Source organism: Rhipicephalus microplus, chromosome 6 (genome assembly GCF_043290135.1).
Source record: "Rhipicephalus microplus isolate Deutch F79 chromosome 6, USDA_Rmic, whole genome shotgun sequence".
Classification (NCBI taxonomy): Eukaryota; Metazoa; Arthropoda; class Arachnida; order Ixodida; family Ixodidae; genus Rhipicephalus; species Rhipicephalus microplus.
In genome coordinates this window covers 130,242,233-130,463,426 of record NC_134705.1, presented here as the reverse complement: position 1 = coordinate 130,463,426, position 221,194 = coordinate 130,242,233, and the positions used below count along the sequence as shown (strand labels likewise).

At 45.2% G+C, this 221,194-nt stretch overlaps 4 protein-coding genes across 13 annotated transcripts; 2 read left to right on the top strand and 2 right to left on the bottom strand.

Annotated features, from left to right (window-relative positions):
• Positions 1 to 6,157: 6,157 nt before the first annotated feature.
• Positions 6,158 to 140,426, bottom strand: LOC119167371 (kelch domain-containing protein 3-like). Of its 7 annotated transcripts, XM_075866582.1 has the most exons (12): positions 89,609 to 89,677; positions 89,382 to 89,474; positions 87,581 to 87,656; positions 71,515 to 71,704; positions 69,078 to 69,236; positions 64,475 to 64,662; positions 43,814 to 44,027; positions 33,810 to 33,896; positions 32,917 to 33,025; positions 26,688 to 26,785; positions 20,644 to 20,722; positions 6,158 to 17,775 (listed from the first exon to the last, which is right to left on the bottom strand). In XM_075866582.1, the coding sequence occupies exons 3-12, from the start codon at positions 87,629 to 87,631 to the stop codon at positions 17,712 to 17,714; spliced, it is 1,239 nt and encodes a 412-aa protein (XP_075722697.1). In that variant the 5' UTR covers positions 87,632 to 87,656; positions 89,382 to 89,474; positions 89,609 to 89,677; the 3' UTR covers positions 6,158 to 17,711. The 7 variants fall into 7 exon arrangements, with proteins under 7 accessions (XP_075722697.1, XP_075722695.1, XP_075722700.1 ...); XM_075866580.1 differs by lacking the exons at positions 87,581 to 87,656; positions 89,382 to 89,474; positions 89,609 to 89,677 and adding exons at positions 106,092 to 106,145; positions 139,867 to 140,426; XM_075866585.1 differs by lacking the exon at positions 87,581 to 87,656 and having other exon boundaries at positions 89,609 to 89,674.
• A 48,836-nt stretch (positions 140,427 to 189,262) lies between these two features.
• On the top strand, positions 189,263 to 191,303 carry LOC119167372 (ubiquitin-conjugating enzyme E2-17 kDa-like). The gene has a single exon (XM_037418845.2). It carries the CDS (start codon positions 189,572 to 189,574, stop codon positions 190,013 to 190,015), a length of 444 nt encoding a protein of 147 aa, XP_037274742.1. The 5' UTR covers positions 189,263 to 189,571; the 3' UTR covers positions 190,016 to 191,303.
• A 10,886-nt stretch (positions 191,304 to 202,189) lies between these two features.
• LOC119167373 (KIF-binding protein) lies at positions 202,190 to 204,506 on the bottom strand. Its single transcript, XM_037418846.2, has one exon. The coding sequence runs from the start codon at positions 204,349 to 204,351 to the stop codon at positions 202,552 to 202,554; it is 1,800 nt and encodes a 599-aa protein (XP_037274743.2). The 5' UTR covers positions 204,352 to 204,506; the 3' UTR covers positions 202,190 to 202,551.
• Positions 204,456 to 220,976, top strand: LOC119168465 (cytoplasmic dynein 2 light intermediate chain 1). Of its 4 annotated transcripts, XM_075866577.1 has the most exons (13): positions 204,456 to 204,585; positions 205,002 to 205,054; positions 205,196 to 205,248; positions 205,936 to 206,040; positions 207,214 to 207,302; positions 208,281 to 208,467; positions 209,935 to 210,003; positions 212,136 to 212,299; positions 213,327 to 213,397; positions 214,530 to 214,566; positions 216,508 to 216,556; positions 217,987 to 218,076; positions 219,354 to 220,976. In XM_075866577.1, exons 1-13 carry the CDS (start codon positions 204,578 to 204,580, stop codon positions 219,420 to 219,422), a joined length of 1,044 nt encoding a protein of 347 aa, XP_075722692.1. In that variant the 5' UTR covers positions 204,456 to 204,577; the 3' UTR covers positions 219,423 to 220,976. The 4 variants fall into 4 exon arrangements, with proteins under 4 accessions (XP_075722692.1, XP_075722693.1, XP_075722690.1 ...); XM_075866578.1 differs by lacking the exon at positions 205,002 to 205,054; XM_075866575.1 differs by lacking the exon at positions 204,456 to 204,585 and having other exon boundaries at positions 204,686 to 205,054.
• Positions 220,977 to 221,194: the final 218 nt, after the last annotated feature.

Genomic DNA, 221,194 nt, shown 5'->3' with positions numbered 1-221,194 from the left:
ATATGAACCACGCACCAAACGCGAAAACATCTACGTTGCCGATTTGTTTTCATCGATCTTGTAGTTAGGCCTAGGCGCGTTCGAAATGTGAAGCCATCTCAAAAACTACGCCAACTTATCCGTAATACGTGGTCATCGAAGCTAACTGGAGGCAAGCGAAGCCACTTTGAACAGTCGTTTGCAGCGGACAAGGTGAATATTTCAACAACTACGCGAAAATCACTTCGAAGCGGGCGTCCGAGAGCGCCGCCATGTTTACGTACACTAGGTACACCAACGCTACCACGGTAACGTGAAATCTGAGAAATACCGCGCGTACGGGAAGCTGTACGGGTCACGTACGTATCTGCGCATGCGCACTTCCATTCCGGTATCACGGTACACCTGGTAAGCCCGGTATACTATAGCTCTCTATTCTTTCACACGCAGTGACACAAAGTTGCCGATCAGCGACTTAACGTAGCACGCAGCTCGCCTACCGGTCTAAACCGGTCACGATAATGGGCTACGCCTTCCCCTTCCTGCGAGGGCCGCGCGAAAATTCGAAACCAGCTGAAACTGATGTTCTAAGCCCTGTAGCTTCCTTAATATATCACGTATTTGCAAAATTCTTGCGGCAGTCCGTTCCCAAAGCAAAAATGCACATATTTCTCTTAATAGCAGTTTTTTGACCTCGAGATTGTTCAGTAGCCCTTTGATCCAAGGAATGCACGAGGACACACGAACGCCGACGTGCGAGCGCCACTATGCCAGACATATATACGTCAAGAATCGGAATGGCTTCCGCATTTCTTTAGCTAAAAAAAAAGACTCTATTCTTACCCAAATAATGAGCAAAAAACTCCCGGAAGCCTCGTTTACTTGCAGAAAAATGTTTGGTATAAATAACGGGCACATGTGAGATTCGCAGTTCATTCGGAACAATAGACCTTGTTCCTAACGTTAGTCACTCCACTTTCCGTCATCGTATAGGCACCAGACAGTGGACCAGAGGACGCGACGAAGCTTTTTGGGCCGCTTCAGCATTGTTGGTACTGACCGCCAGGGCTACCAAGCAAATGAAACTCTCGCTGAACACATTGTGACGCTGAAGTGTCAATGCCCTTTTTGGTATAAGTTTTCAAAGAAGGCTTCGTGGGCGCTTACACAATCAGCCGTGACCCCCCTGCTCACAACTAAAATATAAAATAACATGCACGCGCAAGTCCTGTTTTGCTGCGTCTACTCGCTAGGATACGCATTGGAAGACATGGTTTTGCTGCGCCTACTTGCGAGGCTGTGTATTTTGGCGCTACCATCAGATCTCGTAAACTGCATTGCCGGCTGCCTATAGGCTACAAAAAGCGTTTCAACGTTGTGAGAATTGTTTGCTCACCCTGTAGGCTTCAGAGACTCACTCAGGCCAGGCGCTTATAAAGAACGCGAGAACCTGGAATGGAGAACAAATATCCCAGCAGCTAGGCAGCCTTGTTCTTGTTCACCAGTCCGTGGCGAGCCGAGGTGGCACGCGCGCCGACCTACTCTTCTTTTTCGTTGTCTGCTTGTTCCGACAACCACGAGCCCCTATTCTTTGCCGATCCCACCTTCGCCACGATTAGATGTCATGCAGACGCGAGGAGTATTTAGAAGCTGCAGTGAATGCGCCTTTCGGTGGATTGTAGTAAACTCAAGACACGCGCAGGGTGGCAAACCAGCTGCCTATAGGCTGGTTAACCTCCCTGCCGTTCTTTTCCTCCTATTTTCCTTCCCATAGAGCACATACATGAACTCTGTGGACATTCTTTTTTCTCCCTCTACACTGCCAGAAAGGCGCGGAGACGGAAAGGAAAGGGGAACCGGTCCCCGAGTCTACCGAGCTGAACGAACAATAAAGTTATTTGGTATCGAGACCCTCAGCAACACGCTTTGTCTCTGCGTCACTCACGCGTACCAACATTAAATAATATGATCTTAATTAGGCGAAAACTGAACGTACCGAGCACAATATTTGCCCCTCCTTGCTTAGTCTCCAAGCCGCAGGTAAGCTGCTAATTAATCAATAAAATCTTATACGTTCAGTGCACCAGCATACAGTTAGTTCTTCCAGCAGTAATTTTACGTCAACAACTCAGAAGGAACATTGAATGTCATAGTCCTCTTTTTTTTTTTAAGGAGTTTGCTCCTTTTTATGCGGGGTTGTCTCTCGTCGTTGCGACGGTGTGTTTGCTAGTGCTCATGGCTCCCGCTAGAGGCGCAGCTGTGCTGTTCCTAGATGAAACAAGGTAGCGTCACTCATTGTTCTCGAGCCGTCCTCCTCACTCTCTCGATTACTCCTCTTTTTTTCTGCCATCCGCGTCTGTAATTGGTGCATTATTTGCACGTGATCTTGCAAATGGCTGGTGGTGTTATTTATTATTATGCAAAAGGTTCAAAACGAGTACGCATGCGCATATGGCTCCAGCTGGATTCTCGCCGTGACCAAAGACAAAATCGTAGCCAGAACATAAACTGAAGAGGAGGAGCGTTTCGATGTGCGCTAAGTCGACCAAGATTGTTTCGCCATTCTCGTTCAATGCAACATCTGCGTTTTTCAGCAATGCTGCGTTGCCGTAAACAACAGAAAATGGTTTCGCTCACTTCAACTTACCTCGTGCTTTCCGAGATGAAGCGCACCATGAAGTGCAACTATGAACCATTTCACGCGAATGCTTTCGTGCAACTCCGTCAACGTATGTCGACGCGGATCTGCGAAGCGATTTCACTTGTCGGTTTTTATTAAAACGCCAGGCGCGCGTCTAATGCTTGTCTAGTGCATGCCAGTTGGTACAAATACATGTGGGTATGCACGTATACAGAGCAGCTGTAGGTTGTAATCAACGCACCTTCAGAAAGATTTCACTCTTGACCAGTTCCCGCTTGAGCCGAAACGCGCTGCTTCGAGACACCTCACCAGTAGAACTCTCACTTTTCAGGAAGTTCCCAGCACCGCATCAGAATCACTTGGCATCACGATTGTCCAAATGAGCACATTTAAAAAAAACGTCATCGCAGTGCTGCTGTACGAGTGTTCGTACCAGTCTGGTCGTAGTTTTTTTTCTTGCGTGTGCACAAGCCGGTTGTAATCAATCGTCACAACGTCACGCCCTGTGGCCACTTACAGGATCCAGCAAGAAGCACGTTCACTGTGTCACAGCACAAACAAAACACAATCGGAGAAGTGGACTAGTTAAAACTGGCCGAAATACCACGGCCGTGGAACTAAAATGTACTACGCGAGACGCCATGGCTAGTGGTGTAAAGTATAGAACTGCACAACGTGGCCGGTTGAGTAACGCACATCCCGCTTGCTCTTGTGTTGTGCCGTTTATGTTCATAAAGGTAACTGTTTATTCTACGTCTTATTTCGTTTCATTTTGTTTCATTTACATCTATTCACCGTAGCAACAGAACCCAAACATTCGCTTTTGGATGAAAGTTTTGAACCTTCTAGGGGGCGCTTCAGGCAAATAAGCGAGGAGGAAAAGGGAGGGTGTCGCTACCTTGGAAACTTGTTTCATCTAGGGACCTTAGTTCCTTTCAAGAGCATGCACCACCACTCAGGCGACGCTCGCTCCACTCTGGGCACGTGCGCTAGTTTGGTAAGAGACCGCTAGGCGGCCATGCCTATATATAGCGCTCGCTCTCGCTGCCCTTCCTTTCTCTTTCGCCGGACATCACACAATGCGCGTCGATGCCGCTACCCACGATCAGGTGACCCTCGTACCACTCTTATCGCGTGCCCTAGTTTGATAGAAGACCGCTCGGTGACCGCGCCTATTATAGCGCTTAGAGTACCTCGATGCAGTAAGTAACATGTCCATCACACTTGCGTGATACCGAGACATCAATGTCACAGCCGCTCGTCCAAGTTGATATTTCTTGGAAACTTTAGGAATTCCTTGGTCGCCTTCATCTGCGATGTTCGCTGTGGACGACATTCAAGAATGGAATCGACAGGTCGGCATTCATCTATTGCGCGGTGCACTAGAACGGACGCCACTGCTAAAGGCGATGGCTTCAAGACACAGCGTTTGTTTCTTCGAGCCATAACGAAGAATTTATGTTGCTGTATATTTGCGTTATTCGAAATTGCAGTTGACTTGCGACCACGATCACCAGGGTGGTGCTTCAGAATGAACTGGCACCGCTCATATGACTCAGCATTTTTATTGCGATAGCTATTGCATGGACGCTCCAGGCAAACTTTCGCTGTCGCAGTGAAGTTCTGTATGAAGTCCAGTGGTGATGACACTGGTGACCCACTGGTGATGACATAACCAGTGGGTCGTATATGTTCTATGTGCGCGCCGATCGCCTAGTGTCGCGCGAATGACCCATGGGAGTCTTGGAGGTGATCTAAGGGAGGGGGGATGCGTTGCCAAGGTCTTGTATTATATAATATTCTATTATTTTTGGTAGAACTGTCTCGCTTTGCGAATGTTTGCCTGCCTTTTTATTGTGGGTGTTGGTGCTCATTCTGCCCATTGTCTCTTGCGTATAGTAAATGGCTACTAAAGTGACAAATAGAGTCCGCTTAGATTGATAAAGGGTACTTTGAGAACTCCTGATGTCATTAATTTCACCATCGTAAGTTGATTATCTCAGAAAAAAAAAGAAGAGGCCAAGGTCAAAGTTTCTTTTTTAAATTTCGCGCTAATATTTCCGCGCGATACGTCAATCATTTCAAAGTGCACTTGTCGTGCTTTAGCGACATCTGCACTATTTTTTTTTTCTCGAAACTTCGGATATTATGTCACTGGCTCTTTCACAGGTTAATACACTTCATATTTATTGAATAGGAACTACATAGACCAGGATTTGACGTCAGAAATGCTGACGTCGACATGACATGACGATAGTTATAGCGCGAGAACAGAACAACACAGAGACAAGAAGGACATGAAGGAGTTCGTGTCCTTCTTGTCTCTGTGCCGTCTTTCTGTTCTCGCGCTCTAACTATCGTCATGTCATACCAACTAGCCCAAGCTGCTACACGTCTACATGGCGTCAGGATTTTCAGTGCGAGAGTTTCAAAGCGGCGTCGACAACTGCATTTTCTTTTTTGCACGTTTTCTCGCTTGCCAAGCGTGTTCTCGCGGCAAGCGCGACGATTTCGGAATTCTGAAACTATTTACAAACATCTAAAATGTTTTTTTAGTGTCCCTCTAAATATACGTATGCACTCCATTAAAAATGTAAATAAGTTTCATTGAACAGTTAGAATGAACTACTGTAGTGCCCATTTCAATCCATAAAAGTAGTTCCACTTTAAAGTTTACCATCGATGAAACTCGGTTCGCGGCTTCCCAACCTCACTCGGTGTAGCCAAGTGTCTCGTTTATTGTTATTTCACAAGATGTCTTATAATCCGCACCTGAAAGATGAGCCTCTTATCCATGTTATCTTGCTGAACTAATCATCATCATGCAATCAGAGTCCTTCAATGCTTTTATGCAATTAAAGTCTCTCCCTTACATTAGCCTGCTCACGCATTCATTTTTGCCAAAGACAGCAAAGGATTGAAACCACCAACCCACTTTGCTGCCATGCACCATAATAAATGTATGTGCATTTAAATCGGCTTGCAACAAATACTACTGTACATATATAATAGTCGTGAGCAATCCTTCTATACCAGCCATCTATTTTGTTTGCAGTTACCATTCTATTCTGCAATGCCTCAGGGCTACAAGGATATCAAAATAAATAAGTGAACAAATAAATGCAGTACTTGAACAGTTACACCAAGCTTGAGTGAAAGCAGCAACTACTGCAAAACAAACAGTGGCGTTCAGCTTGCAACTTGCAATCTTTGGCGGTACCAGCGAAATGGCGATGTTTGTGCACACATTGTGCTGTCAATACAAAGTTCAAGAACTTGAGAATTGCTTAATATACCACCAACAGTAAAATTATTTTCATGTAGGACAGTAGAATTTTCATGCATGCTTGAAACAGAAAAAAAGAAGAGCAAGGAAGTTCCAATCGAAGTTTGCCGACAGAAACATGATATATGCCAAATATTCTCCACAGCTTTCCCAAATGGGCAGATTCTTATGTGGAGTTGTGCCCCAGATATTTGTGTGTTGGTGAAACAAAGATTTCTAGAGCACCACGATTACACAATCAGGGAACAAAAGACTCGAAACGTTTTCATTTTATTTTTTTACTTCATTTATAGCTTCTTACATAAATTAAACGAGGAATAAAAAGGAAGCCGCAGCACTGTTACAGAGGCTACCTGGGCGCTGCAAGAGACGCATCAAAAATGATCAATCGTCGATCCAGGAAGACACCTGCGCATAGAAGAGCGCAGACAATACACTTTTCGGGCCATGTCTGCGAGTGAATCGCTCGTATACAATCAAGAGAGAACAGTCTGAAACATTGCATTGCGATTCTGTACATCCTGGAGAAGACATCCATCGCACTGAAACACTAAAGACCCGAGCGTGAAGGCACTGTCAGCGAGAGCGCAGCAGTGCGTCTGTTAAGTTCCGGCTGGTGAACCCCAGACTTTACGGGAGTATCGTATGAGCAGTCTATCAGCTGTAACACATTTCCACTTGAATACAAACAAGGTAGAAGTCCAGGAGAAGGTAGAAGCTGTAAGTGAAGAGCATCGCCAGAGCCAATCATTTCAAGAAGTGGTCTAGTGTTCTTTAATGAAGCCCTCAGTGCCAACGTTTTGACGAGCAATCTTGCCTCCTCTTAAGACAGAAAGTGATTTGAAGATAAGACTACTAGCCTTAACATTAGCAGCAGCAGCGCTCCTGTTCGAAAATTGTTCATATTTCCGGACAGTGACATTCAAGAGCTGTCATTTATCAGAGAGAAAAACACCGATGATGACAAGATGGCTGATTATTTGAAGCAAGCAAAATACTGCCCTGAATAGAAACCTGAACAATGCTTAATTGTGCCATTATATATATACATGATCACGTGCCATACATGAAATTGTTCTTTGTCAAGGAATCGCTCAGTGAAAATAACATTAAAGAAACAGACACATGAGACTAACCTTATGCTTAAACAGGCAACAGGAGATTAACCTTATGTCGCTTCAGAGAGCCCTGGCGATACACTCGTTCACACAAGCTCGCATCATGCCTTGAATTATGATTCACATACCTAAGTATACAACTTAAAATTCAAAGCACGATGATCGCGACTGCAATCTGGAATTCCGCAACAAAGGAAAACATTTAAGCTTTCCTTTTGTCTGGACAATGTACTGTGTACATAAAGAGGCATTTTGTGTTGTAGGTCTACTTCCCCAGATATGTACACACGTACATGAGCACTCTTGTGTGCAACAACAAATTTTGAAGCACGTGGATTGTTGTGGTTGAAAGGCTGTCCCGGCAACTACACGAATTCCTGGAATGTGTCATGTATGGCATTCACATTGGAAATTGGTGATTTAGATACTTATGAGAGAGTCATATTTGTGAAGTATTGCTCAAACGTTAGCACCCACTCCTCACCATATTCTATGGTTTACAAGTTTGTTGGCAGCCCGACACAAGTGCAATCAACTAATCATTGGTGCCAGACACATGAGCAGAGCTTATCAGATAACAGCGTGCAAACAGCTATGCAGCCTGTAAACATTTGGCTCTTACACAATGTACCAGACTTGGGCATTTTGTTATCTACGATGTAGATGGAAAGAAATGCAAACGTCACGACGCACTGTTTTCATCTTGCTCCGATCTTGGTGGCAATAACCAGACGCTAGAATAGTTACGGATTGTATCAAGGATGACTAGTGACCTTTTTTCCCCATCCGGGCTATAATCCCTTGAAAATAAATGTGAAAAAGCAGAGAACGTACTCTGTCCTTTTTTTATGAACGGGACACGCGAGCATGTGGCCCGAGCTTTACCTGATAATAATCAGCTGATAGATAAAGAAAATTAGCAAACAAAATAACGAGTCAAAGCCGCTGGAGAAGCAGTGTGCTCCTGTCGTGCAACAGACAGTGCCGCCAAGAGCGGGCACGCTTACTTTTACATTATCAGTCGCCTGACGGTGCTGTAGGCAGCCACAGCAAAGCGCAGGCCGCGCACTCGCACATTTGTTTTCATAAAAATGGACACCGCACCTGTTCCATCCCTACGGTATAAGTTGCGCAGTCATGTGGCCTCGCACCAAGGACTAGCACTGCTCATGCAAGCCTATGTAACAGGCGATTGGAAAAAAAAAAGCTACAACGTTCCAATCGGTCGGCTGACAGAAACATGCTATATGCCAAATATTCTCCATCCCTTTCGCAAATGGGCGAGTTCTTATGTGGAGTTGTGCCCCAGACGTTTGTGCGTTGATGAAACCAAAACCTTTATAGAACAGCACGATCACACTACCGGCGAACAAAAGACTCGAAACTTTTTTTTATTTGATTTTGTTACTTCATTTATATCTTCTTATATAAATTAAAAGAGAAAAAACAGAAGCCACAACACTTGAGACAAAACAATGTAGCTGCATGTTATTTATATATTTCAACACATAGAATTTACCTCCCCTGGCATTGCCGTTGCCAAGTTGAATAACACGACATCCTGATCCTGCTCCATCTGATCGGTTGAAAGGTTTGATACTGCCGTCGTGCAACTGAAAAATGCAGCACCAAGTACTGAGCAAAAGCAGTTGTTCTGCGACCAAAGCGGCTATTTTCAACCAGTTACTTTGCAACTGACTGCTGCATGATCGGTTCTATTTGCAAGTTTAAATGAACCTGAAGTCTTAAGTCATGCTTTTCCATGGGCATCAAGTGGTGTAATGCAGTAAAAGCACAAATCATTCTTGGACCCTTAGCATAACTGTATTCTCATGGCCGTGTACTTTTTGTGTAGGCCGCTTCACGTCTCCTAAAATGGTGTGTAGCGACACTGCCTTCTTTAGTTTGCATCAGTCTCCTCTAGGAGCTGGACACCTATGAGGCCCCAAAAAGTTAGTCATCTCGACTAAACCCTTCAATGAATTAAGCCACTAACTGTGTTTCAAGCGATTCTGCATAAGTCCCAATTTCAACCCCCTGCTCCCACAATAAGTACACAATGGCATCTGGGAAGGAAGGTGGCAACTAGAACAGTTCAATGAAATGCAACGTAGGGCCAAAGAAGAAAAAGTTTAAATGAAGTGCAAGAAGTCATGGCATTCTAAGACACTGCCACACTCGTACAGACGGTGACCCACACGCTCAATGCCAACAGACTTTACACTAGCAAAACGCCCAGAGAATACACCATCGACATAGAGGAGGCTATTAAACCAGGATGCTTACAGCATTACATATCCTGTCATCAATGCTTGACAGTCGAATACACAGGACATACTACTGAGTTGGAGCTTTCTCTCAGAAAGATGTGTATGAGAAGATGCCAACCTACAATGTATTCGAATAAAAATTGGCCTAAAATTCACCATCTGAGAGACAAAATTCACTGCACCCTTCAAGTCAATTGACTTGGGGGTGATTTGAAACTGTCGAACAGCGATGGAAAGTTTAGAAACCTCTTATATGAACACACTCGCAGTAGATAATGTCACTGGTGTAGCAATGCAATGAACCAACCGTGATGGTGGAATAGTTTATCAACCCACGATTACAAGACCATTTGACATCTTTGTTGATGTAAAAAAACTCAAATCAACCAATATTTTTGTCCACTCGACCAAACGATGATTTTAAAGAATGATTTATTTGAACACAACCCAGGCCAGCTGACTTCTCATATTGAACACCTTTTTGCACAAAAGCAAAATGTTTTTACTGAGCTCATTTGCTAAATAAAACTCAAATGTCGCATCTAATACTTGCATACATGCACTTCTGAATTATCAAAATAAAAGTTCCAGAGAATCCACTTGGCAAGAAATGAGAAACGAAATCATATTCGCTATGAGGACACGCTCATGGTGCGAATTCTTGAAATTGAGAAACAAACACTTAACGTGAATGCATCAGATGGATCAATGATCAAGTCGGGAAAAACTTCATAAGCCCCATTCTTTCTTGCTGTAGACTGCAATGAGTGTTTGTCCTTTATGTACATTAGTCCAGCACAAAGTGATAATATTCAAGAACTCTGCGTGCATAGTGAATTCCCGGACTGAACAAGGACATAAAGTGTAGACTATTCAATTCATACTCAAATTTGAGGATTCCCACCCTTAAATAAAAAATGCTTGCTCAGACAGCTCAAAGACTCAAGCAACCCTTTCCGGAAGCAGCTCCCACTCTTCTGAAAACTGCCAGCAGCAAAAGTTATCAATCATTTACATGATTACAACAATCAATGACTACGTTAGACATCAGACTCTGAGCCCTGCAGGCAAAAAATGACAAGCAGTGGCCTGCACTTCCCAAAAAACCTGCTTAGATACATGTGATTACAAGATCAATTATGTAGTGTGTATACATGTGTGTCGCATCTTCCACATTTTTATTGACTGTACATATCTCGCATTGCATGCTTTATGTCAATATACAAACACATCGACCATAAACCAAGATAGATGAGAAGAGGCTTTACACTTGTCAGTGTTAAAAAAGCGTGACTGTGGGACCCCAGTAGATACAATACAAACTCTTTCAGAAACTAAACGAGAAGGCGAAAGACAGGACAACCTTTCGCAGTAGCGTCCATTACATCAGGTTCATATCCAGAGCCCGAGCTGGCCTACAACAAAATACTTGTGTGTGCGCAGCCATACCTGCATGAAAGAGTCAACGAGGAGGGCCACAGGAGTACAATAGATATGGTACTTCATGCCATAGTAGCGCTATAGATACAGTACTCCATAGTACCGTATCCACAGTACTACATCGACATAGGATACCATATCCATAATAGTACTATGAATGCGGTACCCTATGCCACAGAAGTACCATATCAAGAAGGTGAAGTTGTCACGGGTACAATAATAAAAAGAGGGTCATGAGCAATAGCGACAGTAGCAACTGTGACAGGAGCAATAGCAATTCGACAGAGCAATAGCCGTTGGAACAGGGGCAATAGCAACAGGACTGGAGCGATATCCATTGGGACTGGAACAATAGCAATAGAGAGCAAAGCAATAACGACAGGCGTGGTACTGACAGGAGGAACAGTGAAAAGAAGTAAAGGGAACTTAATGGGCAGGATTAAAAAACCTGATTTGTTCTCGAAACCGGCAAGTCAGCTAAACACCCAAACACACTCAATTATTTCAAAATTTGCCATTAAAACATGGCCATGAACGTCGAGGAGGCACAGCCCCACCGGTAATCATGGATGCCATCTAGTATCGACTCACTGAATGCAATGAAAAAAGTAAATGATAAATATTCAGTGAAAACCATCATAAGGTAACTGAGAACAACAGTATTGGAAATGAACAATCGACACGCTACAAAATGAAGCATCATAAAACCACCTAAACTACCACAGCTACGGCCACAAGCCAGGTTCGATTAGTCTCCGTACATTTCACAGGCTGTGGGACACAAAAAAAGGCATGCGACTGTCATTTTATTTTTCTAGCATGTACCACTGCTAGATTGTGTGGTCATAGCAGCATTAAATGAGCCTAATGTATACACCCAAACACATTTAAGACCGCACTCAAGACTGTGGCAGCACGCCAAAAATAGATAAAAAAAGGCAGGCCCCTTAAACACTTACCCATCCAAAAGTCGTATGCATAGCATCCAACCAGAAAAAAAAATGAGAGAACAAGACACAAGCCATACAGACTGAACTTCACCAACCTTTCAGATTTTACCATAAACAACTTCGAGAAACCAGAGCCATGCAGACAACCATTTCGACACTCGTGTCATAGTCGCCATCAAAAGGCTCAAGACTAGCTGTTACAAGCTGCTCAGAACTACTACGCTCCATCATTTCCGTGCAGTGCTGCTAAGGCTAAGGTGTTCCTATCAGCCAATGAAACACACGAACTACTTGCAAGCATTGAAAGAGGAGCTTCATGCACTGCGAATTCTTCCACACAGATGATGTCAGCATTGTGTGAAAGGAAATTAGAGCACTACAATGGAATGTCATTTCTGCCTCTCTGTTCTTATTGGACGGAGTGACCTGAAGCTTGTGCAGCAATGCATGGATTTGTTGAAGTAAGTAGCACTTGACGACAGCTTATGATTCCTTGAAGAAATATATGGACGAAATTACAGCAACTAAATAATGAACTGCCCAAGCGAGGAGCCATATATCACAAGGACTAGGGTATCGTAGCCACATTCATTAACATATAAGCACCCATGTAACTTTTATGCACAGATAGTGTGCACATCCGTGCGCATATACTCTTAAAATTACCAGTGCTAAGATATTTGACTTCACAACACCAAAAGTTGTTTGAAGGGCCCCTTGGCCAGCTCCAATATTTTTTGTGACATTTCAAGTAAAGTTACATCAAGTTCAAAACACTCTCCCAATCAACAAAGCCAAATATGGCAGCACTAGCGCTGAGAGAGCGTCACATTAAAAATAAAGCAATACAACACTTCTCTCCGGGCAATTAGGTATCTCCAGCATTGGTCGTGATGTAACCAGGAGGATCTAGTCATTTCAGCAGCAGAAAAAAACATGTCTGCCTGCAGGTAAGCGAACTCCCTGCTTATCCTCCTCGCACAGCGCGAAACCACGAATAAGGTGCCCTGCGCTTTCCTCGGCTCAATCGTCTGCTAGTTTTGTTAGTTTATAAAACAGAAAACAAGGCCCTTGGATTATTCCACTACTTTCGTGATCACACTGTGAGGAGCAGCGTTCAATCAAAAGAAGTGACAAGACACTGAACAGAGCATAGCGAAGGTAAAGAACAAAACGAAAGAGGGCCACATTTCGATTAACTCTGAATGCATCAAACGTAGTAAAAAACTGTCACCCACAGAATCTTTAGAAAGGCAATGAAAGATCCACATTGTTCCAGCATTATCCGAGCCAAGTGGTAGAGTAAAAGTGCATTGGCATCACTTGAATGCCTCGAAAAAGGCTTATCACCTCAAACTGTACGGTAAACCCCACGTGACCAAAGTCTAAACCAATGGCGATTGAGAAATCTGACACATTAGCAAGCAAAATAGTAAAAAAAGGACTGCTTTATAGGTGAGAAAGCAACTGCACTCAATAAGGATTATGTCATTACTAGTTATAGATGACTACCCTCACTACCATTTGGATGTTGTTACTAATTACAGATGACTACAATCCCGCTTGCAAAACTGCTGTCATCCATTTGTATGCCTCTCTAACCTGCCAACATATAACATTATGCGTTATATTTTTACGTTGCTTTCCTAAAGATCCTTAACACATTCTCCACTCTGGTAACAACTCATGAAATGTAATTATGCAGTACAACCAAAAGAAGCAATCAGCCATAAGTCATCTCCCCCAAGATCCCTCCATATGTAACAAACCATAATATCTCGCTTTCAAAAAATACCATGCAAATGACAGACCACGAGGTGCTAAATCGAAGGCCAGCAAGGAATGTAAACACATTGCGATAAAAGCTTATGTTGACCAAAAGTGCAAATACATTTCTCACATTGCTTCTCAAGCAGACATATTAACACGAGTTGGCACTCAATTTATGTTCAATCGACTGAGACAAACGTACATACAGTGTCGTGCGTAAAATTTGGACGAATGAAGTAGACATTGACAAATAATGCAGTGACATTTAGGCAACATGAAAGTGACTTTAGAAACTGGACACACTTTCTGGTTGCCCACACCGCTATTGATGCCACCATTTGGCACAATCGCAATGTCACTAAAACACCACGCGATTGAGATACGTCACATTCACTTTCAAGCCTCACTTACAGTGACAAGTGACTAGGCATGGTGACAAAAGCTTTCCCACGCTACAAGTCAGATTATAACCAAGTACCACCATTAAAAGCCATGTGTGGGCCAAATCAACAAACACATTAGCCCTAAAATAAATTAAACCAAGCACACACATGCATAAAGAAATAGTGCTAGGAAACACTCATCCGCAACAATATTCATCCTTTTTTTTTCCAGCAGTACCACAGAAAGCCATGGTAACCACCACTCAGAAACAAGCATATAAAGGAATATAAAACCACAATGATGAACTAGCAATTTCTTTTAAAATTGGTTGGTTACAAGCAGAAAACGAAAGTAATGTCAGAAAACGAAAGTAATGTACAACAACCTCGGAAAAGAGCAGAGCTTCAAGATAGGTAATAGTGCACTTCAAGTTGTAAAAGACTATGTCTACTTAGGGCAAGTAATAACCGCGGAGCCGAACCACGAGATTGAAGTAACTAGAAGAATAAGAATGGGGTGGAGCACATTTGGCAAGCACTCTCAAATTATGACAGGTAGATTGCCACTACCCTTCAAGAGGAAGGTATATAGCAGCTGTATCTTGCCGGTACTTAGCTACGAAGCAGAAACCTGGAGACTTACAAAGAGGGTTCAGCTTAAATTGAGGACGACACACCGAGCAACGGAAAGAAAAATGGTAGGTGTAACAAGAAGAGAGCAGAGTGGATTAGGGAACAAACGGGGGTTAAGGCTATCATAGCTGATATCAAGAAGAAGAAATGGACATGGGCCGGGCATGTAGTGCGTAGACAGGATAACCGCTGGTCGTTAAGGGTAACTAACTGGATTCCCAGAGAAGGCAAGCGGGTTAGGGGGAGACAGAAGGTTAGGTGGGCAGATGAGATTAGGATGTTTGCGGGTATAAATTGGCAGCAGCAAGCACAGGACTGGGTTAACTGGCGGAACATGGGAGAGGCCTTTGTCCTGCAGTGGACGTAGTCGGGCTGATGATGATGATGATGATGATGGTTACAAGCAGCAGCAGCAGATACAAGTAACTAAAGCTTTTCTCTGCCAATCTTACTGAGCAACTCTAGATTTGAATGTAGTGGTTCCTGAAAGAAGAGTTCGAGTCAGACACGTCAAGCTTCGAAGAAGCCACTTTATCTGAATCTTTTTAAAGTCTTTAGTGCCACCCATAAAAATTGTAGCAAATCGTTTAGCTCATTGCCACTTCTCTCATCCCACAAGCAAAGCTCATCGCCTAAGCAAAGCCAAAAATTTAGTCTGCAGCCTGAACAAAACGTTACTTCAAAATGTACCATCAGTGTCTGGTATTGAATGCTAATGGTAGGATCCAGAGTATCGGCACGGTCTGCTAGGTTGACCGGTTGCTGGGGGTCCCAAGACCACCCATACAGCGAGTTGAAACACCCAACACTCATGGTTGTCTCAAGTGTTGACACACGTAGGACAGCGTATGTAAGTCGTCTCAACATAACCTCGTCATTTACAACAGAGAGTTTAGTTGATGACGCCCTGTCCATATGTTCATTCCCTTCTAGGTAACTGCCAGAGCAAGAACGATGCCCAGTGGCATGAAAGCAATTTGCATCCCTAAATCAGGACGATTACCATTGCTAGTTTCAACCAAGTGAACTTGCACAGCTCTAGCAGAATAAATAATGTGGCCCTTGCTTGAAAAGTTTAAAAACCAATACGTGAGTTTTGTACAATACAGGCAACAATCATATAATGATATATTTTTATAGGGATTACGAAGCTATAAACACGTGACAATAAAAGGTCAGCTCGAACCGCACACTGCATGGCCTGGTAAGAGTGGTACACAAACTGAAGGCCTGTTTGGAATTGACTTCTGGTTTGGACCTTCTGAAGTACACCTTGCACCGATTTGTTTCGCAATGCTGAGTGAAGCAGCGACCGAAAAAGAGGTCATATTTATTAAACTTTACATGTGATTAAATCGATCACATTCTTGCAAGGAAGTGATAATTCATCTCTACTACTCTGCTTTTCAACACTTGATGTACTTGAAACACCAGCCAAATGAACCGCTTCCAAACTTTACATGCTACCTTCAAACATAACGAGCTCGTTCTACAAGTATTATTCAACAAAACAAGCATAACTTAAAGTGACATGCAAACATTGAATGCATAACCCGATCTTTCTGAGAAGTTCATTTTCCACTGTATCTCATTCAATGCACGTTCAAACCTAAGCTCAAAAACGATGCTTCAACAAAAACCTCATCGTACAGCAAATAACTTAACCGTGTGTCCAGGAGATCTAGATGATATTTGGCTCTCAGTGAAAAAAGAAAAAAATTCATTCGAAAGCCTACATTTCACATAATTTCAATGCCATGCTCCGGTATTGTAGAAATTCCATTATCCGTGCGAACAGTCACGTGGCTCACTCAAACGAGCTCTTAATCTATTTACATTGATCTAACTGTACAAAGCAATTACTGATCTGCCCGCCACGAGCTTGAACATTCATCCATTTCCACATACCACATAAAGACCCAGGAATGACTTCCAAAAAGCGGTGAAGGCTCATGCATTTAAATAGTGTTGGCAAGTGCGAGACTGGCCGCGTAAATTTAACCGTGCCCCGTGAAACACATCGTTAGCAATAATCGTACGACATACTTGATGAAACGGCAAATAGTTTTGCAGAATCGCACGAGTAGGAGGAAGGGTTGTCAAATGATTATAAAGAGAAAAAAAGCTTTGGTGGATGCCAATTATCCCTTCCGTACATAGTGAGGGTTCACTCAACTCGATTTCTTTGACCTCTAAAGATCTACGAAATGGGGGAAAAGAAACCCTTCACAATGATCGATTTGCCACACTAGTACCAGCTGCACGACACTAGCTGAGGTTTACCATTCATCTAACTGTAAAATGAAAGGTAGCCTCACATACAACAAGAAATAATGCAAATACGATGTGTTGTAAACTTTTGCGAAAAGTTTTCTTTTAACCATGCCCGTTTGTTGCTTCTTAGTAAGACTTAAAGAACCTCTAGTACAGAAAAAAAAAGTAGGGGCGTCTAAATGCCCAATAGCTAAATACAATTTTTGAAAAGAACACATGTTAATAAATGTTGAGCATTCAATTTGCAGATGTAATATGAATTTAATTACATAGTTCCGTAGTCAATATTTGCACACCCCTACTATTTATTTGAATAGAAGACCTGTCACATTCAAAGCTAATGAAAAAAAGCTAACAAAAAATGGATTGCTTGATATATGAACATTCCACAACATACAAGAAAACAATGTTTAGGCTGGTTTTACAGCTCTCTGAGCATCCTTACCTCCAAGCAAAAAATTTATGTACACAACACCAAAATACCATAGTGCCTACTTTCAGTCAAGAAACAAAAACTGCTGAGCAGGAGCGGTTATGTCTTTCAGCATCAAAAGACACACAAACACACACACCATGGTGTTGCAAGATTTTGGCAACACTTCTACAAGAAACATGCATGCACACACAAACACACAAAAACTACCAGCTCGAGCGAACAACAATCGCCAGCAATCGCTGCTTTCACAACCGCACACAAAACACAAAACGCAGCCCTTTCCAAGAACTCGAGGAACGTGTTATGCACACTTTTTTTTTCCACAAGACAAGACCCTTCCGAGACTGTGAAGGACTCCGAAACGACTGTCCTCCCGACGTGCACAGTCTGGCCGACTCGTTCGCCAGGCCGTGAAGGAAGGGACCCCCCCGGTGGTTCGTCACTTTATGTACAACCTTTGCCACTTGTTGCCCAGTGGCCGGGCCAAAGGCGGAAGGGCGCCTCCGCTGCGGGGTGCTGTCGGGAGGCGACTCAACCTGCCGTCTGCGACGGGCGGGAGATGCTGTTGTTTGTAGTCATGGCACTGATCTCCCACCTGTAAATGTCATGTAAATGCCATGAGACAACACTCCATGAAAGCATGACAAAGTTAGGCAAGTTGGTTGTTGACTTGCTACCATGGTGTAAGGAACACTGTATTTACTCGCGTAATGAACCCGCTTTATTTCAGAAAAGTAGATGCCAATTTGGGTGGAGGGTTCATAAAAAAAAGTCGCGGGAGTTATAAACCAGCGAAAATTTTGCATGACGGTTTCGCTTGTTTTGGCCCGCGAACTGTGCGATGAATCTTTTTGTAGCCCGAAGCTCCTGTTTTCTCTCGTAATGAACGCGCACGAATCAACGCCGAAGTGTCGTCCCGCCGCTTGGTTCCCATACTCCCGTGCATGCTCGACCAGCTTTAAGTTTAAAACTAGCCATGTAGCTTGTGTGCCTGCTGAACACGCACTCAGCAGCATGTGTCTTCAACTAAGTTCACTACGACAAACCCGACAATTGAATAGTGCAGCATCAAATAGCGGCGCACAAACGTCGCGACGTGGCGTCGATGCGGTAGGTGCTTTGCAAAGCCTCTGAGATGGGGGGCGCGTGGTGTGTTCTCACACCAAGTGCTTGCCACCTCGGAAACCACGCATTTGTTTTTTGCGTTGTTCTAGGGCCGCTGCGCTTGTGTGGCGCTATAATCGAAGAGGTTTCTCCAGCATTCGACAGATGGCGCTCTGCCGCGAAAAGCGCAACTTTTAAATTTTCATTGACATCGTCCGTGTTTGGGCTGCTCGCAACTGTTTACCATGGTTGAGGAACTGCTTTGACTTTTATTGTGTTATTTTGTTATATGACTTGATATAAAAATACTTCGATCGTCAACGCCACTGGCTATCACACCAAAATAAAATGAACAGATACATTAAGAAAACTTTTCTTTTTTCTTTTTTCGAGCACCAAGGTGGCGGGTGGGTTCCTTATGCTAGTGGATTCATTAGCGAGTACATAAATACAATATTTTTCTCAGGTCGAAATACTTCTCAGCTAGCATGCAAGGTGCGTTTGACCAGATAAAGAAACTGGGGCACGCCTCTGTTGGCCCGGTGATGGCAGGGGGTATCTATTGGAGGGCAGATGCCACCTAGACAGAAAATGCTTTTCGCAATGTTGTTATAGCAACCGACACAGCCCGCAGCAACGGCGACGTTCACCATATGTCAATGTTTTCACTCGCAAAAAACACTGTGTGCGTTGCCAACTTGAATTGCTGGCGTGCCATAACTACATTCACCGACTGAGAAATTCATATCTCCCGCGAAGTGCCAGTTGCTAAGAGAACATGTTCTTGTCTTGAAGTTGTGCCATCTCGTCGAGTGGTACCCGCTGCAGTCAGCAGACCGACGGGTGCGAGTGGCGCTGTTACCTTATCTGACCGATTTCATCTCTCGATTGTCCTCACCTAGAGGGTATACGTACTATATCTTACAACATACTTTCTGTGTAGAAGAGGCAAAAAAAGGCAACAATGGAGAATAGATGCAGGACAATGCAGAATACAACAACAGGATGGTGCCTCGTCCCGTGTTTTTATTCTGTGTAGTCTTTTCCAACCCACTTTTATTTTATAAATGCGTCGATAATTGCGCTTATGTTTCCTTTGCAACCGTCACTGTTATACCGTGTAGCTCTCAGCATAACTGAAAAGTTTAAACTAGTTGTGTACAACCCCATGAAAAGTCGCTAAGTAGAATCTCATTAAATAGATGCAAGTAGAACCTCGTTGATACGCTTCCGCTTGATACGATTGCCCGACTCCTACACTCGAAATAGCGAAAACTAGAAATGCATCCATAGAGCTATGCGTTATTACATTCCACTTGATACGTTGCCAGAAAATACGATTATTCGGCAGCAAGGATCGACACAGCAGACATGCGATATTTTCCGCGAACAAAAAGTCTCATTCAGGTGTGAAAAAAACCGCTCTCGCGTGCTTGTGAAGACCCAAGCGGCAGACGGTCATCGCGAGGTGATCGCGGTTTTTTTGCACACACACACATGCGCAGACCCGTCTGAGCCGTTAAAGTCTTCAAACGGTTTTCGAAAAATGCCCGTTATTTCCTGCAGCACAGTGGTTTTCTTTCTCAGCTGGCAACTTTGCAAAATATTTAGGCATACTGCAGTTACTCGCTTAATCCACACCCTCTTTTTTTTTTTTTTGTGGAAAGCAGACGAAGAGTTAGGGGGGTAGAAATATGCACTCAGCAAAAAAAAAAGGGAAACGAAGTGCCCACAGATAGCAATTCTCATGCTAGCAACTAACTAAAAGACTAAATGCTTTGAGAAGCACTAATCAAGACTTACCTTAACAATAAAACCACAGGTTCAACACAAGGCAAGATTTATCTGAGGCACAAAAGAGTTCTCGAATACCGTACACGAAGCTTCAGGCGTTGCGTTAGCATACAATGTGAACCTTGGGCTGATGGCCATCTAACACAGAATCATCTACAGTTACCTTTAGTGATTTCGCATCAAAATGTGACCGCTCTCCAGACAAACTTTTGCTCCTGTCGGAGCATTTGTAAGACAAAAACACTAAGCAAATGAGGTGCACAAAAAATTAGGAAATCACTTTCGTTACAGCAGAGTCACAGTGTGTAAGTTTATTGACATCCACGTAGATGTGTATATCAAGCCTGATAAACAAGCGAGGCCCCACAGCAATAACCTTCTACACGCAATTCGGAGTTGCTCCCCAGTGAGCGACTTGACCCACCCTGCGTGAGCGCCATCTATTGCATCAAACAGAAACAGCCCAGGCAACGAACACAATCTGGACGCGGCTCCGGGCGCAGTGTCGTCACCTAAACTTATTCTTACACTATGCCCTGCGCCAACCTTATACACAACAGCTCACCTAATGTCCTGAGGCAAGTGGCTGATGTCCATGCGTGCATCTATGACAGCCAGCAGGCACAGTGTCTTCAGAGTTGGTGCTGAGAAAACACACGAAAAAATATCGCGCCAAGTCAGTGATCTTGTAATCTTCCTAATGGGATTGACAACTGGCCCTGGCCAGAATGTGTGATTAGAAACTGGTGGAAATGAAAGTACAGCAAATTTATAACTGCCAGCCCCCCCCCTCCTTCTACAACATGATGCAACACAGATTTGCACGCCCCAAAACAAAAACCTGCCGATGACCATGAATGAATTATACACACTCAGACACCGTAACAAAATTGCACCTTACATGAAAATAACTTCGTAAGATTCCAAAATTTGCAGTAAATTTTTATTTCTAACTCTATATCTATTACAAGACTATTTTTGCTTTGCTATAGGATACATTTTGTCATATCTGGTGTCTTTATATCGAGTTTTGAGTGTAGTGATAGATTTAGCATCCTTTTTTGAAATTTGAGTAGGCCAATATTTTTAATTGCACAATAAAGTCACAAAGAAAACCACACATCGAACAGGCTGGCGAAACGACCTTGACACTGCACTGTGGAGCTCTTTTGTTTGCTGTATAAAGCCAGATGTCTTCATGCACACCATGACAAGTGTTCATCAGTTACAAACGTTCATTGCCGTGAAAAATGTAGGCTCATAGGTGATTTTAATAATAAATAAATCAACAGCAAAGCTTTCAGAGAGCTTAAGCATCACCTTAAAAACTCTCCAAAATTTCTAAGCGATGCTAAGAGCCGCCCATCAGAACGCAGGCATCATGCCTTGAAACCCAGGCACAGATAACGTGCAACATTATAAGGTGTCGAGTAGCGTATTTACTCGCATAATCCTCGCACTTTTTTTTTGCCGGAAAACCGATGCAAAGTTGAGGGGTGCGAGAATTACGCGGGGAAAGCTTTCCACGAAAACGTACAGAGCGAAAAAGAAAACGAAGTGGCCGCAAATCGGGATTCTCACACCAGCAACTTACAGCAACCTTTATGAAGTACTAATTAGAACTTACCTCAACAATTAAAGCAGAGGTTCAACACAAGGCAAGATTTATTTGATACACAAAAAGTTGAAGCAAAGAGTCGAGAATTAGAATATCATACGCAAAGCTTTTGGGCGTTGTGGGCGTAGCGGTAGCGTTCGTCTCTCAACAGGAGTCCTTAAAAGGTAAGCGTAGGACGTCAGTATTGGGCTGATGGCTATTTAACAGAATAGTCCGCTGTTTTCTTCTGAAGAAATAAAGTTTACCATCAATCCCAGTTTTAGGCACGCAGCAGGCCCAACGCGTCTTGGTGGCTTTCAGCTGCCGTCACCAGTAACCAACACAAAACTCCTAGACTCCAAAGGGCCTACCGGCGGCCTTGTTGCCCTTCTTTAGTGCGTGATCTGTCACTTGTAACTTGAAGCGGCTGTGTAGCTTCAGTATCACCCCATAACGTGCCGAGATTACCGACACAACATACAAAACACGCCACAACGCTATGGTGGCTAGAATGGGGAGGTGTGAAAAGCGAGCCGTGTTTTCCTCGCCGAGCGGTGCCACGGAGCGTGAGATCTCCGCTAGGTCGTGATTTAGCACATCGATCGCAGGCGACTAGGGACTGGAATTTAAGGGGACTTCTGTATCCATCAGAGTCTCTGTAAAACCTGGTAGAGACTATGGAGGAAGGAAAAAACTTAGGAGAGGCCCTGACGTCACTCGTTGTGCAGCCGTGGTGAAGCCGGAAGTCAGCCGCACTGACTGGGCAAATTCTCCTCTCTTGTTTACATCCGAATGTAAAGCAGAAGGCGCGACTCTCTCTCCGGCTCGGAAATCACGTGGGCTGCGCAGCGCGCGTGTCGTGACGATCCGAAACTACCGTAATTACTCGAATCTAACGCGCACCTTTTTTTCGGTTAAGCGAGTTCATAAATCACAAGAGCGTTAGAATCGAGTACGAAAAGACAAATGAATACGGTCATTCTATTGCCATCGGCATTAAAAAATGGCCGCCCCCTACGTGTGAAGGCATGGCGCGACGGCCATTTCTGCCTATGTGTTTCCCATGTGCGGCACTTCGTACGTATGCTGAGAAGTTGGTCATCTTGATGTGCATTAGCATCGACGGCAAGGAAGGGCCGGCTCCAAAAACTCGACGAGTGCACCACAATGCCGCTTTTAAAAGAAATGTCATCGCGTGTGCCGAAACGGACGTAAATCGGGCTGCATCGCGGTCGTTCGGAGTTCCCGAAACGTGCGTGCGGGACTGGCGGAAACAAAAGCAGAACATCGTCGACAGCAAAGATTCACGCAAAGGCTTCATTGGACCACAGCAGGGTCGGTTTCCACAAATTGAAGAGCTGCTCGGCAAGTATGTGATTGAGCAGTGAGCGGCACAGCGGCCCGTGATGACAGAACTGCTCCAAGTGCAGGCTATGGCGTTAGCTTTAGAAAAAGGGCTAATGCGGAGCCAGTTTTGAAGCGAGCAGGTGCTGGCTAACTAACTTTATGAAGAAGAAAGGCTTTTCCCTCTGAAGGCAAACTGGCATATGCCGAAAGTTGCCAAAGGAGTACGAAGAAAAGCTTCAGTTTTCAGAGATTCGTCCTAAACTTGGCGCACAACAACGGCTCCCTATTTGGGCAAATCGGGAATGCTGATCAGACGCCTCTTTACTTCGACATGCCTGGCACCAGAACCGTCGAGAAGAAGGGGGCGAAGCAAGTTCGTATCCTGACATCGGGCCACGGTAAAACTAGAGTGACGGCAATGCTCCTATGCGCGTCAGATAGGCACAAGCTTCCCAAGTACCTCATATTTAAACGGAAGACGCTCCCGAAAGGAGTCTTTTTCCCCGAGTGGTGTGATCGTGTGGGCCGACGAGAAAAATGGGTGCGCGTTGCAATTGATGTCTTACTTCTTTTTTTTTTTCGTCATGGAAACCGTGTGCGCGTTACAATCGAGGGCGCGATAGAATCGAGTAAATACGGTAATGGAACGGGGCTCAAAACTCTGGGCCAGCGCGACACCTTCGGCGAAATCATTTCGTCCGAGTATTACCAGCGAGTAACGGCTCACCACCAACGAAGCAAGTACAAGAGAACGCGCGCTAGATGCACTGACAACGGCGAGTGTTTTCACGTCATTATTTCAGCAACTGTACAGATATCACGATCGGTCGTGCGTCTTCTACGGTTGCATTCCGACACGAGGCCGACGGGGCGCCCGGCCACTGTGCCCATTTTCCGCGTGAAACTCCCCGACGTCAGCATTCTGCGACCGTGGTGACTTTGAGCACGGTGCAAATAACACTTGAACGCGGTTGCTCTAACGCTGAGACTACAATGCTGGGGGCCAGTATAACAAGCGTAACAGAAAAGGTGTTTTATTATGCACATAGAAGTTGTTACTACATGTACTCATACCGAACACGAAACTACGTATGTGCACATAGTCTTCATTGTGTCTTGCTGGGCACAATTAACAGTTTCGTCCATTGCCACAAGCAGGAGCACTACCCAACCGCCACTGACCTGCAAGGCGTTCGTCGTTCCTCTTCGTCATGGGGCTCAACGCAATTTCGCTGAACACTTCAAATGCCACATCCGCCGCACAACACATGGATATGCGCTCGTTCTACGCACTGTTCAGGCCCCGTGGTGGACTAAAGGTTTTGTAAATACGTTGCTAAGAGCACAGTAACTGCCAGAGTAACACTGAGTAACCAATTACGCCACACAGAGCACTGATATTGTTCGCCATAGCTCAGCACGAGACCTGTGGGGGCACACATGCCGCCACCAGCCGCGGCCCCTCACTGCTAAACCAGCTACACTGCGCAACACGTAACCATAGCTACGCTCCCATTGTGCCTGCCCAGTGAATATGGCCACAATGATGTCATTTCCTCCACTCTTTTCCCGTAGCGCGCCGGCTGGGAATGCCCTCTCCGATCTTTCCGTCCTCCGTGATAAAAACCAAATTGACAAATGTGTTTAGCACAGTGCGCCTGCATTCGAATTCGGAAGACAGTCTTCTGCGATTTCTAAGCAGTTTCCAGACATTGGCTGCATTGAACATTATTTGAACAAAGAAGTGGTCAGATTATTTTGCGTGACGAGAGTTCTTTTTTTTGTTGTTGTTGTTGTTGAAGGGTCTGAACCAAGCAGAAAGCGAGAAAAAGTCAAGCGATTGAAGCCCTGTGTCACGTAAAAAAATGTCCGTTAGTGACTTACTGTAATAAATTTTGTTGCAGCCATGAAACTAAGTGTTGTCTCAGTTTCTACACATGTTTCAGAATACTGCCTCAAGTGTAATACTAATCGAGCATTGAGAAAATGGCAATGTATAACTGCACTTGGTAAATTGCACTGTCCAGGCCGATTTAGCAGCAAACAATGTCACAATCTATCGCAGATTAGCACAAGGTAATGTTGGCAAACTAACATCGTCAAACATACCACGCTTCGCTAAACAAGCTTTGTTTTTACTCTGCTAAGACTTAGCTTATTGTTATAGAAAATAAAATTGTTTTGGTTTCACCAAGCATATAAATAGTGGTGCTGTTGGAATGACCATCCGTCGAAAACTTCGCTCTAATGGAATGTTGGTTCAGCGAAGGATGCATGTATTGATAATTGGGGAAATTGCTGTTTGATATTTACTTTGACAAAACTCTTGTACTGGCGAAAAACTCGCAACAACCATCGTGGGTGCATTGCAACGGAGAAAGCTGGCAGCGCCTCCTCCGACTACAGCGCCACCGCTGCAGGCTCGTGAGCGGAAGCCACCTTGAAGTGGCCGGTTTTCACAGCTCTCAATTCTAGACTCCCTAGAACGCTCACCGGCCACTTCAGCTTGGATTGGATTGGATTGGATCTCCGTGCAATAGTACGCTTGATGCTTAAGAGATGGCACGCTATCATCATCAGTGGCTGGAACGAGCAGACGACATCATTGTGGCAGTTTTCGGGGGTGCAATAATTACTCGAGGAAAAAAAATTGTATTTTTCTTGGGCGATGTGGGGCTGCGAGAATTATGCGAGTGCGAGGATTACGCGAGTGAATACATATAATGTGCAATACATGACAGGCTGCCTTTACATCAAGTGACATTTCAATCAATAAATCAATCAATCAAAAAAACTTTATTGGTGCCATGACGAATACAGTATTGCATATAACATTTAGGCTAAATGATAATTCGGCATTTTGTACAGCTTGAATAAGCTGTGGCCACCTGTACAATAGCAGCGACAGGATGCTCTTCTAGTATAGTTCTTACATAGAAGGAAAGAAGTGCGCATTAAAGGGCTCATTTTCTTCGTTAGACACAATATTGATTAGACACATTGGAGAATCATGCGTAATTTGGGAGTTTCCAATACAGTTACCGAAACAGGTCAAGTGAGCCTTTGTTACAACCTAAGACATTTGTGGGTATTTTTTCCTGTCCTGGTGCTTGTCTTATGAAATACGCCCTGGCGATCGCCAGGGTGTATTCGAGGGGTAGCAGGGAGCAATTGAAAGGAAAATCATAGGGGTAACCATAAGAGACAAGAAAAGAGCCGAGTGGGTCAGCGAACAAACCGGAGTTAAGGACATCATAGTTGAAATCAAGAAGAAATGGGTATGGGCCGGGCAAGTAGCGCGTAGGCAGAATAACTGCTTGCTCATTAAGGGTAACTGACTGGATTCCCAGAGAAGGGAAGCGGGTTAGGGGGAGACAAAGTTAGGTGGGCAGATGAGATTAGGATGTTTGTGCGTATACAGTGGCAGCAGCAAGCACAGGACTGAGTTGACTGGCGGAACATGAGAGAGGCCTTTGTGCAGCAGAGGGCGCTGGTCAGGATGATGATGAACATGATGATTTGAGGGGTGCGTGTCTATCTTTAGCCCATCTAATGAACATCTGCTTCGTGCTGACTACAGGTCTCTTCAAGACAGCCCATGCGGGGCAATGCAAGCAATGTCGGAGCTAATGTGAGGAGAATGCACTGCAGCATCGACAACTCACCAAAGTCAAGGACGTGTAGATCCGAGTGATCCATGAGAGTCAGGTCGTTGGGGTCAAACTCCTCCATCCGCTGCCTGGCAATCTGATTCGGAGTTGGACTGCACAGAGGAGCGATAGAACGTATGAGGTTGACAACAGTGAAATGGAAATTGCCTAAACGATCTGACTGGAGAGGGTTAACACCCAGAAGCAAGTTTCTGCCACCTCAATCAGAAGTGTTTTTTCGTTACAATCATCACATCACTATGCACCTTAAACAAAGGCTCCTTGGGGACCACCATAATACTTTCTGGGCTGTAGTTAACATACATGACACCTCCCCCCCCCCCCCCGAAAATGCACTGCTGAGGCTATGGCGTCAGTTTTCATACACCAAAGCAACAGACCAAACACGAGGTGACCCTTCTCTCTGTTGAAAAGGTCTCTATTGTCGCGTTGTACTTGCTAGCGCAGAACGTCCGTTTATTGGTACACTAGGATGTCAAACCCAACCAATCAATGGGAAGAAGACTTCGCCGTCGTTTTCACATCATCCTGTTCCCCGTTTCACAGTGGCACGTGCAAGATGATCATCAACAAAACCGCACAAATAGCACAATCTCATCTCGTGCCCATGGCAATACTGTAATACATGCTTATTCCTTTATATTGAATGGGTATCACTTACAAAAAGTTACACTCAGAGCTTATTATAACAAGGTCACATCTGCCACAAAAATAGTTCATTATATCCGAAAATTCATTATAAATGATTATTTGTAATACTGTTTACCATAAACTATTGGTTACTTTCTTCGTTATAATCAATAATTCATTATATCATGGTTTGAGTTACCACCAGCTCGAGAAGACCCTGCCAAAATAACACAGAAACTTTTCAATTGTTTTAGACTACTACAGTGTAGACCACTTATAACGTAACCGCTTATAGTGCAGAACCGGGTACAGTGCGGTCTTTTTCAACCTTTGTTTACCCTCCCATAGAACCCTATGCATACGCATACCACCTATTATGCGGTGCCCCAAGATGAAACACCGGTTATAATGCGGCTGCCAGAAAATCATTGCGACAAAGGCGGTGAAGAGTGCCCGTCTGAAAGGAGGCGCGCTGGATGGACCGCTGAAAAGCAAGCGACAAGGTTGTTATAGAGGAGGAGGAACGCGGAGTGAGCGAACGAAGGGCACAGAGAACAAAAAAAAAAAAAATGCGGGCTAGCCAAGTGAGAAGGTGGTTGCTTCGGCGACGGATAAGCCTTTGCACAGGCACCGATTATGGCGTCGCTAGCGTGGCTCCAGCCGTGCGCGGCTCAACATGGCACCTCCGATCCCGTCCTTACCAACCGCGTTTAACAGTTTCCTGTCGAGAAAAGCGTCATCGCTATCGAGCTTGCTAGACATATCGTGTCTGCTACACGAGCTACTGCTTTTGCTGTCAGTGTGCTGTCATACGTAAGCTTGAAGTGTTTTCGTCGTAGATCTCCCGAACGCGACCGCAAACTTCGTAACATGCACGCTGCTCTTGGTTCAGTGCTTGATGCGATCTTTTTGACGCCGGATATTTACGTTTTGGACAAACTTCCCGCGACAACATAAGGAATGGCAGGCTAGGCCTTATCGGCGTTGGTTACTTTTTGGTAGTGGTTGCGTGCTATCTTGATGAGAATGTTCGTTGCCTGTGCTATCTTGAATGGAAGAAGTGGTGCCTGCACTTGATGGGAAGGAATACATATCGTTAAAGAAAATACTACAAGTGGCACGCGTAGCGCTCGAATGGTGGTTCACGATTCAATTGCGATGTCTTGAAATCAGGTGTGCTCCCGTGAAATCGAACGATTGGAATCTTTCAGCACGTGAAATTTGGGACATGACTCGACATAGTTTCTGTGTAATGCGCATAATGGCAGTCTGAGAAGTTAGTCAGCAAATTTTCGCGATTGTGCTTTTTTTTTGTTATCGCCCCCCTTTTGGTCATTCATTTCATTGGCAACGTGTGTCTTCCGAAGTTTTTTTTTGTTGTTGTTGTTTAACACTGAAACTTTAATGGTTGTAAGCACCACGCATCGCACGCTTCGCTTCTCGGACACACGAGGCTGCATGCTCAATACGTTTGGCGCAAGTGCAGCTCTTGAAAATGGCTGTCTTGGTTATACAGTCGAATCCCGGCACAACGAAGTCCGCTTCAACGAAATTTCCGCCACAACGAAGGTTTTTCCATTCCCCGTCGATGTCCCATAGCGTATATAATGCTTCGAAATTCCCTCCAATACGAACTACTTCACGGCAGCATTTCCACTTCAACGAAGTTTTTTGCGGGACAGGCACGAGCAAAATTATTCAAATTACAGCTTACTGAAATTCTCAAAAGTGTTTTAATGCCTTGACAAACCATGGACCTTAATAACATTTAAAAAAAAACACACACACACAAGATGTTGCTCAGAGCGTGCATACTGGGCGCGACAATGACTCGCTGCGTAATTTAAACAACACAAAGCCGCCATACATACCGCGATAGTGATGGCGATGCAATCAATGCAACGCGCTCTCATGTAGATACAGAAGAAACGTCGGCAGCGTTTTGAATCGTGTCTGTGTACAAACAACACGCATTAATTTGATTTTTATAGTATCTTTAATCATTTTTATAACGTTTGTGAGAATGGTTTCAATGTCAGGAATTTCCAATTTATGTGTACGTACGTACGTACAAAATTGGAGATGCGAGGCAAATCCCGGTAGAGTGCGACGATGCGTTCGGACGACGGCTTCCGCTTCCGGCGGCTTGACTAGGGCTAGCTTCTTCACAACGAGCGATCGCACGCTTTGGTCATTGTTTGATTGTTTCCCGAAGGTGCAGTAACGCGATCAACGATGGCGCAGCCGGCGAAAAAGCGCAAGTTTTTGTCGCTCGAAGACAAGGCTCGCATCATCGCACAGGCTGCAGCTGGAAAGAAGAAGGCACTCATCGCTGAAGAGTTCGGGATTGCGGCGAGCTCTCTGTCAACTATATTGAAGAGCAAGGACGCGATAGGCAAAGCTCTAGCTTCAGGGACGTCCGCTAACATAAGAAGGTGACCCAGCCAGTGCACGAAGCCTTAGACAAGGCTGTTTACACCTGGTTCGTGGAGACGCGGGCCAAGAAAATTGCCCTTAGCGGCGATATTGTACGGCAGAAGGCGCTGGATTTTGCCTGCATGCTCGGCATTGATGATTTCAAGGCCAGCGTAGGTTGGCTAAACAGATTTAAATCCCGCCACAGCATCATCGGCAAAGTGTTGTGTGGTGAAGCCGCTTCGGCGGATAAAGACGGCGCCGCCGCGTGGATGTCGGCCAGCCTTGGAAGCATCCTTAAGGACTACGCATCATCGGACATATACAATGCCGATGAGACCGGTCTATTCTACGAAATGTTACCGAACAAGACCCTGGATTTTAAGGGGCTGCGCTGTCAAGGAGGTAAACACAGCAAGAAAAGGATCACCGTGCTACTGTGCGCCAATATGGACGGATCAGATCAGCGACCGCTTTTGGTCATTGGCAAAAGCGCAAAACCGCGCTGCTTCAAAGGAAATTGGCGCCTTCCAGTGAAGTACGTGGCCAACAGCCGGGCGTGGATGACCCGTGCAATTTTTGGAGAGTGGGTCGAGGAATTCGACCGGGACATGGGCAGGCAAGGCCGCAAGGTTTGTCTGCTTTTAGACAATTGTTCCGCACAATCCATTGAGGACACGGAGCTCGAGAACGTGCAGCTCAAGTTTTTGCCACCAAATTGCACGTCCATCATTCAATCCCTCGACCAAGGGGTCACCCAAAGCGTCAAGTGCGCGTACCGCAAGCGCCTTATCCAAAGGCTGATTTTGAACACTCGGTTGGGTCGCTAAACGAAAATCGACTTGTTCATGGCGCTCCAAATGATCGCTGCTTCGTGGTGCGAGACGGGAAGCGCCGTAGTCGCGAACTGCTTTCGCCATGCCGGATTCGCAGTACAGTGCGCCGAGACTTCTGATTCTGCGATTGAAGCTTACGATGGCGACGCAGACCGCGATGAGGACAGGTTGCTGGACCAGGATGAAGAAATCGCAGTCGCTTGGGCAGACCTGCAGGAAAGTGATGTGCCCGCCGACGTACATATCAGCGAGTTCTTGCAAGCCGACTCTTGCTTGGTGGTGCGCGAGGAAATGACGGACGCAGACATCATAAAGAGCGTCCAGGAAGATGGTGTTTCGTCGGACGATGATGACACAATCGCGCAACGTGATCCCGCACTACCACCGACTTCACAGGTGCTGGACGCATTCGATATCATAAGGCGTTGCATCGGGTCGCAGGACGACGATGAAGCAATGCCTCTACTGGCAGCGTGCGAAAGTCGTGTTGTGCCATCGCTTGGCAAGAAGCGGAAACAGGCGAAGCTGAGCGATTTTTGGCATTAAAGCTTGTTCTTTTGCTTCAGCAAGTCCCGTGTCACGTATGTATTTCATCATATCGCGACAAAGAATTTCCGCGATAACGAAATTTTGCGCCCGCCCCGTCAATTTCGTTGTAGCGGGATTCAACTGTAATGCAATACCGCTTATAATGAGGATATTCGCGACTCCTGCGACTTATGTTATAAGCAGTCTACATTGTATTCTGATAGGATTGCATGCATGACACAAGTAGCCGAGTTTACTGTAGAGCTAACCTGACCCCAGCGATAATGCTAGACTATTCAATCATTTCATGCATAAAAGACAATGCGTTCCACTGACGATCGCATTGCCAACAACCAATGTCCGTGCTCACCATTATGACTGCACAGAGTGTGTTGTTTTATGACTGCACAGAGAGTGTTGTTTATGCTTAACATCTTTCGTTCACTGGGTACAAGATCACCCAATAATGTGTTTAACCTTTACAAGCAGCACTTCCTTTTCTTCACCATCACAAACCACATAATGAACTTCAGTATACAGATATTACTGGTGTAACGGGCCTTTTCTCTTCAGCTGTTGATTGGATTGAAAGGCATTATTATTTATTTCTTGCTATTTACCAAAGTAAACTCAAATGAAGATTTCACGAGGTTGATCGATTGATTTGATTGATTTGTGGGGTTTAACGTCCCAAAACCACCATATGATTAAGAGAGACGCCGTAGTGTAGGGCTCCAGAAATTTCGACTACCTGGGGTTCTTTAACGTGCACCCAAACCTGAGCACACAGGCCTACGACATTTCCGCCTCCATCAGAAATGCAGCCGCCGCAGCCGGGATCTGAACCCGCGACCTGCGGGTCAGCAGCCGAGTACCTTAGCCACTAGACAACCGCGGCGGGGCAAGATTTCACGAGGAAAAGAGCGGATTCGGACAAGATGTACGACCATGAAAATGCACTGTGCAGGTAAAGCTGGCAAAAATTAAAAAAAACTTTTTTCCCCTTCACCGGTGCCCTGCACGCGTGGAGTTTCAAATAGGTCGTTTGGTGTTTCACAGCCTAAAGGGACGTTTCGGCCTTTCCAGCGACGTGTCCTCATCTCTAACGCCCACACTGCAATATGGCATGTCAAGACCATTATACATTCTCTTGAATTTGTGACAGCCCTCTTGAACGTCAATGAGCACTCGTACTGTTTTATGTTGCTTCTGAAGACAGGTTTAAATATCTGCAACTATGCAAAACGTGGTGGCACATAAAGATCTTTCTGTATATGACACACACCACCCTGCAAAAATGGAGGCCAGAAACCTCCATGCAACAAACATCACAATTAAACATAACTTTTTGCTCAACGCAAGCTCCCTACGTAGCGTTTTGACTGTACAGATATTTTGGTACACTGCAAGCAGACCAACTAACACCAAAACGGACAAAACGGTATTCACTGAAAGTTCACAGTTAACAGTGGTTTGAGCAGCGGAACTTAAAATGAGAGACGAAAAGAAGATAGACAAGGATGTTGCCGTCGTCTTTGTCTGCTTGTGTCTGCTTTCCGACATCCTCATTGTCCAAGAGGATGTCCTAGGCGACATCCTAGTGGGTCTTCCTTTCATCCCTCGTTCTAAGTTCCGCTGCTCAAACCAGCGCAAGCTTGGCAGGTGAGAACTTCGTCAAGCAGATGGTCGCTTATATTTTCATCTCCTCCATCAAATTTGTATTCATGTAAATAAAAACATTATTATTAGTATTATAGTACTATACTATACAACTAACACCCATCACAGCTGCAACTATCATAGCACCTACTCACCTTGTGCCACCGAAGAGAAACAGCCGGTCACCAACCATGCAGCAGCACTGGCGCCTCCTGGCACAGGGGCCCTCCCGCTGGATCTTCACCTGGCTCCAGCACGAGGTCTCTGCTCGAAAAAATTATTTCATTTGTAAGTGAAGTTTCCCGGAGTTTGGAGGCAGCAACATTTACGAAAAATACGGCACCAGCAAGCGTACAGCAACGAGGCTTTCGAAGGACCAGCGGTCCCACACGTATATTTGTACGTGCCATTTCCAAATATTCGATGCTTCCTCGATCGTGGGCTTGACGGCAATCAACCGTTTGGGATAGAGCAATCTGACCTCTTATCGAGGTGATGTGTTATTTCATGTTGTTACATTTCCTTTTTAGCATTTTGTTGTTTCACATATGACCACCCCTGTTACCGGCTCTGCTGTATTGGAAGTCTTAAACTGCTAAGCATGTCGGTACATGTCCAATTCTCCACATGGAGGAAAGAAAAGGTTGGGAAGGCACATTGCACAATGTGGCAGAAAGAAAGACAAATAGCTGCAGGTTACACACAGACATACAAAAGCTTTGCTTGCCTTTGCTTTCCTGATAGAAGAAAGAGCTATTTGCTCAACTTGCCTGAGAGCTAGAACGACCAAGCTATAACAAATGTAGTGGATATCTGACAAGGTTTTCCATGATAGTGTCTACATACACGAAACGCATACAGGGACAAACATTTTTCACTCATAACTTGTCCCTGCCCCTACTTCCTTTTCGCACAAGGCAACCCAACATTATTTCCTTAAAAACCATTACTTACACACACTCAAATAGGTACACTGTTTCATTAAGATTAATGTGTGTATAACAAGAAATTGAATGAATAAAAAAAATAACAGGCCCGTTACACTCACCCGGGTCATACTTGTGCATGTCACCAAAATGGGTCAGCAGGAGTCCATTGTAGCCCCCAAAGATGTACAGCTCTCCATTGTACACAACTGCGTGCGAAAAGATGGAACGCGGCTGTGACAGGGCTACATATGGGTTAAAAAACAAACAAATAGGTCTCATAATAAACCACACAAAGGAAGCCTTAACAGCTGCTCACTCGAAGAAGTCCAAAATCAAGAAAAAAAGAAAGACAAGTGGCAATCATGCTAGCAACAGAATAGGCATCACACTGGCGTACAAGTCCATGCAAAGCTATGGAAGCTTTGTTGGTGCGGAAGAAAGCACACCATCCCTTGCAGCTGACCGGGTACATTCAGAGATAAATAAAACTAATGAGAACTCATCAACGTCAATCAGTGCCTCATTCGTCCTTTTGTCGTCCCTGTCTTAGCATTTGCACTGCAGTCAGTGATGCATCTCAGGCTGCTCAAATTTTCAAGTTTCCAATTAAATTTAATTACAAAATGTATTAGCTATACAAACTCATCCTCAACTGACCCTATTCAGAAGACTGGCATTCAAGCGATGACATCTCATTTCTTGCTCTTTGCAGGAAGTCGACTCGGAATGGCTGGTGAAAACATGAATATACTGTGTGCCTCTGTTGCCCGAGTTCGATGGATGTATTAAATAATGCAGTTGCAGTGACTAGCCAAAACAGTGAACGCTTAATACCCTCGTTACTACGACCTGCTGATCCGCAGTAACATATGGTGCAAAAGTAAATAGTAAGTCCTACACGTACGTAGCAGATCAGTATTAACATTTCACATGAGCAATGATGGAAGCTACATTTTGATTTTTGGAGCAGATTCTAGAGCAGAAAGAATGGAAATTTAGAGAAGCCATCAATTTTTTCAAAGCAGAATAAAATGCTAGTTTTGAGCAACTATTGATGTTTTGGGAGCAGATGGCAAAAACATTTCAAACGACTCTAGGAATTTAAAGCATTATCTAAACTTTAAATATGAACTCCATGTTATTTCAATACTTATCAAATATATTGCACATACAGTAATCACTCGTAATAGCATGAAGCAAATAATTAAGCAGATGGATGGTCACTGAATACCAAGATCAGCTAGCCATATTTGAAATGCCAATAGTTGTGGTAGATATATAAAAGCGGTAAAGCTGAGCATCAAATTACAAAAGCAGCCATTACCACATGTAACTATTGCCGAAGCAGAAGATTATGATCGGTATGAGTACTGTATGTTCATTTTTGTAGTTCATCAAAACGGCCAGCCTTGAAAAAAATTTCAAAAGCAAATTAAGCTAAATGAGCTATACACTTGAAATTCTTGACATAAATGAGCTCAAAACTTATAAAGTGGTAAATTTGGTCAGTCTCACACCAATGTCGTCACAGCAGCAGTTAGTAACCTTGTGATACTCAGCTAATATCACACACATTTCATGAAAAATAGTCTGCTTGTCAGATATATTGCAATGTTAGTACATGTAGTATTGTCAAAATGCTAGTATACAACCAGCTTTTGTTTTGGCTCGCTGGGTGGGCGCGCAACTGAAGTTCACCGCTTCAAGTTTCCCCAATGCTGTTTCAGAGCAGGTTTGGAGCAGTTACTGACAAAAATCATAATTTGGAGCAGCATGGACCAGCATTTCTCTTTTGAAGCAGTTGGGAGCAATTGGAGCAGCACTTCCATCACTGCATAAGCAGCCTTTCAAGTGTCAAAATTAGGTCGGAAAGGGTCCTTCTGTGGCTTTACATAAACCACTCCCCGGGCCAACTACGTGTGAAAAATGTTCGAGTGGAACACCACGGCAATCAGTAGTGTACTGATCCTAACACATTTTTGTCACCTTGATACTCTAATAGTGTCGAGCGTTCAGTGTTCAAGCTGTGATAAACACAGAGTACTGCTTATTAGCAGAGTTCCTTGTTCAGGATGAGCTGTCTGTACAGCATTCTCGGACCCTGCTGAAGAAGTGTTGCGGGGCCTTTTAAAGAACAGCTCATATTTCATCTTGCTTTAAACTATCTCCTGCACTGCTTGCAGTCTTAAGCACTACTATTAGGGGCCAACTGTAACAGCACAACACCGTTGCCACAGCCATCAAATGAAGCGCCACTGGAATGCACTGTGAACAGCTTCTACTGACGAGCTCTCATGAGATTGGCGGGTCATGGGAGAGGCCTTTGCCCTGCAGTGGGTGTAGCCAAGCTGATGATGATGATAAAGCTTTGCTAACTCCTTACACAGATAACTCCCTCATTTCTTTGCAAATGAATGATTCTAAACTTCATCACTAGGTGCAAACCATGCGTGGATGCAGTGGATGCTTCTCAAAGAGTTTGCGAATGCTCCAATAAAAGTGCACGCATGAAGCATGTGATGGAGTTCAATCTGATGCGACTATCAGCGATAGCATTGGAATACAAATTCACACATGAGAGCCGACATGTTACACCAACGATTAGATTATCAATTACCAACAACCGAGCCTGCCGTTATAATTGTCCTACAATTATCGTTTTGCTCGCATGTTGAGCATTCCTTTTGCTTTGAATATTCGTAATCATAGTCACACAAAAGTAAGTGCACTACCGTCAAACCTCACAAAAACAATGTTGCCTCTTAGATGACAATAAGTTTGTTATGACTGAAAACTCGTTATAAAGGTATTTTCTTAACATTGTATCTATAGCAAGACCATCCTTCATTCGCTTCGTTAACACTGATGTTCCTTCATACTGCTTCGTTACATCAAGATTTGAGTATATGCAGAACTAGGCTTTTCGAGATTCAAAATTTTCACAGAAAGGAAAATTGTACAACCACCCATTTGTAGCACAAAACCACAAGGAAATACGTATGAATTCCTCCAAAAAAAAAAAGCCTCTTACTTGTTGAGAAATTCATCCTGGTCCGGGGTAACATTTCTTTCTAATGGGTTTTCTTGTGGCTTCGTGCCACAAATGGGTGGCTGTCTAACTTCCCCTTTCTTAACCCTTGCGCCACCTTGCGGGTCTCCGAAGAAGCTATTTGCAAAATTTACACAGAAGTTCACTGCAGTTTCTTTTTAAATTGCCTGTCACGCTGAAAAGAATTGGGCCAGTGGCCAGTCAGCCCCTGCTCCATTTTCGACATTCACCAAACCGGCGCAGGAAGTCCAGCGAGCCAACAGTAGCAACTGCACGCGGCAGTGCAGAGGCAATGCCAAGCTTCACCACTGGCAGCTTCCACAGCCCTGCAGGGACGTACCCTGGACGAGACAGAGCAACGGTGCATTTACAGTACCTGTTGCACTGCGGCGCGTGCACCTCCGTCTTGCCCTTACACCACGCCATATTTTTGCTTCCCTACACTGCCTCCTCCACCTGTGTCAGGGAGACCAGAAGAGGGTCGGCTGTGCCGTAAGTTATCAGTGTGAAATATAAATTTAGTGAAGAAAAAATAAACATCTTGACAGCAAAGCCTTTGTCCCTGTGACACAATGCTTACCTTTAACAGCAAAAAATAAGAAAAAAAAGTGTTATAAAGGCCCCCAATCATGCACATCGCTGCGAACCTAGAGATCTCGTGCAATCAAGCCAAACCTTCCAGAGACTTATGAACATTACCCAATCATGAGGAAAGCAGAAGCAGCGAATAATACACAATGAAGTTATAAAACAGCTGCATCCTGCAAGTACTTACCTACGGAGCAGAAACCTGGAGGCTTACAAAGAGGGTTCAGCTTAAATTGAGGATGACGCAGGGAGCAATGGAAAGGAAAATGACAGGTGTACCGTTGAGAGACAAGAAGAGAGCAAAGTGGGTCAGGGAACAAACCGGGGTCAAGGGTATCGTAGTTGAAATCATGAAGAAGAAATGGACTTGGGCCGGTCACGTAGCGTGTAGGCAGCATAACCGCTGGTACTTAAAAGGGCCCTGAAACACTTTTTCAAGTAACCATGAAATGAATTCACTGGAAGAGCTTACAGCCTCACGAATTAAACGCTGCACAAATTTTAAGAATCTGTCCAGTACGAGTGGAGTTACAAAGATTTGTCACACGCTGCAATCACATTCTCTCTTCTCTCGTCCCGACGAAAGCGCTGGAAGCTAAGCAGGGAGGGTGGCACGGCCACAGAGAAACTTCACGCGAGCGTAGTGACCTTGAGCACTTTTCTTTCTTTTTTCCTTCAAGTGCGCGGCTTTGTTAGTGTGATCGTGCACGCACGCGTGGACAAGTAGCGGCCTCCCGCAGCGACCTCTGTAACGAGTGAGCGTGCCATCAGCCAATGGCTGATAGATGGGCTTGCTACGTCTGATTTTTGGGTATATTGCGTGACTTGTCGAGAGAAGAGAAAGCAGTTTTTGGCTGACTTTCATAATTGATTGTGAATTTCAGGCTGCGTGCCGTGCTATAATATTTGGCTCACGAGTTGTCTGGAGCCTCGACTACCGATCGGCAGCGTTTTTTGACCATGCTCAAAAAGTGTTGCAGGGCCCCTTAAGGGTAACTGACTGGATACCCAAAGAAGGCAAACACACGAAGGGAAGACAGAAAGTTAGGTGGACCGATAAGATTACACAGTTCGCAGGTATAACATGGCAGCAGAAAGCACAAGACCAGGTTGATTGGCAATTCGTGGAAGAGGCTTTTGCTTGCAGTAGGCATAGCCAAGCTGATGATGATGATAAAGTTTTGCTGACTCATTACAGAGATAACTCCCTCATTTCTTTGCAAATGAATGATTTTAAGCTTCCTCAGGAACATTATGGGCACACTACACATTATGGCAGAGGGCTCTGAACCAATTTTGATCACAGGGGTTTTTAGTGCGCTGCATGTCCTAGCTCTTAAGCGCTGCGTTACATCCCACATTCTTTGGTGTTGACCCCACATTGTCGTGAACCAGGAATATGCTGCTGCACTTCTGTGCTCAATAATCCATCGACATATTTCTGGCACTTATACACAACCATGCAAAAAGTGACGAAAAATTTCGTTGGTGCCATGGCTTTGTTTGTCAGTTATTGTTAGTTGCTCATTAATTAATATTCACATCTCACTATTTGCACTTCACAGCTGCACTGGGCATGCACTAAAGCACAGAGAACTTGACTGCGGTACAGTGAACCTCTAATAAGTACTACTTTCTTTAAATCGGTAATGACAATATGCGTCACTTCTTGGTTGCTGTATACAAATAGTACTTAGCAACTGAACTTAGTATTCAAAGCAGCATTCGTGTTGACCCACTGATAACAAACACTGGCATGCCCAACTAAATCAGCAAAAGAAGGCCACTACGACAAGACAACAGGCAATATGCAACAAAATGTAACATATTTCAAGGAAGAAAGTGAGACTGAAGGTGATAGGCGTAGGATTCTGGAAGCTGATTAAATGATTAAAAACAAGCCTTAATCAAAGCACTGAAAGCCATACAATCTACTGCCCGCTTTCATTGACACGGCTTTGGCAGGACCGATAAAAATTAGACCAAATTATACTGCGGGAGAAATTTTGTGGGAGGCAGAAAAAAAAGAACACAGTTCATTGAGCGGCGTTTGCCCCCAAATGTAAGATTTCTGAAAATTCAACATGACAGGTGTGTTTTTGCTTAGACACATAGCATAATTAAGTTAATACAGTCACTAACCTAAACAAGAATAGTATGTGCACAAATTTCTAAACTCGAAAAAGACAGCTTTTCTCCGATTATGTAAGTAATAGCACAATGAAACAAAAATTCTAGGTTCTGAGAATGAAGGTATCTGCTCACTATTCATGACCATCCCTCTAGGACAGCATTTTATTCCTATGATGGAATTATAAATTTTATTACCACAGTAGATCCACGCTGTTAGGTTCCCAAGTTATGGATTCTCCTGGCTGTTACGTCGATTTTGGCCCACACTGGCACACTCGAAAGGATCCCATGCATTGCAAACTCTACTGTTTCTTCCAAACTGCGGGACCGATCCCCCGCATTGTATAAGCGAGTGAGTGAGTGGCAAATTTTATTCATCGAAGGCGAACTGGCCTTCTGAGATGGCGCTGGCGACTATGCCGACTTTTCACGTGGCTTCGCTTGGTCCACCAGGTGGCTTGACAATTGAGTTGGTCGCCAGAAGCGGTGGTGGCAACATCGAAAATACCTTTTCCCGACCCGCAACCGAGAACACGACCTCCGAGACACGTATTTGTTATCTTAACATGACACAGATTACGTTTCTTTAGTGCTAAAATTCAGTTTTGGTGCATTTGACCGCATCCCGTAGAGCCATTACACTTCCGATGATGCCATTGTCACTCACAAAATATTGTCTGCCGACGAAAATCGGGCCTTAGTGTGTTCCGATGCGTGGGTCAGTGATAGTAAGTCGAGGTACAGTAGATACCAGAACTGCTGCTCGAGCCAATGACTTCATTGACTATAACAGCACTAGATCCGAGCGGAACGGGGCATAAAACAGGACCGAGAAAGAAAGAACACACGACACAAGTGCTGGCTCTTTCTCGGTCCTGTTTTTATGCACTGTTCCCCTCAGTATCATGTACCAACTGGCCCTTCAAAACACCCTTCAGCACTAGATCTGTCGGCGTTAAGTGGACGCAGTGGAACCACCGAAAGTCGCACGGAACTGAAGGTGCTTGAGAGACGCCTCGTACTGATCAGGCCTGACAAAATGTGGCAGGTGACACAGCACAATTCCTTCAAGCAAAAGGTCTAATATAAAACTGCATGCTTTTCTCCACTACTCCAATTATTCTTTTTTTTTTTTTCACACGTCTCAACTTTTACATTTCCCGGCTCTTACGTTCCTTTTTTGCAGACCCCGTGAAAAACGTACCCGTGTGGTTCCACTGTATGTCATCCTTTAAAGGGCCCGTAAACCGCCTCCAATATTTCTTCAAGCATCTCAAGTAAAAGCGCGCTTCGTGTGCGGAATGTCGTTGCGATCAACAATTCTGCACATGGCCGTTGGCGCGCCACAAATTCCAAGAAAAAATTACTCCTCCTTTCCGGGCCTTTCGGGCCTCCGCGTGATGCGCTGTACCCCATCTCTGGGGCACCGAGCCAAATATGCCAAATATGCTGTCGAGCAAGAGCCTAGGACTTCTGGTCAGTCTGCAAGCAGCTGTCCGCACCGCTTGTTGTTTGTTGTGTTGCTTGCGTGCGTGTAACACGTGCAGGGCATGGCGTGTCCCCATACGGACCCATCGCGTTGGCAATCCTTTGAAAGCATGCGCGCAACGCAGGTTCCATACGATTACGGCAGCCACTGTTCGCCAACAAGCACGCAACTAACGGAGTCGACGGTTGGAGTTGCGGCAACTGGGAGTAGACAGTGTTTCAAGCAGCACTATGCCACGTGAGATTGGGAGGGGCCCTCGTCGAGGGGCAAAGCAGGGTGGGAGAGGATACCAGCAGAGGGAAGAGGGCAAGAGAGAGCGAAAGGTGGGGTTGTCACAGTTTCCATAATCAAACGTGCCTAACTCCACTATCACTGCACCATTTAGAAAAATTCTCACGGCTCAGTGTTTGTCGTACACTTGTGCACAAAATCCCCACAACAACTTAATTTCAATCTCTGGGTGGTATATGGGCCCTTTAAGCAGTTAATCCATTTGATGTCCTGCAATTATTAAATAACTCAGCCATTGATGATGGGGTGGTGGCCTGTGCCAAACAAGCCACTTTGCTAGCCCATCCAGCAACGAGAGTACGAGTCTACGGAATGCAGAGAACACACGACGAAACGTTGTTGATGATTGCATGATGAAAATAGCTAATCGCTTCAACGTTCACTTGAGATCAGGCAGAAAGCAGCACCTCATTATCACACTACGAACAAAGGGCTGTGTAGCCATCCATGGTGACCACCTTGGGACACCAACGATGATGATGCTAGAAAGGCAGTCTCCAACAGTACATTGTGACAGTAGTAATTGATTTGGTTTGTATTGAAGGAACACCAAAGAGAAAAACAGTTTTTCCCACATTAGTAAACTACCCTTTCACATTAACGAAAGTGCAATGCTAGGTACTAGAAAATGTTGAATAACGAAGAAAACGTGCAATATAAGTACGCAGGTGACGACGACACCTTCAGATTCACGCACTAACCAAATGCTATGATATCACTAACTTTGAAGGCGTCTTCAAGGACTTACACATAAGCGGTAAAAATCAAGCACACTTTCTTAATAAAAGCCAAAAGACTTAATGTGCCAAGTTCAAGCAAATTTCGTTAAGCCAATGTGGCATAAATGTAAAAAGCACTTGTAAGCCTGCGACGTCATACAGATTTCAATTTCACAAGTTCTGGCCCAAATTTTAAAAATTAAAATATACTTCCTTGATATGTTAATGGACAAGGGATAGTAATATTAGCCAAAATAAATTTATCAAAGAATAATTTATTAGCCTAAGGTGCTTAATATGTACCGATGGGCCACGATTTTCGAAGAAGCCACGCACAAGAGGTCACAAATCACGCACACATTGGAGTTGTACCAGCGCTTGTATTTGAGTCCTTTAAGGTATGCGTGTTTTGCATTGTTCTGTGCACTGCTTCTTCGAAAGTTTAAATTCATTCACTGTTTAACTTTTGTGTCCTTTTGAGTGTGCTGCCCCAGCAATTTTCTCAGAAAGAAATGCTAAGATCTTCCAGGGGCAGGTGGACAGCAAGACCTTTCAGCAAGACATAATCTTCATTCATCAATTCATTCACTGTGATTCAAAATCCTTCAGGATGGAAGTTTGTGTGACTATAGCAACCGCAGTAGTCATTATGTAGGATGGGAGTGCGTGAGACGATCAGGCAAGCCTTATTTGCCTGACAGAGGCTAGCCCTGGATTTTAAAAAAAAGCTTGGTCCCACAGAAGCATATGGTTGCTAGCTAGTACGTTAGGTCAAGACTGAACCAAGATAAAATTTGTATTAACAATAGTTGAATAGATGAAAGACGATAATATATTTAGAAATCAATTTGCACTTAATAAATTGTTATACAGAAGGCCCACGAAATGAATCCTGTGTGCCATAGCAATAAGGTTTGCAGCTACAATGGTTAGAGACACAAAACAATAAGGTAATTTGGCACACCATGAAAGCAGTATGTGCAAAAAACATTTGTACAGACAGCTAAAGAATTTGATGTAGAGTCAATAATGATATGTCGTTTTGGTTGAGAAATCTGGGCACTATTTTGAGGCTCAACCTTGCTTCACAGGCTCCGACTCCAAAACATTAAAACTAGCCCAATTTCACTTATTCTGGATAGTTGGACCCTGCATAATTAACTCAAATTACATTCTGATACAACCGAAGACAGAAGTGGCTTTATCCCTACAGTCAATAGCATGGCTTGGTCATCATGATGTCACGGCCAACTGCCTTTGCACCACGCTCACAAGAGGGATCGCAAAGTGTGTCAAAGAGCTTCACAAAGCGTAACAGAGTTGAAAGTTGGGCTAGTTGGAAATGCATGGTATAACTGTGTTTTAAGCACATGAAGTCCTTTGTTCCTTTGTGTTTCTTCATGTGCTTAAAACACAGTCATACCTCAGAAAGCATGTGACAAAGCGGCTGCGTTGTAACCAACTATAGAAGCGCACAAGTTGAGGAAAAAGGAGACTTAAGACATGCAGAGTTCATGTGTCTCAAGACTCTTCTCTTTCCTCAACTTGCATGCTTTTAGTTTACATCATATTTTACCCGCCTTGATCCAACCCACAACCTCAACCTTTTTTGCAAGATTACGCCAGGTTAACCTCCTACGTGCATCATATTGCAGCACTAGTCCCTTGTAATCACAACAGCTACACTTACTCGGCCCGCTTGGCTAGATGCAACCCTAGCAGAGACAATGTGCATCTTCGCTATCCCTAAGCATCGTCACAAACTATGACATTGTCATCATCACCGTTTCATTTACAGGTCCTGCCACGCAGTCAGCCAAAGAAGGCACCCGAGAATATTGCAGCAGTACTCACAGGCCGAGTGGCTTCGGCGTCCCTCGGGGGGCACGCCCTCAACGCGCGGGTGCACCCAGCACGAGGTGGCCGTGTCCAGGTAGGCCATGCGGTTGCAGTAGACCTCGCTCTGCGAGTGGTACGGACCCTGGCTGTCACCGCGGCCACCCCAGACGTACATGCGGCCCCGAATGGCCGAGGCCGAGTGGAAATCCCGCCACTGTGGGGGCTGGCCCTGCGGAACAACACGTGCACTTTAGGTTGACTGGCCTGCTTTAGCAGCGAAGCTGCCTGACGACTGTCGTAGACCTACTCCCTACAGCCAAACCCCGCTGCAACAAACGGGGCGTGAAAAAATTTTTGTCGAAGCGAACGTTTCGTTGTAGTGAATTAAAAAAATATAGCCGACCTGAACTAGCAAAACAAAAGAACTTTTATTCCCAAAATTCAAAAAGTGTCGGATGCTTCCTTTTCTTTCCCAGGAGCATCACGACAGGATTCTCACCCACGCATAGCAACGCGATGGTGAAAAGTAGGCTGAAACAATGGCCACAACTGCCACAACGGCTTTCGTGAATGAACCTAACAGTTGCACTAATACACTAACACTAGCCGCTGTCCGCCGTCCAAGTGATTCAACAATGCCAAGACAGCCATGTCTTATGCCTCATTCTATGCTCTTGTGATCATCTACCACTCGTGGCTGGATGATTTTATTGATAACACAGATGAACAGCCGCGATGAACAGTTAGTGACCACAATCGCCAAGCACGAGAAGAACCAAAACACTGTCATCAGAAAACTATTTCATACAGCAGCTGAATGAAGGAAACTATGGACTGGGCGACTGAGCTTCAGTTTCGGATCGTCTGCGACTCAGAAACAAGCCAGAGGCAAAATCCAGGCAGTCTCACTGCAATCGCAATAGAGAAATGGTGGGGCCCCATGCTTAGTAAACAGTGGTGGTTTCTGGTGATGCCAACATATTTTTTAGACTTCGTATTTGGCTATCTTAGACGTATTTTTATGTTCTGAAAATGCATAAAAATGTTCGAGATTGTGTTGTCTGCACAGCATTAGATATTCAAGCCTGGAATCACATCATCAAATTTAATTAAAAGTGAACGACAGAAGAAAAAGTGTTTATTGTGGGGAGAATATTTGTGCATTGACTCCTATGAACTGTTGACAGGGACCTGAGAATTTTTCGTTGACGCAGCATTCGTTGTAGCGGGGTTCAACTGCGCTCCCTCAACTCACCACTATACCTACTACTGCTGCCGCCACTTCTGCCACTCCACTTCACCCACTTAATTCAACCCACCTCATGCAACCCCACTCCACGCCTTAGCATCGCTGTTGGATCAGTGTCCACCAAGCGGAGCTGGCTGCATTTTTTTTTTTAGTGGCACAAGCGCAAAGTGACACTATTGTTCCTCTGAGAAGCTTATGCGGTCATTCTGCTTTTTCTGTATACTTGAAAACATCTCCTAAAAAATGAAACAGGTTCAAAATGTGTGTTCTGGTACAAGTTTTGAACTTATACTATATACGATATAGTACCGTAGTATAAGCTTACCTACTATAAGGGCCAATGAGCAGTCGGGATGATTAATGAAAATTAAATGAATGAGTTGGACGTGCCGAAAAGATGGCACTGTCTAAGAAATGGAAAGAAAAGAAAGGTATTCTTGCAAATGAACAACAACTGTACTTTACCTAGTACTTCCTGTAACTGTTTGCATTTCATAATAAAGTGACATTTGTTCCACCCAAGCATATGGGAAAATTATAGGCTAACATAAGTACTATTTCTTGGCACCGTAGCAGGCATGCACTTCAGCTCTACAACTTCCACAGTGCTGCCAAATATAGTCATGCGTCACTCCCGCAGAGCAACAACATTTCTTTTTTTTTTTCCAGCCTTAATTATAATCACTACAGTCAATCTCGGGTATATTAAACTTGGATATATCGAATTAGCTATATCGAACATTCGAGGAACCCCCTTTATATTTCCCATGCAAAAGTATGGCACTGGTGCATATCGAACACCCGCACAGAGGGACATCTGCTATATCGAATGCTGCGCCGCGCCGAAGCTCAGAAAGTGAATTTTTTTTTGTAAACATTGATCAATTTTCGGCTGCGTTCTAACAAGTTCCATTCCTTTTGAGCGTGCAAGTGGCAGAAAGGCGGTATTATTTCATCGCGCTAATCTGGTTCATTGCCCGGCGCTTGCAAGTGCGCCAATATCTTCGATGCGAATTTGCATGTCTTAGCACGTGGGCATAGTGTTTTTCAAAAAGACTGATTGCCGAGGACAACCAAATGAGAATGCGAAGTGATTCAGCGAGCTCGTTACAATTTTCCCATTCTCTTCCTTGTTTGTTAGCGCACAATGGCCTGCGAGCCTCAAAAGCATGGCCTTTGAGATGTGCCACCAAGTGACGTATTTTTCAGGTTTCCAGTTTTAAAAGGCATGTCTCATAGGCTACGCTTTTTCTAGCTTCTCGCATCAAAGCAGCTGAAAGCAGCGGCTGTCAGCTACCAAGCTACAGATAACATCGACATCGCCAATATGTCCACGGCAGGAACTCAGCTAGAGTGTCTAACATTGCGTTGTCTTTTGCACCTTTTTGCCTCGTTTCTGATAAATCCTCGTTCGAGAGTTAACCTAACGTTCACCCGCGTATAGCGATAAAAATTGTGGCGGGCACTTGGAGCGATGTCAAGTAAAGCACCGTCGTAAACTTTCCTTGCTGGTCAGGTGACGACTTCGGGTGTGTCATGACCATGGCTGCCTCAGTGAATAGACCTCTACCGGGGTACGCCACAGCATGATGTCACCGGTGCACGTGTAAGGCGGTGGTTGGCAAAAAACTCCCGCCGGTGGCTGAGTAGGGTAGTCACTGGGTGTTTGTGGCAAGTTTTCTTTTATTTTGGAGGGCTAAATTTTCATCTAATAACAGTGGCAAAATTACCTGTGGTATGTGTCAGAGAACACCTAGGTGTGTGGTAAGGTGCGTGATGAAATATTTACCCCGCTGGTTGGCTGTTTAACTCGGAGAAGTGAAGACATGTGGCAGCCTGTGCGAGGAACAGCGGCATCATCGTCGAAAATGTGCAGTGTTGACTGTGGCATGTAGTGCGCATTGAAAGGTGTCGACAATATTGGTTTACCTTTACGGATGGTAAAACTGGGAATATTGTGTGTGGTGTGTGCAGTGTGAATAACGCGGCGCATCCTGATTGCGAAAACACTGGTATTGGTTGTGGGACGGTTGCAGTAACCAGTTGTTGATGGAACTTTATGATCTGACATTTTAGTCGAGGTAATAGTGCATTTGAAGTAATCATCAGTGAGTGGGCACATCTCAGCGTATGCGCGGAGTGCAGAAAAATAAAAGTGCATGATCTCCGGGTGATATATATACGACTACGTATGAGCTATAAGCATGTTGTAGCATTGCCGAATCTGCATATACGCTTCACCAAGGCTATAACTCGTATTATCAGATACCTGATACGTGGTAATAGAAACTGCGGAAATTTTCATAGCTTATCTAAAATTTGTACATTTACGGCTCGATCCTTATAAAGTGACAATGCGCATTAGAAGTTTGTGTATCAAGCCTAAAGGAGCAAAACACGTTATAGGTGTCAAATCCAGCAAGGTAACTGTGCCAGATAATATTGTATATTATTAAGCTGTCGGGTTTTACATCACATGATCTTTCACTGGGTTACTAAGAAATGCAGCCGCAGAATTGCACTTTAATTTTCACTATATAGGATATGTTAGCCTCAGCCTAACGCACGACAAAAAGTGTTTCTCTTTCTTTTTTTTCATTCAACTCTGATTAGACTTTTGTGCAATCAGTATCTTATCCGTGACATCGCACACAGCAGCTCAACACGATGCTGCCGACAATGCTGTATTTCGTTTAAAACTGCGTTGCACATGCCACGTTAGATATTCAATAGATTGACATTCATGCCATGCAAATATTTCTCAAAGTTCCAGTTACTGTGTACATTCAAAACGTTCGCTTTCGAAAAAGATAAGATTTTTTTACGGCTCCCATCTACGTGGGTGAAGCCCGCTTCGTGCTAGTCGCGTCTCTCTCTCCATCCATCCATTTACGACGAGCAAATTTCCATACTATAAGCAGTGACCTTTTCGTGACCCCCTTCTTTCAAAAGCTGCGACTTTAGAACATAGCAATGTAGAATTTTTTGTCGAAGGAATGCAGACACGAAGCTCTGCTATGCAGAAAAACATCGCCGGTGAAACTTTTTTGCTAACAGCACCTGCTGCGAGAGAGGGTATGGTGGGCGGGGTGCCCGCAGTGACGTCACATTGTTTACAAACAGGGAGAGGTCTATACTGCGACTTATCGGCATATATTTCTGAGCACCATTTTAGATAGTGAGCAACTTTGTCGGTGCAGATGACGACGTAGCCGTTTCTGACTGTCATTGTTGTTGCTGTAGAAGTGCACCCGTGCGGTTATGAATATGCCAACACCTTCCCTGCCGCCGCTAACCACCCTTTTGCCGCGCTACAAAGCTTGCACTGGCGTTCTACATCAATCAACGATGTTGTGAATGAAGGAGGTGAATTAGCTTACTCAAAAGCCTTCAGTTATTTTGAAGATGACTGGAACTTGATGGCGCAGAAGAAGCAAAACAAGTTTACAGAATTTTTTCATGCGAAATAAAGTGTGGTCACTGTTCACACTTAGTTCTTTATTATACCGTGAGCGAATTATTTTGTTAGCAATTGTAAAAATTTCCAAGGAATGAAATACTTATATTTAGGCCTTATTTATGCAAATTTGTATTTAAAGTTATTGACACATCGACTATTTTGCAATCTCTTTCGAGTTCGATATATATGGGATCGACTGTAATTGTGCCAACTCTTCAAGATACTTGTAGTTTTATTTGAGAGATTAGCATCGATGTAAGCACTATATAAGTTTACTTGAGTGTTCTGAAATGGTCTGAGCACTGGAGGTATAAAAAAAGAAGCAAAGAATATGAATAACCAAAAAAAAGGGGGTGGAAACAAGCAGTGCCAGAGACTCGATAGCCAAACATGGCCTTCAGAAAAAATTACAAGGAGCTCGTGACGTGCCCTATGTAAATGAAGCGGCATACCCATGTTTCTTGTCCTATGCTCTTTCTGCTGTAAATTCCGATGGCAAGGCGATCAACACAACGTCGATCACTGCCAACTACTAAGAGGAGGCACAGGAGGCTGCCATAGAATTAGGTTTATTCATCCCTCACTCGAAAACTGGCATAAGCAACTTTACTGCAGGTTGCATCTCCCGAATTTGCCTTTCAGTTGTTAATACTCTCCCACGCAATACATTGCTCTCAATGTCCAAACATGCGAGGCTGCATAGCGATAAAGCAGCTCGTGCCTGTGCTCGAGAAACGAGCCGGGGTCGGGCCATTGACAACACCTCAGACCGAGGGCACCCGCCACGGTAAGGGATGGTCTTTTCACCTTCCATGACGTGAAAATTCACTACCATTTTCACCGCAACATATTCCCCACCCCTCCTGACACAGGGCAGCCACTCGGCACCATAAGATCTTACAGAGCGAGCTACACACCCGTACGTTCCCTACCCCCTCTTCCACGTTATACACCCTGTAATGTATCGATCCCTTTAATGCATTTTCTGCCACAAGAGCTAATCTAGACCATACATGTCATGTGGGGATGTTCTGAGAACCCATCACCAAACTCTCTACACATTAAAGGGATGCTGACGCAAAACTTCGCCGTTGGGATAGCCTGCGGGGTCGATTACCGTGAACATTCGTATATCATCTGCAAAATATTGTTACGTGAAGGTACACGCGAAACTAGGCGTTGGAAGATATATTTACACAGCGCCAACGCGCAAGCTAAGATGAAGAACGAGTGCTGTGCCCTACACCAAAATCACGCCGTCTTTCTCCGCGCCTATCTAACTGCTTTTGTGGGACATTGTCTCTCAACATAACCCCCGGGTGCTGAAGCACCGTCTCGGTGCTTTCTATGATGTTGCCGAATGGTAACGCTTAAGGCGAGATACATGAAGAATGTCTGTAGACAGTGAAGGGGAGGAGGAGGAAGACTTGAGTGGGGCTATCTCGTAGGTCACATCTGTCACCTGGCGCAATACGCAGTAGGGTCCCGAGTAGCGGGAAAGCAGTTTTTCAGATAGTCCAACGCGCCTGGTCGGAGTCCACAATAGCACAAGAGAACCCGGAGTAAAGGAAACTTGGCGATGATGGGAGTTGTAACGCTGCCGCTGCTGATCTTGCGATGCTAAGAGGCACTGACGGGCAACTTCTCGTGCTTTTCGAGCTCTGGTGATAGCATCGCAGGGGTATACGGTCGTCGAGTCGGCAGCTGTCGGAAAGATGGTGTCAAACGGCAAAGTTGGATCACAGCCAAACACGAGATAGAAAGTTGAAAAACCAGCTGCATCGTGGCGTGAGGAATTATAGGCAAACGTAACGAAAGGCAATGCAACGTCCCAGTCCTGGTGGTCGGACGATACGTACATGGCGAGCATATCGGTTAAAGTCCGGTTGAATCGCTCAGTCAGTCCGTTAGTTTGCAGGTGGTAGGCTGTCAAATTTATGTTTTGTCTCGCAGGAGCGAAGCAGGTTGTCGATAACTCGGGAAAGAAAATAGCACCCACGATCTGTGAGGAGTTGGCGTGGTGCGCCATGATGAAGTATGACGTCGTGCAGGAAAAAATCGGCAACGTCCGTGGCACAGCTGGTTGGTAGAGCCCATGCAATGGCGTATCGAGTTGTGTGATCCGTCGCAACAGCTATCCACTTATTCCCAGAAGTGGACGCAGGGGAAGGGCCTGGGAGGTCAAGACCAAGTCGAAAGAACAAATCAAAGGGAACGTCAAGTGGCTGGAGGAACCCAGCATGGCTCACCGAAGGTTTTTTTTCGGCGTTGACACTGGTCGCATGAGGTGACGTAGCTGCGGACCGAGCGATAAAGACTGGGCCAGTAAAATCGACGCTGTACACGGTCGTACGTCCGAGACAGTCCGAGGTGACCGGCAGTGGAAGCGTCGTGGAGCTGGCCGATCACGCTCGCACGTAAGTGGGAAGGTACCACAAGGAGCAGTTCGTTTCCATCAGGGCGGACGTTGTAATGGCACAATGTGCCATCCTTGAGCACGAACAGTTGAGTAGACGGTTCGGGTGCCACAGAATGAACCTTCTCGATGATATTACGTAAGACAGGGTCTCAGCACTGTTCCTCACGGGTGTTGCTTAAAGCGGAAAGAGACAGGACACATGGCACTTCATCGAACGCCTCAGGTGGGTCCACTGGGTTCAGAGATAAGCAGTCAGCGTGATGGTGTAAGCGGCCAGATTTGTAGGACACCGAGTAGTTATACTCTTGGAGTCGTAATGCCCATCGACCAAGGCGCCCAGTGGGGTCCTTCAAGGACGCGAGCCAGCAAAATGCGTGGTGATCGGTTGTGACGGTGAAATGTCGACTGTGTAAATAGAGCCGAAATTTTGCGACTGCCCAAACGAGAGCAAGGCATTCCCTTTCGGTGATTGAGTAATTCCTTTCCACCTGCCAGAGGAGACGGCTGGCATAGGCGATAAGGCGGGCGCAGCCACTTTGATGCTGGACCAAAACAGCACCGATTCCGTGACCACTGACATCGGTGCGGACTTCTGTAGGGGCGGCGTAGTCAAAATGGGCCAGAACAGGTGGTTCTGTTAGCAATGCAATAAGTGTAGCGAATGCCGTAGCCTGCGCAGCACCCCATGTGAATGAGACATCTTTTCTCAGTAAGTTTGTGAGAGGACGGGCTACTTCCGCATTGTTGTTCACAAAACGTCGAAAGTACGAGCACAGACTGAGAAAGCTGCGGAGTTTCTTGGTGCAGGTCGGAATGGGGAAGTTCCGCACGGCTCGCACTTTATCGGGATTCGGGCGTACACCAGAGGAGTCGACAAGGTGGCCCAACATGATTAGTTGCTGGCGTCCGAAGTGGCACTTTGACGAGTTCAGTTGGAAACCGGCATTGCGAAAAACAGCCAGTATTGAGGATAGGCGGTCGAGGTGGGTCTTAAAGGTTGGAGAAAAACATTAACGTCGTCAAGGTAACAGACAAATTGACCATTTGAACCCCGCAAAAGAGAGTCTATCATCCGGTCGAAGGTGGCCGGAACATTGCATAACCCGAAGGGCATGACCTTAAACTGGTAAAGACCATCTGCGTGACAAAAGCAGTCTTTTCGCGGTCCATGTCGTCGACAGCAATTTGCCAGTACCCTGATCTTAGATCAATGGACGAAAAATACTTAATGCCGTGAAGACAATCCAGGGCATCGTCTATGCGCGGTAGCGGGTAGACTTCCTTTTTAGTAATCTTGTTCAGATGACGATAGTCAACACATCATCGCCAAGTGTTGTCCTTTTTGACAAGAACTACAGGGGAAGCCCATGGACTACATGATGGCTCAATTATGTCTCTGGCGAGCATTTTGTCGACTTCTGCTTGAATTATGTGACGCTCGGTTGGAGATACGCGGTATGGCCGTCGATGGACAGGGGAGGCATCCCCGGTGTCATTGCGGTGCTTTACAGAAGTGGTTTGACCTAGCGGACGATCACAAAAGTCAAGTACGTCCCAGAATGACTCAAGGACGTGAAGGGGTGCGTCAGATTGATGCGGCAAAAGGTCTGACGCGATCATTTTTTTAATTTCAGCAGACGGGCTTGCTTGCGAAGATCGAGCATACGCGTAGCTACAGTGTCCAGCATCGTTCGAAGACAGAGCTGAGATGACGCATTCGTCAGAGGGAGTCAGCATGGCGAGGGCAATTCCACGCGGGAGCACTTGTGGACACAGAGCAAAGTTGAGCACAGGAATCAAGGCGCGGTTTGCACGTAACTGAGTAACAGTGTGTGGTAAGGTAACACTGTGAGTCAAAAGAATGGATGTAATGGGTGCGAGCACATAGTCGCCATCGGATACAGGTGGTGAGGGCATTACGGTGATGCAGGTCACAGTTTGCTGTGACAAACGGACATGCTCAGCAGAGCACATACGAGCTTGGGGTGGAATGGGCGGATCAATCGGACACGCTAGGTCAAGTTGCACAGTACCAGCCGAGCAGTCGATGAAGGAGGAATGAGTGGACAAAAAGTCAAGACCGAGGATCACATCATTGGTGCAGTGAGAGAGAACAGTGAAAACTGAAGTTTGACGGCTGGCGATAGTGACGCGTGCAGTACAGACGCCAATAACAGAACCCGTACCACCATCAGCAACAGGAACACTGCATGAAGGGGCTGGCGTAAGGACTTTCTTTAAGCGGTCACGAATGTGCAAGCTCATCACAGAAATATGGGCGCCAGTGTCCGCCAAGGCTTTAACAGATAAACCGTCCACTTCAACGTCGATCAGGTTCTGATTGGTCAACAGCGTCAACAGAGGAATTGGAGGGCAAGTCGTATCAGCAGCGTCACCTCCAGGAGCTGCAGCCGTTAGTTTTCCAAAGAAAACCGCCGGGCAGAGGATGGGGACGGGGAACGGGGCGGCGGTGGAAACCGGGAAAATCTACATCGAGGTGAAGGTGAGCGACTGTACTGGGCAGTGGTCGTAGTGGTGGGGTCGTAATTAGCTGAGCCATCACGCCGTGGTAGTTCCTGGCCATAGAGATGGGCTGGTGAGTGGAGGTTGGAGAAGCTTGAGTTTGCCCAATACGGTGAGGTCCACGTGCTTCGGCAATGGCTGGGAATGTGTCCCACTCGCTCACATCGAAAGCGTATTGGCCTGTCGTCAGGCGTCCTCCACGCACTTGGGTCACGGTTACGGGGAGCAGGGCGGCGATATAATGCTGTGGGTGGCTGGAGGTAGATGAACTGACAGCGTCGGGACGGTGCACAGAACAAACCGTGTGAATACCCGCGTTGGCTAGTTCTTGGCAAACAACGGTCTGTATTAGCGAAATGGTCGGATGAGGATCACTCGATGCAAGGGTGCGGGTGATATGGCCTCGATTTCGCAGCGTACGATTCTCGTGATGTCACCGGAGTGTGAATTGAGCTGGGTCGCTATACGAAGATCCTCGCAAGTTGATGTCGCAGCAGTGTTGGGAAGGCGCGTGAGGTGGTGGGCAATGCGACGGCTTTTAGCCTCTTGAAAGCGTTGGCACTCCGAGATAACATCTTGCACGGTAAAACAGCCTCTGCACACAAAGAGGTTAAATGCATCATCTGCGATGCCCTTGAGCACGTGCGCTACCTTGTCTGCTTCAGCCATGGTTCAGTGAATTTTACGGCAAAGGGTCAGCACATCTTGTATATATGCCAGGTAGGACTCCGTGGACGTCTGAACACGTGTGCCAAGTTCTTTCCTAGTGTCCTGCTTGCAGCCGGCAGATTGACCAAACAACTCGCGTAACTTGGTCTTGCATACGTCTTAGCTCGTGATCGTGTCCACATTGTTATTAAACCATGCCTTGGCCGTTCCTTGCAAATAAAAGATGATGTTTGCCAGCATCAAGGTTGGGTACCATCTGTGGTTTTCGCTGACGAGCTCGTAGAGTTTAAGCCACTCATCCACGTCCTCGCCTTCCGTTCCCAAAAAGTTGCCGGGATCGCGGGGTGGAGCCGCCACGAGAAAAACAGGTGAGGTCGGCACCGTTGATGCATTGGGCGTGGCAGTTGATGAAGCGTTGCTGCCGGTGGACATGTCGGAAGCAGCGACTAGGCGTCCGCTGCGTAACTCCGTTGTGCGTTGTAACCCAGCACCTTCCATCAAAATGTTACATGAAGGTATGCGCGAAACTAGGCGCTTGAACACATATTTACAAAGCGCCAAAGCGCAAGCCAAGATGAAGAACGAGTGCTGTGCTCTACACCAAAATCACGTCTTTCTCCGCGCCTATCTAACCGCTTTTGTGGGACATTGTCTCATAACAATATCAACAGTGTGGGGATCTGAGACGCGCCCGCGACCATTTCACGGGCATTTCGCCACACGGCCACACCCTTTTGCTTTTTCTGCTCTGGCAATGGCGCGTGGCGATAGATGGCGCCACGTGCGGGCGCGGCACGTGTTACGTGCGCGCTGATGGAGCTCTCTCTGCTCCATGGTCCGCGGCGGGTAAGCACGTGTTTTCTTCGTCCGCGTCCCCTTTGGGATTCGCCGGACTGTAGCCTGCCTGGGGTGGCCTTTGGCATCTCGGCAGGAGTGTTTACTTGAGTGCTAGCTTCGGTACTGTACGCTAAGCCCACAGCGGTGCCTAGTGCTTGAAGTGGTCGTACCACACCGAGCCGCACTTGCCGTAAGCCTACGCGTACGAGGTTTGCCCTAACACTCACGACCAGGCCCAGTGGCCATCGTGAAAGTGCGCAGCATAGCCGCGAGGGACCTTTTCCCAACCAGTGTGTCAAAGCTCACCATTGCCAGCTGTGATGTGCTCGCGGTTTCCCCTTATTGTGAACATCCGCGTGCGGGTGCCTTTGCTCCCCGCGTCCCGGGAGGGGACGTTGTACTGTTGTTCGGGGTGCCGCCAAAGGCAATAAAGTGTTGTGTATTTTTGTATTTGAACACTGTCTGTTTTGCCGCGCCGCGCCAAACGCCTTATTAGTTGAGCGCGCGCGGATACACGCGAGTAGGTGACAAAGTCGCGGCCCTGTGGCTCGCTAAGCGTGAACCCGCGGTGATCATCCGCTACGGTGAGTAGCGGGGTCACCATACTGGCACCCAACGCGGTATCGAAGGTTCATTAAGCCTTTGATTAGTCTTAGCCGATTCAGCCCGCCCTTGCGAAACAGGCTCGCCGTGTTTACCTGCGTTATGTCTGCTCTACGTGAGTTTTGTTCGCTGATGCTTTTAGCAGATACCGCATTGCTCGAGAACAGGGCCAGTGCCCCCCTTGAGCATCACAATCGCGCACCCTCACTTGTCACAAGCCCCAGTCGGGATGACCCAAGGCGCTACGTAACAGCTCCCACTGGAGAGGTAGCGTGTTTTGGGTCCGGGGCCATAGCCCAACCAGAAATGTGCATGCGGGCGAATAGGACTGCTACTGCTCCCTTTAAAATGCATGGCAGTTCCATGTCACAGCGCTCCGAAACGGCTCTCAGTGGAGCTTCCGGGGCGCAGATCGGCACCGTGGTCTCAGCCGTTGCCGAATTTCGCCCGCTGGCTGCTCTACGCAACCTAGCAGCCAAGCTCATTTCGAGCCCGCGCCTGTACCGCTAGCCGCAAGCGGCCTAGCAATCTCACGTGAAGCTGCCCCAAGAGTCAGCTGTGGACAACAGGCGCTCCCCAATGTGGCGACAGCCGGTATCCATTTTGAAACCACGCCACTTATCGAGCTCAGAGACAGTTCCCCATCGCTCGCCCGTGCTGCTAATGCATCGAAAGTTTCCTTTGAAGCGGGCGCACAGACGCTGCTGCAAAATGCCGCTCAAATGATTCGGGCACTCACGAGGGCAGTCCAAATGCTTTCGGCTGTTCCGAAACGCCCTCATCCCGCTGTCATGCTGGCCGTTCCGATCTACAGCGGGTATGGTGATCTGCAAAGTGCAAAAAATTACCTGGAATCTTTCACACGTTATCAGAGAGCTATGGGTCTAGACGACCAAGAAGCGCTTGGACGCGTCGTCCTGGCTGCTCTGAATGACACGGAGGCCAGGTGGCATCGGCCTCCGGCCACCGAGCAGCAACCCTCGATGAGTTCCGCGCGGCCTTCCTGTGCGAATTCTTACTCGATGACTACAAGAGTAGAATGCGGCCCGAGCTCGAGCTCCGCACACAAGCTCCTGATGAGTTGCTTTAGGAGTACGTACGCGCGATGGAAGACCTTTTTTCTATCGCTGAGCCCAGAGCCTCGCACGAGGAGCGCGTCGAACGGGTGATCAGGCAGACACACCCGACCTTTTTGGCGTACCTGCGCGGCAGTCACTTCCGTGATTTGGGGGATTTGGTTGTCGAGGTAAAGAGCATTCAAGGCAACATTCTCACCGCGCGTGCCTATTGCCCGCCACCGCCAGCCAGCGAGGCCCTTGGACTGCGCTGCACGTAGGGAGGGGCCATGACCACCCCCCAGCGGCAACAGCCTGCCGGAGCTGCCTTTGCGGCTCCGCTACGGGTGGGCGCACGTGGGAGATAAGCGATCGAGTTTTAGATCCCTACACATACGGGAGGCGTGCAGCCGGTGCTGCATCGCAACTCGACGCGCACGAGCAGGGACGAAATCTGACCCGGCGCATCACCGGTGGTAACGGTCGTCAGAGCGGTTCCTTTGATCACGCGGCGAACCGACCCCTGCAGCTCAAAGCTTCTCCGTCTAGGGAAAGGGACCCCGATGGAGTGCGCTGCTTCTGCTGCCGTCAACGAGGGCACATAGCGAGGGAGTTCTTCGCGTTTGTGCCTCCTGTGAGGCAGGGAAACGGGAGCGCGGGTCGTTCGTGAAGGCACGAGCGGCCAAACCCTTGCTTCTCCCCTCTGCGTGACCTAAATAAACGGCGCGTGCGCACCAGCAAGCAGTCTTGCTGGTGCGCACGCGCCGTTTATTTAGGTCACCATCGTCGGTCGCAAATTCTCGGCGTTGCTGGACACGGGCGCAAGCGCTTCGTTGTTTGGCGAACAGGTGTTGTCCCACTTGCAGAAGCGCTCGGTGCGCTTGCGGGACAGCCGAACGACATTCACCCTCGCGAAAGGCGTGGCCCAGTCGGCGGGCGCCGCGAGGTTGACTGTCAGACGGGGAGGCCAAATGAGACGCGCGTGTTTCGTTCATCTTCCAGGGCTCAGTGTTCCTGTGATTCTCGGTCGGGACTTTCTCCTAAAAACCGGTATCATAGTGGACATTGCGAATGGAGGCTATCGCGACGGACCTTTTTCCGAGCTAAAGCCGTTCATCAGCCCACTGGCGCTTTCTGTTGCCTGTGCAGTAGAAGCGTCGAAACTGTGTCACGTGCAAACTTCGGGGGCAGGCCCATGCACTATGCACTCGTCGGCTCAAAATCCCCATCGGGATCGAGCGGCACGACACGAAGAGGCTCCGCATCCTTTGATCGCCTGTGTGACTCAATTGGATGATACACAGAAGGCTCGTCTGTCGGCATTGTTACGGGAATACGATGAGCTCTTCACTGATCAACCAGGCTGTACCGATTTGGTGAGCCATTTGATCGAAACTGGCAACACACTTCCTTTGAAGTGTAACGCCAGGCCCGTCAGCCAGGCCAAGAGGCAGGTAATTGATGGCTTGCTGGACGAGATGCTCTCAGCTGGCATTGTTCGCCGTTCGTCCAGCGCCTGGGTGTCTCCAATTGTGTTGGTGCCTAAGAAAGATGGCAGTCATCGCCTGTGCGTAGACTACCGCCGTCTGAATGGAGTGACTCGTAAGGATGCCTATCTGCTCCCCACGATTAGCTCCATCGTAGGAAACTTCGGCACTGCGCGGTATTTTACCACATTAGATGCCTCCAAAGGTTACCTACAGGTCCGGATGGATGAGCGTGACCGGTGCAAGACCGCGTTCACGTCCCACGGAGGGTTGTTTGAGTTCACTCGTATGCCCTTTGGTCTTTGCAATGCTCCTGCGACTTTTCAGAGACTCATGGAGCACGTCCTCGGGGAAGCAATGTGGTCTTACTGCATGTGCTACCTCGACGACATCGTGATTTATTCACAAACCTTCGAAGAGCACTTGGCCCACATTGCCACTGTGCTCGAGAGGGTGAGAGCCACCGGGATGACGTTAAATCCTGCAAAGGCCCAACTAGCGCAAACCAGAGTTCAGCTACTTGGCTTCATGCTGGGCGAAGGCTCCATTGAGCCAGATCGGGAGAAACTTCGAGCAATCCTTGATTTCCCCGCGCCCAAGGACGTACGCGGTTGGCCGCTTTCTCGGAATGGCCAATTTTTACCGGTCGTTCATTCCGTCCTGTGCCCGAGTGCAGGCGCCCTTGACCAAGCTCTTGGGTAAGTCAGCTGAGTGGCGACGGGGACCTGAGCAGCAAGAGGCATTTTGCCGTCTGTCTAGCACCATTGCGGAGACGGCGCAGCTCAAGCTCCCCGACCTGACCGGGCCGTTTGTTGTCCAAACTGACGCAAGCGATATGAAATTAGGAGCAGTTCTCCTACAGGAATACGATGGTGTGTTGCAGCCGTTGGCCTTTGCCAGCCGCTCGTTGATACCCGCGGAAAGGAATTATTTCGTGACCGAGAGGGAGTGTCTCGCCATCGTATTTGCGCTGCGGAAGTTTGATGTCTACCTTGATGGGACAAAATTTGTAGTGCAAACAGATCACGGCGCCCTTAGCTGGCTGATGCGGCTCCGTGAGCCTGCAGGCAGGCTAGCGCTCTGGGCTCTCCTAATACAAAATTATGACTTTTAGTGCAGTATAGGAAGGGGAGCACTAACGTGGTAGCTGACGCGCTATTTCGTGCCCAAGTGTCTACCAGGAGCCTAGTTCTCGGTGCGACAACCGCTAGCTCTGCCTTTGCGCAAGCGAGCGGCGCGGGCAAAACGGCGGCGGAGTCCCCGAGCGGAGAAAAGGGTGAGTGCACCGACGAGTAAACCCTTTCCACGGGCCAGGCAAGCAGCGCGCCGCGAAGCGGGCGAGAGGGGGAGCGAAAGGGAAGCGAACCCATGACGCCGATGCGAGCGGAGGCAATGGCTGCAGTCCTGAGTGGGAACGATACTAGGCTCCCCTTTGGGAGAATGGGAATCGCTTTCAGCAGACAAGAGTTACTGAAGGCCCAGCAAGATGATCCGTTTTGTCGTGAGTTGAGCGACGGTCTCGGGGAGACGGAGCGCTGAGACGCTGCTGGTAGTGCGGCGGCGCAGAGGGAAAGGGAAACTGGTGTGCGTCGCTGGGTCCCCCGCGGATGCATACTTGCTGGACCATGATGGACTCCTGCTGAAATACATAGCCACCGACCCGTTTAAGGTGGTTGTGCCCAAAAGTCTGAGAGGTGCACTGTTGCGAGCCTTTCACGACGAGCCCATGGCCGGTCACCTGAGTGGCTCCAAAGTTTTTGCGAAACCGAGCAAGGTTGTGACTTGGCTTGGCATGAAGCATGACATTTTTCGCTATTGCCGTTCCTGCCACGCCTGTCAAGCGGTGAAATCAAGGGGTGGCAAGCCGCCCGGCTTGATGAAACCGATTTTTAGTGAGCGTCCGTGGTAAGTAGCCACCTGCGATCTAATGGGGCCGTTCCCCAGGAGTAAGCAGGGGTTTATACATCTGATGGTAGTCGTTGATCATTTTTCTAAATGGGTGGAGTTTTTTCCGCTGCGGAAAGTGACAGCGCGAGCGGTGCTAGAGAGGCTACAGGAAGTGTTTTGTCGGTTCGGCTTTCCGAAAAGATTGATCACGGACAACGCGTCGTATTTAACCGCTCGGGTGTTTGGTGATACGTGCCGTTCCCTAGCAATAGATCACTGTACCACTTCGCCCTACCATCCCCAGTCCGATTTGACGGAGCGAACCAATCGTACGCTCAAACCGATGTTGGTGGCCTTTGCTGAAACTCAAAAGGACTGGGCAGACCATTTGAGTGAACTCGCGTTTGCAATCCGAACCTCCGAGAGTCACTCAACTAGTTTCTCTCCCGCCTTCCTTAATTTCGGCAGAGAGCTGGCAAATCCGGAGACCACTGTCATGCAATGCCAGCTCGAGACGAGGAAGAACCGGCAGACTGTTCTGCTTACGCTTCAACACTTCGGGACAGGCTTTGTCGAGCTCTCAGTAGAGCAAGGCAGAGTTTGGCATTGGCCAGGGCCGAGCAAAAGGCCCAGTACGACCAAAAACGTCGCCATCTTTCATTTAAGGTAGGTGACCTCGTCCTGAAGCGCAACCACGCTCTTAGCGACGCGAGCAAGGGTTTCTCAGCTTCGCTCGCTCCAAAGTGGCTTGGTCCGTACCGAGTGGAGAAAGCTTGAACTCCACTCGCGTACTTGCTGAAAGACCCACTTTCCGAAAAACTCAGCCTTGCCCACATCGCAGACCTGAAAGCCTTTGCCTCGAGGTCTGACGAGCCTGTGCCAGCGCCCAGTGGCTCTTCGCGCAAGCAACGGTGCACACCCGGCACGGCGGACCGCATTCGGACAACGCACCGGTATAATCTGAGGAAGCGGTCACCTGAGTGATTTCCCGCCGGACGGCGGGCTTATTTCCGCAACTGAAGGCCCTCCTTTTTACTGTCTAGTCTCAGCTACCGTAATTACTCGAATCTAACGCGCACCTTTTGTCCAGTTAAGCGAGTTCATCAATCGCATGCGCGTTAGAATCAAGTATGAAAAAAAAAATCAATACGGTCGTTCTATTGCCATCGGCATTGCGAAATGACCGCCCCCTACGTGCGTCGGCATGGCGCATCGGCCATTTCTGCCTATGTGTTTCCCATGTGCGGCACTTCGTACGTGTGTTGAGGAATTCGTCATCTTGGTGTGCGTTAGCATCGACGGCATGAAAGGGCAGACTCCAAAAACTCGACGAGTGCACCACGGTGCCGCTTTTAAAAGAAAAGTCATCGCGTGTGCCGAAACGGACGTAAGTCGGGCTGCATCGCGGTCGTTCGGAGTTCCCGAAACGTGCGTGCGGGAATGGCGGAAACAAAAGCAGAAGATTGTCGACAGCAAAGCTTCATGCAAAGGCTTCAGTGGACCACAGCAAGGTCGGTTTCCCCAAATTAAAGAGCTGCTCGGCAAGTATGTGATTGAGCAGCGAGCGGCACAGCGGCCCGTGATGACAGAACCGCTCCAAGTGCAGGCTATGGCGTTAGCTTTAGAAAAAGGGCTAATGCGGAGCCAGTTTGAAGCGAGCAGGTGCTGGCTAACTAACTTTATGAAAAGGAAAGGCTTTTCCTTCCGAAGGAACGGGCATATGCGAAAAGTCTTGCGGAGGAGTACGATGAAAAGCTTTACAGTTTTCAGAGGTTCGTCCTAAACTTGCGGCACAACAACGGCCACCTGCTTGGGCAAATCGGGAATGCCGATCAGACTCCTCTTTACTTCGACATGCCTGGCACCACAACTGTCGAGAAGAAGGGGGCGAAGCAAGTTCGCGTGCTGACATCAGTCCACGGTAAAACTACGGTGACGGCAATGCTCTGTTACACGTCAGATGGGCACAAGCTTCGCCGTACCTCATATTTAAATGGAAGACGCTCCGGAAAGGAGTCGTTTTTTCGAGTGGTGTGATCGTGTGGGCCAGCGAGAAAAATGGGTGCGCGTTGCAATCGATGTCTTACTTTTTTTTTTTTTCGTCGTGGAAATCGGGTGCGCGTTACAATCGAGGGCGCGGTAGAATCGAGTAAGTACGGTAACTTCTTTACAGCCAGTGCTTGCAGGGAAGTCGTCTCCGCCCAGTTGCTGCTGCTGATTTTCATTTGAGTGTTCTTGTTTACTTGATGTTTTTTTCGTGTTTTTTTTTTCTCCTCGCTGGAGGAGGGGATCGTAAATTGGTGCTTTAGCGTGGGGAGAGGGACAAAGAACACTCTGCACCTTCCTTTGCGGGGCGCGTTTGGGGAGACCCAACCATCGGAGGTGTGTGTGCGTGTGTATGTGTGTGTGGCGACAACAACTTAAGAAGTCATCGACCCCTACACCACCTTGGACTCTGGAGGTGTCGGAGACCTGCGGTCGTTAGGCAGCCCGGTTGTGCCCTGCTACCGGCCATCGCTGATAAGCTCTGCTGGCCTTTCTATCACGGCTCTTGCACGAGGCCAGCTGTCGCAGATGCTGTGCACGACTCAACCGACGCCACAGGACGCCTCGCAGCCAGTGGGTTTGGCGACCATGATTCCAGCAGAAGGGCCGGCTGTCGCAGCGAGGTCCATCCGAACCTTCCCCGAGGCAGCGTTCGTCGGACTCGCAGGGCTGTCGACAACATCGACGAGACGAAGGTGAGCCCGTTCCTCGCATAAGGGCCTCAACCAGAACTCTCGCCTTGCACTCTCGCATCCACGCAGTCACCCAAGTCTAACATTACATGACGCTTCCCCTCCAAGCCGTGGACGCGCTCTTGCATGAGCATCATGAATTCCTGTTACCCCTCTTCCGCGGCGCCATTGTATTTCTCAAGTGTATTCTTGTGTTCTATTTTTTTCTTCAGCAGCGGTTGCAGAGCGAGGCTGAGGCTAGCTGTTGCCCATTGCATGATGTCTTTGCATGCATGGGCGACGACCGGCTGCCTTTGCAGACCGGTATATAGGGCGAATTAAGGAGAGGAGGATATGGGGATGTGAAGCGTGCCCGCGACCATTTCGCGGCCATTCCGCCGCACGGCCACACCCTTTTGCTTTTTCTGCTCTGGCAACAGCGCGTGGCAATAAATGGCACCACATGCCATCTATCGCCACGCGCCGCAATTTTTTATGTGGACCGTGCGTAAGTGTGTCACAGTTATGTGTGCTGACGTGGTCAAGAGCTGCACACACTGGGTGCCGATAGTTGCACCCGGCAGCTTATCGTTTTCGAAACCAAAAGTGACATTGGCCGTCGGTAACAACAAGCCTGTAATTAATTATCAGCCACATCCTGCAGAAAACAATGCATCGTACTATGACTAACAGGCCCCCAGTAACACACTGCAGTGGAAAAATGAGAGGCCAAAATTTTTGCATCAGTACCCCTTTATGCAATTGTAAAGAGCACTGGGAGGCTGTCATGTGCAGCTGGGCACCCAGGGTCCAAAACCAGATCCTTCCCTGCTGGGATAAATCACATCTTCCTCCTCCACCACGTTTTACCCCACTATTGATGGAAACTGAATTTATTGACACCTCTTCCACAGGTACTCTCCAAGGTTGTAAATCAAGATGGTGTCTCATCTGTCATCACTGCCTCAGCACAGATAGTTTTTCCGCCAGAGTTAATCTTTATGGCAAGCGTGGTGTTTGCTAACATGCTGATGTAGGACTTTGACATCAGCACATAATCCTACTAAAGACACACACTCTCCAGTCACCAAGCCAGGCAGACTGGACGTCAGTGATGCAATATCCAAGAAAAGAATGGGTGGACACGTTGAAATGTTTCTACATCATCGCCCCAGCCCTCATTTCACACTCACATAATAAGCTCAGGCGATCGCAGGCTCAAGTCTGGCCAAAATTAGCTCAAAATGTTTGGTGCTCAGCCTACGTGGGTGGGGTGAGAGCTGAGCACTCTGTATTTCACTGTCAATCCTTAAGGAGCTAAGGTACACGAAAGTTTTCCAAGAAGCAATGTGGGTGTGCACGTACTTTACAAATGCCCGAATTCGCACATGCTGAAACCTAAACAAAAATTTTTACCCAAAGCTTGGACACACTGGAACCTGCTACCACAGAAGCTACAGCTGTTGAAAATACACTGCGCTTTAGGAGATTTCTGCTTAACATGAGCAATTATGGTTTACTGCGTTGTGCAGTAACTATTTCTCGTGCTGCTCTACTTCAAACGTTGTGCTTTCTCACAAAGTGCAATTTTCTTCGCTAGATTATTTTTTCTTCGAGCCCTGCTTTCACTTTACAAGCAAGTTATTCATTTGTGTTCATTAATGCATTCTGCCTCACAATGCATACCCGTCCTCTGAGCAACGTGTTAACTCCAAGGGTTAACCCTGATACTAAATATGAAGGACTGCACAACACGCTGTGCACCCTCACCCTGGTCGGCACATACTGCCACAGCATGGTGTCCAGGTCCAGGTAGTGGACGTCCTGCGAGAAACGGTCTGCTTGCTCTTCAAAGCCACCAAACACGTACATCCGGTTGCCCATGACGCATGCCGAGTGGCCGTCCCGTGCTCCCGGCACGTGGCCACACACTTTTGGGCGGCTCCAGGTCAGGGTGTCTGCGTCCAACGAGGCGAATGAGCGTGCGAGCTGACTCCAGACATCATTTCAATTAGCAGCAGCTTCGTGGATACGGACAAAGCTTTAGTCACACAGAAGACACACCTGTGTCGTGGTTAAGTTAAATCCTTTGTTCACATCCTCAGTGCTGTTACCTATTGAAATATGCAGAAACAACTAGTCAGTGTTTTGACTAACTTTTCTTCTGTCAAAGTCAAGGCCCCAAAGTCATCACTGCAGATTGGGGGACTCTAGAAATGCTTGCTTGCCTTTGCAGCCTAAGCTTTACAACGAAAGTGAGCTACTCTTACATTATACAGTTGAATCAGGTAACGAATCAAACAACCATTTGTTGGAGTTCCCCACAAAGTATTGAAGGTGTTTGTTAGGTCGAATAGTTTAGCGTATTCAGCACAGCACGCAGTTCCCTCCATCTCTTGCGTTGACTAACCTGTGAAACGAAGAATGACCTCAAGTTTGTCAAGTCATTTATTACTCGTGCGCTGTCCACAGCACACATATTGGCTTCTGTTAGCAGGCTCCATTCGTACAGCTTGGGTGCCTAACCTAAGTGGAATACGTTACCCAAGGACATTGTGAAGCATCACAGGTTCTTGAGCTCCAGCATCATGTGAAAAAACCATGGTTAATTGCAGTTTTTAAATAGGCCCTTCAGTCAGTGTCGTTAATTGTGGCTTTTCTTCTAAGGAGATTGTTTAGTTTCATTAATATAATTTAGTAAATTCAGTGAATATGTAAATGAAATGTCAGTGCTGTATATTCAAAAAGCATAAATCGAATTTGTTTTAACACTGTACACTAAGACTCTACCGCACACAACGTAAATAAGGAACCTTAGCTCTCATTTTAAACAGCAATGTGGCATTTATTAGGATGTGGTAACGGTGCTGCAGTGGTTTCTATTCTGTAACCTCAACACTGCAATCACTCTCATACTAGTTTTGCACACTCACAGCAGATCACTGCAAACCCCAAGCCAATGTTCACTCTACACAGTGGATAGTATTGCTGAGTTGAAAGTCAGTGCTAACAAAACCTGATCACATGACTGCACTGCTAACTGACACTTGGTACACAAGCCTGAATGCACATTTTCCCCCTGCCATATCTTTAACCTCAAGTTTCACAAACACCTAATTAGGCTTGTGCAAACAGTGAAATTTAGGTTCAAAGCAAATTCAAAGCAAAAAAATAGTAATTTCAATTAGATAATTTCTAATCGAAGTCAAACAGTATATATATTGCATATTATTAAAAAAATGGACATACTTGTCATGACCTAACTAATGTGCACAATATTTTTTTTACGTTAAAGAAGGCTTGTGCATATGCCAATTTTTTTTTTGTTCACAGGAAGTTGAAACAACTTTGAATAGTAGCAGGATTTTACTTTTAATAGAATGCAAGTGATAACCTGGAAAATATGTCACCTTTTGAAACGTGCTATATCTGGAGCATATAGGCTGGTATAACAAGATTTTAAACCTAACAAAATGTATTGGCGTGAGAGTGATATCCTCATTCAACTTTAAAAAGAGGCTTCCCGGCAGTGCAAATTTCGCCTGGATACATGTTTTCACGGCTTAGCACAACTTTACTGGAGTAATACGTCTTTTACCGGGACGATACATATAAAATAATGTACACCCGGACAAGTGTTTTCACGGCTCAGCGCCGCTCCACTGCAGTGAAACCTTCATTAGAGGGTGTCACACGCCCCCAAGAAATGCACTGCCAAGGCTGTGGCGTCAGCTTTCGTACTCTAGTGCAACAGCCCAGAAAGGAGGAAATCCTCCTCTCCATAAAAAAGGCACATAATATGCGTCTATTTAAGCAATAGCATTAAAGAGCTCATGTCCAAAAAATACCCGCCGCCGGCGTCGGCCCCATCGGTTGTGAGCGAAAAATCATCTTTGCGTCTGTGACCGAAAAATCAAGTTACCGAGATAGCCGTGGGAGGCCGCTACTCGTCCACGCGTGCGATCACACTGAAAAAGTTGTGCATTCGAAGGAAAAAAAAAGTGCTCCAGATCGTGAGGCGCAGTAGTTCCCTTGCCCTGCCAACCCTCCCTGCTTAGCTTCCAGCGGTTTCGTCGGGACGAGAGAAGAGATAAGGCAATTGCAGCATGCGACAAACCTTTGTAACTCCCCTCGCACTGGACGAATTCTTAAAATTTTTGCGGCATTGAATTTGTGAGGCAATAAACTATTCTAGTAAATTAATTCCATGATTACTTGAAAAACTGTTTCAGGGCCCCTGTAACGCATTTCGTTCAACAGGTGTCACGACAAAAACGAGCCCATTCAGCGATAATAGTGCGCGCTGGTCCAATCTACTGTATGCATGTTTGTGTGCGTGTGTATGTAACAAAACATATGAATAAGTATGCACTTAGGAGTTGAGGGGTGCACTAGGGGCCGGATTTCGCTATGGCGTTCAACTCCTAAAGGCGAAGCTTAAATTTCCCCCTATTTTTGGTCCAATTCGAATAATTAAAATTTTCATTGATATAAATCCAATTTGGAGCTAATTGGAATACTGCATTTTTTGTTCGAATATTCGAACGAAAAATTTCAACATTCGCACAAGCCTACACTTAGCCCTTTTTTGAGAGTGTAAGACATACCCGCCGATCATACCAAACAGCCACAAAGCTGTCAACGGTGTGCATGTACGTCGTTAGATGTACGTCTACAATGCGCGCCTTTTTCGATTATTTTTCTTGCTTGGCATGTGCCACCACGTTTCATGAATATATGGAATGTTTTTTAATCCCAATGCCTATTCGTCTTTTTTCTTTTATGCTCTACTACAGCGTTGCAACGACTAGTTTCGGCTTCGACTTTCGGCCGGTTCCCGCTTAATGCACCCACAAAACTAATGGCTCTCTGGTTTAGAATCTTTCAAAAACTGACGATTGGTTACTCATGTTTCTTGCTCCCCGGCACAAAATCACACCTGTTTCCAAGCAGACGCTGCATTTCCAGTTTTAGAGACTCGCAAAAACCACTTCCCGCTTTGTTGGTCATAAGACGAATGATTATCATAAGTTCCAGACTTGTTTTCCCTTCAAATCACTAACAACTAAGCAACTTACTTAAGTACGATTGCTTGTGCAGTTTTCTTACACTATGGAAGTGTGCGTTGGTTTCTAGAATATAAAAGCGAGTCTATCAATGATTTATCCAAATCGCCACTCGTTTTGCAAATCAGAATATGATTCAGTAATGTCACTACTGTCATATGAGGTATAACTTGCAAGTTAAGATTCAGATGTTGACCAGCGAGCGACACAACAAAAGCGTGCGTGGCGAGACGATGCCAATTCGATAAAGAGTGGCTTTTCTCCCTCCGTGTTTTCACTTGACACTGCTTCGCAGACTTATTCTTGTATTTCTATGAACTGCACACGTTCAGTGCAACTCAATTTTTGCCAGTCCTATGTTTTTTTTTGTTTTTTTTCTAGAATTTACCTTGCTGCTACTCTTTAAAAAGCCATGTGTATGTAACAACACAAAATATTTGTTTTTATCCCTTTATCGTCACTCAGATAATTTCAGACCATTTTTTTTTAATATATTCATCTGGAAAAATTAACTCGGCAATAAAAAAACACATTTTTGGGATTATCTCACGAAAAAAGTTGACCCTCAAATAATACAGCCCTAATTAACATTAGCGCACTTCAGTATAGCAGTACTTCAGAGCTAAGCAGCAGTTCCACCTCACAAGCATATGCAAACTCAAATGCCCCAACGGTCACGCACTTTAGACTGACGGCATGAGTCAGACAAATGGCAACACCACAGTCGGAAAAATATTGGCAGGAGCGTGAGCAAAACTTTCCTTAGTCACAGAGACAATGCCCTGCTGTGCTTTGGTCAACTTCTAAAAGAGACACCAAAGAGGAAACTACTATTTTTGTGCTAGTAAACTACTCTTTCAAGATACTGAAATCACTGCCCTGACCACAAGCACTTGCTTAGTAAACGAGATAAAAAAAATGCAGGTGGCGATGCCACCCTTAAATTCCCACGCCATTCGCCCTGAGGTCCCAGATTTTGACAGCATCTACTAGGGCCTACAAAGTTCCTCATAGGCACGAATGATGTAGACTACCTTCTGAGGGGTTCAGATATTTAGCATATTGAGCTTCAGGACATTTCACTGACACAATGTCATCAAAGTACACTTTTAAATTTGCGATGGCAAGGGCAGAGCTTTCAGAGCAAAATTTAAAAATGAACATTGACCTCTATTTTCTCCTTCAACATATAATGGTGAAAGTGACATAGGGTTTTCACAGTATGATTTCTCTATTTAAACCAATTCCCCATTTCTCTTTAGAGTCCTCTTAAGTTCCACTCAACCACACAACAGCCAACAACTCACTGGTGTCAAATCGGTAGAGGGTGTTGCAGGCTCCGTCGTCGTTGCGACCGCCCCACAGGTAGGCGTAGTCTCCGTACCCCATGACAGTGTGGCCATACCTCTGGAAGGGCACGTCGTCGGGTTGCGACTGGGTCTGCACCAGGACCCATCGGAGGGACACTGCACGACCAGACAAGCCAAGTCAAAACAGAGATCTTTTGATGAAGCAGCGCACAGAAGAAAACACACGCACACACATAACGGAGGCAAACACAGAGCTTGTGTATGAGCCTTTTATTTCTGTGCGTTTTTTTTTTCTCTTTCAATAAGCTGCTTCATCAAACGATCATGGCTCGCCAAATCTAGCATCGTCGAGTGTCAGTACATATTAATCAAAAACATGAGTAACACTGCCAGTTGGGCGAAGGTAATCCCACTTTTATACAATATGAGGGCGTGTTTAAATAAGCCCAGCACGATGAATAGCCAACCACAAGGATTGAGAAGGCTCCTTCGAGACTTACTCGCCTTCAAGTCATAAAATGCATTCAAAAGATGTCACTTCATGTCTACAAGAGAAAGTGAAGAGAAACGCATAAAAGCGTTCTTTTCCCTCCTTTATGTTTAAATCTACAAAAAAAAAACAACGCATCTTACATTAACCCCCACAATAAGCACAGCTACACTTCGCTGTCAGCAGACGATTTTGCCAGCAGTTTCAGAAGCCTTCTACCAGGGCATCCCTTTGCTTGAATCGACGAGGTAACCTGCAACCTTTTCAACCTCGATGTCGTGTTCACAAAGTCATCTATTTTGGCGGTCTTTGTCACAAGTAGAATGATACTAAATCTGGCTGCTGTCCACGTAGCTTCCCATTTAGCTGTCTAAGGTGAGTGCTATGATCGGGCTTATTTGAGCCACGGTTATTTCGGGCAAAGACAACTAGCCGCCACCGGCTTGCTTATGTACTAGATGGCACAGGTGATGGGACAAGCAACCTATCTCTGTCCGTATATTTCTTGAGCCATTGTCTGATGTCCTTGCAGCGCTGTGTTATTTATCAATGCCAATTTCTGTGAATATGGGGATAGGACCTTGATCAATTAGGATTGTGATGAAGCGCAATGACATTTTACTGTGCCCGACTGAGCAATAAGTAGCACCTATATATATATATAGGTGTTGAATCGGTGGATCCATCGATTTAACACCCTCGATAGAGGAATAAATGAGAATCCTGGTACACTTGCAGCAATGAAAGCATTAGAAAACAATGACGGCAATAATGAAAATAGTAACTGAGTTCACGGCACTGCAGCTGCGAAGGGCACTGGACAACTCAAAACAATTCCAAGTGTAACTACTCTTCCTAAGTGCAGCTGTCGTCTGTTTTCTGTTTTATTTTACTACCCAATTAATTGTGCCATGCATGACATGTCCAACAGCAACCCTGTGCACAGCCGGGAGGCCCCCACTACACGCGTAATCCAGAAGCGGGCAAGGAATTCGCATTGCACCCGCTTACCAGCCTCTGCCACAATACGCGTCACCCCTCTTTTTACAACGAAATGTTGACGGGGCTCCGAGTAGTTAAAGGCTTAGAACTTCCTAAAAAAGCTCTTTTTTGCCCCACACCGAACTGCCAGTGCCAGGAGGCGCTGTCTGGTCGGGAAGAATGCGTTAGTGAAAGGAAGCATACACAGACCGCTGACATCAGAAAGGTGAAGGGAAGAAAGGGGAGAGAGATGAAGGGGGAAGTGGAAGGAAGAGTGGAAGGGGGGCACCCGAGGGGAGTCCACCTTGTATTCTTTTTTTCTTTTCTTTTTCTTCTTTTTCTGTCTTTTTCCTCTTTCCTTTCCCTCTGATTTGAGATTGTATAAAGCTAAGCACCAACAAACTGTACCTTTAATCCTGATGAAGGCCAGACTCTAGGCCGAAACGTCGAAATAAACCACGTTGTGACCGCTCACGGATGATCTACTGGACTATATATATATATATATATATATAGTCCAGTTTTACAGGACCAAGTGGTACTAACAGAATTTCATTTAGTATAAAAAAAATATCTTCATAAGTGTTTCACAGAATATAAGGTTTCAAGTATATAATTATGCACAGAGGTTTTTTTAAAAGGGCTGCTTGTCGGGCAAGTTGGTATGTAGTTATAAAAAAGCCGATAGAACGTCGAAAAAAGAAAAACAGAGAGGCACAGACGGTCAACGCAGACACCCCTTTGTGCTCCCTGTCTCTGCCTCTCAGTATTTTTCCTTTTTTCGTGTTCTATTGGGTTTCTTCAAGTTCTTTCAAAACCACAAGAAAGATGACGTGTTCAGCAGTGTGAAATTTCCCCGCCGGAGACTTCCGATTTCGACAAACTCATGACACGTGGGATCCACCCTCAACCGACAAGCACAAATTCCCTAGTCAAGACAAGAGTGACCGGAGAAACTCTTGCCTGTGTTCAGGACATGAACATCAATGGGCTTGCGGGTGTTGTAGTCCTCGCCGGTGCAGTAGCCGCCAAACGAGTAGACCTTGCCGTTGATGGCCACGGCCGCGTGGTTTACGCGGCGCGGACCTCCCTCCAGACGCACCGTCCACATCCTGCCGTGGCAGCCCGCACCTTCCTGGCTGGCCGCTGCGCCCTGGGTCAATCGAAAGCACCGTTGTGTGTCGGGCACACTGGGAATGCGTTTAGGCATTGACGCCCAGCAGAGGTCATGAAACACGTGCCAAACACTTGCGCGGCAAAGCGGCACGGCCACACCGCACAGTCATAAAGAACTCCACGGAATGCCTCGGAGGTGCAGGTGCACCGTCAGTGCCAAACCGCAAGCCTCCATTTCTGTTCCTTTCATTTGCACACATTCTGAGCAACATACTGCTCATCAAGGTAGCCTGCTTCACTGGTCTTTCTACACATGTAACCAACCAATATGACGTTTTCGACACTGCGCCGTTCAAATAGTCTTTTGGTTGTCATAAACTACTTTTTCCACTCACAGTTCTCATTTGGAATAACATGGCTTGTAGCCGAGCCAGTTGGTTCATTGCTTCAGAAAAATAGGCATGGCACAAGGAGGACGGGGAGGGGGGGTGAAGTGCAGACATGAACTGGCAAGCGTAAGTGCTGTATTCGTCTGTCTGCGTTTTTTCTTCTTTTTGCCGATCAGTGCATTTCTCAGTAAATAATTAATTAATGAGTAATTATAGATCTATTATTTGTGAAGTCAGTTTTGTTTTATCCTTGTATAAGAACAAGTGACTTTCGCACTTGAAATAAGAACATAGTTTGTTATCAATTGAATTAATTCCAAACAAATACTTTTGTTTTGGTGCAGCTCCCGCTGAATAAACTTCTCAAATGTAGAGTCTTCAGCGAAGTGGTCCTCTGCAGCAACACACAGCACAGAAGTTAAACTAGGCGTGGTTGTTGCCGTGCCATCATGTGCACATCACGTCTAGAGCTCGCTGAACTTACACATGGTGCGTGACGTGGCTCCATAAGTGAATGCTTCCATATTACTAGTGAACATGTGTGATGACTACTAAGAAGCAAATGGCGTGGGACAACTGCTGGACATCGCGGGATGTTGAAGTTTCGCAGTTGTCCTGCACCTTTCTCTGGAATCTTTGAGTGCATTCGCCAGTAGTATTGAAGCATTAACCTATAGAGCCACGTCGTGGACCACATGTTTCTTCAGGTAACTCGAGCAATGATGTAGGCATAATAACAGTCCTGGCGCGTGTTGACTTGGTCAGCTAAAGGCATTGAACAGCGTCCTCACAGGTGACGTGTACAATCATACATGTCACTGCTGAAGGGAATGTTAAACCAAAAAAATTAATGCTAGTCAAAGGAGAGAGTAAGAGAAAAGAAAGATCAACCATCATCAAGACAGTTTGAAAGTATTCTTAAGGCTGTAGGGAACATCTTGATTGGCTCGTACAAACAGATCTCACTAGTTTCCATTTATTTGTGGTGACACCAGAAGTCGCCAGACAATCAACAGCCCTAAAAAATAACAAAGTAAGATGTTAAACCATTTTAAGCTATTTCACGACGATCATAAATTTATTATGGCAATGAAAGTGAAAGAGGTTTTTTTTGAAAATTTTTTGCTAATGTTCTAACTCTGGTACGTCACAACTTTAACGTTTCCAGAGTACTTTTCCATGCCTGGTCATGATGATGCAATTATGGTTTCCAAAAATTGCCATGTTATGCGTCTGGCTCCATCAGAACCTAAGAAAATTCTATTTTAATCATAAAGAATTAACTATGACCTAGGAGATGCCTTAAAAGGAACACTAAAGAAGAAAAACATTTTTCACATAATAATAAGGTACAATTTCCCAATCCCAAAAACACCACTCTTACTGCAACACAACTCTTGGCAAGCAAGAAAACGTGCGAGAAAAAATGCGTGTGGAGACACCACCTTGAGATTCCTGCACCGAACACTGTGACGTCATAGACTTTGAAAGTGTCTTCTGGTTTCTAATCGATTAAAACGAAGTACAATGAGGGGGTCAAAAGTTCTCAGGCCATGCTCCCACAGGAATACGTGGGATAGTGGCCTGAGAACTTTTGACTACCCCTGTACATTGTCACCCGTGGGGGGTGCCTAGCACCTATCATACGAAGCTTCAAAAGTTTCGTTGAACCAATGTTGCAAAAATATGACGAATACATTTTGAAATGGCATCACGCACGGAGATTTCAGCTCAAAATTTCAAAATAGAACGTTAACCTTAATTTTTGCCACTAATTATGAACTTATGATAGTGGAAAGTTGAGACATTATGGTTCTCAAACAACCCATTGGTTCTCTTCAGTGTCTCTTTAAAATACATGAGGTCATGGCATGCTGGTGCAGCAACTTCAGAGCAGGCAATGTGACCATTGTTTTTTTTTTTTTTCATTTTCCCATCTTTTCCTGCCTTCCCAAGTGTGATAAGTGAAGTGCGCGTTTCGTGAAGTGCGTGAGTGCAACCAGTGTTCGGTTTAAAATGTGCGCGAGTGCACCGGCATAGGGGAGAAGACGACGACGACCGATGGTGTGGACGCGCGCTTTCGCGATGTATTCGGTGAGGAAGACGATGGGCAGACGAAGCGCGTGAAGTTCGGACCAATGAGAGCCCCCCACGCTGGTTTGGAAGAAGCCCGAACGAAGAACGGGGCAGAGGTGGCCGGGACGCGACGGAGGCAAGCAGGCTACCAGGGCGCGGGTGTGGCGGCCGAGTTCCTGAGGCAAGGCTGCTGCGGGCTCCCACCTGGTCGGGCACCCGAGCATCATCTATCGTCTGGCGTTGGCCAGGCCGCTCGTCGTCTGGCGATGGCCAGGCTGCTCGTCGTTTGGCGTTGGCCAGGCTTCTCACCATCTGGCTTTGGCCAGGCTCGTCCCGTTTCCAGGGCTACGTCCCAGCATCGGAGGATGAACGCTGAGAGGTCACTGACCTTGGTGCGCCCGGAGCTACCTTCAACCCGAGCAACGCTTGGACCTCTGATCTACCTTGTCTGCACCCCATCGCATCAACCCTCGCCATCTACAAGAGTGCCGCGACCGAACGGTGACAGTCGCTTTTGCTATTACGGAACTTACGCATCCTTAGCATTTCGCGGTCATTAGGTTAATTTCTCCTCGAATTTGTGTGCTTTGTTTGTTTTTCCTCTTATTTCTTTCTGTTTATCTAGTTTATTGAAAATATATTTAGTTGTTTTTCTTGTGTGCATAAACAGTCTAGTGTTCTCTTTACCGGTGTGGGTTTTCTCATCGGTTTGTATGCACAAGAACCTACACGAGAGCTTGTGGGTTGACTAGCCTCGTGACAATTGGCGTCCGCTACGACAGGACAGGATTGTTTATGCAATTAAGGTTTTTACAGAAGGAGAGAAAATGACGTCTGATTTAACGGCGTTAGCGATACGCATGGGGCTAGAGGGCGATGAGTTGAAGGCATGGCTTGATGAGCGTGAGGCACGAGCTCGCGAAGAAAGGGCAGCTGAGCGATAGGCAAGAAAGGAGAGGATGGAACAGGCGGAGTTGGAACGAAAACTTGAGGCCGAATGCCAGAAGACGATTCAACTGCGTCTTCAACTTGCTCAGGTGAAAGGGGCCAGGGGATCCGCGGCGTCGTACCATGGTCGACAGGTGCGAGAACCGTGTAACGTTAACCCGCACAATTTCATACCCGGATTTAATGAAAACCGGGATGACCTTGATGCTTATCTCAAGAGATTTGAGAATGTGGCCACCGGTCAGGAATGGCCTAAGGATAAGTGGGCCACGGCACTGAGTCTGTGTCTGAGCGGAGAAGCTCTCAAAGTATTTGGTCGCTTGTCTCCAGAAGAGGCACTTGACTACGAGAAAGCCAAGTTAGCATTACTGCAGCGTTTTCGTTTCACGGCGGAGGGCTACCGGGAGAAGTTCAGGCATCGCAGACCTCAAGATGGAGAAACAGGCAAGCAGTATGCAACCAGGTTGGCAAGTTTTTTCGACAGATGGGTGGAGATGTCCAAGACAGCAAAAGAATATTCGTCTGTTCGAGATCTCATAGTAGCTGAACAGTTTATCAATCAATGCCATAACCGCGTGGCGCTTTTCCTACGTGAGAAAAAATGTCGTAAGCTAGATGAAATGGCCGAGGCTGCGGACAATTTTTTAGAGGCCCAACGACAGTCAAATTTGTTGGTTTTTCGCGACAAAACGGAGAACGGCGCCGCAGGAAAATGCGGAAGTACAGCGGAGAAGTCTCCCACTCGATGTTTTGTCTGTGATAAAACAGGTCACAGGGCAGCAGAATGTCGTGCTCGGACAAGACCATACTGTGACTACTGTGGCAAAACGGGGCATGATATTAATGTATGTACCAGAAAGCAGAACGTCACGAAGAGGACTTCTTGTATCTTGTCGCCAGAGAAAAAGGCAGAAGTAGTGAATGATATACCTGCGGACAAGCAGGAGGAGAATATGACCAGTGCGGTAAATACGCAGCCAAAGTCAGAAAAACATCCGATGCCAGTGCTGCAGGGCATTATATTCGGCCAAGCTGCTTCCGTCCTACGGGATACAGGAAGCAATACAATGGTGGTTCGGCGTTCTTTGGTGCCAGATGAAGCACTGACAGGAACCACGACGGCCTTGTTCTTAGCAGACGGGAGCCGGATCACGGTACCAGAGGCGAAGGTGGAGATTTTTTCGCCATATTTTTCAGGCACGTGTATCGTGAAATGCATGTCCTCCCCGCTATATGACATCATCGTTGGCAATGTGCCAGGATCTCGTGCTGCTGATGACCCTGACAAGAAATGGAAAGAAAAACTGGCTGAAGGGAACTTCACTCCGAACGGCGTAGCCGAGACCTTGTATAAGAAGAAAGAAGACCATCGTTTAAAGGCATCACTTGGTAGTATGAAGAGCACAAGCGTCCGGCCGGATTCAGCTGCAGTTAGCGTCAGAAGTTTGAAGATGAACAGGAGGGAGCTCGAGAGGGCCCAAGCAGAAGACAAGACCCTGGAAGCTTGCAGGGACAAAGTAGGGCAGGTTTTTTATGGCAGAGGATCGACCCAGTATTCCGTTGTCATGGAGAAGTCATTGTTGTATCGAAATTACCGACTATCCTCTGGCAAATTGATACAGCAGGTCGTAGTTCCTCTCAAGCTGCGAAGTCAAGTGTTGAAGATGGCCCATGAGAGTTTGATGTCCGGGCATCAAGGAGTAACAAGAACGATTGATCGGGTGTTAGGTTCATTCTATTGGCCAGGGGTCCAGGAAGAGATTAAAAGATACGTGCGGTCCTGTGACACGTGCGAAAGAATGTATCCAAAGCACAAAGTAGAAAAGGCTCCTCTTGGGAAAATGCCCCTGATTGACACTCCTTTTGAGCGCGTGGCCGTGGACATTATTGGACCCTTAAAGCCGGTCTCAAATAGGGGCAACAGATACATACTGACCATGGTCGATTTCGCTACGCGCTATCCTGACGCCATTGCTTTGCCGGCGATTGACTCCGCGACTGTGACAGACGGGTTGGTCGAAATGTTTTCCCGCGTTGGATTTCCCTGCCAAATCCTGTGCGATCAGGCCTCGTGCTTCACGTCGGACCTGATGAGAGAAGTAAACGATCTGTTGGCAATCAAACATCTGAGTTCAACGCCCTATCATCCCATGTGCAATGGTTTGGTAGAGCGATTTAATGGGACTTTGAAACAAATGCTGCGCAAGCTATGCCAAGAGGATCCAAAATCATGGGATCGATTGCTTGCACCACTTCTATTTGCATATCGAGAAGTTCCTCAGGCCAGCATGGGGTTCTCTCCTTTCGAACTCATTTACGGGAGATACGTCCGAGGACCACTCAACTTGTTAAAGGAGCTGTGGACTGGAGAAAAGATCGAAGAGGAGGTGAAAACGACCTATGGATATGTCCTCGATCTCCGGGATCGTCTGGAAAGAACTCTAAAATTAGCCCATGAGAACCTGATACGAGCGAAAACGACTAAAAAATATCACTATGATCGGAAGAGCAAGAGCCGTCAGCTGAAAGTTGGAGACCGAGCTCTTATTTTGCTTCCTACAACAGCGAATAAGTTGTTGATGGAATGGAAAGGGCCGTTTCCGGTCATTGAGAAAAAGGGCGACTACGACTATTGGCTGGACTTGGGGCATGACGTCGAACTTTTCCATATTAACATGTTAAAACGATATGAAGACCGGCAACCAGACACAATTCCACAAACAGCATCTTTTGTGGTTATGAAAGAGGAGGAGACAGATACCCCTCTACCAGCTTGCACAGTTAAGCCGACTGTGGGTGTAGAAGCGATTCCGATCGGCAGTAGCTTAGAAGAAGACAAACGTACAGAACTTCGGAAAATTCTAACCACCTACCAAGATGTATTCTCTGAGATACCGGGAAAGACAAATCTGTTGGAATGCCGATTTCAATTGACGACCTCTGAACCGATCAACACACCGCAGTATCCTTTGACGTTGGCCATGAAGGAAGTAGTAGAACAAGAAGTTCAGGACATGTTAAGACTGGGTGTGATTGAGCGATCCCATTCACCCTACAATTCGTCCTTGGTACTTATTAAGAAGCCGGATAACACCTATCGCACATGTGTCGACTTCCGTCGCATCAACGAGATACTGGTTTCCGACGCTGAACCCATACCTAGGACTGACCTAATGTTTACAGAGGTGGGCACAAAGAGATACTTCTCAAAGTTTGATCTCACAAAGGGGTATTGGCAAGTCCCACTTGACCGGACATCGAGGCCAGTAACGGCATTCTCAACGCAATCCGGTCATTTCCAATTTATATACATGCCGTTTGGCATAAAGACAGCTTCTGCGGTGTTTACGCGTCTAATGAGAACACTTCTACAGGGCCTTGAAAATGTAGTCCACTACATCGATGACATTCTCATAGCCACGAACACCTGGGAAGAGCACATAGACACCTTGCAACGCTTGTTGCAGAAAGTACGGGAGTCTGGCTTAACCATCAAGCCTGAGAAGTGCGAAATTGCTGTGGAGTCGATAGTCTTCTTGGGACATCGTCTAGGAGGGGGGACTATTCAACCTGTGGAAACTACGGTTTTGAAGATAGCCAGTGCACCTCTACCTGACACCAAGAAGCAACACCGATCTTTTCTGGGACTAGCTGGGTATTACCGAGATTTAATACCTCGCTATGCGGAGAAAGCACAGCCTTTAACTCAGCTAACCAGAAAAATGGAGAAAAACAAGATTTGTTGGACTCCTGAAACAGAAGGAGCATTTCAAACGCTGAAGCAAGCCCTTGCTTCTGGGCCGATCGTGAAGGCACTAGACCCAAAACGTGTGTTCACACTCCGTACAGACGCATCCGACACATGCATCGGTGCAGTCCTCATGCAAGAACACGAGGGGCTGTTGCACCCAGTGTCGTATGCCAGCCGCCAGCTGTTGCCTCGGGAGCAGAATTACTCGACTATCGAACGAGAATGCTTAGAGCAAGTACGGGCGGTAGAAAAATTTCATATTTTTTTGTACGGAGTACAGTTTATCGTACAGACAGATCGTCAACCGCTACAATACTTAGCGAAGGCAAAACACCTGAACAGTAGGTTGCTAAGGTGGAGTCTAGTACTACAAGAGTACACTTTTCATATTCAACATATCAAAGGTTCTGAAAATGCAGGTGCCGACTTCATGAGCAGGTTACGGCCATAGATACGAATTCAGGTGTTGCTAAAGATGGGAGGCAAAGCATTTCAATCAACCATCGGAATATTGTTTACCATATGTGAATTTTTTATTTTTTTTCCTGTAAGTGTGCTCCTTTAGACTTGTTGTAGTGTTACCAGTGTGCATGTGTTCATGCGAACTCCAAGAACGTATCCTGTGTGGTGAAACACGCATCCGGCAGTTTTTTCCGTTGGAAAAAACTTTTCGAAAAAGGGGCATGTTGTGATAAGTGAAGTGCGCGTTTCGTGAAGTGCGCGAGTGCAACCAGTGTTCGGTTTAAAATGTGCGCGAGTGCACCGGCATAGGAAAGAAGACGACGACGACCGATGGTGTGGACGCGCGCTTTCGCGATGTATTCGGTGAGGAAGACGATGGGCAGACGAGGCGCGTGAAGTTCGGACCAATGAGAGCCCCCCACGCTGGTTTGGAAGAAGCCCGAACGAAGAACGGGGCAGAGGTGGCCGGGACGCGACGGAGGCAACCAGGCTACCAGGGCGCGGGGGTGGCGGCCGAGTTCCTGAGGCAAGGCTGCTGCGGGCTCCCACCTGCTCGGGCACCCGAGCATCATCTATCGTCTGGCGTTGGCCAGGCTGCTCGTCGTTTGGCGTTGGCCAGGCTTCTCACCATCTGGCTTGGGCCAGGCTCGTCCCGTTTCCAGGGCTACGTCCCAGCGTCAGAGGACGAACGCTGAAAGGTGACTGACCTTGGTGCGCCCGGAGCTACCTACAACCCGAGCAACGCTTGGACCTCTGATCTACCTTGTCTGCACCCCATCGCATCAACCCTCGCCGTCTACAAGAGTGCCGCGACCGAACGGTGACAGTCGCTTTTGCTATTGCGGAACTTACGCACCCTTAGCATTTCGCGGTCATTAGGTTAATTTCTCCTCGAATTTGTGTGCTTTGTTTGTTTTTCCTCTTATTTCTTTCTGTTTATCTAGTTTATTGAAAATATATTTAGTTGTTTTTCTTGTGTGCATAAACGGTCTAGTGTTCTCTTTATTGGTGTGGGTTTTCTCATCGGTTTGTATGCACAAGAACCTACACGAGAGCTTGTGGGTTGACTAGCATCGTGACACCAAGAGTATTTGCATTGAAACAGTACTGTGGCTGATATTGCATACAGCAGAACAAAAGTTTGTAAATATGAGTGAAATGATATGAAACTGACAGAGAATGGTTTACTATTAAGAGAGAAGTTTCCCCACTGACTTCTGTATCAAAACATTCGCAGTGACGTCAAAGTAATGAGGGTTTCGAAGTCTTAGGTGGACCTTTTTCTTGCATGAAATTGTATTCTAAGCACAGCAAATGCCCTCAAAACTTGATCGCCTGGGAGAGGGGAAGGGGGGGTATACTCCAGTGGTTCCTTCTCTATGCAGATAATTATCTACACTAGTGACAGACTACAGTAGGTTGGTGTGTAAATTTCATGACGCGCTGTACCCAGTAATTAAATAATTGCACTTTTGTGAATTATGAGTTATGAAGCTTCTTCCACCTGCATGCAAGGCTGTTCCACTATTGTAAAAGCACGACTTACAAACACGGCTTATCAAACCTATGTAATGTCTCTTTGAAGCCGTCAGCAAGCCATCAGACACAGGGGAGATGTAAACTTGGAAACTAATGAAGCCAAATTTCATGCAATGTGCTTGAAGCAATTAAAGCACCGCTATCAGAAAAATGCAACTACCAACTGACTTACTATTTACATTCATTACAATTAGCAATCTGCTGCCTCAACTTTGCAGGATTAAGTTCACTGACAACTAAACTTTTTTGGAACAGTCTATTACATCAAGTAGAAAAAGCTGATTGAAGTAATGTTTCACAAAAACAGGCTGTCAACAGGAGGAGTTAGAAAAACAAAACTAGGAGAGAAGATATGTCAAGCTGGTCAAATTAAAATACGAATAGCTAGCGGAAAAAGCAAACCATAGGTGATCCACAGGTGAAAAATGAAGGTGCAAAACAATGACTCCAAAAGAATCAACATATTCAACTTTTCCAAAGAGTCGGTCATGGGCCAAGCCTTCATGATTATTCTAGCTGTGCTCGCTTCTGTTTTCTTTCCTGCGCCGTTCTGTTTCGTCGGGTCCCTCCACTAGCATCGTGACATCAATTATCTCCCATCTGTGGCACTGCCATTTGAACAATACAATGAAATGAAAACAAAGCAGGAGCACATCATTGCTTTCACCAGTCTATGCGAATTAACATAAGGACGAGAACAGAAACAAACTGCACCTAAGAACTGCACCTAAGGAAACATATTTTACCATGTTCCCACACGTTAATTCTCGGATACTCTAACGAAAAATATTTCAAAGTGAGCATGACCAGAGGACTGCTTTTCAGTTTCCAGCTTTGGTTTGCGCTTTATTAAATTGTGTATCAAGAAACAAGCTGCCCCACGCACCAGCTTTGTTAAACCCGACGTGGCTGCCAAAGGTGTGATGGTGTGAAAAATTTGTTATTTTAAAGCACATTTTGTTACATGCATTGAGGTGCAATTTTTTACCTGGCTTGTGCACCCACAAAGAAAGACTTATGGTTCGATAAGGAATATCCCGCAAGAACTTTGTCTGCTACCGGTAAAAGTTTGATTGTATATTCCAGTTGGGTACTTATGAAATTCAAGCATATTGGTAGGGCTACATAACTGAATTACCAGACTGGATTATCCATCCAGCTTGAAGGGCTCAATATTCCAGCAGGCAAATTCAAACTTTTTTTTTTTTCATCTGCGGAACCTATGTAATCGCTTTCTGGGATGCTCTATGAAAAAGCATAACAAGAATAGCAGCTCAGCACATTCAACAAAATGTGCCTTAACATAGCCCAATTTCTTGCACCACCATTGTTTTGGCAACTACATCGGTTTAACAGCTGGTGCGAACCAGAGCTCGTTTTTCGAAACACAAATTAATGAAGGGCAAACTAAACTTGGAAATTAAAAATGAGAATACTTCGTTTGCATCCAGCTCTTGTCGTCGTGCATTCCTGCGTCTCCTTCGATAGCAGCAACAGAGCGCAACTGAAAGCAGCATCTCGCGTAAAACTTTTGAGAAAGAGCTAAGAGCACGAATGATACTTTATACAGATTACCCCTCCTGCCTGCTTCATGTCCCGATGACTGACACGACAAGCTCTGCTGATGGTCCCATGCACCATGCGGGCAACTCAACACGTGACGATGGCAAGAAACGTGCACGCGACGCAATCGCAACTCAGACTACGCAACGGCGTGTATCCTCCATGGGAGAACGTCTCGTGCCCTCAAAGAGATTGGGAGAGTGTGTTATAGATAATAACAGGTGGCCATAGTGAAGTCGCCCCATTATCTGTGCACCCAAACAACAATATCAAAGCGCAACGAGAAAAAAATATAAGAACTTGGCTGCACTGCAAGAGCCATACGTTCCTGACCGTGAAAATGCTCAAGAGTCGACCAATCTGACAAGGCCAAACAAACGATAGGGAGCCGGCTTTGGCGGCCACGAGAGCGGTGATGCGTAGTGCTGTGAGCGAGTCTACGCGATCGTAGCACGCAAAAGCTTGTTAAACATGGACTGACAGAGCAGACATTTTTGGTGGTTCAAATTATGAAGCATTTGTGCACTGCGATCATATAGACCTGCATAACCACCTAGCTCACTAGAGCGCCCCAAGCTTAAATAAGCTGGGAAGCTAGAAAGAATAAGCAAACAGCCAATTACTTATGTGCAACACAAAAGGAAATGTTTAGATTTACAAGTGTACTTGTGTAAGTTTGCTTGATTTATCATTACCACAAATCGAATCAAAGACACAGAAGGCCTTAAAACTGGAAGCAATTTTCGTAGGTAATATAGTATTAGCAATATCTTGGTTTTCAGAGACCTGTTTAATGCTGAACATTGCTAATTGTCAGCTACTATAGGTCATGTCGAAACTGAAGCCCCATGTTACAACACAAGTCACAAATCTCAAAAGCAATACTTTCGTTTACATTTACACAGTTTTACACACAAACCGGTCCTTCAGTATCGGCATTAAATTCGGTCAAAGGAAACCCTCTTAACCAAACACAGCCAGCTTCTATCGAATGGGGACCATATAATTTGCTTTAGCAAGTCAATTTAACTGCATTTATAAGGTGATGCCGCAGGTTGGTACTTTAGAGAGAAGATACGGCACAGCAGTACAGTTTTCAGTAACTAAGAAAACAGCTTCCCATAAAAAGTTGGTTACTCATGCAAAATTTATTACCTCAAACAACACAGTACTTGAAGACAAATACATAGTTGTTAATGACTACAGGTTATGGCACAAAGAGGGCAACTACCAACCTCACAGACCAAAGAAAAATTATGCTCTGCCTTTTGCAAACTTCACCAAAACAAATGGAGCACAAGTTAAAATTTTTTTACTGTCACTGGCAGAGATGCCTGTCTTTTTTTACGACGACAGCTACACAATAGTGCGACACACATGCTTACCGCAGACACTTCAGTGAAATGAGAACTGTAACAATTTCAATCTCACAATCATAGGTTGTTTAACACAGGATAAAGTCAAGCTCGAAATCCCACTTAAATTTGGCACCAAAATTGCCGCGTGTGACGTCACGGATTTAAAACACACACTTTTTGTATTTTGGTGACATCGGCTCAAAGGAAATTTCCGAAACTCGATAGGTCAAGTCTCCGGCCACCTCCGGGGTTACAAGTTTCATTTTTACTGGTCAGGAACCACGTGGGACCCAGTAGGTGCCGTGAAAACATAACATTGCGGAGTTTGGATGTGGGAATTTCATGCGAATGTCGCCAAAAGTATTTTCTTCTGGACGTTCTCTCGCTTACGAAACGTCCTCTCGCAGCAAGTGCGGCAATCTTGGAATTGTGATAGAGCAATCAACTAATACGAGAAAGAAACGCTTTCCCATCTAGTGTTCCTCCAGCAGACAGACGTCAAAACATGTAAGAATTATATGCTCTCCCACCGAGCAAATGCTTTAAGAAAAGTGTAAGCACGACCGCTGGCCATGAATCGCGATTGAAATTAAGGGGGAAAGACAAGCAGACTGAGAATGAAGGACAGGGCAGCAACTTTTTGGCCCCAAATGTATGAGTTAATTAAGTGCAGTAGCAGTGATGGAAAGGACACGACGATGCGAGACGACCATTTTCATTCCACCACGAGTAGACAACATCCTTGTTGCTGACCTTAAGGCCAGGACAATGAACGCCATTCCAGGCTTCCTTCTTTCAGATAACAATGCTACGTAGTGATAAAACAATGATGCACTTTTTTCTTTTTGTTTACTTTTTCTTTCATTTCACTTTATGCCACTTTCGACTCTATAGCCTCACCTTCCTTTCTTGCTCCTTTTCTGCCCAACTTGAAACGCCTGCGCACGTTTCATGTCCTTTCACTTAGTACCCTCTCAGTCGCTGGATTATTGAGATTGCATCACCGAGATGCAGGGATGCCTGTTTTTTCCTCGTTCTTAATTGTAATACAGTGCTTCTAAAGCAGAGGCCTTCTTCGAAAGAGGCCAATGATCTCAAAGGTGAAACAAAACAAAGGCTATAGCAATGCGCCAAGAAAGTAATCGTAAGCTTAATGTATACAAACATGCGTTAGCCAGTTTTAAAAAGGCACTAAAGAGGCATACTGACTTTGTTTAGATTGATTAACTGCACTCTGAGCACACTAATTCCACAAGTTTCACAATCGTAAGTTCATTGATAAAAGAGAAATTCAAGGTTGAAGTTTAATTTTTAAATTTTGCGCTGAAATCTCCACACGTGGCATCAGAGATCTCAAATTGTATTTTACACGTTTTCACGACGTAGGCTCGACGAAATTTTCTGAAACTTCATATGCTAGGCCTATGGCACCCACAGATGACGAACTACTTCATTTTTATCAATTATAGGCTACAAATGTCCCAGTAGCCGCCTTCGAAATCTATGAAGTCACGGTGTTTGACGCGGAAATCTCGAGGCGGCGTCTCCACTATCATTTTCTTTTCATGTGTTTGGTCGTTTGCCAAGTGTCGTCTCACAGTAAGAGTGGTGTTTTCGGGATAGTGAAATTGTGCTTTGCTAATACACGAAAAAGCACTTTTTTTTTTTTTCTGTTCAGTGACCCTTTAAAACCGATGTCCCCGTGTGAGCCACATGCTTCAAAAGGTTAGCTCAACAAGATTTCAGAATTGTGCTAGTGATGGTGGGAAAACCAAGTCAAAATGACAAAGCACAGGTTTAAGCAAAGGCATACCTTTCCATAGTGATGTAAACAAAGTAAACCTGTCATGGATGTGATAAAATTTTGACAGCCTGTTTAAAGTTTGATACAACATCACAACACATGTCTACGACAAAATGAAATAACTAATTACCATCTAAAGTATGCAGCCCTGGAGAGGCAAGGCGTCCCCCTCGTCATTAAGTCTGGGTCGGGTTGGGGGGGGGTGCCGACACACCTCTTCCTCTTAATTGGAGACATCCCTAGGTCTGCATGCTGTTCTCACAAGGCCTCAGCCAAAATGAATGAAGAACAGCCAGTAACAACACATGCTCAATACTGGCAGTTTATGGCAACAGCTACAAGCGTAAGCTTGCCAACTCTCTTGTGAGCAGACTTGGACTAACTAAGATCCAGCGATCAGCCTGACTCCATGTGAGTCCCGTTGAGACAAGTTCTGACGAGTCTGAGTGGGCCCTAAACACAATGTATTTAAGCGAGTCGATTTTTGCCAGCCCATGGCTCCAAGATAACAATAATGATTAAGCAATTAATTATGGCATCTAAAAATGACTCCGACATGGACCAAAAAAAACAGCTGTGAAAGATTAGTCTTTATTGCCTAGAATAGCACAAAAACCAAGAACTAAAGTATGCTTAAATCTAGATGTTTGCTGAAGTGTAGCATAGTAAAAAGACCTCAGCTGCAATTTCCATGGCTGAAAAAAGACACAAAACAAATGCTGGAGTACAAGATGACTCCTAAAGGGGTTAAAGTCTACTGAGAAATCAGAGTCTGAAGGGAGGGCCAGGCACCTACATTCGAACAAAAGCATGGGCATAAGAACCAAATCACTTGACCCACCTCGAACAAAAAAAAATTTACGTTGCAAAGATGTACCCTGCACTAGCTGCTTCAAGATCGAGAATGAACCTAACCGCAACTAATCGGCCCTGAAGCGCTATCCTTAATGATGCTAAGTTCCCCAACGCAAAGCATCGAATTATTATGCTGTGACCAGCCACACTTAAGAAGGCATGCCCTCGCCGTTGCCAATCAAACAGGACGGTATCGCAAGTTCAACGACATGGCAGAGGTCATATTTAAGCAATTGTCAGACAATCAACAAACCATTTCATTCACCACTTGAAAGAGCAAAGGGCACGGGTAGAAAAGGTCTGTCCAGTGAACCCGACTACGCTTGATAAACTTTTACAAGATTTGTATCCAGAAAATAGCACTCTTCAACCAGCCAATAAGTTTTCAAGTAAACATTAGGTTCAGCTGAGTGACACTCGTCTATTACTAGTTTAGTATGAAGTTAAGCTCCAAACCTCCCACTTAACTTCAAATAAATAGAGTAATTGTTTTTCGGGAAGCACTAAACAAACAACGCTGAGGTTTCTTAGATCAATCGACTACAGTTTTTTTTTTCATCAGTGCTGCCTATGTTATTCGTTTTAGAAGGTGCTGAACATTTTAAAAGAAGCTATCCATCTTACAGCTTTGATTTAGCAGTTAGAAAGTAACATATCTGTAAGCTGCACTTAATCATTACAGAGTACACAACATTGATATTATATTTAGAGAAGACAAAACTGACATATGATACGCAGCTTTAAGAACATTTACAACTAATCTTTAAGAAGGGCTTTTGCAAAATCATTACAACTGTTAAAATTTCGAATAAGCTGTAAACTCGGGTACCAAATTGCACTGTTCCAGATGCATTAATGTATCCTTTCGATACAGATAACAGTGTGTTTGCTTTATTTGTGCCTACCTATTTCGGAAATACAAAAATAATTAAAGATACGAATGGAGAGTGTGCTTTCCTAGATGCAAGCAAGTTTGTCTGGGTCAATCCAGCAACCGTTTCATAAAAGCATTCCTGGGTAATACATGTATTTCATGAAAAAGACTAAGAGCTTGCACAAAGTTGAAGGTTCCCAAATATCACAAAGAGTTCCATAATATATTGAATAACATCTGTACGTATAAGCATCTAGCGCCAGAATACTTGCGCCAAGCACAGCATAGCCTTACTAAAGCATAGAAGGCTTGCATTGCCGTGATCTTCGAAGGACCAGCCACCATGGCAGAGGAACAGCCTGGTGGTCAGCTGCATGCATGACGTAATGTGCAAGCTATCAATCTTATGGATGCCTCAAAATGAGGTAGTCCGAAGTGGCACTTTATGTAGTTGCACCGTAATATTACCATGCAGCAGAACATCACATGCAATGCCTTACAGGGAATGTAGACCAAGCCACATTACAGTAGCAGCAAGGTATTTGGCAATGTGCATGACATCACATGCAAGGCGTCTTACAGATACTTCACACCGAGGTGATCCAAACCACCACATTACAGTACATGCATTACATCACGTGCACTGTCTTATGATCGCCTCCTACCGAGGTAACTTGAACCGCCAGGTTATAGTAGTCGCAAGGTTGAAACCTACATCCGTTACGTCACATGGGAGCATTGTTAAAGACCCCTCCCACGAAGGTAACTTAAACTGCCGTACTTAACAGTGCCAAGGTAATAAGCTACCTGTGAGAGGTCATGTGCAACTGTCTCAAAGATGCATTGCACCAAGATAATCCTAACCGTCAAATCACATGTCACGTGGATTATCATACGTGACGCCGTCACTGCGACAGCTAGCATGCCTGAAGTTAACAACATTGTTGCCGTTACATCAGTTGCTGTCGTTGAAGTCATCTTAACTACCAAGTTGGAGGAGTATAGAAGTGATGGGATGCCCAAGTGACGTGACATTCAAGCAGGCAATGGCATTACAACATCATCAGCAGTTGAGAAATTAAGAGCACAGTGTGGACGACATTCGTAAAGACAAAAGTCAATCAAATATGAGGTGAACAAATTAGTTAGCAATTATAGTGTTAACAAAACATTGTAAGCACCATAGCCCTGCCATTCAGCGAGTGTGCAGACAACATGTGTTACGTTTCACACATTTTAAGGCAAGAGAGTTCAGAAGTATTAGATCTTCGTCAAGCCAGGTCATTATACATTTATTGGCGCACGGCAGCAGTTCACCTGTCCCCACAATAGAATAGCGAGTAGAACTTCGACAGTATGGAAATTCTGGTGCTTAGAAGCCCAATTAGACTAAAACCCTAAATAACGAAGCGCCTTTTGTATTTACGAGACTTGCCAGCAATATTACACCCACGCAAAACGGGAAACAGCGCTGGGAGCCGTGGGCAGCCACTCGGATGCCAGTCGCTACAACGAAATCAGAGATGCGCCGTCTGCACTAGCACGCGCAAAGGGTAAAGTACACGTCAGTCGTGTTTATTGCTCGAGTTGGAAACGAGCAAAGTCCGCGCCACATGTCGTGCAAGAGGCGTGACCGGAGAACTAACTCGTTTAACTGGCGGAGCGCTATGAAATCGCCGTCACAACGCCGCGCTTATGCAAATAACGCGAGATGCGTTCGAAAGAAATGACTGGAAGCACTCTAGCTACCCTGCCCGGTGAGATTTATGAAGAGCCGGGTAAGCGACCTTTTCGCGGCGCATATAGCTTTCGCAGTTCCGAAGGTGTTTGGTTAACAGAATGCACAGCGAAGTTTTGTAGGCGGAAATTCGGGGGAGAGCTAGCGCCGATCGATGATGCTTGAAGGCCGGGCGGCTGCCTAAATACCCGAACCAACATACCACGTAGGTACGCACAGCACGAAACCACGCTTGGAACGCACTGCCTCGCACGCAGCTCGATTTAACGATTAAAGGGCCCCGCCCCTTTCATTTCACATACCGTCACAAAGCTTGTTTAGGGTACTCCGAGCTGTGCAAAAGAACGGATCGCTTACTTTTTTTTTCGCTCTCAGGCGGGCGCACGATGCCACCAAGCAGGCAGGAGAATTCCCAAACGTCGGTTTTCTTTTTTTTCTACGTCGGACGGCCTTGATGGCGCGAGGAAGAGAGAGGAAAAAAAAAAAAAGAAGAGCCAAACTATGGCAGTTTAAACCTCGGTCGTACACAACACCCCGTCTGGCTTGAATGGCAACAAGAAAAACAAGCGCTGGCAGAAACTCACAGGCGGTGACACTCAGCAGTTCACTTCGATGCGCGTCAAGAACGATTTCGATTTCACGACTTCGACGGCGGCCATATTGAGATAGGCGACCCAACAGTGTGGCCAGCACGCGCGCACGTTTCGCCGCCTCACCCGGGAAAAGGCGCGCGATTTTGGAACGTTACGCGACTGTCTCGTTAAGGCAAGCTAGAACGCTTCTAGCCTCTTTAGCTGAAATGTGCGATAATAAAATCCCGCATACTCATGAAGTGAATGATGATGAAGGAGCTTGCTCCCGAGGTTAAATCTGGTAAACCATGAATCCTCTGTACATATGCCCAATCTTCACCATATAAGGACGCGACGCGAGAGTTGGGGTGAGATCGCATAACGCGTTGCATACGCAATGTTTATTATTTATATATCAATGTACTATTTGCAGATATTTACATACTGCTGCAATATATACATTTTACGGATCATTTCAGATCACATAAGCTCGTACGAACGTAAGTTTTCCTTTTGTCATCATGGCTTTGTGATCCGTAAAGTACAAGGCCAGAGGATCTGAAATTATAGGATCTAGCAGAAAGTTCGAGAAGGGTCCTGATGGCAAACGCGTTCTTCAGCCACATTGTGAGCCCTCCGCACCGTCACATTGACTTCTGCGGTGTTCATAGTGGGCTGCATGTCCGGTAAAAGAAAAATGAAGCGCGCCGAGAGCGAGCCTCTATACAGGCACGACCACCTAGTGGTCTCCTACCAAACCAGAGCACACCCCGAAAGTGGAGTGAGATAGAGGGAATAAAACATTTATTTGCGACCGAGGAACGAATGTCGGTGAGTGGGTTCCTTAGTCCGGGATCCCATTGGCACGGGCCGCTTTCCTCGCTCGCCTCACAAGGGCTTTTTGGGTCTTCGGATCCGAGCTGGACAAAGCTGCCTCCCACCGTACAGTGGTGTGCTGAGCTCTGGGTTGTAGAGGTGGATTGTATGGGCATTCCCATACCATGCGGTAAAGGGTGGCTGTTTTAGTGGCCCAGAACCTGCCCTGTGGCGCGTATGTGTCGGCATCTATCTTGGACAGTATGTATGGATTGGGGTATGACAAGGTCTGCAGGCAACGCCACGCTACCTGTGATTATTTACTGAGCTTTGGCCCCGGGGGCGGAAGTTTCCGTCTTTCAAGTCTTTGATGTTCTAGAATATCTGTCCATGTTAGGAGCGGGTCCATACGAATAGCTGAGGGTGGGTGCGATATATGCCGGGGTCGGAAGTCCGGAAGAGTAATTCTCCGGCCGAGGCATGGGCGAGCTTATTGTTGCCTTAACTCCGCGGTTGCCGGGTATCCATATCAGCTCATTCCATTCGCCCTCTGAGCGTGAGGACGAGAGTTGTGTAAGAAGTCGATGTGCAATGGGGCCAATGTAGCCTTAACAAAAATTTCGGTAGGCTGCTTTTGAACATGTTAAAACAAAGGTGAACCTTGGGTTTCGTAGGGTGAGGGTGATTTCTGCTTCTTCCATACTAGTTGTGTCTGTGTCCTGGGCTGATATACAATCAACCTGTTTTCCACAATGAATGACGCTTGCTGTATATTTGCCATTCACTGGTCCAGCTGCATAGACAAAGAAGGCACCCTCAGTATCTTAGTAGTTGTCGGGAACTTTTGCCCGTGTCCAACGTCGATGTTCGTGGAACTGAGGATGCATGTCGCGTGGAAGTGGTTTGATGATGAAGTCCTGCCTCCATTCATGTGGGATACATTGTTTTCCCTTCTCTCAATGGGGGCTTCGATGCCAAGTTTTGATAGTGTTTTCCGTCCAGTTTTAGTGATGGCGAGGCGCATGACTTGATTCGTGTGGTGTGCATAGAATAGTTCTGATACGGTATTGTGGAGCCCCATTTGAAGCAGACGTTCCCTAAGTGTCCACGGGGGAAGGTTCAGAGCCTTCTTTAGAGTCACACGTATGACTCTGTCTATTTTGTGCTCGTCTGCTTTGAAGACCCTCAGGTAAGGAAAGCTATAAGTTATGCGACTGATAACAAATGTCTTAATGAGTCGCATTATGTCGTGTTCTTTCATCCCTTGTCGTCGGTTAGCCACGCGACTAATCGTGCGAGAGATTTGTAGGCAGGAAGTTTCTAGTTTATGTAAAAAAGCAAATGAGTTGTTGCCCCGATTATTGAAGAGGGCCCCCAGAATTCGGATGGTTTAAACCTCTTTAATTTGCGTTCTATTGAGTTGTACGTTGACGGATGTATTGTCAGATGCCTTATTTCTATATACTAGGATTTCTGATTTGGTTGGGGAGCACTCCAGACCACTCTTGCGTCCTTTCCACGATAGAGGCGGCCTGTTGGAAGGCTTCTTTTATCTGACCCAGGTTACCAGACCGGCTCCAGATTGTGACGTCATCAGCATATATGGCGTGACGTACTTGCAAAATTTCATTTAGGGCCTCCGGGAGGCGCATGAGGGCGATATTGAAGAGGAGCGGGGAAATGGCAGCCTCTCGGGGTGTGCCGAAATCACCCATGATGATGGGTTGAGATTTAAGGTTTCCTATGTGGATAGTGACTTGTCTGACTGTGAGGAAGTCCCGCACATATGCATATAATTTTGGACCGCACCTGAGTTTCCGTAAGTTTTTCAAGATAATGAAGTGCCGAACATTGTCAAAGGCAACCTTGATATCAATTGCAAGAATGGCCCTTTCCGCTTGAGTGGTAAACTGGGTAGGTTGACAATCTCATGTTTTAGTTGGAGGAGGATGTTCTGCGCTGACAAATGGGGACGAAAGCCGTACATAGTGTCAGGCAAGAGGTTCTGTTCTTCTAGATATTTGGTTAGCCTTGTTTTGTATGGCCTTTTCCATCACCTCACCAGCGCATGACGTGAGGGATATGGGACGGAGGTTATCAATATTGAGCGCTTTGCCGGGTTTCGGGATGAAAGTGAGCTCGGCCGATTTCCACTCTATGGGAAGCGTTCCGACGTTCTAGTACTGGTTCATTTTATCTACTAGCAACTGAGAGATGTCATCGCTTAGGTTAGAGAGCAGCCCTATCGATACCTGATCGGGTCCCGGGGTGATACATTTCCTCATGCTTTGTATTGCCGCTTTAATTTCGACGACCATAAACGCTTTTGAAAGTACTGGATTATCCGGGCCGTCATAAAAGGGTATGGATGCGTGGTCCCGCGCAGTGTTGATATACTTCGACTGTGGGGCACCGAGTAAGTTCGCATTGTTGCCAGGGAAGCCGCGTATAACCCTCTGAAGGCTTCTTCTGGTCGCACCTCTGGTAGAGTCTGGGCCAATGAGGTGACGCAGCAGGTGCCAGGCAGATTTCGTACAGAGAGACCCTATAAGAGAGTCGGATTTCGAGAACCAATTTTCTTTAGCGAGTATTTTTTTCTTTAGAGCATATTGCTCTGCCATAAGAGTGAGGGCGGCAATACGTGTCTTGAGTCGGTGATTAAGTCTTTGTCGTTTTCAGCGTCTTGTGAGTTGGCGGCTGGCATTCCATAAATGCAAGGGATGGCTATCGACCACTGGAGCTTCAAGTGAAGGTACAACAGTTTTGGTAACCTTGTTCTTAAGGTCCAGTAAGGTGCTGGCCCGTTCCGAGTAAGATGTAGGAGTTTGATGAAAGGGAAAGATTTCTGTTCTGAGGAAAGCTGCCCAATCTATTAGCTTGACAGTCTTTCAATGTTTCTTGTGTCTTCCATACAATAAGGCCGTGTGAATGATGAAATGGTCGCTCCCGAGGTTCTCTTGTGAGTTCCACCAGCGTGGCTGAGGAAGGTTGATACCCATCGTTAGATCGGGGAATGTATCCTTCGATACACTGTTACCCGTGTGAGTCGTATAGGCTGATTCGGTGAGGAGAGTGATGTCCTCGAGAGCCGTGAGGTCATACAATTTTCGTCCATTGGTGTCCTCTTGCGGATAACCCCAGGAGGCGTGTCGGGCGTTAATGTCACCTACTATAAGCCGCGGAGCATTCAGAGCTTGTTTCCTGGCTTTGCGGAAGACCTCGATGAAGGTATGCTTATGAGATTTGGGTTGACTGTATATGTTAGGCACGTACACAGGCTGCTGAGAGCGCTTGATAGGCAAAAGACGTATGAAGACGTACTCAAGCTGCGCATCATGTGGGTCAAGACCTACCGTGACCGCAGTGCAGGTGTTGTGAACTAAAGTGGAGCGAGCGTCACCTGAGGGGTGGCGCACCATCTAGTGAGCGCTTTTGAAACGAAACGCACAAATGCGCCTCTAGCGGGAGGAATGAGCACTAACGTACGCTCCGGCGCAACGACGAGAGACAACCCCCCAGCAAAAGGAGCAAGCTCCTAAAATTGAAGGGTGCTCGGTAAATGCCACAATGCGTTGGGTGAAAGTGTGTGACCATTCTTACCGCTTACACTCAAAAAAAGAGCGAGTAAAAAGGGTGTCTTTTTGTCCCACAACAATAATCGTCATCTATATTGCGTTCCATCCTTGCGCTATCGCCCGGCGCCCGGTACATTCCGGTCACGATCGACATGCCCATTATCAGGGTTACATTGCATTCTCGATAGAAAAGTGGCCAGCGCCGAGTTTTCAAGAAAGGAAGCGCACGCAAGCCTGATGACGATTATTGTTTTGGGACAAAAGGACACCCTTTTTACTCGATATTTTTTTTAGAGTGTACTATGACAGAAGCATTTTTAATACTCCTTGCTATGACAAGTGCTTCTTTTACACTCTTCTGGACCCAAATAAATGTTACTATCTATCTATCTATCTATCTATCTATCTATCTATCTATCTATCTATCTATCTATCTATCTATCTATCTATCTATCTATCTATCTATCTATCTATCTATCTATCTATCTATCTATCTATCTATCTATCTATCTATCTATCTATCTATCTATCTATCTATCTATCTATCTATCTGTCTGTCTGTCTGTCTGTCTGTCTGTCTGTCTGTCTGTCTGTCTGTCTGTCTGTATGTCTGTCTGTCTGTCTGTCTAGGCATAACATCGATTTCTAAGGAACACGGGATCTGCCGATTTTATTATTTGTTTTTGCACTGTTAGCCTAGCCATGGTGAACCTGCACCAACTAGTCCTGCTTTCCATCATGCATAAAATCTTTCTCTTCTTGTACGTAAGGGACATTGCGCCCAGACAAAGCAAGAAGTAAGTCGACCATGAGGGGAAACTCCGCGTGATAAATGCAATTGGACATTGCCTCGCTCTATGAAGCCGGATCTGGCGGCCCAGGAACAAAAGCATACCGCAGCCAGTATTCACCAGCGATGTATAGGCCCGACACTCAATGCGCATTGCAACAGAATGCCAGCATATCCATTCAGCAAGACACGAGGAAGACGCGTGCGCCTTACAAATGCTCGTTTGAGAGTGGATGGAAGTGATCGCGTTGTCAGCGGTTCACATACTAAAAAGAGAAAATTAGTAGTGTAAAACAAAAGAATGGTATACATCGATAGAACGCAAATAAATGTACATCATAGAATATAGAGGCTTGGTTGATATGTGGAGCTAACGTCCCAAAACCACCGTATAATTATGAGAGACGCCGTAGTGGAGGGCTCCGGAAATTTCGACCACCTGGGGTTCTTTAACGTGCACTTAAATCTGAGTACACGGGCCTACAACATTTCCGCCTTCACCGGAAATGCAACCGCCACAGCCGGGATTTGATCCCGCGACCTGCGGGTCAGCAGCCGAGTACCTTAGCCACTAGACCACCATGGCGGGGCAGGATCCAACAGGTCTTGTGCACACTTGGCCAATGAGCCAAGTGACAGTTAGGTGACAAAATTTTCAGTTGCTAGTAACCGCTCGTCTGTGTACTCTCCGAGTGTGCGTATTTTTTATCGCTTGTTTCATCATGAATCTGAGAGAGGATATCATTTCGCGAAGACTGACTGTAGACGCACATTATAGTCCCTCTTCTCAACATTTCTCTTTCTCTCTCTCTCTGTCTCTCTCTCTATGAGTTAAAATGGTTTTCTATTTCTTTACCCCATTTTTGTTTTCAGTTCATCAATTCAGGACACATTGCGACGTCACACCTGCCTACGTTAAATGCCGAGAATAGTGCGGTTCAGTTTCCACGTATCAGTCGTCAAAACTCGCTGCGGAAAAGAGCGGTCATTTCTGAGTGCGATACTTCAAAAGATGTCCCTCGCTCTTATTTGCGGCACCCAAGGATCGAATTCATATGAGCGTAGCATTACGACAGCTGATACAGCCCTAAACCTCAGTTGACTAACCTCGTAGTTATAGAGCTCGACTGATTAGCTCAGCATTATCGCCGTTTTCGAAACATGGCGCATTCAATGTCTGCAAAGTCTGTACTATCTAGATTGCAGCGCATGCAACGGTCGCAACCTTCAACATAACACCTTACTGGAACAATAACGTCGCGTCGAATATTATTTAACCTCTATGTGAGGATGGCACAGACAAGCCGTGCAGCAATCGCTTAACAGCAACAACCACTACTGCGGGCGTTTAGAGCTGCGCTGCACGAATGTGGATATCGAGATCAAGGAAACATTGCACGGATAAAAAAAACCGACAAGTTATCGCACACCCCGTCCACCCGCGCATTTCACAAGCCAGCGACGCATGCCAACAAAATGCACACACACACACACATGCGCTATACTTTCCTGAAGGAGTTCGATGAAGGTCATGGAGGCAAGTCGATCGAATCGGCCTACTGACCACCGCTTAGGTCGAAGTCTGTATCGCCCTTGACCAAGTAACGGCAAGGACATTCGTGCATGTGATATAGATAGCATCTCGTACGAGATAAGAATCAATTGCCGCAGAAACGTAACGCTATACATCGAAGGCCGAGTATCGCGGGCTGCGCCTGGCGAGACCTATCAACTGCTCGAATGCATCCCGAGAAAACGACCTTCACTGAGCCAGACTATCGCAAGGACCGATCTCATGGTCACTATAGATAGTAAGCTGAAGATGTAATGCGAGTACTGGGCCAAATAGAGCACCACCCCCCCCCTCCCCCTTGTTTCACGGTCGTGTATGGTATTGATTTGCTTGGTATATGCGTTCGTACTTCGTACTTTAAGGGGCTGTGGAAGGGGGCACGATTCAAGGCAGCGCTCCAACCCTTTTTCTATTCACAGATATACGCGCCCGACGCTCCAGTCTTAACAGAAAAAGCTTCTCAATGAATGCACACGCGGTGCAATAAAGCGAGGACGAGTTGCCCACTACGCCCTCCATTCGTTCCTCGGCTGTAAGGGGGTAAAAGTAGAATGTGTGATAAAGGTGTGACTTATTAAATCTAAAGGGCAGAATTAGCTTACAAAGCTGTAAACCTTCCTGCAAGCATGTTAAACAGTTTGTTATTAGCAGTAGTGTGAGAAAAAAAACACTAAACATTCTTGTCTTGTCTTTTCAATAAAGGGTAATTCTACCATGATATTACTAGCTATTGATAGCAGATGTGTTAGAGTACTGTTGTGTATGTATTCTTTGCTTCGTATTTTTTTATTGTTGCGTTTAGCATGGCACATCATACTTTGATTCGATGCAGTGATTTCATACATTGTTTCTCTCACGCATTGTATAACACTGTATAAATACTGTGTCATCACTGTGTAACACGTGTGAAATGTATGCCACGACGTGTGCCTGATCTACCGAAGGAAAGTTGGGCCCTCTTCTGGTGTATATACTGGTACGCCTTCAGCCCCATTTCGTAAAACCTATCCTTAATCCTTTCCTTTCCTCGTGGGAGGCCGTTATTCGCGCCACTGGCTCGGACGACCAGTTGAGCCTGGTGGACCGGGCCTGCCTAGAGATGTCGGCCAAGCAGCTCCTGGACGTCTAGGGACCCAACCACATTCACTTGTATTTAAAAAAAATAAGTATCCATCCGTCCCATCTTCGGTATGCAGTGCGATCGGTGTACATCATAACACCTGTTTTTATTTTATTTTGTTTTAATTTGATTCTCTCCAGTCAATAGGGGGAGGTTGGGAGGGGAGCGCCCACCTTTATACCGCTATGCACGAGGACTCGGGTTCGATTCCCAACCACAACGGTGCTATATCGATTGGAGCGGAGGAAACAAACGACGTTTGTGTTGTCTGGATCTCTTCTCTTGTGTGCGACTGCGCGCCCAGAATACCTTATTTTATCATGAGCCCGGAACAACATGCTGGGCTTTCCCTCATTCTCAACAAACCCACAAGGGCTATAGGATTGGTTGTCGTCGTTCGTTAATATACCGCACCACTGACGCCTCTGATACAGCATTACAGCGTGCAAGCCCTTGAGATATATTCATTGCAAGTTTTTTTTCCAGACGGGTGCTAAAACCAATTTATAACACAAGTTTGTTCCACGTCTCTGATCAGCTATTAAAGAAGTTCTAAAAATGCTGTTGAGGTATTTTATTTTCACGGTGAAGCCAACTTTCGCATGGCGTATATACTGACATTGACACTGTCGTGGCTTCAGGCTACAGTATCAATTCTTAGCTATTGAACAACTGAAATAAATTGTGTTTCCTGGTAATTTACCAATTGTCAATAACCCAGAACAGAATTCACGGCGCACAAAAGTGTAATTATCTGTAGAGTCAATGTCCCGAATTTTCTCTCACATCACTGTAATTGGCTCTGCCTGCAGCGACAGACTGCAAAGGTGCAAATTGCCTTCTGTCCTTATTAAGGACGTCAATTGAGGTGTCCTTGCCGACACAGTTCTAGAAAGAATTAGCACGCTTTTCTGGTGTTATATCTCATCTTCCGAGATGTCCCCCAGAAAGGCAAAGTTTCGTGGAAAGTCCTTGTGGTACTTAGAGTCGGCCAAAACTTAAACTATTATGCGCGGCGGCCACTTTTTGTCTCTCAGCACAATATCATGGAGCCGAGTTACAAAAAAAAAAGTTGCTTCCAGGACAGGTGCTTTTTGGGCGTACACTTGCCCTCATCTTTTTCTGAAACTTAATTCAGTCATGTGGCAAACTTTACAAAGAAAAACTGCCACTCAAGCACGATAGCTAAAAACTTGGCCGACTGTACATACTGCGAAAGCTTTGAACGACTGAAACTTTTTTGTTGTTGCCAACACTGTATTTTAGCGATTTTAGGGCCGTCTCCTCAGTCTTCTAGCTGGCATTGGGACAGTGGCAAAATGCCAGCGGTGATAATTACTGACTCCGAGCCAACAGGCAAGCAGATTCACCCGTATGCTAAAGCTCTGTGCGACATTGCGATAAGTCTTGGCTACACAAAATCGTTGATTGATTGGTTGGTTGACTGACTGATTGATTGATACGTGGGGTTAAAAGTACTAGAACCACCATATGATTATGAGAGACGCCGTAGTGGAAGGCTCCGGAAATTCCAACCATTCGGGGTTCCTTAACATGCATGCACCCAAATCTGAGCACATGGGCCTATAGCGCATTTACGCCTCCATCGAAAATGCAGCCACCGCAGCCGGGATTTGAACCCGCGACCTGCGGGTCAGTAGCCGAGTACCTTATAGCCACTAGACCACTACATCGGGGCAACACAAAATCGTTGCAAAGACTTAAGTGCCATGATAAAATTCAGTGCGATTACATTCCGGGTGTCTCACTTACCTTGTGCCAAAGGCCCATAGTTTTAGATTATGCGAATGTCACTGAGATGGGATGTCACACAGTACATATGCAGCACGTAGCCAGGAGCGGGGAAAGGGTTCAGGCATGACTACCCGAAGCTTTTACATTGTGAATACAGTGTTTAGTGGCCAACACACGCCAAAACATGCCCCGCCGCGGTGGTCTTGTGGCTAAGGTACTCGGCTGCTGAGCCGCAGGTCGCGGGTTCAAATCCCGGCTGCGGCGGCTGCATTTGCGATGGAGGCGGAAATGTTGTAGGCCCGTGTGCTCAGATTTGGGTGCACGTTAAAGAACCCCAGGTGGTCGAAATTTCCGGAGCCCTCCACTACGGCGTCTCTCATAATCAAGTAGTGGTTTTGGGACGTTAAACCCCACATATTAATCAATCAATCACACGCCAGAACATACTTAAAATAGTGGTCGTATATACTTCGGATGTGCCCGCAGCTATATGGCTCTGTACACGCAGAACAGCCATTGTATACTATAAAATTGCGGCCTCGCGGTCACCATTGCAACCACACACACGTCGGCCTGAGAACCAAGTGGAGGCTTAGAAGCGGATATAATGGCTGTGGCAATTTCCTTGCCACAGAAACGCGGTCGGGGACGGCATGCACATGCGCACAATTCCGATGCCCGGATGAGATTATAGCCTAAATACTTGCTCGTACGCCCGGCAGGCGGCGTTCGGTTCACACCGTAGAAGTAATCGAAGATCTCATCTTTTGGCCTGTACGTAAACAATGGCGTCAATTAGCTGGCCTTGTACAGAATGGATGCGGGTGTTTGCTAGTTATTGTTGAGCGTGACCTTGCTGAGGAAAGGGAAGGCAGTTCTATTGCCGCGAAATACGCGAAGCTACACGAAGAAAAGCCCTTCTGGTTAATCCGAAAGTGGCATTGCAGTTCAAGTAGTGTCCTTCGTACTCGGTAAAGTGCGATCGTCGCGGCTCTGTGCCGACTCCCAACACTATAGGATAGCAGAGTGCACGTGCACTGAGGATATGCCTAATTAATTGAGAGATGAAGAACGAGCTTCTTTCTAAAAACAGACGGATATTGCAGCCATAGCGTATTCGACACTGCGCGCAATTTTCTACAACAGACAAAAAAAAATCGCAGCATATCCACGCGGAGTGAATGATGATGAGTAAGGTGAAGCGTCCGTCAGCCCGCCTGTGCTTCCGTCCGTCCATTCGTTCTTGCTTCCGTTCGTCCACGCGACCATCCGTGCGTCCATTCACGCGTCCGTCCATGAGTCCGTCCACCCGTCTGCCCATCCGTCCGTCTGTCTGTCCGTCTTCTAGCCTGTCTGTCCGCCATCCATCTAATGAACACTCCAAGTACCGCCATTTCGCATCCCCTGGGGCACATACTCGCTCTGCGCGTCCATCCATCCGTCCGTTCATCTGCTAGTCTGTCCATGCGTCCATCCCGTGCGTGCATCTAGGGAACACTCCAAGTACCGCCATCTCCCATCTCGCATTCCCTGTGGCACATACCCGCTGTAGAGCAGGTATGTGCCACCGGTGGCTACACACGACAACGGAGGATGGACAGACCCACGCCTTAAGGAGCTTCGCTCCTAAAAAAAATTGAATTTTGGGTGTAACTAAACTTATAGTTTCGTTTTAAAACATTCCTTTTACCATAGGTGTTTATATTTTAAATGAGAAGCATTTCCTAGCGAACTACAGCGACTTTGAATCTATCTATCTATCTATCTATCTATCTATCTATCTATCTATCTATCTATCTATCTATCTATCTATCTATCTATCTATCTATCTATCTATCTATCTATCTATCTATCTATCTATCTATCTATCTATCTATCTATCTATCCGCCTACAACTTCTAGCTCTCCTGGTCGTCTCGATAATGGTATCAATAGCAAAATTGGTATGGCACAACAGCAGTGTATGACGAGCATATATGACTAGTCATAACATGGAAATTATGACATGGATATCATGAATGTCATGATTTACATTTCATGGTATTGCTGCTCTTGCGGTGGTTTCGTGCACATGACATTTTGCAAAATTGGTATGGTATGACATGACTGCATGGCGAACATAAGTGACAGACCCTAACGTGAAAATCATGTCATGATAATCGTCTAAACATGATATTGATGATTTGCGTGTTATGTGAAACATGACTACATGTACACGCTCATAGCATGCTCGCGGCCGTTTTGCTAGGTTCACGTATACAAAATTTGGTATTACGTGACGTGAATGGGCGACAAAGGTAAATGACGCGTCCAAACATGATAATCTTGAAGGGCATGTCATGTGAAACATGATTACATGCCATGCTTATAGCGGACTAGCGGCCGTTTTGCTAGCTCCACCTATACGAAATTTGGTATTATGTGACGTGAACAAGCGACGATGGTAAATGACACTTTCAATATGATAGTCATGCCATGGAAGTCATGTGCGGCATAATTTACGTCCACCTCGTAACGATTGGATCATTTTAAAGTGACGTATCAACCTTCCTCATTCGTTCTTCGCATATCGCCGATTCCCACTGTACGTGGGATCTGCCAATTGTTTTCCGAGTTTTTTTTTCTTGATTTTATTTTTGTATTATTGATAACTTACTGCTAAACTATTTCTTTTTAAACACATCCTTTCACCAATAATTGCTTTTTTTTTTGAAACAAGACACTGTATGATTGATGGCCGATTCTCCTGGTTGGGTTGTACCGCGTTTCACAGTTAACCAATTACATCGAAGCAAGTGTACGGCTAGGGCATGTCAGTCGCTTAGGGGCAAAAAACGCATGTGCTGCAGATGTTGGACCAACTTGACTGTGAACATCTGGTCCACTAAACAAGATGGGCAACATACGGGTGACAAGCACCAACAAAGATCGTGCGCGAATCACATGTGGCAAGCCAGACAAGACGGCGCATTTCGTGAAAGAAGGGCGCACGATGCTTAAGTAGAAAACTTTAAAGGAGCGCGCGCTAAATTCCAAAATCACTTACTGGTCAGACGTCCTAAAATTTAGTTGCAGGGTTATGCCTTTTTGTGATTGGCTGTGGTTGGAAATTTAGTGGCACCACCACGTCACGTGGTAATCAGCTGTCATGCACCTTCACAGCAGTGGCGTAGCCAGGGGGTGATACACCAGGCCCGTGCCCCCCCCTCCTTTGAAAGTTTATTTTGCCATGGAATATAGAGCGAAAAATCATTTGAAAAAAGTGAATTCCCCTTCCCAAAAAATTTCTCCCTACGCCCCTACTTTACAGGCTTGAATGACTGCTCAAAGAGAGACAGATAAAGATGCAAGGAAAGGCAGTGAGGTTAACCAGACGCACGTCCGGTTTACTATCCTGCACTGGGGAAGAAATGACAGGGAGAAAAAAATAGGAGAGATGGAAGAAATATACACACATACACGAGCACATATGGGGGAGCACACGCAGTCTACAGGCAGTCAGTCGCTCATGTTTGTTGCCTTTAAGTAAAGTAGCAGTGCTTTAGTCGCTTTCAGCGCTATTGAGGCACATGCCCAATGTCCCAGAATCTTCGGCACAGAGAATGGTCTACAGTCCAGTTGGTTCAAAAGCATTCGGAGCTGGCATCGCTGGGCGTCGTAGTAAACCGATGCGAAACGAGTACGCCTTTGTGAATGCAACACCCAACCAAAGGCGGCATAACAGTGTCGCATCGGAGCGGGAAAGTTGTGATGGTAGCTTTAGCTTGAGCGAAGGATCCAGTTCATATAAGTGACACCTTTGGAAGCTGGTAGACGACTAGAACGTGCGTGTAAGATCCCAAGCCATCAAGTAAAGCTGTCTTGCCGCCCATACTCGTTCCTTCGTGGGCTGAACGTGCTGTATCATTGGCTAATTAATTTCCAGCAATACCGATATGTCCAGGCAGCCACTGATATTTATTACCATGCCCTCGTGATAGAGCTTGATGGTGGCAATGTCTTACTTCATGCACCTATTGCTCGTGATTCCTCTTACACATGGCGAACTGAATGGCTGCTCAAATTTTATGTTTTGTTTATACTAGAGAAAGCTGGCTGAGGAGATGCAGGTGATTATTAAGGTATTATGCTCGTAAGAAAGGAAGTGCTTAAAAGGTGGCTACTTATTCGCGGCTCATCTCTGGTCACGACGTGAGATTTGTGAGGCCATGCATATACACAGGGAGGCAGATAGGTGGGTAAGTGTGCCCTGCATTGTCCTCACAAAAGAGAGAGAGATTAGCTTCTTGAGAGGGCGGATACGTGATACGCATGCGTACTTTCAAGAAGCTGGTGTGGCTTGCATTGACGGCAGAATGGTGACGTTACTATTAGTTTACATTCTTTTTTTGCTAAAAGCGCTAGCTGCTTGAAGAGTTGGCTGTAAATTCGGCAACCAGTTGTCATGAAGTTTTTCATCGCTTCTTTTCGTCATGAAAAGAAGCGATGAAAAATCGCTTCTTTTCGTCATGAGGTTTTTCATCGCTACTTTTCGTCATGCACGTCATGAAAAAAGGTTTTGTGTTCGAAGTAATAAATTAGTTGCGAGTCCTGTGCTCTGCCTGCATGCTATGTCTTTTTTTTTTTCGCTTTTCAGTCTAAACTTTTTCTTGTTTACTTCACATATGTCACGTGTCCGCAATGACATTTTCAGTTGAAGTCTAGCAGTCGTCCTGTGTCCTTGTCTTGTTCCACTCTGTTATGTACTTAAGTGACTTTACTATGTCTTCGAACAGATGACTATTGTCAACGACAATTCGTGTAATGACATCAGTGTTGAAAGAGCGCTACGACAAATAGTTGCCTGCAGCCTGCTGCAGCTAATGAGAGCTCACTAAATATGCCACAGTCTATAGACATTCCGTCAAACTAAAGTTTGCATTCTTTCTTTTCATGCCAGCTGTGTCCCTATAGGTGCACTGCAACATGTGCTCAACTATCACAACTAGATTTCTCACTATTTCACCACAAGCAGACGAAATATTTCTTGCCCTTCTGTGGTTCAACGTATTTCTACCTAATTGATACGTTCGCATCATACTATTTGAGATCATCGTGGCACGCAATATGTCCAAAACCCATATGTGCACCAACAGGAAACATTCAGAAGCCAGTGTCTCCAAGACATGCAAAATTCAATATATTTTGTTAAAAGGAGGGTGAGGAAAGTACACTTCAGTTCCCCTCAACTCCCCTGTCTGCTACACCAGAGCACAGGGACACGCACACCACAACTAGAACACATGGCTCAGTTCGCCACACTCTTGTCACAAGGGTGACTCAACAGCGGCCAACACCCCACCGCGGTTGTCTAGTGGCTAAGGTACTCGGCTGCTGCCCCGCAGGTCGCGGAATCGAATCCCGGCTGTAGCGGCTGCATTTCCGGTCGAGGCGAAAATGCTGTAGGGCCGTGTGCTCAGATTGGGGTGCACGTTAAAAAAACCCAGGGGGTCGAAATTTCCGGAGCCCTCCACTACGGCGCCTCTCATAATCATAAGGTGGTTTTGGGACGTTAAACCCCACATATCTATCAATCAACGGCGGCCAACGGCAAACGCGATTAGCAACGATACAGGACAAGACAAGCATTGATTAAAACGCCGACCGAGCTTGGCAACCGGCGTGAAGAGTAATCCCCAAACTTGCAAAACGGCTCTCACTGCGTCACCGAGTGTAGCCAGCAAGCGGCAGGCCTTTCAAGCTCTGAGCTATATGGTATCGGTATTGTTCAGTAATGCAAATCTCTTGGCACTATATGATGAGATTCGGTAGAGAGATACATACCAGTGAAACCTGCGTATAGATCAGATTTTGCGTGGTTGCGCCATTAACAGCGAACAGGACAGCGTGTTGCATAATATGCTGCGCCGATAAGCTCAGACACGTCTTTTCAAGACCTCGATGGCCGCATATCGGTGGGCGAAGAAAGCCAGAAACAATATAGCGCAGTTAGATGCCACACCTGGTAACGAAAACTAATGCGTCGTTCACCAGAAATATTGAAAATTATAATAATATCGACTTAAACTTTGCCACGTCATACTATAGACCACCCTTTTTTTTGTATTATAGCTCTACCGTATTACGGTTGGCGTTCTTCTCGGTTCAGATACGTTCGAAGGGAGAATGACTCGGTTTAGTTCATTGCTAGAGGATAAAATTAAGTTTGAAGTATAATTTTTTTAAATTTCGCGCCGAGATCTCCGTGCGTGACGTCAAATATTTCAAAAAGTATTGTTTTGTATTTTCGTGACACTGCCTCGATGAAAAAATTTCCCAAACTTCGTAAGCAACGTCAACAGCACCCACTGTAGCTGACAATGCACTTCATCTTTATCGATTATAGAAGCCACGTAGGATCCAATAAGCGCCTTCAAAATATTCAATGGCACGGTGTTTGGTGCGGCACTCTCGAAGAGGCATCCCCACCCGGATATTCTTTTCACGCGTTTTCTCGCTTGCCAAGCGTCGTATGTATACCCCGGTATAAGAGTGGTGTTTTGGTGATTGTGAAATTGTACTTTAGCATATACGCGAAAAACCGTTTTTCTCTTTATCGTCCCTTTAAGGGGTAACCACGGGCGAGCATAAGCAGCGCTCTGCCCTCTTGATGTCGCCTTCTGCTCGACCGTTTCATCTCTCCCGTGATGCGCTATACCAGTTCCAGCATAAGCAGCGCACAGTTGCTCCTTAAGGAGCACAAGAATGGCGCTTGGCAACAGTTGTAACCATGGCGGTCCTATTCTGCGCACCACGACGGCTGATTAGAAACCAACATTAAAAATCATAGGCCACGAAGTGAGGCTGTCATGAGGTGGTCAACTCACGGGCCTTGCTGCGTCACCCGTAGTCCCGTCGTCTCGGTGGTCCGGAAAGGGAACCTGCAATACACAGTGAGAGATACTGTATATAAGATGCAGCAAAGAGAGCGAGTACGCAGACAACAGACAAACCTAGGCGGCAGATGCGGTGCGGATCAAAGTATTTGAGACATCCCCTCCAGGTGGGAATAATATTATTATGAGATCTGGGATTTTAGGGTCGGGTGCATGGGGCAAAACGTGACAAAAATTTCAAGATAGTGAATATTTATTTTTATTTTATTTATTACAATAAAACATCAATGCAAAAAACTTTCCTTTGTGTACAAGGTATGTACTGCATAAATATTGCCCTATTTTCACTGTTTAAAATATTATTTTAATTTTAAGTAAAATACTCCAGATGTCTCATTTTGCCACAACCTGCGGGCCAAAACGAGAAGTTGTGTGGGGAAAATTGAGACAGCGTGAAAAAAAAATCATTCCTTCAGTTTTTGCAGTAGAAAGACTTAAAATTCACTCTTTGGGCCCTTATGAAGTCTTAAGGAGCCCAGTTCTTAGACTCCACGCATTGAATTTAGACAAAACCTGGTGTAGTGTTCCGAAACTCCGTGCAGATCACACGCCACCATTTTGTGTTTGTGGTACTGTTGTATTTCGTTGAACGCTTACACCTCATTTGATTATTCAGCAATTAGAGGCTAGATAAGTTTTGCCGTATCGGCTTCCCCCCCCCCTTTTTTTTTTTGCCGTTTTCATGCTGAACTGTTCAGGCATTTTACGGCCTTTAACTTCCTCCACCAGGCTCTGCGAGGCAATGAATTTGAAAGTGTGCTTGATTCGGACTTTCTAGCGCTTGCTTTTCTTTAATGAGGGTATTGGAGAAACGTCGTAAAAACTTAATCCCAAGACGTGTTCGCCATTTTCTTATACAATTCTTGAGAGCATCCTTGGCAACACGGAAATACCTCAATGCAGCGCGAATGAAGGGAGTCATTTAGTGAACGGCAATCAGTGCTTTTTCATGTCGTTTTCGACCCAAGAAGCTCTATACGACATTCTTCTTTTATGTACTAACCCTCTTAGACAAATTAATATAATATATATTGAGCGTAATTTAATGGTACAATTAATAGCACACTCTCAAAGGCAATCGGATGCCTTTATTATTACGTTTTGCCCCTCTTGCGTGCCAGAGTTCAAAAAAGTTTTCGCTTTGACCCCGGGCTCAACACGAATATAACTATTGGTATTATGTAGCTCGTAGTCTAAAGTAACAAAATAAAATATTTACGTTGCTGCATTGACGGTGGAGTATCTTTATACACGGATTCGAAAATTCGACTGAGCAGAATTTGGACCCTTTTTGACGGGTCACGGGAACGCACACCAGCCGCCTAACTTTCCCCGCGCGAACGCTGTGAGCAATCATCAACTTTTACACATAAAAAAAAGGTAGACAAGAACGAGCACTTGTCGCTGGAGAAGAGAAACAAAAGAAGAGTAGTTTTTGTATTAGCTACAGAAGCAGGCAAAGCCGAAATGTCGCTTAGAAGTGTGACAGCTTGGGCTAGTTGGTATGGCATGACGATAGTTATAGCGCGAGAACAAAACGACGACACAGAGACAAGAAGCGTTTTGCCCCGTGTCTCATTTTACTCCTCCCTACGTCCCAAAACCTCGGTATGATTATGACAGACGCCGTTGCGGAGGGCCACGGAATTTTTGGCGTTCTTTAACGTGCGCTCACGTCCCACAACACCCGGGCCTCAACCACTTCGTCTCCACCGAAATGCGACCACAGCAGCCGGGATCCAACCCGCGACCTTTGGGTGAGTAGCAGAGCACCGTATAGCCACCGATACACCGTGGCGGAGAAGTACGAATTATGATTCGCTGTCTACGAATGCGTGAAGTTCACATAACACAATTTCTAGACACTCACTGTCACATTCTAATAAAGCAAATTGATTGATTGATATGTGGGGTTTAACGTCCCAAAACCACCATATGATTACGAGAGACGCCCGTAGTGGAGGTCTCCGGAAATTTTGGACCACCTCGAGTTCTTTAACGTGCACCCAAATCTGAGCACACGGGCCTACAACATTTCCGCCTCCATCGGAAATGCAGCCGCCGCAGCCGGGATAAGAAAGCAAATGAAATAATACGTTGTTATGTGAGTGAATATTCTGTGTGTTATTCTGTGTGTTATTCTGTGTGTTAGGCCTGTTTTATTTTAACACAAAGATAATGAAATCTTAGGCTTCGAATGTGTGCCAAATTATTTTTTGGTTGAATTCATTTCGATCAGTGATTGATTGATTAGTTGATTGATTGATTAATTGATTGACTGATATGTGCGGTTTAACATCCCAAACCACCATATGATTATGACAGACGCCGTAGTGGAGGGCTCCGAAAATTTTGACCACCTGTGGTTCTTTAACGCGCACCGAAATCTGACCACATGGGCCTACAGCATTTCCGCCTCCATCGAAAATGCAGCCGCCGCAGCATGAATTCGATCACGCGACCTGCGGGTCAGCAACTGAGTACCTTAGCAACCACCGCGGTGGGGCTGAATCCATTTCGAGAAAATCAAAACTATGCCTTCGACGTTGGTACTGGTACGCGGCATGTCGAACGATACGTTGAACATTATAGCGGGCTCACCAAATTTGCCGGTTACAGTCATACGCAGCACAGCGATGTTAGGCCAAGCCACATTAACCATGCAGAAGGTTAGATTCATCTAATTCTGCTAATGAACAGTGTATCTTGTTCTCGTTTTGCCACAGGCTGACTCAACAAGCGTATTCCCTTCAGCGGCCCATGAAGGGAATGTCGCTCTTCAGTTACCATTACACCTGCGGCATTTAATGTATTCCAATGGCAGATCGCGAGCGCTGGGCCGGATTGCGAATGGAGCGCGCAGATCCAAGCGGGATTAGAGTTACTGTATATTCTACCCTAAAAGTAGCATATACAGTAACTTCAAGCGGGATTGCTTTCGCCAAATCTGCGATTGGAACGCGCGCGTCTCGACGGGAGCTGTAGGTGAGCAGAAATGTAGCGAGGGAGCACGAGAGGGCGCGAGGGAGGGCAAAGCGTTTTCCGGCCATCCATCGGTGACTCGATGAAAGGCGGGCGCACAGAATACGTCAATTGAACTTCCGGTGATCCGTGATTTGCGGTTGCCATTCCGGTGATCCGTGATCTGTGCTTGCCAATCTGCCATTGGAACGCACAATTGACGCTCGCAATCTGCCATTGGAATGTGACTGCTCCGCTCCGAGCAGGAAAACTTGATCTGGATCTGCCATTGGAATTCAACGTGAGATATAGAAACACGGGTAGATTTACAGCATGCAGACAGACGGCATATGTGGGGCCATAAAACGACGAGACTCTTATCGCTTCTTTAAATGCAATGTTTTCTTTTATTTTCATTGTGATGATCTCTTTTTCTTCTTTTTTCCAAAATGACCAGGACCATGAGTATGCGGCATAATTTCCGCCACAGTTCACACAGTGTGCCGATTTTCAGCAGTCGTCGGACGCGGGGCCCCAAAACTCCACACAGAGCACAAGTTTGCCGGCCACGACAGCTTTGCGAGCCGTGGCCATATCTCTGACATTGGAAGCAACGGCGGGGGTTAGGAATATATGGCCCCGCGTTAGTCTTTGTGTACTCGGTTTGAATGGTTTTTAGCAGATTGCTCGATGCAAAGGTCAGTATCATTTGTTTATGGTGTTTCCTTTATTTTTAGTATTCTTATCTTGATACGTTGTACGTTGGTCACGTTCTGGTTCTTCCACTCTTCCAGAAGTTCAGCTTCGGTCAGGTCAAGCAAATTTGCGTTTGATATTACCCCGCGAGCCGAGTTCATAGACCTGTGAGGTGTAATACTGATTGGTGCATCGCCAAAAGTTGTGAAAGAGTTCAGCTTTTCGAACTGGTCTTTCTCACGTATTTCTAGGAGTAGATCTGAGCTGGCCATTTTGGTAACCTTGTAGCCGGCACCGAGAGTTTCGGTTAAGCCCCTATAGCAACTATGAAGGGGGTTACAGTTCTGGCTTGCTTGTTACTTTTCTCGCAATGTATAACATGGAAGTGAGCGAAGATTTGTCTTGAGCGGTTGAAAAAACTGGTGTCTTCAGTGCATACCCACTTTGAGGAGGCACGATCACTAAGCAAAAAGAATGCTAATATGCATGCTATTTGTATGTTCAGCAGCGTTGGTGGCCACCCACCACAGAGCCCAAAGAGGGGACGCTGCAAGTTTGCGGATGCTGAAAGCTTGCAGACGTCAGCCGTACAACACTGCCATAACCCAATGCGTCTAGACCAAGGTTGGCTATTTGCACAGGCTTAACTCTTGCCGCCGAGAAAATTGGAAGTAAACAGAAGGGAGAAGTAGACAGGAAAGATGAAAAAAGTGAGAAAGACGAAGATGTAGGGAGGGAGAGAGATAGGAAAAGGCGACTGCCGATTTCCCCTTGGTGGGTCAGCCCAGGGGTGCCGTCTACGTGAAGCTGAGACCAAAGAGGTGTTTTGCCTACGCCGAGGGGCCTTAAAGGTCCCATCACCCTGCATCGGCTCAACCCCCAGGATTTGCTTTTCCCCGGACATGGCAGAGCCACGCACGGCTAGGCGTGAGAGGGAGTCAAAACCCCCTCGTTAGCTCGGGTCCGTGCTGTCGCCACGCACCAAACGCCTGCTTTTGCATACGCTTCTGCGGGGAATCGAAATGAATAAATGGATGGTAATTCCAAAGAATTAGAATTTCGTCAGGTAAAAAAAAATTAAGAAGTAGACCTTATTGTGTCTTTGAGAAATTCACAAACTGATACGCAGACGCTCCTGTTGCTGTGGCCCAGAGAAGCCCCAAGGGAAAGGATATTTTCAGAAATAATAATAATAAGCTGCTTCGGGACTAAAACCTGTCTTTTTTTTTCTCCTTTTTGGCACGCTGTGGTGTAAGCAAGAAGGTAAGGTGTTATGCTGATAAGATTGAGAACGCGGGTTCGATTGTAGGCCATGATGACCCAATATCGATGGGAGCGAAATTCAAGAATATCTGTGTACCCAGATTTAGAAGCACGTTCACATATAATGTTAATTTTTGGGGTTTAACGTTTCAAAACCACGACATGATTACGAGAGGCGCCGTATATAGTGGAGGGCCGGAACTCCTGCCATCTGGTGTTTTTTTATCGTGCACCCACATGGCACCAGACACAGGCCTCGAGAATTTTCGACTCCATCGAAAATGCGTCCAGCCCCCCCCCCCCCCCACCCCCGCATCATACATTGGACCTCCCTATCACATCGAGTCCGCCTCGGGGAATCAGTAGCCATGGCGCAGACCCGACGGTCACGGGTTCGATTCCCACCCTGGTGGTCGCATTTCGATAGAGGCGGAATAGTAAAGGCCCCACGTGCTATGCGACGTCAGTGCACTTAATGAAAACGAGATGGTCGAAGTTTCCGGGACCCTACACTACGGCATCTCTCATAATCATATGTTGGCTTCGGGATGTGAAACCCCACATGGTGTTATTATTACTATCATCATATCGTGGTTTTCGCATGAAAAATATCTTAAGTTATCTTTATAGGTCGTTTCTTCGTGCATATAGAGCGTTGTCTACGTCCGTAATCTCTTCCCCACCAAAACTTTTTTTTGGCAAGGTCGTGTTTGTTTCTTTGTGCTCTGGAAAGAGTTTCAGGGACTGTTTCTAGCACGTCATTGCTTAATTGCTCAGTTACATGCTATATTTTTTTAAACACGTATTACTCATGATCGCCAACTTCTCGAATGCCTATAGTGCGGCCAGTGATACAGATCTACGCTTGCAAATAACCACACTGTGTGACTGTGTGCTTAAAAAAATACAAAAGCATAAGCGTACGTGAATTACGTCACACAAATAGATTAATGAATGATGAAGTCCGAAATAAACATGTCAATATTGTTAGGACGAGAGCAGAAGGAATTATTCATACTTATTTATTTCAGTTTTTTTTTCTTATTATACAAGGAAGCTTCATATAAGATATTATTAAACAACTTTTTCCACTTCATTTCTTGCGATCGAAAGGTATTTGTACAAAAAAAAAGAATTTTACTTAACAAGTACGAATCATTGTAATAATTTTTTTTTCAGATTTAGTACTCTGAGCTAACCACAATTACATTTTCGCGATGGAGTATAAAAAAAATTAGCTATATAAGATATTCGATATGTTTCCAGAGTTTAGATTGTGACTACGAGCTAACATCTCACACAGCGTGGCAGTAAGTGAGACCTTCAAGGTGATGTTATGAAAGCCTACGTGATGCATTACATATAAGCCCTATAGATACAGGAGGGGAGCTTAAAGTCGCGAGACTATAGGAGACTAAAGGGCGCAACAGCATTCTCTTTTCGTGTTCTAGTATGAGACTACACTGGAGTCAGTAGAACGTATACCACTAGGAAAGAACCATTTTATACAGAAATACGGGGAAGCAAACAATAAACAACGGTAGACTTGCCTGATTCCCTACACCGCCAGGACCACGTGACAGGATCACGTGAATAATTAGTTTACCAAAGGAAGTAAACTACGGAAGAAAAAAAAGGTAACATAATGAATTACGCAATGGGGCATCGTTGGATTTATGTTGAAGCGCAATAACCACGCGACGTCACCAGTTGCCCACAAAATGAGATCTAGCAGTACAACAAGAAATATGAACAAAATGATTGGTTAATTTTTCCTAGTGAAATTATTGACTCATGTGTGATGCACTTTTGTCGGTTACTTACTTGGTCAAATAGGAGCTGTTACACAAGTTAAATATAACCAATTTTTGAGTGGTATATGTAAATTTTCTGAAGGCTCACTTTATTTCAATAATCTAACTAGAAGAATTAAAAGTTCATATGCGCAAGAGAACAACGTTCAACAAATACGTAAAGATGCTAATGCATATGGATACGTTCACGCAGCGGGCTGACGTAAAGTAACCACGTCGAAAATTTCGCTGTCCGCTCCCTTGGTGTAATCAAACGTAATCTAAGACAAGCTTTGATCCACATAAGGAAACGATCATATATTATAATTTATAAAGTAAACATTTATTCAGTAACACTCCGAGCACGTATTAGCTTAATGAGGCCAAAAGAAAAATGTCTCAATTACGACATTCAAGCGCTGAAAAATACCCGTGCTGCTATTTAAATGTTCCGATTATTCGCACACAACCAGCATTCTCAAGCTAAAGATTAAATCATGATATCGCTGTAGTTCGCCTCAATAATGGCGCGTTTGAAATTTTCTCACAGATTTCATCACCTTTAGTCCCTTCACGCTAGCTTCTTCTCTAATTTTGGTCTTTTTCATCAAGGTCGTTCCGTGAAGTTAAAACACCGAGAACGCTCGAGCCGCTTCGCTTCCAAGCTGGAGCACAGCGCGATAGCGTAATCAGGCCTTTTTTGCATCACATTCTCAAATGCTAGCCTAGCTTAGTTTTCCGGTGCATGCCTCAATCAAGGAGTTTTAAAAAATTGCTGGAGTGGAAATTGTTGCCGAGAAGTGAAGCCGTATTCACCGTACAAGATGGCTGTTGCAGCCATCTTACTAGGGGCATGATGAGCGGTTGGCGGGGGGGGGGGGGGTAGAAAAAGGGGGTAACGATTTAGAGCACAGGGTACTCTACTATGGGAGAGCTTAAAGCCGTCCCGAGGTGAAAATGGAACACGCTGTACGGCTGCTGCGGATGTGCAGCTTGATCTTTGGCATTCGGCTACGGAGAAGGTGCGTTTTCCTCGCACGCCCAACGAGTAGCAACTTTTTCGGGTCACATAATGCTCCAAGTGCGTCCTTGTGTTACTAGTTTTCTCTTGTAAACCTCAAATTAAAAGAAAATTTTACTAGAGATTAAGTCACCGAACACCATCTCTGGGGGTTATTTTATCGAAAACAACTATCTTTTAATTTATAGTTAACTTAACATAGACTAACGGATCGAAGCCACTTGAGTGAGCACCACCAGAAGATGGCATGCTTCTGAGATATTTCGAGAGCAAAAGCCGGCTTCACTGTTGCTGGCAAAGAATCGCAAGAGCTTCCACTCCAGCAATGTTTTTTTAACCTCCTTGGCCCAAACCATGCCGTGAGGAAACGATCTATCGGTAGTTTCGAACTATCCTGGAATGTCTACTCCGAGTACAGTCGAGTACCCACATAATTTTTGCTTTTACAGCGAACGACGCTCTGCGTGAGGGTATGTCAACGCGCGAGCCTATGCAGTTGCTCACTTCGTTGATGCTCTTGAGGCTGATGATAAATATATATGTATGGGGCGCTTTGTAGTGGGTGGGCCTTTCAAATCCCAATTGCTGCGCGATTCGCGTGTTGTAGCATTTACCACGATCCTATAAACTCTTCTGCCACGCAATATTACACGCTTGAAGGAAGCTCCTCCCTCTATACATGACATTCGTATACTGTTTTTTTTTTCTGAAGCAGTTCCGAGCCACAGCGTGACTTTGTGGTAGAACTCCCGCTCGGCACGCAAAAGACCTACATTTGATTATCAGTTGCGCGGAAAATGTTGTATCCCATTTATTGCAAATGCGAAGCATTTCTTAGTGAACTTCAGCGACTTTGAGCGTATATATCTGCCCAACCGCGGTAGTCTATATAGTGGCTAGAAGGTACTCGGCTGCTGACCCGCACGTCGCGGGATCGAATCCCGGCTGCGGCTGCTGCATTTCCGATGGAGGCGAAAATGCTGTAGGCCCGTGTGCTCAGATTTGGGCGCACGTTAAGGAACTACAGGTGGTCGAAAACTCCGGAGCCTTCCACTACGGCGTCTCTCATAATCACATACGGTGGTTTTGGGACGTTAAACCCCACATATCATATGAATTTTCGCTCGTGGACCACGCTCATTTTTCGCTCACAACCAACGATGCCGATGACGACACCGGAATTTCTGCGAAACGAGCTCCTTAACGTTACCGCGTAGAACGCGTGTTTTGCGACATATCCCGACACGCTCCTGCTTCTACATGATGAGTCGAATAAACGTGTTTTCTGGCACGGTTACAGAATAACGCTCTGATGAATTTCATAAGCTTGTTCACACGCATACCTTGTCTTGAATGCTGTCCTGACTGCTAATTACCTGGAGACTATTCATTTTTGTTTTTCCTTTACGTTTGGCAAGCTTTATTTATTTACATGCAATTACTAACGTACTGGTTGGGGCTATAATATTACTGTCGCAATGTATAACAATGTTGTTCTTACTTAATATACTCTCGCACGTGCTTTGGTTACGTGAAATTTCGCAATATGTCTTGTTTCATGTAATGTTTGTTTGCTGTGTACGATGGCTAAATTTCTTTTTTTCTTTATTTTTTCTTTCTCTCTTTCTTTCTTTCTTCACTTCAGTTTCAGTTTTTTTTCCTTTCTTTCTCAAAAGTAAAAAAAAAACGCTTGGTTTCAGACACGACGAAGTCCTTCCTGCCGCTGCCGAAAGTCCAAAAATTAAAAAAAAATATCTGCCATGTTGCCCATTAAAAGGACAAAATCGTTAATCCACCTTAACCTTCTTTACTTCTATTAATGCGTACCATAATCCACCGAGGGTCACTCCAGTTCACTTAAGTTCAGTGCACTTCGTTATACCATGAACTCACTTTACTTTACGAAACGGACATTCGGAATAGTTATGCATTCATCTCGGTGGAAAAGGCGCACCGAGAAAGACGGATGAAAAAAAAAAAGTACAATCACACCGGTGCTTTAAATAATCTCAATTCACCACCGCAATTCACTTCAATTATTTCATTGGCTTTCGTATCACGTAACGTTTTATACCATGCGTGTTTGCGCCGGCGGCGCCTCGCATCTCTAGCCTTAACACCCTCTGAAACAAAGCAATGTTTGTTGCACTGTACGGCGTGAATACCCTTTAAGTGCGCTCCCTGATGACGTCATCCGGAACACTCGCGTGACGTCACGCGTGGGCGAGTAGGACAATGTGACAACGACGCGGCTGAGGAGAAGGATACACATAGCGAGCCATACTCGCGCGGCGTGTCATTGTTCTCACCTGTCCTATTCGCGTTCACCCCTTCTTTTGTTTTGTTTTTTTCCTCGAGCGTAATAATAGCCGCAAGCGGAAGCACTGCTAAAATGAAACGGGGACGGCAGCCAAGGACTTCTACTTGTCCGACTCTGAAATGATGTAGACAGCCCTGAAGACAGAAGCACCTCTGCTTAAACCGAACGAAAGCGAAAGCTCTTTAGTGTAGACGTTACGTATGCGGTGAGCGTCGGAACAAGTTACCTCATTTTCTTATTCTCCGTTCTTTTTTTATTTTTTTTAGGGGTGAAGCACCTCAAGACCGCTCAATGTCCCTGCGACCATAAACCACCAGTCGGCGTCTACACCGGATGTAGAAACCGAGACATCTGTGAACAACGAAATGGTTATCAAAAGGCTGTTAACCGGAACAAGCGAAATAACCGGCCGCAACACTGGAAAAAAAAAAAACAACAACACGCGGCCATTTAACCACTCATCGATCAAAAGCACATGACAAAACAAGAGGTTATCAAGAACAGAATAAACTGTTAACTAGATCAAAATAAAAGGGCGTAATTCATGTAGCGATGCACGTTGCATTGCCCAATCATCAGGAAAGCATTTACTTCGTGAAGAAAAAGAACATGATGATGATTATGAGAGCCTATATGTGTGGCTCGCAACTACTCTGGGGGATGATCAAATAACGAATAATTAGATATAGGGAATCACATAATAATTTTATACCTAATTAATGATAACATGCGTGCATCTTGTTCTTCGTATTTTTCTGGTATAAAGAGTACGTAGCTGCATGGCGTTACTCCCCTTTCTGACACAATGGAGAGAGAGAAGATGCGCAAGAAGCACCACAACAGAGCGCTCGCGTATGTTAAGCGTTATGTAGCTCTCTCTTATTGGCCTTGAAGTCATACCGTGGCGCTACCTACGTGATGACGCCAGTCATAGGATGCCGGGTTGTTTTGTCTGCTAGAACACCGTTTTTCCGTCGCCTTGGCTGTGGACACTGTACGTGCTTCCCTATGTTTTGAAGCTCAGTGCTTAAAGAAGTTTAAGACCTGATAATACGGGCAAGCAAACTACAAATCGGTGCCCCCGGTGGAACTCTCGTGTCTAATTTGCATCATAAACTGGCGACTAAGAACCCGTGCAGCCATGGGGGACGATGCAAGTGCCTTCGCGAAAGCAAAGCTGCCGTATTCCGCAACTACAATCCTATCTGTGACGTCAAAACGATCGCAGCGCTGGCTCCTAGTGGCGGCCCTCACGGCCAATACTGCCGCGGTGCATGGTCACGGTCCTCGGCTACTGAGCTGAAATTCGCGGGGTGAGGCGGTCGCATTTCGAATAGCGGCGAAATCCCGGTCACGTGTATACTGTGTCACGTCGGCGCACGTTACTTAACACCGTATAGGTGGAACTTTTCGGGCCCCATATACTCTACGGCGCGCCTCAAAAGCATATCATAATTCTAGGACGCGAATCCGCAGAAATTATCCACGCCACTGCCTCAATACGCCCCCATCCTACTCGAAAATTCACAGTCGCCGGCGTCAACACGAACGATGCCAAAGGTCGCCGCCACTTTCGTAGTCATAGTTTTTCGTCGACATCTACCTATACGTCGTCAATGTATAAGACGATGTAGAGCCCCACCATACAGGGCACTGACATAGTTACAAAGTAGGAAAGCTGATAAGGAGATTTAAACCTCAAACCCTTCTCCCATGTTTATGTGACAATTACACATACATACATACATACATACATACATACATACATACATACATACATACATACATACATACATACATACAGATGACCAGCAACTTGCCACACTCACTAAAGCAGGAATTGCATAACCATTGCATAACCAAATATATATATATATATATATATATATATATATATATATATATATATATATATATATATATATATATATATATATATATATATATATATTTGGTACGCTTAACCCTTAGACTCTCGTGCACGTGTCCTCTAACGCATGGGAAGACAGCAGTGTGTATCAAAAAACAAACTGGTGTAGTTAGTTGCAGCTGATAATGAGAGAAAGAAAAAATCGATCTACAGGGTTGGTCACGAAATGAGGAAAAATAACATCTGGACAGACAGTGAGAACGTGGGAATGGATGCCGAGATAACTGGCTAGGGTATATTAGCAGTGGAATAAAACGTTCTACAAAAGAAGAGAGGCGAAAACAAGCACTTGTTTCTGTCTTGCGGTAATTAGTCTCTCTTATGTGTAGTACACATTAGTATTTTTTTCTAGCAAATCTAACAAACCATTTCAAAGCTACCCATTGCTTAACATTTTGAAACTATGAAGAAATACTTTTATACAGCAAAGCACCGCTCGTTTCATGGCCGATCCCTAACGAGGGGTTGCCCCAGGATAAAAGGGGCAATCAATTAATCAATCAATTAATCAAAGTATCACTCAGGTACGTATGAGTAAGGATACCGAACAATTATTTCAATTTCTTGGGAATACAAAGAGATAGAAATCATGGGCGATGACGTTGAAGGATTGTAGGTGCGATGAAAGGAAGAAATTTGCAGGCATTAAACGAAACCACCACGTGCAATAGGAAACAGGAGGGTAGGAAACAAGGAGGTGGAAAAAAAAATGCTGGAGTGGCAGCTCTCGCTATAGTGGCTAAAACATTCGAGGCACACTACCTCCCGCAATGCCTTGCCAGCAGATGATGATGATATGTTGGGCTCAACGTCCCAAAACCACCATATCATTATAAGAGACGCCTTAGCGGAGAGCTCCGGAAATTTTAACCCCCTGGGGTTCTCTAACGTGCACCCAAATCTGAACACACGGGCCTTCACTATTTCCGCCTCCATCGGAAACGCAGCCGCCGCAGCCGGGATTCGAACCCGCGACCTGCGATTCAGCAGCCGAGTACCTTAGCCACTAGACCACCATGGCGATGTGCCTTGCCAGCAGAAGTGAAGACAGCTCTTGCCCTGCCAAGATCTCGGAAACATGCTGTTTTCTTGTAGTGCTCACTTAGAGATCAAGCGGCTTTATTATGTTTGTGTAAGTGCTACGTTAGTTCTATATTAGGAAATAGTTGTTCCCGACAAAATAACACACAGAAACGAATATGCATGGGTGACAGAATCTCCAAAGAACTTTGCCTCCAATTATAGGCTTACTAAGGAAAACTAGTAACACTAAGACGCACTTGGAGCACTATGTGACGCGAAAAAGTTTCCGCATTAAACTCGTTGGGCGTGTGAAGGAAACGTTCCGTTCTGAACGGTGATACATTATTGTGCCCCTAGTAAGATGGCCGCAGCAGCCGCCACCTTGCCATAGGCACGGCTTCATTCCTGGGCAGCACTTTCCACTCCAGCAATATTTCTTTAAACCTCCTTGGTTGGAAACCACTGGCAAAAGCCTCCATCCTGCATGCAGAGGATGTAAGATACGCCAGTCGCGTGCGCATACAAGTGCAGCTGCATTTGCGTGGGCACGGATGTAGCTCTTATATATTAGTGTGGATGTATCTTTATAATGTAGACGCGTGCAGCGGCATTGATAGCGGCGAAATGTGCCAAAAATTTATAGAAAAGGTAGAACTCGTATACCGTTATGCAACACATGCCCATAAAGCTGCCTTTCGCAACAATACTATACTTAGCACGGGCTTACGCTTCCAGAAAATGTCGCAGTAAGCCTACGCGCAAAATATTGAACTTTCCAGTGTAATTTCAGTGCAATCTCGGCTTTAAGACAAGCATGAGGTGATTTGGGCTACGCGGCGGCACCGCTATACCAGCGTGAATGGAGATGTTCCCTAAAAATGCGACCATGGAGTCTAACGGAATGTCGCAGATATTTCTGCCAGATATATAAGACACTGTCCATACTCGGTATCGAAGATAAGGATGTTCTGCCTTTTGAGCACACGAATGTTCATTGATAGTCTTCGTATCTGAAGATTTACGTCCCAAAGCCACAATATGGTGATATGAGACGCCGTAGTAGATGGCTTCGGAAATTTCGGCCACCTGGTTTTTCTCTAACACGCACCGACATTGGACACGGGCCTCCACCATTTCGATTCAACCGAAATTTGACAGCCGTGGCCAAGATCAAACCTTCGACCTTCGGGGCAGCGACACTCTAAAAAAAGAGCGAGTAAAAAGGGTGTCTTTTTGTCCCACAACAATAATCGTCATCTTTATTACGTTCCATCCTTGCGCTATCACCCCACACTCGGCAAATTCCGGTCACGATCGACATGCCCATTATCAGGGTTACATTGCATGCTCGATAGGAAAGCGGCCAGCGCCGAGTTTTCAAGAATGGAAGCGCACGCAAGCCTGATGACGATTATTGTTGTGGGACAAAAAGACACCCTTTTTACTCGATATTTTTTTAGAGAGTAACCACAGACCCACAGCTGCAGACACCAATGTATAGTTGCACCGCCACGGTGGTCTAGCGGCTAAGGCACTCGGCCGCTCACCCGCAGGGCGCAGGATCGCATCCCGGCTGTGGCGGCTGCATTTCCGATGGACGCGGAAATGTTTTAGGCTCGTGTACTCAGATTTGGGTGCACGTTAAAAAACCCCAGGTGGTCGAAATTTCCGGAGCCCTCCACTATGGCGTCTCTCATAATCATATGGTGGTTTTGGGACGTTAAACCCCACATATCAATCGTCAATCACCAATGTTTGCACGCCTTATTGCCTATACCGTTCTGAACGAGCTGACCTTGTGAAGAGTGTGGACAGCTTGTCCTGGTGTGGTGTGCAGAACGTCTCAAGCTTTACGGGCAGCCAATTTCGCTCCGAGCTCACACTGCGGCGGCGATGGCGTGAAGACAGTGCGCAGCGCGTGACAGCAGCAGCGTTGATAAGGATGGCTACAAGAAGCCACGTGACAATGGAAACGCACGTGGGACATTTTGTGTCGGCTATCAAAGAAACACCACGTGCGAGCACGCAAGCGACGCCACTCAGTCAACATTTTTAACAGTGCAACGGCGTCAGCGTGATTGTCGCGCCATCTCTTTTTGCCAAATTCAACACGCCCCTCCCGAAAGTGTGTTCGTGGGCCTATGTCCTCTTTCGGACAAGTACTTTCGTTCCACCCGCACCAAGGGTGTACACGCGCCATTCTCGTGCTGCTCCTTTCGCTTCTATAAAATATTGTAGATTAAACTATAAGGACAGGTGGTCACCAGTGGCGCTCGCATCAAGGTGGCAACGCGGCTGTGATTGAATACGTCGTGAGCTTGGCGAAATTGAATGCAATACATCGTACAGCTGCTTGATGGTATCACTTTCACCTCTGCGTGCATGTTTACATAATCTGCACAATAAACCTGATAGACTGATCGTGCCACTCGACGTGAGTACTGCTCCTCGGCAAGAGCAGACGTGGTGGGCGTACCCGATCTTCACCGCGGACGTCTGTCAATCAAACTGATTGACCGTCGATTGTGAGCTCGGATACAAACTCGCTGATTCTGAGAAGGCCCCTGTTCAACTCATGGCCCCGTCAAGCGTTTGATGCGGTGAACGCTAAACGGCCCCTTCTTTGCATGTAAAATAATTTGGTGAACTTGTACTACTTTTGCAAGGTTGGAGCCATAGAGGAGCTTCGTATAACCTACAGCTTCTTGCAGCTTCTTAAGTTTGTCGTCTGTCCAAGTACTTGAGCAGCTCCGAAAACCGCATCAGCTCCGAGTGTCCTAATATTGGTTGCATTCAAATTGACTAAGGGTCAACGACCGTCACACTGAGCTGTTTTGTCTTCAATAATAAGGTTTCAATTAAAGGCCAATTATCTCAGGTGCAATCACCAAGGTCTTCGTCAGTATGGAGTTATTTAATGTAATCCTGATTAGCACGATACAAATTGTCAACATATTAGTAAAGGCTGATTAGCATGGTTTTACTTAGCGTGCTCATGATTGTGGTCGCGTCAATTTGCGAGGTTTAATTAGCTCATGAACTAGCATGCTTTGTTTCTCGAACTGTGCGAGGCCCACGCGAAGGCATTATATTCTTCCATAGTAGAGTACCAAGCAATCTAAAACGTTAAGCACATTTTCCAAACACACAGTCCGGTCCTAACTTTACATGGCTTCATTAGCATGGTCTTCTTAAGATGCGGCATAATTACCTCAGCCCAGGTGCGTAGCGAGAAATTTGGGGGGGGGGGGGGGAGGGGGGGCACCTCATTGATTTTGGAATAAACACCTCCTTGAAATGGTCGTTTTTCGCTCTGTATGCCATGGCGAAAAATAATCACGGGTGAGGGGGGGGGCACGGGCCCTGTATGGCATCCTCTGGCTACGCCCCTCCCCCGGCTTTACCATGAGTTAGGGTAATTAGATTGGTTATAACATGTCCTGGCCTAACTAGCGATGTATACCGTTCAGCCAAGTAGCTAATTACCCGGGCGCACGCGCTCGGGTGCTAGCGAACGATAACGACAAAGAAGACGCGCATCGGCCGAGCAGCGCGCCAGAATGATTGATTGATTGATATGTGAGGTTTAACGTCCCAAAACCACCGTATGATAATGAGAGACGCCGTAGTGTAGGGCTCCGGAAATTTCGACCACCTGGGGTTCTTTAACGTGCACCCAAATCTGAGCGTGCTATAGAATGTACGGGCTGTCTACGATGACGTGGAGGCTCGAGTTTAGGCTCGAGGTCGCGATGTTGTAAGACGCTCGGCTGGTACCATTCTCAAAGGCCACAGTGCTGATCATTCTAAAACAGACTTATTTCAGGCATTATAAGCGTCAAAAGAAATTTAAACACCCCGTGCCACGAAAGAATATCATCACGAAAAGTTTCTGACACCTTTATTGCATCAGTGCACTTCTGCACTCCATGGAACGACAAATTAAAGAAGATCCCTCTGGTTTGGAAACACCGCCCAACTTAGTCGACCATTTCTGACGCGGTGACTGGTTCTATCGTAACCAATGAAACGCAGCGCGCTGAAGGGTGGACTTCACTTTTTCGTGCTGTTGGCTCGTTCGTAAGGTGGTGTCGCCAGAGCTCGGCAAGAGCCCGAGTTTCGCGCAACTGGGGGCGAAACTCGGCCTATTCTGCATGGCACCTCTGCTCTGAGTTTTAAAATAGAATAGAATGTGCGCGGAAATTACACGCTGCGCTTCGATTGCGTGCTACTGCAAGAAAATTTTAATACGGCTCGTGTCTTGATTTTGGCCTTGCTTATGGTGCCGCCCCGACTCTGCCGAAGCTGCCGAAACTTTAATATTAGCACAACGTTACGAGGCGGACGTAAATTATGCCGCATATTCCTGGGACGTATTTTGGTTTGGCCAATTAAAACAAGGGAAAGTGCATGACACACACACACACACAAAAAAAAGGGGGGGGGGGTAGTGGTTTCCTCGGCTTTGTGCACAGGCAACATGTGTTTGGTGCCACACTCATAATATTTGAACTTCGACGCTGTTGGCGGGAAATGCACTTGACTGGACGCTGTAAGGCGCGGAGAGTTATATATAATTGTCGCAAAATGGCGTGAGTGGCGGAGTTAGCGAACACTATATACTGCGAATATTTATACAGCACAGCGAAAGCTCTTATGCGGATCACTTTTCGGTTGCATGTTGTTCGCCGCCGCCGGTGTCCGTAACCACATCACGCGAAAAATTCAAACCTTTCCTTAGGCAGGCATGACCTAGCACCAATGGCACAGTGGGGCTCGAGCCGGGTCCGCTGGGTGCCAGCCCATTACTCTACCACTGAGCTACATTTGTGTGTACCTTCTCATATCTCTGCAACCTCTTTTCTCCCCTTCATTCCTTCCCCAGTGCAGGGTAGCAAACCGGATGTGCGTCTGGTTAACCTCCCTGCTTTTCTTTGCATCTTTATCTCTCTCTCTCTCTCTCTACACTGGTGCTTGTGACTTGTCAAGCTTGCCCTAGGCAGGCTTGATGTCGGGAAAGCAATCGCGTTAATACGACTAATAAAGCGTTTTATAACAGCGCAAGACCGACCAGTTCTTGCACAATGCGATTAGCATAACAAGAGGGCCGAACAATGCTCCAACCCGTTAAAAAGCTTGTTCTTGTTTCCCTATTAACTGTGACGCATACCCAATTCAGCCATAATTCCTCATCGTCGTCAGTTACTGCATAGACAATTGGCACAAAATTCTTTGCAAGTGTTTAGCTGATACCACGCTTCTCAGAAGAATGACGAAAAATAGCACAGTGAATGCCAACCTACTACCCAAAAGTTTATTATTAATGCCCTATAGTGGGTACCAAGCAGGTGTGCTTGCAGTAGTTACCCAATGAGTGCTTTGAAAAGGCTCTGAAAGGCCGCTCTTCTAGCTTTAGCTGTGACTGTGCTGCGCCTACCGCGCAGGCCAGGCGCTTTTTACCGGAGTGCCCATCTATCACGATTTCAACTGTACTGAAGTGTTTGGAATTGAGCGACGCTTCAGTCCGCATTGGCGCGTTGGACCACAGCCAACGTCAAGAATAGGTTTCACGTCGGCAGTCCACCCCTCCCCCTTCTCTCTGTCTCTCGTTCTCTCCTAAAACTACATCGGTTCCATTTCAGACTACCTTACGGAGCGAACCCACATTTTTTTTTTTTCCTTCAAAACATATCACACGTGATTTCCCCGACGATCGGATAAAGTACATGGTTCTCGTGTGGTTAGGAACCTTGCCCGCGGCATAAAAAGAAAGGGAAAGAGTACACAAGTGCTTCAAGCAGCATGCAAACAACCGAGACGCTAGCGCGCTTTGGGAACGTGGTATACGAGCCTTCCCAGTCACTATTTTCAACCCCGCCGCAATCTACCTTGAACTGAGCGGCGCCCATACATAACCGCACCTCTGTGCGCTGGCCGTTGTTCAGCTGTCACACGCCGGTTTGGACAGTTACGACGCGTCTTTGGAAGAGAGTGCCAACCAAGAACGGACTGCGCGGGAAGATACCATAGCGCCTGTGTAAATTATGATAGTGGTAATGATAACTACCTTTATTCCTTCTTTTGTTTTGCCAACATCAGGACTCATAAGACCGCATGTGATATGTCAGTGCTAGGGTGACAAAATATAATAATAATAATAATAATAATAATAATAATAATAATAATAATAATAATAATAATAATAATAATAATAATAATAATAATAATAATAATAATAATAATAATAATAATAATAATAATAATAATAATAATGTGTAAATGAAGATGGGAAAATTCTCCTTTCCTGTACAACATATTTCTATATAGTTTGTCGAACAAACGCACAGAAAAAGTATAACATTTGCATGCACTGACTCCTCGCGCAGCTTACTTAGAAAAGCATCATTTAGAAAACGAAAAAAAAAAAAACAATCGCTGCCCTATACATTCTGTGGAGATGGTTGATAAGCGAAGCTGAAGTGGGCGGCGCCGGTGTCGCATCTTGCGCGCATATCGAAGTGTTTCTAAACTATACACACTAAAGAGTTTTCCGGAGACGGTTACCCCGAAAAGGGTGCTTTACTCCTCCGAGGGACAAACTGTCTGGCAAAATTTCCACACGGCACAACAAGAAGGTCGCTTTCCAGCCTAGGGAAGATAGCGCCCTTGCCTCGGTTACTCAAAGCACCCTCATTCTGCCGTCATTCACAAAAAGGGGGAGGGGCGAGTGCTTTCCTCCCATGGAATTGAAAGCCCTTACTCTCCTCACCCAATGCTGAAAGATTACTTCGTGGCACCTATAGTCCGACTAGCAGTTCTGCGGCGGTTCACCGTAAGGAAATACAACGTTGCAGCCATTCTACATTGTGACTGATCCATTGCCTAAAATTCATTGCCTCCGACACCTGCCCACCTTACTCTGATCGAAGATGTGCCTAATGATTCTGTCACAATGTGGCACCAAGTCACCTGATTATAACATCATTATGTAACGTCATCACTCGCTCGTATAGGAGGTCACGTGGGTTTTCGATCAGTACGAGGACGGACGAGGACGGACGCCGCAAAATAAGACAGGTGTGGCGTTCGCAGCGCAACTGGTAATGCGGACTGCCATATCAGAAACGGCTGGTCACCAATACACCCACAATCGGGAAAGCACCAATTACTGGAAAAGAATGCAAGCAACCACGCGTATTATGGGCGTATACATTCGGAGACCATATTTATTAAGTGCTCGCAAGCAGTGCATGTTTTGTTTTCTTTTCTTGTTTTTGTCTGCGGTGACATCTATGAAGCTGGCGACATTCAGATAGTAGTGCAAGCTTCGATTGAATATTTTCGTTCCGGCGTAATTCGTTGCGAGCGAAATTTCCTCTTCTCCGTGAAACGAGAATTCGGGAAAGATGCAAATAAAACGAATTACAGAATTTTGGGGTCGCCCTACTGAAATGTTCCGTATGCGATGTCCAATAATCCCGTATGTTTCCGTAAGAATCTTACGGAAATATATGGAAAATATATGGGAAACATATGTATTCTTTATGGAAACATATGTAAATATTGGACTCGCATACGGAACGTTTCAGTAGGGAATCGAACCCTAGGCCGTCATGCGTGGCAAGCATGGTGTTCTCTCATAAAGCCAATCTATTTCTTTTTTTTTCCTTTATTGCGCGGAATCAACACCAGTAATTGTTGTGAACTACGCGCAACATAATTCGTTCAATTAGAATTACATTAACGTACACGACACTGACGTAGTTATAAACAGTAGGAGGCATTTCACAAGGCAGGCAAACACAAGCGAGCATCCAGAAGAAGAAGCCGCTCCGCAACGGGATTGGGGTTGAAGTTGAAGTTGATTTTACGCAAAAGGAAAAGCGGTACAATAAAAAGAAGGTGATGCACAAATTGCCTTTTTTGCTTAGGGGACCGGCGAAAGGGCACTGTTAAGCAGACCCTCTCGGAACCACGCCAATCTTTGCACGGACTGTCACTTTTCGCTACTCTTTTTTCCCACAAACTATAGCTGATTGGTATAAGCTAACGGAAGCATTCCCCGAATGCCCGTGACCATTTGTGCAAATACTGTTGTTCTTTTTTTTACTTCTTTAGAGTTGTATCATGACCAAGTTGTTGTTTTTTTCTGTCTTACAACCAAAACCATCCTGTAAAAAACACTTTGCAACCTCATTTCCTGTTATTGTTAAGTATTTTGCTCACCCTGTTTGGACTTTTTTGTCCGCGGTATTTTATAAATAAATAAATAAATAAATAAATAAATAAATAAATAAATAAATAAATAAATAAATAAATAAATAAATAAATAAATAAATATTCGCCCATTCAGCTCAGCTACTTCACTCTAATTCGTCCTCTACCTTTTTTCCCCATCCCGCCTAAGTGTCGCGGTTGTGGTGTCCCCGCTTGAGAGACCGTTACTGCGTCACTCCAACCCATTCTTCCCCCTTTTTTTCCCTAGAATCTCTATCGCGGTAAGACGGTAAGTTGAGCCAGTTCCACGGCTGGGAATCATCGTGAACTTGTTTACAGCACAACACCAGAAACACAGATAGGTAAGGAGCACAAGAGAAAGAAAAATACGGCGCTGACTCTCAACTGACTTTTACTGAAAATTTAATTGTGAAACAAATATATAGCAAGTGTACAAAAACCGTGACGTGCGCAAGACACGGGAAACATTCCTGCAGCGTCGTAAATACAGATTATCAAGATCGACACAAGTAATCAAATTACTTCTCATTCAGAAAAACGGATGCTCCACTGATCTAAGCCTCTAAGTCGATGTATTATAAGCCTCAGCAATTTCCCTTATCTATTGATTCGCGTGTTTCAAAATAATGGTGGTTTAGTTAAAGGGATAGGACGACAACCACATGACCTGCAGTCGGAACCACCAGATGAAGTTGCACAACCTCTTGAAGTGATAGGTCAGGCTCTCTCAGCCGAACATTGACACATCGCTTTGTTTGCCAACGTACTCCCCACTGCATCATCACGGAGTGGCATACACAACTCCCTTCATTTCTGACGGAGGCGAAATGTTGTAGGCCCGTGTACTGAGATTTTGGTGCACGTAAAAAAACCCCAAGTGGTCGAAATTTCTGAAGCCCTCCACTACGGCATCTCTCATAATCATATATGGTGGTTATGGGACATTAAACTCCGCGTATCAATCAATACAGAACTCACTTAACACAAGCAATGTACTTGTTTTTATGATTAAGGATGCACTATTTTTTGCCCTGCTTGTTCTTCAGGGCATTGCCAATCATCGGGCAGATGCGACCTATCTTATGTTTCGCAGAAGAAGAATAAAGCATCAACGCCATACAACCTACGTTATAAAGCCCGTGCGCTACTCTATGTGAACGTGAGGAAACACTGCACTTCTTCTTCTTTTTTCATCAGAGTTGGTATTATCGCATTTACTTTTTTATATGTTTGACGTCACAAACTATACACTCACATACAGATGAATTGACAGCATCAAGGTAACCCGCGTCCATTGAACGATTCGCCCAATCACGAAAAGCGTATTCAGCTATATGTGTACACGCACGATTTCTTCAAAGACGCATTTAAGATGGTCTTCGCAATGGCTCTTTTGGCGACCTTAGAATGAGCAGGTTTGAAATTTAGGATGAGTTTAACAGACCTGGGGTCGTACTTTCAGCACACATGATTATCCCCAAAGGTTAGGTCTAGAATCTGCAGTTGCTTCGTTTTAAAAAACTTTGTGCGTAAAGGCGAGGTCCATACCATGTTGTCTCAGAAACGTGGAGATTTCATCAAGACCCTCACGGCGAAAGCCACTACTGTAAAATACAACAAAGTCATCAACATAGTGAGAAACGCTACTGCACAGATTATCAAAATGACCTTATGGTTGACTGTCTATATAACCCAAAAACAATGTCACGAACAATAGGAGCAACGCACGACCTACGCACACACCTGATCTTTGGACAAAAGGTCCCCTCACCAAGAAACAAAAGTGTTTTCTTGGTAAAAAGAAAGAAGTTCAAGGAAGGCTTCTAAAGAAACACCACAGACATGCAATGAAGGCTTCTTCATCATTGTCATGACACTATGCAGCCTCTAATGCATTTCATAACCTACAAGTTTTCCACATCTACACTGAAGGCGCCACGAGTGTGATACGAGTGGCTATTTACGTCGCGTTTTCGGAGCGAAGGAGAACACGACTATGAAGTACAACACAAAGAGAGTTCAATCCGGTTAATCACAGTGTTTTTTTTTTTCTTGTGACACCGCTGAAATTACGACGAACTACAACAGTTTCGCAGTTAAGAACGAAGAATCCCTCCACTAATGTTTAGCATAAATGAGGCGCATTTGTAAACATGAAATTAGTCGTTGCCACACAAAGGTTACACATCACTTTTAATCGTGCACCTGCGTATGTGCGCGTGTCAACCCGAGTGATTTCCTGCGTTTTGCAATCACACGTGTTTCCTCCAAACGCCTGCACGATGGTGTACACTTGTGTTCTGTCGCGTTTTACTATTTATATGTACGCTCGTATCACCTCGAGCGTTATACTTACGTAAGCTAGTGTAGAAAACTGTGTTTATGTTTTTGCTTACGTATGAAATTATTCTTCATAAGTCACCTTCCCCTCCGCCTCCTCTTTCTCATCATTTCTAGGGTGGTTCACTCACAAATAAATAAATAAATAAATAAATAAATAAATAAATAAATAAATAAATAAATAAATAAATAAATAAATAAATAAATAAATAAATAAATAAAAGAAAGGTGAACAAATAAGTGAAACACGAAAATGCGCGTGCATGACGTTCATTGTCTTCTTTCCCGTCACATCAGTGAACGTCACACTTTTTTCCGCCCTTTAGTTGTTTTCTTTTTATTTCCGTCGAGAACTGCGGTCGCTAATTTGGTCATCATCATATTTTCCTTTTCACGCATCTTTATTACGGTTCTCGCCCTGCATTATGAGTGACTTGAATGGAATTCCATTCAAGTCACTCATAATGCAGGGCGAGAGCCGTTTACACGGGGCCATAGTACCCAGTGCCAATGGCACTAGCACCCAGCGTCATTACCATTACCTTTTTTTTTCTCGCGTGGCCATTGTCTTGCCTTGAAGGACAAATTCTTTGCCCTTCTCTCTTCATAACTTGGCGCTTCGGTGTCGCGACCTGCGCATCGCGATTTGGCTGACGTTTTCGCCGAGCTAAATCCGGATCATGCTGCACCGTGTAGCAGCGACGAACTCGTTAATCGCGATTAACAAACAAGTCTGATCTGCATCGGCCTTGATCGCCATCAAACGTGCCAGCTTGACCCTAGTACAACTAGGACTCACGACCGCGACATTGATGCACTAAAGATAGAAACTCGACGGAAAAAGTTGTAATGTCGCGTACTAGTCAATTATAGGAGACCGTATCATCCGCTAAGAAGTCGAGAAATTGTGAAGGTGGCTCACGCCACCCACACTGCATATTCTTAACCTAATTTGCATCGTTATCCTGAGTTTCAGTCAGCGTTCAACTCGGCCGTATTTGTGATGCATTAATAGGCGGTAGTTAAGGCTATTCCAAGATCTATCTTTGGCGCCTCACTTTTTTTGTTTCCTTATGATTTTTTTATAAAACGCTCATGTCGGCTAACATAAAGAGGGAAGACCTACAAGTGGTGCGCTTTGAGAATGCAAATAATCAAAGCTGCTGCTCGACGCGAGTGCTCAAGGGAGCCAAGGTGATGTATGACGTCAAGCGACACGTCTCGGGTGTGATAATTTTAGAAAATAAATAGACGCAGGCTTTCAGGAACTGTGATTCAAATGAGGGTTCCACCTCTACTTCTGCGGCCTGTCTGCCCATCTTAATAGTACGTGTGAGCCAATACGTGCACAGACGTCACTATTTTCTGGATTTAATAAAGCCCCGGCGTAATCTAATAATTAAAGGTGAGTGCGATAGTACGAGCACATATTGAGATATAGGCGAGAATCCCGCGAAACATACCACAGGCGTAGCCAGTGCCTCCTATAAAAGGGTCTCCTATAGAGCGTAGTGACATGGGCTCTAGTGGGGGGAAGGGGGGCTGTTAAATGTTTTCCTTATTGAATGTGCGTGCACTAACGCATGTACAGGCATACATAAAGAAATGTTTAACACCCCCCCCCCCCCCCCAAAAAAAGTCTGCCGTCGCCCCAGCGGATAATTGGTAAAACAAATTGGCGCCGTATCTGCATGTTTCACTGCAAAGGTCACCGAAAGACGATAGTCTTCCGCCTGCAGAGAGTGAACAAAACGTTTATTCGATGTTCTGCGCGAGCAAATCGGTGAATTGTATTCTGCAGACGCGCGTTAGATAGTCTCTATCCATGCAGTGAAGGCGAACGAGCGCATCGTGGCACGTTTGACACGAGCGCTATCTGACAGTTATCTTTCGAAACGGAGGAAGGCGTGCGCGCCTGTCTCGGAGACTATAAGGTGTAGAACGCAAAGTGACGGGCAGGTGCCACCACCGTGTAGTCTTAGCAAAGCTTTAAGAACACTTGCCTTTTTGAGGATCACATTGCATTTTGGGCGCAGAGTGATAAACGCTAGGTTCTTAGAATTACTTGTCAAGTATAAACACACATATACAAAATATTGACTTGTTATGGTGCATCAGATATGCGCAGTAATTGTTTTTAATTGACAATCGCACAAGTATGAATACTGAAACTTAAGCAATATTGTTGGGCGCTGCGGATGGGGTTGGCCGTATGAAATATCGTTTGGAGCCATTTAGGGCATCGTTACGGCGGACAAACAGACAAATGTACAGACAGACCAAAATTTTTGCATCGAAGTACCCAAAAAAAGACTATAATCTTTAAATAAATTTGCCCGTATCTGCATGTAATCTGCAAAGTCGTCGAAAGACGATAGTCTAGCGTCTGGAGAGAGTGAAAAAAACATTTATTTGATGTTCTACGCAAGAAACTCGGTGATTGGTATTCCGGAGGCGCTGCGTTAGAGCGCCTCGAGCATGCAGCGGAGACGAACGAACACCTATAAAAGTGTTAAGACGAAACCTTTTTTTCCGTTTCCCTCTTTCCGGTGTCGTGAAAACCCCATATGGTTATGAGAGACACCGTAGTGGAGTGAGTGAGTGAGCAAACTTTATTTAACCAGCGGATTGAGGCGTGGGCCTAAGCCGCACCAGGGGCGGTGGAGAGACCCTGTCTCTCAGCCGCCTCCCGTGCCCGCTGGATGGCCCATATTTGATCCGTGCGATCTGAGCTGATCAGCGCGGCCCTCCACCGCGCCCCAAGCTGTTCTGGGGAGACTGCATTGGCGTCCTTTATCTGTGTGCATTCCCATAACATGTGCTCTAGGGAGGCGCGTCCCATGCTACATAGTTTACACGAGTCATCTGGGTATAGTTCGGGGTAGATGCGATTTAGGAGCTTCGGATTGGGAAATGTTCTAGTTTTAAGTCGCCTCCAGTCAACCTCCTGAGATCTGTCTAATGTGGTGCTAGGTGGTGGAAATCGGCGCCGTGGAGGGCTCCGGAAATTTCGACCAGCTGGGGCCCTTTAACGTGCGCCCGAATGAGAACACAGGCCTACAGCATTTTTGCCTCCATCGAAAATGCAGCCGAGATTCCATCCCGCGACGTGCGGGTCAGCAGCCGAGTACCTTAGCCACTAGACGACTGTGGCGGGGCCAAGCTAGGTCAGTATCATGCATACGTCCATTGTTTCGATGGCTACCCGAAAGTTATGGGTTCGATTCCGGTCAGCGGTCGAATTTCGACTAATGCGATATGCTCGATATGCCCGTGTGCCATGCGACGTCAGTGGACTTCAAAGAACACTGGATGGTCGAAACTTCGAAGTCCCTCCACTACGGCGCCTCTCGTAATGATATCTTGGTTTTGGCACCGTAAACCCACACATTATTGCTACCCCGACGGCTCGACTTAAAGAGTTCTGCCGGTCCTCGTGAACGCGTGACGCATTCACGAGTTGCGCAACGTTCGCATGAAATGGTCTGAATGGCTCGAATGCGAGGATATCTCCGGCATCGCCCGTCATTGCAAGCGCGTGGCTCTAACGAGTTGCGAAAGCGTCGAATATGTTCACACGCCTCTTCGGTAATGACAGGCGCTTCCTCGTACGCTCGGCTTTCTCGTGAAACGAACGAAGATGAAAGCCGGTCAGCGTCGCGAGTACATGCGATTTCCGCGGTTGCGGGGCTTGACGTATACAACGTCACACGTTTACGACGCCGTCTACAAAGAAGGAGCAGGGATTGCGGAAACTATACGAGTTACGTGTACCATGCAACTCTGCTAGCTAACACGGGTCCAACGGCTGCTCCCGTATAATTAAATAGAGGACAGGTGACACGATCAAAACTACTACTATTATTTTTTTACTAGTAATTTCCTTTTTTACTGAACAAAGTGCTTGGTTCCCGTCCAACAGTCGAAGACCACTTAATCAATACTTGGGAGGCCAAGCACAAGCCTGAACTATAAGCAAGCTTAAGAGCTTTTAGGACCAGGTAAAGCGTTCTGGTTTAGAAAAAAATAATAACCGACGTTATTGTCGACCATGCCGTAATTATTTCCGCGGCGGTCGTAGCACGATCATAACTACATATGACGTCACTGTGATTCGCCATCTTCAGGTACCAGCGAGTTGACGTTCTGCGTGAACTTTTGCTCGACCGCGGGCCTGCCAACCAGGAGTAACTGGGGAGAGCGCTAAGGAACGCGAGGAGTGAACGACCATCTGTTGTCCATTCTGATAAAAAGTCATGGCGGCAACCATCTTCAGCTACCCACGCACAGAACCTGTCTGTGACGTCACTTTTCTCTCATATCCGTGTTTGCACCCCACCCTATCTCTATCTTATTCAAAAAGCTAAAATTTTCTGAATGATATCAGGAAGGTTGCGGTTATCAAAGGCCCCTCTTGATACACCGCAACCTTCATGATACCATTGAGAAAAGTTTTGTTTGAGAACATCACCAACTGATGGTAACCATTATCATCATCAGCTAATCTCGCGCCTAGACACTACAAATCATATGACAGGAAATGCGTGGACACGAAGAACAGGAAACGATGGGCACTTGTACTGCCCATCTTGTCCCTGTATTTCCTGTCCTGGCCATTATCGAAGGTGGGCCTGGAGTGCGCTTTGGCCATAATATCTTGGTCCATCACAGCACGACAACCTCTGCCCATGACCTCCAATAGACCTTTTTCAGGATATTATCCTGCGCATGCGCAGCGGCGGTGTCGTCACGCGCCCAAGATGTTTTCTGGGGGTCACTGGGTGGCGACAATTGCAGATTAACATCGAAAATACCTGGCCTCCGAGAATTTCTACTGACAACTTCGGAGGCCCCCTGAGCCCCAGTTTCAATTTCAGCGATTACCGCTGGAGGCGTTGTTCGAACCGCAATGGGACCGAGTATCTGAGGGAACACGAAATATACGTGACGACTAAAGGTAACAGGAATGCAGCAGTCATGAAAAATAGGGCACTGTGGAATTACAATAGGTATGATGTTGTGAGAGGAATATGGAAAGGGGTCATGGTTCCTGGGCTGACGTTTGGCAATGCGGTCTTGTGCATGAGATCAGAAGTTCAAGCAAGATTAGAAATTAAGCAACGTGGAATAGGTAGGCTTGCTTTAGGAGCTCACGGGAATACACCAAATCAGGGAGTACAAGGTGATATGGGATGGACATCATTTGAGGGCAGGGAAGGTAGCAGCAAGATAAGATTTGAGAAACGATTGAGAGAAATGGGGGAAGAGCGTTGGGCTAGGAAGGTTTTCAGCTACTTGTACATGAAGAATGTGGATACAAAATGGAGGAAGCGAACCAGGAAGTTGACTGGTAAATACTTAGAAAACAGCAGGTGGCCAAACCAAAAAGAACTATCGGTTAAGAAGAAAGTGAAGGAAACGGAGACTGACATGTGGAGAATGGGCATGATTAAGAAGTCCGCACTAGAGATCTATCGAACTTTTAAGCAGAAAATTGCCAAGGAAAGGATCTAAGATAATACTCGGGGTATTTCTCTACTGTTTGAGGCCAGGACGGGAGTACTGCGAACCAAGACATATCGGGCCAAATACGAAGGGGTAGACACAGTATGCAGTGCGTGTGGAGAGGAAGAAGAAACTGCCGAACACTTGATAATGTTCTGTAAAGGGCTTCACCCTATAGTTTAGGATGATGGCGCAGAGTTTTTCAAAGTACTGGGGTTTAGGGACCGGGAGGGCAAAATAAACTTCAAGCGGGTAGACCTAACTAGAAGGAGGTTATCTGATTGGTGGCTAAAGTCAAGGCACGAGTGAAAATTAAATTAAACTCTTCACTGCAAAGTACGAATCCTCAAACTCACTTTTTAAGAAAATAAATAAATAAATAAATATTGTTTTGGGTTCATTAAGTATTACGGCTTGGTGGCGCTAGCCGCCGCCCGATCTAAAGGGTACAGCCATATTCATCCATCCATCCATCCATGATTTCTCTTGCATAGTTGCAAATTTCTGAACTTCATATATTAAGAATTTGTTAATTTCAGAGAAGCAAAGGTGAGGAGGGGTGTTCAAGCACTGCTTGAATTTTTTTCTTTTTTTTTCATTTTGCAACTTTGCATACACACGAAAACGCACACACAAACATGCATAAAGTATATATGACCCCCTCCCCACCAATGTATATGTTTTTAGTCGAGCCCATTTATAACAATATCGTTTAATGTAATATATGTTACTGCTGGAACGTAACACGAAATTCTACTATCGAAAAGAAATGTGGCCATACACAGATATCACACTTATCAAACAGCTTACAAAACGTGGGCGCTAACATTTAAATAAGTCATTGCGAACTGTTCACGACATATCTTTTATTGAGATATTGTAACTGTTGAACACAAAGACTCCTATCAATCTGTGGTTGCAAAATCAACCAGCAACGTGTCACATTTTTATCTTGGGTACCCAGTTTTTAGTACCTTTCTCTTTTTTTGTGGTGTACATTCCGCACACAGTCCACAGCTCAACCTTTTAATCTCTTATCAAGTGTGTGTTGAGGTGTCCTCTCCGAGACAGTTATCGTTGGCGGCGTGGTAGAAAGTGATAGTGATGAGTGGCTGCTAACTTGAAAAACTGCACACAAATAGATAAAAAGAAAAGGTGGTTTTGTTATTATGACCACTCAACATTATCAGTCCTGAAAGATGACCATCATTGAACGAGACAGAAACAAGCTACAGCGGGGGATGATTTACACATGTGCACCGAAGGATGTTTCATGGTTCGATTGTGATGCAGCGACTTCCGGGAGAGAGTATGTCAGCTAGCAGCGCATGCCGGCACTCACTGTCATGGAGGGAAGCTGACCAGTGAGGCAGGACTGGTCGACGGCCCGTAAACCAAAAGTAAACTTGAGCTGTTTGCAGCGCCCCTATTCCTTGCGTGAAAAGCACCGTGCCGCAGGGGACGAGGACAAGTCAGCACAGGATCAAGAGGCAAAGATAGAGATGTTGAAGGGGAGGAGAAAAAAAAAGTTGGCCCGAATCTACATGTTGCACTGTAAATGTCGTCGATAGGCGATAGTCTTGCGTCTGGAGAGAGTGAACAAAACGTTTATTTGATATTCTGCGCAAGAAAATCGGTGAATGGTATTCTGCAGGCGCTGCGTAAGAGTGCCTCGAGTGTGTGGCGGAGGCGAACGAGCGCATCTAGGCACGTTAGACACAAGTGCCATCTGGCAGTTATCTTCGAAAACGAAGGCTTGCAGCCCGCAGAGAAAGATGCGCGCCAGTCTTGAAGGTGATAAGGTGTAGAACGCAAAGTGACGGGCAGGTGCCACCACCGTGACGTCGTAGCAAAGCGTTGCAAACACCTTTTTGGGCATCGCGTTGCACTGTAAGCGCAGCGTGATGAGCGCTACGGTCCTTAGAGTTGCTTGTGTGTGCCTCTTCTAGTATAAAGGCAGACATAGAAAACATCGAAGCGTTGTTGTGGCACCTCAGATATGCTCAATAATTGCTTTTAAATTGACAATCGCACAACTATGAACGCGGAAACCTTGAGCAATATTGGTGGGCGCTGCGAATGGGGTTGGTCGTTTCTGGTAAATTTTTCCGTCAGGGGTTCCCAAGAAATACTAAGGTCTTTAAGGTTATTAGTACAACGGACTATGGACATCCTACGGAATTGGACACTTTAGTTTAAATGTGTAGTGTATGTTGTGCTTTGTCTTTTGTTTGTTATTGTGCCTGTTATACAGACGCTTGTCTCTTAGGTTTGTTGCGTCCCATGAAAGAATAAACTTTTTCTAAACAGGAACTTCTCTACCTTTTGGTGTTCGAAGGGACGGCTTTCAGCTCTCCCATAGTAGAGTACCGAGTGCTTTAAATCGTTTACCACTTTCCAAAAGCCCCTGCTGAATCCTCATTTCTCCGAACCGTGACAGCCCAATTCCCGTCTCCTAATCCGGTGTGACGGGCCAGCACAAGTTCGGGAGTTTGACCTCCGAATCGTTGTCCTTCTATTCCTGACTTAGTGGTGGCACCTGGTGTCGTTTTCAGCATTGCTGGCAAGACAGTGACAGTGGAACTGCCACCTTATTCTCAAAAGTGAGAATAAGGTTCGCAGAATGCGTAGGCACGCTCAAACTTGTCTTGGGTAGTGCCCTGAGTTCATCTCACCCGCGAACCTACGAAAGCATTCGACACAGTGTAACCAAGGAGGGCCACCAAAACTTCTCCTCGGCATCCGTAAATATGCGCCAATTCCAAGAATGCACGGCCGGGCCCGGTTCAAGAGGTCTAAAGCGTATCGGTTCTGATTCCTGCAGGTGCTGCCGTCACGTCTACAAAACCACCGTAGTAGCTTGGCATGTAGGGTATCGCATTGCTAAGGTCGTGGCTTCGTGTCCCGGTCATGGCGACTGCGTTTTGACGAGGCCCGATACGCAAGAAAAGCCTATTTAAGTTTCCCCAGGTTCCGAAAATTCCGAGTCACCCACTGCGGCGTGCGCCACTCATATCGCGGTGTTGGAACGTAAACGACCGGCAATTATTGTTATTCACGCCTAGGAAATTCTATTGCCGAGTGCCTGATTGTTGGTGCTGGTAATACGTAAACAATGCACGCTTAGCACTTCAGTAAAACATTGCCAATGAACAAAGGGGAAAAGAAAATGTCCAGGAAGTGTCACCTATATTTTATTCTTTCCTTTCAAGAATGCAATCTCAAACGCAGTTCAACGATTCACAATGCGGATTTTTTTTAACTGAGTGAGGGCACTAACCTAATGTTCATAATCACATGGTAATTGTGGGGACGTTAAACAACAACAGTTATTTAAATTTAGTGGTAAGACCTTCCGTACGAAGCCATTGACCTGAACCCACTTATACCGGTACATGCGTGTCACTGTCAACGTAGGAGTTGTGCTCGCCAGGGTGAAGTCACAATGATAACTGTCTCATTTGACGGGCGTTGAATACACAGCAAATCAGCGATGCACTCGTGCCTTCCCTGCCCCCCCCCCCCCCTCCCCCACCCCTTTTTTTTTAGCGTTGTGTGATATCGTCGGCTGAAGGGCGTAACGTATTAGCACGAACAACAATGTACTTCACGCAGACCTTCGTATAGAAAATTCGAAGGCCCACGTGCCGAATAATTCCTGTTAATAGATTTTTTTATCGTAGATAAAAATCGTAGATTTTTTCTCTGCCCGAAAATTCATGCGCACGCAGAAGCGTAACATTTCAGCGAGTCTTAAAATGAATTTTTTTTTTCTGCTCTGATACGCAACATCGTATATCGCAGTAGTCCACCACAGTGCATCAGTGGCTATCGGGCTTGGCTGCTGACACAAAGGTTGCGGGTTCGATTGCGGTTGAATTTCGATGGAGACGAATTGGTAGAGGTCCGTGCATTCTTTCATGTCAGTGTGCGTTAACGAACACCAGGTGGTCGAAAATTTCCGGAGTCCATTATAATATTATGATGGTTTCGAGACGCGAAACTTCAGATATTATTATATATTACTATATTTCGAAGTAAACGAACAATGCTTCGCGCCGGCTCGCGGGTCGATTAATCAATTGTAATGGCCCAAACGCTTGTTGTTGTTTTTTACGAAGAACAGCAGTGATTCAAGAAAGATGAAAAACTTGAGTAAGATAGTAAAGAGTGAGGCCGAATACTGGATACGTGTAAAAATCTGATAGTAGAGGAACGTTGGATACGTGTAAAAATCTGATAGTAGAGGAACGTTAAGTTAAGATCTTTTTGTTTGTGTTCATTCGCGTTGGTTGTGCAGTATCTGTCAGTGTCACGCCGGCTGACGTATCTCGTCTAAGCAATTTCTCTTGGCTGTGGTTTTCGCAATATTAGACCACTGTTAAATTCACTTATTTTTAAGTTTCATTGGTTCCTACTGAGCGCCACGTTTTGTTTCCTGTAAGAAAGAATTAATACGATAATAAACTAGAAACACGCAAATCTGAGGGACACAAGCACTACGCTTCACGGTATAATGAGCACGCCAGGGACTGTAGGACTGAAACAATGTACACCAATACGGTCGCTTTGAGGAGGCCCTAGTAAGTGGAGAAGTCTAGGAATCGCTTACTCACCAGCGAAGAGTCGCGGATAACGTGGCAGATTATCCTCTTGAACACGCGGCACAGCCAGCCGGTAAATTTCGTTGTCACGGGAACCATCACCGTGTAGATGTCACCGTAGGCGACCAGACGAGAGAAACTAGCAGAATTCGAAACGAAGCGTCAGCGAAGGCAATTCACAGTGGTGCACAGAAGGCTATTGTGGTGTAAGCTGAAACATCACTGTAGCCGCACCACACAACCACACAGCAAAATCGACACCATCACACGAGGGTAACCGGTCACACAAACTCGAAGATGTCGCTGAGTATAGTGTAGTTACGTGCTACTCTAACTAATAATCAGCGTAACAGCACTTTGTGAAGAGCAATGCAGCTTGGAGAAACGACGCCGAAGGTTCTACGGGCGGGGCGTCAGACGTTAACCACTTTGGTAGCAGACGAACTTTAGCGACCGGTCGTAGCAGACGAACTTTAGCGGCCGGTCGTAGCAGACGAACTTTAGCGGCCGGTCGTAGCAGACGACGCTTTTCCAGAAGAAGGCGTGCTCTCGCGGCCGCGTGCGCAACGTAAAAAGAAAGCCGGCGAGTCCTCTCGCACGCGTCTCTTACAAACAGCCGGGAAAAGAAGAAAGCGCGCGCAGCGGCGGTGGCGTTTCACACACACACACACGGCAGCCAGTCACCACGCCGCGAACGGCAAAGCGCCCAAGGATGTCAGGGTCGGGTCGTACAACGTCTCTCTCGCTTTGCGCGCTCCATGAAACGAATCGGCGATCCGTGTTTTTCTTGCGCCGGTGGGGAGAGGGCGCTGCTTCCCGAAAGTTATTCGCAGTCGACGCGTGAGATTAGATCGAAACGCTAGCGCTCCACGATCTTTGTTTCGTTTTTTTCTTTTTGACGGGCACTGCACGTTTGGTTGGTTTCCCGCTCTGGCGGCGCAGTTGCGTACACAAACGTGTGGAGAACGCGCCGCATTGACGGGATGCTAAGCGAGAGAGGGAAGAATAAAGTAGCGAACGGCGCTGGCGGGCATAAAAAAAGAAAGCAACCAAGAAAACGGTCCGAGGTAAACGCATGTCTCCGCCGCAAGACGCGCTCGCCTTGACTTCCTTTACGTAAGCGACTGCGCGCCGCGCCTCGGAACAGTTTACTACGGACTCCATTTCCTTTATTTTAACGTCGCCCGACTACATTGCCTGCGGAGGAGAGAGCAGTTGGTGCCGAAGACATAAGTTCATTAACTCCTCTCTGCCATGCTACGTGCTGTCGCGTATTACATATTCATCATGCAGCTTGCATTCCTTATGTACCATTTGTTCTGATAGATAAGACTTTACATAGAAGCCAGCGTTATCACAGCACATGACAGGTACGCCGTTAGTTACACCGTTTCTTCTTCTTTGTGGAGGTTCGCAGCTGTGGCTATCTGTCAGTCACAAATGCGCCGTTAGTCTGCCAGCAAATATGTTATCTGCGGCCTTCTCCGACGTGACTGGGAAACGATGTCGGCTGTTTACGAAACTGTGGACTAAGCTATACCTCGTTCATGACAGTTACCTTGCTGTTCTTTTATTTTATTTGGGTTTTGTTAATATCGTTTGGCCTCTTTTTTGTGTGCACCGTACTCGTGCAATGCAAGCGTAAAACGGCAAGGTTTGAGTACTACGATCACGGAGCATGACTTTTCTTTTTCTTTCTGTTGCTTCTTTTTCTCTTTTTACTTTCATAACTTTATTTATTTATTTTTACATTTTTATAATTAACCTTGATTTGGGATGTCGCCGGGAGAAATCGTCGTTTGAAGAGGACATTTCCAACTGCGAAGAACAATAAAAGCTACAAGAAATAGCAACAAACATAACCGATTTTACAGCACACTACCTCATTATTCACTGATTACTTTCCCCTCACTGAAGATTATTTTCCTCACACAAAAATTGCAACTGAACCCCGAGATGGCATAGCTCCCGATCAACTTATTTCGGTCGCTTGTCGGAAGCAAGAAAAAGTAAACAGTTATGATTTATTTTATATTTATTTATTTGTTGTATTGTTATTTATCGTTACTATTCGTGCCACGCAGAGACTACTAGAAAATGTTCCTTTGTGAACGAGATCTCGTCAAAATGGATTGGTAGTACGTTAAAGTATGTCAGCAGAATTTTATACGATTTTCGCGATTTAACATAACGTGCACAGTAAATGCCAATGGTCAATCCCTGAACATATGATGTTTAGTGAGCAAGTTGCTTACAGAATCTTTGCCTACAGAAGAGCGAATAGACACATTTGGGTGGCTGACAAGGTAAAAGAAGTTGACGCTGAGAAGAAGCGTTGCCTCCGTAGCGGGTATGCGTTCATCTGAGGTCATCATCATCATCATCATCATATTAAGTCGAGCCACGGCGCAATGTGCGTGCCATGTGTGTGCATGCGCAGCGAACCGCGCAGCGCACAAACACGGGTGAATGTCGCCCTGTTTGCAGGAAAGTTATGTGCACCATTTCACAGCCGGCAAAGAGGCGAAAATTCTGGTAACAGATTTTTCTAGCAGTTTTGTGCGTTGCCATCCGGTAACTATTGACACTCCGACCGGCAAGTTTTCCGTCGCGTTAAAGAAAAAAAAAAAAACATTCGTAAATAACGGTTGTCTGTACATTCAATCGTTTGGTATGTTTGTTATGCTATTAAACAACACACAGTGGGCAAAATTTCCGGAGCCATACGGCGTCTCTCACAGTCACATTGTGGTTTCGGGACGTTACCCCAGATATAAGTTAATTAAAGTAGTATTCGCTATGTTTTTTGCACACGTCGACGCGTGTTGCGTATCTAGTTTCAAAAATCCTAAAAATTTTACATTTATACGGTCTCTGAACGACACCTTGTTAAAGAAGGCTCCCTGGGCCTCGCCGTGAGCTCCCCCCCCCCCCCGGGCTGTTGTTGACATGCATGATTCCCCCCCCCCCCCAAAAAAAAAAAAACAACGCAGGGCTAAATATGAGCATGCAACAGGCCAGAAGGGAGGCGATCATCCTCTCCGTTAGTGCAAAATAAAACAAAAATACAGGCAAGACAGGACCAGGCCAGGCTGATAACTATTTTTTTTTGTAGAGAACGTACACTAATAAAACTGGAAGTGACTTACTCAGGGAGGGAGAAATTATCAAGGCTTACCGTCACCTTCTCTACATACCGGTATACATACCGTCACCTTATCTGGTGCACTCCATTTCAAGGTACTAGTGCATGTTCACCATCATCATCATAATCAGCGTGACTACACCCACTGCAGGGCAAAGGCATCTGCCATGAACCTCCAATCAACCCGGTCTTGTGCTTTCTCATCTCATCGGCCCACCCAACTTTCTGTTTCCCCTTCATGCTTTTACCTTCTCTGGGAATCCAATTCACGATAAAGCAAATCACTTGGCCGCCAGCGCTGTACTTGTTCCTGTTTGCACTGCTCTGTTCTTTAACCACAGATTAGAACGGGCTTCCGGTATATTATAAATATGTCGATGCACTTCGTCACTTGAAGCAGGTCACTGCCACCCTTCAATCTCCCTCTCCTAATTAAAGACTTTGATTTCATTTCATTTACCACACCCTCATTAGCACAACGCTTTACAGAGGGGTTCATTAAAGTAGCAAAAAAGTAGACAAATGTGATATCCTATTAATAACTACAATACAATGGAATTCAAATACAGATAAGATGTCAAATACAAAGTCAACCAAATAAAAGCGCATACAGCATACAACATGAATACATATAGATAGATAGATAGATAGATAGATAGATAGATAGATAGATAGATAGATAGATAGATAGATAGATAGATAGATAGATAGATAGATAGATAGATAGATAGATAGATAGATAGATAGATAGATAGATAGATAGAGAACTTTACAGATATGCAAACCATTGGGACATACGCAGCTTAGGGTACACCGCATAAGTTACTTTTTATCTTGGGAAACTAACAGACAGACTCTAACGAATGTCCTGAGGCTTGAAGGTGTTATGACTCACAACTGTTGGCGACGCGCTGTCTATGGATGCTTTACCACAACCTGACCCACGTGGATGTCTCTCAGAAACAAGCTCCCAACAGCGGGAAGCACCACAAAGGGAAAAGAATGTTGCAGGCATCTCCTGCACGATGGCTTGTGTGGACAGGCTGCGCGGTCGACCGGCCTCGTAGTTCTTGACAAGAGCAAAGTCGCCGTAAATTCTTCACTGCCCTTCCGGGGAGAGACTGCACCGTCAGCAACTCGTCCGCCAACTTGCCGTCACGGTGAATTCGTTTCCGACCAGAGAAACTTTGCGTCAGCGAGAGCAACGACTCATCGGCGACCGTTTGTGTTGTCATGGTGAGTGGTGTCGTATGTGTGATCGGTTTCAATCAAGATGGAGCAGCCCGATCGAGGGGTGGAAACGACGGCGAAAAGTTCAAGAAGAAGCTCTGAACCTTGATTTAACGGTCCATCCACCATGCTCGAGGATCGCGAAACTCTTACCTTTTTGTGTTGTTAACAGCTGTTCACGAGTCAGTAAACCAAGTTTGTTTTTCGTTCTCCTAACTGTCTAGCATTAGTTCTTCATCCCGGATACTCATCACGTTGCCGAACGGTGTTTGTGTCCGACGCAATCCTGATGTCTTGACAGCGGACGTCAGCAGGGACGCGGCGGAGAACACTGGCAGCAACAAACGGACATTCACTAGACATTGGTAGATGCACGTGGTATATTTTAGTGGAGACAAAGTTTTACTAAGGGAAACTTCAGTTAAGATCATAGCTTCTATTAGGATAGATTATCTTGGACACGCATAGTTTCCGATAAGATAAACGCATCACCAAATGGACAAACATTGCTAAGAGCTTGTGACAAGACAAACACATATTACCAAATGGCGAACGCGGCCCAGCTGATTGCTTTTGCTGTGGCACGCATTCCGGCATTTCAGACAGCAAGCTGACGCGGCTGGATATGATTGAGTTTATCTGCTATTTCACTATAAAATCTAGACTGGTTACATTATGAAGACACGTGTGCTATGGATAGCAAAAGTTTGCGGAACATTTGATCCGCAACAATTGAGAATTTACGATGTATCAGTGTTAATGAATATTTTTATTTGTTGGGGTTTAAATTAGAGCACTACACAGGCCAATTTTTCTGGCCCGAGCCCGGCACGGCCCAAAAACATCCAACTCCGGCCCGCCCGGCCCGGCCCGTTTCAGCCCGTTATGCCTTGAACATAAACGAGTCGCGGTTCACTCTTCGGTTAGTGTGAAGATACCTTGCTCACTCAAGATATATTCTAGTGAGTGTTTCAGAACTTCTTCCAGTGTCATGACGCTTCACTGGCATACTTTGTGTACTTTCGGTTAATTGCTCCCGTAACACTTTTGAGAAATAGTTGGAGGGTAATATAAAACATAATTGTAGTCATAGCTGGCTGTCTTATGCACGCCGTGCAAACCACACAATGTTGTTTTTGCACTTCAAAAACAATTACAAAATACATTGCCCCCATGAAGTGAAAAGATGTCAAGCATTTACATTGTGAGTCTACATAAATTACATGCGAGCCGGGGCTCTTGAGTAAAAGTAAGAAATCTGCGGCAAATTTCATTGAATATGCCACGCAATAAAAACACGCTCTAGCTACTTCTGGGAGAAATATACCAGGCTGGACAGCGTTACATGAAATAAAGCTATCGCGTTGGCTTCTCGGCTGTCTCCAACGTACACTGCGTTTTCGAGCTCAAAATAAGATTATTTTCCCCACCCTTCTTCCCCGAGTCGCCGCCACCACAGTTCCATATTCTGTCAGAGCGACCCACAGCCATTAGCAAGCGAGCCACCGTCCTCGTTATTCCCTGAGGATGCCCGTTTTGTCGTCTTCTCGTGACGGCCTCGATCTTTCAAATTGTTATCTCCTTGTCGGAAAACCTCTGTGCAGTGCCGTCTACAACATGGCGTACATATGAAAACTCCAAGAACAAACAAGCCTCTGCCCCGCTACTCTTTTTTGTCTCTTCAGTACGTGTCGCGCGAAAGTTGTATACATCGTCCCACCACGACAATTAGACTAATATTATCTTAGTATTCTCCGCATACAGCCTTTTAATGTCCGTGTCATCCTTCCACTTATCCTCCCCACAACAAATGATGCTACGATTTTCACCTTACTTGCACGAGTTTAAGCGAAGTTCTGTGTTTCAAAAGCCTCGACTTCAGTGCATGACTATCTCCCTTGAGCGTTACTTCTTTATCGGAATAAGAAACTCTGCACGATAAAAGAATGGATAGCCTTCAGAGATGCATTAGCCTCAATGACACTTCAAATGTGCTCTCTGTATTAAGTGGCACACGTTTAACGACTTTCACAGTAGTCTCCTCATGCAGATACAGTCACCATGTCGACACTGCTGACTTGAAGCAGCTTCGATCGGGACGCACTGTCTTTTGGAAAGGCGTTGTAGTTGTTAATGAACCATTGAGTCTGAATTACGGGTATGCATCAAGATTACAGTGCACTTGTTTAACACGTGGGTGTCATCTTTGTGACCAGGACCGTTCACATAACCCAGCCAGAGTGCTATGAAGGCCACCATGACGACGGCGTCGATGCATGTCACTCGCATTGAGGTGTGCGTAACCCTAACATTGCGGCAGCCATTTAGGACAGTTGCCGTCTTCTGGAGTCGTCGCGCTGTCGAAGGGAGAGCTGATGCCAAGAGTACTTGTCTTCGACTGTTGAGAAAGTAACTTTTGAAATAGGAAAAGGAAGAAATAAGCGCCGTCCTGTTACTGCATCTCTCTCAACGGAGGGCACCTCCACAGTTCTGCGCAGGGGATGGTGGTAAGGGGGGACAAAAATGATGAAGAGGAATTAAAGCTATAGAGACAGAAAGGGGAGCAGGAACAGCCACATACGGAAGTAAGGAGAAGGTAGGAAAGATAGACACGGTTGGGCACTTAAAGGTCTATTCTTGTGCTCCGTTCGAAGAGGCGTCATACACACTAGGGTTCTTATCGTACTTATTTCGCAAAAAACTTCTGACAGTTTATCAGTGGCGATCTTCTCTGCATGTCCGTTTTCCTTGTGTGACTTCATACTTTTTGCACAAGGTTTAACTGGTTCTTTCTTCAAATAAATGGCAATAATGTCGTGATCCTTTGCTGATGTCCTTGGTAGCGCAACTTCATCGCGACCATTTCGGGAATTGATGGCTTCGTTGAACACTTTTATGTCGATGTCTTGCTTCGGGAATGCCTTTTCTGCAATATACTACTGGTATCGAGCTCCGAAACCGTTGTGACGAGCCAGAGAAGTTGTCCTCCTGATAGATAGACCTGTGTTTGCAGGAGGCAGATATGACTGATCGTATACTGTCCACTTTCCTCCTCGATGGATATATGGTCATTGGAGAATCCACTCCAGTTTAACAGAGCGGTAATAGTGATTAACACTCTGTTATACGACACCCTACGGACTTCGCTCTCAGTTGGCATTACTGTATCCCCAACCCCATCCCTTGTTACTATGGGCTATGGTGGGGGCTGCGACGCTTAGCCGGAGAGCGACAATGGCAGAGCAGGGAGCATGGCTGAAAATGAGGTGCGAGTGTGCAAGTTACTGATTTCAGAGCGCTCAGAGCAGCCGATAGCAGCGCGCCAGTAGCGCCAACACGCAGCGAGCGCGGGAAGCTGCGGGAAAATATTGCTGCACCGCGGCAACAAATGATGCCGATCAGTTTAGTGGACATCTATGACTAGTCTGACATTTGTTATTCCTTCTCTCTCTGAAATGTCTGGATGTAGCAAAAACCTTCTGAGCAAAACGCATAAATCTGGTGGCGATCATCCTCGTCCGATCTGCTCTCTTCAAGGCATAACACTCGAGGCTCCTACGAGCTGTTGTAACGACAGCATTGACGTTTCCTCCGTTTTCGGTATGCGCCTCGTTATCACAGTGATGTATTCGGTTGGTACGCTGCCTCAAGCGCTCTGATTGCGAGCTGCCTCTGTATCTGGCGACTCTGAGCCAGAGTACGAGAGCGGCCAACCGAATACGCTATTAGTCAGTGTCGCTGCGTGTTCCTCCAATGTGGCTACAGAATAATTGGCCAACGAAGGACTCTGAGCACGACAAAGCGCAGGCGTGGACTATTTGTGTCTTTGCAGTGTACATAGGTCGACGACAAAAGAAAGGACACTCCTAAAGACAGCCCACAGACCAAAATCAGTGTCGTGTCTCTTTATAGTAAACGCGCCTTAAGAATACTACCTTCAGGGACACTGCATGTCAGATGAATTTATTTCTTCAAATCGTTTCATATAACACATGCGTAGAAGGATGTGCACATGTTGGATGTGCAAAAAATATCACAGCGTATGCATGGAGTGAGTGATGATGAGTGGGGCGAAGCGTCTGTCCATCCGTACGTGCGTTCGTTCGTACGTGCGTTCATCCGTCTGTATATCCATGTTTCCTTCCGTGCGTCCATCCGCCCATGCATCTGTCCACCCGTCCATGTTTCCGTCAGTCCGTCCGTGTGTTCGTCACTCCGTCCATACGTGCTCCATGCATCTGTCCGTCCTATTACACGCACTTCTATTGGACCAACGCCATTTATGAAACGAGACGACAAATCGTGATGACACAGCGCCATCTATTATGCAATTCGAGAGATACTGACGGTTACGCCGGGCACAGGACAAAGTTAGACTAAGAGCTTCGTCCCTAATAGTTGTAAGTGCACAATCAGGTTGTCATACATGTGAAAACACGTGGATCTAGGCTTGCGGTTTCAATGTGTGATTCCTGATAGAGCTGGTTGGAACAGTGATGTGGTGTGTGTTGCTTCCTTACCCTTTCTCTTAATTTTTACGCTTCCCACGGGACTTCTGATCACCCAGAATTGAGGGGGAGAGAAATAATCACCACGTTGTACACCACCCTTTAGTTTCAGATATGCACATCAAATACGCCTTCATTTGCTAGTTTCTCTTTGCCACGACTTGTTCAGCGTTGACGTATTTATAAAGTCGAACCCGCATATATCAAACCCAGGTGAAGGTAATACTGGGCGTATAGAAATGTTGCGATGCTTTCTCGAATATTTTTTGATGTACAGAATAATCTACATCGTGAAATACCGACTTATACAACTGATTTGTGACTACCTGCAGATTTGGTATGTCTGAGTTCAACTTCCGATGCATCTCCCGAATTCCAAATCGCCGACTCTTTCACTCGAGCATGTCGAAATGTATACTCGAAAATGAGCCCCCTTCGGAATCGCGGAGCGGCCGGGGCAGCCTGCTTTGTTATTCCTCGGTTTTCTCTTTCTTTCCCCCTCTTTTTAAATTGTTCTGTTGCTGTTTTGTTTTCTGTTTACTTCTATCAATTAGTATTTGGCTTCCTCTTCGTTGCCTCTCTTTCTATTTCTCGCTCGCTCTCACTTTTTCTCTATATTTTGTACGTTTTCGCCTGCGTTTCGCCAAGGGACGACAACAACATGCGACAGCCCGGGCCTCTAAAGTTATCTGCACTTGGGTATGATGATGATGATGACGATGATGATTTCTGGCTTTGTTAACGAAAGTTAAGGCCTGACCACGTGCACGAGTCACAGCGCGTCACCACGTGGACTTTCGACGCCACTCTCTCTCTCTCTCTCTTTATATATATATATATATATATATATATGCATGGCTACTCGAAGCTACGCACCCACTCTCCTCAGGGAGAGGGCGCGACGGCACGTCAAAACTCTACGTGGTGACGCGCTTCAACGAGTGCACGTGATCATGCCTTTATCGTCACATCGTAAAGCACCCTTGGTTTGGTTGATTTATTTGTGGGGTTTAACGTCCCAAAACCACCATATGATTATGAGAGATGCCATAGTGGAAGACTCCGGAAATTTCGACCACCTGGGGTTCTTTGTCGTGCACCCAAAGCTGAGCACACGGGCTCACAGCATTTTCGCCTCTATCGAAAATGCCGCCGCGGGAATTCAATCCCATGATCTGCGGGTCAGCGGCCGAGTACCTTAGACACTATACCATCGCGGCGGGGCCACCCTTGATTTGGATACTGACGTCTGCGCTCTAGGGCAAGCGCTAACGAGAAGTTACCCAGTGTGGTCACCAGTAGATGATAGTGGGGAGGACTTTTCCTCGTAAGCTCATAAATGTGCACACAACTATCACCTCAAAAAGAAATTATGCAGCATAGATAAATAGATGCCGGCTGCTTCGCATCAAACCGATTCCCATGAGGCGTGGGATCTGCCGGTTTTTTATATATTTTGAACCTCGCGAAGGCCGGGATGATATAGCTCAATTAGGAGATGAAAAGCGCAGTTGAAGACAAGAAACATTTCGGAGAACTGTATGTGTCCCTGCACTGTCCTTGGTTTTTTTTTTTTCCTGTATACCAACTAGCGTCTGGGGAACTGAGCGAGCGTATGCGAAGCTCTGAGCCTATATCTGTACATGCTTTCTAATCATTTGTTGTTGTTTTTTTACTGCGTAGTTAGTTATTTTTTTCTGCGTGACGATGCCTAGCCAGTTCCAAAGGACGCGTCAACATCCCAATAAACCTTGTCAGTAAGCACTGATTGGATATAACGTCTTGCGTTGATAACAGCAAAAACGAGTCATCCATATCGTCACCATCGAGGAAACAATCGAAGTAATGTTCTACAAACAAACTTCCGCGGCGACAGATGGTGAAGTACCCAAGGCAGTGATCATCGTGGGCTTCGCTATCCATCCAATAATTTCCTCGCGTCTTTTGTTTCTCTTATTTGTTGACACGGCTAGGCCATACTATCAAAAATAACCGGCCAGCTACCATCGTCATGAAAGCACAATAGAGAAAAGTCGCGTAACATCCATGTGGGCCATTTTTTTTTGGTCACTTATCTCAACCCCATCATTAATGATAACTAACAGTCAATGATGCCAAAGAAAGTATATAGGGATGTTATTAGCTGTAGATGAAATGTGAATGCGAAACAAGAGAAGATGGGGACGGAAATGTGAGCCTACGCTACTGGTGGCGCTGAGTAACACTCCCAGGTTCAAATGCGCACATACGCGCTTTAAAGTGGATGACCGCCGCTCAGGTCAGTTGGTAATCGGACGCTTTATTCGGAGGTCGCGGGTTCGGTGCCTGCAGGCGGCAAGTCATCTTTTCGTCCATTTTACTCCACATTTACATTATACACTCACTCACATTACACTACTAACCACATCTATTATACTATATAACCATCATTGTCGGTTACTTCTCATTAACAATTTTGTCAATCCCATCAGGAATTTAAACATGGGTGGATTCAAAGGATCTACAGACAATGTGCGCACTCAATCATAAACTTATACTTGTGTACTAAGCCCGCCAGAGTCGATTACAGCAATGTGGTTACATTCTCACAAACAGCTGGAACCAAACAGCACATTAATAATAATAAACGTATGTCATTAGGCAAGGTAGAAAGATCCGTTACATATATACATGTCCGTTACATCTCCGTTACATATACACATGTCGCGCAGTTCATGGTTTCCACTGAACTAATCAGAACAATATAAAACACGCTTTTCCATTGTGCTCACGGTACGCAACAAAATTTCCGCCACAATAACGTCATCGATTGATTGTTATGTGGGATTTCACGTCCCAAAACCACCATATGATTAATAGAGACGCCGTAGTGAAGGGCTCCTTAAATTTCGACCACCTAGGGTTTTTTAACGTGCACCTAAATCTGAGCACACGGGCCTACAACATTTTCGCCTCCGTCAAAAATGCAGCCACTGCCACAGGGATTCAATCCCGTGACCTGCGGGTCAGCAGCCGAGTACCTCGGCCACTGCAGCGGACACCGTTATCGAGGCCGTCAGATTGTTGTCGGTGGCGTCAGGGGATATCCCCAGCCACCGTGACCGGTTGTTGAAAAAAAACACAGACGCAAATGATCGAACGAGGAAAATAACGGCAAGAATAACGGCAAGCTTTGCGTTGCCGAAGCATATAGAATGGCTCCCATGCTTTCACGTCCACCGGCGACATTCGCCAAATAAATTCCAGCGACAAATAGTAGCGAAAGCGTCGAAGCCTCAGCGGGATTCGAGGAAATTCGTATGCAAGGCGAACGAAGGGGGAAAATATGTATACCAATATGTTTATCACTGTACCTTTACGCAGAGATTCCCACAAAGGCATCTTCGCAGGAGACTTGGCGGTGATCACTTGTTTGATTCGCCGTGTGAACAGCCGCACCGAAGCGGATCGGACAACATACGAGGTCTTTTTGGAAGTCTTAGCCGCAAGATCGACAGCTCTGCTGTTAACGAAATTACCCCCCCCCCCACACACACACGCACGCACACTTTTTTTTTATCACATCGTCGGGCGTGTTGAAATGGAGGAAAAGTACTTAAGTAATGTCTCTCGTTCCCGGCCTTGCGTAAACAGCTTGAGGACATCTTAGAGACATCTTGTGAGCATTTGTGACGCGTGAACATTTCGTTTTGTTTTTATATCCCTTCATTACTTTTTCTTCGCTGTCATCGTGTGTCATTTCAAAGTGACTAACATGAAGGCAATGCGTGATGACGGGTTATATTTCGCATGTAAACAGTTAAGTCTAAATCCACTTGTCTATCACTCGCTCTGTCTCACTTTGAGACTATCGCCAAATTAACCTTACATGCATGCTATTTTAATGAAGCAGATTGATTGATTCATATGTGGGGTTTAACGTCCCAAAGCCACCATATGATTATGAGAGACGCCGTAGTGGAGGGCTCCGGAAATTTAGACCACCTGGGGTTCTTTAACGTGCACCCAAATCTGAGCACATGGGCCTCCTTCATTTCCGCCTCCATCGGAAATGCAGCCGCCGCAGCCGGGATTCGAACCCGTGACCTGCGGGTCAGCAGCCGAGTACCTTAGCCACTAGACCACCGCGGCGAGGCTATTTTAATGAAGCAGTAGCCCAATTAGGCGCATAATGTGCATTTTCGCAACATCCCCCCCCCCGCACGTACACGTGTGGGTGTGCGTGCGTGAGTGTGTGTGCATGCACGCATGCAAAACGTGTATAATCATGAACCACGTGCACTATAATAAACCCATGCTCATTTTGCACATTATAAAATCATTCACAATAGTACATTAAAAATGTAGGCACAACGTGCACAATTGCCCCAATACTGCCCAATCGAAATGAAATTGATGCAACGTAGCATTCGTTTTTTGTAGCGTAAGGTAGTCGAAGTTGAGCAGTCCCGCGTGGCTTATCGAGAGCCGCGCTGCGCATGCCCGAGGAGCCGTGACGTCACATGGCGCACAGGTGGCGCGCCGGAGAAAGCCTGGAAGCTCGTGGAGTGACGTGTCTCTGGTGGGCAGGTGCTTGACCCGAGCGCGCTCACTAGCTAGTGCGTCCGTCCGTCCCTCCGTCCGTCCGTCCATCTGCCCCTCCGTCCACAAGCTGATAGATGGTTCGAACGCTTGGTTCCAGTTTCCGTGTCTGAACATTAGACATCCGTGTCATGTCTGTGACAGCCGGTGGTTTAACTGCAACCTCTCTGCGATGAGAATTGGGGTACAGAAACAACGCAGCATCACCTAGCCAAAGCCTAGCGAAGACCTCGAAGCAACCTAGAGACGACCAGCATCGCCTATATAAGTCCTATAATCAACATATGGAAGCAATCAGAATAGTTTTCGGAATCGTGAAGTTCCTCTTCTTCAAGCCCTGAGGGGATTAGTGCGACGTTCGCAATTTTAATTTGTGCAGGGCTATGACCACTTGTTCATAATAGCCGTGCACAAAATTTGTTCATCTGTTATCTCCATTTTCTCTTGAGGTTATAGCCGAGTGAAGGTAATCTCTCTTCTGTCTCCTTTTCCTTTATTCTGCAATCTCTTCGTTGGCCGCGCTGCCATGTTGATCCAAGAAGGGATCCAATGAGACCTTCTCGAAAATATTGTTTCCATATTGATATCGTAATATTAGCGAGGAGAGAAATCGTTCGGTTAAAGGACAGTCACGAATAAGTGACGCTATTCGAGCAGCCTTGAAATTACTGCGCGAAACGCAATCAACTTTTTTTTTTTTTTACCGTCGCTGATCGCAAAAGTAGTTTGACATTGACAGCACTGGCTGTATCGATGACCATGCTTTTAGTCGATGCGGCCGCTATTCAAATGACCTTTACACGCGTTGACAGAAATGAGGCCTTCTAGATAAGATCAACGCACCCTCACATCGTTACATAATACGAACCGTTATCGGAAATGTATGGAGCCAAACGATTGTTTTCGTCTTAGTGAAATCATTTCTCGCAATTCCAAACAAAATCACCTCGCCAACCTTGAGAAGAAGCTCGGAAGGCGAGAAAACACGCAAAAATAATAATAATGAAAGCGTAGATGGCAACGCCACCTTGAAAATTCCGCACCAAACACCGTGACGTTGTAAATTTTGATGGCGTCTACAAGGCCCAATGTAGTTCCTAATCAACAAACATGAAGCACATTGGCTTCCGAGCAGACCAGAGACAGTAAGCAAGTAAGCATAGCAAGCTCTGGGAAATTTTGTTCAGGTAACGTCATCGAAATACGAATAAAGCTTTTCGTATTACGTCAGGTGACGTGAAGATCTGGGTACGAAATTTAAAAGCTACACTTTGGCCTCACTATTCCAATCTACTAACCGACCAATGGTGAAACGACAGTACAGTTTTCAACCTGCAACTTATTCGTCTAAGTTGATTCATTATTTTACTTACGTGCTTCTTGAACTAAAAAAAAAATGCAGGAAGCTCCAGCTTCACCGTCAAGATTATAACGCGATAGCGTAATCGGGCCCTATCGCCTTCCAGCCTGGCTTCGGTCTCGGTGCGTGCCTCAACCGTCCGTATCATAGGAAGACGAACGACTGCGCGCTAACATTTGTAGTTTCAAATTGTTCTATAGACTACCTACTGCAAGTACAGTTACGCAGTGCCCACAACGCCATGGTTGTTCCTTTTTAATCGCGAATCAACGAAGGGCCCGCTACGGCAAAACGCGAACCTGTCCAGTTGCACACTTCGTTGTGGCTTTCGCTAATAATTTAAATATTTCCGAGCGCTTTGTAACGTGTGGAAAGACAGCGCAGTTTGTATTGTTTGGTGCATGGCGCGAATATACACGCTTCCGGTAGGAAATACTACACGCGTTAAGGAGACCCCTCTCACTATGCGCGACATTCATGTGGTGTTCTTTTCCGGAACAGTTTCAGGCAATGGCGTGGTTATGTGGAAGAACATCTGCTTGCCAAGCAGGGGGTCTGGGTTCGGTTCTCGTTGAAGCCAGATTGGTCGCTTATACGTGGTTAAAGCATCCGCCTCAAATGCAGGAGTTACCGGTTTTGATAATCGATTCCCAGTGCTAGCCGGTAACGCACCGGTTTTTCCTAAATTGGTGGAGGACTTACGGACCTGGTGCACAGTTGTTTCTGGGCGCTAACCTCGAAAGGCAGCCCATAAGGCTCTGCGAAGACCCCAAAGACCCCCCCCCGCCCCCCCCCCCCAGCTTTGGTGATTTTGTGAAATGGTTGGGCATCGGCCGCTGCTGTGCAGCAGAGGCACTTGCGTTCTGTTCCCTTAGTCCAGTCGGGAAGGGCGAGCTCGAGCCACAGTGGTGGGCGCTGCAGAGGATGGGGTTCTGGTGCCTGAGGACAATGCGACTCGCCGACAGACCAAATTCGGTGGTTCTTGGTATCGCCGAGAGACCTCGAAAAAAGCCACTGGACTCTGCCACGGCGCAGTGCAGGTGCTTCGACCCAATGGCAGAGCTGGTCTCGACGTTGACGACCAAGAAGATGCTCTGACGCATTGGACCTGCCTGCTTGCAGGCTACTTTTTTTTTCAATCCACTGGGACGAGAAGGAGACAGAAAAAGCGGGGCCAAGAGAGAGGACGCGCAGCAGCGGCCCGAGAAAGTGAGTGTCTGAGCGACTGGACTGATGGACGTTTTTTCAATCATAATAAATTAGTTTTTCGGCGTTACCTTCTCCAAGTCATGACTTGACGCACATCGCCCAATCCTGATCCGCGCAGAAGAACCCACACGTTATCTCAGGAGTATCTGCTGATTAAATAGATACAAGCGCACATCTGGCCTGGTTCTCGGTAGAACAAAGTTCATAGTCGCTTGGTATAGGGCACGCATCCCGTGGTAAATATGTGGCATGGGACCACCATACCTAATATCAAGGTCATCCCCCACTATTTTCTATCACTCAGTGCCTCCGCTAGTTGGTGTTTTTGATGGCGTACTGAAACACGGCCGGAGAGTATACTGTCGACAAGATTCTACTGTTCTCGTCACTGCAAGAAACAGGGGGCCTCTGCAATAACCAAGTTGCTCGAGGGACCCTTCTCAGTTTTTCGCTAACAACCAACGGCGCCATCGCCAACAGCGGAATTTCTGCAAAACGAGCACTTTAAAACAAATGAGGTGTGAACAAACAAACAAACAAAAAGAAACATCGTTATCTAGCAGCATAGACATTTTGTCTTTCAGAGCGTTCGTTTCTGGGTTCTACGATGTGAAAGTTTTCATGGCTGCGTAAAATTATATTTATTTTTTATTCATTTATTTTTATTTATTTACATACCCTAAGGACCCGGAAGGGCGTTACATAGGGGGGATTAGGAAGATTTTCAACATGTGTACAATACATTAAATGTTCAGAGACATCATTATATAAAGCTTAAATGGAAAAAATAGTATAGACAACAGCAGTGATAAGGAAAAAAGCATATATATAAACTCTACAGAAGAAAAGGTACGTTAAAAATACCATAGGCTCCAGGTAACCAAGTGTAGGCGCAAATAACACACACAAAAAATATTCAAGTAATTCACATGAGCAACACCACCGCATAACTACATTAATCGATTGGAAGTTCTAAGAACCCTTTTAACGCTTTCAGAAAGGATGAAGATTCTGTTAGAGTGGCTACATCAGCTGGCAAGGAATTCCAGTTGGTTATCGACAGGGCTAAGGGCGAGTTTCGGTATTTTTTTTTGTTCTCGGGAATGTGGGATTAACTTTGTTAGGGTGATCATCACGGGCTGAAATGTGTGATGGCGAGAGGATATGCTTGCGCGCAAAACTTGGAGTTGCTGTGGAACAGTGAGTGGAACTTAGATAGCCTTGCAGGTTTACGGTGCGTGGCAAGGGAGGGCAGATCAAGCGATTTCAGTGAGGAACTTACGCTTTCATACCGTGAGTATGACGACGTTATGAAGCGCGCAGCTTTGTTTTGAATCGATTCAACCAGGTTGAATTTTCAGTGGGAGGATGCCATATGATTGAAGCATACTAGCGATGGTCTTATCAGGGAAATGTATGAATGGAGACTGGTTTCTTTGTTGGCAAGATATAATCGCCTTTTGAGGATGCCAAGTTTTTTTATTGCTTTAGTAGTGATATGTTCAATGTGAGTGGTCCAGTTTAGATTGGCTGTGAAAAATACCCCAAAATATTTAAAGGATTGTACTGATTCAATTCGAATGTCATTTATGGTGTATGTGTTATGCAAAGGGATTAGAGCAGGACTAAATTCCAAGTGCTTAGTTTTCCCTACATTAATTTCCATCTGCCACATGTCGCACCACTCAGCCAGCCTATCGAGGTCAGATTGTAAAACGGTATTATCGGCAGGGCAAGTTATTTCTTTGTAAATTACGCAGTTGTCTGCAAATAGCCAAATTTGTGAACTGATGTTTTGTGAACTGATGAACTGAATTTGTGAACTGATGTCATTAATGTATATTAAGAACAAGAGAGGACCTAGAACCGAGCCTTGTGGAACACCAGATAAAACGCTAGTAGGATTAGAGATGTAGCTCTTTAGTTTCACAGATTGAAACCGGTTAGTAAGAAATTCCAGTATCCATTGTGTTGTATTGTTTTTAAGCTTCAGATTGCGAATGTTTAGTTCTAAACATTTGTAGGGGACCCTATCAAATGCCTTTGAGGAATCAATAAAGATGGCATCAACACGATTATGAATCTAGTTTGATTATGCATCGATTATGAATCTAGTTGGTCCGCCCGCGTAAAAAGAGGTTACCCTTATTCGTTTAGGTATGCACATATCTATTTAAAAAGATGGGTTTCGTTAATTAAAACAGATTATAAGTATAATAGAAGCTACGTTTATATATAACTTTTATCGGGCATCTGAATTTTCTCCGTAATTGTGCAAATGTTCTACTTTATAAAGTACTCCACTTTTGAAGTTTATAAATCTATAAAACCACTCATGTATTGGGCAATCACCCACGGTTGATGTGAGCCACACTCAGTAGGTGAACGAAAGCAACAACAACTACAACAAAAAAAAACATTCGTTGAAGGGTGTTCTAATAAACAAACAAACATAAATGGTACGGGGACCATCATGAATTGGTGTAAGACGACCGGAAGGCGAAAACCATGTTCCTTTTTTTACTTCTCAGTCAATGTATTTAGAGTTACTTCAAATGCGACCTTTAGAAAGCACATGCAGTATATGCTACCTAAAGTATATTCTACCTTTATTATATTCTATTAAACGTAGCATGTACTTTAAAGCATACACTTTATATACAGTATACTCTACCTCAAACATATTCTACCTAAAGGTAGTATATACTGCTTATAAAGCATATGAATATACATACATACATATAGTAAATGTATATAAAGTATATGCTATCTTAAGGTAGCATATACAGTAACTCTAGATGAATTGAGCCCCCCGGGCCCTCTTCCGAAAGCTTTCTGCACCCTATGTGGTCTTGCATTAACCTCAGGGATCTGAAGCATTCTTTAGCTCTCTACGCGTCACATGGTTTCGCATGCTCTACCTCCGTGGTCGGGCTGCATCTCAAATCGAAGTTTATTTACTCGGTGTAGATGCGCGCAAGCTTAGACGAAAAGGCGAAACAGTTTGCCCGAGGAAGCCATACAGTAGAGACGCACAGATATGGACAAATACTGTTTACAAATTCAGACCAGTGTGTTACATCAAGAAAATTTTGACCAAGCGAGGTCTTCATGTGACGGTGTCATCGTGCGATGTCACCTTATGGGACGTCATAGTGATGTATAAATCTTGACCCTGCAGGACGTCACCACGACGTCATTTGGTGACGTTACGCGATGATCCTTCGCGTCATCCGCGTACACGTCGGCACCGTGGGACGGCGGTTGACACCGACGGTCAGCTCACGCATTTGATGAGGCATCTAACACTCTCACCCGGAAGAAAGGAACAATAATAGATGACAATCAGAACGGTAAGCAGCGCGATGATGATCATGAATCAGCATTTATTGGGCCCAATAATGTTAGTAGCGCGCGCAGGCACTACCAACACTTATGTTGTGGGCAGCGCGTCTAGGACTGAGGACTAAAGGGAACGTACTCAAACAAGCGCTGACTGACAACTGGACTTATTTCTTGAAGAGGGCCCACAAGAAAATTAGGAATCGATGAGACGTTTCTCGCGCTCTGGTGCCTTATATTACGTCACGGCCGGCTATCCGACAAGCTCTCAACCCTGGGATTTTGAATATCGCTTGGCAGAATCAGAATGGCGGTGCACGTGGTCGGCATTGAACCCGGCCGTGCGGCGAGGTCGACAACGAGAACGCCAAGGGCCTCAACGTGTCGTCGCGTAGACTTCTCGCGTGGCGATACATTCAATACAAGCCGTGCGTATGCCAAGCCTTCGCAAAGGTTGAATAGGAGTTGCATTACGGATACCGCGTTGCATTCATTCCCGCCGTTCTTTCTATTTTGTCGGTTACATCTGTCCAAGCTTCAAGAACGTCCGCTTAACGCCAATACTATATTTTTTTTTCTTGCATGCGAGATTGTATTTTGGCTCACCTTGGCTTAGGTGGGGTGTTCGATGAGCCACCTGATAAAGCTCACCTCGAGTGAATATTCATGGCTGCTTCTTTTGCGCAACAAACATACTTACATGCAGGTACTGACACATACCAGGGGCGCAAACTCACGACTGGACTGGACATTTTGTTCCAGTCCAGTTGTGACACCGGGGGGGGGGGGGGGGGGGAGGTGTTAGACTCGAAGATAAACGTGTATTTCTTTTCGCTTTTCAATAAATCAGTGGTAAGTTCGCACCCATGGTGTCTGTTTCTTCGCGTCCGTGTGTTAGTTGTGCAAAAAATTAACCATGAATCAGTATGAAAAATTCGCACAACGTTCAGTACTCCTGAGCAAATATAAGCTCAAAACACGCTAGACTATGGCGGGACCTGACAAGGTTTATTCAAATAGTTCGCGAAAGTTCGGGCAAAAAGCGGTTCAGAAGATATATAGCGCCATCAGCATGGGGAGTCACCGGAGCTGCGGTTGAAGCCCGACCATGTGCGGAGGCATAAACACTATAATTGAAAAACCAACTTTGATTCAAAGTCGAAGCAATGGCTATGTCTTACAAATGAAATTTTTTCCCCCAACAATATTATGCAGGTGTATTGAGGAAAGAATTTATTACAGTTATTTATTATTACGAAAAATCTTCTTTTTAGCACACTTTGTCCACGTCATTATTACTCAGTACAGCCCTTGAACTACATGGAAGGGCACGCTCGTAAAGTTCGTTTGTGATGACACCCCCTCCCACGTGTTTCTTATTTGCTTGCGGTCTTTGCTGTGCACGAAATTGTACGTTTGTGATGACACCCCCTCTCAGGTGTTCCTTATTTGCTTGCGTTCTTTGCCGTGCACGAAATGGTAAGGTGCGTTTTATTGTTGGTGAACAACTTGAGTACACTGTCTAACGGGCAGTGGACGATGCGGATTACATTTAACGCCGAGTACTTTCGTTGGTAGCTGCGGAAACGATGTGCTGTGCAAGGATGCGGTAGCAACAAACGCATGCCTGGTGACCCGTGTTTTCTAGATAAGAAAGAAGCAAGGGAAATGGTTCAGAATACAGTGCTCACGTGACTTTGATGCATCAGTATTCCTGCAGCCCCGATTTCTTGAGCATGCATACCTATACCGTTATTCGCGCTATCGGTGAGCAGACCACCAATTGCCTATCATTCGCATGTCTGCATTCTCTTAGCGGTAATTTATCGGAGCATAATGCAAAAAAAAGCATCACGTAATTATTGTCTGCGGACATTTTTGTGCTTATTGCCATTTTGTGCAGTGTAAAAAGTTTGAGTTATTGTGACCATTAAATAAAACTCAAATGTTATATCTTTGGCATGACCAGGTGACAGTCTTTCTGTTAAAACTGAAGAACACAAGCATTGTGCATGCTAAAAAATCTTCGTATATGCAAAGCGAATAGGCCACGCTGCAGATATGACAGGCATACGCTGTTGGTTGTTTTAAACCATCCGTGGAAAGTTCTACTTACGCCGAATAAAAGTTCGAACAATAAGGTGTCTTTCAAAACCGAGGTAAAGTGAGTGGTAGTACACTTAAACATCACTATCTAGTCATGGGTTGGTATTATATCGGCTGGCGCCGACTTCAAACGCACTGCCGTGGTGGAAGAAGCGCTGGCGATCGCCTTAACGCGAGTCCTTGCCGATGAGGTGCATATGAAATATTTATTGAGATCAAATTTCACGCTAGCGCATGCAAAATGACACCGCTTGATTACCAGCTATTACGTCAGATCCGCTTTATTTTTTGTTCCATGTGGCTTATCGCCATCTGCTCACACAGATGGCGCTAAGCCCCGTGAGCCACCATTTTCTGAAGGCTTCTATGTAGCCTTCGCTCTTGTGTCTACCTTGGATGTGGCGGTCACTGACGGGAATATTATTTCCTGTGGTGTTACGAGCCAAAATGATTGTATGATTCTGAGACACGCCGTAGTCGAGGGCACCGGAGGTATTGATCACCCGCGGTTTTTTAATGGAATGCAAAAAGTGAAACAACGAATGGTCGGTTTACATTATTACTGGTTGATAAACTGTACTCTGAAAACTGCTAAAACGCTGTTAATTACGCCATAGCAGGAGCAATAATAAAGCTTAAAATTATTTTTATTTATTTATTTAATTATTTTGAATACCTCAAAGGCCCCAGCCGGGGTATTACATGAGGGATGGGTATTATTACAGAATAAAAAAAGTGATTCGAGGGCAATGTTGAATTGATGCGGGTCGGAGTAGTGCACGGCAGTTGTAGGCAGACGATTCCAGTCCCGTGCGGTTGTCACAAAAAAAGGAGCGAAGATGTGCGGTGCTTTGGGCTGGTGGAGGATACACTGCGCTTGAATGGTTCGTGCGGCTTGATGAGCGATGGACTGGCAGGATGGCTGGAACTTCGATGGGGGCATGATAAAAATTGTGAAAAAGGCATAGTCGAGATATGTGACGTCGTAATTCTAGATTAGAAAGGTGAGCACGAGTTTTAAGTTTGGAAACACTGGAATGGTAGGTATATTCAGAATAGATAAAACGCGCAGCACGGTTTTGAATCGATTCGAGAATGTTGGATAAGTGATATTGGTGGGGATCCCAGACAGAACATGCATACTCGAATTTTGGACGAACAAGTGTGACATACGATATTATTTTAACTGATGGGGGCGCAAGTCTTAAGTGTCTACGTAGAAAACCCATAGTGCGATTCGCGGATTTGGCTATGTTAGTCACGTGGGCTGACCAGGAAATATAACTTGAAAATGTGACACCAAGATATTTGTATGATTCAGCGGGTGAGACTGAAGTGCCGGAAATGTTGTATTCTGCTGACTGGTGGTGCGATGAAATGATACCAATGAAGCTTTCTTTATGTTTAAAGACATTAACCACTTATCACACCATGATACAATTAGATTGAGGTCGTTTTGAAGTGTAGTAGTGTCAGTGCTGTTTGATATGGGACGGTATACGACGCAGTCGTCTGCAAAGAGGCGAATGCTTGAAGAGATGTTTGATGGAAGGTCATTGATGTAAATGAGAAAAAGTAATGGTCCGAACTCTGTATACCTTGCGGCACACCAGAGATTACAGAGGAACGGCTAGATGAGACGGAGTTAGCATGCACAAATTGTTGGCGATTGGTAAGGAAACTGCGAATCCAATTAAGTACATTTGTATTAACGTTTAGACGAGACAGCTTTAGTAGTAGCCGCTGATGCGGGACTTTGTCGAATCCTTTTTCAAAGTCTAAGAAGAGGGCGTCAACGGGTATATTTATGTCGAGGCTGGAACTGATATCATGATAAAATAAAGCTAGTTGTGTGTCACATGAAAATCCTGAGTGAAAGCCGTGCTGACTGGAATGAAAATAGTTATTGCTGACTAAAAACTTGACGATGTTAGAGTAAATAACATGCTCCATTGGTTTGGAGCAAACGCTAGTATATAAGAGAAATGGGGCGATAACTGCTGCAAAGAGATGAAGGACCTTTTTTGGGCACTGGAACAATTTTGCCCACTCTCCAATCTTCCGGCACCACTCCTGATGATAGCGACTGCTGAAAAATATGACAGAGTAGTGTACTAGCAATTGATTTCATGTTTTTGAGCATTTTCGCGTTGATACCATCGATGCCGCATGAAGATGTGAGTTTCAGTGAGTCGATTAGTTTTGCGATGCAGTTTGAGCAGAATGTGATGTCCGGCATCTCACTATGGTTGAGATTAAGAAATGAAGGCAAGTTATTGACAGGTTCAATGGTAAACACGGAAGAAAAAAAAAGCTGTTAAGTTGTTTGGCAGCCTCGTGATTGGGAATTGGATGATTTTGATCGTTGTGCAGTACTAAAGGTTGGAAGGTACTGTTGTTAACTGTGCGCCAGAATATTCACCGTTTCTTCGGTAAATTTTGTGTGGAAATGGTTGCACGTGACTTCACAACTTTTTATGCGTATTTTACGTATTTTGGCCACACTGGCTCAACGAAACTTCACGAATCTTGATATGTTTAGTCTATGGCCCCCACAAGGGACAATCTATTTAGCGTTAAGGAATTGCAGGGGACAATCTACTTAATGTTAACAGGAAATGAACTACGTCGAACCGAGTAGAGGCTGTCATAATATATGACGTCATGATGCTTGGTGCGGGTATTTCAAATTGCTGTAACTACCCACTTTTTTTTTTCACGTTTTTGCGTGTGATAGGAAAACGGGAAAGCGGATCCGGTTTCCGTTTCCCGGCTTTGGCAGCGCTAGATCGAACCACGTGATCTAACTTTATCTAACGCGATCTAACATCAAAATTCGAACTGAAGCAACTTCTTCGTCGCATTAATCTGTAACTCCTTGGCTATATACTTGCTATTTTATTCTTGTAAATGAATCGGCAATATCAGAATGAGTAAAGCTATGCGTTGCCCTTGGTGTACTAAAGGAACGTCATTCGTGACTTTTCTTTTCTCTCTCTCTCTCTTTCTCTCTCTCTCTCTCTTATTCTGCACGCATTAGAACGATGTTTTAATGCTTTGCCATGTTATTTTTTTGTTTTCTTGGTTTCTTTTTTTTTCTTATTTCTCTTCTTTTCATCCCCAGAATCCTGACGGTGTTTTTTTATTGCATGATCGAATGTCAGGTTAGGTGACGCTTCTTGTATTTGTATCAGTTTTATTTTGTATTGCACTCCCGTACAAGCACGTTTTAATTTTGTATACATATGAGAAAAAAAAAGTGTCTGCATCTATGTAGCTTTAGATATATTAGGTATTGTGGTCTGCTGTCCATCAGCTCCGCCTTTCAAGCCCAATGAGGCTTTGGCGGGTTGATTTTGTATTTCTGTATTGCTTTTTTTTCAAAATGCTAATAAAATGTGTATCACCCTCACCTCTCCTCTCTTCTCCAACGTTATCCTTCCTATACCTTTCATTCCCCATACCCCACTCTTGTACCGATCTGTTGAGGTGTCCTCGTAAGGAGAGACAGTTACAGGTCGGCACTTTTCTCTTATTTTCTTCTGATATAACCACTTACAAAGCTTGAGAAAAACGGCGTCTCGCGTTCTGTTGCATTCAGTAAACGCCTACGAGGCACCAATTTCGTGCAGCCCCGCCGCGGTGGTCTAGTGGCTAAGGTACTCGGCTGCTGACCCGCAGGTCGCGGGTTCGAATCCCGGCTGCGGCGGCTGCATTTCCGATGGAGGCGGAAATGTTGTAGGCCCGTGTGCTGAGATTTGGGTGCACGTTAAAGAACCCCAGGTGGTCGAAATTTCCGGAGCCCTCCACTACGGCGTCTCTCACAATCATATAGTGGTTTTGGGACGTTAAACCCCACATATCAATCAATCAATCAATTTCGTGCACTAATTTTGGAGACGGTTCGCTGGTTCTCGTGCACTTTCGCTGGAATATTTGGAAGTGTGAACGTGCCTATAAAACGAGGAAACCAGTCCGTGAACGAGAAAATACGTGTGGAAAAACATTCTTGAAAAAGAAAAAGGCAACTTGCAGTTTTCTGCGAAACGTCAGCTTTTGAAAGTCCTTACCTAATAATCTCTCTACTCGCGGCCACAATGTGTACCCTTCAAGGTGAAAAAAAAAAAAAGCTTGCACCCTACAGAACTGGAAAACGTTTCGGGGAAGGTCGCAGTCTCCCTGTGTGTGCTCAGATTTGGGCGCACGTTAAAGAACCCCAGGTGGTCGAAATTTCCGGAGCCCTCCACTACGGCGTCTCTCATAATCATATGGTGGTTTTGGGACGTTAAACCCCACAAATCAATCAATCAATGAATCAATCAATCAAGCAGCCTCCGTGTGCCAAAGTAAGCGCGCAGCCGTCCGTGAGCATTGCGGAGCTGTTGTACACGGTGAAACCACGAAGCGAGAATAGACATCACGAGCCTTGTCAAGGGAAAAGATTGTATTGACTTTGCGCCATGTTTGATTAAGAAGATACAAGTTTTCAATCTGGACCACGGTCTTGAATCCGTAGATACTTCTGCCAACTCCCCCGAACTTGAGGAGCCTCTAACATCGAGCCACCCTATCGACATCGGCTGCGCCCTCAAATCATCGCTAACAGGTAAGCCTCTTCACAGCAAACAGTACGGCTACAGTCTTTGACACAGGAAACGCTCGCTGAACACAGTGGCACGCTGAAGTGCCAGTGCCCTTTTTGGCACGTTTTCAAAGAACGCTTAATTCCTGGGTCATTACATACTCAGCCGTGACCGCCTTGCTCACAACTAAAAAAGAAAATGATATGCAAGTTCAATTTTGCTGCGTCTACTCGCTAGGCTGTGTGTTCTGGCGCTACCATCAGATCTCGTAAACTGCATTGCCGGGTACCCATACCGAATTTGGCAATGTGGAGCTAGCGAATCATGAGTGAGTCATGGAGTCATGTTGGTACATGACATGCGTGTCGTGTTTATCATGTTAGCATGTGTCACTTACCTATGTCGTCCGTTCGCGTCACCTAATACCGAATTTGGTACATGCGAAGCTAGCGAAACGGCCGCAAGTGCATCATGAGCTTAGCATGTAGTCTTGTAGTACCATGACACGCATCTCATGTTTATCATGTTCGCACCAGTCGCACACCTTCGTCATCTATTCACGTACCGTAATACCAAATTTCGTATATGTGACGCTAGCGAAACGGCCACGAGCGCATCATCAGTGTGGCATGCAGTCATGTTTTTACATGACACGCATGTCACGATTTTCATGTTAAGGTCTGTCGCTTGTGTTCGCCATGTAATCATGTCGTACCATACCAGATTTGCAACATGTCATGTGAGCGAAACCACCACAAGAGCAGCAGAACCACGAAATGCGAAACATGACATTCATGACATACGTATCTTGATTTTCATGTTATGGCTGGTCAAGTACGCTCGCCATACAGCCATGTTATGCCATACCAAGTTTGGTATCGATACCATTACCGAAACGGCCAGGAGAGCTAAAAGTCGTAGGCGGCTAGATAGATAGATAGATAGATAGATAGATAGATAGATAGATAGATAGATAGATAGATAGATAGATAGATATATAGATAGATAGATAGATAGATAGATAGATAGATAGATAGATAGATAGATAGATAGATAGATAGATAGATAGATAGATAGATAGATAGATAGATAGATAGATAGATAGATAGATAGATAGATAGATAGATAGATACGCTCAAATTCGCCGAAGTTCGCTGAGAAATGCTTCGCATTTAAAACGGGACGGAGAAAGAATGAACACTCGACACAAAAGCTTGTGTTCAATCTTTCTCTGTCCCGTCTTTTTTTTTTTTTTCGCTGTTTCTCTCAGTATCATGTACCAACTGGACCTTCAAGAAACCCTTCTGCGAAAAGGAACTATTATTTTCAGTGCTTTCACCAAGTATACATAACGCTTCTCGAGTCCGCCAAAGAGCATGAAGAGCGCGAATGATGCAAGGACGCAACCGAAAGGAGAGATGACTTCCTTCGCCGCTTCAGCAAGGCAACCGACGTCGCACTGCAGCTGGACACAGCCGCAAAAGGAAGAAGCGAACTGCAATAAGCAGAAACTGGTCTGCATTACAGCGGCTATGCTTTTCTGCGGCATGCATGATATGCCTCTGCGAAGTAATCAATCACAAAGCGGCACTTTTCATGACCTTCTCATGTTTCGCGTCAACGCTGGGGACCGCGCACTGAAAGCACATCTCTACAATAGTGCCAAAAGCACTAAGTGCACATCAGAGAGTACTCAAAACAAGCTGATAAAAAATCAGCGGGTACCTCCTTCGGAGAGACATCGCCAATGCGTGCGACAAGTCCGGGCATGCAGTATTCGCTGCTGGCAGATGAATCTGCGGACATATCAGGCACAGAGCAGCTCACCATTGGTATCATAGTTTGTAGACCCGAATGCCAAGGCTGTACGAGAGGAATTTGTTGGCACGATTCCGCTAGAAAGCATGGACACTGAAACCAATTCTGCCACAATGTTATCAAGGCTGTTCACGACTTTGGCCTCAATCTTGAAAAAACATCGTAGGCCAAGGTTACAATGGATGTTCTTCAGTGGCGGGCAGTATGTCTACCGTACAGGGTAGGATCAAGGAAAAACACCCTCGAGCCATGTACTTTCGCTGCGCTTCACATCGGCTTAAGTTGATTGTGAACAAGGCAAGCATGGTGGCGGGCATCAGAAATGCGGTGGCATTCATTAAAGCGACAATCAAGTTATTCCGGGAAATCCCCCCCCCCCCTAAGGAGGAAGAATCTGCCTTCGCTGCCCCTGCTTTGTGAAACCATGTGGACCTTTATGTATAAGAGCATTCGTCTCTTTCGCCCAACACTTTGTTGAAGTCATGGAGGCCCTGACAACACTGTCATCGTCTGCAAACAGGCCATCCGCGGTAAACTGCACACCGATTATTGTGAAGTCTATATTTAAGCCCCTTCATTTTTAGTCTTCCCTCACCATTACTGCCAGATATTCTGCTCTGCTTGAACTGGTGACAAATATGCTACAAAGCCCACGGATGAAAATTTTAAAGGTGCAGCAGCATATGCGGCTCCTTTCTGAAACAATTGGCGAGCACAGGAAAAAAGCGAAAGAGATATTTGAAGAGCTTCATTCTGCGACCGAGGAGACCGCAGGACAGCTTGGCGCAGAAATAAGAATGCCGCGAATGATTGCGCACCAAATGCACACGCTGAATTCCCTAGGAACTCCGGAAGAATCTTACTGCCACAATGTCTTCAATCCTTACTTGGGCTTTCTGCTCTCAGCGCTGAAGGAAAAAAAAATGAAGAGCGCAATATTCCCGCATTTGCGCTTCTCTTATTACACCCAAACGCGTTGGGGATGCTTTCGAAGGAAGATATTAAGAAGCAGCTTGGTGAGCCTGTTAAAATACTTCGACTTTGACAATTTCGACTCCGAAGGGAAACTTTGGCGTCGATCAAAGATGAAAGTAGACTTCGATGGAGACCTGATCGATCTTTTTCGGATTTGCTGAGAGAATCTATCCGGCCATCAGTCGTGTTCTTCTTACGGCCATGACTTCTCCCTCGATGTGTTGTTCCGAACGTTCTTTCAGCACGATGCGGCGTGTCAAGACATGGCTTCGTTCGACGATGTCAGACGACCGCATGTCTGTACTCTGCATGCTCTCGCTGCATAGTGAAAAAAAAGAGATAGAGAGAAAGAGAGAGCATAAGGAGAAAAGAAGGGAGGTTAACCAGGGCTGAGCCCCGGTAGGCTACCCTGCACTGGGGAAGGGGAGAGGGGAAGTTATAGAGGAGAAGAAAATTTGAATAGGAGTAACGGACAGATTTCGCAGAGAAGGTTGTGCCACACTTTGCTATGCGTGCGCCAGGATGCATGCCGCTCGCATTTAGAGTCACTTAGTGAATGTAGAGATAATTATAAGTATCTAGCATGTACAAAATTGCGGTAATTCTGGCTGGCAACATGCCACTTAACTGCATAATTCATGTCAGTTAATAAGAAAAGTTTATAGAAAAGGAAATCTTGAGTTTCCCAGCAACTTTTGTTTTTACTACAAACTGTCGAACTGCATTGATATCCAGAAAATCTGAATTCAGTGCTGCGTGCCTCAGCAGCGGTAATATTCAACTTTGTGTATCGGGGTCTCCTAACTTCTGAAAATTCTATCTTTTTTGCTCTTTTTTTTTGCTGTGATGTGGGCATTAATAAATAAACTCAGGAGGTCCAACAAGATGTGCATGAGTCACTTCACCAAGTAGAAAACCTTCTCCAGATGAAGCAATTTGAAAAAAAAAAAAAGCTTGTAAACAGATACTTGTTTAGCTTTTCTTTTTTAGTGCTTCTTTACTGTTTTCTAGTGTATATTCTTGTGGATATTCTGTGTGTACATATGCAACGAAGAAAAATAAGCGGGTGCTTCATCCATGAGCTATTTTACAATGTGCTCTGTTGTGTGTATGACTTGGCGCGTGCATCAGGGATGGTGCCAGGATCATTTTACTGGAAGGGGGGTGGGTACCCACGATAAGTGATTTTCTCAGAGGGGGGGGGGGGTGGCGGGGAGGCGTGAAACTTTTCTATTGCGTCATGACTATGTTCTCTGTCGGGTGGGGGTGATGGGCGGGGGGGGGGCGCACGCAAAACGTTTTTGGGGCTATCGCCTTTCGCGACTGAAGAAATAGTCCCGCTCATCAGCCGGGCCGCTATTTAGGACACTTAGGTTCAGCCATATTGTCGAATTTCGTAATTACAGCATTCCAAGTCAATCGGAGAGGCAGTAGCACGCTCTCGGCCCATCGCGTAATTTCACAACCTCCACAGTAAAAGCTTCGTTTTTTTTTGTCGACTTTGGTTGGGGGTTACCTTCACAAAAGCATATTCAACCCTCCATGGAGTGACCGAAAGTGCGATATGCAAGTTTTGCGGCGCCGAAGAAGACATCGACCATCTGTTATGCCACTGGGCCTCGATTTGCCTCTGAGAGACAAAAACTTTCGGACGCGTTGCAACGATTGGACCATCGGCCACTCTCTGTGCAGATGCTTTCTGGAGCACCGTCCTCGTTTTTCGTCGGCTCACGAGGCAGTGACAAAAGGCACGTGCTTTCTGAGGACTACGCGCCTATGTGAACGCCTTCGACTTTTGCCCAGTACCACCGCAGCATAGGCATCAGCCAATGTACTGACAATTTTCTCCCCTCTTTCCCTTCTCTTCCCCCCCCCTCTCTCTCACCTTTACACTACTCTCTCGTTTCCCTACCGTAGGTTAGCGAACCGGGCAAGTGCTTGGTTAACCTCCATGCCTCCTCTCTTCTTGTTTTTGCTTCCTTCATTCCACGGTAAAAACCTCGGTAGGCGGAGTCACTGGCCAGCCGCTTCATGACATTAGTCTGTGAAACAATCATGAGTCACCAACTCGCCCAATCAACCATTTTGATTAGTCTGTGCGCTCCCATCGGTGGGAACTAGTGTTCACCCGCTCATGCTTGCCACCCCTTGATGTTCGAGCTGCTCTGTAGATGAGTGAAAGTAGGCTAGCATTGAGGCGTGGGCTAGTCGGTTCGTGGTTGATAAATAAGCAGGAACATCGCGAAATATTGGCAGAGAAGAACGCCGTTATCGATTCTTCTTCGTCCGTGTTGCACCAGTACTTTGCGCTATCTTATTCTCGTACTTTTTGTTTCGTTGCCAGTGTATACTGTGGATGCCACCTGAATATCTGGTCAAAATTGTATGTTATTATACATACACTATTGTGGTAACACCTATTGTGGTAAGTCGGAGTTAATATTTTATAATCATGAATTCACTCTGTTCTTGGAACATGTAGGCATCCCTTTGAAAGCAGTCAAAATGCTTAGCACGATACTGTAGCGCGCATTTATGCCCACAGGTACTGTTGTTTTTTAGCTCATAACATTGTCCTGCATACACATCTGCATGTTTCTGTTTTTTTTAACATCCTTCATACACACGGATGACTACACTCATATACATAATCTGCTTGGTAGGACGTGAAAACTGGTCCGGTAAACTGGGCAAGTGGGCTTGGGTTTTTTTTTCAGCTGCTAGGCTATTCCGTGATCTTTTTATTCACGTCTGCGATGTTTCAGACGTTGCTTGGAAACGCAGTCATTCTCACCTTTAAACGAATTTTGCAGTAGGTAGGTTTTGCCGCACTACAGAAAATTTATGAGGCAAAGAAGAACCTCAAATGACGACTGGCGTTGGTGCGAACTCACAGTAATTAATAAATTTAAATAAATTGCACGTTTAGTGTCCAGCACCTGCACACTTGGTAAATTCTACTGAGGGCCCAGGCCGCGGCGAAGGGGGGGGGGGGTGATTGCATCCGGGTTCATTTTTGATCACCTTATTGAGCGACTTAATTGAGAATTTCCCTCATTTGGCTTCCTCGGAAATGCGACCGGTGTATATAACTCGAGAACAGCCATGCGGAACCATAAGTTCTTGGATAGTTATATTTTTCAACAAATACACCAAAACTAAGTGCTCCTGCATGTGTACCCATTTCCTGAGTGGGAGAACAACAGTACCCAAACCGTTGTTGGTCTGGGGAATGAAAGAAGTCTAGTCGGTAATTGACAGTTTAGTTGTGCAACAGCTTTTTGGCATAGGATAGAGCCAATTCTGATTTTCTAAATGATGGTATTTTTTAAATTGCAGAAGAAGAAGAAGAAAAAGACGAATGACATTTACTGAAACATCAAGGATATCAATGATGACCATAGCGGCAATGGCCCGTGCTTTTTAAAATGCGAATGCATTTCTTAGTCGGGCTATGTCCGGAATCCGGAGTTGTCTGCGGTGGTGTCCGCACGCATGCACGTGTTATCTCTCCCCCTCTCACTCACTCTCCCATAACAACGGCTGCGGGCGCGCGCGCTTATCCTCGTCCCTAGCAACCAGAGCATGTGGTGCGAACGAGTGTAGGAGAGGGTAGGTATAGAGCACGGTGGAAGAATAATGTATAGAGCTTCGCCGCTCCTTTTCTCGCCGTTCGCTCTCTTTCCTCCCTACGCCTCACTCTCCCGTCCGCTCGCTCCTCACTCTCGACCGTTTGCTGGATGGGCGCTTCTCTAGGTGATGGCAAAAGTCGGTGAAGACGAATGCCTGACGGCAACGGCATCCTCTCTCGGCACGAGGAATGCATGCGCATTTCCTCACGATTTCCTTCGGCGAGATGGGGGCATTTTTTCTTTCCCTAGCGAGGTTTTATAGAAACACGGAATAGGTCTAGGATAAAGGCATCTGCATCCTGGGATCATGCCGACACTGATTCACTTCTGCAGAACGACGCCGCTACAGGAGAAGAGACCGAGCAGCATATATACTAGGCCCAGAGTTGGGTAACTACTTAGCCCTGGAAGCCGATTATCTCTGTGCTAAGCTTATTTCTGGATAAGGATTAAGCAGCGTTCTTGGTACCTTCCTGCTTGTATGTGTCTTCCATTAATTGCTTTCCCAAAGCGAGTGGGAAGCAAGCGATAAAAAAATAAACACATGAGTGCTCAATATTACGCGAAAAAGCGGGAAGCGGAGTGACGCCACGCACGCAGGCGAGCCTGTGAGCTTATGCGGAGCTGCAAATCGGTGAGCTGCGTTCCCGTTACTTCACCCCAAAACACCTTTATGGGCATTCCTGGAAAACAACTGATCAGGACGGGAACGGCAGACAGTCTTCTAGACACACCACTACGATAGCGGCTGCTTGTAGCTGCTTGTGAAAGGAAAAAAATCGTGTCCATGATCGATTTTTTTTTTTCTTGCTCGTTCAGATCAAAGCGAGGGCCCGGACCCCAAAAAGTTTGGTGACATTACCTTGAACAGAATGCGATTGCTTATTGGTCAGTTCCTTTTAGAAACACATCTCGCCGAGGCCGTGACTTGACTTTTATTTGCTGCCTCAGTAGCACAGGCATAGGCCGCCAGAGATACCAGGAAAATGAGACGTCCGCAGAACACATGCACTTCTTCAAGCATGTCCCTTACATATGCACCTTTCAGACGTAGGCTGCCTGGGTGCCGTCGTAATACCTTCCGGGCAGATATATAGTCGTGTGATCCCAACTACAATGAGCATGCATGACCCCCAAAAAAATGCACTGCTGGGCCCGATTCCCTCGCTTCTAGACGCTCTAGGCTCTGTGTTCGTACGCTACACTGTCGCATCTTGAAAAGCCTTCGGCAACTGCGTGACATCATCTGGCGAAAAGCAATGTTTCGTACCCGCACTCATCGCCGTCGTCATGAGTGGCGCTGGCTAACGCTTCCATGGCTACATGAAAATAGTCGCTTAATTTTAGATAGAGTTGATACTGTGATAAAGATATAATTGAGTCAGTGGGTGGAAAAACTAGCGCATCGCACGAATAATGCGAAGGTCGCGAATTCGGTCACTGTCAGTGAAGAGTTGATTCGAAGCAGACGTCTTGGAATGCGATTTACCACAATTTCCCTGGAATGTTTCAGAGGGTTTTCGTAATTACCGACGTGAGTCGTTTATTATGACAACTGTTTTATATGCGACGCATCTCTAAGCATACTTCGACTACTCTGAATCTGCCTGCCTGCCTGCCTGCCTGCCTGTCCGTCCGTCCGTCCGTCCGTCCGTCCGTCCGTCCGTCCGTCCGTCCGTCCGTCCGTCTGTCTGTCTGTCTGTCTGTCTGTCTGTCTGTCTGTCTGTCTGTCTGTCTGTCTGTGCCCCACCGTGGTGGTCTAGAGATAAAGGCACTCAATCGGCTGCTGACCCGCCGGTTGCGGGATCAAATCCCGACTGCTGCGGCTGCATTTTCGATGGAGGTGAAAATGCTGTATAGGCCCGTGTACTCAGATATGGGTGCACGTTAAAGAACCCCAGGTGGTCGAAAGTTTTGGAGCCCCCTAGTACAGCTTCTGTCATAATCATATGGTGTTTTTGGGACATTAAGCCCCACATAATATTATTATTGTTATTTATTAATTACAGAAATAAGGCACCTGCGTGCTACCTGCGGCGCACCCTTTACTTAGACAGAAGGTATCTTCAGAAGTGTACAAACAATATTTACGACATTTAAAGTTAGAACAGTTAACTCACACAATTTAAAGCGATTGACTTTCATTGAGAGCGTTTTTAAAGTGAACGGCAGATGTGCTATTTGGTGCTTCGATTCATCACTCCGCGATGATTGGCAGGGGCCACTTTTCCGAAATTTCTGGGTGGCTATAGAAAATTCGTAGGAAGAACTTTAATTCGCCCATTTGACTCGCACGGCTATTTCCACTAGTTATAAGGGTAATTGTTTTAATTTCAATAACTACTTCTTTATTTATGCTTCTACACATCTGAAGATACCTTATGCCAAAGGAAAGGGAACCCTCGCTGGAAGGACGAAGATGAGACTCCTTCTTAATTTTTAACTAATATTGGACAGATTTCTTGAAACACCCCGTGAAACGACATAATGGCGGGCCTTCGCTGTTTGGTTTTTGTTTTGTGGGGTTTAACATCCCGAAGCAACCCAGATTACGCAAGAAGCATAAACTGCTGGATGAGTTGGTAATTCGTCTTATCTGAGGTGCGGAAAAAAAATGAAGCACGAAGGAAAGGCACCTAGACACAGTACACACAGACATACATAAGCGGTTACGTGAACGCATGCACAATAAATGATCAGACAAGCAGACAAATATTGTCTTAATGACGCGCTTCCAGGAAGCTACCTCAGCGGCGAGTAACATGACCGAGGGTATTGCGGCGCAAGAATCACCTGCTTTTTTTGATAAAATACACTTCTTCGATTTCTCGCGCTACCCTATCCCCGCTGTGTCTAGGTGTATTCCCTTTGTGCTTCACTTTTTTTTTCGCACACCCAATTAAGGTATCATGAAGTTACGTAAGATGCCGTAGTTTATGGCTTCGGCTAAGTCAGACCACCTGGAGAGATTTAGCATGCACTGAAAATGGAAAGTATAACACCTCTAGAATTTCGCTCCGCCGGTATGCTACACGTAATCTAGAAACTCGTAATTTAAACCGGCGCATATTTTCATAATCTAAGCAAACTGCGTTAGTTAGCATACTTAGGAAAACTAAATAGTTATTAGAGTGTTTGGAAAGCAAAGACAAGTCCGGAGCCTATAATATTCATTCGTCTCATCACCAACAAAAGGAAAGTTGCTCTTGCGAGTTTCCGAAACAGGAAACGCAACCACAGCGGTGTTGTTTATGTCAGTCAGAATGTGCGCAGAAACAGGTGTAAAAGTGTACCGGAGAGCAACAAACGCGAGAGTAACGAATCGTCACTTTTTTGAAAAATTCTAAACCAGAGAGACATCAGTTTTGTGAGCGGGAACCTGCTGAAAGTAGAAACCGAAACTACCCGACGCATTGCTGTAGTAGAGCATTAAAAAAAAAATTGATAGGCATTGGCTTTAAATATATATTTCATATATTTATGCATTGTGACAGTACATGTCAAGCGAAAAAAAAGGGGGAAAAATGCTCGCATTTTAGACGTACAGGCAATTAATTACATTTCACTGGTTTGTGGCTGTTTGGTGTGATGTACGCCTATGTCTTTCACTCTCAAAAAGGGGCTAAGTGTAGGTTTGTGCAAATATTCGAACGAATAATTCATTATTCTTATTCGCTTTCAATCAAATTTAGGTTATTGAAAATTCGGAATTATTCGAAACGAACGAATAAACGCATATATAGTCCGCATGTGACCCCCTGTAAAGTAGGTTTTGCTGTGGAGGAGAATGCTAAGCCGTGAAAGCACTTTATTCAGATGTGAGTTATTCTACATGTAACGTCCCTGTAAAAGACGTTTCACTTCATTGAAGAAATGCCAAACCGTGAAAACATGTACCCAAAAGAAATTTGCACTGCCGCAAAGCCCTTCTCCGAGGTTAAATAAGGATTTTACTGTCACACCGATACATTTTTCAAGTTCAAAATATTGTTATACCGACCTATATGCTCCTAGTGTAGCAAATTTTAAAAGTAACATATTTTTCACGTTATCACTTAATTCCACCAATAGTCAAATCAAGCTACTATGCAAAGCTGTTTCAACTTCCTGTGAACAAAAAAAAAAATGGCATCTGCACAAGCCTTGTTTCTATTCTTCTTTTAAGATATTGGGCAGGTTAGTTAGGTCATGACAAATATATCCATTTTTTATAATATGCGATATATATATGCTGTTGTAATTCCTTTCAAAATTATTTGATTGAAATTACTATTCATTTTGGATTTGCTTCGAACTCTAAATTAATTATTCGCACAAGCCAAATTAGGTGTTCGTGAAACTAGAGGTTAAAGAAATGGCAGGTAATAAATGTGCCACGAGGCTAGTGTACCAAGCGTCAGTGTCAAAGTTAGCGGTGCATTCATATGTGATCAGGTTTTGTTAGCACTGCCTTTCAATCAGCAATACTATCCACCGTATAGAGTGAACATTGGCTTGGTGTTTGCTGCAGTGAGTGTGCAAAACTAGTATGAGAGTGATCGCAGTGTTGTGGTTACAGAATAGAAACCACTGCAGCACCGTTACCAGATCCTAAAAAATTCCACATTGCTGTTTTAAAATGAGAGCTAAGGATCTTGGTTTACGTTGTGTGCGCTAGAGTCTCAGTGTACAGTATTAAAACAAATTAGATTTATGCGTTTTGAATATACAGCGGTGACATTTCATTTACGTATTCACTGAATTTACTAAATTCTATTACTGAAGCTAAACAATCTCCTTGGAAGAAAAGCCACAATTAACGACACTGACTGAAGGGCCTATTTAAAAAAGTGCAATTAACCATGGTTTGTTCACATGGTGCTGGAGCTCAAGAACCTGTGATGCTTCACAATGTCCTTGGGTAACGTATTCAACTTAGGTTAGGCACCCAAGCTGTACGAATGGAGCCTGCTAACAGAAGCCAATGTGTGTGCCATGGACAGCGCACAAGTAATAAATGACTTGACAAACTTGAGGTCATTCTTTGTTTCACAGGTTAGTCGACGCAAGAGATGGAGGGAACTGCGTGCTGTGCTGAATACGCCAAACTATTCGACCTAACAAACACCTTCAATACTTTGTGGGGAACTCCAACAAACGGTTGTTTCATTCGTTACCTCATTCAGCTGTATAATGTAAGGGTAGCCCACTTTCGTTGTAAAGCTTGGGCTACAAAGGCAAACAAGCATTTCTAGAGCCCCCAACCTGCAGTGATGATTTGGGGCCTTGACTTTGAGAGAAGAAAAGTTAGTCAAAAAACTGACTAGTCGTTTCTGCATATTTCAATAGGTAACAGCACTAAGGATGTGAACAAAGGATTTAACTTAACCACGACACAGGCGTGTATTCTGTGTGACTAAAGCTTTGTCCGTATCCACGAAGCTGCTGCTAATTGAAATGATGTCTGGAGTCACCTCACACGCTCATTCTCCTCGTTGGACGCAGACACCCTGACCTGGAGCCGCCCAAAAGTGAGTGGCCACGTGCCGGGAGCACGGGACGGCCACTCGGCGTGCGTCATGGGCAACCGGATGTACGTGTTTGGTGGCTTTGAAGAGCAAGCAGACCGTTTCTCGCAGGACGTCCACTACCTGGACCTGGACACCATGCTGTGGCAGTATGTGCCGACCAGGGTGAGGGTGCACAGCGTGTTGCGCAGTCCTTGATATTTAGTATGGAGGTTAACCCTTGGAGTTTGAAGATCACTCAGAGGACGGGTATGCATTGCGAGGCAAAATACATTAATGAACAAGAAGGAATTCACTCGCTTCTGAAATGAAAGCAGGGCACAAAGGAAAAATAATCTAGCAGTAGAAATTGCACTTTGAATAAAAATCAGTGCATTTGAAGTAGTAACAGCACGAAAAACAGTTGATGCACAACGCAGTCAACCATAATTGCTCATTTTAGGCAGAAATACCTTAAAGTGCTGTGCATTTTTGACAGCTTTTGCTTCTGTGGTAGCAGGTTCCGGTGTGTCGAAGTTCTGGGTAAAATATGTTTGTTTAGGTTTCAGCATGTGCGAATGCAGGCATCTGAGGGTAGGTGCACACCCACATTGCTTCTTGGAAAACTTCCATTTACCTTATTTCCTTAAGGGTTGGCAGTAAAATACAGAGTGATATCGCTCTGCTGCCGCCCCACCCGCGTAGGCTGAGCACCAGACTTTCTTGAGCTAATGTTTGCTGGACTGGAGCCTGTGTTCACCTGGGCGTGATATGTGCGAGTGTAAAATGAGGGCTCGGGTGATGACATCAAAACATTTTAACGTGTCCTCCCATTCATTTCTTAGACAGGGCATCACTGAAGTACAGTCTGTCTGGCGTGGACAGTGTGTGCCTTTCACGGGGTTATGTGCTGATGTTTAAGCCCTACACCAGCATGTTAGCAAAAACCACGTTTGCCACAAAGCTTGACTCGGTAGAAAAAACTATCTGTGTTGAGGCGGTGCTGACAGATGTCACACCACCTTGATTTACGACCCTGAACGGTAACTGTGGAATAGGTCTTACTTAACTCAGTTTTCATCATTATTCGGGAAAGAGAAGGAGGAGGAATACATGATTTATCCCAACAGGAGGACCCGGCGTAGGTCTCCGCTAACCTGTTGTCCTAATCCAAAATCACATGACCCAATCCAGGACAATGTAAAAGACCTTTATCTGTCATGATCAAACCGTTGAAGTTTCACGCTCCGACGTCTCTCTTGTTCGTCCTGACAAATTCCGCCCACCACTTAATGTAAGATCTGTATGTGCCGAAACTACGAGCTATGGCAGTCATTTTAATCAATCTTCAGGAGCATTGCCTATAATATATTTTAAATTTGTTGTAAAGCAATGGTGCGTGCTCATCCGAGTATTCGGTTTCAATGGACATTTTCTGTGGTTTGACGAAAACAGGGGCCCCCTCGTGACGTTTCAGAGATCAAGCAAGTATAGTAGGTGTCAGAGAACATTCCCTGGCCGCGCAAAGACAATTGTAAACAAAAATATACCCAGCTGGAAGTAATTGGGAAATGATGCTCCCACTCTGGTCCGGTGACCTCACTCAAACCGGAATTTACCGGAGCATATACATTCGTTTTCCACCGTTTCCCTTCGGTGGGTGACGGACAAATGAAACCGGAGGAAAACGGGGCCAATTCTCTGATTATGCTCCGGTGGTTGCTGCGCAACTGCTCCGGCGCATCGCTCACCGACTCTCATTGGCCGTTGGAGAAGTGACGTAGGCAGCCTCACCGCCGGGCGGCCGTCATTCCCCACAATCCAACATGGCGCAGACCAAGCCAGAGCAGCGAGGACTGTGCGAAGCCTTCGGTCACGTTCGACAAAGGGAAATCGTTATGTGCACTCTCTGGATATCACAGGCTGCTGCTACAAGTGGCAACGAAGGCTGCCATCGACAGAAGGGTGTTGTGGGAACCATAATCGTGTGGCGATTTCTTCTTATGTGATTCTTAAAGAAAAAAAAAGAAGAGAAAAGTGAGCGCCGTAACTGTCTGTATCAGAATGCGACACCTCAACAGTAGCTCACGAGAGATGCGGGTAAAGGAGGGATTAAAAGGATAGGATTAAAAGGTGGATAGAAAGAGGAAGGAGAGAGTGAGGTGCAAGGACAGCGAACGACAGAAAACGACGAAAGTAAGGAAAAGATAGGAAAGAAGGACACGGTCGCAGGAGTCCGAGGACGGGGCACCACTCAGCGGGAGCTCTTCTCGGCGGCAGGAGATGGCGTAGGCGAGCTAGTCGGCCAGAGCTGCGCTTTCGTGATTTAGAGCCTGAATGTCCAACGAGACGGAATGTCCGACGAGACGGAATGTCCAATGGGTCACGTGACGGGCGAGACTGAATGTCCAACGAGCCTGAATGTCCAACCGAGACTGAATGTCCAACGAGACTGTATGTCCAACGAGCCTGAATGTCCAACCGAGACGGAATGTCCATCGAGGTGGAATGTCCAACGAGCCTGAATGTCCAACCGAGACTGAATGTTCAACGATACTGTATGTCCAACGAGCCTGAATGTCCAACCGAGACTGAATGTTCATCGAGACGGAATGTCCAACGAGCCTGAATGTCCAACCGAGACTGAATGTCCAACGAGACTGTATGTCCAACGAGCCTGAATGTCCAACCGAGACTGAATGTTCATCGAGACGGAATGTCCAACGAGACCATTGGCAGCTTCGTCCGTCGGCCCAGACACCATGCACATGCGGAAAAAGCGCAGGGCATAGTGTGCCAAATCCCATGCGCCGACCCCCGCTTCGTACGTTGAAGAAACCGCGAACTTCCATGAAGAAATGCGGCAGTGCAAGAATGACCTCCGTAAGAGCGTACAAAGCGCAATGGCATAACACTGCGAGCAGTTTGACTACCATACCAGTCCCGATGGTGCGCTTTCGAGCTCTTTGCCTTGTTTCGTACGCTTTCTGCATTTCTTGGTATGCATAAAGAGAGCGAAAACATGTACGAGAAACTTGAATCTGGGAAACGACTTGCCACCAAGCTTTTTGCAGGTTGGGCTGCCTGAACGTAATAACGGGTGACGGACCATCGTTAGTGCTTCGGCATTTCAAAGCTGACTATAAATGAAAAGGCGTCTGAAAAAAATAAAAAAATATACAAAACACGGGAGTTGCTTTGTTAGTGCTTCGGCACTTCAAAGCTGTCTATAAATAAAAAGGCGTCTGAAAAAAACGAAAAAAAAAATAAAAACACGGGCGTTGCTTTGTTGTGATGGTATGGCTGAACTGCAGACGTGTTGGGAAATTAGAAAATATCTCATACGGTGACTGAATAATTCGAACAAGTCATTAAAGTTTAAACACCTTTCTAATTTCCGAGACGTAACATATTTTTTTACCACATTGAAGCTTGACGAAATGTGTTTTTGCGAGTGACAAAGCGTCACATACGGCATAAACGCTGCGCTTCTACCTCCTTCCTTCGTGAAACCTGGCCGCTACAACTTTCAAGGTACCCTAAATAACGCCACTGATGTTTAATATGTAGCAAAGGGCATGACAAAATCTGATGGTCTCTGTCAATGCAACATTTAACAAAACAAAATTTGGCGATATGGTGCATAGCTATCGGAAATTTTCAGCGCACAACAATGCCCTCATAAGACGTTCACAATCGCCCGTCCTCTCCTCTCGTTCTTGTGAATAAGTTGTTTAGCGTTCATAACTTTCCCACTAACCACATTTATTCATGGAAACCGACAGACAAAGAACTTTATTGGGTCCTGAGAAACCTAATCCTTTAGAGCACCGTCGCGGGCCGCTCCCACGTAACAACGGGGAGGACTAGCCTCACCGCCGCATCGTGGGCTCTCTGGACAGCCTGTAGTTGAGGTAGCAACTCTTAACTTCGTAAGGCAGAGTCCCAATCTTCTTCTGTCAGCCGACTTGGGCCCCGTAACGAGGGGCACTGCCAGAGCATATGTGCTAAGTCACTGACCTTACCCCAATGAGCACAAGTAGAGTCAGAAGCCTCAGGGGAGTCTATGCTGAGGAAAAATAGGCTTAGATAGGACCTGATCTGGAGCATTCTAAACGTGATGGCATGAGGTCTCGAAAGCTTGCTGTGCGTAGGAGCAAATGACCGCCTATTCAACTGGTAGTGTTCAGCCACTTCACTGAATGTAAGTAAAGCGTCCCTGAACATCTCACTGCCAACCTGCGGGCCTACGTCCTCCCCAGCACGGAGGGTTAGTGCACGCGCCCGGGAGTGAGTATATAGGTTTACTATAGTCCAGTAGGGGTTCTAGATGTGCAGGAAACAAGGTAATGATATGTGGAGAAAGTGTCCTATTTTCGAGTAGTTTAAATACTTCAGTACAGACGGAACCAGAGGCGAAAGCCTTGACCGCTGACCTTGAGTCGGTTAAGATTTGCGATCTACTGTCATCCAAAAGGGCAAGGGCTACAGCCAACTAACTGTTCGGCTCTTGAGGGAGTAGAGTCCCCAACTGACGCAGCATTGATAATAGAGTCCATATGATTGACGGAAATAACAGAAAACCTGGCTGAGCGACCCTACTGAGCGGCATCGACAAAACAAACTGAATGGGGATCGTTCCTGATGTTCTTGAGAAGTGTGATTGATTTAGCCCGGCGCTTTCCTACGTTGTGCTGAGGATGGACGTTTCGCGGAAACGGAGAGACCTGGATGGCAGTACGCTGTTCATCCGGCAGTTGAAGACGGGGATCCTCTACGAGCGCCGGACTGAGGCCTAGGACGGCCGGAATCTTCCTACCAGCCGGCGTAAACGACAGGCGCATTAGCTGGGCAGTCTCTTGGGCTTCAATGATCTCATCTAGGGTGTTATGAACTCCTAGCTGCATAGGCCGTTCAGTGCTTGTTCGCACGGCGATGCCCAACACCGTCTCTTTACGCTTTTTCTGTTCAGTTTCCAGTTTATTCATGGAAAACACGAATCGGCATTTCAGGACAGAAACTGTTTAATGCAACAAATAGGGAAGGGGCGCTGCTCGCGAATCGTGCTGCTTTGTAGCCTTTTAAACTACATCAACGATGAAGCCGTGGCATTGCACTCAATCTTCATTGATTTGGTACATAACTGTAGACCAAGCTCATTGTGAATCACGAAGTCCCATAATGAAGTTGGCCTAGAGTTGCACATGTGTCAGAACATGCTGCACAGCCCCCTTCCAGGCCCTCGAATACAGCCATGTTCGTATATTTCGAACATTTATGAGACACACAATAATGCAATGATCAAGAATTATTCAGTTTTTCCACTTGTTAGTATACTGCTTAGCTACACGTTCTTCACCCCTCTATAAAAAATTACGCGAGTTTCGTAGCATGCATGAACATAAGTTGCTGTTTCTACTTCGTCAAAGACTGTCGTCGGTGTGTTCTCTAAACACATCACCTACTAACGTTAAAGTGCGAGCCAGTGCAATGCATGGAAACCATTCTTACATCACGAAAACTTACGGGTTTCCCGGAAAGAAACTCCTAATGCCTAGATATTCAAACTGAAATTTTGAAATTGTCCCGCCACGAACGGGATTAGCTCCCGGTCCAAATGCACAGTGAAATGTGCTACAATTAGCAGTGCACTATAGATGCGTTAATAATAATAATAATAATAATAATAATAATAATAATAATAATAATAATAATAATAATAATAATAATAATAATAATAATAATAATAATAATAATAATAATGATAATAATAATAATAATAATAGTTGTTGTTGTGAAGCAGATCATCGTGTTTAACCTCGCATTTAGAGTTACTATATAACCTCCCTGAAGGTAGCACATGCACCTTTAACCAATCTCTGTCATCCGGTAAGTTACCTAAAGACGAAGATTGGCAACGTAGTCCCTGTATTCAAAGGCGGACGGGCACTCCCCCCGCAATTATCGACCCATTTCACTAACATGCATATCCTGCAACCTACTTGAACATGTTATAGCTTCTCATATCTATATGATCACCTCGAATCGAATAACTTTTTCCCCCTAATCAGCATGGCTTCAGGAAAGTGGCTACTCATGCGACACTCAGTTATTCGAATTCAGCACTGATCTTTAATATGAGCAGTAATGATCAAACCAATTGCCTCTTTTTCGACTTCGCCAAAGCTTTTGATACTGTCCCTCATTGTTGTTTAATCTCCAAATTGTCTTCCCTCTGTATAGATTCACTAACAGTGTCTTGGATACGCAACTTATTCTCTTCCCGTCAGAAATTCACGGTGGTTAACGACACTTCTCCTATAATCTGGTGTTCCCCAAGGCAGTGAGTGTACTGGGTCCATTACTGGTTTTAATTTATCCATGCGTTTTTCTTATTTTCACTTTTGTTTCTTTCGGTTGTCGCCCACAAGGCCTGTCATGTATGCTCAGTGCAAACTGTGCCCGATTGTTCGAGAAAGTTCGCGACCATTGTAGATTGTTCTGTTAAGACCGCGCGTAAGAAGCGAACACTCGAGATTATTCCAGAGCTTGCGCGACGACCAGTGATAGCGCTAGAGTATTCGACGGCACATGCATAAATGCCGACGCGCGTCATTATTTGTAGTTGATCGACGACCGACGCTCTGTTCGCCGCTATCAGTGCCAGTGTCTTGCTGTAATCTGACACTTCTTTTATGTGGCCACAAGTTCAGCCCAATAAACAGTTTATTTTGACCACTCTGTCAGCTTCCTTCGTCCACATCACGACCCCGTGACGATATACATTAAATACTTGCCCGCTAAACATTGATCATCAGTTAGGTTGTGCATGGATGATTGTGTCATCCACCTCAGTATTCAATCTGTTGAATATCCTTTTGCTCTTTAAAATGACCTTAATCTAACCTTCAGCTGGTGTGAAGATTGGCAAATGTCCCTTGCGCCTCTAAATGTAAGTTAATCTCGTTCACTAGAAAGCGTACTAACTCACCCTTTTTCTATACTATTAAGAGTACTGTTGTTTCACTCACCTCATCGTACAATTAACTCGGCGCTCAGCTTTCATGAGATTTATGTTGGACTACGCACACAGCAGCTGTCCCTTCAAAAGCCTCCCAGTCTCTCGGCTGTCTTCGTAGAAATTTGCGCAACGCTCAATCTAACGTACGCGCATTATCATACCTAACTTATGTTCACCCACAATTGCAGTATGCATCATCGACATGGCACCATAACAAGATTACCCTGTGCGTATGTTGGAAGCCATACAGAATAGAACAGCGAGATTCATTGCTGGTAACTACGACTATCATTCAAGCATCACCCTAATGAAACAAGACTTTGCATTTATGTCACTGGATCAACGCCGCGTCAATTCTATTTTATGTTTATTTCATAGGTACATAACAAGTAATAAATCCCGCCGCTCGCCCTTTCATCTTCCTCTGCGCACATTTCGACGCATTCACAACGCTCGTTGTTTCATGCTCGTTCGTTGTGAAACACAGGGATTTACCTTATCACCATTACCTGGAGCCATAGCACATTGGAACGGCCTTCCAGAATGCATCGTTTCCATCTCTAATCGTGAAACTTTTGTAAAAACCTGACTGCGTCGCATTTTACTATTATATAACTTTGTTGCACCTTGCTGTTTATTATTTGTTTTCTTTGTTTTTGTTCTTTTTTATTTTTTGTCTGTATTTCTTGCAGTGCATTCACTGATGCTCCCCTTACTCAATGCCTTTTGATGGGCATGTAAGGCATCTTGAATAAATAATTAAACACTACTGGCGTTGAGTATACGCGAACGTAAACTCGTCTTGTCTGACCCCGTTTCGGCCTCCATTTGTGCATTCAGCTCATTTAAAGTGCCGTATTCGAGCACCAGCACCTGTGGCTGCAACGTTCGCGTTCACAAATGCTGTGGTCGCTCGTACTCGGCTGCATTCCTTGCTAGTCGCGTAGGCAATGTTTCACGCGAATCTTACTTTTGCGAGAGCGACATGTGCTGGCACGTGTTGTGGACTACAATAGAGGTGCCACGTGTTGTGGACTACAATACAATGACAGCCCGGGCCCCCTAAAGTGATTTACAATTAAAGAAATACAAATGACATTTTCATTACTGACATTACTGATACTGGGGAGCCTCGTTTTCCGAACGGGACCGATTGTCTAACGAGACGGAATGTCCAATGGGTCACGTGACGGGCGAGACTGAATGTCCAACGAGCCTGAATGTCCAACCGAGACGAAATGTCCAACCAAGACGGAATGTCCAACGATACGGAATGTCCACCGAGACGGAATGTCCACTGTTGGACATTCAGGTCGCAAGCGCGCTTTCGTTGGAGATCGCGGGGGCACAACCGGTCGGCAAGAAATCGAGAGCACCCCACCACAGAGGCCTAGTAGCTAAGGTACTCGGCTGCTGACACGCAGGTCACGGCTTCGAATCCCGGCTGCGGCAGCTGCATTTCCGATGGAGGCGGAAATATTGTAGGCCCGTGTGCTCAGATTTGCGTGCACGTTAAAGAACCCCAGGTGGTCGAAATTTCCGGAGTCCTCCACTACGGCTTCTCTCAGAATCATATGGTGATTTTGGGACGTTAAACCCCACATATCAATCGATCAATCACTGCTTGAAAATTGTGATATATCATGTGAGCTGAACTTATAAAACGCGAATAAGTTAAACCAGCGTCAATTCTTCATAAATGTAGCCAATTTAGCTAGGTCAATGTGTTTGGTACAGACTTTTTAGAACGCATACACGCACTCATATATGTGAAAAAAGTCACTTTGATAGCGTAAGTGGTATCTGAGATATTATTCTCGAAGCATACCGAACGTTTCAGGGGATGTGGTACGCTTAGGACAAGAAAGAGAGAGGTACAAGAAACTGGCGGGACGAGGGACGAGGAATGCGGAAGAAAGAGAGGGGTTGCTTGGCAGAACGAGTCGTGGGGCGCTCGACGTTTTTGTGGAAGCAGGGGGGTGGGTAGGGGGGATTAGGGAAGCTAATGAATTTGACAGCCAGGTTCAACATTGTAAGACGGAGGGGACATGGTAGTGAAAGAAACAGAAAAAGGAGATGGTACCCTTTTGAAAAAGTAGCCGTATTTTCTGGGTTCATCATGGGAGTGAGTATAATCCTGCTATTGCATTTTTTTTTCTCTTTTCAGTCCTGCTGCCAAGGCTGGGACTGTAGTTTTTTTTTTTTTTGGGGGGGGGGGGGTGGAAGACGGGAGTAGGAACAGTGTTGAGACGTAGTTATTTGTGACCTGTACAATTCAACAACGCTGGCCTGTGAACAGAAGAGGGGAAATCAGCAAGTCTGGTCATGAGGCGTCCAGGTGCATCGCCTTCTGTGGCCTCCGGACGTTTGCACGGTCCTGTTCAGTGGTGTAAACTTGTCGGCCTTCCCTTATTTCTGTGAAAATGCAGGCGGCGTATTGTTTGTGCGTGTTGTTGCTTACTTATTCTGTTACGCTGTAGTGAAATTTTCTTATTTTGTGCTTGAAGCTGTTCATCTTGGAGAAATACATGCTCATATAATAACTATTTTGAAAAATGCTCACTACTACGTGTATCAAAACAGAGCGGGCAATGCGAATGGAAAACAATAAACAAAAAAAAACAATGCCATCTTATCTCGAAAATTATTTCCCACAGGCTATGAAGCTACGCTTTTTCTTAAAAACAGGCCGAAACCATGCGAACTGTAAGGGTCAACTTTGCTAGAAGTACAATGAGAACGCACTAAAATGCGACCGTAATAATTATCATTAATGTTTGATAAAATTAGAAAATGATCGAGAGGGGCATTTCCGATGTCGTCTAAAGAGTACAGGAATTCAAATATTTTAGTCAACAATTCTTTTTTGAATTGAATGTAAACATTCGACAGAAGTCTGTCTGGTTGAGTATGAAAACTGGGAAATGACTTAAACTCCAACCAAAAGTTTTTGAAGAAACCCCTTCTTCAACCGTTTCTTCAAAAGCTTTTGCTTGGAGTTTAAATCATCTTCCAATTGTTTTTTGAATGGTTTAGCAAAGGTAGAGCTATTGATTTAAAGATATATAGAAAACTTTCACCAGTGTGTGTGTGCGTGTGTGTGTGCCGTCAGTTTTAAAAGCTGCTTCTTCTCATAGACTCACAGACGGTATCGGATTTATTGAGCGACTGAGGCTTCAGTGTTCTCAGTTTTGGTGCCTCTCGCATATGATTTGGAGTTCTCATGTATATTTTTTTGCTAAATTATGAAGGAAGCAATCAGCTGAAACTTTGCGTCGTCAATTAATCTGATGGATGGTCCTTCGGAGATGGTAAAGAGTTGTTCCCGGTGGCCACGCGAATTTCTTCGTTTGTCGTGCATCGTTTTGCAGCATTACGGGCTTCATCTCGAAGCGCTGCGCCGAGTGCAACTTGAGTGCTGTTGATTTCGTGTGATCTGTCTTACCGTGTTTTATTTACGCGATTGCGTTAAAGAGCTAGTTTCACAGAAATTCGCAGAAGGCCAGAGAGAGAGAGAGAGAGAACACATGCGACGCCGTGCACTCGCTATCGTTTCTGTGCGACGGGAGCCACGTACTCCTACGCCCAAACGCGTTCCTTAAGCGCATTTAATTGTTGCCAACACGTTCGAATCATTGGGAGTTTCCCCCCATAGAAATACGTAGGACAGTGCCGGGACCAGGGCATCTGTTCAAATTTACTGAGTTCGAATTAACGAAGTTTCACTGCAATGATTAGCAAGCATTAGTTTCTTTTGCTTCAGGAAGGGTGATGTCGGCGTTCTGACGCTGCTTGTATTTCGTGAACGTAAACATTTCTTCAGCGCATTGTATGTAGCTTTTGGTCAATCCAAGCGTTTGATCTCCTTCTTGCGCAACACTTTATTGTAATTGCACGAGAAATTACGATCTGGGCGTCCATGCACCGAGACTATCTGTCAAAAAAAAAAAAAGCAAACACCTTTCCTAATTTCCATTGTTGTTCATTAGGAGCACAAAATTTGAGCTCATAAGAACACACACGCTGCGCAAGTCAAACATCTCCTCAACTGCGAAACAAACAGAAAAATGCCACGCCGGTAGTAACGTTGTTCAGTAACTTTAAAGGAAAACTGCAAAACTTGAGGTTTCGGTTTCGCTTTTGCTCGGCAGCGCCAGCTGGAAAATCTACGGTTGCTGACCTCAGTTAGCGCTTCAGAGGCGAGCTTAAAGTACAAATTGTGCCGTAGCCCGCCACAGAAAAAAGTCTCATTCAACGGAACCGTTCGGTCGAAAAATGTAAGGTTTGGGAAATCACAAAGAAACGGCGTTGATTGCGAAACAGTTTTTTTCACGACAGCGGTCAGGTTACAACAGCGGTTGGTGACGACTACGCTGGTGACGTCATCCTCAAGAAAAGCGGCGAGGGAGGTCGGGAAACAGATCGCAACGCCGCGAGGTGGCGACAGAACGACGCAGGTATTTTCTTCTCCGTGGCGAGTGTTAAGACTTTTTTGTGTCGGTGTAGAGCGCTGTGCCGGGGGGGACTCGGTTAGTAGCAAGAACAAGAAGCAATATTCTGCGGCTATCCTTGGCGATTCGTCGCGGTCAAGCAAGCAAACCAGGCGCCCCTACAGCCGAAGTGGGCAAGAGGCAAACCCGGCGAACGACCGACTCCTCCCGCCCGCGCACCGCAGCAAGCGAACCGGAGCGAGAACAGCGCAGTGAGCAGCGGCGGCAGCGATGGCTCTGAAAAGAATAAAAAAGGAACTTGAGGACCTAAAGCGCGACCCGCCGGCTCAGTGTTCGGCCGGGCCCGTCAACGACGACCTGTTTCACTGGCAGGCCACGATCATGGGACCGCCGGACAGTCCGTACCAGGGCGGCGTTTTCTTTCTGACCATACACTTCCCGACGGACTACCCGTTCAAACCACCCAAGGTAGCGTTCACCACGCGAATCTATCATCCCAACATCAACAGCAACGGCAGCATCTGCCTCGACATACTACGCTCTCAGTGGTCCCCGGCGCTGACCATCTCCAAAGTGCTGCTGTCGATTTGCTCGCTACTCTGCGACCCGAACCCGGACGACCCGCTGGTGCCCGAGATCGCACGCTCCTACAAGACCGATCGGGAAAAGTATAATGAACTGGCCCGGGAGTGGACACGGAAATATGCCATGTGACCCGCCGATCACACGCCTGCTGGCCTTGCTGCTCTGACTTTGTACAAACCCAACGCAGCGGCTGCGGGAAGGCGAGTGCTTATTGAGAGCCGAGAAAAAGCCGGATAGAAGGGCAGCAGTACCGCAGTGGCTTTGTACGAAGCGTGGCCGAGGCAAGATCTACACAGAAAGAAGAAGAGAAAAAAAAGTGGCGAAAAAAAATCGCGGGGCAGAAAACGAGACGCGCTGCCGACGCTGTTAGGCCTAACTCAAATTTAGCACTCCCCTTCTTCAGCTGCTCGTAATATTATTTTTCTTCTCTCTCTCATCTCTGCCCCTCACTCTCTTTGTCGGGTCGTCACACTGTTAGAAAAAAGGAGGAACGTCGTCTAAGCCAAAACGGCCCCGTAGAAGTCTAAAAAGCCCATCCTCTTACCTTCATTTTTTGTTCCTCCCTAAGCCCCTCGGCTTTCCAGACGCGCTCTTTCTCTGTCATCAAACTGCGACGAAAAATCCCATCGTCAGTGTTTTTGTTTTCCGGGGCTTGGTTTATTTAAACTCGGAATGCGCGGCGTTATGCTTGCTTGACCTCCGAAAGAATTGGTGAATTGACCGGGTTTTAAAAGCACATTGGATTCACGATGCCCCAACAAATTGTCGTTAAATCAGTGACCCGCTTATTTTGTTCCCTACGCCCCGGTACTTTGTACGCGAGTTTTATTTCCCAGTGTTTTTTTTTTCTAGGAACCTGAGTGTGTGTTTCTCAAAAAGACACATTATGTTCTCTTAGGACATTGTATTTTCTTGCTCATTTTGATGTGTGTGCATGCACTTGTCACTGCCCGGCATTTCGGACATGTTGCCTGTTGTTTGAAATTGTTGCTTTGTCTATAGAAGTGATACCGAGCCCTGAGTCCAACCGACATCACCAGCGAGTGCGACGGTGACAGTGCTTTTTTTTTCCCTTCTTTTTCTCGTAAAAAAGAAAAGGGCTGTCAAGATTGAGGCAGCATGTCACCGCCCTCTCCGTGGCTTTGTCGTCGCATCTTTGCTTGTCAGACATGTAAACTTCTCTTGGAGCGCCCCAGCCATACTCTTCCCGGTTTCTGCTGCCGCTCTACAACCCGAAACCAACCCGTCCCATTTCCCATGCACCATAAGCAGAACCATCGATTCGGCAATGCTTGTTTTACTTCCTTTCCTCTCTGGCTGCATCTTCAAGGCAGTCCTAAACCTGTTCGCTTGTCTGTTCTTTTCAATTACTTACATAAGTGCTGGATTATTAAAGTATTTTGTGTGTGAGGTACAAGATGGCGTTTGGAGTGCATGCTATTGTCTATGGGTGCCCAGGGCAGTGCGGCAGGCGCTGCTTTTTTGAGTGTGACAAGGGCAGACAATTTCAGTCTCGGTGCAGTGTGTTTGCCGAGCCCGGCTGAAAAAAAAACGGGTACCATCAATTTTGCTGTCCGTGTGATGCCATTGGCGATGCACCAGAGTCGCTCCGGTAGACTGTTACACCTATGCATCTCGACATTCCCAGAGGTCACCCCACTTCTGCTTACTTGACAACTGTCCAATGAAAAGTGTTGACAGTAGGCACTTCTGCCAAAATATTAAGAGGCAGAATAGCGTGCCAGTTTAGTACATCATCACTGCGTGCTGGGAGGTGTCTGCTGAAGCTGCCTGGTCACATTTATAGCCTTGCATTTAGGTTTGCGGGCTTAGTCTTGTAATTCTCGAACTAAAATTCGTGGGTGATTAGTGTGCTCAGTTTCGGCGTGCTTGCAGTGTCCGTGCTGTCGCACAGCAACAGTGTGCAGCACAGTTTTGCGTTTCACCCTCTCTTGCCTTTGTGTAGCCTTGCAGGATTCCTCGCGATCGAGCCTTTTCCTGAATGCACAGACTGTTGAATCCTGTGAAGTCGCAGAGCCGCTGCGCTGCTGAAGGGAACAGTTTCAAACATATGAAGGGGGTGGCCGTTTGGGCAACTTTCTGCACTGTGGAGAAGTGTAGAGACCGAGAGGTACCATCAATATTCTATTGACAGTAGATGTCTGAAGGCGTACTGAGAACACTTGGCTACAGTTTTCTGTGTGCACTTGGCAACATGACAACATTATATAGCATCCGTGTTTTGTCACGTGTTGCGCACTTATTTGTGCAGCGTGTCTGACTTCCTGAGTCTAGAGCTAAAGTAAATTGTCAAGTCCAGATTCATTGCAATCTGTGCCCAGCTTAAATGTAATGGTTATGTCAACATCCTTGTAGTTCGTTACTTCAAAGCTAATTCAATGACCACCATTATCTAGACTGTGTCCATAAAGTCATCGTGCATTTTTGACCGGTCACAAGGAATTAATGCAACAGGATAGAATTGTAGTGGCATTTTGTTGGACATGTCATATCATTCAAGGGTGTTGGTCACTGATTTGAACATAGAGAGCTACAGAACACACTGAACTTTGCTATGTGCCATCCGCATCTTGACTGTGGCATTCGTAGCTCTCTTCACCTTTGTGCACGCCAGGGGTGGGCAAGGGGAGTGAGGGGGAAAGGCTGGAGCCCCCCCTCGAATTTTTGCCTGCCCCCCTCCTCCCCTGGTAAAATAATCCTGGCGCACACTGTCGCAGATCATACTGTAAAAGCTTAGAGTGCTTTCCTTTTATTTGGTAAAGAGTGCAGATTCACATCTTGATTTGGTGCTTTCCTATGACCGCTCATAAGTTTACTGCGACTTCATGAACACATTGTACGTGTAAGAGCATTGAGAATAGTTTCACAAGATGGCAAAGCAGCGGGGAGAGTTCACGCAGCGTGACATTCGAGGAGTGCTCTTTCTGCTGAGCGATTTTAATGATTTAAGTAGGGGAAAAAAAGCTGCTTATCATATTACAGGTGGTACAGTATGTGCTGTGACCTACGCAACGCCTTGCTGTAGATGGTCAGAGGTGCGTGTGGTTTTAACGTGCACCAGGGTTAACGAAAGAAGTTGCTACAGCACTTATAGCAAATGAGAAGTACGACTGCTCGTATTGTCGTCCCCTCCCACATTTCCTTTTCTGAACTGCTGCATTAGGCTAGTATGCACAAGCCAGTCTAAATGGGGGACAAAGTGCCTTGGTGGTTGTGGGCGTGCACCACTCACTTTGAGTCATTAATATTATGTCGGCTGGACGAAACATTTGCGTAATAATATAATGTGTTCATTTCACTGATAATGCCTCTTAGCAAGGTTTATAAATCATCTAGTATGGAGAAAACAGTGGCAGAATGGCTTTAATGGGCTTCCGAGGCTCCACTAATTGAGGCTCTTGTATCAAAGAGCTGTCAGATCCAATTGCTGCCCGGCCACACTGAATTTGTCTAATGTTAACTAGAATAATTCTCGTGTACACTGTCACCTCAAACGTCGTAAAATGTGTAGTTTGCTTGCATCAAAGTGTCAAAATTTCCCACGTTTACATCCTTGGTAAATCGGTGCGTGCTAATCGCAACATTTCTTCCGTGAAAGAAAGGGTAGGGGGAGAAAAAAGTATCTGTTCATGCCTGGCCGTAGTTGCGCGGAGTGGGAACTGAGTCTTCGCAGGGTTTATCTGCCTAGAGGCATGTAGTAGTTGACTCGCAATGAAAAACTACGGTTGTTTTTTGCAAGAACTTGAGAAATTTCATGTGCTAAGGAATTGGCACATAGTGAATTATTAGGGGTGTGGCTTGACATTGCTTGGCGAGGAACTTCTGAACAGTAAGCGGACAGTCGTGACCGAGGTCGAAAAGAGTTCAGTGACGCTTCAAGACCCCTACGGGGCCTTTTTTTGCGTGAATGAAACAAGTTCGGCCATGACTTATTCACATAGAAACCCGAAGTTTTCATTCTTTGTAGCGAATGTTGGTTGCGAAGATGAAATAGTCTGTTACGTTAGTGCAGCCGAGAGTTGTAATTTCTAATTTTGCAATGCGGACCATTTCGTAGCACGAACATTGTAGGCCCGCTGAATACTCTCTGGCATTGCCTCGAAATCAGTTGGCACATGAATGCTTTTGTATACAGAACACAAGATCGCATAATTGCAAGATTGATACAAATGAAGGCATTTGTGTCCACGCACTCGTGCTTTGGCTTTTGTACTGTATTGGCAGCCAGTGGAGTCTGAACCCAAAGCTTTTATTTTCATGAAGCCCCGCCGTGGTGGTCTAGTGGCTAAGGTACTCGGCTGCTGACCAGCAGGTCGCGGGTTCGAATCCCGGCTGCGGCGGCTGCATTTCCGATGAAGGCGGAAATGTTGCAGGCCCGTGTGCTCAGATTTGGATGCACGTTAAAGAACCCCAGGTGGTCGAAATTTCCGGAGCCCTCCACTACGGCGTCTCCCATAATCATATCGTGGTTTTGGGACGTTAAACCCCACAAATCAAGCAATCAATTATTTTCATGAAAGGTCTGCTGTTTTTCTGAAGTATAGCTAAACGTACCACCATGCTCCCAACAAATAGGCACGCAGTACTTTTAAGTATGGGGTTGTTTCAAGGCTCTTGTATAGTTGTGTAAACTGATAACTAAAGTATTTTTGCTTAGCTGACTGCACTAGTAGCGTGATTTTGGGATTGTTTACACTGTGGTAGCATATTTATTTATTTATTTAAACATACTGTCAATCCCAGAGGGATTATAACAGGTGGACAATCTAAGGCAGTGATTAACTGCAGTCAATAGAAAGGGAAAAAAATAATAAGAAAAAAATTAACAAAACAACCACAAAAAAAAAACATATAAGCACATTTGTCAAAGTACATTCATATTGGCACTTTACCTAAATAACAAGAAAGATCACATAGCACCACATTATGTTTGCGAGGCTATCAAGTCGCTTTCTACTAGTTTTGTGAAAGTGGCTAAGGATGTGCTACTGGTAATGGAGGGGGACAGGTTATTCTATTCTCTGATCACAAGCGGGAAGAACGAGAATTTGAAGGCGTCTGTGTGAAATCTGTAAGGGGCAAGAGTATGGGAGTATTTGTGGCGATCAAGCTGTCAAGATCAAGTTTAGTTGCTTCATTACTAGTTGCACCCCCCCCCCCCCCCCCAAAAAAAAAAACATCTCGACAATTGTTCCAGTTTGTCAACGCTTCTCTCACAGGTCTGCAACATTTCGAATGAGGCGTTCACATGAATAAGGGCGCAGGAATTCGTTGCATGGCTCTCTTATCTGGGGTGCAGAAACGGGCTTTCCTGCTTGCTGTCTTATCAGCCTGGACTGAGCAGTGATAAGGGTACATGTACTTTTGTACCCACTTCTCGCATACATACAGAAGATGGATCAATGCCAGTTTTCCAAAGTTCTCGTGCTTTTGAACCTTAAAAGCTGCCACAGTGGTTTACTTGCCGTGACATTCTGCTATTGTGGTTATGGATTCATTTTTCAGTTACTCCAAATCCTGCTTGAAAGGGACACTAAGAAGAAAAAACAATTTTCCTTACATTAGTAAGTTATTCTTTCACAAAATCTGAATTGCCACGCTTGTCACGAGAAGGCTTGCAACTGAGGAAATGCATAAAAATAAAATGAAGGTGGTGGTGCCACTCTGAAATTTCTGCACCAATCGCCGTGACTCAGATTCGGAAGGTCTCGGTTGGGGCCATTGTGGTTCCTAATCATACAAAATGAAGTTCATTGTCCTCCGAGGGGATCGGAAACGTAACAAGTTTGAGGAAGTTTCATTGGGCCAATGTTGCCAAGATATGAGAAGGGACTTTGAAGTCTTAAATGTCACCGTTGATGTATAGGTGTGACATTTAAAAAGGAAAATTGTGCCATCGTTTTCTCTACAATAGTAAAAGCTCATTAATTCAAGTCTTAAACATCAGGTAATCAGAAAACCACATAATTCCAATGCATACCAAGCAAAGCTGCTAGGGACCAGGGATAGTTCCCTGGTTCCTGGCAGCATATGCACTGTTTCATGGCATGGAACTTGTGAATTCAATCACATTTCACCGGAACTCATTTAAATCAGAATATCCTCGGAGCACGCTGTGTGCAGAGTGCCACACAAGTGCAACGCAAGAAGGCGAAAATGGCATTCGCAGGCAGCCTAAACAAGGCAGCGCTGTCTTCTTTGCTATTTTTCGTCAGTAAGTGACCACAGTTTTGTCCAGATGCGAATCTGGCACTTGGCAGCTTGGTTTCACTTTGATGCCATTTCAGGCTGATTAAACACTGGATTCTGGCACTGTGGTTGCATTTAGGGTGAAGTCGCAGTTGGATGAAAATGGCTGTTTTGCACTGCTTTTATGCGGTAGAAGTACAAGATTTACATATTGATCAGGAAAGTGTAAGTGTAATGATGTTATAGACATTTTTTTATTGCTTTATTGACACATTTAATAATTCAGCATTTTGTTCACTCAGACTGAAGTTTTGTAGCGCATGAATAAAGACTGACTAAGAATGATGTGACACCCAGGCGTGACTCACACAGTGAGAAAAGTCATACAGTTCATGTTTTTTCGTGCCCTATAAAACTTTAGCATAACTTCCAACATGCTCAAAATGCTACGGTACGAAGGTTAGTTCAGACATTTTCCACTCCCGTGAATTCCGAATTAATGAGCTTTTACCGTACTACTACACATATGATGGTTGAATTAAAGAGAGTTGAGATCTCAAAATATAATTGATCAGTATAAACTGATTTGCTGTTTCACTTTAGTATCACTTTAATCCCCAAAATGTGGAGAGGCCTTTTTACTTAGGTTTAGCTGCATGCTTGAATAGCACACGGTACTTCAAATTCACCTGGAGTCTTTCGATATTGCGCCTTTCACACACGCAGCTTTGCTGTGGGTGTTGCAGCCTTTCAATTGATCCAGTAACATAACCAAACATTACTTAAACTGTTGATTTTGCGTATGCACCCTTCAATCGGCAGAGGGTAAGCGTACAGGAGGAGGCGCTGTCGTGGTTGTGCTCCTTGATTGACTGATGCAACCTGCAGCTTTCACCATGCTGCAAGATCTTGCTGTGACAGATAGCTAATTTAAATATGCAGCATGGGCAATTGTACATGCCAGGACCGTGCTTGATGGAAAGAATCACAGAAATAATTAAACATTGACAGAAATAATGATATCATCGAGCTGTGTCTCAAACATCTTGAAGTGCTTTGGTGTTGCGACGTTCAATGTGCAAGGTTCTTTGAGCAAGGCAAGTACAAAAGCAGGCAGTTGTGTGTTCAATCTCAGTATCGGTACGTCCTAGCATAGTGGATCCACTTTTTCATTATTTGTTATGAAGTTCTACACGAAGGATACTCGGGAAATCTGTTTTTCAAGTATGCTTTTAAATAGCTAATGCTCTAGCATACGATTGTCCCATGGAGGCTTACTGCTTGGAGTTCACATTTCATTAATATATTGGATTGAACTCAATGTAGAATATGAAATATTTAGGATGTTCTCCAGCAGCGCACAATTCAGAATTCTCAAAGGACACACACACAAAAAGAAAGGTTCGTAAATTGAATTTTTGATTGACAGAACCAAGTGGTCCCTAAATAGGATAGACTGAATTGAAGATCATGTTCCAGCAGAATTCAAACATTTTTTTTTTTAAACTGCAATTTCATAGCTAGCTAGTCTGCCTCTTGGATATAGTGAGTTTTTTTTTTTCTTTATTAAAATTAAATTGTTAGATGAATGCCTTACGATTTGTTTTCGAAGAGCCACTCCTGCTTCCGTTCACATTAAGTATGGCTCTATACTAATTGGAGTAGACGCAACTCTGACTCGAGACCACTTTTTGTGAACCTAGTTTCGATCTTATTGAAACATCCACAGTTCATACACTCGCCTTCAAATCCGTGTGGTTGCCTGACTAGCACCTGTTTTCAGTGCAAAACCCTTAGATGCCTCATCAAATGCAGAAAATGAATGATCGATGTCAACTCGAGCGAAAAAATAAAAAAAGCTCTTTATCATGTGATGCTGCCGCTGTATGGCATCGCATTACAATGTGACATTATGATCTCGCATGTTGACGTCTCATGGCGTCGTCACCTGAACAAAGGTGAGCCATTCACGAGGGCACTGTAAAGCCAGGTGAGGTGGAAAATGCTTTCAGAGGAGGGCATAGCAAAAATCAGTGCGTCGGCTGTGAAGAAAAAGATGACGAATTTCGCCCTGGAAACGTGCTAAACAAATGCACAGGAGACCCTGCGAGATTTTTTTACACGCTTGGCAGCTTGCAAAACAGAACTGGGTCAGTGGCTTGTCTTCACGTAGAGCTAAAGCTTCATTCTAGATGACCATTAGTCAGTTTTAATGCTATCAGGGAAGCTATTGCTACTTAAGCCTGATTTCTCAACAATGCAGAAATGACAGTTATGAGTGCACAGCAGCAGACAAATCTGCCCTTGCTGCTAGTAGATGTTGCCTTGATATACAGATTGATTTGATTCATAATTGGGGTTTAACATCCCAAAATCGCCATATTATTGTGAGAGATGTCGTAGAGGAGGGCTACGGAAATTTCGACCACCTGGTATTCTTCAACGCACTCTTAAATCTGAGCACATGGGCCTCCAGCATTTTCTCCTCCATCGAAAATGCAGCTGCAGCAGCAGGGATTCGATCCCTGGACCTGGGGGTCAGCAGCTGACTACCTTAGCCACTAGACCACTGCGGCAAGACCCCTGGTATACAGAAGCCTGCAGCAATTATTACAAAAAATCTTTTGCGTCTGAGTCGTGCTATAGTAATAAACAGCCTAAGCTTTAGCAAGACTTGTGCATTACGGCTTTGAGCAGTGTTTGCCACATACATACTGGAATCCTTACTCTTTACAAGAGCTCTATTGTTTATTTATTGAAATACTTACAAAGCCTAATGGGCAATATTGTGGGAGGCGAAACCGCAAAATGTTAGTAGGTTGTGTAATACATCAAAAGCAACAAACGTAATGCTAACATAAGAGATAACATTACCCAATTCTCATTTTGTTGTTTAGGCAACTTTGTGAACTCTAGGCTCTATGCTTTTTTTGCTTCACGATGTGAAGTGTCTTGCCATATTTTAATAATTAAGTTAGGTTTACTCTTTTTGAAGTGGTTAATAACCAATGAAGCCCTTCTTTCTGCATTATGCCCTAATGAAGAAAACCTTTTTGGGGATAGGTTCCAATAGAGTGGCTAAACATGGCTAAGCAAAGATAATTACACAAGCTTTAGATTCTAATCTGGTTTGTTTTGCTACATCAGCGCTTAGAATCGAGTAAAACACTACAAAATTGTGGCCCAGAATTATACTTTAAAAAGGGGGCACAAGGGTTATACGATTCTACGGCAACATTCAGTGCATTCTACACCTTTTGGGTGTGGCTACAAAGTAAATTCTGTAAGAAATTAGCAATTCGACAACTTGTGCTTTGTGTATTGATGACTTGCACAGACACAACGGTGCTCTGGTCTTGGAAGAGTGCTACAACAACGAAAATGGGGTGCCTTATGTGATCTGGCTATCTCCACTAATGCTTATATGCCTATCTGTGCTCTTTTGTAAAGCAATAAAGAGCCTCGAAAGTATGTTCATGCAAATTGATTTTAGAGAATAGAATAGAGTGTACAAGTCATGAACCAGAATGAAGTTTTCTTTATCACTTCCGTGCTACCTATGCGTACAAAAAAAACCCCTTAAAATCCCTGAGAACATTATCTATCATCAGGTTTTTTAAATTATATTGGATTGCTCCTAAGTATTTGTGTTACTTTTTAATACGGTCAGTTCAAAATGCACGTCATGTGCAATTTAAATGCTCTTTTAGGCACGATAAAGGCACTTGTTTCCAAAACACAGTGTGGTGTTCTTGTCAGATGACATACCGCTGACACATGCTACGACATTACTTTTGAAAGCCCGATATATTCAGCCTCAACGGGACATGAGGCCCTCACAGGATATGAAAAAAAAAAAAAAAAAAACCCTGAAGGACGTGCGAGATTCGCCTTCAAGAGTAAAATGCGGGAGGGTAATCGGGGACTGTGTGCATTGCCTTCTCAGTTGCTAGCCTCGCTTTGGTTCGGAATCCACACCTCACTTGTAAGGAAACAAACGACTTTGCACGGAACACTGGCTGTTTCAAGCTATCCCAGAATGCCTACTGCAAGCACAGTTGATGATGATGATGACCTCATATATGAATGGCACTCACCCACAAAGGAAGATGGGCCAAGAACCGAGCGGCAGGATGCTTTAAGTAATGAACTGTGAAACTAAAACTGAGCTGGGAAATTAGTGTAGAGATGAAACTTCGAATAAATGCACAGTTTTGCAGTGCCCGCTATGTTGTAACTCTTCCTTTTGCAAATGAGTGAAGGGCCCGCTACGCATTTGTGAGGCAGCACAAAAACCCACACAGCTGCTCACTTTCTTGACAGTTTTGCAGTTGGTGATGATTAAATATGTCTGAACACTGTAACGAATAGGCTCTTTAAAAAAAACAAAAACAAATGAATGGCACTCACCCACAAAGAAAGATGGGCCAAGAACCGAGCGGCAGGATGCTTAAAGTAATGAACTGTGAAACTAAAACTGAGCTGGGAAATTAGTGTAGAGATAAAACTTCGAATAAATGCACAGTTTTGCAGTGCCCGCTATGTCGTAACTCTTCCTTTTGCAAATGAGTAAAGGGCCCGCTACGCATTTGTGAGGCAGCACAAAAACCCGCACAGCTGCTCACTTTCTCGACAGTTTTGCAGTTGGTGATGATTAAATATGTCTGAACAATGTAACGAATAGGCTCTTTAAAAAAACAATCACTTGTTGAGAAATTCACGTTTTCATGCCTGTCGCATTACAAAGTGCATCGACCGGTAGTGGCATACTTTCGTGTTGCTTGTGATACCAAGTGACTGATACTAAGTGACTTTTGGTGGGCAACGGAAGATGGAAGCGTGCGAGGAGAAATTCCTAAACTGGGGTTGGGTGCTGGAACCGACGTTTCAACAAGCGGACTTGTCTTTTTTCAAGGCTGCGGCAAAAAAACAAGTCTACTTGTCGAAACGTCGGCTCCAGTACCCACCGCATGTTTATGAATGGCTCTTTTTGTGATCTGCAGCCTCGTTTTTCATTCCCAAATTTGCACTATACAAAGAACACTCCAGGAATGGCTGGAACTTAAAGAGACACTCTACAAAATTGAAAAAAACTTCGAAATACTACTCGGAAGATGCGACTGTTCCTATAAACAGAGTTCATTTTCCATAATGTTGTACAGATGGCTGAACTTTGATGGATTATTAACACGGAGCGGCTGCACACGAGCTCAGGCCGTGCAGTTGCCGCGTGCTGACAATCCATCACGGCAGTTAGTGAAAAAGCCATCAAATTCATTATTTTTCTGTAGTTTCTGCCTGAAATGAAGCTTGTATCTATTGATTTCAGTACCTAATCTTTCAATTCGGTTAATCTTGGCAGCAAAAGTTTTGTTCAGCATCCCTTGAAGGTGCAATAATTAGTTCAAGCACTGCCACGGAATCAGGGCTTCATACAGAAGCAGGCAGACGACAGCTGCTTAAATAAAATAATTTTTTTTACCTCAGTAAAGCCAGCTAGAGCAAGATTATTACACTTTGTCTCAATTGATAATAAACGAGAAGCATACGTGATGAAGGTATGACTGACAATTATGCAGGAAATTGCTTTACTTATTCTTGAACTGCCTCAAAATACTACCTGTGCCAATGATTTAGGCAAGTGTCAAATAAATGCTGTGACACACATTGTGAACTGCACAGGTTCGTCATACTGCCCATCTATTCACCCCATGCACTAGATGGCATTGCACTCTCAGTGTATACAGGTCCACCTTTGCGTGGTGAGCATTGGTTACTAGTGTTCTAGGCATTGTGTAATTCCCTGCAATTAGTCACAGAGGCAGGTTTCTAGTTTTTTTCATTAAACACATCTACTCATGATAGTTTTCTAAACGCAACTACACACACATCAAATGCGAATTTTTGCTTTCTGTGTCATACCTATGGTGCTGGACGCAAAAACTTTTAGCGTGCTCTGTTATTACATTGCACTCAAAGTGCAGGCATCCAGCATGCACCGAAGAATCAAAAAAGCTTCTGATGCAATTTACTAAAACCTACAAGGTTACTCCACTGACAAATCGGCATACACAAGAGCAAAAAACAGGCACATTTTCAGTGAGACCTTCAGTGAGAATATTTATTATTAAATACACACAAAAATCACACAGTAGCATACATAAATTAGGGGCTCAACAAAATGTCTGATATAGAGCTATGTTTATGTACATTGTGTTTGTTGTGAACGATTAACAAGGCTTCCGTGGCCACATTACTGAGCCACCGCAGCAGATCTACCAGGGGTTCATTTGAGGTGCCAACTACAGGCTGTAATGCGAAAATATGTGTAAAAATGCAGAAAGCACTAGTCTCTGGAAGGCAGCTCTATAATATTCAAGCTTTACGAAATGGAGCAAGAGAATGTACAGTTATTAATAGTCCACCGGTAGATTGGCCGTCATGCAAAATTTAGATCAGTAAAGCGTCGTGCTCATCATCTGCTGCAACTTCGCCGGAATGAGTTGCAACAGTTCGCCCATTATCTGAAGCTCGTCCTTGACTAGTTGTTCGTGTTCCGGAACCTTCTTGCAGTACTCCTGAACAAGCTCATAATGTTCCTTGGTTTTCTCGAAGTTTGCAAACTGCTCTCTCGGTTCCTGCGCAATAATGCTGGAGTAGAGACGGCCGATGTAGAAGTGCGCCACCAGGACTGGACGTGCGAGGTCCTCTGGAAGTGGCTCCGGAAGCTTGCCTCCGGAATCCCTGACTGTGTCGATGAATGACGTGTAGTGCCGAATCGCCTTGTCGATGATACTGTTCACCTTCTTGACAGCCGGCGTCTGCGGGCTGACGGCAGGAGGCAGGGCCGCCAACTTCAAACTCATCATTTCGCTGTAGACCTCGCCGAGCTCAAACATGATCTGTTGGCAGACTCCCAGGTAGTACCGCGGGTTGACTTCCTTGAGGACCTCCTCATGCATGTCGATGCGTCTCTTGTGCATTTTGCACTTCCGGTCCGGTGCGGACTCAAAGGAAGCGAGCTCCCTGTAAAGCTTGCTCATCTCCTGGACTATCTCGACGTAGTCGGTAGCGTGATCCTTGAGGGTGTAATAGGTCTTCGCATCTTCCAGCCACTTCTGCGACTTGAGAAAGACGGGTCGGGCGCCTTCGAAATCCGTGACGAGTTTGTCGGTGATGTCTTCCTCTATATGGCTTACCTCCGCCGACTTGATCAAGACGTGCGGCTTCTTGTCTGCTCCCAAGCCGTTTGGTTTAGCGCTGATATTCTTGGAATCCAACTGTTCCCGAGACGCTATCAACAGGAAGAGGCCGTATTTTGCCCAGCAGCGGGCCACGTCCGCGAACCTGTGTCGCAGCTTGTCCTCTTTCTCAGCCTTCTCCTCGGGCGTAGTCCCCGTCTCGGCGTCCAGCTTCTTTTGGTACTCATTGAGGACGTGGCTCGAGCAAGCCAGGAGATGCCTGCCGGCCGCGAAGTCTCCCCTGGCGATGAAGAACTGAGACAGCGTGGCGGCATTGATAGACCAGTCGATGCTGTCAAAGTTGTCCAGGGTCAGCTCCTTCTTCAGGGTGCTGTGACAATACATGGCGGCCTTGGCGTTCTCGCCCAGGTTCTCGTAGACTTGTGCCAGGTAGTAGAGCGTATGGGCATTCGCGAGTTCGAAGTTCGGGTTTTTAGCTTCGTGTTGAGCCTCCTGGACTTGTTCGGCCGCAGCGTCGGGAAGAAAGAGATCCACCGGGTTTACAGTCCTTGCCATCTCCTCGGGCGAGGCGCTCACCTTGGCGTAAATAGCCTCGGCTTTCTTCAGGAACTCCAACGCCTTGGTCGCGTCTCCGCGCCTGACGTGAACGATACCGAGCTGGTTGAGGGCGCACACGACGGTCAGTCGGCTCTCTGGATTCGCGTACCTCTCTTCCCCAACGATCCGAAGGCATTCTTCCAGGTACTCCTGACCGAGCGAGACTTCTTCGGTGTCGGTGGCGATGACTCCGAGCTCGTACTTGGCGAGTGCGCGGATGAAGTCCTTGCGCGGCGCGTCGCCCAACTCCCCTCGGTTCAGGTCTTCGAGAAGCTCCTTGAGGATGCGCCTCGCTTCGTACTTGGAGCGGTATGGCTCGGTGGCCGGGTCGGAGCCGCTTTCGACGTCGATCAACTTTCGCACGCGCTCGTACTGAGACCGATACTCGGTGAGCCTCTTGGTCCATTGCCCCTCTAGCGCCGATGCGGCGTCGTTCATCTTCATGGGGGTCGCCATTACGGGTTTTGGATTTCAGCCAGCAACTATGGCTACGAACGGCACGCGAAGCGGCTTCTTGTCTCATTGGTTTCCAAGGCGACCGCGAAACAAGCCGCGAAACGCATGGTTTCGCGTGTCGTGTTGCTTGCCAAGTCTCACGCCGTGAACGCACGTTTTCACCTCACCACTTTACTGCCGAGTGCTTCGCGAAGCGTTGAACTCTGTTTTAACAGAGGTGCTTGACATGCCGACGTAAGGATCGAGTTTACATCGGCGCGCCAGTGCGTAACGGCGGAGGATTTATTTTTAGCTAAACAGAGAAGGCTATAGTGTGCGGCCGCCTCATTGCCTTTATAAGTCGTGGTCCGGAGCAAAACACACCTGACCCGCGCACCGCCGACTCTGTCCCTTTCGCAGCGCGCAGATGTTTTCTCGCGTGGGTGCACGTTCGATCGCGATCGAATTCAGATATAAATTGCACTTCGCGAACCCGTCCTTCCGCATCTTGCACAATTGGATAGGCGATAGCGCTCAGAAAGACTCGAATGTGATCGAAATCGTACCGCGTGACACCCGTTAAAATGACTCGATATTCCCGCTGTTCATATGCCCGCAGGCGTTCAAAATGTTGTGTAGATGCATTGGCTAATGCATGCTATCGTTTTCAGGGAAACTATTTGGGACGCTGCAGTAAGACTCAGTAAAGAGGCTGAGAAGAATGGTAACTATCTTTACTTGCTTTCTGCCTGCGCCTTAATCACTGCCTAGCTATTTTTCATCGCGTTTTTTTTTTGCCCTTGTATGCGGAAAAGACCTCAGTCAGAAATGAAGCTAAAATTGCCTGCACGTTCTTAATGTGCAGGTACTTCGAAGAATGTCGAGACTACATTCCTTGTGGTTGGCAATAAGCAAAGTGTAAGTATTACAGCTGGTTTAGAATTATGCAACAACAGCGATTTGCTATAATATAACAAGGATTAATGGGCACATCGTTACGTATATGGCGTTCTTTTTCTTCACTGAATGAATATGATTACAAGATATGGACAGCATAATAAACAATAGTAAAAAAGCTAGGGCAGCACAATAAATGAATTGTAATCACGGGTTCCATACACCTTGACAATAACATCTATCTCTATGTAGCTCGAGCAAAATACTTCACTCGGTAAGCTCACAAAATTTAAAAAAAGCATGCGTCAATTTTGATACTCGTAATACGAACATGTTGAAGTTGTGCACATGAAATGTCATCATGTGCTTATGTATGGGCCCAACATTCACTAGATGGTTGTTACTTGTTGACATGTTGGGGGGGGGGGTAAAAGAACGGAAAGAACTGTTCTGTCAAACGCATCTTCTGCACGGAAGTTGCTTCGCGACTCATTTCCCATGATAAGTGCGCACTATGCATTGCGTATTTTGAAGCTGATGGTTTGGGTTACTGCCATCTACAACATACGCAATTGCACATACTGAGTTTATCATATTTGGTAACCTGGACTCTTTGCAAAGCTGCTACTTCATTCTCTACGGGCACATTGACGTCTCTTTCTGATCGCTTTTTAGTACTTTCTTTTTCAAAGCCCGATTTGTTTTCAGGGAAAGACAACACTTCTGCACCGTTTTCTTGACAAGGCAGACACTCCCAGGCCATCACTGGCTCTCGAGTACATGTTCGGAAGACGGTCGCACGGGGCCGGCGTGGTATGGTTTCTACAATATTTAGCACTATCGCTAGTCACTTCATACACTGAATCATTGCATAATTTTTGACAATAAACATGAAGCATAACGAAACGAAAGTGAAACAGAAAGCCTCTCCTGTACAGTACTTGCAGATTGACGAGGAGGAATAAACTTTATTTTAGTGAGCCGACGGCAATGTCATCCAAGGTGGGAGGCCTCCCTTGTTCAAGATGCCGAGGGTTTGGACTGATAGCTCTGTTCGCTAAGTGTTGCTCGTGTCCAGGGCTCGAGCTGATCAGCTGGGCCTCCCTTCGCTCAACATTTAGTGTAGGGAATAGGCGGTGCCGAATCATAAAAATTTAAAGCCAAGTAATCTCATACTTTCGTTCACAGCATTGACAGTTTGTACCATATCGCAGAATTTTGGCCTAAACATGTGCATTCCAACAAAGATTACCTTTGATGCCCAGATTTTCAGCAACATAGCATGGTAATCATGAACAATTGTTCATGGCAGTCGTTATACTGAATGAAGTCATATCAAGTTTGAATCTGTGAGTGCTGTAATAGGAGAGACACACGAAGACAAGTGCTTTCTTCTTGTATCCCTTCTTTGTCAATGTCTGTAAGCGCGCTGTGAGCTGTTGTGGATTTTCACCAAATGGCCCGGTGAAAAACATTGCAAGTACTGTACCTTGTATTCACACATTTTATGGACAAGAACAGATGTGCATGTTTATAAGCCAAGCTAACTCAACTTTTCTTCTGGACTTACTCTGAAAAACACTGGTGCTCTTCATCCTACTGTGGGAACGTTAAAGCCCTAACCACCTAAATAATTACCTTCTTTATGTGACTTACTCGTATTCGCTAATCATTTAATCCTCCTTCTTCCCATGGCATCGCCTATTGCTGTCTAAATTCACGGATGCATAGCGAAGATGTTCGTAATTGTTCCTGTGCTTTCTCTTTTAGTTTACAGCATTTGCACATGCATCACGTCAGTGTAGCGTATACTATTGGTGCTATATAAAATTGTATAGTATAGTTTTTAGGTTACTGTGGCATTATTTGTATTACTTGGGCAAATAGCTGACATTTTTGTTCCAGACTGTAATGTCTGTACATTTTCATAGAGATCTTCGGAGCATCTCACATAGGTGTTGCGAGACCCGTATGTCTCAATTACAGCTAAAGGACATTTGCCACATATGGGAGCTGGCCGGAGGAGCGTTTGCCACTGACCTGTTGGAAATTCTGATTACCATGGAAACACTGCAGTGAGTATGTTGGCACTTCTGCGTGTATTAAATCAGGGACTTCTTGATAAGAGCATTTTGGGCAGGTGACAGCTACTGTGGATTTTGGAAAGGCACGCTCATGGTGATTGGTTACTTTCGGTGTTCACTTGCAGACTTGCCATTTGAAGGATTGCATTTTCAAGTTATGCGTAATTACCTACTGTGAAATCCTCAGCAAGCACCTTCCCCCCATTCCCCTCTACAGTGAAAGATAATCTAATAAGATTTGGAGGGTGGGCCATCGTTCGGTTGCAGATAACAATTCAAGGTGGCAGTGAAACAGCTGCCAACTGTATAGAATGCATGCCCGTACTTCTAATCCATATGCTTCATTGACTACGCATTCCTTAAATGTCTTTACTCGCACTGGACGGGTGAAGTTAAAGAGTGATGATGGCAGGGCGGAAGGGGATGTGGCTTGCGTAGTCATCGGTGCTTATTTCAAATTTCTTGAAAGAGAAGAGAGGGCGCTTGCTAGTGATTTTGCAGCAAGTATAAAATGAGAATGTCGCATAAAATTGCAACATATGTCATAATTAGCACCTTACCGAATGTTAATTATGACGTGTTGGTTCCATGTTTGTCATAATTAACACACACTTGGATGTTAATTATAGCCAACATGTTGCTGGTCTTGTGCTATGCACCACTGAGGGCACAGACATTGGGAAGTGATTGTAACTTCACTTTTTTTTTTCATCTTTGCTCTCAGTAACACAGACGTGGAATGAAGATTGGGAACCCTATTTTAATTTATTTGCAAAAAAAATTTCTGAAAGCGTCAGTTTTCAGGCTTAATTTTGTTGCTCAGATGTATCTACTGCTAGGTATTTATTGGCATAATTGCGCTCCGCAAGTCTCGAGCAGCTTCTGCCCACTACCTGCTACACGTGGAATTACTCAGTGGCTCTCATACTGCCACTGATTGTGTTCTTTAACTATTTATCATATTCACAGGTCGCTCTCGGTTATCATGGTGTTGGACCTGTCCGCACCAGAGGTCCTGTGCATCCTGTTTGAGACGTTACTGAAGGCGCTGCAGTCCCGTATCGACCGAGTCCTCGACGGGGCTCTGAAGAACGACGCCAGCATCAACGAAGCCATCCACGAGGCCAGCTCTACTCGTCTGCCGAATGAACACCCCGTAAGCGAGTGGTGTTTATTAATGGAAAGGCTGTTTAATCCAGAGGCTTGGCCGGCATTTTCCGGAAAAGCTTGTCCATTTGCGTCTAACTTCTTCACCGTGTTGAGAAAGGGAAAGCCTAGTGTGTTCTAGTCTGGAGCAAATAGCATAGCCGCTAAAGTATGGTATGGCATACTTTAGTGGCTAATTTTAGGTAAGTGTATAGTATAGACTGTTTTACGGAGGGGTTTCAGTGTCGCCGTGTTGGGCTGTTAACACTTGTGTTTTGCATCTATAACAACTAAGTGGACAGTGTTACGGTGGACGCATACACATGAAAATTGTTGAGCTGATGCTTGTGATGTTTGATGGCCTTATTGATTCACATCACAATATATAAGAACAACAAAACATCTACTTGACAGCCTAAAATAGCAACACCCTTGTGGCTTGGATAAAATCATCAAGGGGGTGAGAAAAAAAGGTGGGAGTGAGGGAAATATATGAAGGTTAGTAAGAGGGAAAGAAGGAAAGGAGATAGCAAAACACGACGTATCCATGCATAGTAATGTACACAAGGGGTGGGAACACTTTTTTACAGCCCCTTTTTCTTTCTATACTTTTTTCAACCCTCCCTTGACGTTTGTGCTGTTCTAAACCGTGAGCTAGTACGAGTTTGCGCAGCCTTCAACTTTAACATGGGAAAGGGAACCGAAGGCAACGAGGCGTGATGTAAAGATGAGGAGCATAAGAAAAAGGTAAAACATAGCATGGTCTGATATATACTGTTGCTGCCATAGTGGAAACTTCAGAGATGAGGGACGAAGAATTACGACGCGCACAAGTGCTAACTTCTGAATGGATTTCTATTAGTATTACTAATAGAAATCTGGATTTCTATTAGTATTTAATGCATTAAAATTATGCATTTCATCACATGGCCGGCAATGGTGATAAGCTATGTGCAATATGGCCTTGTATGATCACGAGCACAAGCGCTAATCTTTGAAGCCACACTAGAAGAAACCGTTCTTAACGTGGGCTTGGCAGTGCTTACAGCGGATTTTTCCAGTAGATGCATCGAGCCATGTAAAGGGATAATTTCAATTGCAACGGCAGGCCCCAAATTCTTGCTGGCTGGTTCATTTTTGTTTAGCATAGCTTTGCAATTTAATGAAGGCTGTTCAGTTTTTCTTTTTTCCTTAGGCGTGCATTTTTTTTTCTCCACTATCTTAAAAGCTTTCATGTACCTTATCGTGTGAAGGGTTGTTCTGTAAGCAGCATCACTGTGTTTTACAAGCTAAACTTATTTAGTGCTCTTTAGGAATTACACTTCTGTTTCTACGCACATGATAGAAATTTTGAAAGAGGAAATTCTTTTGTTAGTTTAGTGGCATATCTAGCACAGCTCGTATGAGGACTCCACTTCTCTATTCTTTCTTAACATCAAATTAAACTTGCAGAGTTAAGAAATGCTGTAATTTTCAGGACAAGAAGGCTGTGACACCATTCCCAGTTCCACTTTTGATCATTGGTTCCAAGTACGACATCTTTCAGGTATGTGTATTCTGATGCCTTAAAGTAGGTTCGGCCCCTTCTTCATGAGTTGTGGCCATATTGGTGTTTCTATGTTAGGAACAAAAGAGGGTTCAAAGCTGGGCTGTGCAACGCTGTCTACCATAGAGTTTCCTAAAATCAACCAGAGGGGACTCTGTCGCTGCGATCGTTCAGCGACCATGGGAATGATGGGTAGTACTCACATTTGCCTAGTCTTCGTACTTGCGGGCAGTGAATCGTACTTGCGGCTTTGTTTACTGCTGTGTTTCGGGTTTGTTTTGAAAGAAAAATTCAACCCTTTTAAACTACGTGAACCGATTTGGAAAAGTAAGTCTAAAAGAATAAGGTAGTGAAGCACAACGGCTGAACATTTGCTGATTGTTGTTTCGTTTCAGCTTCAAGCCACACAATACACACACATGGAGCCAAAAGCAGACCAAAAGTACGAAGATTAGACAAATATGTGTGCTACCCATCATTCCCGTGCTAGCTGAAGCACCGTGCGATGCAGCTCCCATAGACACTAGCACTAGAGTTCTCTCTAGTGTATATTAGGAAACTCTATGGTCTAAACAGGACAATTGCCATTAGATACCCTCAAAAAAGTTCTAAAATAGGAAGGGATGAGTAGTGCATTCTCATAATGCAATCTGCAGTGATTATGTGTATACTGTCAAGTACACTAGAAAAGCCTGTAATTAACAATGATAAACCATTATGTTTTTGAATTGTGGGGCGTTTCTTAGTTACACGATGTCACGCTTCGGCGTTGGCGGCGTTGTCCACACCACCACTGCACATGCTCGTGTCTCGTGGCGCATGCTCGCTTCTCGTGCCGGCAATACTGTTGCTCCAGAAGCCGTTAAAGAATAAGACGTCACGGGGCGTTCGGCAAGCCGAGCATGCGCTGTGGGGGCGTGGACCTATCCCCTGTACTCCTTTCCCTTGAACGCAGGCGGTGTGTAATAAGTGCGCGGAGGGCGCATTCGGAATTAAGTCAAGGGCATGTTTCCTTCGCTTTCATTTGACTTGACGCTTAGATTTACTGGAGTAGATGCTTTGGAAGCAACAGTAGCTTTAACCAGTAGTGGGGCACAACCCAATATCAGCGTCGCATCACTTGTTGAAGGCAACGCTTCTCTTTCATTCAATGCATAAGTATAATGAAGATGAAATAACAATTAAGCATTCCCAAACTATACTTAATTACAGAACATTCACGCAATATTCCGACCACTCTGCGATGCATTTACTCAAGTTCCCTCCGTGGGAAGATGCGGGCGACTTTTTTGTTTGATCATCCTTGCAGCAATAAAAAAAAAAAATGAATGCATACTCTAAAGGGATCTCTATATAATGAAGGGCATTTTTCTATGAGAACATGAGGAGGAGGAGGTAGAAAAAAAAAAAAGGCAGGAAGGTCAATCAGTCGAGCATCTGGTTTGCTATCCTACACCGGGGGAGGGGATTGAGGGATGAAAAGAGAGATAGAAAGAAGAAAACATGAAAAAAAAAGAAACAGGCGAGCTTAAACTACACTGCTGCGTTCTATAGTAGTGGACGCATGACTGCAGGCACGTCACGTTCCACTGAAAGTTGTCAGCTCATGATGCCTACTAAAGGCTTGCAAGCACTGAACGTAGAACGCCCAGTACCTGTTGGCCTCAGTGTGTGGTGATTTCAGCCTGCCGAGGACTACTTCAAGTGCGTTGAGCAGTGATTGAAATAAATAATGCCTTATAATAAGACCAAGCAGACAAAACGCTGAACAAGAGACCAGCGAATATCAAAAAGCTATCATACACTTCCATGTGCTAATTTTATTATGCCCTTTCAAGGTATAAGATCTCTCTTCCAGTTAGTGCTTTGAATGAGGTGATCACATAGGCACATACACTTTTTGTTAAATGTGCTTGATTCAGCAATCAGATGATTGAGAGGTGATGTCTTGGTGCATTGTGGTGTTTATTCATCTTTCTTGTTTGTGTTTGTTTCCGACTCTGTTTTGCATCAGCGGCCACATTAAACTAAGAAGCCTGTTAGAGTTGCAAATTTCTTTATTTTAATTAGCACCCAAGTTTTTTCTATGGCCCAATCTGGGTGTGTGATGATAGTGTGTCCTGTTTCCCCAGAACTGCGAGCCTGAGAAGCGGAAAGTCGCCTGCCGCTACCTCCGGCACGTCGCTCATGCCAATGGGGCTTCCCTCCTGTTGACGAGCTCCAAGAATGAGTCTCTCATTTCGAGGCTTAAGACAAACCTGGCATACCTGGCCTTCGGTTCTGGCTCGGGCCCTATGTAAGTGCTCGCACTTTACTTCCCATCTGTTGGTGTAGGATTAATTACCTTCGAAACTGTATTTTTTCAGGCTCCAGCACTAAATACAAGGCAGAATCCCAACGTGACCTTGTCAGGATAACCTCTCGTACTTAATCATTCTATCCTGAAGATTTTTCATTGCATAGTAGCGCTGTGAATGTTTCAAACAATGTTCCACTCATACAGTGTCTTAATTATCCCGAAAATTAACAGTGCACATCTGTGTTTCATAAAATCTTTTTTAGTGGGCAAACAGAACACTGAGCATCTGTTACTTGCAGGTCAGCTGGGTTTTTTCAAGCACTGGGGCGCAGTCATGGACAACCTAAATACAAACATGCTAAGGCTAGCCAAAACACATTCTTTTGTTTTAGCTCTTGCTGGCATACTGAATTTCAGCGTGATCTCAGCTCGCGCACTAAGTGTATGCTTGCGAAAGCTGCTCCACTTTCTGATTTCTCGTGCACATTTTATTTTTCTGTGACTGTAACAGCACTAGCTGGGGGTACTACACGGCAGTATGAAAACAGTGTCTGAGAGCCAGAGCTTTTAGCGCAAGTTGAATTTGCTTTCTGCTTGAGGTTCACGGAAGGGTGGGAGGCTCATGAAGACAGAGAAGATTCTGGAGGAGCGTTTGGCTAGTGCGTGACATTGTATGCTATGGCAGAATCATCTCTCGACACTTTTAACCCACTACCATGCTTGTTAACTTGTGTTTATGAGTCTGCGGCTATCAAGACAAGTACCACTGCGGTGCCAAAGAGTGGTTATGCATGAAACTGCTACTGTGTATGTGTTATTGATTATAGGTGTCCAGCTAATGTTTTACTAACTGCGTGTGATGAACTCGATGGATCGCTAACATTATAACCCAATGGGGCGCTCGCATCGTGGTGCCCCATGTCGCTTCTCCATGTGAACCGTACGACTAAGTTCTGAAGAAGCTATTTCTTGCCAACATTTTTCATTTCAAACATCTTTCTTCCATTTTCTGACTCTTTTTCAGCAAGGCTTCACACATGGATTATAACAAGCCCCTGCACATAACGTTTGGAGAGGATTCGTTTGAGAGGATTGGTAAGACTAAATGGGGCATACATTTTACTCGTGTATAGCTTAACTGAACTTTTGAACTGGCACTATTGAATATTTCTGTGAATATGTCGCTCTTTTTAACGAAGTCGTGACTGAAAATTTTTCTCTTGATTTATTGCTTTGTTGGGCAGTCTTCAACCAAGTAATTGTCCCTTGAAGCTTCATTTTCCCATTAGTGGAATGAAGTAATTTCATCTTCTTTTAGTTCAGCTATTTTGAATGTATGTCTGGCTAGGGCAGCCTTTTATGTCAAAACTGGGGCTCAGTTTGTCATTGAAAGCAGCTGTGGTGGTCACCTGGTTCTGGATACTGCTAGGATGGTGTTATTGCATATATTATGTGGCCTCCCAATGCTTGTGATCGTCGTCTTGCCTGTAACAGTAACCCAAACCTCTGGTGTTAGTGACATGTTAATTCTTCTACCTTTCTAAAGATGTAGTGTGCTTAACATCGTTATTTAGGTGAGTCCTTCAAATAGATAGCTCAGTATTAAGATATTTGCGGCGCTCTTAAGAGATGAAGGCTTCATAATTACGGAGTCGAGAACTACCCAAAAAAACCAATAATTAAAATGACTAGATTTTTTAGTCAGTTCTTTTTTTAGCACAGAGCACATCGAAGCTGCAGAACACTGTCGTACTTTGATGGAATTGACGTATGGGATCATCAGAACTGTACATGCACGGTTACTGTGTATACAAAATAAATGATTGAACATTATCACCAGTATTTTAGCAAGCAAAAAATGAAAGCTCTAGTCTGCTGAGGAATTTAAACAGCTTTTTTAGAGCAATTTATAAATTAGAAGTAATTAACATTACGTACATGTAATGAGCGATTCAGAGAACCTTGGAACATGCTTAGTCCTGGGATGCTTACAGATACAGCCGCAGCTCACTGAAGTAAAGTCACGTATGACTCAAAAATACCTTCATTGCATCTGATAATTGTATTAGTAGTGTGTATTTGTTACACGTTGATATTGACAACAAACATTTCAGATTTACTTCAAAGTATTCAATAATTTACTGCCTCTTTGTGCGCTACACTGACATTTTTCTGTCCCAGCTGTCTTTGTTTTTCACAACACTCTAGTGCTTTCTGTTGCCCTTAGATGGTTCCACGCCTGCCAATACGACTCAAGTTTCAAAGTGAGTATAATTGTTCAATAGCCCTAATGATATACTTCTTTTATTGTGTGGAACACAAATTTGAAAGCATTTTCTTATTTATTATTGGAAATAAAAAAGAATGCAATATCATATAATATACTTGAAAGGAAGCATTAGGACAGGCATATTCGCTGAATGAGTGTTGACCTTTTGCCATTTGCCGATTTAATTTTGTATATCAATAACCTAAAATTTGCGCTGATGTACTCTGTAGTCATAAAGGCATAGCTATGCCTATTACGAGGCATAGCTACGCCTATTACCTTTTATTTTTCAGTATTAAAGAAAGGGTTGAGAACCCAGAGCTATAAAAAAAAATCTCAGCGAAAGACAAGTCTAAAGTGCCCTGAATATGTCACTTAAACAGGTTTTCCACAGCCAGTTTAATTTTCATGTTCAATGTTTGTATAGTTTGCAATGCCGTGATAATAACGTGATCGCACTATACTATAAGTGCATAGTGACATCTCCGTGCTCGTGCCGATTCGCTCATAACCTCTTGCGCTTTCAATTGTTGAGAAAACCAACGTTGCAGTAAGCCAAAGTGAGCATGGCATGTGCCTTCTAAATGACGCCATGTGAGATCAAAAGTAGGTACTTTTAAAAGCACATGCACTGTTTAAGCACATGCACTGTAAGAGAAATATATAATTGGTAAGGGAAATACTCCCTTTTGCTCAATCGCTTTCAGACAAAATCAGTGCTTTTTAGGGCAAAATCCAAGCCTTGCGACCTCACGAAGTTTCTTACGATAAATGACTCAAAAGTAGTGCTCTCCACATTGGCTAAAACATGGGGTGTCATTTTTCATGAACTCATGACTTGACCCCACTATACCGATTACCTAAAAGCTAAGATCTTTAAAGCCTCAGGTATGTTGCACAGATGCCAGAAACTGCTACCGATACAACAGAAACTCGTGATATATAATGCGCTGTTTTCTTTGCATCTGCGCTCTGCCAGCTCGTTTGGTCGAACAGTACAAAACAATCATTTGATTATCTTTTCACACTGCAGAAGCAAGCCCTATAGGCTATCCCTAATGCACCTTACAATGAACATATGCGGGATCCGTTTGAGAAATTCAAAATTGTCAGAGTAGACCACTTTTGTGAGCATCAGCTTTTATGAGTTCTTTTAAACATGGAATGACTAAGGGCAGCATAGGAGGAACGTCGCAAATTTGTCAATCAATCAATCATCCCGCTTAAACCGACACACCGAGCATTGGGCAGTTCCGCGACCACACACAAACTACAGTTATTAAACACCCTCCTACATTCTTCCTTCTAACTAAACAAATATAAACTATGCGATCACAACGTATGTCGTCTTTCTAAAAAGACAATGTGTCAACTAATTTTATAAATACCAACCTAGCTTTTGTGTTTGTTGAAAATGTGTGTTTTTTACTGAATTTTTTTATCACCTTACTTCATGTACTTCTATTTTATGATTGCCACAAGTGAGAATTCTTGTTAAATTTGCTGCTGCTGTTATTGTTTGAGGAGCTGGGACAAGTCAAGCTGCCTACATTCCACTTTTATCCCACCATCCTTTTAAACATGTTTAAACATGTTTTTACCTCTGTGGCAATAAAGTTCACTTCACTTCTACATGTAAGAGTTTAGTGACAGGAAAGAAACATGGCTTCTGAAGGACTATGATTTTATATGCTCTAAGGCCTGTAAGTAATTTCAGCTTTGGGCTTTCATGCTTTCATCTATGCTCAGAAACAGTCACTGTCACCATGTGCTACGAAAATATTGCCAGCGGTCTCATGACATGTTCAAATGTCAATGGTGACACTTCTCTCGTGAGAGTCGCGCGCTTTTGTATGATTACTTCATGAACCTGTATGAACAGTACATGCTGAAACTTGCTATGTTCTCCAATGTTTCGTTTTACGTCGCATTACAGCTGCTACGCGGTAGTGAAAAAGGCATTCACAGAGATCTTTCCACAAGTGGTATGTACGAGTATTTACAAGTATTTACATCAACGCACTTAGCGTTAAGTGGGAGAGGAAGACCATATTGCTTTAGCTACTGCTGTAACTAACATTTATGCTATTGTACTAGTGTCAGATACCACTGTACTGCTTGTAATGCGCAGTATGTTTCTGAGATGAACTTGGCATGAAAATCATTCGTGTCTTTTTTTTGGCCCGCATGGAGAAAAACCTTAGAATCTAAAGAGAATGTTATTTAACGTTGCTGCTTGATCATTATGTCTTGTTATACTATGACTTGAATCATTAGGCTGCTTTATAAAATGTGTTCTTCATTTTTATTTCTCCATTGGTAACCTCAATAGTTTTTTTTTGTTTTTATTGCTCACATGCAGCATTTTTTCATCAATTTTCGGTGTTTGCTGTAGTAGGCTCAATTCTTTCACATTTCTTGACGCTTGAATTCTGTTTCGAACAATTTCGTACGGTTGCGTTTCTTTTTATGGAGTTGTCCTCTGAACTGAAAAACATGTTTACAATGGTTAATTTGTGTAGCCAAGGCTCAGGACAAAATTGTTAAATAAACGGATCACTGGTGCATACTGGCAGATTAGCAAGCCGCTGTACCTTCTATTGGCATGGTCATTTTTGTCAAATTATTGAAAATAAAATTTTGCCAACTTTACTGATAAGAACTGTTGAAGTTACTTGGATGTTTATTATTAATATTGTTATTATTATTATGAATAAACTCGTACTTTTATATAACGTATTGGGATATAACAAATTATTGGTTATAACGAAGTAAGTGACCAATAACTATACCATTAATACAGTGTTACAAATAATCATTTATAATGACTATTCGAATATAGCAGAGTATTTTTATGGCAGATGTGACTTTGTCATATTGATGTTTGAGTGTACATACAGTCATCCCATGGAGGAACATTGCAGGGCTGGTATATTATTATTCATGACTGCTCTATTCTGTGCAGCTTGTGAGGCAAAGGGAGTTAGCTCCATGCCGAGTAATTATGCTGCCTTCTCAGCAACTACAGGAACATATTGCATGGCGAGCCATGTGCTGTGCCCATTTTTGCCGCAAACCGCCGTGCACAGACCTGAACTGGTCTTGATATTCTTGCACTCTCCGCCAACCATTTGCAACATGTATTGTGTGTATATTACTTCATAGTTTCTGCATGCTGAAATACTTACAATATAACTGTTTCACGTTGTGTTCCGCGTTGCCGCTCCGTGGTTAGACACTTGGACCGATATGCTTTTTGTTGGGCTAAAGAAAGCAAGTACTGTGGAAGCTGTGGAAGGTCGTTGTCGGCCATTTAAAAGGGTTGGCGGAAACTTCTGAGCATTTTTTCGGTGGCCGTGCTCTCATCCGTCATTTGGGTAAGGTCCCCCTTTTTCCCTGCCCTTGTTCTCTTCAGGAACAAAAGATGACCATTCCAGAAGACCCTTGCCGTGACCCGAAGTTCAAGGAAAAAGACATCGATCTCATGAAGGCACAGAAGGAAGCTGTAAGCATACACAAAGTTATGCTTTTTGTATGCTGTGAATTAACTTAAACTTTGCAACTTAGTTGATTAATGGAATTCATGGTGGCAAGAACTTCAGGAAACATGCATGGAAGATAAAAAAAATCACACCTTAGTCATTTTATCTAATAATATTTTGGGTAGCTGTTGTCTCTGTTAAAAAATAAAAATATGTAGGACATAATTTTACTGTAAAACTTATTCTACCACAATTTATTTTTCCATTATTTACAACTTGGTATTGCTATCGTGATGCTTCCTAGTACACAAGGTATGAGGCCCAATAATGCCATTCCCTCATAAAAATCTGGGATAACTTGCAACTCAATCAATTGCAGAAAGGCTCTGAAGTATTAGCTGTACATCTACATTCAATTGAATTTCGAACGCATTTTTAACTATTATGGATGTTCCTTGATTTTTTCGCTTCCCTGGACGATGCAATACTGAAAGACTGTATGTTTCTCTGCTTAAGTACACCTGGCTTTTCTCATAATCGTGTGGTGGTATTGGGATGTTAAACCCCAATAGTTATTATTATATTATTACTTGAGTCCCCCTAAAAAAAATGTTGACAGGCATTTTAACAATGGCTGGCACAGCTTGATATTAAATTGTTCTGAAATATCATCTTTGGACGATTTCTTGAATAGCAAGGTACTTATGTATTGGTAACTCATTTGAAATATATGTCGACTCTATTCATTCAAGGAAAATTGTAGAAATTGTCTTGAACTGAAAGTCGCTCCCTGGAATCGTCACTCTGCTTTTATATGAACAATCTTAATTTTAGGATGCTGTATAAGAGTTCGTCTAGGAGCACTCTTGCACGTAAGAAGTTTTATACTTTACAAAGTAAACAAAACATCTCGATGCAGTGTCCCTTGCAGCACACCACCTGCATGTTTTTTCGGATGAAGTTGAAATTTTGTGATAAGTTCATCAAAAAATATTTACTGTCGTGTGTTCTTCAGTATCACTTCTATATTATGACCAACTACTATGCCCAAAGTGATGCTTTAGCTATTGCTTCGTTTTTTTCGTGTTTGTTAGTTTATTTACAGGCTCCCTGTTTTATGGTGTATTCGATTTCGAGCATCTAGCATTTTCATATTGTCAAAAGATAGTTTAGAATTCTTTTTCAATACCACCCTTACTTATACTAAGACGAGTAATAATTCACGTTGCCGTGTTGTCTATTCTTAATTCGAGCCTTTGTCTCCGCCACAGGTTGTCGATATCGTGTCCTCTCATTTCAGGAACTGGCCGAACTTCGCAAGAGGCGCCAAGACGAGGAAAGAGCGAGGGAACTGCCGGATCTTGACTAGGCGTGGTCTTTGAATGAGCGAGAATTTCATATAGGAAAATATTTTATGCAATCATGTTTCTTGCATTCTCCCATCTGCACTACAGAGCAGCACGCCCATTTAGTCTTCGTGTGGTCGTCTGTACTAACTTCATTGGTGTTACTAGTCCTGACCACGGCATTGGACGACTGAGATTGGTCACTCAAAAAAAACTTGCGATCCAGAGAGAAAAATCGCCGTTGACGTGTTCCAGTCGTCACAGGTTGCCGATATCGACATTACTTAACAAGTCAAGAGGTGAGATGATCTGCACCAATATACTGCTACTGCCCTCACGCACATTTGTTCATAGACACTGCTTTGTGGCATTCAACATTTTTATCATCATCATAGTCATCATCATCGTAATCATTGTCACCCTATTTTCTGTCAACTCCAAAACAAAGACCTCTTCGAACAATTTCTAATTTACCCCGTCTTGCGCGAGATTCTGCCATTTTATTCCTGCAAACTTGTCGATTTGGTCGAACCTTATACCATTCCTTGCCGCATTTTTCATTCCCTGTTATGAACGGCTGCTTGAAATATGCAAAACTGCATAGAAAATGGTGGAGGGCTGTAGGTGTTCAGAAAGGCAATTTTTCTTGTTGTGTCAGAACATTTGGGCCGAGCGCGGCGCGAAAATTACACGCGCCATTTATTGCGATTTGTGGCAACTATCCCCGAAATAAAACATGTGAAACCCGGTTCATTTTCAGATGCTGATAGCAAACCTAATTCATCTGGTAACTTAAACAACATAATTAAACCTGAGTGCTCATTGCTATTGATAGCAGCATGTGAGGCAACGATACATATTCATTATGTGATATGGTACTACCATGTCCAAGTCGATAATGAAGACTGGAAGGATTGAAATGGAATCACGATCACTGTAAAGTGAGGCCACCGTTGTAATAATAGCGATAACGCAGGCAGTCTTGCCGAAATCTAGTTACTACATATATTTTGTTCGCAAGTTTTTTATGAATTTCAGATCACAAAACATTTATTTATTTATTTATTATATAGTAAATGCTTCGTTTGCAATTCAGGTACTTGCAGAACTATACCAACACTATATGAATGTACAGTTCCAATTTAGTGTGCCCATATAGACATAAATCTTTGCACAATTTATGTTTATTTACATTTCTCATACATTTCTGCAAGAGGGTATGTGAAACTGCAGTTTATAACTTTCATAATTTCTTATTTTATTCTCTATTTCTAGTTAACATCTTTGTATTGTAAATAAACTGGGATTTTTATACACAAGTCTTTTGTAAGCGTCAAATACACCATTTTCCAAGCTAAAGTTGAAAGTAAAGAAAGAAAGACCTCTAGGAATGTAAAGTAGTATATGAAGTAGTATGCAATTAATATCAAACAAATCATCGTGAAATTCTACACAGCACAAAATTAAAAATATGAGCCTGGCTGCTGTGTTAAAGGCTACCGTGTTTACTCACGTAATATGTGTATGGTCTAACACTGGCTGTTTACTTATAATGCTGCAATAAAATAATATATCTGTACTACTGTGCCTCTGGATCAATTTGTAAAACTCTGCATACTACTACAGCTCTTCATTTTAGGGAAATACACTGCAACCTTTCTTCATGTCTCTGTAGTATACCGTAAAAAAAAAATGTTATGTACCTTCCTTATTCTATAGGTGTCACATTTTAATTATTTGTTTATTTTTGAGTGGCCTTGTAATAAGTGTAGAGCACTTTTGGAGGCTATGCTGT

What these genes read in the sequence shown, in the direction of transcription:
- LOC119167371 (XM_075866580.1), bottom strand. Translation starts at nt 139,953, where the DNA reads ATGGTTCCCGTGACAACGAAATTTACCGGCTGGCTGTGCCGCGTGTTC. An exon ending in TGTTCATGTCCTGAACACAG is followed by an intron (nt 69,237 to 71,514) that starts GCAAGAGTTTCT and finishes CTGGTCGTGCAG; the next exon opens with TGTCCCTCCGATGGGTCCTG. An exon ending in CCTCTACCGATTTGACACCA is followed by an intron (nt 64,663 to 69,077) that starts GTGAGTTGTTGG and finishes CGTTGGACGCAG; the next exon opens with ACACCCTGACCTGGAGCCGC.
- LOC119167372 (XM_037418845.2), top strand. Translation starts at nt 189,572, where the DNA reads ATGGCTCTGAAAAGAATAAAAAAGGAACTTGAGGACCTAAAGCGCGAC.
- LOC119167373 (XM_037418846.2), bottom strand. Translation starts at nt 204,351, where the DNA reads ATGGCGACCCCCATGAAGATGAACGACGCCGCATCGGCGCTAGAGGGG.
- LOC119168465 (XM_075866575.1), top strand. Translation starts at nt 204,970, where the DNA reads ATGCATTGGCTAATGCATGCTATCGTTTTCAGGGAAACTATTTGGGAC. An exon ending in ATTACCATGGAAACACTGCA is followed by an intron (nt 207,303 to 208,280) that starts GTGAGTATGTTG and finishes TCATATTCACAG; the next exon opens with GTCGCTCTCGGTTATCATGG. An exon ending in CAGAGATCTTTCCACAAGTG is followed by an intron (nt 216,557 to 217,986) that starts GTATGTACGAGT and finishes TGTTCTCTTCAG; the next exon opens with GAACAAAAGATGACCATTCC.